General features: G+C 44.4%; 7 protein-coding genes across 17 annotated transcripts in view; 4 read left to right on the top strand and 3 right to left on the bottom strand.

Moving 5' to 3' along the window:
• ITGB4 (integrin subunit beta 4) overlaps positions 1-32,749 on the top strand; it is a 67,867-nt gene extending 35,118 nt beyond the window's left edge. Inside the window, exons 11-42 of one of the 4 annotated variants that reach the window (XM_044300309.1) lie at positions 1-2; positions 216-292; positions 1,080-1,291; positions 2,118-2,221; positions 2,370-2,468; positions 3,545-3,674; positions 3,806-3,922; positions 6,512-6,618; positions 7,875-7,908; positions 8,672-8,857; positions 10,437-10,540; positions 11,920-11,978; positions 12,250-12,273; positions 12,964-13,112; positions 13,197-13,376; positions 15,450-15,598; positions 17,183-17,390; positions 17,476-17,627; positions 17,927-18,107; positions 19,796-19,933; positions 20,843-21,025; positions 21,139-21,270; positions 21,546-21,740; positions 23,194-23,355; positions 26,419-26,559; positions 28,175-28,288; positions 28,371-28,520; positions 28,607-28,795; positions 29,597-29,752; positions 29,870-30,034; positions 30,985-31,101; positions 32,390-32,749. The exon at positions 1-2 is cut by the window's left edge and continues 166 nt beyond it. In XM_044300309.1, coding sequence (XP_044156244.1) covers positions 1-2; positions 216-292; positions 1,080-1,291; positions 2,118-2,221; positions 2,370-2,468; positions 3,545-3,674; positions 3,806-3,922; positions 6,512-6,618; positions 7,875-7,908; positions 8,672-8,857; positions 10,437-10,540; positions 11,920-11,978; positions 12,250-12,273; positions 12,964-13,112; positions 13,197-13,376; positions 15,450-15,598; positions 17,183-17,390; positions 17,476-17,627; positions 17,927-18,107; positions 19,796-19,933; positions 20,843-21,025; positions 21,139-21,270; positions 21,546-21,740; positions 23,194-23,355; positions 26,419-26,559; positions 28,175-28,288; positions 28,371-28,520; positions 28,607-28,795; positions 29,597-29,752; positions 29,870-30,034; positions 30,985-31,101; positions 32,390-32,532 — 4,259 coding nt within the window. In that variant the 3' untranslated portion in view covers positions 32,533-32,749. The remainder of the gene's footprint in view (positions 3-215; positions 293-1,079; positions 1,292-2,117; positions 2,222-2,369; positions 2,469-3,544; positions 3,675-3,805; positions 3,923-6,511; positions 6,619-7,874; positions 7,909-8,671; positions 8,858-10,436; positions 10,541-11,919; positions 11,979-12,249; positions 12,274-12,963; positions 13,113-13,196; positions 13,377-15,449; positions 15,599-17,182; positions 17,391-17,475; positions 17,628-17,926; positions 18,108-19,795; positions 19,934-20,842; positions 21,026-21,138; positions 21,271-21,545; positions 21,741-23,193; positions 23,356-26,418; positions 26,560-28,174; positions 28,289-28,370; positions 28,521-28,606; positions 28,796-29,596; positions 29,753-29,869; positions 30,035-30,984; positions 31,102-32,389) is intronic. The other 3 variants (XM_044300311.1, XM_044300310.1, XM_044300312.1) reach the window with 3 other exon arrangements.
• A 499-nt stretch (positions 32,750-33,248) lies between these two features.
• Positions 33,249-47,994, bottom strand: GALK1 (galactokinase 1). The gene is made up of 8 exons (XM_044300313.1): positions 47,805-47,994; positions 46,968-47,157; positions 46,558-46,677; positions 39,843-39,978; positions 37,326-37,507; positions 36,839-36,989; positions 34,666-34,828; positions 33,249-33,378 (listed from the first exon to the last, which is right to left on the bottom strand). Exons 1-8 carry the CDS (start codon positions 47,946-47,948, stop codon positions 33,307-33,309), a joined length of 1,158 nt encoding a protein of 385 aa, XP_044156248.1. The 5' UTR covers positions 47,949-47,994; the 3' UTR covers positions 33,249-33,306.
• Positions 47,995-51,710: 3,716 nt separating this feature from the next.
• Positions 51,711-85,556, top strand: LOC122940046. Of its 4 annotated transcripts, none has more exons than XM_044296348.1 (16): positions 51,711-51,931; positions 59,012-59,122; positions 60,255-60,330; positions 61,639-61,795; positions 63,047-63,092; positions 63,213-63,271; positions 64,627-64,662; positions 66,276-66,328; positions 69,116-69,248; positions 70,374-70,570; positions 70,649-70,694; positions 73,028-73,093; positions 75,804-75,863; positions 75,945-76,027; positions 78,464-78,558; positions 84,943-85,556. In XM_044296348.1, the coding sequence occupies exons 2-16, from the start codon at positions 59,098-59,100 to the stop codon at positions 84,975-84,977; spliced, it is 1,167 nt and encodes a 388-aa protein (XP_044152283.1). In that variant the 5' UTR covers positions 51,711-51,931; positions 59,012-59,097; the 3' UTR covers positions 84,978-85,556. The 4 variants fall into 4 exon arrangements, with proteins under 4 accessions (XP_044152283.1, XP_044152281.1, XP_044152282.1 ...); XM_044296346.1 differs by lacking the exon at positions 51,711-51,931 and adding an exon at positions 56,986-57,414; XM_044296349.1 differs by lacking the exon at positions 51,711-51,931 and adding an exon at positions 57,444-57,551.
• LOC122940048 (histone H3.3A) lies at positions 85,104-89,740 on the bottom strand. The gene is made up of 4 exons (XM_044296350.1): positions 89,590-89,740; positions 88,859-88,994; positions 86,724-86,877; positions 85,104-85,776 (listed from the first exon to the last, which is right to left on the bottom strand). Exons 2-4 carry the CDS (start codon positions 88,984-88,986, stop codon positions 85,648-85,650), a joined length of 411 nt encoding a protein of 136 aa, XP_044152285.1. The 5' UTR covers positions 88,987-88,994; positions 89,590-89,740; the 3' UTR covers positions 85,104-85,647.
• A 12,229-nt stretch (positions 89,741-101,969) lies between these two features.
• UNK (unk zinc finger) lies at positions 101,970-166,073 on the top strand. Of its 4 annotated transcripts, none has more exons than XM_044298264.1 (18): positions 101,970-102,147; positions 104,541-104,603; positions 123,346-123,555; positions 130,560-130,736; positions 130,890-131,020; positions 131,616-131,751; positions 133,567-133,684; positions 133,762-133,846; positions 134,010-134,152; positions 135,986-136,033; positions 149,402-149,587; positions 149,681-149,746; positions 152,110-152,284; positions 154,758-154,859; positions 154,949-155,137; positions 161,994-162,175; positions 162,336-162,593; positions 164,614-166,073. In XM_044298264.1, exons 1-18 carry the CDS (start codon positions 102,041-102,043, stop codon positions 164,770-164,772), a joined length of 2,535 nt encoding a protein of 844 aa, XP_044154199.1. In that variant the 5' UTR covers positions 101,970-102,040; the 3' UTR covers positions 164,773-166,073. The 4 variants fall into 4 exon arrangements, with proteins under 4 accessions (XP_044154199.1, XP_044154198.1, XP_044154201.1 ...); XM_044298263.1 differs by having other exon boundaries at positions 131,592-131,751; XM_044298266.1 differs by lacking the exon at positions 104,541-104,603.
• Positions 166,074-177,328: 11,255 nt separating this feature from the next.
• LOC122940711 (E3 ubiquitin-protein ligase TRIM21-like) lies at positions 177,329-187,296 on the top strand. The gene is made up of 5 exons (XM_044297422.1): positions 177,329-177,948; positions 183,902-184,108; positions 184,269-184,386; positions 186,337-186,435; positions 186,537-187,296. Exons 1-5 carry the CDS (start codon positions 177,556-177,558, stop codon positions 187,172-187,174), a joined length of 1,455 nt encoding a protein of 484 aa, XP_044153357.1. The 5' UTR covers positions 177,329-177,555; the 3' UTR covers positions 187,175-187,296.
• A 2,013-nt stretch (positions 187,297-189,309) lies between these two features.
• UNC13D (unc-13 homolog D) lies at positions 189,310-273,590 on the bottom strand. Of its 2 annotated transcripts, XM_044297028.1 has the most exons (35): positions 273,362-273,590; positions 272,364-272,413; positions 270,382-270,561; positions 254,622-254,663; positions 253,443-253,538; positions 252,731-252,838; positions 249,035-249,094; positions 247,182-247,248; positions 246,867-247,053; positions 246,554-246,598; positions 244,065-244,133; positions 243,489-243,558; positions 243,271-243,375; positions 242,548-242,637; positions 241,293-241,396; positions 240,084-240,201; positions 234,620-234,744; positions 232,563-232,653; positions 232,127-232,183; positions 222,603-222,700; positions 217,899-217,950; positions 217,663-217,793; positions 217,012-217,132; positions 215,623-215,766; positions 214,777-214,872; positions 212,155-212,361; positions 212,009-212,077; positions 211,818-211,897; positions 210,476-210,581; positions 199,939-200,010; positions 198,872-198,955; positions 197,175-197,295; positions 196,340-196,463; positions 191,530-191,732; positions 189,310-189,741 (listed from the first exon to the last, which is right to left on the bottom strand). In XM_044297028.1, the coding sequence occupies exons 4-35, from the start codon at positions 254,661-254,663 to the stop codon at positions 189,632-189,634; spliced, it is 3,252 nt and encodes a 1,083-aa protein (XP_044152963.1). In that variant the 5' UTR covers positions 270,382-270,561; positions 272,364-272,413; positions 273,362-273,590; the 3' UTR covers positions 189,310-189,631. The 2 variants fall into 2 exon arrangements, with proteins under 2 accessions (XP_044152963.1, XP_044152962.1); XM_044297027.1 differs by lacking the exons at positions 270,382-270,561; positions 272,364-272,413; positions 273,362-273,590 and adding an exon at positions 264,879-265,185.
• Positions 273,591-288,358: the final 14,768 nt, after the last annotated feature.

Here is a 288,358-nt window from a genome sequence, read left to right as displayed (position 1 = left end):
TGGTAAGTGTAGGCGGCCTAAAGGGGTTGTCCCACAACATTAATCACCTATTAACTGGAGAGACGATGAATACATGATTGCCCGGACCCCATGATCACAAGAATGTGGGTCCCAAATCCCTGTTCCGAAGGCACTTCAATAGAGCTTGTCTTGGCTGTATAATATACTACATTGGATCCTAAGCTTTTTCACCTTTTGCTTTCCTTTGTCTATAGCAAAAAGAAATGAACTCCCCAAAATGCAACAGGAATGGCCACTTTGCCTGTGGACGTTGCGAATGCAGAGAACCCTGGTGAGTCCAAAGTCTTGCCCTCTATGTAGCTGCAGATGTTTCTATGTCCGGTGGGGACCTTGGTATTAGATGAATACACTATGTCACAAACTTACTTGTCGGGCTCAAGCGTTGAGATCTCCAGCATCAGGCGTGTGCTGGGGGAGATTAGCAGTGTGCTGATTGCTCAGCTGCTCTATTCCTATGTGCTAGGACTAATGAGGTGCCGAGCCATGACCTATCAGGTTCTGATCCAGGGACTCTGTGCTCTATTTAAACCCTTACTGGCCATATACCAGTGCCAGTAATAGTCTTGTTTGGGTTCACTAGCTAGGTTCCTGGTTCTTGGATTAATTTGTGCTTTTGACCTCGGAATGTCTTTGGACAAGTCTCTGTCTCAAGTGATTTGCACTGTGCATCCCGTCTGATATTTGATCTCGGCTTCTCTTTTGACTATTCTCTGTCTCTCATTTTGTGTGGCGTTCTCCGCATGGTTCTGACCCATTTTCGTACGACTTTCCCTTTGGGTTGTTTTTGTCTCTTGGTGTTTGTCCGTCTCTGCACCTTAGTAGTATAGGGACTGTCGGCCAGTTGCAGTCTTGCTTCCTAGGGCTGATACTGCAAGTAGGTAGGGAAAGAGGGCTGGGTTCTAGGTCAGGGCTCACTATCCGCGTCTGTCCCTACTTACAGGTGTCACACACTATGTGTTTTTTTTTTTTTTTTGGCCATCTTGGTAGTAAGTTATATTTTGTAAAACTGTTTTTGGGAAGACAAATGCTATGTATCTATGATCCTATATTTTTTACAGGAGAGGAGAATTCTGTAACTGTTCATCTCTGCAAGCCATAGACAGCCAGTCATGCATTGCCCCCAATCAAACAGAGATCTGCTCAGGAAGAGGAGAATGTCTTTGTGGAGTCTGTCAATGTTACGGCGAGTCCCCAAACCACCAATATCAAGGAGTATTCTGCCAGTTCAACAATTTCGAGTGCCCGCGCACAGGTGGCTTCATGTGCAATGGTAAGAGGAGGGTGAGGCAGTCAGCATTTGCTGCCTCTTAGCAAATCATATGATAGAACATCATACAAGTTCTGTTAGCCCGGTCCTACACATTAGAATTATGTTGGCCAAACCTGCCCATTTCGGTGACTTTGGACGACCTCTGAATGTGTATGGGGCCTCCCAACTATCTCTGATGGCAGATGCCAGGAAAGAGAAGATTGGGATGTTGGATTTCAAGATGACCCATCCCTTTTGTTCTTGGGAGATAAGACACCATCAGAGAAGTCTAGTAGCTGCTTACTCCCCTTTCCCAATTGAGAACACATGCACACTTGGGTGAGGGGGACAGAGGGACATAGCTGCTGACTGACAAAACAGCGACCTTATGTGTATGGCCAGCCTTATAGACAAAATAAAATGGCTAAAAATGAGATATAGTTTGATGTTATGTTGATTGTTAGGTAACCTAATTACTGTTGCCATTTTACATATTTAAATCAGATTTTTATTATAAACTTTTTTTATTTATTTAGGTGTCGTATGCTATTTGTATGTGAGTCCCCATATAAAATACCCCTAAAATATGTCATAAATATTTTTACAATGTTGCATAAACCATAACTGATATTTCCTGTTTCGGCAGCTCACTTTAGCTTTTCTGTGTAGACAGAGGAAGAGTCAGCAGAGACATCTCATTATAATTAAGGGGCATTGATCACAAATGATAGCTGGAGGCTTAGTTAAAGCAGGATATAAACATTATATATTATTTACACAAATGACCCTGGTTTCTTGGGGAGGGTGCTGTACTCATCGCCACCTGTGTCCTTTTTTGTAATTTCAGATAGAGGCCACTGTTACATGGGAGGCTGTGCGTGTCAACCTGGATGGGAAGGGGCTGGATGTGAATGTCCAACCAGCAATCAAACCTGCCTGGATAGAAATGGGGTGAGTCTGTTTCCACAATGTCCTATGCTTAGATTTACAATGGTAGATTGCAGAACATTTCTCAGTTTTTTTTATTACAAGGCCATACAATTTTTGCATCTCTACATGATAACTGCAGTTGAAGCTGACGTAATTTCTTTCTCTACAGGGCTTGTGCAATAACCGAGGGAAATGCGTTTGTGGACGTTGCCAGTGTGACTCCAAGTTCCAGTTTACAGACGGGCTCTGTGAATTTAGCAGCTCCCTGGTGTGTATGCCGCCAATGTAAAGATTATGCTTGTGGCAAGAATATGAGTCAACTAAGAAAATGCTGCAGCCGGCATAATAAAACTGGCACAACCCATTAGGCCTTTTTGAGTCCTTTTTCTCCCTTCCGGGCACATACAGGAACGTGTACATTTTGTGACGAAAATGAATGGCGCATTTTACGACTCCCCTTGTTTAGGAAACTTTTAAAAACCGATGGGGTACAAGCCAAAAATGTCCAAGATTTACTAATAGTTTTGCACTTTGCACAGTCTAAAAATACGAATCACAGTCTTAACATTAGACAAATTTACTATTCTGGTGCATGGAGCTTTGTAAATTTCAAGTATTGTAAAATCCTGCGCTAGATTTACGATAGAATTCTGTCCGATTTATGATAGAATTCTGCCCAAAAATTTTTGTGTGCCAGAATTTTGCTTATGCACCAAAAATATTTTGTACACTTAATTTACACCACCTATAAGTTGGCGTAGTTGTACTGAAAAAAATGCGGCAAAATTTTGGTGCATTTTTTGAGGCATGGAGGTGTATGTAAGCCATACCCCCTTTTCTATGAAGCCCCATCTCCTTGTCGAGTGAGGCATAAAATTATTTGTTTTGTTTGTAAATCTGGCAGAAATTCCAGCTGTCGGCTGGACAAAAAGCGGTTGCATGCAACCGTTTTTTTTCTGGCCAAAACCCAACATATATGTCGGAAATCGGACGGATCAACACCGTACCTCATTGCAGTCAATGGGGATCTGGCAGTGAAGTAGAGCAAAGCCTGATCGATGAGATCCAGCAAGCGGCTTTGTGCCGAAACAGCCTGACGGATCTCAAAAAGGAGATGTGAATGAGGCCTAAGGCAAAGCATGCACGCCATTTTTTTGGTGCAATTTTTTTTTTTTAAATAACGGTTGCATTTTCAATAGTAAGCTCGCCCCAATATATTTTTCCCATGCCAGGTAATCAGGGCTAGATTTAACTATAGGCACATACGTTTAAAAACGATATAGAATTATTTTGGAGTTTGGGGTTTTGTGATGTTTCGATGTTTTTCGTTCCATGTCCAAATAGAGACTATTGGGAGCCTGTGAGGATGCGAGAACATGTGTACAATGCCAGGCATGGGGCAGTGGAGAGAAGAAGGGCAAAAAATGTGAAGGCTGTGAATTTAAGATAAAGATGGTGGATGAACTCATCAAAGGTAAATTACCGAATTGACATATTTCTATCGTTTAACCATCTGATACCGGAGCTGGACTCCTAGGACTCCTGGTAGGTCTGCTTAGGCTTTTCCTATGGTCACATTCACTGACTGCCGTGTCTCCATGCCAGCTGATGACAGAACTGAGAAATGCTCATTCCGAGATGAAAATGATGACTGCACCTATCATTACACCGTGGAAGAATCTGTGTCGGCAAACTACACCGTGCTGGTCCAGAAGAAAAAGGGTGAGAGGCACATAACAGCCTGTATCCGGGCTCTTACTTTCTGCTTTCATACTGAGGGCATATATGACCTAAACCTAAAACGATTGCTATTCAGGCTGTATGGCATGTTCCACCGACTACAAGAAGTCAAATAATAATAATTACTGACAACCTGTATTGATTGAGATTTATCAAAACTGGTATAAAGGAAAACTGGCTTAGTTGCCCATAACAACCAATCAGATTCCACCTTTTATTTTTCACAGCTACTATGAAAAATGAAAGGTGGAATCTGATTGGTTGCTATCAATTTTCCTTTACACTAGTTATGATAAATCTCCCCCATTGTGACTAAAACGCATTCATTATTCCTGAGAGCAGAAGATGAATCTGTTTGGGTGATAATCAGCAGAAGTACAAATTATTAGTGAATCAGGAGCAGTACAATGCTGACACTGTATATGACAGGAGGGAATCAGCAGGTCACTAAGGCTAGTTTCACACCTGCGGCTATCCTCTCCAGCATGCTGTTTCGGCAGAGAATGCCAGGAATCAACCATTGCGTGCAGAGGTTTTTATTCGACCGATTCCCAGCATATTTCTGCGTAATGACCAGATCTCTGCTGGAGTCGATTATAGTCAATGGGGACCAGCGGGTAGGTGGCAGTATCCAGCCATGCCGGATCCTGAAAACTCTGGCAGGCTGTCCTATGCCGGAACAGCCTGCTAGAAAGGACAGCCGTAAATGTGAAACTAGCCTAATGAGAATAGCTTCTAAAGACACTAAAATTAAAGTCTCTGTACAGTTCCCTGTGCAAGTGTAGAAGATGATGGGATTCGTTTACGTGGGCCTTCATAGGGATTTTCGCACCATAATAAGTTATGGGCTACCACCAGGCTGTGCATTCATGAGTGTGGCATGACCAATGGACCCTCACCAATCCCTAGTGTGTGGCTGATGGTAGCTTTATGGATGGCTGGTGGTCCAGGTCAGGCTGTTCACCCTCGCTTATCTTTAGTGTGTGGCTGGTGGTAGCTTTATGGATGGATTGGTAGGATCCAGGACGTTAAGGAGGGATCCACATGGGATTAGGGTCATCCTATGTCAGTTCCCTTGATAGTTTTGACGGGAATATTTTCCGCCATTTTTAGTGTTGCCTTCTCCGGGCCGATTGACTGGGATGGCAACATGGATTTGATTGGGGTTGCCAATGCTTGGGCAACCTTTATTCTATTGGTTAAAAGTTTGGCCAATGACAGTGCTGGATATTCTTATTTCTTTGCCTTGGTGACAAGGCTGTGATTGGTTATGACTTAGGGGCTTGAGGGAATAAATATGTGGGTACAACAGAAGCTGGGACTTTACCTCATCTGATGGTAGCTTTATGGGTGGATAGTCCAGGTCAAGCACTTCACCCTCGCCAAACCCTAGTGTGTAGCTGATGTTAGCTTTATGGGTGGATGATCCAGGTCAGGCTCTTCACCCTCGCCAATCCCTAGGGCATGGCTGGTAGTAGCTTTATGGATGGATAGTCCAGGTCAGGCTCTTCACCCTGGCCAATCCCTAGTGCGTGGCTGGTGGTAGCTTTATAGGTGAATGGTGGTCCAGGTGAGGCTCTTCACATTCCCTTATTGCATATCCTAGTAATATCACTTTGTATGGCAGGAAAACCTTATTTTAAATGCTTGTTCACAACTTTGCAGTCTTAAAGCTGTGTATACATTAGGCATTTCACCTGGCCGTGTTTTGTATGATGTCCACTTACAGTTGGCCTTTGATGGTTGTCGTTTTGGAAGACAGTGCCATAAGGTAAAACAGCGATTCACCGATCTCACTGCGCTGGTCTGAGCTTCCATTGATAAAATATAGAGCTGTATTTCGATATGTACGACTTTACAACGACAGGCCAACATAGCAGATTCAACAGATATCTGCATAAGTCAGAAATAGAATCTGTCACATTCACCTGCAGTAATGGCGAAAATGGTCTAAATTAGGTGTTTCAGTTGTCAACAATCTCTAGTGTATGGCCAGCTTTAATGAGTAATGTAAAAAATGAAAATCATACATCATCTAGTACATGACAAAACTTAGAACCAGCCCTGTACCTCACATAGATCCAGAGATCTCCCCATTCACTGCTCTGCTAAATTTATTTGATGCTGGCAGCTCAGAGGGCGAGTACTTTCTCAGAGGACGAGTACTTTCTCAGAGGGTGTGCCCAGTCTGCGGCAGCTGGTGGTAGTTGAAGGATGGAGCTGAGCATGTGCTTCCATCTTAGTGAGCAGGACAGAGAAGTAAGAAAAAAGCAAACAGCAGGTGGCGCTCTACGGATAGATTTCAGTGAATAACTCAGTAGCTATAATAAATTTGTAATTACATGCAATTGCAAAAGTGTTCAGATACCACCCCTTATAAGGTGGGAACACTATCGGTGCTGCTTGATCACTTGCTGTTTCCTCATCTGCCCACACTCCTCATCTAGGTTCATGATAGTATTTTAGGGATCTACATAAATAATGAAAATAGTGATTTATGTTTAATCCCTGCTCCTGGTATCACCCTCATCATTTCACGTTCACAGCATTGTTTCCTTTCTGTATCTTTAGAGTGTCCTCCCGGTGCCTTTTTATGGCTCATTCCTCTTCTCATCTTCCTGATGCTGCTCCTCGGCCTCTTATTGCTGCTCTGCTGGAAATACTGTGCCTGCTGTAAGGTAAGAACAGGGCGGTATACTTGTAACTAGAATGCACCTGCTTTGCCCGTTGTAATCCTGCAGCTCATGACCTCTTTCTTACCTGCCGCATTACCTCTTTCTAGGAACTCCAAGCATGTGGAGTCATATTGTACCTCCATTTGCTTCTGATATAATGCCATTCTGTGTGGCCCCCAGACATCGGGTCACGTGGTGGCTGCCTATATCTATTTTCCATGTCGTAAACAAGAGTGGTGCACATTACAGGAGCGGGGACTAACGGTGCACTGTGTGGCCATCTCTGAAACCCCCCAAATTGATGTCATTTGTGTGCCTTCCGCATCCGTGTGGCTGTTCCGCAAATTAGAGAACGTGTCCTATTCCTGTCCGTTTTGCAGACAAGAAGAGTCATTGCTACTGATGGGAGCGAGAAAATGGCTGTCACGGCGGATGAGCACTCAGACACACAGATAAACCAACAACCAGGCTCTAGGCGAGAAGCAGGGGAAGGGTCACCTCCTAACTAATCCCTGACCTCTCTCCCTGCACTGCTCAGCCCACATTCAGACCTTGGTGGTAGGAATGATGTGTCCCCGTGCCTGGGCTAAAACACCCTAGATTCCCTGAGATGGTGAAAAGGGGAAATAGGAGCAGCCTGCTCGCACAAAACCTGGATGGGAGAGATAACACAAACACAACGTAGACAGCAAACAACAAAAACTGAAACCACACTTATCTTTTCTGAGCTGGAACAGACAACCTTCCTTGCTTCCAAGGCCAGACTGATTTCTATAACCCGCTCAGAGCACTGGGATTGAGAGCCATTTAAACTAATGACCCTACCCAGTGCACCTGATGGGAGGCCGATCCAGCACGACTCCAAAACAAACACTAAACACGTGCTGCTATTCTGGCCGACCTCCGCACATAGTCAGAGCAGGGCATGACAATGGCTCAGTTGTTCTTCTAAATCCCACAGAAATGAATGAAGTATTCTGGGAGTTGTAGTTTCTGAATAGCTGGAATGCTGGAGGTTGCTGATCCCTGCCTTAAAGGGTTGGATTTAATAGTTCTGAAATTAGTTCAGTTTACATGAATGCTACACCATACTACACTGCAGATGTAGCAGAGATGAACTTGCTTTCGACTCATTTGTGCACCAATATAACTCTGGGTTAGGGTCATGTATATGGAAACTGTATGTTACCAGGTTTGTGCCCTGGTCACTTCATTGTCCCTGTATTTCAGAAATTAATCATGACTTGTGTTTTTTGCAGGCGTGTCTGGCTCTGTTGCCCTGCTGTGGACGAGGTAATGGGCGATATTTATATGTATATATGTATGTATGTATATTGTACACAAAGGAGGATTACAATAGGGATTTTTGGGTCGGCCGCCGTAGGCCTGATACTGCTGAGGGGCCCGGGGCGACCATCAATATTCCTGGGCAAACATCCAGGGCTTGGGCCCCAAATGTGCTGCCCAAGTGCATTGCGTTGGAGTACCATGGCGGGGTATGGGAGCCCATGACTCCCGTCCCTGCCGTTCACTCTCATAGGCAACAAGCCTCTAGACCTGAACCCTATGAGGCCATAGAGCAGCGCAGACAAGGATGTCATTGCAACTGCCTGCGTTAGGATGTTGGCGGTGAGATGATGTCATCGTGACTGCCCGCGCTGGGAATTGGCAACACAGGCCTCAGGTCTGCATTTTAGTATACTTTGTTTTTGTCGTGGGGCCGAAGCTTGAGAAACAGCCCCTTTGGGCCACTTAATCCGCCCGATTTACATCAATTCTGCTATACGCCACAAATATTTGTCATGTAATGTATTAATGTTCTATTATTGTAATTACCCCTTTACATGATACATGCCAGGAGGACAGATATATTATAGTGTAGGTTCAGCTTTCCAGCTCTGTTATTGGATCGTTCCTGTTCCTGAAGGGTGTAACTAAGGGAATTAAAGTATATACAGTGTATGCTCCGTAGTAGCATAAGTGTAGGTAATATATAGGAGAATGATTGAATTCATCCATGACCGAGCAGAACTAATCAGTATTATGTCATCCGCAGGTCGCGCTGTAGGATTTAAGGAGGACCACTACATGCTGCGCCAAAGTCTGATGTCGTCTGACTACTTGAACACTCCGCTAGTACGAAACGGAAACCTCAAAGGCGGAGACACTGTTAGATGGAAGATCACAAACAACGTCCACCGTCCAGCTCCATCACCAGGGGATCTAAATCCTAAAGAGCTAGGTACAAAAATTAAATTGAAGGCTCTACAGTGATATATATTGTGACACAGTAAAGGGCGTTGTCTGGGAAAACGGGTATTTTCCTACAGCGTGTGCTGCTGCGCTGACTTGCAGCCAGGTGGGGTCAAACACCGGACTGGATTTTCAGTGCCGATCCGGGGTTTGGCAACACCTAGCTGCCTTTAAAAGACAGCTGGGCTCAGAAGAAGGAATCTCTGTGTTGGGATCTGAGGCTTGTGCCGGGGTGGAGGGCTGAGACCCTTGTGAGGGGAAACAGGCAGACTAAAGCCTGCTGATGGACTTTTCGTGGCAGAACAGCCCGTCTAGGGTGAACTAACACCAATACTGCAAAGTGACTTTTTGTTTTGTGAACTTGCTAATGTGTGAATAAGCACTGAACCTTTTGATTTAAGAACTGGTTTGTGCCTCTATACTGCGTCCGCTTATCCTGTCTATCAGAGCGAATCCAGAGCGAATCCCCACTATATATATATATATATATATATATATATATATACACACACACCCTGGTGAGCCAAAAGTCTCAGGACACCGCTTTTTCAGAAACAAAAGGGAAAATGAAATATCTGAATACCCTGAATACCTCAGCAAGTAATGGGTGAGGGGGCCTAACTTAGGCTATGTTCTGAACGTGGCTACCATTTTGAAAGCTGCCATAAAGGGCAATTTTTTTCCAATGGGAAGGGGGTCATGTAGCATATCAAAGAAGACATTTTCTCTGAAATCGATTGCCACAATAAGATTTGCAATATCTCTTGTGGTTCAAAAGTTTTCAACAACAAAAGTTGCAACAACCAGGAACCAGTGATGGCCAGTTCGCCCGCGAACACATGCGAGCTGCCATCTTAACTCACAAGTCCGGCGATGCACAGGTAAGTCCTTACCTGTGCGCGAGCCGGTCTGAAATGAAATGCGGTCACCGGGAGCAGGCAGTTCTGAGAACAGCCGCCGGGGGCCTTCATCGGGCTGTTCTTAGAACTGCCTGCACCCAGAGACCGAATTTCATTTCAGACCAGCTCGCGCACAGGCACAGGTAAGGACTTACCTGTGCATCGCCGGACTTATGAGTTAAGATGGCAGCTCGCATGTGTTTGCGGGCAAACACGGAGAACTGGCCATCACTGCTAGGAACGTTCCCTGTGATGCACAGCTATTTGACAGATCAATTTGTTGCACCTGATGCTGAACACAGAACTTCGAACTTTGAAGTTGCAAATCTGATTGTGGAAATCGATTTCTAATAAAATTATTTCTTCTAAGATATGCGGCATGACCCACTTCCCATTGGAAAAATGTGCCCCTTATGGTGGCTTTCAAGATGGCAGACATGTTCCAGAGATAACCTAAAATATAGACCCCCCCTCTCCCAATGAAAGGGTGTCCTGAGACTTTTGACTCACCCTGTACATATAAAATGTGTTCATTATTTATTATTATTGGTAATAATTATATATATATATATATATATATATATATGTGTGTATATATATATGTGTGTGTGAAAGGGGATGAAATTCTATCAATGACTTCTGAAAAATAATCCCCATTTCATTTTGTAGTCCCATATGGTGTCTCACTACGGTTGGCTCGACTTTTCACTGAAAACCTGTCCAAGCCTCAGTCGCGGGAATGTGATCTACTACGCAGAGAAGTAGAAGATACGGTGAGTTGGGAGTTAAATGAAGACACTGAATAGCCATTATAATCAGCGGCAAAGCTATAGGGCAGTGATGGCAAACCTTTTAGAGACCGAGTGCCCAAACTGCACCCCAAAACCCACATATTTATCACAAAGTGCCAACATGGAAATTTCCCCTGAATACTACAGTCCAGTATAGTATATCTTCCATGTACTTTTCGCTATAAAAGCCTGTTTACACTCAGTGCGCTGCCTGTGGTGTTCATAGTACGCCTGCGCTGATGAATGGCAGGAAAAGTCTAAGGCCTCCTGCACATGACTGTAGGTGTCCCGTTGCCATATTGAGGACCGCATTTGCGGATCCGCAATACATGGACACCGCTCCACGTGCATTCCGCATCACGGATGCGGACGCTTTCACTTTAATGGGTCCGCCAAATCCGGAGATGCGGAATGGTGCGGAACGGAAGCACAGAACGGAACCCTACGGAGAGGTTCCATGGGGTTTCATCCCGTACTTCCGTTCCGAAAAAAGATAGAACATGTCCTATCTTTTTGCAGATCGTGGACCCATTAAAGTGAATGGGTCCGTGATCCACTGCGGCTGCCCCATGGTCAGTGTTCTTGCATTGCGGCCCGCAGCACGGCCACGGGGTTCGTGTGCAGGAGGCCTAAGGCATATTGGTACACCATAGACTTTTCCAGGGTGCAAGTGCCCACAGAGAGGGCTCTGAGTGCCGCCTCTGGCACCCGTGCCATAGGTTCGCCATCACTGCTATAGGAGGTGCAGATGTAGGAGTCGCTACTATGTCTAGGATCCTGAGGGGATTCAAATACCCCTCTGCCACATAAGAATACATCATCATACCTCATGCACATGGCCATTGCTGTATTGCGGCCTGCAAACAGCGGGTCCGCAATATGCGGGCACCGGCCGTTGTCTCTCCGCATCACGGATGCGGACCTATTCACTTGAATGGGTCCGCAATCCAGAGCTGCTGTGCGGAACGGAGGCATGGAAGCACTACGGAGTGCTTCCGTTGTGTTTCTGTCCGTTCCCCTGCACTAGAACATGTTCTATTTTTTTGCAGTGCGGACGGATGCCTGGGCACTGGGGACTTCAAATTGCGGTCCTTAATGCACGGAACGGCCGTGTGCATGAGGCCTTATAGAAAGCACATTGCAGGTGGGGAGCCGGTTACAGATCTCTCACTGGGGCCCAGGGTCTTCGAGTTATACCTCCTATTATAAACACACATACTTTGTTTCAACTTGTTCATACTAAAAAGCTAAGAATATATCGCATCAGAAATAATAGACACTTCATTTTTATGGGGAGAGGTCACCAGGAACCTTGGTCAGGAAATCTGGATACCATAATTCCCATTTTTTATCCTTCCCAGCTGAACGAGGTTTACAAGGTCATCCCAGGCACTCACAAGGTGAAGCAGACCACATTCCGGTAAGACGTCCACTGTTCCACAAAATCATCTCCTCCCAAAATATACTACAACATAAATACAATATACAGTGAAACTTCTCCAAAAGATGACTTCATTGAGAAGAACACCCCGGATCCAGGTTTTCAATCCCCTTCTATCCTACCTATATTGGCCTACTGTTTTATTGGACCACCAAAGACCATTTTCATTTTGGGTGGCATTCTCAGTGCATTACAGTCTATTACAAATATACAATATTAAATTTACTCTTCTGTTTGCTTCTCCTCGCAGGCTGCAGTCCAACGCTGGCAAAAGGTACAATACTTACACTTATAATTTTGTGAAATTGTGTTGCCATATAAAAAAAGTATTGAACATCTCATGCTTTAAGGCAGGGAAGCTCAACCTGCGGCCCTCCAGCTGTTGTAAAACTACAACTCCCACCATGCCCTGCTGTAGGCTGTCTGGGCATACTGGGAGTTGTAGTTTTGCAACATCTGGGCCACAGGTTGGGCATCCTTGCTTTAAGGGGTTGCCTGGGAAATGAATATATGACCAGTGCTGGTCTAACTTCGAGGACTCCAACAATTAAAGATCTAAAGCCCTTTCATTGTTTATCCATGCACAGTGCCATCTACACCAGTGTGGCTGTGTGTGGTACTGCAGACAGTTTAGTCAAGTGAGTCGGGCTGAGCTTCTGATTTATGGGAGTCCATACATATGCATGCTCAGTTTGCCTAAGTGTGCATTTGTTCTCAGGGGTGAGAGGAGACACCTTATGTAGTAGTTTGAGAAGAAAGTATTGGGCATGTTGAGATTCAACATGATTAAAGGCCCAAAGCATTAAATAATAAACAATAAGCATATGATCGGATCCGTTCAGAACGGATCCGATCAAGCGCAAGTGTGAAAGTAGCCTTAAATGGTCAGCAAGTCCTGCCAAAATTGGTCTTAGTCTAATGTGTAGGCCACCTTCGTTTGACATCTTTATATCACGTCCTTCAGGCAGGACCATACAATCGCAGACACTGTATTAATGGCTCCAAGAGAAGCTGAACCCGAAATTGTAAAAGTCACAGAAAAACACGTCTCCCAAGAAGCTTTCCAGGACTTGAAGGTCACCCCAGGCTATTACACAGTCACGTCTGACAGAGGTAAAAACTAAGGTCCTCTACGTTCTACTTTTGCTTTGTGCCATTACATTTTCTGATCTCTGGAGCCCCCTGTGTTTACTGTAGATGCCCACGGCCTGGTGGAATTCCAAGAGGGGGTGGAAATGGTGGATGTGCGAGTTCCCCTCTTCATCCGACCAGAAGATGATGATGAGAAGCAGCTACTTGTGGAAGCTCTAGATGTTCCCACAGGAGCAGCCCATTTGGGACGCAAAAATGTCAACATCACAATCATCAAAGATCAAGGTGGGATACCAGTCATGATGTGCACAGTATCATATAAAAATCACTCGGCTCTCATGGACCTGTTTGCTAAACTTTATTTAAACTATCGTTTTGCCTTTGAACACCATTTACACTGCATTCCGGGAGCGTCCTTGTTTCCTACCATAGATTACTGTACAGTCGTGGCTAAAAGTTTTGAGAATTACATAAATATTGGAAACGGGAAAAGTTGCTGCTTAAGTTTTTATAATAGCAATTTGCATATACTCCAGAATGTTATGAAGAGTGATCAGATGAATTGCATAGTCCTTCTTTGCCATGAAAATTAACATTGCTGTCATTAAAGGACCTGCTGAGATCATTTCAGTAATCGTCTTGTTAACTCAGGTGAGAATGTTGACGAGCACAAGGCTGGAGATCATTATGTCAGGCTGATTGGGTTAAAATGGCAGACTTGACCTGTTAAAAGGAGGGTGATGCTTGAAATCATTGTTTTTCCATTGTTAACCATGGTGACCTGCAAAGAAACGCGTGCAGCCATCATTGGGTTGCATATAAATGACTTCACAGGCAAGGATATTGTGGCTACTAAGATTGCACCTCAAGCAATAATTTATAGGATAATCAAGAACTTCAATGAAAGAGGTTCAGTTCTTGTTAAGAAGGATTCAGGGCGTCCAAGAAAGTCCAGCAAGGGCCAGGATCGTCTCCTAAAGAGGATTCAGCTGCAGGATCGGAGTGCCACCAGTGCAGAGCTTGCTCAGGAATGGCAGCAAGCAGGTGTGAGCGCATCTGCACGCACAGTGAGGCGAAGACTTTTGGAAGATTGCCTGGTGTCAAGAAGGGCAGCAAAGAAGCCACTTCTCTCCAAAAATCAGGGACAGATTGATCTTCTGCAGAAAATTTGGTGAATGGACTGCTGAGGACTGGGGCAAAGTCATATTCTCCCATGAAGCCTCTTTCCAATTGTTTGGGGCTTCAGGAAAAAGGCTTTTCCGGAGAAGAAAAGGTGAGCGCTACCATCAGTCCTCTGTCATGCCAACAGTGAAGCATCCTGAGACCATTCATGTGTGGGGTTGCTTCTCATCCAAGGGAGTGGGCTCACTCACAATTTTGCCCAAAAACACAGCTATGAATAAAGAATGGCACCAAAACACCCTCCAACAGCAACTTCTTCCAACAATCCAACAACAGTTTGGTGAAGAACAATGCATTTTCCAGCACGATGGAGCACGGTGCCATAAGGCAAAAGTGATAACTAAGTGGCTCGGGGACCAAAACGTTGATATTTTGGTTCCATGGCCTGGAAACTCCCCAGATCTTAATCCCATTGAGAACTTGTGGTCAATCCTCAAGAGGCGGGTGGACAAAAAACCCCCACTAATTCTGACAAACTCCAAGAAGTGATTATGAAAGAATGGGTTGCTATCAGTCAGGAATTGGCCCAGAAGTTGATTGAGAGCATGCCCAGTCGAATTGCAGAGGTCCTGAAAAAGAAGGGCCAACACTGCAAATACTGACTCTTTGCATAAATGTCATGTAATTGTCGATAAAAGCCTTTGAAACGTATGAAGTGCGTGTAATTATATTCCACTACATCACAGAAACAACTGAAACAAAGATCTAAAAGCAGTTTAGCAGCAAACTTTGTGAAAACTAATATTTGTGTCATTCTCAAAACTTTTGGCCACGACTGTACAGCAAGTCTGTGTTCACATATGCCTGATTTGTTGCAAATTGTCGGGTCCAGATTCTGTCTTGTAAATATTCATTAAAAGTACAATGCAAATGAAAAGAATTCTCAAAAACTTACCAAAAATGTGGAGTGAATTGTGGATTTAATGCCACAGCATGAGAGTTTTGGCTAAATTTCATCCATTATATATTGTCATGGGAAACATTTGAGCCAAAATCTGTTAATATGTGCAGATCTATTTGCAGATTTTTCAAGGTACCAAAGTGGGAAAAAGAAATTACATGTTTTAACCAGTGTAAAAATACAAATCGCTAGAGAAAGCTCATTATAGGCACTGAACAAGCAGGAGATGATGGGATGGTTCTGGAATTCATTAATATCTCTATGTTCTCTCATAGCTAAGAGCGTTGTGACCTTTGTGAAGCCAGCTTTCACCTACAGCCGCCAGGACCAATTTGCTCGTGTTCCTCTTTCACGCGAAATTTTACAGAGTGGCAAGACTCAGGTGACCTATCGTACCCAGGACCTGACAGCTCGTGACGGAAAGGTAGGCACAGATCTGGTGGACTACTGCATGACTAGCTTGTGAATGCTCATAAAAAGAGGACGTAATGGCGTAGAGCCGGAGGAGGCTCATCCACGCCTTGCTATACTGGGCTATAATAGGAAAAGTTAAGACAGGGCCAAGCAGGAGGCAGTAGAAAAGTTACTTAGAACATAACATCCTACATGAGCAAATATATCCTTTAAGGGTGGACACCTCTTATGATGTCACAGTAGCTGTCTGAACACCATTTGTGATGTCACGGCAGTCACAGAAACTGAAAGCCTTTATCTGACTGAGGCCGCTTATGATGTCACAGCACCCTTGTGATGTCACAGCAGGTTTTTTGACTAAAAAATACTTGTGATGTCACAGCAGGTTACTTGACTAAAAAATACTTGTGAGGTCACAGTAGCTTCCTTGACTAAAATAAGTTATGATCTCACAGCAGGATACCAGTATGAAAATCACTTGTGATATCACAGCGGTGTACCTTACTTCAACACACACATGTGATGTCACAGAATTTGAATCCCCACTAGTGGAGTCATGCTAGCATAAATGACTAAACCCACTTGTGATATCACACTTAGCTGATTGAAACATTCTTTGTGATTTCACAGCAGTTTGTGATGTCAGAGAAACCATTAGCCTTTACCTTACTGAAGCCATTAGTGATGTCATAGCAGGTTACCTAAAACCATTTGTAATGTCAAACTTGCTTACCTGACTGAAACCCACTTCGGATGTGGCCCACCTGATTTATACCTACCTGTGATGTCAGAGCAGCTTACCTGATTAAAACCTAATTGGCCAGGACTGTCTTAGATTTTCAGAGACAATCCCAGCAAACTTGGCTTGTCCCACCTGAAATTGGTGTGGTTAATGCAAACCCCACCCAGAAGTGGGCATTCTGGGCAGTTTTAGGAATGCCAGGGGCTTAAATGCCCCAAATTTACCAACAGAGGTGTTGGTAAGTATGCAATAGTTTTACTGACTGAAACAGTCTTGTGATGTCATTATAGATGTCATAGTAGCTTACCCAGGGGAAAACACCTACAACTTTGCAAAACTCTCTTGGTCTCCCTGATTTCCAAGTACTAAGGTAGCAGAATTCCTGTATCTGGTAGCTGTGAACGTCCACTTTGACAGTATATCCCACAGTGCATTTTTACATCAAGGTACATTCCTTGGTTTGACAGAAAACATCAGATTGTGACCTTGAGATTTCCACATTTTATGTATAGAGAGCTACAAAGATAAAAACTGCTTGTGCATACCATTAAGGTAGACCGTGCTATGGGGCCCCTAGACAGAGAACGTCTGCAGGTCCTACAAAGAAGAATTATGGAAAGGAACACGTTCTCAGGTGGTTAGGGATATAGTGGTGTTCACCAGTAGAAGTAAGGAGCCACCTTTCCTCTAGGTGCGTCCCTGATCTTTGTGGTGGGTACTAGATATGTATAAAAAAAATAAGCAAATAATGCAACATGTGGCTGGTAAATCAATAGGTATGTACCAGCCACATGTTGATGTTAAGTTTGATCCCTCACTTTCATTGTAATTTTCCCCCTATCGTTATTTTAGGATTATGCTTTCACAGAAGGTGAAGTTACATTCCAGGGAGATGAAACTCAGTCACAAATCTTGGTTCCTCTCCTCGACCGATCCGAGATGGATACCTTGTTGGAAAACAGGCAGATTAAACAATTCCTGTTGGAACTGAGCAATCCAAAATATGGTGCCAAGATTGGCAAGTACCCACAATGTACCATCACCATTGATGACAGTGCCGGTGAGTTACTGACATCTTCTAGACAATGATGAAACTGGCATTACTGAACATTGGCATTGACCTGCTTGTCCAATTCATTTATCAGATGTTGTACCAAAAGTAATGACACAACAGGCTCTCCAATCTCCTCGCGGAACGTTAGGAGCCCCCATTAACCTGAATGCTCAGGCTATTAGTGCTAGAAAAATCCGGCTCAACTGGGTTCCCCCACCTGGAGGAAAAGTCGCTGGGTACAGAGTAAGTGTCTTTTTATCATCCTTTTGAGTTATCTCCAAAATGTCCTTCTTCATAGGATCCTTGGCACCAGTAGGTACGTATCGTGCACATTAGGCTAAGTATATAAGTTTGCATATATTTAGCACTTGCTGTTGGGCTGTATTGTCCAGTTGCAAATGGGGATGCTACTCACTAAACCTGATATGCTTATGGTTACGGTTACTTTACGGATGATTGCTGGAGCTTTTGTAGTGTTCCCCAATTGACTGTGGATCCAGAGAGACAGTTCTAGGAAAAACCATAACTGTGTTATTGTGTAGGTTCGGTACTGGATTCAAGGAGACTCAGAGTCTGATGCTACTGTGATAGACACCAAGACGCCTTCTACAGAGCTAGTCAACTTATATCCATACTGTGACTACGAAACAAGAGTGTGTGCCTATGACATGCATGATGAGGGCCCTTATACCGACATTGTGACATGTCAGACCCTTGAGGATGGTGAGTATGCTGATCCACGGCTTTGACCATGTGATAAGTGATCTACCATAAGACGCTTCTCTAATATATACAGCGCTAACCTAGCCCCAGTCCTAGATATTTGTCAAGGCCATGGGCCTAACAATGTAGTGATGGGTTCCTGTGGCATAGCAATAAGTGGTGTCGAGGTTGCTTTCCGTCCCTTGTGGACCCAGTCCTGACTGTGGACACATCACTGCTGAGACCAATGAATGGTTGCAGCGCTGCATTTGATGGTGGACACGTCCACACTTCCGGTCAACCTCTTTAACGATAAGTCTACACATATTGGCATGTGTATCATATGGATCTTGCTGAGTATTCATCATAGGGTTCTACCTTTTTACTGGATCCATGGTGAATAAGCAAAAAAATCTGCTTGTTACACATGAAAATCCAAACCAGGAATTGATATGCTGCAGATTTTAAAATCTCCATCACAGGTCAAATTCCACATGGAAAACGATGGCAGCAGGTGGACGAGATTTTTAAAATTTCATTCTCCTACCTGGTTGTAATGACCACGGGCGTAGCTATAGGGGGTGCAGAGGTAGCAGCCGCTACCGGGCCCAGGAGCCTGAGGGGCCCAAAGACCCTTGTGCTGCATAAGAAGACACCAGTATAATAGAAAGTGCATGCTGGTCAAGTTACACCTCTGGCTAGAGGGAAGGGGCTAGGTCAAGAATTTGGCATGGGGGGTGCCGTTTCAATTTTTGCCTTGGACGGCACAAAGGTTTGTGCGTCCCTGCCCCTGGCCACAAAGCACTGAGGGAAGGGGGGCCCAAGCTGAACTCTTGCACTAGGGCCCATGAGCCTTTAGCTACGCCCCTGGTAATGACTGTAGGTAGGGACAGACACAGACCGTGAGCCCTAACCTAGAACCCAGCCCACTTTCCCTACCTACTTGCAGTGCAAGCCCTAGGTAGCAAGACTGCAACTGGTCAAAAGTCCCTACGCTACTAAGGTGCAGAGATAAAACACCAAGAGATAAACGACACAAAGACAGTGTCATATGTAAATGGGTCAGAACCTGGAGGACAACACAGTACAAAAACAAGAGACAGAAAGTGGTCAAAAGACGAGACAAAGTCAGGACCAAATGGGATGCAGTACAAATCACGAGAGACAGAGTAGTCACAGGATGAGCCGAGGTCAAAGACACAAGCAATCCGAATCAGCACAGGAACAAGAAGCACGAACCTAGCTAGCGAGCCAAAACAAGACTTGTATATGGCCAGAAAGAAGCTTAAATAGATCACAGTCCCTAAATTAGCACCTGATAGGTGCTCCATTAGTCAAAAACACTAGCACATAGGAATAGAGCAGCTGAGCAACCAACTGCTAGTCTTCTACATCAAATCAAATCCACAGCAATTCCATCTCATATGGACTTACCCTAAGGACTCTTGCACGTGATCTGTTACCTGTTTTGCGGTCCCAAAATTGATTAAAACCCCATACACTGTATGCTGTTCTGGAATTTTGGTGCAGATTTCTCCACTGAAATTCTACAATTAGTACACAATGTATGAATCCAGCCCTAAACTTCAGCTTTGTCCACTTGTGATCCAGTACACAAGGTGTCAAAGAGTTACAACTACAGTAATGAAAATGTATTCCCTACCCATCCAAAAATGATGTGCTACTTGGTCCTTTCTTGTCTTCCATAGTTCCAAGTGAACCGGGCCGTCTAGCCTTTAACGTGATTTCCAGCACAGTGACACAACTAAGCTGGGCAGAGCCTGCTGAGACCAATGGCAATATCACTGCTTACGAAGTTAACTATGGCATGGTGAACGAGGACAATAGTAAGTAGATCACCAGCTATTCACCATCATGATGCCTTGTTCTCCTCCTTCAATGTAGCTCTGCCAGGAACTTTGTTCTTGAGTTGAACATCCTAATTTTTTTTTAATAAAGGTGGAAATAACAACCTCTTCTAGTTAATTGTTTCCTTAAAATAAGTCAGAAGAGCAAACTAAAGTCTCTACCCAAATGATTTTGGGTGATATTGGAAAAGCCTACTGTAAAAATGACATGGCATGGGTATTGTCAGGTTATTCTACCTTAGCAATCTTTTTTTCCCAAACTGAGCATCTATCCCCAAACAACAACATAAGATCATTAGTGATTATGTTGGCCTCAGCAGCCATTTTATAAAAAAAACGTGTGAAACATGAAAACTTCATAGATGAGCAAGGTCCTTGAAGCCCAAAAATTTGGGGGCAATCTACCCAACTCCACCCAAGCTTACCTCTACCAAATCACAATGCATTATATATATCTCCAAAAAATGAGGCAGCACTCCAAAATGGTGACCCAATTTATTCCCAAGGCAATGTTTCAGCCCACACAATGAGGCCTATATAGTATATTTATATATTATTAGTCATTTTTACTCACAAGGTTTTTGTAATGCACAGTTAGGCTTAAAGGGTCACTCAACTTTTAAAAAAAACGATTGATATGTCATAGAGACATATCAAAAGTTTTGATCTGTGATGATTTGAGTCTTAAGACCCACATCCATCGCTATAACGAGGAGAGAGAAGCGTTTGCATATATTGCTCTCTCTCCTCTCTGCTCGAGATGGACTTAATAGAAAGTCTATGCGCCAATCTTGATTTCATCTCCGGCAACGAGGAGAGAGGGAGCGCTATGTGATTACTTCTCTCTCTTCTTTTATGTTCATTTTTATTTCGTTGTCTTTTTGGTAGAACCCATTGGACCTATGAAGAAGGTTCTAATCAATGATCCAAAGAAACGAATGGTCCTCATTGAAAACCTGAGGGAATCTCAACCCTACCGGTATACTGTTAAAGCTTGTAATAGAGCAGGCTGGGGCCCAGAAAGAGATGCCACCATGAACTTGGCCACCCAGCCAACTCGCCCAATGTCCAGTAAGTCATCGCCCAGACTGAAATGACTCAGTGGTGAATGAATTAGAAATATAGGTGGATATTATTTTGTTTATAACGCGCTTTCATTTGGCTCTGTTACTGGTCTCTTGCAGTTCCATTTATTCCAGACATCCCGATCATTGATGCAGAAGGCGTAGAAGAATACGACAGCTATCTGATGTACAGTACAGATGTCCTTCGATCCCCAGTGGGAAGCAAAAGGCCCAGTGTGTCTGATGAATCAGGTAAGAAAAGAAGCAAGGTCTTCATCTCCTCATTCATGACACCATTCATAGTGGGAAGGGTAGATTATTAAAAGAGCATCTGATGACGATGATGTCTCAGCCCATTGCCAGGCCAGACATTGAGCCGGGATCCATTGTTACGTTCTACAGGCTTAGTCTGTTGGCTGTTAGCACCATCCACACTGTCCCATAAATTCCAACACCTCCCCCCTTCCCACCACCCCCATCTTCCTTAGTATATACCCCCCCATCTAAGTCACCCCTGTCCCTTGAAGGCAAGCACTGGAAATTCATCCCTCTCCTGGGGTCTGAAATGGATCTGCGCCAGGTCACATGGAAGCTTCCTGTAGAAGTCATCCCTCGTCTGTCAGTCAGCAGTGCCATGTCCACGGACACTGAGAGTCTTCAGGATCAGATGGACCAGTCCAGTTCTCTGAAGAGGAAGGGCACCATGCGGGCAACTGCAGAAGGTGACAACAAGATGGTGGGGAAGGGGGGTCCACTACTGTATGTTTTCCTCCTCCCTCCCCCTATCAGTGTATAGTGCTAACAGCCTTCAGCTGCATGATTGTCTTCTCTTCACTCTTATATGTGTTTGGTGTGGTGGAGCAGTCCGTGGATGGAGAGGCTATTCAATAAATGCTTGGAAAATGCTTTTCTGGTTATGGCCTTGCCCCTAGACGTATACTTTTTTATTGGTCTGGACTGTATGGCGTAAAAAAAAGAAAACTGCATGCTTAAAGAAATGTAAAAAAAAGAAATAAAAAAATTTGCATTTAGATAAAAAAATATATATTAAGAAATTGTCAATCCATTTATCTCATACCGGAACTGAATATGAAATAATAAGGTGCAATATGAATGTGAACCACAAGATGGCAGCATACACCATACTATCCACACTAGTGAAAGGGCATTATTATTCATGCCTATGCTAGAGACACCTACCTGTCTATGTTGAAGCTTTTGAAGTGAAAACTATTTCAAGAGGCAGTTTTTAAAGGAAAAACACCTAAATAAGACACTTCAAAAGGATCTTTAGGTGATGTGCAGAGGATCCAGATGTGGTGGGCAAAGCATGTTGTGGAAATGACTTAATCTAGAGACGGCCCTCGCCGCAATGCCTTCATAATAATAGGTGGTGTAGGAGCACCAAACAGCGCCACTGTCGTCCATGGGCTGTGTCTGGTATTGCAGCTCACCTTAATGAAATTAATGAGGCTGAGCTGTAATACCAGACAACCGTATTTTTCATCCGTGCACTGTTCACATAGCGCTCTGACCCATTTAGTTCTATGGGGCCATGCAAACGTCTGTATTTTTTTGGTGGATCCGTGTGGCCACATGTCCTATTCTGGTCCGCATTGTGGACGAGAATAGCTATTTCTATTGACGGGAGTGAGAAAAACATGGAATGCATATGGAAGCCTTTGGAGATACAGTAGAGTCCTCTGCACTATTATGTACCACCCTAAAGACTGCTGGCAGCAAGCGGTCCTCCGTTCAGAGTTCCCCCTTATTTGGGAAGAATTGGCAAGTGTGGTTTAGGGCTCATGTACACAACCGTATGTATTTTGCGTTTCGCAAAAAATTACGGATGACATTGGTGTGACGTCCATGTTGCATCAGTTTTTTTTTGCAGACCCATTGTAACCATGCCCGTCCTTGTCTGCAAAACGGACAAGAATAGGACATGTTCTATTTTTTTTTTTTTTTTTTATGGAACATGGAACGGACATGTGGGCATTACAGTTTTTTTTTGCAAGCCCTGTTGAAATGTATGGTTCCGTATATGGACCTGAAAAAAATAAATAAAAATGGAACAGAAATGGAAGAAAAATGCGTTTGTGTGCATAAGTGACATTTTAATATCAGAAAGCACCAGGTCTAATATCACGTATAATGTGTTGATCTTGTTTTTAGAGCACCTGATTAATGGGCGCATGGACTTTTCATACCCCGGCTCAATGAACAGTCTAACGCGGACAGTCACTGGCTACCAGCAGCTCAGCCCCCACGTCCAGCAGGACTCCTACAGGTTTGGCAGCACCAGCTCCCAGCACATGACCACCATTACAGGACACAGTAAGTGTTGGCTTCGGACATATAGGCACCTAATGGATGTATGCGTGTTCTTTATCCTCACATGTGGTCAATGTGGATATAGGAGAGCATGCACATTAGATGGATGCTGGCCGAACCCGGGTTGGCCGATTAAAAACCTTTGACACTCCAGATGTGGTAAAACTACAACTCCCAGCATGCTCCATTCTCTTCTATGGGAATTCTGAAAACAGCTAAGCAAGCGTGCATGCTGGGAGTCGTAGTTTCACCACAGCTGGAGTGCCAAAGGTTGCTGATCGATGATCTAATGTGTATGGGGGCATCACCACTCTTCTGGATGGCAGATGTCGGGGTAAGATGGATGCTGGCTTTCAACATACCTGATATTTTGTTCTTACAGGGGATAAAGAGATGTCTGGCGTCATCTTATTCCACACTCCCCATTGAGTAGACATGCATGCTCTGCTGAGCAGAGCATGTACAGGTCCTTCTAAAAAAAATTGCATATTGTGATAAAGTTCATTATTTTCTGTAATGTACTGATAAACATTAGACTTTCATATATTTTAGATTCATTACACACAACTGAAGTAGTTCAAGCCTTTTATTGTTTTAATATTGATGATTTTGGCATACAGCTCATGAAAACCCAAATTTCCTATCTCAAAAAATTAGCATATTTCATCCGACCAATAAAAGAAAAGTGTTTTTAATGCAAAAAAAGTCAACCTTCAAATAATTATGTTCAGTTATGCACTCAATACTTGGTCGGGAATCCTTTTGCAGAAATCCCTGCTTCAATGCGGCGTGGCATGGAGGCAATCAGCCTGTGGCACTGCTGAGGTGTTATGGAGGCCCAGGAGGCTTCGATAGCGGCCTTAAGCTCATCCAGAGTGTTGGGTCTTGCGTCTCTCAACTTTCTCTTCCCAATATCCCACAGATTCTCTATGGGGTTCAGGTCAGGAGAGTTGGCAGGCCAATTGAGCCCAGTAATACCATGGTCAGTAAACCATTTACCAGTGGTTTTGGCACTGTGAGCAGGTGCCAGGTCGTGCTGAAAAATGAAATCTTCATCTCCATAAAGCTTTTCAGCAGATGGCAGCATGAAGTGCTCCAAAATCTCCTGATAGCGGCTGCATTGACCCTGCCCTTGATAAAACACAGTGGACCAACACCAGCAGCTGACATGGCACCCCAGACCATCACTGACTATGGGTACTTGACACTGGACTTGAGGCATTTTGGCATTTCCCTCTCCCCAGTCTTCCTCCAGACTCTGGCACCTTGATTTCCGAATGACATGCAAAATTTGCTTTCATCCGAAAAAAGTACTTTGGACCACTGAGCAACAGTCCAGTGCTGCTTCTCTGTAGCCCAGGTCAGGCGCTTCTGCCGCTGTTTCTGGTTCAAAAGTGGCTTGACCTGGGGAATGCGGCACCTGTAGCCCATTTCCTGCACACGCCTGTACACGGTGGCTCTGGATGTTTCTACTCCAGACTCAGTCCACTGCTTCCGCAGGTCCCCCAAGGTCTGGAATCGGTCCTTCTCCACAATCTTCCTCAGGGTCCGGTCACCTCTTCTCGTTGTGCAGCGTTTTCTGCCACACTTTTTCCTTCCCACAGACTTCCCACTGAGGGGCCTTGATACAGCACTCTGGGAACAGCCTATTCGTTCAGAAATTTCTTTCTGTGTCTTACCCTCTTGCTTGAGGGTGTCAATGATGGCCTTCTGGACAGCAGTCAGGTCGGCAGTCTTACCCATGATTGCGGTTTTGAGTAATGAACCAGGCTGGGAGTTTTTAAAAGCCTCAGGAATCTTTTGCAGGTGTTTAGAGTTAATGAGTTAATTAGTTGATTCAGATGATTAGGTTAATAGCTCGTTTAGAGAACCTTTTCATGATATGCAAATTTTTTTAGATAGGAAATTTGGGTTTTCATGAGCTGTATGCCAAAATCATCAATATTAAAACAATAAAAGGCTTGAACTACTTCAGTTGGTGTGTAATGAATCTAAAATATATGAAAGTCTAATGTTTATCAGTACATTACAGAAAATAATGAACTTTATCACAATATGCTAATTTTTGGAGAAGGACCTGTATGTGTATGAGAGGTCTGGAACCAGAGTTCCACCAACAGCTATCTACGGTGTATGGCAGGCATCCTCAAACTGCGGCCCTCCAGCTGTTGTAAAACCACAACGCGCTGCTGTAGGCTGATACCTGTAGGCTGTTCGGGCATGCTGGGAGTTGTTGTTTTGCAACAGCCGGAGGGCCACAGTTTGAGGATGCCTGGTGTATGGCCAGATGTTCATCAGCCTTAAAGGGAATCGGTTACCAGCTCCCCCCCCCCCATCTATCCATTTGCAAAGACACATAGCTGTGGTTCAACCCATTAAAACGCAGTTTTTCTTTTGTTGACCTGAGGCTCCGTTCGCAAGTTATGATACTTTTTCTTAATATGTAAACTAGGTATTTGGAGCAATGAGGGCGTCACCTTTGCTCTTGTTGCACCAAAGCTCCACTCATTTCTGTGACTAGCCCCTCCCTCACTGCTTTGATCGACAGGAACAAGCAGTGGTAACGCAGCGAGAGGGAGGGGCTGGCCACAGAAAGGAGCGAAGCTTGAGTGCAACAAGAACAATGGTAACGCCCTTGTTGCCCCAAAGGCTTAATTTGCATATTAAGAAAAAGTATTATAACTCAGGAACGGAGCCTCGGATCAACAGCGTATTAATCAGGAGAACCACAGCTGTGCGTCTATGCAGAGTTGGATAGGGAGGAACCTGGTGACATTCCTTTTAAAGCAGTTATCCCATTAAAATGATATATCACCTATCCACAGGATATTAGTTCGCAGGTCTGACCATGAATCTGAGAACGAGGGGTCCCCAAGTCCCCTCTTATGGACAGACGCTAAATAGTTTTTGTAGGATAACCACTTTGGTAATCTTACAATGCTGAAACGCACAAATTCCACGCATGTCCCTCCTGTCCTTATCTCTCTCTTATCAGTCCATATTTCTACGATTTCTGGTCCTCCAACCCTTTCTCACGATCTCCTGCTGTCTCTTTTCCCTGTCCTGGTGGAGGGTTTCTGCATCCGATGCAGGAGTACCCCGGGAGACGCCTCGCTGGGGCAAAGGTGAAGGGCTACCACAGCAACAGTGCCAGCCGAGACACAATAATTATGGCTGACGGTCCTAGAAGGATGCACGCGGTGATAGGTATCATGGAAACATGTCACGCTCTTCGATCATTGCTTTCCATGGACGCTTCATCCCACCTTCCTTTTCAATTCTGGACCAATGGCTGAAAACGATTGTGCTGCGTTATGGCGTAATCCTAAGTGCCAACACTACAGCCTAAAGGGCTGGTTAGAGGAAGGGTGGCATGAGTGGTTTACACCAGGAGGATTACTGAATGCCACACAATCTACGTCAGCATGTGATGACCGCAGTGCATGAATCGCTTTCCCACAGCCCATATCAGACAGGTGTAAGGTCAAGAGCATTCGCCCAAAATGAAAACGGTGTCCGATTTGTCCTCCTTTGTCAAGTTTTAGAAAGGATGGGTGACAACTAATATGCCCTGGGTAGCGTCAGCACCAGGAAAACCTGGGCAGATGCCAAGGACCACTGGACTTGGGGTGGCCATGGTAAATGTGGTCTACCCTAGTCCAACTGAGGACGTGGAAGATAGGGGTCCGCAACCTCACCTAGGTTCACAAATACCACGAGGAGGACGTGCTGGAGAATTAAGGCAGATCTGCCATGCAGGACTTCTGGAAAGCTTTACTAATTGTCACACAGCTTTCCCAGAATCAGATATCACTAAGCTAAGTATAGGACATAAGAGGACAAATCATGGGCAAGGGCATCTGTCAGCAGGTTTGTACCTATGACACTGACTGATCTGTTACATGTGCGCCTGGCAGCTGAAGACATCTGTGTTGGTCCCATGTTCATATGTGTCCTCATTGCAGAGATGAAAAATGTTAAAATTTATGCAAATGAGCCTCTAGGAGCAACAGGAGCGTTGCCCTTACACCTAGAGGCTCCGCTCTCTCTGTAACTGTCGCATCCTCTGCTCTTTGATTAACAAGGACAAGACGTGATTATGTTTTCACTGCCTGGTCCTGTCAATTAAAGTGGAGAGGGCATGGCAGTTGCAGAGAGAGCAGAGCCTCCAGGTGTAATGGTAACGCCCCCGTTGCTCCTCGAGGCTAATTTGCATATATTAAAACCACATTTTTCTCAGCAATGCAGGTACATGTGAACACAGAACCAACGGGTGAATAAGGGGCCTATAGGTACGTTTGAGTTATGCACCGGGAGCTTTCCTGACGTGTACGGCAAACGTGGTGTATAAGCAGCCTTCTTATGTTACTAGGCATTACCTACCTGTCTGATGATGAATGGGTTAACCCGCCTGCCAGCTCATAATCTTCCAAGCATGCTCAGCTAATGCCCCTTATTTCATAGCCAGGGACTCCGTTTATTGTTGAAGTCTCTGGGCTTAAAGGGGTTAACTCCACCTCGCTGTAACCATTTATGCATGAGGGTCTAGTGTATGCTCCGCTCTGCATAAGACGCGCATGTTCAAGGTCGGGGGGCTCAGATCAGCAAAAGGGACGCTCGGAGGACACGTGTTCGGACGTACGGTTGGATACGTATACGAAAATCCTGGAAGGCCTTCGATCTGAACAAGTGCCCGATGCTGTGCTTATGCATTACACTCGTCCTCAGCATGTGGGTGGACAAGTGGCCATCAAGCTTTGTGGATGTCCAAGCTTAGAGAATACCAATATCTGATCTTAATAACTCTCTGACATCTGTACAGGCACATCAGGACAAAGCAGATTGGGCCTGCCTCCAATGATGAGCACCGGCAGAGGACGCACTCACTCAGAAGACGTGCGTGATGCCCTCAGCAGCTTAGATGTGGCCATACAAGGTGGGGGCGAGATCTAATAAATGTCCTGTTCCAGGCTCGCCAATCCCTAATGTTAACCTAAATTTGCCTATTGTTCCTAAAGATTCGCGCCTGTCACCCGGAATCCCTGACACCCCCACCCGCTTAGTGTTCTCAGCACTGGGGCCTACATCCTTGAAGGTCAGCTGGCATGAGCCACAATGTGAACGTGAGGTGCTGGGGTACAAGGTGCAATATCAACTGCTCAATGGAGGTATGTGACATGGAAGAGTGGGAATAATAGGAGGAATATACGGTAGGATGGAGGAGATATATATATGACTATGGCTTTCCTTCCAGGTGACTCACGAACAATCGACATCCCAAATCCCCGGGAGAACTCTGTGGTGGTAGAAGATTTACTCCCTAATCACTCATACATGTTCCGGGTTAAAGCACATAGCGAAGAGGGATGGGGACCGGAGCGGGAAGGAGTGATCACCATCGAGTCGCAAGTGGACCCACAGAGTCCTCTCAGCCCCGTACCAGGTACCCGCTGCCACATCACATAATAAGACTACGTTATTTTCTATTATATAATGTGACGTTATAATGCTACTAATCAATTCTACCAAGTTCATTGGATACATCTTAAAAATCCCAACCAAAGAGCTCTACAATAGGCTTAACCCTAACAGTTCACCTCTCCTGACATGTCTGCTTTAACAAATACTTGCATTCCCCATTAAATATCAATTATGAAGCATCTTTTCTTCGAACTCGGAGTTGTGCCTCTTTTATCCCACCTAGAAGTGTGTAAACAAATTGAACGCTGGGTGCGCCTATTCCCATGTAAGTCAGTGTGTTCCAACACAGCATGGCAGTGTTAGCAATTATCGGACAGTCAGTGTAAAGACGTGTCCTGTGGACAATGGGAATGGCAACACCCCCTTTATTCATACAATTTCCAATAGGAATAACAGAAGGACGGCGCAATGCAGAGTTTTAATAGTTTCTCCAGATTTTTTATTTTAATTTTTTTTTAATCATGTAGAATACAAGTCTCTACATAAAGGGAAACACTTTTGGGCAGCCACCCCTCGTTTCCATCTTTTCCCACCCCCACCCACTGTGTACGCCAGACGTTGGTCCCTGCTTGTAAACTTCTGGAATGAACGGGAGGTCACGTGAGCCAATGATGTGTCCCCCAAGCAGCATGCCACTGGGCTATGTACCACTTGGGGAACACATCACCGCTGGCAAAAATGGGGTCTGTCGTTTTGGAATCTGTAATGGAGCTTTAGCCACAGAAGTAAACTTGGCCTCAGTCATTTCTACCTTTTTTTACAGGTTCTCCTTTCACTCTGAGCACCCCAAGTGCACCCGGACCCCTCGTTTTCACTGCTCTGACACCAGACTCTCTACAACTGAGCTGGGTGAGACCAAGAAAACCCAATGGGACAATCCTGGGTTACATGGTCACCTGTGAAATGCTGCATGGTGGAGGTGAGACTGACGGTGCAACTTCATATCATGGGGGTGGGGGCGTAGCTCATATATTGCTCTTAGTATCATTGAAATGGTCAGAGTAATCTGATACTGATGTGAATGTCTTCATCTCAGGAGAGCCAAGGAATATATACGTGGAAGGTGATATGCCCGAGACAACCCTGACAGTGCCCTTCCTAAGCGAGAACCTTCCCTACAAGTTTAAGGTGCAGGCCAAAACCACACAAGGATTTGGGCCAGAGAGGGAAGGAATAATCACAATTGAGTCACAGGATGGAGGTAAGTGGTGGCATGGATGAGATTTGTAGACCTGCTAAAACACGTTTTCTTAAAGGGGTTGGTCCCATCTGGACATTTATGGAAGAACCACAGGACATGCCATAAATGTCCAAGAGGTGGGACCCACTCCTATCTCAAGAACGGGGGGCCTAGCACATGCTGCAGTGAATGGAGCGCAGGACGCACAGCCGTGCCTCTCTCCATCCACTGGTATAGGAGGACCTCTGAAAATGGCCGAGTAGGCGATTTTTGGAGTCTGTACCCATTATTTTTTAACGGCACTTGCAGATAACTGAGCAGCTATATGCAATATTTTTGTGCCAATTGGGCTAAAAGGAGAGGGAGTGTGTCCCTGTAAAAGGTTGACCTTATATAGGGCAAAATGGTGATTTTGAAATGGAATCGTAAAACGATCCTACTATAGTCAATGGGGTCCGTCAGGCGCCGTTCGTTACATTCATTTCACGGCTCCGATGCTTCCATTATTTTTGTTGTTCTGCTCTGGTGTGAACCCAGACAGAGCGTGCAACGCAGATGAACTGCACGTCCCGACATTGCTTTGTATGGTCCCACCCAGGACTGTTGCATGCATGTAACACTGACACTCACAGTTAGGCCTAAGGTAGTGATCCGGTGCACTCTCGGGCAGACCGCTATGCTGGTTTTAGTAGATTAGAACTAATATCCTTGTGCACAGTTGAGAAATTCAACTAACCCCCCCTTTGGTGCCTATAGGTCAGGCATGTCCAAACTGCGGCCCTCCAGCTGTTGCAAAACTACGACTCCCAGCATGCCATAATAGCTGTAAGCTACCCAGGCATGCTGGGAGTTGTAGTTTTGCAACAGCTGGAGGGCCGCAGTTTGGACATGCCTGCTATAGGTTATTAGGTCATGTTTGACACTGTGGCGTGTTTATAGCGTGATTCATACTTGATCTGTGTTACTTATAGGAAACTTCTCTCAGTTTGGGACGCAGCAGATCACACGTCGTGAAGACTTTCATCTGCCAACAGAATACAGTCAGACCAACGTCACCCACTCTGCAACGTCAGAGCCTTTCTTCAGGGGTAAGAACCGTCATACCAGTTTTCTTTCGGCTGTTAGTAAGTGTTTGTGGACCTCTAAACTGGCTGCACTGAAGCTGTATAGCGGTCCCTGCAACTCCTTGTCATGGAGCTGTGGGCACTCTGTTATATTTGTAGTCCTGCACCTGACCGTACAGTAATGGTCCATAGATTTCTGTGGTGCTGCAATATGGTTGTGTCTATTAGGCCTTAAAGGGGTTCTCCAGGCTTTTTCTATGGATGACCTATCTTCATGATAGGTCATCAATATCAGATCGCCGGGTGTCCGACACCTGACACCCCCGCTGATGAGTAGATGGCGTGCGCATGTGCAGCCTCCTTTCTCTTTTCCTGCTGCTGTTCCATAGACAAACAGCAGCAGATAGGGAGGCGGCGCGCGCACATCCAGCTGATCGAAGGGGGTGCCGGACCCCTGCCGATCCGATATTGATGACCTATCCTTTTAAGTCAACTTTTGCTGGTCCACGGTCTGCCATTTTTAAACTTTTTTAATACTCAGAAAACCCCTATACAAACGCAGCAGATTTGGTGCAGCAGACATTTCAGCAACTGGAAAGCAGTTCATCTGACTGGGGTTATTTTACAGATGAAGACGTTTCTGTAATCAATCCAGTGCATGAGCATATACCCTTTAGCTGTTCCTATGTGGCAGCACCTCATCCACAGATGTTTTTTAAGAAACAGACATTAATAACTGTCCCCTTTAATGTATGGGGGCCGTCGGTCAATGAAATCAGCCAAAATAGGACATGTCATTTTTTTGAAAGCCATTAAAAAATGGACATGAGAATATGCCCATATACTACCATTGTTCTAAAAAAAAAAAAAAAAAAAAAAAAGGAGGTACTGCATCCTGGCCAAAACGCTCGCTTATAGTCTGCAGCTATGTATCCATACTTGGTGAAAAGCCTGTCCAAATGTTTAGTGCGCTTACAGCTGAAAAAAAAGAGACTCCATCTTGATACCCAAGGATCTGGAATCTGATCCTACAAGAATAGGTAACAGTAACGTACGGGGGTCTACATGCTTTCATACGTTATATGCTTTGCGCTGATGTACCCCCCCAAATAGTCAGTAAGCATCAATCTGTCATATATAGTGACAATGGATTTTCTAGCATCTCGTTCCTTGGAGATAGTTTTCTAGAATCTAGAAAAAACTGATGGACTTCTAGATTGAACAAAAGTCCATTTTCTTGTTGGATGAGGTGGACATATACTTCACGGTTTACAACATGTCACTTCCTGACTGCTTATTTTTCTATTAACAGATGGCATGTCTGTCACCTCTCACCGGATGGAAAGCTCCGGAACGGTCACTCAACAAGTCACCAAAGAGTACGTAACGAGAACAATGTTGTCTGGAGGAGGATCCCTCAGCCGGCAGGTGGACCGCCAGTTCTACGAGGCCTAAGAGAGGACCACAGTACACTGGACTACGTAACTGCCCAGGTGCCACATTTCCTTCCCTGGCACTTTATTACTTTGTGCTTCTCTTAGTATCTGGCAAACAAGACAGTACATGAAGGGGTGGGGATCTGACCGCAATACTGACGTAGGTGCTACACCAGGTACCAGACAGGATAACATGTCTTCACTGTCTGCACCAAGCTTTTAATGCAATGCTTTGAGGGAAAGAAATGTCGCTGACCATGTTATCTCTGCATCCTCCATTCCTCTGTATGCTTCAAACCAAACTTCACTTCAACTTTTTATGCTTTGTAAATAACAGAAAGGGAGAATTTATGTTCAAGAGGGATCTTGCTGAAGATATGGCAAAGTGCGTCCAAAGGGATTTGTACTGGTGTCTGGCAGTTGGTGTTGATATAGGCAGTTAGGAGAAAACATGGTGTAAGTAATAGAAGTTATGTCCTGTAACTATAGCTCTACTGAAAAGTCCTGACATTTCCGGTGACCACCATGAGACGTATGGAAGGGGGTGATGAAACCAAAGCGATAGGCTAGGGAAGAGTTATCAAAACTAGTGCAATGGAAAAGTGGAGAGCTGGGATCTGCTTGACCGCTGTTAGCAACTACTCCGCTATTCCTACCGCTAGTTTTGGTAAATCTTCATCCAACTTAAATGCAATATGGCAAAAAAAGAGCCTTTAAACCCAAACACATCAGCTGTAAGATAGGAACCTAGTTACTTTATTTCCCAAACGGCAGGACCTGTTACAATGGAAAGTTATTCTGGCAAGACCCCAGATCCAGCCGAAGGCTTGGTGATGTAGAATGACGGTGATCCTTGGAATTTCTCCTGCAGAAAAAAATTAAAATAAATTAATACTTGAGTATTCCCATGTTGTAGAGCGATGGTATATTCCTAGGATATTATGGGACCCCCAAAGATTCTAGAAGGGTCTGCAGCGCTAATTTAAGCACATTTAAAGGGCATCCGTCAGCAGATTTGTACCTATGACGCTGGCTGACCTGTTACATGTGTGCTTGGCAGCTGAAGACATCTGTGTTGGTCCCATGTTCATATGTGCCCGCATTGCTGAGAAAAATTATGTTTTATTATATGCAAATGAGCCTCTAGGAGCAACGGGGGCGTTGTCATTACACCTAGAGGCTCTGCTCTCTCTGCAACTGAAAGGCCCTCTCTAATTTGGATGACAGGGCTGGGTGTAAGGACGTTTTCACTGCCTGGTCCTATCAAAGCAGAAAGGACACAGCAGTAGCAGGGAGAGCAGAGCCTCTAGGTGTAATGACAACGCCCCCGTTGCTCCTAGAGGCTCATTTGCATACATTAAAACATCATTTTCATCTCAGCAGTTATGGCACATATGAACATGGCACCAACACAGATGCCTTCAGCTGCCAAGTGCACATGTAACAGGTCAGCCAGTGTCATAGGTACAAATCTGCTGACAGATGTCCTATAAAGGGATCAGGTCCGTCTTGTTATATCTGCACACAGGCAAAGATAAACTATATGGACGTCATATGAAATCACACCGCTATGAGGGTATGACTGTACTAGACAATATATTTTACCTTGGTGCAGGGTAGCAGTCAAAGGTCAATCCCTTTGAGCCCCTGAATGCCTTTTGGTGAATGATCAGCGTGGATTTAGGTCACGGTTTGTAGGTGCAGGCAGTATTTCAATGGCCAAAGCAAACTGCTCTAACACCTGCAGAACTACAAGGACTGAGAAAGTGAAGAAAAGCAATGCAGGTCACACAGGAACGTCTAGCAGACCAGTGAGGAGGTGCTAGAGCGCGCTCTCCCCGGATATCCGTGTGCCATATGCTCATTACTGGATCACTCGATATAAAGGATAATTCTTACAGTTGGACCATGCGCTTCCCCTGTGACCACAGCATCATATCTGCATGAAGACAAGGCAGTTCTGCAGGGTTGGGGCCACTGGTGTATATATTAAATATATATATGGCGTCTGAATGTTCGTGCGCTCAGCTTTGTTTACAGACTGCTGCCATCTTTAAAGCTGGTTTAACTTTTTTAATAATAAAAGCATTTTCATAAGTTTCTGAATTATTACTTGGGGGAGTCTACGCTTCATAATCTTACTGTCAGTCACCTTAATCCGTTCTTTGGTCCGCTCAGCGACTGAAGTCTCCAGTAAAGTAACCGTACAACCTCCAAAACCTCCTCCTGTCATCCGGCTGCCGTAAACACCAGGAACTTCCACCGCTATCGACACCAACTCATCCAGCTCTGGACAGCTGACCTCATAATCATCCCTACAAAAGGAAAATGTCCTTGGTGACTGCCATTTCTAGACGACGGGAACAGAGACAGCAGCCATAAGACAGATAAGAACTCATCTGGGACTTAAAAACAATGATATAATTTTTGAGGGGTTTTCCGGGATTTTAATATTGATGACCTATCCTCAGGATAGGTGAGCAGGTGCAATTACAAGCCGTTTCATTCACTTCTTTGGGACATCTTGTTCTCATTCAAGTGTATAGGAATGAGCCGTCCAATTGAAGTGACTGGGACGACTTGTAATTACACCTGCTCACCTCTGAGATGTCGACGGCGAGCAGGCAAACAATGAAAGGAACAAGCACGAGCGTCACCTTTTCCTCAACCGGCTGATTGGCGGAGGTCCTGAGGATAGGTCATCAATATTAAAATCTCGGAACGCCTCTTTAAAGCGGTTGTCTAAGTGTTTTATACTGATGTCCTATGCTCAGGATAGGTCATCAGCAGTGTTAAGCGAACTTCTGTTTTCAAGTGCGGCGTACAAGGTTTGGGTTCGGGTTATCTAAGAATTCCGTTATAGATTCCACTACCATGGACCATAATTTATGGTCTGTGGTAGCAGAATTCTTAGATAACCCGAACCTTGTACACCGAACTTTAAAACACAAAGTTCGCTCATCCCTAGTCATCAGTATCTGATCAGCGGGGGTCCGACTCCCAGCACCAGCCATCGATCAGCTGTTTGAAGAGGCCTCTTCCTAGGCCAGTGAAATCACGTTCATGGGTCACATGGTCTAGGTGCAGCTCAGTCCCATTGAAGTTAAAGGGGTTGTCCGGGTTCAGAGCTGAACCCGGACATATCCCCATTTTCACCCAGACAGCCCCCCTGACTCCAATGCTCTCCTTTGCCCTGCGCTAAATCGCGCATGGCAAAGGCATTCTCTGGAGTTCCGGTGACGAACCCCTTTAAGAGGGCTGAACTGTGATACCAATCACAGCCACTATACAATGTACAGCGCTGTGCTTGGTGAGCTGAGAGAAGGACATGACGCTACTGCAAGAGCTAGTGCCTTCTCAAACAGCTCATCGTGGGGGTGTCGGATGTTGGACCCCCACCAATCAGATACTGATGACCAATCCAGAGGATAAGTCATCCGTTAAAAAAAAAAAAAATCTGGGCAGTGGGGATGCCAAGAGTTGGATCTGATATTGATGGCCTACCCTAAGAGCTCATGCACAGGAATGTGTGCCGCCAGTGCCGTGCATTGGGGACCAAATGCATGCGCACCATCCGTGTGGCGAATGCTGACAGATGCAGACCCATTTAACATGGATGGATCCGCGATCCGTCCACACCGCCAAAAAATTGAGCATGTTTTATATTTTTTGCGGTGTGGAGACACAGACCAAAATGCCATGGAAACGCTCCGTAGTGCTTCCATGGCCTTCCACTCCGTGCCTCTGCACTGTATCTTCCGGATTGCGGAGCCATTCCAGTGAATGGGTCCGCATCCGTGAGATGGTGCGCACGTGGCCGGTGCCCTTATATTGCGGACCTGCTGTTTGCGGGCCGTAATACGAGCACATACCTGCTACAGTCGTGTTCATAAGGCCTAAGGGAAAGAATCTGGCATCTGCCAAAGTCGCTTCGATCTTTACGCTTCCAACACATCAACATCAAGAATTGACTGTTTATTTGCTGCCCGATATTTCCCACCCCTTGGGAGAAGCCGCTGTCACAAGGCAATTCACTTCACCTGTCAGTGATTTTAATGGTACGACTGATCAGCGTATAAGATCTCCTAAAAGAATATATGCAGCCAGGGTCACTGAACAATGTCAGATTTGCTGTACTTTTGCTGAGCATCTATCAGGAGTCTTCAGAACACAACAGTATATGTCTTCTGCATGGCACTCAGGGTACAGATGGTATCCACATGGCATCCTGCAATGCCTCAAGGATTGTGAGGCTACAATAATAATAATGTATGGACTTAATACAATAACACAAAGGGTGACTGTTCACTATACCCGAGTCCTACCTCAATGAGTTGTGGCTCTCCACCATCAATTTACCGAACAGTCGGTAATCCCCGTTCTCTAAAGCTTCGGCCGCCTTGGTGGTGCGCTCTATTTCCGAGATGACATGGCGGGCTCGTCTGTAGCACACCTCGCTAAGACAGTCCTTTCTGGCTAAAATAATAAGTGACAGGTTATAATCATCATCAAGGTTAGGCCTCATGCACATGATGGTATGTATTTTGTGGATCGGCAAAACACGGATACCGGGCGTAGGCATGCTGCCATTTTCATTTTACTTTCAACAGAAATATTTTATGTTTGTCCGCAAAACAGACAAGAATAGGCCACGTTTACGCTTGGACATACGGATGTGGACAGCACGCGGTGTACTATCTGCATTTTTTGCTACCACATTGAAATAAATAGTTCTGCATCGGATCCGCAAAAAATGCGGAAAAAAAATCCAGTCGTGTGCATGAGGCTTTAGTTTTATATCAAACCACTTACCCTCCAGTTCTTCCAGACTGGCATCCCTCAAACTCTCTTTACCAAGAGCCTTTGCTGCCTCCTCACACTGCCTTCTGCGGGTGGGGTACTCGCTGCCCGTTAGTTCATGCCGGACATTAGAATTAGTGATGAGAATGGATAACTTGGGATCAGTCAGGGGAAGCGGTTTTACTTCTAGAGACCTGGAACAAAACAAGACCAGTAAGTGATGGTTTTCATGCTCAACATACAATACAAATGTGCACAGCAAAAAAAAAGTATGTGCCCCACTGGCTGTCCGCTTTGCTCAGTTCCTTTTTGTTAATGGGATCCCCAGATAAGGAAGTCACGCTGGAAGACCCCCAGCGATCGGCTGTAATGTGCGCAGAGAGCCTAGCACATAATGTGCAATTTCCCTGCAGCGCCCCCACACGCCAAATGGAGAATTAAACAGTCCCCTCCTAAATATATACCGGTAGGTATTCTAAGGCTGGGTTCACATCACATTTCTCCCAAAAATGTATACATTAAACGGCCCCTCAGACTGTTGCCATACAGTGGCATTAGTTCACCATGGAGTTCCATTGTAAAAAAATAAATAAAATAAATACTTTTTTTTACTGCACTCACAGGTTACAAAAACGTGTTGTGCTGCGTTTTCGTATCTTTTTTTTTTTACATCAAACGGAGGCATAAACCGTGATGTGAACCCACCCTAATACATGGACATGCCGAGTCCTCCGAAACTGGGGAAACTCTTTACAGTGCCCTCTTCATTTAGATAATAGATGAGCATCCTCAACAGGGACCCCTCTAATTACACAGGACTTGAAGGTGTCCGTATTTACTTGCTACCCTGATGGAAAGTGTCATAGGAGCAGATGGACTGTGACACCAAGGACCTTACATACGAGTACCTATACCACTTGTGTACACTGGCACTGGTCCCTTACTGCTGCAGTTCATTCACTATAGTTGCTTGATCAGATTGTTAGCCTTGGATTTGTTTGATTTTAATGATCGAGAAGCCAAGCCTTTCAGACTTCCTACATTTATGCATATAATTAATCTCTTTCCGGTGATCTTTAAAGGGATATTCTAATCTCACACATTGATGGCATATCGCTAGGATGTGCCACCAATATCAGATAGGTGCGGGTCCCTATCTCCAAAACGGGCCCCCAATAGTGAAGGGGAGCACACCGTGCAAGCGCGGCAACCTATAGAAGCCGAACGCCAACTTCACTATTTCTGAAACTCCTGTAGTGGCAAATGGGAGAGGAGTCTGTACATGTGTGGTGCACGCTCCATTCACTTCTATCAGAGTTTAGCCAAATTAACAGAGAAAATGTACTTTTAATCCATATGCTAATAAGCCTTCAAGTGCACTGAGGGTGGACCCCAACCACTCTGTGCACCCATGCTCCTCCTGTGCCTGGTTCATCAGTGAATTTCCTGGTGGCAGATTCCCTTTAGCTCCGAGTGCCTGCTATGAAAATGGGTGAGAAGGATCTGGAAATTTTGTGGATGCAATGATTTATGTGGGAAAGTTTAAAGGGTTGTCCCTTTACCTCCATTTTCACCCAGGCAGCCCCTCTGACTTGAGCATCAGAGCAGTTAATGCCCTGTGTTAAATCGCGCAGGGCAAAGGCATTTTTTGGAGATCCGGTGACGTACCAGGCTCTCCATGGGGCTGCCAGGAACCCCGGTGACGTCACCGGCACTGATGGGTGGGATTTAGCGCTAGGGCAGCACTAAAGCCCGCCCATCAGAGCCGGTGACGTCACCGAACACACTGCCGGGGGCGGAAACCAGTGTGTTATTGAAAACAAAAAAGAGCCCTTGCCCTGCGCGATTTAGCCTCAGGGGGGCTGCCTGGGTGAAAATAAGGGTATGCCCAGGTTCAGCTCTGAACCTGGACAACCCCTTTAAGACAGAATAGACTAGGGTAAGACTAAAGAAGCCACAAGGACACGGATGACAGCTGCTCTGAGAAAACAGGAGGCTATAGGACAACCCACCCACTGGCTGCATATTGTTTATCATCTGGTTTACCTATATTACATAGATTTAAAGGAACGGTCCAGTTCAACCAAAAACAAAAAATCGGACAACACTGTGGAACAGCCTAAAATAAAGAACTAAGCAGTAATTACCTAGCAGTTTCAGTGCTGCAGCTCTGGCTGCCTCGGCCCAGCTCTGCTTACCCAGCTAAAGGGGAGACATCACGTCAACGTGTGACCACTGCAGCCAATCACTGGCCTCTTTGGTGCATTGCGGAGTCCAGTGATTGGTGCAGCGGTCATGTGCTGTCAACGTGATTTTGCTGTTACCAGCTGGGTAAGTAAAGACCTGGTTCTGATAGGCAAGTGCTGCTCAGTTTTTTATTTTAAGCCACACCCCAGTGTAGCCTGGTCATGTTATAGACTGAATCATGGAGGACAGACCAGGATTCAACATGGCCACATTTATAAGCCAAATAAAAAAAATATATATAAAAAAAATAAAAAATAAAAGGTCTAAGATGTTAACACTGACCTGCAGTCGATGAGCAGAGCATAGCCCTCTTTACCCATTACAGATATGAACTGGTCCATGATCCCACAGGGCACTCCAGGAAATGTATGTTCAGCTTTTTGACAGGTAAGTGCCTTCTGAACAAGATCGCCGTCATCTGACACAGAGCACACAAGACACAGGTATGAGCATTGTGAATGGCTGAGGTAGAAACACAACAATGAAGACCAAAAATATAAAATGTCAAAGTCATTAATGTAGGGCCTGTTTGCCAGACCTGCATCAGTAAGCGTACTTACCTGCTCCCCACCACTGGGTCCCCATTCGTAAACTTCCAGTTTTACGGGGGTCACTTGTGCCGCTGCAGCCAATGACAGCAGCACATAGCAGACCCCACGAGCGGGAGACCCGAGTGCGTCAGTGGCAGCAGGGATTGGAAGGAGTCGGAATCCAGCAGTCGGGAGCAAGTGAATAAGCTTCCCTCCGCAGGTTCGGCGAAGTGGGGGAGTCTGGCAGAAAGGCCCCCCAAAGCTGGAATTTTCTTTCATTGCCATGTTGTTTTTTTGGTCCAAATGGGAGCAGAATGATTTTTTAAAACATCTTTATAGTGGCCATAGTTTATATATTTTTTTATATAGAGCTCCATATCTCCTGCATCGACAAACTATATGGCCAAAGGTATGTGGACACCTGAACGTCACACCAATATGATCTTCTCAGACATCACCTTCCCTAAGGCCTCTTTCACACTACCGTATGGCTATTTCAGTGTTTTGCGGTCCGTTTTTCCGTTTTTTTTGTTTCCATTCCGTTTTTCCGTATGGCATATACAGTATACAGTAATTAGATAGAAAAAAATGGGCTGGGCATAACATTTTCAATAGAAAGACATACGGATGCATTTCCGTATGTGTTTCAGTTTTTTTTTGCGGACCCATTGACTTGAATGGAGCCACGGAACGTGATTTGCAGGCAATAATAGGACATGTTCTATCCTTCAACGGAACGGAAAAACGGAATGAATACGGAGTGCATTCAGTTTTTTTTGCGGAACCATTGAAATGAATAGTTCCGTATATGGAACGCAAAAAACTGATGTAAAACGGAAATTTTTGGCGGAACCATTGAAATGAATGGTTCCGTATATGGAACGCAAAAAACGAAAAAAAAAAACGGTAGTGTGAACAAGGCCTAACTACACTACGTGCAGAATTATTAGGCAAATGAGTATTTTGACCACATCATCCTCTTTATGCATGTTGTCTTACTCCAAGCTGTATAGGCTCGAAAGCCTACTACCAATTAAGCATATTAGGCGATGTGCATCTCTGTAATGAGAAGGGGTGTGGTCTAATGACATCAACACCCTATATCAGGTGTGCATAATTATTAGGCAACTTCCTTTCCTTTGGCAAAATGGGTCAAAAGAAGGACTTGACAGGCTCAGAAAAGTCAAAAATAGTGAGATATCTTGCAGAGGGATGCAGCACTCTTAAAATTGCAAAGCTTCTGAAGCGCGATCATCGAACAATCAAGCGTTTCATTCAAAATAGTCAACAGGGTCGCAAGAAGCGTGTGGAAAAACCAAGGCGCAAAAAACTGCCCATGAACTGAGAAAAGTCAAGCGTGCAGCTGCCAAGATGCCACTTGCCACCAGTTTGGCCATATTTCAGAGCTGCAACATCACTGGAGTGCCCAAAAGCACAAGGTGTGCAATACTCAGAGACATGGCCAAGGTAAGAAAGGCTGAAAGACGACCACCACTGAACAAGACACACAAGCTGAAACGTCAAGACTGGGCCAAGAAATATCTCAAGACTGATTTTTCTAAGGTTTTATGGACTGATGAAATGAGAGTGAGCCTTGATGGGCCAGATGGCTGGATTGGTAAAGGGCAGAGAGCTCCAGTCCAACTCAGACGCCAGCAAGGTGGAGGTGGAGTACTGGTTTGGGCTGGTATCATCAAAGATGAGCTTGTGGGGCCTTTTTGGGTTGAGGATGGAGTCAAGCTCAACTCCCAGTCCTACTGCCAGTTTCTGGAAGACACCTTCTTCAAGCAGTGGTACAGGAAGAAGTCTGCATCCTTCAAGAAAAACATGATTTTCATGCAGGACAATGCTCCATCACACGCGTCCAAGTACTCCACAGCGTGGCTGGCAAGAAAGGGTATAAAAGAAGAAAATCTAATGACATGGCCTCCTTGTTCACCTGATCTGAACCCCATTGAGAACCTGTGGTCCATCATCAAATGTGAGATTTACAAGGAGGGAAACCAGTACACCTCTCTGAACAGTGTATGGGAGGCTGTGGTTGCTGCTGCACGCAATGTTGATGGTGAACAGATCAAAACACTGACAGAATCCATGGATGGCAGGCTTTTGAGTGTCCTTGCAAAGAAAGGTGGCTATATTGGTCACTGATTTGTTTTTGTTTTTGAATGTCAGAAATGTATATTTGTGAATGTTGAGATGTTATATTGGTTTCACTGGTAAAAATAAATAATTGAAATGGGTATATATTTGTTTTTTGTTAAGTTGCCTAATAATTATGTACAGTAATAGTCACCTGCACACACAGATATCCCCCTAAAATAGCTAAAACTAAAAACAAACTAAAAACTACTTCCAAAAATATTCAGCTTTGATATTAATGAGTTTTTTGGGTTCATTGAGAACATGGTTGTTCAATAATAAAATTAATCCTCAAAAATACAACTTGCCTAATAATTCTGCACTCCCTGTATAGCCATTAATAAGGAGTGACCGCAAAGCTGGAAGCGACAATTATCTAAAATGCCTTTCCGTGCTGCAGCATTAAAGGTCTAGTCCTATATTGGATATTTATGAAGTGGGGGATCCACATGGTTTCATCAAAAGACCACGGCACTCTGTAATTATTTTAGTTGCTTATTTTATTTCATATCTTTTTTATATATATTTTTTTTTGCTTTTGTATATACATCCAAAAAAGTAGCCACTGGCCAACGTTTCAGTCTAGTCTTAGACCTTTGCTCACGGCCTATTATATAAATAAGTACATATTTACATTAATATATATAGTGATAGAACAAAAAGTTGTTACATAAATAACATGTTATCTAATAGACAATGCATTATGAGATATGACATTGCTTGGGGAGAAAAATACGTCTGGGACCTGCACCTCTCCCCAGAAGGAGAGTCCCTCCACTATTGACTCGCCTAGTGAAGTAGCTATTGGCTGCCGCAGCCAGGCGGACAGTGAACGAAGTGGTGGCCATGCATGTGCATGTCTCTCTCGGTTATTTTCTATAGGTGTATCTGTTTTTGAATGTTTTGGTGACCCCTATAGAAGTGAACAGAGAAAGCCATGAACCTGCACATCCACTGCTGGAGGCCAGCAGACACCTCACGAGGCAGGAAGGTAGTGAAACGTGATTACTCTAGAAACCAGGGACAATGTGCTTTACACCACTTCAGCCGACACTTGGCACTGGGCATGGTGATCCTAGGCTTGTGTGCAGCTGCTCAGCAATGGAAACCCATCTCATGAAGCTCCTGATGCACAGTGGTGGTGCTAATGTCACCTCCAGAGACAGATCTCTGTAGTGAGTGATGCAGCATGGTCTTCAGGAATTGGCAGCCCTGTTGTGAATTTCAGTCATTTACAGCTTCATGTCGTTACTCCTAGGCACTTTGTATAACAGCATTTCCAACTGTCCAGGACAGATCTAGCAGATCAGTAGTTTCAGAAATGGCTTTATGATAAACAAGGCATCCCTATCACAGTGCCACATTTAACCACTTCAGCCCCGCTAGCTGAAACCCCCTTAATGACCAGGCCACTTTTTACACTTCTGCACTACACTACTTTCACCGTTTATTGCTCGGTCATGCAACTTACCACCCAAATGAATTTTACCTCCTTTTCTTCTCACTAATAGAGCTTTCATTTGGTGGTATTTCATTGCTGCTGACATTTTTACTTTTTTTTGTTATTAATCGAAATTTAACGATTTTTTTTGCAAAAAAATGACATTTTTCACTTTCAGTTGTAAAATTTTGCAAAAAAAAAGACATCCATATATAAATTTTTTGTTTGGGTAAAAAAAAAATGGTTTGGGTAAAAGTTATAGCGTTTACAAACTATGGTACAAAAATGTGAATTTCCGCTTTTTGAAGCAGCTCTGATTTTCTGAGCACCTGTCATGTTTCCTGAGGTTCTACAATGCCCAGACAGTACAAACACCCCACAAATGACTCCATTTTGGAAAGAAGACACCCCAAGGTATTCCGTGAGGGGCATGGCGAGTTCCTAGAATTTTTAATTTTTTGTCACAAGTTAGCGGAAAATGATGATTTTATTTTTTTATTTTTTTTCTAACAGTCTCATATTCCACTAACTTGTGACAAAAAATAAAAAATTCTAGGAACTCGCCATGCCCCTCACGGAATACCTTGGGGTGTCTTCTTTCCAAAATGGGGTCACTTGTGGCGTAGTTATACTGCCCTGGCAATTTAGGGGCCCAAATGTGTGCAAAGTAGTTTGAAATCAAAATGTGTAAAAATTGACCTGTGAAATCCTAAAGGTGCTCTTTGGAATGTGTGCCCCTTTGCCCACCTAGGCTGCAATAAAGTGTCACACATCTGGTATCGCCGTACTCAGGAGAAGTTGTGGAATGTGTTTTGGGGTGTCATTTTACATATACCCATGCTGGGTGAGAAAAATATCTTGGCAAAAGACAACTTTTCCCATTTTTTTATACAAAGTTGGCATTTGACCAAGATATTTATCTCACCCAGCATGGGTATATGTAAAATGACACCCCAAAACACATTCCCCAACTTCTCCTGAGTACGGCGATACCACATGTGTGACACTTTTTTGCAGCCTAGATGCGCAAAGCGGCCCAAATTCCTTTTAGGAGGGCATTTTTAGACATTTGGATCCCAGACTTCTTCTCACACTTTCGGGCCCCTAAAATGCCAGGGCAGTATAAATACCCCACATGTGACCCCATTTTGGAAAGAAGACACCCCAAGGTATTCTGTGAGGGGCATGGCGAGTTCCTAGAATTTTTTTTTTTTGGCACAAGTTAGCGGAAATTGATTTTTTTTGTATTTTCTCACAAAGTCTCCCTTTCCGCTAACTTGGGACAAAAATTTCAATCTTTCATGGACTCAATATGCCCCTCACGGAATACCTTGGGGTGTCTTCTTTCCGAAATGGGGTCACATGTGGGGTATTTATACTGCCCTGGCATTTTAGGGGCCCTAAAGCGTGAGAAGAAGTCTGGAATATAAATGTCTAAAAAATTTTACGTATTTGGATTCCGTGAGGGGTATGGTGAGTTCATGTGAGATTTTATTTTTTGACACAAGTTAGTGGAATATGAGACTTGGTAAGAAAAAAAACCAAAAAAAAAACAACAATTTCCGCTAACTTGTGCCCAAAAAAAATGGCTGAATGGAGCCTTACAGGGGGTGATCAATGACAGGGGGGTGATCAGGAAGTCTATATGGGGGATCACCCCCTTGTCATTGATCACCCCCCTGTAAGGCTCCATTCAGACGTCCGTATGTGTTTTGCGGATCCGATCCATGTATCCGTAAAAATCATACGGACGTCTGAATGGAGCCTTACAGGGGGGTGATCAATGACAGGGGGGTGATCAGGAAGTCTATATGCGTGATCACCCCCTTGTCATTGATCACCCCCCTGTAAGGCTCCATTCAGACGTCCGTATGTGTTTTGCGGATCCGATCCATCTATCAATGGATCCGTAAAAATCATACGGACGTCTGAATGGAGCCTTACAGGGGGGTGATCAATGACAGGGGGGTGATCAATGACAGGGAAGTGATCAGGAAGTCTATATGCGTGATCACCCCCTTGTCATTGATCACCCCCCTGTAAGGCTCCATTCAGACGTCCGTATGTGTTTTGCGGATCCGGCCTGCCAGCAAACGATCGCCGCTGGCAGGCTGGAGATCCACTCTCTTACCTTCCGTTTCTGTGAACGCGCGCGCCTGTGTGCGCGCGTTCACAGGAAATCTCGCGTCTCGCGAGATGACGCGTATTTGCGTCGTTGAGCGCACAGCTGCCACCTCCGGACCGCAGATCTGTGTTAGGTGGTCCGGAGGTGGTTAAAGGGCATCTGTCAGCAGATTTGTCCCTATGACACTGGCTGACCTGTTACATGTGCGCTTGGCAGCTGAAGGCATCTGTGTTGGTGCCATGTTCATATGTGCCCGCATTGCTGAGAAAAATTATGTTTTAATATATGCAAATTAGCCTCTAGGTGCAACTGGGGCGTTGCCATTACACCTAGAGGCTCAACTCTCTCTGCGTTTGCTGTGCCCTCTGCACTTTAAATGACAGGGCCAGGCGTCATCACACTTGGCCCTGTCAATCAAAGTGCAGAGGGTGCAGCAGTTGAAGAGAGAGCAGAGTCTTTAGGTGTAATGGCAACGCCCCCGTTGCTCCTAGAGGCTCATTTGCATATATTAAAACATCATTTTCCTCAGCAATGTGGGCACATATGAACATGGGACCAAAACAGATGTCTTCAGCTGCCAAGCGCACATGTAACAGGTCAACCACTTTCATAGGTATAAATCTGCTGACAGATGCCCTTTAAAGTCATTTAGGTCCTATGACCCATATTACTACTGCAATGCTTGTCTGAGGAGATTACATGGCAGTGTGCTTGATTGTACACCTGTTTGCAATGGATTTGGCTGACACGGGCACTTACCTGGGCACAGTTGTTGCAAGAAGGTGTAGGAAGCAACTTCTAGAGATGCAGAGCTGGACAGCCCTCCGCCCAGTGGCACACTGGTGGCAACCACGGCATTAAACCCAGGAACAGGGCCAGCTGAGAACACAAGGGAAAGCTTGTATTATGTCTACAATACAGAACAGGCAAGGAATCCACTAGATCCACAATCTAAAATGGATCGGTTGCAGCAAACAACCACTAAGCTCCATCGGTGCCATAGATACAGGATGGAACAGCAGGACGCACCCGTGACCACTGCTCCATTCAAACTCCTCCAAAAGGAGGGCTTGGGGCCGCGGTTCTTGTGAGCGATAGGGGTCCTGGCCGTGGGGCACCCGCTGATCCTGTGTTTATTACTCATCCAATGTCTCCAAATCCTCACTTACCTCTGTAATGCTGAATAACACCTTTCACATAGTTAGCCCATTTTGGCGCCCCCGGGGTTAGAGGGCTGTTCTCACTCGGGGTATTAAATTCCACTTTTTTCGGCTCATCAGCCCCCTCGGCAGTAGTAACAATGCAGATCTTTCCATCATCCCGGCGGGTCCCTACCATAACCGTGACGAGAGGTAGAGCCTGCACAGAAACACAGGATTATGATTTATTTTTTACTGCAACGTTACACCCTCCCTTATTACTACTGTCCAGTATGGTGCCATGTAGAATACCTATGCCTCCACAACTTCCACACAGGGACCACCAGTGCACAACCAACTCTTCATTCATTCTCTGTCTGGAAGGTGGGACAGGGAGACCTGCTCTCCACATAGTTGCGGGTCCCACTGCTGCAATGGGGGCATATCCTAGCCATATGCCCCCATTGTCTGAGATGGGAAAACCCCTTTAATAATATATATTTTTTTTTATTTTTTTTTAACTAAGATTACCGTTTCATATAACAGTCTAAGTATATCTGCCCCTCTGGAAGAAGCCGCCCGGCGCGACTGCTATGGGGCCCAGTCTTAGTTGGGATTATCTCCTCTTCTACTGGAGGTTAGTTTGGCCCTTACTTCTCTATGTACGCCACTAGTGGGGGGGGGGGGGGTAATGGCAATGAACTCCATACTGGCGAGGTGAAGCCCCTGACACAGCACTACTGTAGGGACTGCTGGGTATCACGTGACTACATGCCTCCTCACAGGCACAGCAGCAGGTCACGGTCATGTGACCGCTCCCTCATCACGTGACCAGGCGCCGCCACACTTCAGCGTTCGCTTTCTCACCATAGGCAGCACGAAGCCTCCGTTATAATCCGTGTGCTCCCCGATCAGATTCACCCTGCCGGGGGCGAACACGGCGATGTCAGGCCCATTCCCTCCGAAGTTCTCCGCGTACACCCGCCGGGCTTCCTCCTCAGGAGCTGACATTACTCCGCAGCGTTCAGTGCACTTCCGGGTGTCCGCTGACCACGCCCCTGAGGCACGTGACCTGCCGATACCCGAGGCGAGGGCGCCAGCTTCTTCTCACCATTGGGGCGCAATGTGGAATAACAGGTCCTTCTTCCAGTAAGAGCAGCGCACACCTGTCCACAGGTTTTCTATGTGGTATTACAGCCAATGAAGTGAGCTGAGTTGCAGTACCACTTACAGCCTGAGGACGGGTGTGGTGCTCTTTTTGGAAGAAAGCAGCCGTGTTCTTCTATTCCGGACAGCCTCTTTAATTGTGTTAGGTTGTCAAATAGCAAATAAAGTCTAGAAAAAAAACGAAAAAAAAAACACCTTAGTGGCACGCTCCCATGGGGAAAAAAACGTGGCTGGGAAAACTGTATGTTCTCGCGTATCTGTGTTTTGCAGATGCGCAAAACAGCCAACAGTCATGTGCATGAGCCCTTAGGCCGTTGTGCTCCCATGGCCGCATTACACGGGCACCGACATTGTGCACTCTGCATCACGGATGCGGACCCATTTACTTGAATGGGTTTGCAAATCCGGAGGTGCAGAACTAAGGCACAGATTGGGACCCCACAGAAGCAGTACAGAGCGCTTCTGTGGGGTTCTGATCCGCCCTTCCGTTCCGCAAAAAAACTATTTTTTTGCGGAACGGACGGATCACGGACCCATTCAAGTTGTATAGGTCTGGATCCGTCCCGGCCGCCGCACAAACGTTGCCCGCGCATTGGGGACCGCAAATTGTAGTCCCCAATGCACGGAACGGAACCACAACGGCCGTGTGCAAGAGGCCTTAGGTTGCTGCTACAAACAGTTCAGTGTTGTGTGTTTTGGTTTTTTTTCCAGAAAAACACCCAATTTTTTTATTTTTTTTGTAGTGTTTTTGGGGATGTTTTTTCCCATTTTTTTATATGCCTTGTGTTTTTTTTATAGAAAAGTATCTGTCCCCTCCCTGTAATCTCGCTCTGTATTGGGACAGAAAAACACCAAAGGAAAATGCAATAAAAAAACACAACATACATGGCACATGCTTCTTTTTGAAGCTGCACAAAACAAACTGTGGAGATGTAGGGGAGAAAAAGACCAGACATTTACTATAGTGTCTGCACCTGTTTTTAGTTTAAAAAATGCTGTATTAGGCCTCATGCACACGACCGTTGTGTGCATCCGTGGCCGTTGTGCCATTTTCAGGTTTTTTTCGCGGACCCATTGACTTTCAATGGGTCAGTGAAAAAAAATCGGAAAATGCACCGTTTTGCAGCCGAGACCGTGATCCGTGTATCCTGTCCGTCAAAAAAATAGGACCTGTCCTATTTTTTTGACGGACAACTGTTCACGGACCCATTCAAGTCAATGGGTCCGTGAAAGAACACGGATGCACACAAGATTGGCATCTGTGTCCGTGATCCGCGGCCGTAGGTTACTTTCATACAGACGGATCCGAAGATCCGTCTGCATAAAAGCTTTTTCAGAGCTGAGTTTTCACTTTGTGAAAACTCAGATCCGACAGTATATTCTAACATGGTGATGGGGACGCTTTAAGTTAAGATATACCATCGGATTGGAGAAAACTCTGATCCGATGGTATAAAAGGGACTCCTGACTTTACATTAAAAGTCAATGGGGACGGATCCGTTTGCAATTGCACCATATTGTGTCAACGTCAAATGGATCCGTCCCCATTGACTTGCATTGTAATTCAGGACGGATCCGTTTGGCTCCGCACGGCCAGGCGGACACCAAAACGACTTTTTTTTCATGTCCGTGGATCCTCCAAAAATCAAGGAAGACCCACGGACGAAAAAACGGTCACGGATCACGGACCTACGGACCCCGTTTTTGCGGACCGTGAAAAAATACAAGTTTTGGGCTATAGAGATACATATATAGCTGTCCTATAGGGCTGTGTGCTTTTATTTTCTTTAAAAAAGGATTTTAGAGATATGTAAATTAGTCTTGTAGGTGCCCAAGGGGCTATACGAACCTTGCTGGTGCCCAGCCACGCCCGCCTATGAAGGAGCCCAGCACCGCCTATGTCCTCCGAATCTCCTCCTTTGATCAACGATAGATTGCCGTAATCTCGCGATGCGCACCTCTTTTCCTGAGGCTGATGCCAGCACAGGGAAGGAACACTATACCGGCACTGCACATGCGCGAGCTCACGGCAATCTATCGGTGCCGAAAGGAGGAGATTCGGAGGACATAGGCGGTGCTGGGCTCCTTCATAGGCGGGCGTGACTGGGCACCAGGAAGGTTCGTATAGCCCCTTGGGCACCTACAAGACTAATTTACATATTTCTAAAATCCTTTTTTAAAGAAAATAAAAGCACACAGCCCTATAGGACAGGTATATTGTGGACATGCTAGCGGCGATCTAGCCGTGCATGTCCGCAGCTCTATAACCTAAAACTTGGTGACAGAATCCCTTTAAATGCAATTTAAAAATCCATGATTGGTTAAAAATAAAAGATGCATTTCGTAGGCTTCAAAATCATTACAAAAAAAGTTAAAAAAAAACAACTTCAAATTATATAAAAAGTTAAAAAATATAAACGTTTTGAAAATAGAAGATATATGACAGTTTAAATCAATCCCCTTTCCGTTTAATAAAAAAATAAATACCTAAATAAAAAATATACAAATATTTTTCCAATACAGCGAATGGCGTAACGGAAAAAAGGGGCACAATGGCCAATTTTTTGCCATTTTTTCATTGCTTCTCTTACCCAAAGAATGTAACACACACACTGCAAAAGGGTATCAATAAAAACTACAGATTGTCCTGCAAAAAATGAGCCACCATACAGCTCAGTAGATATAACTATAAAAAAAAGTTATAGGGGTCAGAATATGGTGATGTATTTTTTTTTCTCTGCAAAGCTTACATTTATTTTTACAATATTTAGACATAAAAAGCCTATACATATGGGGTATCGTAGTAATTGTACTGAGCCAGAGAATGAAGTGCACAGGTCTCTTTTGCTGAAAACAGAACAAAGTTGTAACAAAACCCGTGGAGGAATTTATTTATTTTTTTCCAATTCCACACTATTTGGAATTTTTTTACCATTTCCCACTACATTGTATGCCATAATTAATGGTGGCATTAGAAAGCACAACTTGTCCCACAAAAATAAGCCCTCATACAGCTATGTGAACGGAAATATAAAAAGTTATGACTCAAGGAAGATAGGGAAGAAAAATGAAAACGCAAAAAAAAAAAAAAATACGGTATCCTGAAAGTTAAAGGGAACCGGTCACCAGGATTTGTGTATAGAGCTGAGGACATGGGTTGCTAGATGGCCGCTAGCACATCCGCAATATCCAGTCCCCATAGCTCTGTGTGCTACAGGGACCGGTCACCGGGATTTTTGTGTATAGAGCTGAGGACATGGGTTGCTAGATGGCCGCTAGCACATCCACAATACCCAGTCCCCATAGCTCTGTGTGCATTATTGTGTAAAAAAAAACGATTTGATACATATGCAAATCAACCGAGATGTGCCCTGTACGTGAGATGAGTCAGGGACAGGACTCATCTCAGAGTAATTTGCATATGTATCAAATCGTTTTTGATACAAAATCCCGGTGACAGGTTCCCATTAATAAGGTAGAATGGAAAGAACTGCACTCCTTCTGTGTTTTGGACCTGCACCTTGTTTTGGCTGGAAACCACTGACAAAACACTGAGGGCTAGTTCACACTTACATTTTTGGTCAATGATTGTGAGCAGGGCTTACCTGTGCCTCGCCGGGCAAACATGGCAAACTGGCCATCACTGATTGTGAGCCAAAACCAGGCTTGAAGACTGCACATGGATAAGATATAAGGCAGGGGTGGGGAACCTCTGGCCCATGGGACCATTTCATGTGGCCCCCGGCCAGAAAATGCTAACTACCGATTCCACTACTACGCTGTGCGCTGTCAGGTCACAGTACAGCACAGCCGGAAGACCAAGGAGGGTAAGTGAATCTGCCAAGTGGTAGCGCCGTCCAGAGCTGGAGAGGTAAGTTTATTTTTTTTTATTTTAAATGTCTGATCTGAGGTCTGATTGGGGCTGATTTGAGGGTGGGGATGGTCTGATGGGGTCAGATTTGAGCCTTGTGGGGGACTGATCTGAGACTGGGGGCCTAATCTGAGGCTGGGGGGGATCTGATCTGAGGCTGGGGGGGGGTTTGATCTGAGGTTGGGAGGTCTGATGGGGGTGTGATCTGAGGCTAGGGAGGGTCTGATCTGAGGTTGGGAGGTCTGATGGGGGTGTGATCTGAGGCTAGGGAGGGTCTGATCTGAGGTTGGGAGGTCTGATGGGGGTGTGATCTGAGGCTGGGGGGGGGTCTGATCTGAGGTTAGGAGGTCTGATGGGGGTGTGATCTGAGGCTGGGGGGATCTGATCTGAGGCTGGGGGGGGTCTGATCTGAGGTTGGGAGGTCTGATGGGGGTGTGATCTGAGGCTAGGGAGGGTCTGATAGGGGTCTGATCTGAGGTTGGGAGGTCTGATGGGGGTCTGATCTGAGGCTGGGGGGTTTGATCTGAGGCTGATGTAGGCTCTGAGGTCTGATAGGAGACTGATGGAGGTGGGGGGCAGATCTGAGGCTGAGAAAGGGACAAAGGTAGGTACAGTGGCAGGGAGAGTGAAAGATGGGTGAACCCCTCTGGAATGAGCTTGGCTGCCATTAATGCCAAATAAAGAACTAAATATAACATTCTCAACTTAAATATTAGACTGCTATATGTGGTCAAAATGGCGCCTGTACTATTTGTAATATATAGTGCAGAATGCTTAGTAAAATAGGGCTGGAGGGGTTAAAAAAAAATATAAATTATAATTTTACTCCCCTTAATCCACTTATTCGCGCAGCCGGCATCTGTTCTGTCTTGTTCTGTGAGGAATAGGACCTTTGATGACGTCACTACGCTCATCACATGGTCCGTCACAAGATCTTTGGTGATGGATCATGTGACGGACCATCAAAGGTCCTATTCCTCACAGAACAAGACAGAAGAGATGCCGGCTGCGCGAATAAGTGGATTAAGGTGAGTTAAATTATTTTTTATTCTTTTTTTAACCCCTCCAGCCCTATTGTACTATGCATTCTGTATTCAGAATGCTATTATTTTCCCTTATAACCATGTTATAAGGGGAAATAATAATGATCGGGTCCTCATCCCGATCGTCTCCTAGCAACTGTGCGTGAAAATCGCACCGCATCCGCACTTGCTTGCGATTTTCACGCAGCTCCATTCACTTCTATGGGGCCTGCGTTGCGTGAAAAACGCACAAAATAGAGCATGCTGCTATTTTCACGCAACGCATAAGTGATGCGTGAAAATCACCGCTCATGTGAACAGCCCCATAGAAATGAATAGGTCGGGATTCAGTGCGGGTGCGATGCGTTCAACTCACGCATCGCATCCGCGCGGAATACTCGCCCGATTGAAAGGGGCCTAAGGGTACTTTCACACTAGCGTTATTCTTTTCCGGCATAGAGTTCCGTCACAGGGGCTCTATACCGGAAAAGAACTGATCAGTTTTATCCCCATGCATTCTGAATGGAGAGTAATCCGTTCAGTTTGCATCAGGATGTCTTCAGTTCAGTCGTTTTGACTGATCAGGCAAAAGAGAAAACCGTAGCATGCTACGGTTTTCTCTCCGGCGAAAAAAACTGAAGACATGCCTGAACGCCGGATCCGGCATTTTTTCCCATAGGAATGTATTAGTGCCGGATCCGGCATTCAGAATACCGGAATGCCGGATCCGTCGTTCCGGCATGCGCATGCGCAGATCGGTAAAAATGAGAAAAATGTACAAGACGGATCCGTCAGTCCGCATGACAAGCGGAGAGACGGATCCGTCCTTGCAATGCATTTGTGAGACGGATCCGGATCCGTCTCACAAATGCTTTCAGTCAGCAGCAGATCGGCGGATCCGGCGGCCAGTTCCGACGACGGAACTGCCCGCCGGATCACACTGTTGCAAGTGTGAAAGTAGCCTAAAGGGTTGACAAGTTTGTAAAATCAGTTTTAAGTAACTTGAGGGGTGTAGTTTCTACAATGGGGTTATTTTTTTGGGGGGTTTCCACTATTTAAGCCCCACAAAGTGACTTCAGACCTGAACTGGTCCTTAAAAAGTTGGTTTTGGCAATTTTCTTAAACATTTGAAGAATTGCTTCTAAAATTCTAAGCCTTCTAACGTCCTAAACTTTTTTTATGAAATTTACAAAATGATGCCAACTTAAAGTAGACATATGGGGAATGTTAAGTAATAAATATTTTATGAGGTATCACTTTATGTTTTAAAAGCAGAGAAATCGAAATTTTGAAAACTGCTAATTTTTCAATTTTTTTTGTAAATTTGGGATTTTTTCATAAATAAAGGTGAAATATATTGACTCAAATTTATGACCATCATGAAGTACAATGTGTCACGAGAAAAAAATCTCTGAATGGTTTGGATAAATAAAAGTGTTCCAAAGCTATTACCACATAAAGTGACACATGTCAGATTTGCAAGATTAGGCCTGGTCAGGAAGGGGGCAAATGGCCCGGATGTGAAGTGGGTAAATGCCTGAAAACTGCGGGGGTCATTTGCTAACAGTTTTATGCCTCTTTTTGGGGTAAAATTGTTGCACAACCCCTTTTTTTTGAAACTTTTAAAGCGTTTTGTAGGCTGTGTTCGACACATAGGAGTGTCGAGGGAGAGCCAATTTACTAATTTTACGCCAAGAAAAAGGTGTAAAAGTAGCTGAAAAACTACGCCAGCTCCGGATTTTCTGGCAATCGCACAGACTACCAAGATGTGTCTAATTTTTGACAAGGCGCACTCCCCACCATAAATTATTTGCATCTTTCGGCAGCAAAGCTGGTGTAAAAGTAAGGAAAAAGACCACCAAAAAAGTGACAATCTTAATAAATGACCCCAAGTGTGTGAAGAAGTGGACACCTCATCAATCCTTCAGCAGCAATGGGGGGGGGGGGTAACAAAGACCAGCATAAAAAGACGGTCTTTGTAAATGACCCCCAGTGTCTTTTTTTTATGTTTGAATTTTGGCACGGTTTCCACACTAAAACGCCAATAGCGACCTCCAGGAATCAGCCTTCCATTGGGGGAGATTTATCAAACTGGTGTACAGTAGAACTGGCTTAGGTTGCCCATAGCAACCAATCAGATTCCACCATTTCCAAAGGAGCTGTCCAAAATGAAAGGTGGAATCTGATTGGTTGCTATGGGCAACTAAGCCAGTTTCCCTTTACACCAGTTTTGATAAATCTCCGACATTGTTTTCAAAGAAAAGTCATGCTGCCGTTCGTGCTGCCGGCGGTTTAATCCACTGTGCCTAGAAAAGACATGTCTTTTCTTGTCGCGGTGTCCAGACGGACGGCTGGAAGAGGGTCCGCGGGATCGAAATTGAAAAACCACGGCAGTTTCTACAGATTTTGCCCTTGTGAACAGGGCCTAAGGACTGACGCACACGACCATTGTATGTTTTGCGGATCCGCAAAACACAGATACTGGCCGTGTGCATTCCACATTTTACAGAACGGCTGGCCCCTAATAGAACCGTCCTTGTCTGTCATGCGGACAAAATATTTTTGGTGGATGCCATGGAATAGACATACAGATGTGGACAGCACACGCGCTGTCCACATCTTTTGCAGCCCCATTGAAGTGAATGGGTCCGCATCAGACCCCTAAAAATGCGGATCGGATCCAAACCATGGTCATGTGCATGAGCCCTAATGCTGTGCGATCCTGTCAGAGCAGCAGAGTTCAAAACGGGACCTCACACAGACACACGCTGCCAGTTCCTCGTACTGAACTCGCTCGCCTACAATATGCCACCTCAAAAAAACACCAGAATTTCATGGCATTTTTTGCCTCTAGCCTCTCATTATGGTGGTTACTGTCTCCTGCTGGTGGCACTTTCTAACAATCAGGTCACTGGTATGGCGGTGCACACCTAGAAAACCTCTCCCACCGCAAACAAGACAAAGTGATTGACGGCTAAGTCCATACATATAGATCATACGAGTGTATTACTGTAGAACGGTGGCGGCGCGAAGCAGGACGGGTTTTCACGGACCATGGTCTGTGAAAATCCACATATGTGTGAATGAGGCCTTAGAAAGTACAACTTGTCCTGCAAAAAAACAACAATCTCTCATAAGGCTATGGGAATAGAAAAATAAAAATTTTATGGTTCTGGGAAAGCAGAGAGTGAAAAATGAAAACAAAAAAATGGAAAAATCGTCTGGTCCTCTAGGGGTTAATGCCTATGAATTTAGAATGGAGTGTCATAAGTGTGTGTTTCCCAATACTTTTAGGGTGTGTATCCGCCTCTCGGTCTGTTGGGTGTAGATATGTAGGTGGGGTCGGTCACCAGCACTCTCTGGGACCGCCACCGCCCCCCCCCGCCATTTATTTCATTAGCTCCGCAAAAACACAACACTCTGGGAGCTGTCAATATCCGTTTGTCCGTTCTGTGGACACAAATAGGTATTGTTACAATGGATCTGCAAAAAAAAAAAAAATATATATATTATGCAATACGGACGTCATCTGTATTTTTTTGTGGAAATTTTGTGGACCGCAAAATACATACGGTTATGTGAATGCATGCTAGGGGCTAATGCACACGACTGCTGATGGTTTGCGGTCTGTAAATTGCGGATCCGCAAAACATGGATATCGGCTGTGTGCATTCCGTATTTTGCGGAACGGAACAGCTGGCCCCTAATAGAACAGTCCTATCCTTGTCCGTAATCTTTTATGCGCAGGCATACAGACAGGGAACGTACACATTTCCTTTTTTTTTTTGCATCCCCATTGAAGTGAACGGTTTGCATACAGAACGGAACGGACACACATTTGTGTGCATGAGCCCTAAGTCTGATTTGTATATCTGTTGTTGCCTTTTGCTTATATTTTTTTTAAATGTTTTATGCACTTTCTGAAAACTAATAAAATCTTTGAATTTGTCAAAAAAAACACACCCATAAATCAATAAAGTTGCAAATACTGGTCATATTATACACTTCAGTAGCCAAGAAGATAAGACTGCTGATTATAGGGGAGTGGAGTTCTTCTGCAGGGAAGGCGTGATGTACACAAAGGGTTAAGCTGACACCTGCACAGGAATGTCATACAGCCCCAGTCAGTGGCAGGGAAGGGCCGGCCGGTCCGCACACACCTTAACCCCCCCGCGCTGAGCACTAATAGCAGCGTCCTTCATATTATTCTGCGTTTATGGATGAGCTCATTTTATAAAGAAAGGGGGAGCACGCCCCACCCCCGGACCGGAGCTGGTGCTGGACCTCCGATGTATGCTCTGCGAGGTCTGTGAAGAGTTCTTCCCCGTTCTCCCTCCGGTAATCCTGAAGCCCGGTCGTAGACGGAAGTGGGATAGAGCAATGGCAGGAAAGGAGCCTCTGCTGGGCACGCTGAAAGGTTGGTGGAGCTAAGTGATAGGAGAGAGTGGCATTCGTGTGCCCAGGTCATGTAAGACTACAAGTCCCAGCGTGCAGTGCGGTCTTCCAGCTGCTGCTGGTGCCAGCTCCACACAGATGACTGGACTATAGGATCAGGTGATGCTTAGTAATAGAAACGAGCAGATACTGTGAGCCCCCCAGTGGATGGGTGGTGACATTGCCCATCTTAATGGGATACCTGCAATGTAGGCAGATAAGGGGCCCCAAGGGGAGGACTGCTGGGGGGCCCAGCACTGAACTTCTCTTCCGCCTGTGAAAACGCTGCACTTTCAAGCAGGGGCCACTAGGGGGAGCTCTGTGCAAGGAGATGATTACAGTTTACATCGTTATTACATACATTCCTAGAGCACTGAGCTCCCCCTAGTGGTGGCTGCGGGCAGACAGCTCTGTAATAGAAGGGACGCAGGAGAGATTATCAATGTGTTTTTGCCAGTTTTCTGATATAAGTACATTGAAAAAAAATATGGTGCTCAAAGTCATTTTGCTCGACTTTTTGCAACGTAAAAGTCGGATAAAGTGGTTGAGGCCACAGACTTTTTTTTTTTTTTTTTAAATTACAGTTTGTATTTCATTGAAATTTATTTAAATACAAAAAAACAAAATGTAAATTTGTCAGAAATCTGGGGATTTACGGTCTACAGTGCCCTGGAGTGATGCATACATACTTGGAAACTGAGTGGGGCAAGGGGAGCCCTATGTGATCAGTGTATGCCTGTGTCCACTTCCAATTTCAGTTGTGCCACCATGGGGTATATAACAGTGGTTTACAAAGTCCACATAAGAGTGTGCCCCTATAACACTGGAAGGGTCTGCCCCACTGCCCCTATAACACTGGAAGGGTGTGCCCCTGTGTACCCCGGCCCTATAACTAGTGCTGGTCCAGAAAATGCCTCCGTTACATGTCCTACCGGGATCCAAGAGGTCTTCCCCTTTTTTAGGGAGACTCCAGAAGAACCAAGGAGGTTGGCAAATAGGCTACAGATTGTCCCCAATATAGTGTCAGCTATGCTACCCCCAAAATAGTGTTCATCATGGTGCCCCCAGTCAGCACCCCCATATTATTCACCTCCTTGTGCTGCTGGGTAAAGTCTCCCTGCGTTGTGATGCTGTACTTCCATCAACCCACCCAAAAGCCTAACGTCCGCTGGTCTTGGTTTGGGCAGGTTGATGAGATGAAAACCCATGGAGCTGCCAAAGATGCAGCCGAATTGGGGCAGAAAACCCACCATCTGTCAACTGCACCCCCATAACGACTTATTGTATTGACGTGAGGCGGGTGCTTTAACAATAGTACTTTGTCCTGCAGTCGTGATGAAGGAGGCCTAAAAATGGCCAAGAAACCTAGATCTTTCCACACCTCATTGACACCCCCCCCCCCCCCCCCCCCTCTACAGTGTACCACGGTGCTACATTTTAGTTGTCAGGTTTGGCTCGTTATCAAAGGCCGCTGACAGACAACACAATGGGCTACACTGACGTACCAAGTACAACCAGACGGGCGAGGTGGGGAAGAGAACGTAATAAATGTGTATGACAATGAATACTCTATCTTCCAGCTTGTGTCCTGGGATTGCAGACGGTCCATCCAGATACCATCACAGATGACTCGCCGCATGTGACCCCGCTATGTGATACCATAGAGATGATCCTGCGTAAAGGGCTGAAGAGTAAGTATTGGCACTTATTATCTATGTAAACCCCTGGTTGGAAGCAGATAGCCATTAAAGGGGTTTTCCGGGATTTTCATATTCATGGACTATCCTCAGGATAGACCAGCAATATGAGATCGGTGGGGGTCCAGTTCCCTGCACCCCGCTGATCAGCTGTTTGAAGAGCTGTGAGCGGTGCAGCCTCTTCCTAGGCAAGTGACATCACATTCATCGATCACGTGGCCTAGTTGCAGCTCAATCCCATTTTTTGTGGCTCGGTTGCGGACATATTCAGTTCAGTAGGGCCACAAAAGATGCGGACAGCACTCCGTGCGCTGTCCGCATTCGCTGCTCCGTCCTGTGGCCCCTCAAAACAAAACAAATAGAACATGTGCCATTGTCCATTTTGCGGACAAGCATAGGTATTTGCATTATGGTCGGCCCGTTCCGTTACGCAAATTGCGGAACACACACAGACGGCATCCGTGTTTTGCGGATCTGCAATTTGTGAACCGAAAAACATGGCGTGGTCATGTGCATAGGCCCTGACATTGAGCCTCTGGTAAATTCAGCCTACCCATTTACTACATGGACGGCCATTCATTTTAGTGGCTGCTACCAGGGGTGTACATGGACCTTTTAGGGCCCCCATAGCAAATCTTTGTAAGATCCCCACCGCCTCCCAGTGAGATTTCTGCCAAATTAATTTTTTTTTAAATTAAATGGAGGGGTTTAAAAAAAAAAAATCACCAACTTGACCCTGCTTTTGTGACGGAAGTGGAGTAAGTGCTTTATTAATATGGCGCTCATTCTGAACACCATTTCTCAATGTAATTACACCAGGCATAAATAGATTGATACATTTCCTAATTTTTAGATCTCAAATCTTCCTATTTCCCTCCACCAATAGGGAGAGCTCATTGTATAAAAAGGTATACAGTTACCATTGAATGCACGGAGCTCCCTCTAGTGGCAGCTGCATGAAAATGTGGTGGATTTATGTCGGGAAGAAAGGTCATTTGGTCTGCTATATAGGTCATTGATATATGTGTGTATTTTGACAGGATTTTCTACTTTTTTTTGCATTTTTATCTATATTTTTCACATTTCGTACCCTATGCAATTTCACATGTGGGTTATTGTCTTCCAGGTGGAGTGCTGGGGTTGAAGAAAAGAGATTATTGGCATTGGATTGAGGAGCTTCCACAACTTGATACCTGCGGCAGGTGTGAACCAAAAATATACCTGGCGGAGTAAAGCCTCATTCACACGTCAGTGTTCCACGGACAGCACACGTCCCGATTCATTTTAATGTGTGTATTCACACATCAGTGTTTTAGCACGGCCCGTGGGTCAGTTTTTTTTTAGCACGGATGCATGTTCTATTTTGTCCGTGTTCACGGATCCATCACGCCCATCTATGGGTCCATCCGTGTTGCATACGTGTTTCACTAATCATGCTTTGAAAACTATTTTTTAGCTGTTCGGTGAAACACGGATGACACACGGACAGCAAAAAACGGACACACAGACCCAACCTGAATCCTTCACGGACAGCTTCACAGATGCATCACTGACCACCTTCTCACGGATTTGAACACAAATGTGTGAATGAGGCTTAAAAGTCCGGAGCCTAGGAAAACTGGAATTTAAGGGGGTATTCTGGTCATTTCAAGGTACCCACAGGATAACTATTAGATTGGTGGGGGTGTTACTGCTGGGACCCCTGACAATCACAAGAACTGAGACCCTGTGCCCCACAAGGCTCCCCAAAAGTGAAATAAGCGCAGATCGAGCATGCGCAGTGCTGCTCCATTTATCTCTATGGTACTGCCAGAGATAGGTGAGTACAGCGTTTTACCCATAGAGACAAATGGAGCTGCAGTGCGCATGTTTGACCTGCCATCCGTCTTTTCTCCACTTAGGAGCCTTTTTCTCCCCCCCCCCCCCCCCCCCCCCCGCCTCTTGTATTCAACATTTAAAGGGAACCTGTCACTGAGATTTTGTGTATTAAGCTGAGGACATGGGTTGCTAGATGGCCGCTAGCACATCCACAATACCCAGTCCCCATAGCTCTGTGTGCTTTTATTGTGTAAAAAAATGATTTGATGCATATGCAAATTAACCTGAGATGAGTCCTGTATGTGAGATGAGTCAGGGACAGGACTCATCTCAGGTTAATTTGCATATGTATCAAATCGTTTTTTTTACACAATAAAAGCACACAGAGCTATGGGGACTGGGTATTGCGGATGTGCTAGCGGCCATCTAGCAACCCATGTCCTCAGCTCTATACACAAAATCCCGGTGACAGGTTCCCTTTAATCTTCAATTCAGAGCTAAATTCGTCTTGAGAGACCAGACGGACTGTTAGCTCACTGAGGGATCAGGTTACATGCTGCCCATAGAAGGGGAGGGGAGGAGGAGTGAGCTGCTGGAGAGAGACAGAGGCACAGACTCACAAAGTCATTGCTGTTATTTCTAGATTCCTTTTTTCTTCTCTTTTAATATAATATATTTTTTTGTTTTGATAGGGTCCCTCATATTTCTGTCATGATAGAGAAGACTCTGGCCTGTCCCAAGGTGTTAACCCCACAGGGGCGAGGACGATTCTTTCTACGCATGGCCCTCTGTAGAAAAACTTTAGCAGCCACAATCCAACATTTGCAGCACACACAGAAATTACTTGAGGTGGGTCTTGCATGTTTCTTCTTACAGGAGTCTGTAAACCAAGGCTGCACAACCTATCCTGGTCAGATTCTTCTAAGCGTGACAATAAAACGTATCTTCTTCCTGAACTCTTTAAACATGACGCTGGCTCAAGAGCAGGTGCCAAAGCTGCTGGGTTTGTGCTATTTTAAACAGAAGACACCCAGAGCTGATGTCTGTGAGTAGTGATAACGCCGATCATTGACATTAAAAGGTTATGGACACCTTCAAGGCAATTTGTTTTTTAACATTGCATTTTACTCATTTTGGGTTAAAAATTATTTTTTCAGTTGCTCTTTATTAAAAATGTTGCTTGTTTTAAGATACAGGGTTAAAAAATCTGTTTACAAGCTGTCAATTTCTGTTTTCTTTGAAACCCGTCATCTGACGTCTCTTGTGTAGCTCTTACGCTGGGTTCACACCTGAGCGTTTTACAGCGCGTTCAAACGCGCTGTAAAACGCTCAACACATGAAAACCAATGCTTCCCTATGGCCCTGGTTCACACTTTACTGAAAAACGCCCTACGCTCAAAAAAGTTCTTGAGCTTCTTTGGGGCGTTTTGTCGCGCGTTCCCGTACATAGACTTTCGGGAACGCGCGACAATGGGCGTTCGCTTGTCTCTGTACGCGCCATTGTAAACGCCGGTACAATCGCGCATACAGAGCGCTCCTTTCAGAGCGCTCAGGTGTGAACCCAGGGTTATGGATGATCTCCTGACCTCATAAACACTCATTATAGCTCAATTCTTATGAAACCGATAAGAATATGGCATATATAAGTGTTTATGGGGTCAGAATATCGTTGAAAAGATGATAGAATTCAAAGAAAAGAGAAACCGACAGCCTGCAAACAGACAGATTTTTTTAACCCTTGTAACTCAGAAGTGGCTGAACGTTTTTAATAAGGACCGATTGAAAAAATAATTTTTAGCCCAAAATGAGTAAAATGCAATCATAATAAAATGGCCCCAAAGGTGTCCATAGCCTTTAACTCCTTGGTCAATTGTGACCATGGCACCTGAGAGGCTTTTGCCTGGGAGTAATGAACTCCCATGGCCCTTGTGGTAGCCTCGAACCCTCTGAAGGCCCCCACAGCGATAGGTCCTCCCTGCTTGTCCACATCTGATATTACTGACTTGAATGCGGAACGTATTGTAAGACTGGCTGACGCTTAGAAACCAAGTATTCTGGGTTACATTCATCTGCCAGGGCTGACGTGTCTTTTTATTGCAGTGGTACGATCCTATATTCTCTGTACTGGGGAATGAAGAACATATGGGTAATATGGCTTTTTTTTTTTTTTTTGCAATAACCTAGAAACTAATTATTTCCAGTTGTATTTTGTCCTGAGTATCAGTCCAGTGACCCGTTCTCTATATCACATATCTTTCCCCTATAGAGCCCTTCCTGTCTTTGCTGCTGGTGATCTCACAGAGCACTTTTGATCTAGACCTGCAGGTAAGACGTGCATTATATAGTGGGAGAGGGGGCGTCACCTGCTCTGTTACATATAGCTTAAAATTCGGCTAGGGCTACATGGTGACAGCGGTCCTGCAACAGCTGGTCACTTACAGGTGACCAAAAAATGTGTGCGGTTTATCTGTAACTTGTTGACATCACTATTTTATGGTGCAATTTGTCTAAGTTGCATGAGACTTTTGTATTTGCAACATCCATTAGACAATAACAAGAAAAAAAAAAAAAACACAGTTGCATCTGACCAAGGCTGCTTTCACACAAGTCAGTGTTTGGTCAGTGATTTCCATCAGTAATTGCAAACCAAAACCAGGAGCGGATCCTACACTCTGATGAGATAAAATGGGAAGATTTGCTCCTGTTCTGTGTTTTTGACCCTCACCTGGTTTTGACTAAAAATCACTGCTCAAACACGGACTGTGTGAAAGCGGCCTTACATTAACCTTTTGCTTACTATAGACGTCATGGCGGTAAGCTCTTAACTGTAACCTAACCTATAAAAGCTTCAGGTTACATTACGATCTCCCAGCACCCCATGGCTCTGCAGATCGCTGTGACCGTGCTGTCATGAAACAGCTGCAGTCACAGTAAGGATCCCGGAGACCAGGTAAAGTGAAAAAGCCGTCAGGGGTACGCAATATTTGATGTGAGAGTGCCCGCTGCTGGCTGTAAAATTAACTGTGAGCCCGCAGTTTGTGAATGAATCCCTTCCGGCCCCAATTGAGGCAGGAAGGGGTTAATTCCCTTTTTTTTTTTTTTTTTTTTTTATTCATTAAAAAAATTAAATTAAAAAATGTAATAAAGTGATATAAAAAAAACTTTAAAAGTTATAGCTATAGTAACTAGTTTTAGCAGTAGCCTAGCAGACTATGTACTCACACATTTCCCCCCTTTTTCTCTCATAAAAAAATAAAAATAAAATTGTTTTAGCAATAGTGTGTGTAAAATATACAAGCGTACACACGTTTTTTTTTTTGCTTTTTAAAATTCAGAAATGTTTTGTCTTCAAATATTTTGTAATGGAAAAAAATTGATAAGAAAGGAAAAATACGCATTTTTTTTCATAGTTTTCACGGTTTTTCCTTAAATATTATTTCCTGCATCAGAAATTAGTTACTTGCAGTTAGATAGGCCCATTGCTAAAACTAAAAAAATTGGCCGGGTAAGGAGGGGGGGAAGGGGGCACCTGCCGGTAATGAAGCGAAGTCATCTGCAACCAAATGTCACATTCATAATCATTGCTTGCAATATTACAATGTGACCAAAGTCGCCCCATATGGTACTAATGTCCTGCTATAATTCTATAGTAATATGTGGCCCTTGTCCTTTATCATCAGAATTCCAGTTTCCTGGATGAGAGCTGGCTCCTGCCTGTAAGTATGGATAGAATTTCTAGAAATTGTAAAAATGCTAAATTGTATGTTACTGCCGGCCATTTGGTGGAACGCGTCTGTTAGCCGTAAAACCAGGGTCGTCAGGGCACAGAGGTTGCTCGGCAGGTTTTGCCGCTTGTTAACAGGAGATTGCTGGGCAACCAACCGGTTTGTACATCGGCAGGCAGCAATTTCCAGAAGTAGAGGTAGGTCTGTGGCGTGGATTTGTTATTGCAACCTTAAAGGGGTTCTCCGACTTTTTAACACTTTAAAAAAAAAAAAAAAAAAAAAGCCGGAGAACCCCTTCAACATCGCCGTCCTCAAAAAAGAAAAAAAAATGATATTATAGGTTTGTATTAATAAATACCAGCGGTCACTCTAGAAGGGGCAGTCATCTTGCTCCTTTTCTAGATACCTGTACACACAGCAGATTCTTGCTCTGGATTTCGAAGGTGCTAAATCTGCAGTAACAGAAAAGTGGATGAGATTTCACCAGTTGTTATCCACATGCTGCAGATACCATTGGTGTGAATTTTAAATCATCCATAATTTAGGTTACGTATGTTCTCTACAGATTTCACACAATCGGTCCGCAACCTGGAAGGTGTGGTGCGGAACGGAGGCACAGGAGCACTACGGAGTGGTTCCGCAGGGTTTCTCTCTGTGTTTCCGCACCGCACAAAAATAGAACATGTTTTATTTTTTTGCGGTGCGGACGGATCACGGACCCATTCAAGTTGAATGGGTGTGAATCTGTCTGCAGCAGCAGCACGGATGGTGCCCGTGCATTGGGGACTGCAAATTGCGGTCCCCAATGCACGGAACGGCCGGGCAACAGGCGTGTGCATGAGGCCTTAGGCAGATTTTGCCATGGATTTGTTGCAGATTATTACTGTAACATGAGAGTTGGCAGAAATCCAGATCAACAGTTGTGAACAAACATTGCAATCTTAGGTCCGGTGGCCACAGGTCACCTGGTAGCCCTAACCTTGGGTCTGATCTTTCCTTAAAGGGATTATCCAGGAATTTGATATTGATGGCCTATCCTCAGGATAGGTCATCCGTATCAGATTGGTGGGAGTCCGACTCCTAACACCCCTGCTGATCAGCTGTTTGAAGAGGCCTCAGCCCTCCATGAGCACTTAGGCATATTCCTAGGCCACGTGCAGCTCAGCCCTATTCAAGTGAGGGCTGCAATATCAAGCAAAGCCACTATACAATGTACGGCGCTGTGCTTGGCAAGCTGTGAGGATTCCACAGCAGCCCAGGAGTCGGACCCCCGCCAATTCCCGGAGAACCACTTTAAAGCAGTGGTCACATCTGGACATTTATGGCCTATCTCAAGAAAAGAGCCCCATCTTGTGCCACTAGGAATGGAGAGGGGACCGTAAATGCGCAGCTAACTTGAGTATTTTCGGAAGTCACTTCTACATTCCCGGCTGCGGGCAATGGTGCCCCGATCTTGAAATAGAAGCAGGTCCCAGAGAGCATTTATTTTATCCTGTGCAGATGGGAATAGCCCTTTAACATTTCAGCAGGGAAATGCACGTTGAGTGTATGTTTGTCAATGAGAATATGACGTGTCTGTTGAATCTGCTGGTTTATTGCCCTAGGTGTGTGCCACGTATCAGACTGTGCCATGTCGAGAGCTGGGGATGGTGCTGAGGTAAGCGCTTGACGATCTGAAGCACAAACCTCTCTACTTTCTTCTGCAAAATGACTACACCTCCCATCTGTTATGTATTGTTACCCTCGGCAGCAAGCGTCATTAGCCACTGTAGGTGCAGGTGTCACCCAGCGACTATTCCTGCAGCAGGTCGCCCTGACCTCAGCCACACCCAGTAAGATAGTGCCGCCACTCCTTCAAGATCGGCACCGCTAACTGGTTTAGCTAGTTCTGTCAGGGCAGAGGATAATTTCCCTTCCGTCCTGGCAAACTATCTGCTGCTGTTCAGGTTTGTTTCCCTTGGCTCTGATCAGTGCATGTTCACACATTTAGTCGCTGACCTATATACACACAGAAGCAGTATAAACCAAATGAAGCCTCGTAAGACACCAGCAACCATGACCTATGTGTTGTATTACATTACACAAGGGGTTGTCCCACCATAACATAAGTATTTGATCGTGGGGTCTGACCGCTGGGGCACCCCGTCATGACAAGTATGGAGATCCGAAGTTCCTTAATAGAATGGCACGCCCATTATGCAAGCACGCTGCTGCTTTATTCATCTCTATGGGAAGAGTACAGCGCTTGGATATCTCCGGCTGTCCTGTAGAGATCTATGGAGTGGCAGTGGACATACGTAACAGTGGCTCCATTAACTCATGGATTGGAGGGGGTATTGGACACCACCAATTAGATACTTATCCCCTATCTTGTGGATGTAATGGTGGAAACACCCTTTAAAGGACATCTGTCAGCAGATTTGTACCGATGTACTGGCTGACCTGTTACATATGCGCTTGGCAGCTGAAGACCTCTGTGTTGGTCCCATGTTCATATGTGCTCTCATTGCTGAGAAAAAATGATGGTTTAATATATGCAAATGAGCCTCTAGGGGCAACGGGGGCGTTACCATTACACCTAGAGGCTCTGCTCTCTCTGCAACTGCCGCGCCCTATGCACTTTGATTGACAGGGTCAGGCGTGATGACGTTTTCTCTGCCTGGTCCTGTGACATAGTGCAGAGGGAGCAGCAGTTCCAGAGAGAGCAGAGCCTCTAGGTGTAATGACAACGCCCCCGTTGCTCCTAGAGGCTCATTTGCATATAATAAAACATCATTTTTCTCAGCAATGCGGGCACATATGAACATGGGACCAACACAGATGTCTTCAGCTGCCAAGTGCACGTGTAACAGGTCAGCCAGTGTCATAGGTACAAATCTGCTGACTGATTCCCTTTAAAAGATTTTGTCTAATTAGGATAACCCCTGCCCATATGCTATATGTCCTATTAGCACTGGCCCATTTCTTAGCCACTGCTCTGCAGGACCACATATTTCATGGGTTTTCATTAGTTGGAAACCATGTGATGCCAGTGTCCCCGGTCAGCGAGCAGGAGGAGAAGCGCTCCTAAGGGTACATTCACATGACCGTATAGTTTTATCCGTTTCTCATTTTGCGGAATAGATGCGGATCCATTCATTTCTATGGGTGAATAAAATGTGCAGACAACGTTTAGTATGTGGTCCGCATCCGTGTTTCCGCATTTCTAGTCCGCAAAAAAATGAAGCTTGTTCCACTATTGTCCGCACAGATTGGTCCGCAGCCCCATTCAAGTCAATGGATCCGCAAATTACGGATGACATACGGAATGGTTTCCGTACGTCATCAGTTTTTTGCGGATCCGTTTCCGTATTTTTGAAGGCCTTAATAATTCTTTTTTTTCTCTCTCTCTCTCTCTCTCTCTCTCTCTCTCTCTCTCTCTCTCTCTCTCTCTCTCTCTCTCTCTCTCTCTCTCTCTCTCTCTCTCTCTCTCTCTCTCTCTCTTTTTCCTTCCGTTTTCCTTCAGTTTTTTTGCGGACCGTAAAAAAAACTGAAGACATACAGAACACAAACGAAAGTCATTTGTCTGCAAAATGCGGACACGCGGTTCCGTTATTTGCGGACTGCAAAACGGAAAGGATTACACACGGTCGTGTGAATGTACCGTACAGTGAGCTGCCTTTAGAAAAGATTATGAAGTCGTCAAATCGCACACTCTTCTGCATCTGTCATTGTGGGACTGATTCTACTGCGGCCACGCCGAACAGAAACGCTGCAGATTTGCTTGTGATAAAAAAAAATAAAAAATTGCTGCTGAAAAAATCAGCATTGTAAATTGACCCGCACTGCGTATTTGTAATATCCACAGCATGGCAATTTATGCCGTGGTTGTAACCCTTTGCAATGCAGCATCCGTGACCAATCCACAGGCAACTCATGCAGATTTTGCCACGGGTTTGCTGCAGGAGTGTCCCGCCGCAAATTAAGTCCTGTGTGGACCGATCCTTATGTTTATAAAAGGATATTTAAAAAACTGGGTCCCTACAGATCCTGATCCTCATGGGTAGAGCAGCATGTCTAGAGGTTTTTATTTTTTTGCAATCTCTTAAAACTTTTTTTTTTTTTGCACATTTATAGCCAGTAGCTTCTTGACCCTGGGCAGTGAGGGGCTGTCCACATCACGTTTTTAGCCTCCGTTTGACATACAAACCAGGATAAGTTCCCAAATATACCTTCACCGAAAGGCACTGATGTATCACGCTGTATAGGCATATGGTGGCATACGTTGTCTATAGGCTGCCAGTGTAAAGAGTTTTATGACTCCATACTAGAATTCTCTGACTATGCAAACTTTGGGCTGAGAATTTGATGGCATAAAAAAAAAAAAAAAAAAAAAAAAAGTGTTCCATAACCTCAGGCCTGTCCTGTATTGGAATGACACCCATAGGTCTGTTTTTATTTCCAGATATCTGGAGGGCCGCATCTTTGTGGTAGAGGTGCTGCCGGATAGCCAAACTGAAGTAGATGAGGTGGTTCTGGCAGGAGATGTCATTGATGAAATAAATGGCGTATCACTAAGAAATGCATACAATGGACAGGTGAGCAGGACGTGACACTGGGACTGTTAAAGGACAGTCATTTCTATAAAGGTTTCATAAATCAATAGTGCAGGTGAATATAAGAAATGTAGTAATAGATTTTATTGGAGAAAATGCCTCTTTCTCCACTTATCAGACTGCTACTCCACTTATCATTCATTTTGAATACTCTAACAAAATCTGTCTTGAGAGACAGAGGTGAAGACTGATTGATTATTAGCTCTCAGAGAGATCAGGTTATAGCTGCTGCTCACAGAAGTCTATGGGGAGGAGAGAGGAAGCACACAGACGCTGCTTCTAGTAAGTGTATCTCATCCCAGTGCAGGATTCACAACTACACTGCTCAGTACTGCTGTAGAAAATCGTGCATGCTGCTGCTGCTTCTGAACATGTGTCATGGTGTGAAAAGGGAGAAGATTCTCCTGTTTTCTGTGTATGGGAGACATCAAAGCAGCTAGTGTACACCCACTAACTCGGGGAAAGCCGACAAATAAAATAAAATAGAAGTATACTTGACATATTAAGAATGACTGGATACAGTGGTATTCCTCTTGCACATACATGTATGACAACCGTAACGCTTTTTAGAGTCCATTCACATGTCCCCAAGTGTTTTGTGGTCCGCAAATTGCGGATCCGCAAAACACAGACACCAGCCATGTGCGTTCCGCATTTTGTGGACCGCACATGGCCGGTCCTGTAATAGAAATGCCTATTCTTGTCCATGGCTGCGGACAAGAATAGGACATGCTTATCTTGTCCGCGGAACGAAACTGCGGATGCGGACAGCACACGGTGTGCTGACGGCATCTTTTGCGGCCCCATTGAATTGAATAGGTCCGCAAAATTGATGCGGATGTTGGAATGGACCCTAAGTGGGATACAAATTTTTTTTCTCACCACTGATCCTGGGATCTTGTCTTTATTGTTGTACTGTCTCATATGGATCAAAGCATCTCCTCTATAAATTCCCATTGTCTTATTTTTTCAGTTATAGGTTTAATTTCTATTTAAAAAATATATATTTAAAGGGGTTTATGTCTATGGGCTGTGCATGGTTTTTAGACTTGGACTATTTCATTGTTAGAAGAAAACCCCCTCTAACATTTCAGTATCCCTGTATAGGCAGGCACTGTACTAAGTAAGTTGAAGGGGGAGCCACTAATGTTCCGAATGATCCGCTGGCGGTGGAAAGATGGGGAGGTGTTCCGTCCCCTCATGCCGTACATCAGAGGGGTCAGAGAAAGGGTTCCTGACTTCCAACTACAGCAGTGCCCCCGAAGACTAGAGAAGAGCCAGGAGCGTCCACAGCAGGATGGAAGGTGAGATCCTAAAGTGTGCGGGGAATTGGGGAACTGTTCATTTTGTCAACTAACGTCCATATTCCATTTGTTTCTTAGGCTCCTGTATTCTGCGAAGTATCTGGGACAAGCTGATGTTGGAATGGTAAGAGGCAAATACTGTTATATTAACCTGTAAAGGACCATGCAGTAAGTGTACGGTGCGGGTTTATAGAGGAGCTGTCACCTCTCCAGACTTATGTTTTAGTAGCTACAATTCTGGAGCATCTATTCTGATGACTGTATGTCGTGCCATCCCTCTGTTATTTCATAAGATAAGCATGGTCCTCACTGGAGTGAAATTGCACATTTTTTTTGCGACTTTTTAAATAGTCGCAATAGTAAATCTGTCTAGAGATTAATTTACATAAGAAAACACGCCCACTTTCAGAAAACTGGCGAGCATAGTGCAGAGTAGAAAAAAGTTGCACATTTTTGCGCAGTTTTAGCGATTGCGCAAAAATGTGTGACTTTTTCATTATTCTGACTTGAGCTAATGATAAATCTGGCCCATTTACTATTCTGGCGCATGGACCTTCATAAGTTTGGAGTATTGTAAATCCAGCTCCAGATTTACACTGGAATTTTTTACATGCACCAGAATTGTGTCCAAATGAGAAAAAACAACAACTTTACACTACTTATAAATTGGGGTAGATTTACTCCAAAAACGCGCCAAGATTTTGGTGCATTTTTTGGCATACAAAGGCAGGCCCCTTTCATATGAAGTCGCACCCCTTTTTTCCAGAAGCCATACCCCTTTGTCTGGCAAGGTGTAAAAACCTTAGAAAGTGTTGTAAAACAGTTGGTAAATGTGATGCAAAGCATCAGCGCCAGTTTTCTGGCACAAAACTAGTGAATTTTCAATACAAAATTTGTCTTACCTGTAATTTTACTTTCCTTGAGTCCGAAGGCAACACAGAGTGGGATATTCTGCCCCCTAGTCTCCAAACTAGTAGCAGCTCACCAAGAATACTAAAATAAGAATAAGGCTACTTTCACACTAGCGGCACAGACCTCCGGCAGGCTGTTCCGGCAGGTGAACAGCCTGTCGGATCCGTCCTGCCGCTAGTAAATGTTGTGCCCCCGGACTGCCGCTCCATCCCCACCGGCGAGGCAGCGCACGGCGAGAGGCTGCTGGAATAAAACTACAACATGTCTGACATTTATTCCGGCATTCTCTCACCGTGCGCTGCTGTGCATCGCCGGGAACTCCGCCCCCATTATAGCCAATTGGGACGGGGCGGCTGTCCGGGGGCACACGGTCACTAGCGGCAGGACGGATCCGACACCCGACGGAACAGCCTGCAGGAGGTCCGTGCCGCTAGTGTGAAAGTAGCCTTAGCAAAATTAATTGCTGGCGCGATAAGAACCCTCTCTTGCAGCTCACTCGTGTGTTAACAAAATTGAGAAACAGCTGCAAATGTCGTCCATGTGCCGTCCGCGTCCGTATGTCCATTTGACAAATTCTAGAACATGTCCTATTCCGGTCTGTATTGTGGACAATAGTCATTTCTAGTGAGGAGAGGGAGAAAAATGCGGATAGCACACAAAAGTTGTCCCTATTTTGCAGACCCGTGGCTTTCGGACCACGTTGCGGACACGATTGTGTGCATGAGGCCTTAGCCTGTACAGGTTGAACACCCACTATCTGTCCTGTGTGTTAGGCCTCATGCACACGGCCGTTGTTTGGGTCTGCATCCGAGCTGCCGTTTTGGCGGCTCGGATGCGGGCCCATTCACTTCAATGGGGCCGCAAAAGATGCGGACAGCACTCGGTGGCGGACAGTTCCGTGGCCCCGCAAAAACGGGCGGCTTTCGTTTTTTGCGGACCGCAAAAAAAGGAACGGTCGTGTGCATGAGGCCTTATGATTCCTCTATGTGAATTGCTTTGGGCTACTTTCACATCTGCGTTTTCCCTTTCCACAATTGAGATCAGTCATATGGTCTTAATAGCGGGGGGGGGGGGGAAACTCTTCATTGTCGATGGGGACAAAACTGAAGGAAACAGAGTTCACCAGAATGTATTCCGTTCCGTTTTCATTGCGTTCCCATGACGCACAGAAAAGCGCTGTAAGCAGCGTTTTTGAATGCGTCCTGGAATGCGGATCCGTCATGACTCACAATGTAAGGCCTCATGCACACGACCGTGGTGTGTATTGCGGTCCGCAAATCACAGATCCGCAAAACACGGATGGCGTCCGTGCGCGTTCCGCAATTTGCAGAACAGCATGGACAGCCTTTAATATAAATGCCTATTCTTGTCCGCAGTTGTATTATCGTAACGGAAGCGTTGCAGGCAGTTGTATTATCGTAACGGATACGTTTTTGCTGATCCATGACGGATCCAGCAAAAACGCTGGTGTGAAAGTAGCCTTGAATATGCTTTTTGAAACAATGAATTAGATCCACTGTATTTTTTATATTTTTGTAATTCTAGTTTGGAGGCAAGGAAATTCTAGATGTTGGCATCACCAAGGTGCAGAAGCAGAACTGTCTTCCCAGGGTGAGTTTCTTGCCTTGTCATTGTCCCATTTATTACCATTTCTATTGTTTTCTAAGATTCCTCCTAAGAATAAATCCCCGGTTGGTCTCCATACGTATGGGCGTTCGTATTGGTGGGATATGTGACCATTCCGTACCTTCTTCCGTGGCTGTAGTTTTCCAGAACAGCGATAAACATAAAAAATTATGGAACTTTGTTAATTCCTTCCTGTTTTCCATGGCTGGTTCTCCCGTGAGTAATGTAAAAAATTAAAATCAGACATCAGATGTGGGCAGCATGGTGGCTCAGTGGTTAGCACTGGTGCCTTGCAGCGCTGGGGTCCTAGGTTAGAATCCGACCAAGGACAACATCTGCCTGGAGTTTGTATGTTCTCCCCGTGTTTGCGTGGGTTTCCTCCGGGTTCTCCGGTTTCCTCCCACACTCCAAAGACATACTGATAGGGAACTTAGATTGTGAGCCCCATTGGGGACAGTTGGATGCTAATGTCTGTAAAGCGCTGCGGAATATAGTAGCGCTATATAAAATGCATAAAATAAAGAAATAAATCACATGACAATACCTTTCTAACAAAGCTAGAACCAGCCCTGTACCTCACATGGATCCAGAGATCTCATGCATTGCTCCAACTGTTCTGCTAGATTTATTTCAAGCTGGCAGCTCGGGGGCGTGTCCTTTCTCAGGGGGCGTGTCTTTTCTGCTGCAGCTGAAGGATGGAACTGAGCATGTGCTTCCATCCCAGTGAGCTGGACAGAGAATTTAGATAAAGAGTAAACAGCAGGTGGCGCTCTACAGATAGATTTCAATAAATAACCCTGTAGCTATAATACATTTTAGGGCTCATTCAGACGGCCGTATGAATGAGTCTACATCTGTTACGCAATTTTGTAGAATGGGTACGTACCTATTCATTTCAATGGGGCCGCAAAAGATGCGGACAGCACACTGTCCGCAACCGTGGTTCCGTTCTGCAGAAAAGATAGGGCTTGTCCTATTCTTGTCCACAATAGGCATTGTCAATTAAAGGTTGCAGCCATGTGCTGTCTGCAAATTGCGGAACGCACATGGCCGGTATCCGTGTTTTGCAGATCCGCAAAGCACTACGGCCGTCTGAATGGGCCCTTAATTACAAAACTATTCAGATGCAGGTGCTGGTTTAAAAAAAAAGAAAAAAATTTTTGTGCGACAACCTCTTTAATTCTGGAGGAAATATAGCTTCTGGCAATTTCGGGTTGTCGGAAGCCTCCAGTTATGTCGCCACACAGCTTCTGACTATTCCGGGTTGTCGGAAGCCTCCAGTTATGTCGCCACTCAGCTTCTGACTATTCCGGGTTGTCGGAAGCCTCCAGTTATGTCGCCACACAGCTTCTGACTATTCTGGGTTGTCGGAAGCCTCCAGTTATGTCGCCACACAGCTTCTGGCAATTTCGGGTTGTCGGAAGCCTCCAGTTATGTCGCCACACAGCTTCTGACTATTCCGGGTTGTCGGAAGCCTCCAGTTATGTCGCCACTCAGCTTCTGACTATTCCGGGTTGTCGGAAGCCTCCAGTTATGTCGCCACACAGCTTCTGACTATTCTGGGTTGTCGGAAGCCTCCAGTTATGTCGCCACACAGCTTCTGACTATTCTGGGTTGTCGGAAGCCTCCAGTTATGTCGCCACACAGCTTCTGACTATTCTGGGTTGTCGGAAGCCTCCAGTTATGTCGCCACACAGCTTCTGACTATTCTGGGTTGTCGGAAGCCTCCAGTTATGTCGCCACACAGCTTCTGACTATTCTGGGTTGTCGGAAGCCTCCAGTTATGTCGCCACACAGCTTCTGACTATTCTGGGTTGTCGGAAGCCTCCAGTTATGTCGCCACACAGCTTCTGACTATTCCGGGTTGTCGGAAGCCTCCAGTTATGTCGCCACACAGCTTCTGACTATTCTGGGTTGTCGGAAGCCTCCAGTTATGTCGCCACACAGCTTCTGACTATTCTGGGTTGTCGGAAGCCTCCAGTTATGTCGCCACACAGCTTCTGACTATTCTGGGTTGTCGGAAGCCTCCAGTTATGTCGCCACACAGCTTCTGACTATTCCGGGTTGTCGGAAGCCTCCAGTTATGTCGCCACACAGCTTCTGACTATTCCGGGTTGTCGGAAGCCTCCAGTTATGTCGCCACACAGCTTCTGACTATTCCGGGTTGTCGGAAGCCTCCAGTTATGTCGCCACACAGCTTCTGACTATTCTGGGTTGTCGGAAGCCTCCAGTTATGTCGCCACACAGCTTCTGACTATTCTGGGTTGTCGGAAGCCTCCAGTTATGTCGCCACACAGCTTCTGACTATTCTGGGTTGTCGGAAGCCTCCAGTTATGTCGCCACACAGCTTCTGACTATTCTGGGTTGTCGGAAGCCTCCAGTTATGTCGCCACACAGCTTCTGACTATTCTGGGTTGTCGGAAGCCTCCAGTTATGTCGCCACACAGCTTCTGACTATTCTGGGTTGTCGGAAGCCTCCAGTTATGTCGCCACACAGCTTCTGACTATTCCGGGTTGTCGGAAGACTCCAGTTATGTCGCCACACAGCTTCTGAATATTTTGGGTTGTCGGAAGCCTCCCGTTATGTCGCCACACAGCTTCTGACTATTGGTCCAGGGCCGATACCGGGTCTGGATGGCAGACTGTGAATGGCCACGGCTCGGTCAGCACTCACCTTGAACCTTCTCTTTTGCAGGATGTATTGCTTGACATCAAGGAGACAGAAGTTGCCGTAAAGGACAAGGAATCTTCAGAGGTAAATGATGGGAGTAGAAAATGGTCTCCGTTTGTAGACTGCACTGAACAAGGCCTTGACTCTGCCTGTGTATTCCTGCAGGTCCTGTTTCACTACTCGTACCCAGAGATTTCCAGCGTGGGGCGAAGGCTGGATAACAGGAAGGTCTTTGCATTATGTGCCGTGTGAGTATGATGACTGGACGCGTGTTGATGAATATTTGACAGGCACCACCTTATGTAAAGTGGATAAAAGATATACAGTAGTTGGGGCTCATGCACATTATACACGGCTCATTTTCAGGGGTTATGACCACTGCTGCAGCACAGATATGAGGTGACCAGGACAGGAGCTGCTGGACATGCGTGCCTATGTGTGCTCCCACAGGCCAGCGCATTTTCCTATAGTGTGCAAGAGCGACCACCACTCCTAGATTACAGGGTGGTCGTAACTATGGAAACAAGCAGTGTATAATGTGACAGAAAAATGAATAGAGCCAGCAAAGGAGGCAATATGGACAATCACAATACATTAGTAAGTGGCTTGATAAATGCCAGCTGCTGAAGTGACACAACCCCTTTAAGGCGCATGTTCAGGCAGTGGCGTACACACAATCCATGGGGCCCCGGTGCAAAACTGATCCATGAAACCCCCTCCCCCCCCCACCACCTAAATTTGTACTTCCACCAGGTCTAGAGAGCCACAGGCTGAAGACTAATGCAAGAACAAGAAGGTATACCACAATGTGCACGGTCTGTTCATCCCTTTATAAGCAGATGTAGCAGAGCAGAGTTAGGCCTCTTTCACACGAGCGTGACGGATTAGGTCCGGATGCGTTCAGTGAAACTCGCACTATTTTGAAAGCAAGTTCAGTCCGTTTTGTCTGCGATTGCGTTCAGTTGTTCAGTTTTTTCCGCGCGGGTGCAATACGTTTTGATGCGTTTTTCACGCGCGTGATAATAAACTGAAGGTTTACAAACAACATCTCCTAGCAACCATCAGTGAAAAACGTATTGTATCCGGATGCACTTGCTTCCGGATGCAATGCGTTTTTCACTGAAGCCCCATTCACTTCTATGGGGCCAGAGTTCTATATTCTGCGTGAAAAACGCAGAATATAGAACATGCTGCGATTTTCACGCAACGCAGAACTGATGCGTGAAAAACAACGCTCATGTACACAGACCCATTGAAATGAATGGGTCAGGATTCAGTGCGGGTGTTATGCGTACATGTCACGCATTGCACCCACGGGGAAAACTCGCTCATGTAAAAAGGGGCCTTAGGGCTCTTTCACACTTGCGTTGTTCTGTTCCGGCATAGAGTTCCGTTGTTGGGGCTCTATGCCGGAAGAATCCTGATCAGGATTATCCCCATGCATTCTGAATGGAGTGAAATCCGTTCAGGATGCATCAGGACCGGAGAAAATACCTGAACACTTGCCGCAAGGCCGGATCCGGAATTAATGCCCATTGAAAGGCTGAAGGCCGGATCCGGATTAATGCTAAACGTCGTTTCGGCGCATTACTGGATCCGACATTTAGCTTTTTCTGAATGGTTACCATGGCTGCCAGGACGCTAAAGTCCTGTTTGCCATGGTAAAGTGTAGTGGGGGAGCAGTATACTTGCCGTCCGTGCGGCTCCCGGGGCGCTTCAGAGTGACGTCAGGGCACCCCACGTGCATGGATGACGTGATCGCATGGACGTAATTCTGGAGCGCCCCGGGAGCCGTATGGACGGTAAGTATACTGCTCCCCCACTCCCCACTACTACTATGGCAACCAGGACTTTAATAGCGTCCTGGCTGCCATAGAAACACTGAACGCATTTTGAAGACTGATCCGTCTTCAAATGCTTTCAGTTCACTTGCGTTTTTCCGGATCCGGCGTGTAATTCCGGCAAATGGAGTACACGACGGATCCAGACAACGCAAGTGTGAAAGAGCCCTTAACAAATGGCCTCAACCATAACTATGTACTTTTACCCAGAAGTGCAGGTGTCAGCATCAGGTACCAGCAATACATTTCCCACGTAAAACCAGCTACATTATGTAGCAGAGCTGGTTTTGTTATGCATTTCTTTTGTCTTCATATGGTAAAATACTCCATTGGCCTATCAATGGCTTTATAACTAACGCCTCATTCACAGAGCTATGGGGACTGGGTATTGCGGATGTGCTAGCGGCCATCTAGCAACCCATGTCCTCAGCTCTGTACACAAAATCCTGGTGACAGGTTCCCTTTAAACTATGACGCCCAAGCTGCCCCCCTTGCTTGGCTGTTCTCATAACGCCATAGGGGTAGAATATAGCAGGTGTGGTCTGACCTCAGGGACCACTGCTGATCCTAGAATTGAAAAGTCCCTTTGGTGTCTTTTCCTGCACAGCAACTCAAAGGGCAAAAACCTTTGAAGGAGCCGCAGCGCTGTGGTCTCTTTGAGGGATCAGTGGGAGTGAGATCCCATCATTTGGACAACAAACACTGCATGCGGTTATGCAAAATCCGGCAGGATTTACACCACTAAAAGCAAAGTTTTCAGCTGCATATTTTGCTGTGAAGTGCAGCTCCAAGCCAAGAGATCATATCGAATATATAACTGTATACTGTTCCTCCACGTCCTAGTGAGAAAGACGAGGACTGCGACATGAATTCTTTTAACTGCTTCGTGTTTGAAGTCTCTAACCACAAGGAGTGTGAAGAGCTCATAAAGCGCATCGGTAAGTGGTGCTCAACTAGTCTGGCTTTCACGCCATTTACCCGGACCCATTTAGTTTTTCTTTTCCGGTATTACGTTGCGTCACAGGGGCTCAATACCGGAAAAGAACTGATCAGTTTTCAGGATGTCTTCAGTTTAGTCACTGAACAGCATTTTGGATTGAGGAAATACCGCAGCATGCTGCAGTTTTATCTCAGTCCAAAATTCCAGATCCGGCATTCATTTATATTGAAATCTATTAGTGCTGGATCCATCCTTCCGGTCTCCAGACTGGTAAAAATGTGAATTTTTTTTTTTTTTTTAATTATACAGGTCCTTCTCAAAAAATTAGCATATTGTGATAAAGTTCATTATTTTCTGTAATGTACTGATAAACATTAGACGTTCATATATTTTAGATTCATTACACACCAACTGAAGTAGTTCAAGCCTTTTATTGTTTTAATATTGATGATTTTGGCATACAGCTCATGAAAACCCAAAATTCCTATCTAAAAAAATTAGCATATCATGAAAAGGTTCTCTAAACGAGCTATTAACCTAATCATCTGAATCAACTAATTAACTCTAAACACCTGCAAAAGATTCCTGAGGCTTTTAAAAACTCCCAGCCTTGTTCATTACTCAAAACCGCAATCATGGGTAAGACTGCCGACCTGACTGCTGTCCAGAAGGCCATCATTGACACCCTCAAGCAAGAGGGCAAGACACAGAAAGAAATTTCTGAACGAATAGGCTGTTCCCAGAGTGCTGTATCAAGGCACCTCAGTGGGAAGTCTGTGGGAAGGAAAAAGTGTGGCAGAAAATGCTGCACAACGAGAAGAGGTGACCGGACCCTGAGGAAGATTGTGGAGAAGGACCGATTCCAGACCTTGGGGGACCTGCGGAAGCAGTGGACTGAGTCTGGAGTAGAAACATCCAGAGCCACCGTGTACAGGCGTGTGCAGGAAATGGGCTACAGGTGCCGCATTCCCCAGGTCAAGCCACTTTTGAACCAGAAACAGCGGCAGAAGCGCCTGACCTGGGCTACAGAGAAGCAGCACTGGACTGTTGCTCAGTGGTCCAAAGTACTTTTTTCGGATGAAAGCAAATTTTGCATGTCATTCGGAAATCAAGGTGCCAGAGTCTGGAGGAAGACTGGGGAGAGGGAAATGCCAAAATGCCTGAAGTCCAGTGTCAAGTACCCACAGTCAGTGATGGTCTGGGGTGCCATGTCAGCTGCTGGTGTTGGTCCACTGTGTTTTATCAAGAGCAGGGACAATGCAGCTAGCTATCAGGAGATTTTGGAGCACTTCATGCTTCCATCTGCTGAAAAGCTTTATGGAGATGAAGATTTCATTTTTCAGCACAACCTGGCACCTGCTCACAGTGCCCAAACCACTGGTAACTGGTTTACTGACCATGGTATTACTGTGCTCAATTGGCCTGCCAACTCTCCTGACCTGAACCCCATAGAGAATCTGTGGGATATTGGGAAGAGAAAGTTGAGAGACGCAAGACCCAACACTCTGGATGAGCTTAAGGCCGCTATCGAAGCATCCTGGGCCTCCATAACACCTCAGCAGTGCCACAGGCTGATTGCCTCCATGCCACGCCGCATTGAAGCAGTCATTTCTGCAAAAGGATTCCCGACCAAGTATTGAGTGCAGAACTGAACATAATTATTTGAAGGTTGACTTTTCTTGTATTAAAAACACATTTTTTTTATTGGTCGGATGAAATATGCTAATTTTTTGAGATAGGAAATTTGGGTTTTCATGAGCTGTATGCCAAAATCATCAATATTAAAACAATAAAAGGCTTGAACTACTTCAGTTGGTGTGTAATGAATCCAAAATATATGAAAGTCTAATGTTTATCAGTACATTACAGAAAATAATGAACTTTATCACAATATGCTAATTTTTTGAGAAGGACCTGTATATACAGTTGCAATAAAAAGTATGTGAACCCTTTGGAATGATATGGATTTCTGCACAAATTGGTCATAAAATGTGATCTGATCTTCATCTAAGTCACAACAATAGACAATCACAGTCTGCTTAAACTAATAACACACAAAGAATTAAATGTTACCATGTTTTTATTGAACACACCATTGGAAGTGCAGGTGGAAAAAGTATGTGAACCCCTAGACCACGGGTGTCAAACACAAGGCCCGCGGGCTGAATCCGACCCGCCAGACCTCGTCATGTGGCCCGCGTAGCTGCCGCCAGCCTTCACCTTTTTATTATCACTACTACAAGCGCTCGCCGAGAGGAGGGAGGAGGCAGGCTGGGCGCTGGCAGTGTGAGTCATACGTCTTTATGAATGAAGCAGGCGGCGTGGGTGCATGACATATGACTCACGCTGCCAGCGCCTGTCCTCTCGGCGAGCGCTTGTAGTTGTAAGTACCGGTAATACACAGCGCTCCTTATGCGATTATATACATACGGTAACCATTAACTATACGATTATACAGTGAGCGGGGCCCGTGTAGTAGAATAGTCACTGCACGGGCCCCGCTGTCATTATAAAAGCAGATGCCGGCCCCTAGCCCGTGTATTGAGGGTCATTCACTACTACAGGGACACTTATGGAGGGGATCTGTGGATGACACATAGCATAAGATGCTATATATGTGTCATCCACAGATCCCCCATAACAGTGCGTTACCCACAGATCCCCCATAACAGTGCCATCCACAGATCCCCCATAACAGTGCCACCCACAGACCACAATTAGTTCAAAACCCACCAAAAGCACACCTTTTGGTTCAAAATATTTTTTTTCTTATTTTCCTCCTCAAAAACCTAGGTGCGTCTTATGGGCCGGTGCATCTTATAGGACGAAAAATACGGTAACCCTTACAGTTCTAGAATGTGTTGGATAACACTGACAATGCTGTCAGTGTTATCCAACACATTCCAGAACGGTAAGGGTTACATAGCATCAGAAATCAGTATAATGCTATGTGACCCCAGTCAGCGCTTGCAGGTCAAGCTTTCAGAGCTAGTTATTACTTACATTATTACAAAAAACAGTAATAATTGAATGCAGTGACAATCATTTATGATAATAAAGAGTGGACACATAGTCCTACAGATACAACCGGCCCTTTGAGGGTGACCAAACTGCTGATGCGGCCCCCGATGAATTTGACACCCCTGCCCTAGACTAATGACATCTTCAAGAGCTAATTGGAGTAAGGTGTCAGCCAACTGGAGTCCTATCAATGAGATGAGATTGGAGGTGTTGGTTACAGCTGCCCTAAAAAACACACACCAGTTCTGGGTTTGCTTTTCACAAGAAGCATTGCCTGATGTGAATGATGCCTCGCACAAAAGAGCTCTCAGAAGACCTACGATTAAGAATTGTTGACTTGCATAAAGCTGGAAAGGGTTATAAAAGTATCTCCAAAAGCCTTGCTGTTCATCAGTCCACGGTAAGACAAATTGTCTATAAATGAGGAAAGTTCAGCACTGCTGCTACTCTCCCTAGGAGTGGCCGTCCTGTAAAGATGACTGCAAGAGCACAGCGCAGACTGCTCAATGAGGTGAAGAAGAATCCTAGAGCAGTTATAGGCAAACTGCGTCTCTCCAGCTGTTGCAAAACTACAACTCCCACCATTCCCTGCTGTAGGCAGTCTTTGCATGCTGGGAGTTGTAGTTCTGCAACAGCTGGAGACGCAGTTTGCCTATCACTGTCCTAGAGTGTCAGCTAAAGACTTACAAAAGTCTCTGGCATATGCTAACATCCCTAAACAAGAATGGATTTCATGGGAGGATACCACTGCTGTCCAAAAAAAACAATACTGCACATTTGCACAAGAGCACCTGGATGTTCCACAGCAGTACTGGCAAAATATTCTGTGGACAGATGAAACCAAAGTTGAGTTGTTTGGAAGAAACACACAACAATATGTGTGGAGAAAAAGAGGCACAGCACACCAACATCAAAACCTCATCCCAACTGTGAAGTATGGTGGTGGGGGCATCATGGTTTGGGGCTGCTTTGCTGCGTCACGGCTTGGACGGATTGCCATCATCGAAGGAAAAAATGAATTCCCAAGTTTATCAAGACATTTTGCAGGAGAACTTAAGGCCATCTGTCCACCAGCTGAAGCTCAACAGAAGATGGGTATTCCAACAGGACAACGACCCAAAGCATAGAAGTAAATCAACAACAGAATGGCTTAAATAGAAGAAAATACGCCTTCTGGAGTGGCCCAGTCAGAGTCCTGACCTCAACCTGATTGAGATGCTGTGGCATGACCTCAAGAAAGCGATTCACACCAGACATCCCAAGAATATTGCTGAACTGAAACAGTTCTGTAAAGAGGAATGGTCAAGAATTACTCCTGACCGTTGTGCACGTCTGATCTGCAACTACAGGAAACGTTCGGTTGAAGTTATTGCTGCCAAAGGAGGTTCAACCAGTTATTAAATCCAAGGGTTCACATACTTTTTCCACCTGCACTGTGAATGTTTACATGGTGTGTTCAATAAAAACATGGTAACATGTAATTCTTTGTGTGTTATTAGTTTAAGCAGACTGTGATTGTCTATTGTTGTGACTTAGATGAAGATCAGATCACATTTTATGACCAATTTGTGCAGAAATCCACATCATTCCAAAGGGTTCACATACTTTTTCTTGCAACTGTATATAAATATATAACTGATCAGTTTCTCCAGTTGACATCTGGAGAGACGGATCAGTTCTTGCAATGCATTTGTAAGACTTATCTAGGGGTGGGCAATATGGCCTAAAATCTATATTGCGATATAATTTTAAGCATATGCTATATATTGTTTTCTATATATGGGGGGGGGGGGGCTGTTTTAAACTTTTTATTTATTAACTTCGCCTCCTCAAGGGCTAGGACCCTTGTCATATTCACCCTAATAGTGCTCTATTAGGGTGAATAGGACTTTTACACTCATCCTGCTGCCCTGTGCACACAACAGCAGGGAGCTGACCATGGCAGCCCCTCTGGTAACTCAAACCTACCCCCCTCCCCAGTATTAATCATTGGTGGCAGTGGCCACAGGGTCCCCCTCATCATTGGAGGCAGTTCCGATCAGAGTCCCAGCTATGTAATGCTGGGGCTCCGCTCAGTTACCATGGCAGCCAGGACGCTACTGAAGTCCTGGCTGCCATGGTATGTTAGTGAGCAGCATTATACTTACATGCACTGTGGCGCGCTCCTTGTAATAGGTCTCTGCGGCACAGGAACAAATTTATATCGCCTACCCCTATACTGATCCACATCCATCTACGTGCAGATTGCCAGATCCGGCGACGGAACTCCTTGCCTGATCACTCTGCCCCAAGTGTGAAAGTAGCTTTAGACGAGCATGTCCAGGATGATTTCCTGTTATGTAGACTGCCCCTTACACAGGACCTTCATATAATACTGCATCTCCGTCTGCCCTTTCCTTCTACAGAGTTATAGTTACAGCAGGCCAGGTTCTTGCAGAATGAGTGCAGACCAGCGCATGTCAATGGGGCTGCAAAATATGCAGACAGCAGTGTGCTGTCCGCATCAGTTCCATTCCACAGCCCCACAAATAGGCTACATGCACATGGCCATTGTGCATTTTGCAAAACAGCCAATGATATAACTGCCTATTCTTGTCCACAAAATTGGCTTTTTTTGCAGACCACAGAACAGAGCAACAGATGTTGACAGCACACAGAGTGCTGTCGGTTCTGCATCCAAGCCACGAAAAACTGCAGCTCAGATGCGGACCAAAACAGTCATGTGCATGAGGCCATATCAAGCATGTCCTATTCTTGACTGCAATTGTGGACAATAGGCATTTATTTAATAGGCTGCCTGTTCCACAAGTTGTGGAACAGACGGCAGCAGTGTTAGGCTACTTTTACACTTGCGTTCAGAGCAGATCCGCTCATATAATGCAGACGATGGATCCGTTCAGACTTACACTGAAAGTTAATGGGGGATGGATCAGTTTGAAAATTGCACCATATTGTGTCACCTTCAAACGGATCCACCCCCATTGACTTCCATTGGGAGTCTGGACGGATCCGTTTGCCTCCGCACGGCCTGGCGGACACCCGAACGCTGCAAGCAGCGTTCAGGTGTCCGCCTGCTAAGCGGAGCCCAAACGCTGCCAGACTGATGCATTCTGAGCGGATCCACATCCACTCAGAATGCATTAGGGCTGGACAGATGCGTTCAGGGGCCGCTTGTGAGAGCCTTTAAACGGAACTCACAAGCGGAGCCCCGAACGCAAATGTGAAAGTAGCCTTAGATGACAGCACACAATGGGCTAAAGCCTTCAATGGACCTTCCACTCTGGTCCTACAAGGATTGATATACACATGTCTAGTCCATAGAAGTCAGTTACTGTCATTACAACATGTATCCCTTTTGCAGCAACAGGCTTCAAGCATACAGAATGGTTTGTGTGACCAAGAAGTGGATGACCTCTAGAATATTCTACCAAAAAAATAACTACTGAACTTTGTACTAAAGAATCCTACAATAAAGAATTTATTTTTTTAACTGCTGTAAGTCATTTAAATAAGGAATCGGGATGAATGAAAACATTTAATTTAGAATACTGACACTACAATATAAAATAGCTCTCATAAATGCACATCGTGTCTGTAGCTGCCTTGTTAACACATCAGTCTGCACTGTACAAAGCACCAGGTCACCTCATGTTGGACAAGCTGCAGTGACCATCCAAATCTGAGTTACAATGAGTGAAACAATGACTAACAGTCCCATGGTTACTCTAGGCAGGAACACTTACTGACCCTGAATATTAGCCTGGTGCAGAAGATACAAGGCGTTACCAAGCATGAAGACCTCTCCCCATCAGCACACAGGCTGGAGAATCCCTTACTGACTGCTTATTGCATTGGCTGCAGAGCATAGTGGAACAGGACCAAGGTCATGCAGAAGCACCCGCTGCCCAGCATCAGTCTATACCCAGGACAGCCAGAATCAGAAGCATTTACCCTGAGTGGCAGATGGAATGGTTATCTGTTACAAAAAGGAGACGATCCATAGAAAATAAAAACACAAGTTAACAAAGTATTATACACAATCACTATAAAAACTCCACAAGTGCCACTATGCCCGCTCTCCTCGTATCCGGCGAGCAAGCTGGATGTCCTTGGGCATGATGGTCACTCTCTTCGCATGAATGGCACACAGGTTGGTGTCTTCAAACAGACCAACAAGATATGCTTCACTGGCCTCCTGCAAGACAAGAGGTAGAAGAATTATAAGTTATTGCTGCATAAGGTACATCCATCAATCTACTTGTCACTTGCAGCATTCCTGCCACAGGATTATATTCACAGCTCTATAGCATGGGGGACAGGGTTTCAAAATGTATCACCTATGTAGCCATCCAGGGTTCTGTTATTAATCTATCCTCATAAGGACTAATGCACCCCCCCCCCCCCTCCCAATCTGGTCTGTATCAGACAGGAATAGGACTGTTCTATTAGGGCAGTGTTTCCCAACCAGTGTGCCTCCAGCTGTTGCAAAACTACAACTCCCAGCATGCCTTGATAGCCTTTGGCTGTGCGGGCATGCTGGGAGTTGTAGTTTTGCAACAGCTGGAGGCACACTGGTTGGGAAACACTGTATTAGGGAACATGCAGCAGGGACAACTGGTGCCCACGTTTTGCAGATCCACATATGACCAATGGTCATGTGCCTCAAGTCATTAATATCAGACCAGCAGGATGCGACACCTCACTGAAGCTGTTCCCTGCAGCCAATAGCACCAGAACCACCACATCCACTTAAATGGGAGCAGAGATGCAGTGACCCAACAGTCACTACACATTGAGCTGTCCTTCCCACATCAGCCGGGGCCCTCAACACCCCTTCACACTACAGGATCCTGAGGACCGTACAGCCACCACTGCTACTGATCACAGGAAGTTAATAACCTAAAAGCCTGTAAGGGGCAGTAAATAGCAGAACGTGACTGAACAGTGATTGACCTGCAGTCAAGTTTGCGCATCAAATCCCATGTTCTATCGAAGCAGACAATTTAAACCCCCCAGCGACTTGGACTCTGGATCTAAAATCTGCAGATCTCACGCTCAATAGCTCCCAGGCATGTGGACATGCTCCTACAGGAAGCTGCCAGATACTGAGATACACAACAGTAGAGTTTGTGCAATAGTTACCTGCAGGGCTCCAATAGCAGCACTCTGGAAGCGGAGGTCAGTCTTAAAGTCCTGTGCAATCTCTCTCACCAGCCTCTGGAAGGGGAGCTTACGAATCAACAGCTCAGTTGACTTCTGGTAACGACGGATCTCACGCAGAGCAACAGTGCCAGGCCTAGAGTAAGCAACGAGATTCATTACTACTGCAGCCCCACATTAGACCAGGCTTGAAGTGACTTACAGACATTAACTGTTGATTATCTATCCACAGGATTAGGTCACCCATGTGTGAACTGGTCAGGGTGCCAAGAGTTAGACATCCACAAATCACCCAAGTGCTGCAGCCTGTGATAGAATTAGGGATGAGCAAATCAACTGCGGATGAAACCTCTGAAGTCTATTGGTATAAAACCTCATTCTAATACTGTGCAGAGCTTCGTAAACTATTAGAATGTATTGGCTGCGATGAGCCGAAGTTGTTACTAAGTGAAGATTCGTGTGACTTTGTGCAACAACTTCATAAATTAATTTGTACTGTAAAAAGCCATTTCCTAACTCTGGGTGGCTTCCATGTGGTACCTTGGAACAAAAACCAGAGTTCAGGATATTCTTTTTTTTTACAGTACAGTATAAATCAATTTCTGAAATTATGCGAAGTCTCACGAGACTTCATGTAGTAGTAACTTCAGCTCATCACAGCCAATACTTTACGAAGCTCCTGCGCTGCACAGTATTAGAATGAAGTTGTATGCAAATAAACTTCAGAGGTTTCATCTGAAGTTAATTTGCTCATCCCTAGATAGAATACCTAGTACACCACCATACACTGTATAGTGGCCATGTGTGGTATTGCAAGGCTGCACAAAGTCCATGCAACAGAATCACATCCCCTTCAAACAAGCTGGCCAGCAGAAGCCAGACCCCCACAATAGAAACTGACCCATCAGGAAAGGTCAGCATTATCTTAAAGGCAAGGATAACCACATAAGGGTTTGAGTGTCTAATACTGATTACCCATCCCCAGTATCTCCAACAACTGGAAGCCCACCAGTCGTGAGGAGGTCACACGCTGCCTTATAGCTTACCATCCATAGTATAGTAGCTGTGTTTGGTGTTGCAGCCTAGGCCCATTCACTTCAATGGGACTTAGCAGCTCCTAGGCCGTGACAAAACTGGACTAGGAAGAGACTTCAAACAATCACTAGCACCACGGCCTCCTTAAACAGCTGATCAGCAAGGCTGCCATCAGTAGTAAGCATTAAATGGGTATTCTGGTTGTTCCAGAGGATGGGGATAACAAAGATCTGTGGAGATCGTACCTGCCACTCATCATTTCAGGCTGTTCTTGTGAACAGAGCGGCTGGTCGCACGCGTATGACTGCTCCATGCATTTCTACAGGAGCACTGTACTCTGCCATCTCTGGAACTCCCACAAAAAACAAAATTGAGTGCCAATGCACATAAGCAACCGGCCACTCTGGTTATTTTAGCGACGCTGTATCCCCCCAAAGCCCATGTATTGTGTGATCAGCGGGGGTCCTGGTTACCCACAATCTAACTGAAATAGCCCTTTAAAGGGGGTTCTGCAGTTTTGTTCTAACTGATGATCTATCCTCTGACCAGCAGGGGTCCAACACTCGGGGCACCCCTCCGATCAGTTGTTTGAGAAGGCCGCAGTGCCACGGTCTTCACAGTTTACCACTAGCCCAGTGACATCAAGACTAATATCACTTGCCTGGACGAGGCCAAGCTCTGTTCACTTGAATGGAGCTTAGCAGCGCCCAGGCCAGTTAATACTTGCCGTGACGTCACTGGGCCTGCGGTAAACAGTGAGAAGGCTGCAGCGCTGCTGGTTTCTCAAACTGATCAGTGGGGGTCCCGGGTGTCAGACCCTCACCGGTCAGATGCTGATCTATCCAGAGGATAGATCAGTTTAAACAAACTGTAGAACCCCATTAATGAAGATTACTCAGAAACAGCAAGTACACCTAGCTGTCACTTGAGCATCTACTGGCTTACAGCACCATTACGCTGAGCACTTCATAAAGGTACACAGCTCTACTGCTGCCCAATGGCAGCAACTTCAGGTCACAGGCAGTTTATACAGGTCAGACATCTTCCAGCACAAGCAAGCGCCAACTTATCTCAGAACATACCTGTAACGGTGGGGCTTCTTCACACCTCCAGTAGAGGGCGCACTTTTCCTGGCAGCTTTGGTGGCCAGTTGTTTACGGGGAGCCTTTCCACCAGTGGACTTACGGGCGGTCTGCTTTGTACGTGCCATCTCTTACCCTGCGGAGAGGAGATCTCATTACATTTCTTGTAGGCAAAAAAATCCCCTCTATTACTAACATATGGGGAGAACACCATATATACACATTTTATCTAACACTTAAAGGGATTGTCCACCCATTAAGTGTACATGAAAGGGGGTTATCCAAGAGTTCTTAAACAGATTCAGAACTAAATAACTACCCACAAAAGCCATTTTAGTCCAAATGGCTGATAACAGGGAGCAGTAACTTTAAGATCCGTGGCATCACATTGTTAACTGCCGAGATAATTGTCTCTGATGACGTCACAACTGAAAAGGCGGTAAACCGCTTTAAACTTAGTCACGTGCTACTGGGCAGCCAATCAGCGGCCGAGATCAGCTGAGAACGTTACAGTGGAAATCCCCGCGCTCCAGCCTCACGATATAACCGCCATCTGGCACAACTGATAACCCAGAGCAACATTTATACAAGCGACGCAACAACCAGCGGCAAAGCCAGCAGGCGCCTAACATAACGTACACGTAGAAAAAAAAATGTAACACCCCGAGACTAAATAACCGCCCCGACGCCCACGTAGATGCCTAACATTAGCGAGGTCCAATTGCACTTACTTGCTCCCGGTACCTTCGACCTGCGTCTTCCCTCCTCACAACAGAAGTCGTCTATGCGTAAAACGGCGAATTACGCGCTTTATATAGCAGGCCGAGCTCGTGCGTCTTACGTCACAACCCCTTGGCGTATCGTCACCGCAGCCCGAACACGACGGGCCCTTCCCATTGGTCGGTATAATTGTTTGACATTCGGGTCGTCCTCGGAAGCTCCGCCCCAAAGCGGCTGCCTGGTGATTGGTTGGAATATCAGCTGGTGATTGGTTCTTAACGTAAGGCTGTCATTGGCCAGTTAAATAGAGCAATAGACCAATGAAAAGGGACGCCTGTTCAGGCGTTTTGATTGGCTGAATCGAGAACGTTTCTATCCTGTTCTTGTCTCGAAGCTCTGGCTGGAGCTGAGTGCGCGGTCGCCGCCATGTCTCCCAGCAGGGGCCTGTGCTAGGGCGCCCTCCCCTGGAGACACTGAGCAGGGCTACACGCAGTCCCATACTAAAAGCCAAGCCTAGAGTGTGAGACCAGGAGAGATGGGAGGCATTTCTTTGGGCTGAGTTCACACTTACTGGGAAAACCAGCTCAGCACTGTGTTTTCTGGTAAAATGATATGAACCAACAGACCCTGTTATAAGCCAGTTGGGTTTTTGCAGGCGCCACTGGTTAGTCATGTGACTGGTCCGACCTAACGCCGTTTTCAGGGTTTCTGCGCCTGTGATGGAACAGAAAACCGGAAATGAAACGTTAGGTGTGATCCCTTATGTTTCTGTTTATACCCGCAGTGTACATTTCAGTAGATCTGCTCCATCGTAGCGTCAGAAAGCCAAATCTGTCACATGACGGTGCCCGCCATTTTACCGTCAGGCTGCGCTATTTTGTCCAGACGGAATTTCCAACTTGTTGTTGAACAGGATCTTAAAGGGGTTGGCTCATCTCAGACATTGATGGCATATTGCTAGGATATGCCATCAGTGACAGATAGGTGCGGGCCCCACCTCTGGCACCAGCTATTATCTCCATAACCGGGCCCCCAGAGTGAAGGAGGGCACACTGCTATGGGACAGTTAGAAATAACCAAGCCAGCACTCCGTTCGTTTTGGAGTTCCCATATCGGTGAAAGGAGGGTGGCTGTGGTTGTGCAGTGTGCCCTCCTTCCCTTTGTGGGGTCCATTATGGAGGAAAAAACTGGTGCCAGAGGTGGGACTCGCACCTATCTACAGAACGGCTTGCGCAGCTTGCTCTCCATTCGCTGGTATGGGAGTTCCAAGAAAAACCAAGTCAGCGCGCTTGGCTGTTTTTGGAAGTCCCATAGTGGTGAATATGCGCAGCTACCTCTCTGCTCGCCGCTGTGGGACTACCGAAAGCCAGAAGTAGCTGAGCTAAACCCCTTTAAGGTTACCTGCACACCGTGCGGATTCCCCATTGTTTATCCGCACAAATTCTGCTGCAGAAAAAACGCAGCGTTAGGCTCCTTTCACATCACCGTTTCTCTGGCTCCGTTGAGGAGCAGGAGAACGGAAAGGACGGATTCTGCAGATAACTGAGCGTAACGGAGCCTAAAGACCCCATAGAATATGATGTTTGAGCGGAGACGAAAGTCCTGCAATCTGACATTGGCGACCAATCCTGAATATTCCACGAGCCTGGAAAACCTCTGTAAGGCCTTGTTCACATTTCCGTTTTTTCACTGACGTGCGCTGCCTGCATTTTCCACAGCACACGTTCCCATTTATTTCAATGTGTCTGTTCACACATCAGTATTTTATTTTACTGACCGTGGGTCAGTGAAGAAAATCACAGAGACATGCGCTACCTTGGTCCGTGATGAGGACCAAACACGCCCATTATAGGCTACTTTCACACTAGCGTTCGATCGGATCCGTTCTGAACGGATCCGATCATAATAATGCAGACGGAGGCTCCGTTCAGAACGGATCCGTCTGCATTATATTTGCAAAAAAAAGCTAAGTGTGAAATTAGCCTGAGCGGATCCGTCCAGACTTTTACATTGAAAGTCAATGGGGGACGGATCCGCTTGAAGATTTAGCCATATTGTGGCATCTTCAAACGGATCCGTCCCCATTGACTTACATTGTAAGTCTGGACGGATCCGCACGCCTCCGCACGGCCAGGCGGACACCCGAACGCTGCAAGCAGCGTTCAGGTGTCCGCCTGCTGAGCGGAGCGGAGGCTGAAGGCCGCCAGACTGATGCAGTCTGAGCGGATCCGCATCCATTCAGACTGCATCAGGGCTGGACGGAAGCGTTCGGGTCCGCTCGTGAGCCCCTTCAAACGGAGCTCACGAGCGGACCGCCGAACGCTAGTGTGAAACTAGCCATAGTCGATCACTGGTAGGAGATGCTCTGGAAATTATTTTTCAGCAGAGCGGTGTCTGTGGAATATGGATGACACACGGAGGGCAAAAAAACAAACACATGGATCCTTTACCGATATAACGAATATATCACGGACGTGACATGGACACGGAAATGTGAACGAGGCCTATAAGTGGCATATATGTCAGGATACAGGTTTTTGTACTGAATGGCCTGGCCTGCTTGGATTTTGAAGACTACAAGGCAAATTACATTTGTAAGGTTTCCGTGATCTCGGAGAGAGGACTGGACCCCCTGACATATTATGCAGGGGTTTCATCAGGCTATTATCACCCACTCCTCCACATGGGGGCGCTGTATCCTATTTGTAGTGTATTCTTATGATAAACTGGTGTGCGTACGGGAGGTCTTTATACATGTACTCCGTTCTAACATGACAATAGGACGGGAGGGGTGTACTCACTGCTATTCACAATGCAGAGATGTATCTGTAAGGAGCCGTTTACATATATGCATGCGTGTACGCTTTTGTTTGTGAACCGAGATTCATTCTAAGGCTACTTTCACACTTGCGTTGTTAATTTCGGTATAGAGGATCTCGATACTGGAATTAAACGGATCCGTTTTGATTTTGCCCTTCAGGATGCGTTTGTCTGAAATCAAAACAGAAAATAACGGATCCGTCACTAAATACATTGAAAGTCAATAGGTGACGGATCAATTTTTTTAGGCTCCTAAAAAAAAGGTATCCGTCACCATTGACTTAGGCCTCTTTCACACGAACGTGTGCGCTCCGTGGCCGTATTGCGGACCGCATTTGCAGATCTGCAATACACGGGCACCGTTCCGTGTGCATTCTGCATCATGGATACGGACCCATTCACTTCAATAGGTCCGCAAATCCGGAGATGTGGAATGGAAGCAAGGAACGAAACCCTACGGGCAGACAGGCAGATTTTTTACTTTATTAAATTCTATAGTACTTTTCCCACAAGCGATTTTTGTGGTGAGTTTACTTGTGAAAAAACATGTGTATGCGCATATCTCAATTGGTGCATTTTTTTTCTGCTTCCAATGAATTTGAATGGGAAAATAAGTGCTAATTCTGCCCCAAGATAGGACATGCAGCTTAATTTCTACACATGCTGCATGTCCGCACTTAGGCCCCCTTCACACGGGCGTCGTGGGTGAGGGCCAGATGCGTTCAGGGTGCATTGCGGGAAAACCGCGCGAGTAGGCAAGCAATTGCAGTCAGTTTTGACTGCGATTGCATTCCGATGTTCAGTTTTTTCTGCGCGAGTGCAATGCGTTTTGCACGTGTGTGAAAAAAAACTGAATGTGGTACCCAGACTGAAGTTCGGGTTTGGGTTAGGTGTTCTATTCATTTTATTATTTTCCCTTATAACATGGTCATAATGGAAAACAATAGCGTTCTTAATACAGAATGCTTAGTAAAATGGAGATTGAGGGGTTAAAAAATAAAAACATTACTCACCTTATCCACTTGTTCGCGCAGCCGGGATCCTCTTCTTTGTTCTTCTTGAAAGAACTGCAAAAGGACCGTTGCTGGCGTCATCATGACGTCAGCGACGGTCCTTTTGCAGTTCTTTCAAGAAGAACAAAGAAGAGGATCCCGGCTGCGCGAACAAGTGGATAAGGTGAGTAATGTTTTTATTTTTTAACCCCTCAATCTACATTTTACTAAGCATTCTGTATTAAGAACGCTATTGTTTTCCATTATGATCATGCTATAAGGGAAAATAATAAAGTAAATGGGGTCCCCGGGTCGCTCATCCCTCGTCTCCTTAGCAACCATCCGTGAAAATCGCATCGCATTTGCTTGCGGATGCTTGCGATTTTCACACAGCCCTATTCATTTCTCTGGGGCCTGCGTTGCGTGAAAAACGCTGAATATAGAACATGCTGAGATTTTCACGCAACGCACAAGTAAAGCGTGAAAAACATCGCTCATCTTGGCAGGTGGGATCACATTTCCTTGTTTTTGGCTCCAGCATACAAACCTCTTATCACCAGGATTAAGCCTACTTTGCATACAATCAGAGTTTGGCCTGAAGAAGCCACAATGAGACTACATGATTGTTTTGAGGACACAGATTGGGATTTGTTTAAACAGGCAGCTACAAAAGAAAATCACACAGACCTAAACATATATGCCTCCTCTGTCCTATCCTATATTCAATTTTGCATGGACAATGTCACTGATATGAAAATCATCCGGACCTTCCCAAATAGGAAACCATGGATAAACAGAAATGTCCAAAACCTTTTGAAGGCACGTGACATTGCTTTCCGTAAGGCCTCTTTCACACGGGCGAGATTTCCGCGCGGATGCAATGCGTGAGGTGAACGCATTGCCACCCGCACTGAATCCGGACCCATTAATTTCTATGGGGCTGTGCACATGAGCAGTGATTTTCACGCATCACTTGTGCGTTGCGTGAAAATCGCAGCATGCTCTATTTTGTGCGTTTTTCACCCAACGCAGGCCCCATAGAAGTGAATGGGGCTGCGTGAAAATCGCAAACAAGTGCGGATGCGGTGTGATTTTCACACACGGTTGCTAGGAGACGATCGGGATGGGGACCCGATCATTATTATTTTAAAAAAATAATAGCATTCTTAATAGAGAATGCATAGTTAAATAGGGCTGGAGGGGTTAAAAAATAAATGAATAATTTAACTCACCTTAATCCACTATTTCGCGCAGCCCGCCTGCTCTTCTTTCTTCTTCTTTGAGGAAAAGGACCTGTGGTGACGTCACAGCTCATCACATGGTCCGTCACATGATCCATCACCATGGTGATGGACCATGTGATGAGCGCTGTGATGTCATCAAAGGTCCTTTACCCAGGTCCTGAAGAAAGAAGAGAAGGCGGGCTGCACGAACAAGTGGATTAAGGTGAGTTAAATATTATTATTTTTTTACCCCTCCAGCCTTATTGTACTAAGCATTCTGTATTCAGAATGCTATTATTTCCCCTTATAACCATGTTATAAGGGGAAATAATACAATCTACACAACCTTGAACCCAAACCTGAACTTCAGTGAAGAAGTTTGGGTCTGGGTACCACATTCAATTTTTTCTAACGCGCGTGCAAAACACATTGCACCCGCGCAATAAAAACTGAACAACGGAATGCAATCGCAGTCAAAACTGACTGAAAATTGCGTACCTACTTGCGCGGGTTTGCCGCAATGCCCCCGGGACGCATCCTGAGCCAAAACGTGATGCCTGTGTGAAAGAGGCCCAAGGCTGAGTTCACACGGGCGAGTATTCCGCGCGGGTGCAATGCGGGAGGTAAACGCATTGCACCCGCACTGAATCTGGACCCATTCATTTCTATGGGGCTGTGCACATGAGCTGTGATTTTCACGCATCACTTATGCGTTGCGTGAAAATCGCATCATGCTCTATATTGTGCGTTCATCAAGTGAATGGGGCTGCGTGAAAATCGCAAGCATCCGCAAGCAAGATTTTCATGCACGGTTGCAAGGAGACGATCGGGATGGAGACCCGATCATTATTATTTTCCCTTATAACATGGTTATAAGGGAAAATAATAGCATTCTGAATACAGAATGCATAGTACAATAGCGCTGGAGGGGTTAAATTTTTTTTTAACTCACCTTAATCCACTGGATCGCGCAGTCGGCATCTCTTCTGTCTTCTTATTTGCTGTGTGCAGGAAAAGGACCTGTGGTGACGTCACTCCGGTCATCACATGGGCCATCACATGATCTTTTACCATGGTGATGGATCATGTGATGGCCCATCTGATGACCGGAGTGACGTCACCACAGGTTCTTTTCCTGCACACAGCAAAGAAGAAGACAGAAGAGATGCCGGACTGCGCGATCAAGTGGATTAAGGCGAGTAAAATTGTATTTTTTTTAACCCCTCCAGCCCTATTGTACTATGCATTCTGTATTCAGAATGCTATTATTTTCCCTTATAACCATGTTATAAGGGAAAATAATACAATCTACAGAACACTGATCCCAAGGGTACCAAACATGCCGATTTTTCTCACACGAGTGCAAAACGCATTACAATGTTTTGCACTCGCGCGGAAAAATCGCGCATGTTCCTGCAACGCACCCGCACCTTTTCCCGCAACGCCCGTGTGAACTCAGCCTAAGGGAGACCCAGAGGAGTACAAAACAGCCAGGTCCAACCTGAAGAGGGGCATTAACCACCTCAGCTCCCCTAGCTTAAACCCCCTTAATGACCAGACCGCTTTTTACAGTCCTGCACTACACTACTTTCACGGTTTATTGCTCGGTCATGCAACTTACCACCCAAATAAATTTTACCTCCTTTTCTTCTCACTAATAGAGCTTTCATTTGGTGGTATTTCATTGGTGCTGACATTTTTACTTTTTTTTATATTAATCAAAATTGACCGAAAGTTTTGCAAAAAAATGAAATTTTTCAAATAAAACTACATTTCTATATAAAATTTTCTCTAAATTTATTGTTCTACATGTCTTTGATAAAAAAAATGCAATAAGTGTATATTTATTGGGTTGGGTAAAAGTTATAGCGTTTACAAACTATGGTGCAAAAATGTGAATTTACGCACTTTGACTTTCTGAGCACCTGTCATGTTTCCTGAGGTTCTACAATGCCCAGACAGTAGAAACACCCCACAAATGACCCCATTTCAGAAAGTAGACACCCTAAGGTATTCGCTGATGGGCATAGTAAGTTCATGGAAGTTTATATTTTTGGTCACAAGTTAGCGGAAAATGATTTTTTTCTATTTTTTTTTTCTTACAAAGTCTCATATTCCACTAACTTGTGACAAAAAAGAAAATTTTACATGAACTCACCATACCCCTCACGGAATACCTTGGGGTGTCTTCTTTCCAAAATGGGGTCACTTGTGGGGTATTTATACTGCCCTGGCATTTTAGGGGACCTAAAGCGTGAGAAGTAGTTTGGAATCCAAATGCGTAAAAAATGCCCTGTGAAATCGTAAAGATACTCATTGGAATTTGGGCCTCTTTGCCCACCTAGGCTGCAAAAAAGTGTCACACATGTGGTATCGCCGTACTTAGGAGAAGTAGGGCAATGTGTTTTGGGGTGCATTTTTACATATACCCATGCTGGGTGAGAGAAATATCTCTGTAAAAGACAACTTTTCCCTTTTTGTTTATACAAAGTTGTCATTTTACAGAGATATTTCTCTCACCCAGCATGGGTATATGTAAAAATACACCCCAAAACACATTGCCCTACTTCTCCTGAGTACGGCGATACCACATGTGTGAAACTTTTTTGCAGCCTAGGAGCGCAAAGGGGCCCAAATTCCAATGAGTACCTTTTAGGAGGGCATTTTTAGGCATTTGGATTCCAGACTTCTTCTCACGCTTTAGGGCCCCTAAAATGCCAGGGCAGTATAAATACCCCACATGTGACCCCATTTTGGAAAGAAGATACCCCAAGGTATTCCGTGAGGGGCATGGCGAGTTCATAGAAGTTTTTTTTTTTTTTTGGCACAAGTTAGCGGAAATTGATATTTTTTTCTCTCACAAAGTTTCCCTTTCCGCTAACTTGTGACAAAAAGTTCAATCTTTCATGGACTCAATATGCCCCTCAGCGATTACCTTGGGGTGTCTACTTTCCGAAATGGGGTCATTTGTGGGGTGTGTTTACTGTTCTGGCATTTTGGGCGGGGCCAAATTGTGAGCAACCCTGTAAAGCCTAAAGGTATTCGTTGGACTTTCGGCCCCTTTACACACCTAGGCTGCAAAAAAGTGTCACACATGTAATATCGCCGTACTCAGGAGAAGTAGAGCAATGTGTTTTGGGGTGTAGTTTACATATACCCATGCTGGGTGAGAGAAATATCTCTGTAAAATGACAACTTTGTATAAAAAAATGGGAAAAGTTGTCTTTTACAGAGATATTTATCTCACCCAGCATGGGTATATGTAAAAATACACCCCTAAACACATTGCCCTACTTCTCCTGAGTACGGCGATACCAGATGTGTGACACTTTTTTGCAGCCTAGGTGCGCAAAGGGGCCCAAATTCCTTTTAGGAGGGCATTTTTAGACATTTGGATTCCAGACTTCTTCTCACGCTTTAGGGCCCCTAAAATTCCAGGGCAGTATAAATACCCCACAAGTGACCCCATTTTGGAAAGAAGACACCCCAAGGTACTTCGTGAGGGGCATGGCAAGTTCCTAGAATATTTTTGTTTTTGGCACACGTTAGCGGAAAATGATTTTTATATTTTTTTCTCTTACAAAGTCTCATATTCCACTAACTTGTGACAAAAAATAAAATTTTACATGAACTCGCCATGCCCCTCACGAAATACCTTGGGGTGTCTTCTTTCCAAAATGGGGTCACTTGTGGGGTATTTATACTGCCCTGGCTTTTTAGGGGCCATAAAGCGTGAGAAGAAGGTTGGAATATAAATGTCTAAAAAATTTTACGCATTTGCATTCCGTGAGGGGTATGGTGAGTTTGTGTGAGATTAATTTTTTTGTCACAAGTTAGTCGAATATAAGACTTTGTAAGAAAAAAAAAAATATATAAATTTCCGCTAACTTGTGCCAAAAAAAGAAATCTTCTATGAACTCGCCATGCCCCTCAAAAGTGATCTTTATAGCGCCGCAGCCATTTTACGGTGTTTTTGCAGTGATCAGAAAAAATATATATTCTGTCACAAGATCAGGCCTGATCGGGCGAACACTGCGTTTTTTGTAGAGCCTATAGAACATGTCCTATTCTTGTCCGCAATTGCGGACAAGAAAAATGCATTTTCTATATAGTTCTGGCAATGTGCGGATCCGCAAAATGCGGAAAGCACATTGCCGTGTCCGTGTTTTGCAGATCCGCTGTGTTTGTGTTTTGCGGATCCGCAAAACACATACGGACGTCTGAATGGAGCCTTACAGGGGGGTGATCAGGGGTTAATAAGTGACCAGGGGGGGGTGTAGTGTAGTGCTTGGTGCTACTTATTACAGAGCTGCCTGTGTCCTCTGGTGGTCGATCCAAGCAAAAGGGACCACCAGAGGACCAGGTAGCAGGTATATCAGACGCTGTTAACAAAACAGCGTCTGATATACCTTTCAAGGGTTAAAAAAAAAAATTGCATCCACCACCTGCCAGCGAACGATCGCTGCTGGCAGGCTGTAGATCAACTGGTTTACCTTCCGATCCTGGAGATGATGCGCCGATGCGTCCAGGAGGAATCACCCGGCAGCCCGCAGGACGCATCCCTGCGTTAGGCGGTCGGGAGGTGGTTAAGGAGGCGAAGCACTGCTACAAAACAAAGATAGAACATCATTTTACCAGCTCCGATTCCCGACGCATGTGGAAGGGTATCAAGTCCATTACCAATTATAAGAGCAACACCTGTTCTATCAAAACTGGAAATTCTCTCTCTCTCTCTCTCTTGACGACCTAAATCTTTTTTTTTGCACGATTTGATGGAGACAATGAGCTGCCTATCATCAAATTTGCCCAGCAAGAGGCTCCATTATGTTCCCTGATGCCGAGAGCACATGAGGTAGAATGGGCCTTCAGCCACATTTATCCCCACAAAGCAGCTGGCCCTGATGAAGTTCCTGGAAAGGTCCTAAAAACCTGTGCTAAACAGCTGAAAACAGTGTTTACCAGTATATTTAGCAGCTCGCTAGAGCAGGCCATTGCCCCCACTTGCCTCAAGTCCTCCACAATTGTCCCAATCCCAAAACGGGCCGGGGTGAAGACCTTAAGTCATTATCGCCCGGTGGCTCTCACTTGTTTTGAACAACTTGTCCTCAGGCACAAGATCTGCACCTCCAGGACCGATACCAGTTTGCTTACAGAGCACATAGGTCGGCGGAGGATGCTGCTTCACTTGCCCGTCACACCTGGAGCACAGAGACCGCTATGTGCGGATGCTGCTCATTGATTACAGCTTTAACACTATCCCTCCCAACAAGTTGACAACCAAACTGAACAACTTGGGTCTCAGCTCAGACCTGTGCAACTGGATACTGGATTGTCTTACAAGAAGACCACAAATTGTACGCATGGGCGAGCACTCCTCTTCATCCTTAGCACTAAACACTGGGGTACCGCAAGGCCGTGTGTGGAGCCCTCTGCTTTACTGCCTCTTCACAAATGGCTGCAAACCTATTCACCATACCAATCTTACGACCGTGATAGGCCTAATCTCCAACAATGATGAAAGAGCCTGTAGGAAAGAGGTTGAGAACCTAGAGAGATGGAGGAAGAACAACAACCTCATACTCAATACCAAGAAAACTAAGGAGCTGATTCTGGATTTTAGGAAGAAGAAACGAAAGGGACACCATCCCATTAGCATTAATGTTGGAAACGTGGAGGTACCGTAGTTCAAAGTTTCAGATTCTTGGGAGTTCATATTAGTCAGGACCTGTCATGGGTAAAAAACACAACAGAAATGACCAAAAAGGTCTTCAGAGGCTTCATTTTCTGAGGAGTCTGAAGAAAGCACAACTCCCGAAACAGCTGCACCATAGAATCTGTCACATACTGCATTAGGCCCCCTGCACACAAACGTGTGCTTCCCGTTGCTGTATTGCGGACCGCATTTGGGTGCCGTTCCGTGGGCATTCCGCAAATATGGAGATGCGGAATGATACGGAACGGAACCCTACGGAGTGCTTCTGTGGGGTTTCTTCACATACTTCCGTTCCGCAAAAAGATAGAACATGTCCTATCTTTTTGCAGCACGACCACAGGGTGCACACATTCATGTGCAGGGGGCCTTACAGTGTGGTACTCTGGCTACTCTTCTGAGGACAAGAAGACCCTCAAGCGCATCATCAGAATGGCTGGCAGAATCACTGGATGACATCTTCACTGCTCGCTGCAGCAACAGGGCAAAGATTATCTGCGGGGATCCAACCGGCCACAGCCTTCTCATTCCCCTACCCTCTGGTAGGCGTCTTAGAGCCCTACATGCCCGCACCACTAGGCTGAAGAACAGCTTTTACCCCAAAGCAATCAGTCTCCTAAATGCTCGGAGATGATTGCCCCTTCCTAGGATAGAAACTACCACAGACTGAAAGTGACTGCTGCATTCATGACCCCATGATGATCTCTTGTCTGCAGTGGTGTCTGAATCAGTGTGTGTGTGTGTGTGTGTATATATATATATATATATATACTCACAAGCACTTCCTACTTTGCTCTTGCTATATATATGCTGTGAACAGTAATGCTTTTTAGTGCAACATGTTTCTTTTTTTTTTCTATTGTAATACTTTAATTTCAACGTCAGTTCTTGTTCCTCTGTCCATGGCATCTAGGATTGCCCCAAAAGACATTTCATTGTATTACATTGTATTGTACAGTGACAATAAAGGCATCTTATGTGAACAGCCCCATAGAAGTGAATGGGTCCGGATTCAGTGCGAGTGCAATGCGTTCACCTCACGCATTGCACCCACGCGGGAAAATTTGCCCGTGTGAAAGGGGCCTTAGAGTAGCGAAGCAGGCAAAAATTATTTTTAGGGCATTTCGGGCCATTTAAAAAATAAAATAAAAACAAATTAAAGTTTAAATACTCTTTAAGATCATAATCCGGGCGAACCCCTTTAACCATTTGGGGTCGGAGTTCTCTTTGATCCTGACTATTGCCTAGTCTACCTGTGCCATCCAACGGACCTAACTGTACACCCACCCTCAAAATGAAAGTACCCACCTGCAGGAAGGAGTTAAATCAAAGGTGTGCTCATTTTGATGTAACTACATCCTCGCCCCAGCCAGAGTACACAATGACTGTATCACGAACATGTGAAGCATAAGGATATACTTGATTCAGATTCACGCCGCCCCCGCCACTGAAAACAAACCCTCTTTACACTATGTAACGGCCAGAGACTACAACTGCCATGATGCAGTGCGCCACGAGCCTTCACTGTTTATATTTGTATTTTTTTCCACTTTATACTCGGCGCCCTCTAGCGACCAGTCAGCCACACTGCACAGCCTCGGTGCCTCGGAAGCACTTCTCATTTCCTTTCATGGCGTCCGCGCAGGCGCACTCGGCCTCCACCGCGGCGTTCCGCGTAGACCTAGCGATAAAAGGAACGGAGGAGGGAGGCCAAAGGATGTCGAAGGGCCCTGTCCCAAGTTCCCCGTCCGCCTCGTGCCACTCCCCCGGAGCAGCGGCAGGCGGGGCGCTGCAGCCGCAGCCCGAGAAGCCTCAGCACTACACGTACGTAAGGAAAAAAAAAAAACAGCACAAGACGGCTGACGTCAGCGGAGGCGTGAGTCACGCGCAGTGCCCCGCGCCCAGGCCGGCGGGAACCGGTCAATGCTGGATAGGAAAGGGGGCGGGGCCGTGGGCCGCAGGGGCGATCCCTGCTCTCTGCTGCCTGAGCCTTGGCTTGTTTGCCGTGCGGCTGTGCCGGCCTGACCTCTCTGGGCTGTGTTCACATTGATAGAATGGTTTTATTTTCCATGAAGCCTCCCTCCATGTAGGGGGTGCTTGGGGGCATGAGCACACCTAGGACTGCGCCTGTCTCCGGTATGATAATGGGGCGCCTTTCTGTAGCTGTGTTGCCTGCCGCTGGCGCTATTATTCCTACCGTGTTGTGTATACAGGTCCTATGCAGACCCGTGTGTCTCCATGGTTACAGACTCCAGTAAACTTTTTTTATTTTTTTTTAAATAGAATTTCTGTCCGTATTTTTATTTTTCAGCAGCTATGACTTGAAATTAAAGTGTTTTTCTGAGATTTTTGAACTGATGACCTATCGGTATCTGATCGGTAGGGGTCCGACCCTCGCTGATCAGTTGTTTGAGAAGACACCGGCACTCGCAATAGCGCCACGGCCTTCGCGCAGCTCACCAATCACGGCGCCGTACATTGTATAGCGGCTGGGCTTGGTATCGCAGCTCAGCCCCATTCACTTCAATGGGGCTGAGCGGCGCCTAGGTCATGTGACTGAGGACCTAGGGAGAGCTGTGAGCGTTGATCTGCGGGCGTTGGACCCTCACCGATCAGATACTGACTACCTCTCCAGAGGATGGGTCATCGGTAAAAGTGTCAGAAAACTTTTAAATATAAATATTGTCATTCTGTAGCAAAATTAAGACTGATTAGGGCCCATTCACACGACCGGACCCATTCATGTCTGCATCCGTAGTTCTGTTCCGCGGCCCCCGCCAAAAAATAGGCATTTCTATCACAGTACGGACCGCAAAACGCTACAGTCGTGTGAATGTGTCCTTATACAGATAGGTTTGCTGGTGTTGTGAGGGGAAGGTGTTACCTGCTAGTATAATGGTAGGTTTAGAATTGGGATAACAATTCTCTTGGTAGGTCTAGATAATGAAGTCTGCAGAGGAGCTCTGCATGGATCAGTGTAACGTGTGATGCTCTGAGTGAGTCACTACTACAGGGGGCGCTCTCTGGTTATAGCGTATGGTCTGCTGAGAGAGTTAAAGGGGTTGTCTCCTCTGAGACATTGGGGACAGATCACTCGGATAGGCCACCAATGTCAGGTCCTGCAACTATCTCCAGAACGGGACACCTGAAGTGAACAGAGAGCAGCCGCACATGCGCCACCACCCTCCATTCATTTCTACGGGACTGCTGAAGTATCGGTCTCGTAGCAGATAATGAAGCTGTGGCCGTACGTGCTCCGTGCACTCTCCATGCATTTCTATGGGACCTCTGAAAATAGCAGATGCTGCTCATGCGTGGTGCCCTCTCCTTCACTTTCAGGGGGCCTGCTCTGGAGATGGTATCTGACATTGGTGGAGTATCCTAGCCATAGGCCACCAGTGTCTCAGATGAGACAACCCCTTTAATAGAGGCTCAAAGTCCAAATAAAGGGGAAGTTAAAAAACACAGAACAAGAAGTAGAATACACGGAGTGACTTCCAAAAAATGATGCCTATCCTCAGAAAAGGCCATCAATATCAGCTGAGCTCTGCGGCTTCTTCCTAGACCAGTGACGTCACCTTACACCGATCACGTGACCTAAGCGCAGCTCAGACCCATTCAAGTGAACATGACCTAGGCTGCAATACCAGGCACAGCCACTATACAATGGACGGCGCTGTGCTCGGTAAGTGGCAAAGAGCCAGTGGCATTATGTGACGTCACTGGCCTGGAAATAGGAAGCGGCCTCGCCCGTACGTTCACCGCCCCCCACCGAACTGATATGGATTACCTACCCTGGGGATAGGTCGTCAATAGGGATGAGCGAATCAACTTCGGATGAAGCATCCAAAGTCGATTCGCATAAAACTTTGTTAGAATACTGTACGGAGCATTAAAATGTATTGGCTCCTATGAGCCGAAGTTATTACTTCGCAAAGTCTCACGAGAATTCGGGTAATAACTTCAGAAATTAATTTCTATTGTTAGCAACCTTTTACCGAACTCTGGTTCGGTTCCGAAGTCGATTCGCTCATCCCTGGTCATCAATATTAAACACTCGTAACATTTTTTGATAGTAGCATCCCTTTAAAGAAATGGTGCCCATGACGTAATATATTTACATGCTAGACATGTCTGATGTCGGTAACTCTGTGGTGACATCCGCCATACGTTTTTCTGCATGTGCTATCCTCAGCGGTGTTGATTGTATATTACAGGGGACGCTCTGCTGCAACATCGAGGAGCGGCGATAAGTCTGATCCCGGCTGTTTCACCTCGTGGTAAATAGTGGGGCTCCCTCTGTTATCCCATGCTTTATTATGTCCCCCCCCAAAACAATTTATGCACACATAATTAATATTGCTGCTGTCTTCAAGTGCACTTGTCAGCAGGATCAACCCTACTAAACCTGCCTAAGGGCTCTTTCACACCTGCGTTCTTGTCTTCCAGCATAGAGTTCTGTCGTCGGGGCTCTATGCCGGAAGAATCCTGATCAGTTTTATCCTAATGCATTCTGAATGGAGAGAAATCCGTTCAGGATGCATCAGGATGTCTTCAGTTCCGGACCGGAACGTTTTTTGGCCGGAGAAAATACCGCAGCATGCTGCGCTTTTTGCTCCGGCCAAAAATCCTGAACACTTGCCGCAAGGCCGGATCCGGAATTAATGCCCATTGAAAGGCATTAATCCGGATCCGGCCTTAAGCTAAACGTCGTTTCAGCGCATTGCCGGATCCGACGTTTAGCTTTTTCTCAATGGTTACCATGGCAGCCATGGTAAAGTGTAGTGGGGAGCAGTATACTTACCGTCCGTGCGGCTCCCGGGGCGCTCCAGAGTGACGTCAGGCCGCCCCAGGCGCATGGATGACGTGATCGCATGGCACGTCATCCATGCGCATGGGGCGCTCTGACGTCACTCTGGAGCGCCCCGGGAGCCGCACGGACTGTAAGTATGCCGCTCCTCCGCTCCCCACTACTACAATGGCAACCAGGACTTTAATAGCGTCCTGGATGCCATAGTAACACTACTGAACGCATTTTGAAGACGGATCCGTCTTCAAATGCTTTCAGTTCACTTGCGTTTTTCCGGATCCGGCGTGTAATTCCGGCAAATGTAGTACACGCCGGATCCTGACAACGCAAGTGTGAAAGAGCCCTTAGTTTTCATAAAACTCTTGATATGTCATAGAGGCTTATCAACAGTTTTAATCGGTGCGGGTCTGAGTGCTGAGACCACCACAGATTCTCAGAGCGAGGAGAGGGAATCGCTCGCTTTCTATTGAGTCCATCTTGCTTCCTCTTCTGCAGGGAGAAGAGAAAGTGCAATATGTGAGCGCTTCTCTCTCCTCATTCTAGTGGTCAGGGTCTCCGCTCTCAGACCCCCACGGATCAAAATTCTTCTGAAAATCAGTTGCAGCGTTCATTTGTCTACGCCAGGGGTGGGGAACCTTTTTGCTGCCGAGGGCCATTTGGATATTTGTAACATCGGTCGGGGGCCATACAAAATTCTCAGCTTAAAAATTTGATGGCTATATTTGGTCAAACATATAATTAACTTACAGGGTTAGGCCTCATGCACACGACCGTTTTTCAATGGCGCCGCAAAAGATGCGGACAGCACTCCGTGTGCTGTCCGCATCCGTGGCTCAGTTCCGTGGCCCTGCAAAAAAAAAATAACATGTCCTATTCTTGTCCGCGCTTTGCGGACAAGAATAGGCATTTATATTGCCGGCGCCTGTTCCGTTCCGCAAATTGCGGAAGGCAACACGGGCGCCTTCCGTTTTTTGGGATCCGCGGTTTGCGGACTGCAAAAAACGGCACGGTCGTGTGCATGAGGCCTAAGTTACAGAAATTGTCCTTCAATGAAGAAAATCTAGAGCGCAATATTTTTGCAGCACAAAATGGCGCCTGCGCTATACATTACAAATAGTACAGGCGCCATTTTGACCACATATAGCAGTCTAATGTTTAGTTGACAATTGTTATATATTTAGTTCTTTATTTGGCATTAATGGCAGCCAAGCTCATTCCAGAGGGGTTCACTCAGCTTGCACTCTCCCTGCCACTGTCCCTGCCTCTTTCTTCGCAACTGTACCTACCTTTGTCCCTTTCTCAGCCTCAGATCCGCCCCCACCTCCATCAGCCTCCTATCAGACCTCTCAGCCTCAGATCAGACCCTCCCTAGCCTCAGATCAGCCCCCCTCAGCCTCAGATCACACCCATCAGACGTCCCAATCTCAGATCAGACCCCCATCAGACCTTCCCCAGCCTCAGATCAGGCCTCCCCCCCCAGCCTCAGATCAGGCCTCCCCCCCCAGCCTCAGATCAGGCCTCCCCCCCCAGCCTCAGATCAGGCCCCTTTTCCCACCCTCAGACCAGTTCTCAGATGAAAATGGCTAAAACATATATGCATAACTGAGCACAACTGATGCTTAACCCCTTCAAGACCGGGTGATTTTCCGTTTTGTTTTTGTTATTTTTTTATTTATTTTTTACTCCCAGCCTTCCCAAACCATAACTTTTTTGCTTTCACATAGTCGTATGAGGGCTTGTGTTTTGCAGGACAAGTTGTACTCTCTAATGGCACCATTTAGGCCTCTTTCACACAGGCGTCATGGATTTAGGCCGGATAGGATGCGGGTGCGTCTCAGGAAAATGTGCGATTTTTCAGCGCAAGCGCAAAACATTTTGATACGTTTTGCAATCGCGTGAGAAAAATCTGCATGTTTGGTACCCAAACCCGGACTTCTTCACAGAAGTTTGTGTTAGGTGTTGTGTAGATTGTATTGTTTTCCCTTATAACATGGTTATAAGGGGAAATAATAGCATTCTGAATACAGAATGCATAGTACAATAGCGCTGGAGGGGTTAATTATTATTTTTTTTAACTCGCCTTAATCCACTTGTTCTGTCTTCTTTGATGATCTGTGAGGAAAAGGACCTGTGGTGACGTCACTGTGCTGATCATGTGACGGACCATGTGATGAGCTCTGTGACATCACCACAGGTCCTTTCCTCAAAGAAGAAGTCAGAAGAGATGGATTAAGGTGCGTTAAATTATTATATATTTTTTTTTAACCCCTCCAGCCCTATTGTACTAAGCATTCTGTATTCAGAATGCTATTATTTTCCCTTATAACCATGTTATAAGGGAAAATAATGATGATCGGGTCCCCATCCCGATCGTCTCCTAGCAACCATGCGTGAAAATCGCACCGCATCCGCACTTGCTTGTGGATGCTTGCAATTTTCACGCAGCCCCATTCTCTTCTATGGGGCCTGCGTTACGTGAAAAACGCACAAAATAGAGCATGCTGAGATTTTCCCGCAACGCATAAGTGATGCGTGAAAATCACCGCTCATGTGCACAGCCCCATAGAAATGAATGGGTCCGGATTCAGTGCGGGTGCAATGCGTTTACCTCACGCATTGCACCCGCGCAGAGATCCTGCCCGTGTGAAAGAGGCCTTAGGCCGAATGCACACGGCCGTGAGCGGTCCGTGGTATCCCGGCCTGGCATCCTGCTAAGAGCACTTCATGCCACCACTGCACTACAGTAATACACTCGGCATGAAGCGCACGGCGTCATAGCAACCAATGACGCCGTGCGCTCCTGCTCTCAACAGGATGCCAGGCCAGGATACCATGGACCGCTCACGGCCGTGGAACACGGCCGTCTGCATTTGGCCTTAGGGTTCCATACAATGTAGTGGAAAGCAGGAAAAAATTCAAAATGGGGTGGAATAAAAAAAGAACACAATTCCAGTGATTCCACACAGTTTTATGGGTTTTGTATTTACAGTGTTTCCTATGCATTAAAACTGACCTCTTACTTTCATTCTCCAGGTCAGTACGATTACAACAATACCACAAATGTATAGTTTTTCTTGTTTTTATTACTGAAAAAAATTAAACTTTGGAAAAAATGTTTTTCTTTGCATTGCCATATTCTGACCCCCATACATTTTTTTTTACTTACGGAGCCGTGTGAGGACTCAATTTTTGTGGGGTGGCCTGTACTTTTCATTGGATTGTGTATGACTTTCTGATTACTTTTTATTCATTTTTTTGTGGGAAATGCAGCAATCAAAAAACGGCTTTTTTTTTTTTTTTTTTTAGTTTGGCTGTTTGCCGTGTGGGATAAATATTTTAATTTGCACGCAGCAATGCATTTGATGTTTTATTTTATTAAGTCGTTTATGTATTTTTACAGGGGGTGATTTGAAAGGGGGTGATTTGAATTTGAATTTTTTATTTTTTTGTTTTACATATTCTGTTATGACGGGGTGAATAACGGAATGCCTCTGAAGGCGTTCCGTTATGCATTCCGTCATAGAATTGTGTTATGGTCCGTGGTAACGGGATCCATAACGCAGTTCATCTTTTGCCACCAAACGTAAAAGTGACCGAATTTCAAAATATGAAATTCGCTCATCTCTACTCATAGACTCCAATGCATTTTTTTTTTGAAGCTGTGTATAAGGGCTCATTTACACGACCGTAGCCTGTTTTGCGGTCGGAAAATTGCAAATTCGTAAAACACTGATACCGCCCGCGTGCATTCCACATCCTGCCCTCTATAAAACTGTCCTATCCTTGTCCGAAAATGGACAAGTTTAGGACATGTTCTATATGTGTGCGGGGCGCAGAACGGACACGGTGCGCTGTCCGCATCTTTTGCTGCTTTATTGAAGTGAATGGGTCCACATCCAACCCGCAAAAAATGCGGACAAAGAACACGGTCGTGTGCATGAGCCCTAAGCAGGACATGTAGGAGAGGTTGTCAGCCGCTGGATGTAAATACTGAGGCGGAGATTTATCAAACTGGTGTAAAGTAGAACTGGCTTAGTTGCCCATAGCAACCAATCCGATTCCACCTTTCATTTTGCAAAGGAGCTGTGAAAAATGAAAGGTGGAATCTGATTGGTTGCTATGGGCGACTAAGCCAGTTCTACTCTACACCAGTTTGATAAATGACCCCTGAATGCTTCTATTCAGCTCACGCAGAGATCCTGAGGAAATGAAGCACAAAAGCTATAAATGGTGTTCACATATACGACTGGAAACTCCCTTTACAGTCGACGCCTCGTGACTTGGCGGGCGTTGCACAATACGTTATTGCTGCTGCTGCCTCTTTTGACAGTCACTTGAAGGAGAAGATTTCCGTATCGGGCACTAAAGGCTTATGGACCGAACACTTTGCCCTCCTGTATAATACTATATGTTGGATGATATAAAAAATATAGGGGCTCATTTATCAAACTGGTGTAAAGTAGAACTGGCTGTGTTGCCCGTAGCAACCAATCAGATTCCACCTTTCATTTTTGGCAGCTCCTTTGGACAATGAAAGGTGGAATCTGATTGGTTGCTATGGGCAACACAGCCAGTTCTACTTTACACCAGATGACCCCAATAATCTGAAAACACGTATGTGTACAGTATACACGACTGTGTTACGTGCATAAAGGTGTTACATTTGATCCCTCAAAGGAGTTGTCCATCTCTTTACAAGTGATAGCGATGACCTAGCCTGAATATAGGCTATCACTATCTGATCGGCGGGGGTCCAACATCCCGCACCCCATTGATCGGCTGTTCCGCAGTAGCCCTGGCACTAGACCTCCACAGCGCCATCCTTTGTGCAGTGGCCAGAGCTGGTTACTGCAGTGCTGCTCCCATTCACTTCAATGTTACCAGCTGTATCCGCTGCATAACGAATGGAGCTGTGTAGTTCTGGTGCCGGAGCTACTGCAGAACAGATCATCGGCGAGGATGTCGGAGCGCCACAATCTCATAGCAATGGCCTATCCCTGTAATTTACCGTGACCGCTAAGTCGCCTTTTTTTACAGCATTATAGAATAAATAATAAAAGGGCGACATGTGCCTCCTTAAAGTGGGTTTTAATCTGTCTAATCTCGTGCTTTAACCTACTGTTCGTGCCTTTTAACCCTTTGATCACTGCAGTATGGATTGACAGTAGCATGACCAAAAATAAAACAATCAGGGACTGGAGGACCCCTGAGTAATAAGTCCTGGGGACCTGGAAAGGACCTCATGGCTGTCTGTACACAAAGTTAGAGCACACTAGTTGTTGACTTAGAGCAGGGATGCCCAACCTGTGGCCCTTCAGCTGTTGAAAAACTACAACTCCCAGCATGCACTGATAGTTGTAGGCTGTCCAGGCATGATGGAACTTGTAGTTTTGCAACAGCTGGATAAGCCATCAGTAGCTGATTTTTAGGGCTCGTTCACACGAACGTGTGAAGCTCGTGCCCGTGCAGGCGCATGGGGATCGCAGACCCATTCACTTGAATGGGTCCTCGATTCATCCGTTCCGCAAAAAGATAGAGCAAGTTCTATCTTTTTACTGGGAACGGTACCCCAGAAAGCACTCCGTAGTTCTTCCGTTCCACATCTCTGGATTTGCGGACCCTTTGAAATGAATGGTCCGCAATACGGCAACAGGCATCGCAATGAGCCCTTATACTGATGACCTATCCTGTGGATAGTCATCAGTATCCGATTGGCGGGTGTCTGACACCTGGCACCCGCATTGATCACCTGTTGGAGAAGGCTGCTTCGCTTGCAGTAGCGATGTGGCCTTCTGGCAGCTTTTCCTAGACCGTGTGATGACACGTTCATGTGTCACGTGGTCTAGAGGCAGCTCAGCCCAATAGAAGTGAATGCAACTGAGCGCGATACCAAGCACAACCGCTGTGCAATGTACAGCGCTGTGCTTGGTGAGCTAAGAGAAGAGCGCGGCACTCACAGAAACTCTGCTGCCTTCTCAAACAGCGGATTTGCGGGGCTCCCGGGTGTCAGACGTCTACCAATCCGATACTGATGACTAGTATTGAGCGAGCATGCTCAGCCGAATACCTGTTCAGCTCGAGCATCGCTATGCTCGGCACATGGCGGTATTCGGCCGAGTACCGCATGTGCTCGAGCGCCATGCTCGAGTCTTCTTCCTGCACGTTTCGTGGCTGCTAAGCAGCCAATAAACAGCAGGTAAGTACTGCCATCACTGTAATGCCAGTAGCCATGTTGGCTACTGGCAATATAGTGATTGGCTGGCCAGAACGCTTCATCGGGTGCTATATAGCACCCGATGACTCGGGTTCGGCTCATTGCGAGTCAGGGAGAGCTGCGCTTAGGAAGGGACAGTTAGTGTAGGGAGTTTGTGATCGCAATATATTCAATAGAAAAACATTTCAAAGACCCCAAAAAGTCTTTTTAAGGCCTCATGCACACGACCGTTGTGTGCATCCGCGTCCGTTCTGTCATTTTTCACAGTTTAGCGGAGGTCTCATTCATTTCTTTGGGGCTGTGAAAAAAAACTGATAGTCCTCCGTTTTTTCTCCGCGTCCGTGATGCATGATTCCAGTCCGTCAAAAAAATATAACCTGTCCTATTTTTGTCAGTGGAAAACGGAGGCCGGACCCAAAATTACACTTTTCATTAACCTTCCTTTTTTTTCCCCCCTGTCAGACAAAAAAAAAAGGCAGACACAAGGAAACACAACTGAAGCAAAATCGGACACGGACCACTGAAGCCAAATCACTGACAGTGAAAAAACACTGTCGTCTGCATGAGGCCTAAGGACTATTGTGTGGTGGCAGGCTGGCAGCAATATAATTTAGCCAGCAATTTTTTTTTCCATACTTTGCAATACTTTTTCGATAGAGGGTGTCTGCAGTGACTTGTGACATCTGCGCTGCAATAGCGTGTGTCAGGGACAGATATTAGGAAAAATATTAGCAAAAAAATAATTATATTTTTTCCATAATTTATTCACACTTTGCCTATAAACAGTGCCTTATAACATTTAAAGGGGTTGTCCAGGTTCAGAGCTGAACCCGGACATACCTCGATTTTCACCCCGGCAGCCCCCCTGACTTGAGCATCGGAGCAGTTCATGCTCCGATGCTCTCCTTTGCCCTGCGCTAAATCGCACAGGGCAAAGGCATTTTTTGGAGATCCGGTGACGTACTGGGGCTCTCCATGCGGCTGTCAGGAAGCCCGGTGACGTCACCGGCACTGATGGGAGTGATTTAGCTCTGCCCTAGCCAGTAAAACCGCTAGGGCAGGACTAAATCCCGCCAATCGGAGCCGGTGACACAAAAGAGCCCGTGCCCTGCGCGATTTAGCGCAGGGCAAGGGAGCACATTAGAGCATGAGATGCTCAGATGCCAGCCTCAGGGGGCTGTCTGCGTGAAAATAAGGGTATGTCCGGGTTCAGCTCTCAACCCAGACAACCCCTTTAATATTAAGAAGGTGAGCATTAAGGGACGGGGAAGTGGTCATGATGCTGATGTTGCACGCAGAGGCCTTGGCCCTGGGCGCGGTGAAACTGTGCAATTTTTTTTCTTGTGCTCTGGCAGCAATCATCCAAGATACCTAACTTCATGTCGCAGTTTGCAGGGAGGCGCAGGACACCACTCTTGAAGTCAGCCCAGTGCGAGCAGGTGGTCGGTTGGATTGCAGCAGATAGTGCTTCCAGTCGGTTAAGCACCACCCTGTCTTCCACCAAGTCCAGTCTCAGTAGCCAGGAGTTTGGTCCACACAATCATCTCCCTGGTCCTCCTTCCTCCCACCATTTACAGTCTGGCCAAACAAGTGATCCCACACTCGGATATTCCGAGGACCTCTTTGCATCGCCATTAACCTCTTCTGGACACATGACGTACCGGTACTTAAGGACACATGACGTATTGGTACGTCATGTGTATTTCCGATCACCGCCGCCCTGCAGGCGGTGATCGGAACAAGGTGCCTGCTCAAATCATTGAGCAGGCACCTTTGCTAAATGCGCGGTGGGGGTCCCGTAAAGTTATTATCCATTTAATGTGACACTGGTCAGATTTGCAAAAAATGATTTGGTCCTTAAGGTGAAAATGAGCCCGGTCCTTAAGGAGTTAATTAATTTGGCCCTCTCGCCAAGCACGCTTGAAGAGGGACCTGAGATCTTGTGCCCCGATTCCCAACCTCTTGAGCATCCAGAGTAACAAGAACATGACGCTGGGGAATGGCAATTAGTGTTTAATGAGGTGGATGATGATGAGACACAGTTGCCAATGACTCAACCGCAATTACTGTCTCAAGAGGTTGAGGAAGAGGATGACACACAGTTGTCAATCACTGAGGTTGTGGTTAGGTCAACAAATCAGGAGAATGATCAGAGTGAGGAAGAGGAGGTGCTGGACGATGAGGTTACTGACCCACCCTGGGAAGGTGGCGACAGGCCGAGCGAGGAGAGCAGTACAGACTGGGAGGGATCTGCAGCGCTGGAAGATGCAGTGGGGTGGCAAAATCTACAAGACAGGCACCACTGCAATAGGCACGCAACTGTTCTACGGAGTACCCCCTTGCGTAAATCTCTCTTGCCAAGGGGTAGGTGTTCGGCACTATGGTGCTTTTTTAAGGAAAGTGCGGACGACAAAAGAATAGTAGTTTGCAACCTGTGCTACACCAAAATGAGCCGGGGCGTGAACACTAGCAACCTCACCACCACCAGCATGATCCGCCACATGGCATCAAAGCACCCTAATAGGTGGGCCGAACGCATGGGTCCACAATTGGTGTCTGCGGGTCACACCACTGCCTCCTCTTCTCCTGTGTTACGTGCTGGACAATCCCCTGTCCAAGACGCAAGCCCGGATGCATCCCGCCCTGGACCTTCGGAAGCACCATCAGCTAGCACAGCCACTTCCCTGTCCCAGCGCAGCGTCCAAATGTCATTAACCCAGGCATTTAAACGCAAGCGCAAATACCCAGCCACCCACCCACAGGTCATAGCACTAAATGCGCAGCTTTCCAAATTACTGGCCCTGGAAATGTTGCCATTTAGGCTTCTGGACACTTAGGCCTACCGCAGCCTGATGTCGGTGGCAGTCCCCAGCTGCCACTATTTTTCAAGGTGTGCCGTGCCAGCCTTACATTTTAAACAACACGGATTACTAGTTGTTCACCCTTCTCGACCCCCGCTACAAAGAGAACTTCTCATCTCTCATTCCTCTGGTGGAGAGGATGAGCAAAATGGTGCAATACCAGAAGATCCTTGTTGGAAAATTTGCTCCCAAAATTTCCATCTGACAATGCTGATGGGAGAGTCCGTACTTCCTTGGCCAACCGAGGAGGGGAGACAAGGAGAACACACAGCAGTTCCAACAGAGGCAGGGCAACACTCTCCAAAGCCTGGGACAGTTTCATGACACCCCGCCAGCACCCTCACACTGATGCGCGGCCTAGTGTCGCAAGGAGAGAAAAATTTTGGAAGATGGTGAAGGAGTACATTGCAGACCGTGTCAGCGTCCTCAATGATCCCTCAGTGCCTTACAACTACTGGGTGTCCAAGCTGGACACGTGGCATGAACTGGCGCTGTACACTTTGGAGGTGCTGGCCTGCCCTGCTGCCAGTGTTTTGTCTGAGTGTGTATTTAGGGCTGCTGGGGGCATAATAACAAATAAGCGTTCCCACCTGTCAACTGAAAATGCTGACAGGTTGATTCATAAAAATGAACAAGGCCTGGATTGACCATGACTTCTCAACTCCACCAGAGGAAAGCTGATGAACATAAAGGCACTTTACATGTGTTGTTTTTAATGTAGTTAATAGACTGTATTCCCATGCACCCCTTCCCCCACAAACAAGGGTATATGGTTGAATCTTTCTTTTCTCATCCTCCTCCTCTTCCGTCATATCAACATGCATTGCTCATTCGTCACATATAATGCCCTCGCATATATGACCTTTGAATATAATTTTTTAGAGGGTCCGCTCACCAGCAGCCCCTCATCAAATTTTTTACAGGGTCCGCTCACCAGCAGGCCTGCAACTCAAATCATTTACAGGGTCGGCTCACCTGCAGGCATGCAATTCAATGTGAATGAGGCCCTACTTTATGTGATATACAGGTTGTATCGGAGTGCCTCTTCCTTGTAATTTTTGGCAGCACTTAGCACTTTATATACAAGTAAATATACAGGAAAGAAGGTTTTCAATAAATTTTTCCTATAAAATCGATTTCTTTTACTTTGGTTTTGTGTGTAAAACCTTAAATAAATTGTGGGACTGGTGATCAGTTTAAGGCCTTTTAATCAGCTGCAGCATGGTGATAAAAATGAGTGGCAAGGTGACATTGTGTGGAGATGGCAGCATGAGGAGGCCACATAGTGGCACAATGACAGTGTCTGGATAAAAGACTGAGGCCACAGATTGTTGAGAAAGATGCAGATGGAGACAAATCTGTAGAGTTGTATGACGGTCACCTGCAGATTAATGCAGACCAGCCTTAAAATTGTGTTTTAATATATGAAAATGAGTCTCTAGGAGCAACGGGGGTGTTGTCATTACACCTAGAGGCTCTGTTTTCTCTGCAACTGCTGCGCCATCTCCACTTTGAAGGGATCACATTTACACCAGGCCGGTAGGTGAGTTCATACACAGGAATACCTAGAGTCCTATCTAGCCCTATAGGACCCTGATACTAGAGGCAGGGACAAGACTACCTGTTTCTCCAAAAACAAGGACGAACAGGAGTCTCCTTCAGGCCTTATACAAATAATAGGGAAATGCAACACACAGAACCCAAACAAAATACAAAAGGAAAGGATAGACTTAACTTCATAGGAGCAATGCAAGCACTAAGAACTCCGGCGAGATCCACACACCAGCTATCCACCACTGATACTGAATCTATAAACCGCACAACATTGTGGGAGAAGCGACAATAAATAAGGAAGGTTAAATGACCACATTAGCAACACCTAAGGCAAAGGGTGTGGTCATTACCAGAAACAACACAGACGCCTATTGATCCACAAGGAAAAGCCTGTCCAATCAAATCACGTGTTGCCAGTCTCACCGATCTCCTGCCACCTGTTGCAGGGACGTCCGTGACACTTATTTACTGAGAAAGATAGATAGTTTTCACTGCAATTTCATAGAGTTGCCACAAGATTATTTCAGCTGCCATTCCAGTAAATGGTAACTTTATACATTTTTATGCACTGAGCTCCCCCTAGTGTTGGCTGTAGGCAGAGCGCTTTGTAATTGAACAGAAGCAGATTTCTGAATCTATTTTTGCTTATGTAAATACATTGAGGAATACGGTATGGTGTTCAGAATGAGTGCCCTATTTATGAAGCATCTGTTCCACTTTTTCCAACATAGAATGCCGATAAAGTGGGTGAGGTGGAGGGGGCAATCTGGGGAGTTGCCTGGGAGTGATTTGTCGCACACATACTGGGAAACTGTGTGGGGCAAGGGGGCCCATACTAAGTTTTGCTATGGGTGTCCTATGAGATCTGTGTACACCCCTGTAACTAAAGGCGAACTAATTACTGGGGACAAAAATACAACCTCTTGGAGAAGATCACCCCCTTATCCCTTACAGTCAGTGTTCGGTCAGGGATTTCCATCAGTGATTGTGAGCCAAAACCAGGTGCGGCTCTAAACACAGAACAGGAGCAAATCTTCCCCTTATACCTTATCTCTGTGGAGGCTCCAATCCTGGTTTTGGCTTATAATCACTGATGGAAATCACTGACCGAACACTGATGTGTGAATGAGGCTTTATACAGACCAGTTTCTAATGATCTTTCATTAGATTTCCAAAACCCACTTTTTAAGGACCAATTCAGGTCTGAAGACACTTTTTGGGGCTTACGTAATAGAAACCACCGAAAAATTACCCCATTTTAGAAACTACACCCCTCAAGGTATTCAAGACTGATTTTACAAACTTTATTAGCCCTTTAGGTGTCCCACAAGAATTAATGGAAAATGGAGATGAAATTTCAGAATTTAACTTTTTGGGCAGATTTTACAAACAAAACTCCAATATTTATTACCCTAATCCTGCAGTTTACAGAAACACCCCACATGTGGTCGTAAACTGCTGTACAGGGCACACGGCAGGGCTTAGTAGGAAAGGAATCCCATATGGTTTTTGGAAGGCAGATTTAGCTGAACTGGTTTTTAGATGCCATGTCCCATTTGAAGCCCCCCTGATGCACCCCTAGAGTAGAAACTCAAAAAAAGTGACCACATTTTGAAACTACGGGATAAGGTGCCAGTTTTATTGGTACTATGTTAGGGTACATATGATTTTTAATTGCTCTATATTATGTTTTTTGTGAGGGAAGGTAATAAAAAGAATGGATGTTTTGGCACCTTTTTATTTTTTAACAACATTCATCTGAAAGGTTAGATCATGCGCTATTTTTATAGAGCAGGTTGTTACTGACACAATGATATCAAATATGTCTACTTTCTATGATGTTTGTTTCAGTTTTACATAATAAAGCATTTTTTAAAACAAAAATTTAGTTTTTGTATCTCCATTTTCTGAACGCCGTATTTTCTTTCTTTTTCTGCCGATCGTCTTGTGCAGGGGTTTGTTTTTTGCAGGAAGAGTTGACGTTTTTATTGGTACCATTTTTGGGTACATATGATCTTTTTGATCATTCATTATTACACTTTATGGGGCAAGGTGATTTGGTGGTTTTGGCACAGTATTTATTTATTTCTACAGAGTTTACCCGAGGGAGACTTTTTTTATAGAGCAGATCGTTACGGACGTGGCAATACCTAATATGTCTACTTTTTCTTATTTATTTACGTTTTACACAATAATACTATTATTTCGGTTTCAAAAATGCTATTTTAGTGTATCCAAATCATTTTCCGCTAACTTGTGACAAAAAATAAAAACTTCCATGAACTCACTATGCCTATGGGGTGGGGTGTTTCTACTGTCTGGGCATTGTAGAACCTCAGGAAACATGACAGGTGCTCAGAAAGTCAAAGTGCGTAAATTAATTTCTTTTCACCATAGTTTGTAAACGCTATAACTTTTACCCAAACCAATAAATATACACTTATTGCATTTTTTTTTTATCAAAGACATGTAGAACAATAAATTTAGAGAAAAATTTATATAGAAATGTAGTTTTATTTGAAAAATTTTGCAACAGAAAGTGAATTAAATATCAAAAAAAGTAAAAATGTCAGCAGCACTGAAATACCACCACATGAAAGCTCTATTAGTGAGAAGAAAAGGAGGTAAAATTAATTTGGGTGGTAAGTTGTATGACCGAGCAATAAACCGGGAAAGTAGTGTAGTGCAGAAGTGTAAAAAGTGGTCTGGTCATTAAGGGGGTTTAAGCTAGGGGAGCTGAGGTGGTTCATGTCTCCATGTTCTGAGAGCTATAGTTTTTATTTTTTGGGCGATTGTCTTAGGTAGGGGTTCATTTTTTGTGGGATGAGGTGACTGTTTTATTGATACCATTTTCTGGGACATACTCCTTTTTGATCGCTTGGTTTTGCACTTTTTGTGATGTAAGGTGACAAAAATGGCTTTTTTTTTTTTTTTTTTTTTTACACAGTTTTTATTTTTTATGGTGTTTATCGGACAGGGTGGATCATGTGATATATTTATAGAGCCGGTCATTACGGACGCGGCAATACCTAATATATGTGTGGGTTTTGTGTTTTGTTTTTTTTGTTTTGTTTTTTTATTATAAAATAAGGGGAAAGGGGCATTTTTTTTTGTTTTTTACTTTATTAATTTTATTAAAAACACTTTTTTACATTTTTTTTTCTTTACTTTATTTCTGATGTTCACTTTTGGGGGTCTGATCCCCTCTGCAATGCATTACAATACATCTGTATTGTAATGCATTGCCTGTTCGTGTATCACAGTGAGTCATACACTAACAGGTTGCCTAGGAGACCCAGCCTGAGGCTGAATCTCCTCGGCCCCCGTAGAAGGTAGGTCCTGATGCCGTGCAAGGCATTGGGCAGCCTCTGCATGGCATTGGGCTGCCATCTGACACATCGAGTCCCCACCACAGCAGCGCAGGGACTCTATGTGCTCCCTCACCCGACACAAACCCGTTCTATGTCGCGGTCAGCGCGTACTGTGGCATAGAAGGTGTTAATCCACCGGCATTGGCTTTTACAGCGATGCCAGTGAATACAACAGGGGCCCGGCTACCAGGGACTGCCAGGCTCCTGCAGTGATCGCGCGCCCACCCGATCACCATGACGTACTATTACGTCATGGAAGCCACTGCGTTCCCGCAATAGTACGCCATGTGTCGGGAAGGGGTTAAAGGGGTTGTACCAAGTTTTGAAGTGGTTAGGGGATAACTGACCACTGGGACCCCTACTGATCCTGAGAACAGGAGCTCCGTTTCCCTTTCCTGATGAGGAGGGAGGTCTGACTTGCACCTTGATGCTCCATTCATTCTCTATGGGAGCGCCGAAAATTGATGCGCTATCTCCAGCAGTCCTGTTAAGAATGAATGGAGCGGTAAGACACATGCCTGACAATCCCAGGACTGGTGGGGGTCCCAGCAGTCGGTCCCCCCCCACCTTCCCCAACGATTAGTTAGTTATCCCCTATTCTCGGACAGGAGATGACTTCTAAACTTGGCACAACCCCTTTAAAGGCTTTGTACACCTTTTGGAGGCATTATTTATTATTGCATTGTATTCATTTTGAGTGAAAAATATATATATATATATATATACAGTACAGACCAAAAGTTTGGACACACCTTCTCATTCAAAGAGTTTTCTTTATTTTCATGACTATGAAAATTGTATATTTACACTGAAGGCATCAAAACTATGAATTAACACACGTGGAATAATATACATAACAAAAAAGTGTGAAACAACTGAAAATATGTCATATTCTAGGTTCTTCAAAGTAGCCACCTTTTGCTTTGATTACTGCTGTGCACACTCTTGGCAATCTCTTGATGAGCTTCAAGAAGTAGTCACCTGAAATGGTCTTCCAACAGCCTTGAAGGAGTTCCCAGAGATGCTTAGCACTTGTTGGCCCTTTTGCCTTCACTCTGTGGTCCAGCTCACCCCAAACCATCTCGATTGGGTTCAGGTCCGGTGACTGTGGAGGCCAGGTCATCTGGCGCAGCACCTCATCACTCTCCTTCATGGTCAAATAGCCCTTACACAGCCTGGAGGTGTGTTTGGGGTCATTGTCCTGTTGAAAAGTAAATGATGGTCCAACTAAACGCAAACCGGATGGAATAGCATGCCGCTGCAAGATGCTGTGGTAGCCATGCTGGTTCAGTATGCCTTCAATTTTGAATAAATCCCCAACAGTGTCACCAGCAAAGCGCCCCCACACCATCACACCTCCTCCTCCATGCTTCACGGTGGGAACTAGGCCTGCACAATATATCGCCATATCGCAATCGCCAATTGGCAGACCCAAAAATGCTGCAATTATATTACCATATTTTTCGCTTTATAAGACAAACTTCCCCCCCCCCCCAAAAGTGGGGGGAAAATGGCAGTGCGCCTTATTAAGCGATGGTTGACTTTTTACGTGGTTGACACGGATGTATCGACGGCCGCTATGCTGCACAGCTCGGCCGGCGATACATCAGTTACAGTGCGGGGAGGGAGGAGGGGCTGGAGGCAAGTCGTTATTTTAATGAACAAATGTTCTTTTATTTATTCTATTTTATTGATCTGTTCTGTGCAGTGCTATTAAGAAAATGGCAAGTTTTGTATTTTGTACTTTTGCAGTAATGCAAATGTGTTATTTAATTTAGTAAAAGATGTTTTATTTTGAAAAACACTGCATTTCAGTTCTGGAGTTAAGCATAACTACATTTCTGCATTATCAGTAATTTGTGTGTGCTTTTGCCTTGAAAATCCAAGCAAATAGACCTCTAGCACAATTCCCTTAAAATAGCGCATCGCATACCGTTATCGCAATTTTTAGGGCCCTAATCGCAATCGCACAAAATTCCCATATCGTGCAGCCCTAGTGGGAACCAGGCATGTAGAGTCCATCCGTTCACCTTTTCTGCGTCGCACAAAGACACGGTGGTTGGAACCAAAGATCTCAAATTTGGACTCATCAGACCAAAGCACAGATTTCCACTGGTCTAATGTCCATTTCTTGTGTTCTTTAGCCCAAACAAGTCTCTTCTGCTTGTTGCCTGTCCTTAGCAGTGGTTTCCTAGCAGATATTCTACCATGAAGGCCTGATTCACACAGTCTCCTCTTAACAGTTGTTCTAGAGATGTGTCTGCTGCTAGAACTCTGTGTGGCATTGACCTGGTCTCTAATCTGAGCTGCTGTTAACCTGCAATTTCTAAGGCTGGTGACTCGGATGAACGTATCCTCCGCAGCAGAGGTGACTCTTGGTCTTCCTTTCCTGGGGAAGTCCGCATGTGAGCCAGTTTCTTTGTAGCGCTTGATGGTTTTTGTGACTGCTCTTGGGTACACTTTCAAAGTTTTCCCAATTTTTCGGACTGATTGACCTTAATTTCTTAAAGTAATGAAGGCCACTCGTATTTCTTTACTTAGCTGCTTTTTTCTTGCCATAATACAAATTCTAACAGTCTATTCAGTAGGACTATCAGCTGTGTATCCACCTGACTTCTCCACAACGCAACTGATGGTCCCAACCCCATTTATAAGGCAAGAAATCCCACTTATTAAACCTGACAGGGCACACCTGTGAAGGGAAAACCATTTCAGATGACTACCTTTTGAAGCTCATCAAGAGAATGCCAAGAGTGTGCAAAGCAGTAATCAAAGCAAAAGGTGGCTAATTTGAAGAACCTAGAATATGACATATTTTCAGTTGTTTCACACTTTTTTGTTATGTATATAATTCCACATGTGTTAATTCATAGTTTTGATGCCTTCAGTGTGAATCTACAATTTTCATAGTCATGAAAATAAAGAAAACTCTTTGAATGAGAAGGTGTGTCCAAACTTTTGGTCTGTACTGTATATATATATATATATATATATATATATTTATATATATTTTTTTTTTTCAGTTTCTATAAAAAAATGTTGAACCACTGTCTTTGTGCAGCCTTCAGTTTCTCTAGTTGCAGGATCTGAATTTTTACTCTGTTCCGTCAGGCATCTCAGCTGACGGCTCCTTATCTATGCTCTCTGACCTTTTATAAACACTCATTATAGCTCAGTTCTTATCTTACTGATAAGAATGTTACCCTGATGCCGGCTCCGCAGAATTGGGCGCTGCACTTTGTATTCTGCAGCTGTCAATCTGAGCTTAGTGAAACCCTCTAACTAAGAACTATACCACTAAGTCATTGTTTACAGTTTGTATTTATAGCAAGGAGTCTGGCATTGCATTATCTCCTGTTTGATCATTTGATAAGTAAACATATTCCCCGCATAAGATCCCTGTAATAGGAAGGTTTGTGTACCTGTTACGGCTAGTCGTCATGTGTCTCAGCTGATGTCAACCTGGGGGAGTATCTCAGTTGGAGCCCTCCTACCTCCCAAGTAGGGTCAAGATGATTGACCGAGTCGTATCCCAGTGAGCAGAGCTGCTTGATTAAATCATCCTGGTTTCGGCGGCCACTTCACGGCCGCACAAGTGCCTAGAGGCAGCACTGCCACGTGTGAGAGGTGGCGTGCTCACTTTGTTTGTCTTTCTGTAAAAATTATGTGATGCTGGCAGAAACAGTTTTTAGGCTCCTGATGAGGTGTGTTCACCAGAAACGAGTTGAGCCAGCGTTTAACTGTAGCCAGTTTTAGCAGACGACGACTAGAATATGGCGGCGACAAATAGTTTTTTATGTTAGTCAGTGGTGAGGGAGTTGGAGCATTATACTAGGGTGTTGGAGGTTAGTAGGCTCCAATTGAAGACCAATTAAAATTATAATTTTTAGCCCAAAATGAGTAAAATGCAATCATAAAAAGAAATTGCCTCGGAAAGTGGCTGACAGTCTAGAAGGAGTTGGGGACCTCTGGTAATGAGTATATGAGAAGGATAGTATAACAGGTCTTTGACGTCTTGTGGTCCCCTCACATCTAGATGATTTACAATATATATATATATATATCTTTTTATTTATTTTTTGCTCACTTGCAGTCCTGTTTCCGCCATGTATTTGGGGTCATAGTTAGGCTCTGTACCTCTGTGGAACTACTAGCTTGGTTTACAATACACAATACTGTTTCTCCTCACCTGTCATCTGCTTGTTTCCCCAGGTACCTGAAAGAGTTTCGGACGGAGCAGTGCCCGCTCTTTGTGCAACACAAGTGCACCCAGCATCGGCCCTACACCTGTTTCCACTGGCACTTTGTTAACCAGAGAAGGCGGAGATCTGTGAGACGTAGGGACGGGACCTTTAACTACAGCCCGGATATTTACTGCACCAAATACGATGAAACGTCAGGCCTGTGTCCTGAAGGAGACGAGTGAGTTCTTCTGTAGTGCTTTAGCGTCTTACCACAGTATGTTTGCCTGAGCAGCTGCAAGATCTTTCCTGTGAGTGTTGTTATTTGCCTGAGCGCTTTACGCAGTTTTATATATGTGTAGTAGTCATTTTAAGGTGTATCCAACCCCCTCTTCACTGTTAGATCGTTGTACGGTCTGACCACTGGGACCTACACCCTTCATGAGAACTGCCGTTCCGTATCCCCCATTTGAATGGAGCGATGGTTGAGCATGCATTTACCGCTTCATCCAAAGATTATCAAGTGCTGTACTCAGGGGGTGGGGGTGGCACAGGACATACAGTATCGTGACCCCAGTGGTCAAACCGCCACTGATCTATCGATTAACCCCAATTCAGTGGATTAAAGGGGTAGTCTCCTCTGAGACATTGGTGGCAAATTGCTAGGAAGATAGGTGTGGGTCTCACCTCTGAGTTCCACACCTGTCTCCAGGACGGGACCCCCAAAATCAGTGGTGAGCACTGCTCAGTCAGTCCCATAGAAGTGAATGGAGCGGTGGTCGCACTTGCACGATGCGTTCTCCTTTTGTTTCTATGGGACTTCTGAAAATAGCTGAGCGCGTTATCTCAGCTATTTTCAGAAGTCCCATAGAAATGAATGGAGAGCGCTCCACGCACGTGCAGTACTCTCTCTCTTTCCTGTTTTAGAAATAGGTGCGGCTTCCCCCACCTATCTGACTTTGATAGTGGTATGCCATCAAAGTCCCAGATGAAACAACCCCTTTAATTTTGAATGGAATACTCCTTTAAGGGCCTTGGATAAAGGGATCGTTTAAAGAAGATTAACCCTTGTGAGGTAGACAGTCCAGCTTCAGTAAGGCCTCTTTCACACGAGCGATACGGATTGTATCAGGATCGGTTCAAAGAGAAAATGATGGTTTTGCTTGCAAGTTCAATCAGCTTTGTCTGTGATTGCATTCAGTGCATGCGTTTTTTCAGTCCGGATTGTACCCAGATTGCATGCGTTTTTAACGCGCGCGAAATAAAACTGAAGAATAACACTCTGCATCCCCAGCAACCATCAGTGAAAAACACATTGCATCTGGATGTCTTCCGTTTCACTTCTGTGTAGCCAGGGCCTGAAAAACTCACAATATGGAACATGCTGCAATTTTTTATTTTTATTTTTTCTTCATGCAGAGATGTTGCATGAGAAACCTCATGTGCCCAGAACAACTGAAATGAATGGGTCAGGATTTAGTCCGGATGCTGTGCGTTCACAACCTGCATTGCATCCGGATGAAAAACTTGCTTGTGTGAAAGAGCCCCAACTCCTATCAGTTTGTCAGATGTAGTATATAGCATGCCGGCCAAATGAATCGCCATCCATTTACCCAATTACTATCGTGAGCACGGCTGTAATAGAGCATTATATTACCACTGCAAATGCCAGAATTGGAGAAAAAGCTGATTCTGGGGGGGTTGTGCTGTTGACTCCTGGAATACAGAGGCTGGTATCGTTTTATAGACAACAGTGACCCTAGGGCTGCCTCTTATTAGTATCTGGTGCCAGACACCATACACTGATCGGCCAAAGTATTAAAGGGGTTATCCAATCTCTCAACAAAAAAAACCCCACATGTGCTGGGCCCCTCACCGGTAATATATTTACCTTGTCACTAGCGTCACCCGCGATGCTAGGGAGGCGCGCGTCCCCGCCTGCCATTGGCTGCTCCCCCCCCGACACAGGATGTTTTCATCTGTGTGCAGGGAGAAGCAGCAGCGGCGGTGCGGTGGGGTAAGTATACTACCGGTGAGGGGCCCGGCACATGTGGGTGGGGGTTGAGAAATTGGAATTGGACAACCCCTTAAGGACCCGCCAATAGTTTTTTTTTGTTTTTGTTTTTTCCCTCCCAGCCTTCCAAGACCCATAGATTTTTTTTTAATTTTTTTTTACTTTTCATTCATAAGCTTCATGAGGGCTTATTTATTTGCAGGACAAGTTGTATTTTTAATGGCACCATTAAATTCACTATATCTTGTATGGGAAAATAATTCTTTGTCAGATGAAATAAAATAAAAAATAATTTCCATCATTGTTTTCGGGTTTTGTTTTCACGGCGTTTGCTATACGCTAAAAATGACACAATGAGCTAATTCTGAAAGTCGGTAAGATTACACCGATTCCAAATTTAGGCTACATCTGCGCTTTCCCTTTCCTCTATTGAGATCCGTCATAGGATCACAATAGCGCGGGAAAACGCTTCCGTTTTGTCACCGTTCATTATCAATGGGAACTGAACGGAACTGAATGCACCGTCCCCTTCCCCGTCCACACCACGCCCACTTTTTTTAGACCTGGCATGAGCCACGAAAAGTTGCAGATTGCGGCACACATAACCTTTGCATAATATAGGCGTATTACTGATTGTAAATGACCCCCTCAGTTCTTGAATTTGATGTTGTTAGAAGCAGGAAAGATGGACAAATGTTAAAGTAAATGATCCAAAATTCTACTTTTCAAGAATAAAATACATTTAATGTAATAAAACTACATGAAATAAAATAATCTCCAAGTTTTTTTTTTCTTTTTTTTCTGTATTCTGTTTTTGTCCCCACAAAATGAAATCCATTAAGATTACGGTAAATACTGAAGCATAAATATTGTAAACTTCTGAATTCTGATTAGAATTTCATTAAAAAAGGCAAGTTTTTGGGCTTGTATATAATGCTATGACATTAATGTGTTTTACAAGCTTTCATTTGGGGGGGAGGCATTTTTTAAACAGTTTTTATTAACATTTTGAAATTGAATGAGGTCTCATGGATTTATCATGTAGACAAAGTTATTAAATGCCATTTGCTGAAGCGAGACAACTATTTTAACAAAAACAAATCTGGAATACAGTGGGCTCCATTCACATATCCGTAATAATTGGTCCGCATCCGTTCCGCAAATTGCGGAACAGGTGCGGACCCATTCATTCTCTATGGGGACGGAACAGTTGCGGAGAGCACACTATGTGCTCTCCGCATCCGCATTTCCGGAGCGCCCGGCCGATCGTCCGGTCCGCGGCTCCTGAAAAAAATAGAACATGTTCTATTCTTGTCCGCAATTGCGGACAAGATTAGGCATTTTCTATTATAGTGCCGGCGATGTGCAGTCTGCAAAATGCGGAACGCACATTGCCGGTGTCCGTGTTTTGCGGATCCGTGGATCCGCAAAACACATACGGATGTGTGAATGGACCCTTAGGGTGCTTTCACACTTGCAGCAGAGTGATTCCGTTGCCTGAACTGCCTGCCAGATCCATCAAAACGTATGCCAACTGATGGCATTTGTAAGACTGATCAGGATCCTGATCCGTCTTACAAATGCATTGAAATGCTGGATCCGTCTTTCCGGTGTCATCCGGAAAAACGTATTTGGCATTTATTTTTTTCAAATTTTTTCGGACGGATCCGGCATTGTGGTATTTTGAATGCTGGATACGGCACTAATACATTCCTATGGAAAAAAAATGCCGGCAATCAGGCAAGTCTTCAGTTTTTTTGTCCGGAGATAATACCGTAGCATGCTGCGGTATTATCTCTTTCCTGATCAGTCAAAAAGACTGAACTGAAGACATCCTGATGCATCCTGAACAGATTACTCTCCATTCAGAATGCATGGGGATAAAACTGATCAGTTATTTTCCGGTATAGTGTTCCTAGGACGGATTCTATGCCGGAAAATAAAGACTGTAGTGTGGAAGTGCCCTTATACAGCATGTGGATAATGGAGAACAATACCACAAGAAGAAATACAACAGTATCAACAGTCAACACTTCAGAAATAGAACATTAAACAAGTATGTTAACGGTCATAAAATGTTAACCAAGCCATAAAGGTTTGTGAGACATACACGTATGAAACGTGAGTCACGAATCTATGTGGATTGTCCCCACTGGAAATGAGCAATACGTGTAGGAGACCCAGCAGGCGTAGGGTTAGTGCACCAACCCACACCTGCACTTGACAGAAGAAGAGGAGAGGGCAATAAAGATCAGGACCTTCAAAGACATGGAGGGTCACCTGTCATCAGTGGTCATTTTTCGAACCATGAATGCAGCTTATTTTGGGTTTCCAAAGAAGTAATGCAATATATCTACCCCATACCTTAAAAAAAAAAAAGCATTTAATAGGGTTATCCGAGATGTGGCCGCCACTTCCATGTGATCCCGGCCTGGGATTACAACCTCCAGTGCATGCGTGAGTCTGCTTCTCTCACTAGTGCTTTAGTAAGAGATTCAGACTCGCGCATGCGCTGCAGGTTGTAATACCAAGCCGGGATCACTTGCCGAGAGTACGGTGTGTGATCCTGGAAGTGGCAACCGCATCTTGAATAATCCCTTTAACCTTTCGCTCCTTGTGTTGAGCAGCTTCTATCCAATCCATTTTCATAATAAAAGATAACTTCTCAAGGAAAAAAGGAGAGAAGAGGTCATTTCTAGACTTGAAATATAGCTTTTCTGGCTGCTGCAGAAACCGTGTGCAAAAGTCCTTTTTAGGGATATGTTTGCCAATTTTTTTTTTGTCACACCTCAAAAATTTGTGACACCCAAAGCGTGCTGCGATTTGGGGAAAAAGAAATGCAAAAGGAAAGAAGCACTCTAGAAAACTGTCTTCAAGTGACGTGTTTGTAGGGCATTCGGACATCTGGTTGCATGTCTAATCAAAATGATCAGCTTCCCGAAAATGTTATATCCATTACAGACTATCCCCCTACTTCTTATGCATGCTGATGTGGGAAAACTACAATCGGCATTTGTGAAATTCCTCTGGAATAAAAAAAGGCCTCGCATAGCCTATAAGAAGCTTTGTTTAATGAAGTGGGAGGGAGGTTTAAATATGCCCGGTATAAGATTATATAACTTAGCTGCCCTATTTCGTCATGTGAGGGACTGGATTTGGAAAACAGGTTATTTCTCAGCGGGAGGGGTGGAGCGGGAATTGGCACAACCGTGGGAGTTAGCCGCCCTTATTCACACACGGCTCAAAGATCTATTGATTATGGTGAAGCAATCTGTTCTTCTTAAGGATACCATCATGGCATGGAAAGCGATCAGGAAGCTATACAGACTTCCAATTTACTTGTCGCCCCAGATGCCCCTGTGGTCTCTGCCGGCTTTTCCACAAGGACGAGAGAACAAGATGTATAAGCAATGGAGGGAGAAAAATATCCACACGCTAGATGACATACTAATAGGACCAGATCATAAATTGATGTCATGGGAGCAATTTGCGAGTAGATATCGGATGGAGGCTTCTCACCCATTATCATTCTATCAGCTTTCTGCTTACTGCAAAGCCCAGTCGACTTCTTTGGGGGAAGCTGACAGAATGACCTGGTTTGCGGCTCTTCTAGGGAGAGGTGGAGTTATGATCTCACTTGCTGACACATATAGACGTCTACGAAATACTTGTTATATAGGCTTGGCGAAAATGGTTTTTGCGCACTGGGAAATGGAGGTTGAGGTGGAAGACTTAACCTTTAAAATGAGAGAGGGGTTGGAATATATCAGGAAGGCTATTCATAGTGAGCAATGGCGAGAGTGGCAATTGAGGAGCCTGCATAAAGCGACGTATGCTTTCAATCTCTCATATGCTAATGCCCCAGCACATTATCTGAGGGAGTGTCCTAAATGCTCGCAACCTAAAGCAGACCTCCTCCATGGTCTGTGGGGCTGCCAACACATTAGGCCACTGTGGGATGATGTAATCTCTCTTATTAAGGAAGTCTGGGAGGTAGAGGTGATAGCACATCCACAGCAATGCATATTCCAATATATTCCAGTGGGCCAGGATGTCTCGCAAGGAAAAGGGGTAGCGGAGCCGGGGATACACATTGTCCTTATGGCAGTCAATAAGTGTCTGTTGCGACATTGGTTGGTGCCCACTTTCCCTACCAAGGATGAAGTGCTGGGTCTGATTAAAAAAAAAGGTCCTTTATTTAGAGAGACTAGAAGTGGGTAAGAACAAAGAGAAGGAAGTGGCAAAGTTTATGAAAAAATTGAAAAAACTGGTTGAGCATGTCTTGATGAGAGCGGAAATTAAGGAGTTGGTGTCTCCATTTGAGCACACTAAGTGGTATATGGAGGCAAAATTGAAAGGCACGCTTGGCTCTTTGGAGATCTAAAGATGTACCCTTTGACTATTTCATAAAGTTGATGTAAGAGGAGGTGAACAAGATTGGCGCGAGTAGCAGGTGTTGGGGTTGGGAGGGAAATATAACGAATTTGGATTCTATGGTTCCTTATATGACGTATTATAAGATATAAAAGGATGTATTTGATTGTGAATAATGTGGAATTTGGCTGTATATCTCATGCAAAATGCCTTCTGTAGTATATATCTGTATGCTTTGAACATTCGAATAAAGAAAGTTTTTAAAAAAAAAAAACATCTGGTTGCGGCATTTTTTATAAAAAAAAAAAAAAAGTGGAAAAAACTTGTGCAATCACCATTAGGCTGCGGTTTTAACGGAGCAGAAGAATGAAAATTTACTATAATGAGATCCGTTCGGTTTCTGTTCTCAGATGTGAACATAGCCTTACAATTGAACTTTCTGCTGTTGGTTTTAAAAAGCAATGGCTGCCAGAAAGACTCCAGATACTGTAACTCTCCAGCTGACCCTATGAGACCGACATTGAGGCTCCCATGACAATGAATAGAGAGACTGACTTCCTGTCTGCACATAAGACGCAGGGTCAGTTGGAGAGTCAGAGTGATGGTTACATGACACAGCTGAGGATCAGAAGGGAGAAGATAATTCACAAATACAGCCACTAGGAAGAGAGATGTACAATTTACATCATGTACCTGTCTGGCAGGACCGAGAATAAAAATGTTTTAGGGGTGCTTCTTTAATGTAAAGATTCCTCATTTTGTAAAGATTCCTCATGTTTTTTTTAGGTTTTAGTTTTTTAGTGCATTTCTAGGAACCTCCCTAATCCCATGTCATTCCATCCTTTGTCTTTGCCCAGTTGTCCTTTCCTGCACAGAACAACAGGTGACACAGAAAGAAGATACCACCTGCGATATTACAAAACGGGCATCTGCATCCATGAGACGGACTCTAAAGGTCATTGCACCAAGAATGGGCAGCACTGTGCCTTTGCCCACGGTCCCCATGATCTCCGCTCGCCAGTATATGACATAAGGTAACCGTCACAATTTATTTATTGCTCCCAGTACTTTACCTGTATGATAAAAGGCATCTGACTCTGTGCAGTACTTCTGAGCGCCAGAATTGCCCTGTGAACTACTGTGAGAGAGGCAGCGATTTACAGAATATTCTTATCTCCCTTCTGTAGAGAGCTTCAGGCTATGGAGGCCCTGCAGAATGGACAGCCATCCCTGGATGGAAGCCTGGAAGGACAAACTGCAGTGGCAGCTAGTCATGCCATGATAGAGAAGATTCTGGGAGAGGAACCACGCTGGCAGGGTGAGAGGCATAAGGTGGCCATGCACCTTAGACAGCTGTCAGTCAGAGGCTTGTTCGGCTGACCGCTATACCGTCCCACCGCCCCATACACTTGCAGCCTTGGCTTAGCTGAGCATACATGGGTTTCCGATAGGTAGCAGGAAATAAGCAGCTGGAAGATGCCTCTACGCAAGACAGATGTCTCAAGCGAGATGAAGGCTGCTAGAGTCGGGACACCCTGATACACATTCGATGTTGGTCTAATGTGTATGGGCACCTTCAGCGCAATATGCAAAGGGTTAGTAATGTTGGAGGGAACCAAGAAGATCTTTCTTTGGCGTGTATTATTGCTGGGACCCCCACCGACCAACACTTCTGATATGTCCTTATAACATATCAAAAATGTTCAAAAAATTGTAGTTACTTTTTAACATATCCCCAAGATTGATTGTAGCAATGATTGATACCTAGCGGACTCCATTCTTCATGCTAACAAGTAACCTTGCATCTAACATGTGAAATAGGAAAAATCATGGATGGTGCCTGGATGCCTTGTAACACAGTAAACATATATGGAATGGTTTTCATGCAGAGAATTATGTCCGCTTGTCTGCAGACACTACATATGTGCTTGGGCACTACAAGACAGAACAGTGCAAAAAGCCTCCCCGGCTCTGCCGTCAAGGATATGCATGTCCCTATTACCACAATAGCAAGGACCGCAGGAGGAGTCCACGCCAAAACAAATACAGGTAGGAAATGAAGCACGTGCAGGTCTCTGACCTTCATTGCTGAGAAAGCAGCGTACCTCACCGCTGCAGCGTTCTTACTCCGATGAGACGCACATATTCCTATCTTAGTATTTCTCTTGGTGCAAGATATTCCGAGATTCAGTGGATAGCTTTGAATTGTAACCCTTAGGATACCGGAGGTTTTTTCGTTTTGCGTTTTCATTTTTCTTCCCTATCTTCCTTGAGCCGTAACTTTTTTTAAAAATATATTTCCGTTCACATAGCTGTATAGGGCTTATTTTTTGCGGGACAAGTTGTGCTTTCTAATGACACCATTAATTATGGCATACAATGTAGTAGGAAGCGGTAAAAAAAAAAAATCAAAATGGGGTGGAATTGGAAAAAACAACGCAATTTTTCCGCCATTTTATGGGTTTGCGTTCCGTGCAGCAATACTTACCCATACCCTTCATTCTCTGGGTCAGTACGATTACAACGATACCCCATATGGATAGGTTTTTAATGTCTAAATAGTGTAAAAATAAATGTACATTTTGAAAAAAATATAAAAAATGTACATCACCATATTCTGACCCCCCCCCCATAACTTTTTTTTTTGTGTTATATCTACTGAGCTATGTGGGGGCTCATTTTTTGCGGGACAATCTGTAGTTTTTATTGATACCATTTTGGAGTATGTGTCTTTTTGATCACATTTTATTACCTTTTTCTTTTTCACCTATGACAGCACCCCTCCTCTACCTCCTCAGGACAGGAAACAGGAACCAGAACCGTCTTTTAAAGGAGGGATCATCCCCTCTATTTCCAGTTCTGTTTCCTGTCCTAAGGGGCAGGAGGGAATCGGATCCTCTGGAAGATAACAAGGAAATAGCTGCGGGGGCCCCGGCTATAAAAATAGTGTGTGGAGGGTTACCCCGTGTAGCATATATATTTAAAAGTAAAAAAATAAAAATATGTATTAGGTTGTTACCATGTTGGAGGGGATGATCCCTCCTTTAAAAGGCGGTTCTGGTTCCTGTTTCCTGTCCTGAGGAGGTGGAGGCTGTCTCTCCAGGGGTGCTGTCATAGGTTCAAAGAAAACCGGTAAGTGTAATCCAATATTCTTTGGGTAATAGAAGTAATAAAAAAATGCCAAATAGGCCATTTTGACCCTTTTTTCCGTTAGGCAAAAATATTTTTATATTTTTATAGTACGGGTGTTTTCGGTCGCGGTGATACCCATGATGTTTATATTTTTTATTTATGTATTTATTTTTTATACGGAAATATTTATACAGAAACTTTCAATTTTTAACCTTTTTTTTAATATATTTTTAGCATTTTTTTTTTTTTTTTTTTTACTTTTTTTTGTAATGATTTTGAAGATCGTGTTTGAGAGTACAAAATCCAAATGTCTTTTTTTTTATTCTGAATCTGAACAGTCATGGATTTTTAAAATCCAGTTATTGCTCAGGATTGCTCATTTATTTTGGCTTTAATGCCCTCAGCCTCTTCACCCGCAGGCCATGACGCCCGCTGCACGTATGGGCGTGATGTCTGCCTATCACTCCAGCACCGTACATGTACAGCACTGGTAGCAAAAGGGTTAAAAAAAAATGAAAAACTGATGGGATAATGTAAAAGTTTTTCATTTATTTCAAAGCTGGTCATCATGTGCCATTCATCTTGGGATATCTTGAGCCAAGAGGAACCCAGTCTACATTGCATTCACAATTCTGCTGGCTCAATGTCTGACAAGTCTCCGACGCTCTGTTTGTTCAGCTCTGTACGTTCTCAAACACATTCCGTTTTTATTAATGTGACTTATTGTTTTAGGTCTTCCCCTTGTCCAAGTGTAAAACATGGAGATGAATGGGGAGACCCCAGTAAGTGCGAAAGTGGGGACTCCTGTCAATATTGCCACACCAGAACAGAGCAGCAATTTCATCCGGAGGTAATGGCCTTCCTTGGTTTGCTCATTGTGTCGCCCTGATTCTAGAGAGTTTGGTAATCTCCTGTCATCTTTTACAGATCTACAAGTCAACAAAATGCAATGACATGCAGCAGTCGGGAAGCTGTCCACGTGGGCCTTTCTGTGCCTTCGCACACGTTGAACGTATGTGGCTCTGTTAATGCATTCTGCAGGGTTGGGAGGGGGATACCACCTATAGTAATTGCGTGATACTTCGCAAAATGATTTTACCTTCCAGATATTCGTATTTTTTTTTTTTTTGTCAGCTTGGCAAAAGTTCTCTAATAATGCGCCAATCTTGTTACAGAATCTCTTCTTTGTGACGATCTCCAGTCTGCGTCATCTGTGTCAAGCCCAACACAAACTGGACCTATTATGTATATGCCATCTGCCGCAGGAGACTCTGTCCCTGTGAGCCCCTCTAGTCCACATGCTCCAGACTTCAGCAATGTACGTCTTTTTCATTCTGCATCCCAATATGCCATTTGTAGCAGACGGACTTGCCCGGGTCCGCTGCAGACAGCCATGTAGCTTTTGTCCAAGAATCTTGTTCTATTTCTCTTTAGGATTTCTTGTTACTTCTTTAAATGATAGGGGTTGTCTTTTTTTGCCCTAGAAGGGCTCCCCAACTATTTCCCCACAGTTTAGAGCTCATCCTTGGGGGTTTTCACAGGATAAATGAAATTTGTGGCCTTTCTGTATAAGGCTAGCTTCACACTAGTGCTAGAGATCCGACAGGCTGTCCCCTGCCAGATCTCTCTGCATTCTGGCATTGCTGGAAGCTCGAAAGTCTCCGTCCAGCCCCATTAACTGTAATGAGGATCGGCAGAGATCCGCAGCAGTGGTTTTCTTCTGGCCGATTCTCTGCATATTTTCCAGGTTGCGCCCAGATCTCTGCCGGTCCCCATTATTGTTCATGGGGCCAGGCTGAGACTTTCAAGCTTTCGGCAATGTCGGAATGCAGAGAGATCCTGCAGGCTATTCCCTGCCAGATCTCTAGCTCTAGTGTGAAGCTAGCCTAACACATGGACATAGCAGGTCATCCAGAACAAAAGACATTCTTTCTAGCAGCTCTCTGGTTAAGGAGGTTGTCCCAAAAAGGCCATTTATCACCTATGTATGGGACACATAATATATGATTACTGGGACCCCCACGTATCCCTAGAACAGGGGTCACAAGCCCACTGTTTCTCCTCACTGGACATCCTCAGTGAAAAGGACTTTGAATAGATCGGCGGTCAGTTTTGAACAGTGCTTGTGGGGCTTGCCGAAACGGTTAAGTACAGCGATCAACTGATTTTGGCAGCCATATAGACATTAAATGGAGTGGCACTGTGTATGTGTGACCTCTATTCCAGTCATGCTCCTCCTCCTCACTGTGGTTGAGCAGTAATTTGGAATGGGTGGCTCAGGTCATGTTCTGGTGGTTCCAGCGATGGGGCCCCCAGTGATCCCATGGATAGGTAATACATTTCCTTTGTGGAACAATATTTAATAGAGGAGGGTCTTGTTAGAATTCCCAATTAGAGTATCTGCAAATTAGTCTTCTAAACCTGACAACCTCGAAGATGGAAATCTTGTCCACTGCTAAAAAAGGTAGAAAGCCATGTGAAGGAAAGCAGATGTATAGCCCATAGACATTGCATTATTCCTGACAGATCTTGCCATTTTAAGAAAAATAGATTTTTCTACAAATAATTCCTTTAAATAATGCGGAGAACTGGGAATGTCTAACTGACTTCTGACCTTGTTGCCCAATGTTAATATGTGGGTGAAGGGAGTCGTTTATGCCAACTCATAGATCTCTGTGACTTTGTTCTTTCAATAATATATGTGCCCCATTTTAGGTATTTTGGGGGTCATTTATTAGGTCTGGCGTTTTAGACGCTGGTCTTAATAAGCCCTTTAGCTGGTGCTGAATCTGCCAAAGTTATGAAGAGGCGCCGGCCTTTACATAACTTCGGCCTATCCAGTTCCAGTCTAAATGTAAGACGGCTTCCTTGCTGGCTTAAATTTAGACCATTTCTAAAACAGGTGTAGAAAATGATGAATGAGACGGGCTTTCCGGCTCGTCCCCTTCCCCGCTTATTTTTTTAGACCTGGCATGAGCGGAAAAAGTCACAGATTGCGTTGCAAATAACCTTTTTGCCTCAATCCGCGAGAGAAATACTCCTAATATAGGTGTGTTTCTAATAGTAGATGACCCCCATTATGTTGTGTTTGTTTTTTTGTTTTTTGTTTTCTCTCAGAAACGCGTCCTTACAATGATCTCTGCTTTTATAGGTATGGGGCAAAATGAGCCACCTCCCCACTAGTCCAACTTCAGCAACTGTAAGTACTAGTGGTTCTTTTTTTTAAACGTTTTCGTTGAATTTATGTAATCGCATACGCTGAGTGTTTCTGTTCTGGTTCTGACAAAGCTGTCAGTTCAGTTGATGTACTGCTCCAAATCAATTAAGATACGTGCACGGAGAGATCAGACAGACAACTCACTACATGGAGTTAAAAAGGATCTCTGGTTTATTTCTAAGAAAACAGACAATACATAGTTTTCACGAGAGGAGGGAGTGAGGGGGGGTGAAAGATAAAGTATATATTTTCTATTGGCTATGAACTCTCTACTTTTCTGTAACCTTGACGGCCAGAGGAAATTCCTCCTCACTCCCCCCCCCCTTGTTCCTGGGTGAAACTGTTACTTCTTTCTTTGTAACTGCTTGCTTGAGCTGAACGGAAACCACAAAGAAACACATGATAAAAACACAAAGTAAGATTCTAGTTTATAGGTGTTGGCAGAATGCCTGGCCGCCATCTTAGCTCAACAAGCAAGTATCCATTTTGTATCAATAGTCCATAACAGTCCCCCCTTGGAGACTTGATTGTAGACTTTCCCTTCGCCTAGCGAATCCCCTGGGCATACCATTCGTATCCTCTTCACCCGCAGTGGCGACAACCTACCCCTTATAGGTAGGCTCCCGGTTGCTCGGACTTGTGGTAATACCCTGGGATTCATCTCACCCTATCTCAGCCAGGCATCATTGTGAGGAGGGGGAGCTGTGTTGAACGATGTTTCCTTCTGTCCTTCCTCATCGTAGAGGAGCATAATAGGTCGTTCATCAGTTTTCTTCATTCTTTTTGAAAAGCGGGTCACACAAATAAGAACGAGCTTAATCACTACATATATCACCAATATTATTAGGGCTACCTGCAATATTACCTGGACAATTCCCATGAGCCAACCCCCAATACCTTTGAACCAGTTATTGGGGTTAAGGGAAGAGAAGGTATCAGACCACCATGTATCTTTATCAGCTTTATGTGCATCCAGCCATTTATCTCTTAAATCCGCCATTTCCTCTATACCCACCTTAACTTGCAAATTACCCTGCGGGTCTATGTAATGGCAACAAGAGGGTCCCACAACCTGGCACATACCTCCATCTTTAGCTGTAACATAGTCTAGAACTAATGTGTGTTGGTTGGTGACAATGATTAACTGGTTTTGCACAATGTTTGAGGTATTCATAAGTCTCATCTCTTCCCATATTTGGTCATCCAGGTAGTCTGTTGCTACTACCAGATGATCCCACATCTGCACTATCATGGGATATATGAAGATGGAACTAACAATTTTGTTGGTAATGCTCGTCTCTACTACATGTGGCTTGCCATTTGGTCTGGGTGTGTTATCTTTGGCCCTACGATACAAGGTGTGTTTAGGTACTGCATTTATGTCAATTTCAGAGTGTGGTCCTATAAAGGTGGCAGGAGTAAGCCTGGCGATGGTGCACAGTCCTGTGACATTCTGGGATAACCATTTGTACACTTTGTGTCCACAAACTAAGTATATGTCGTCTGGAACTGCTACTGCTGTGCCATTGAATAATCGGGTAATTAGTTTGGCTAATTGTGTCCCTTTCACCAACTCATATCCTTTTGACTGACTTTCGGTGTCGTTAGCTAATATACCTGTCCGGAGATCCTGTACAGTACGGTTGTTACAGGGCAGATCCTTTCCGTTCTCAGCATCTACACCAATACACTGCACGTGGCTGTCTGTTTTTGAATCATTGCAACCTGAGTGTATGTGTTGACTAAATGTCATACCTTTGGTTTGTACTTGGAGACAATAACAGTGTGTCCAGCTAGGAAAACATGTGACATTAGCCCAGTGTCCTATTCATTACCCAGTGGTGTGAACACTGCTGATATGCCCACTGTCAAAGTCATGATCAGTATGTGAATCCTCGTGGCTTATTGTTCCAGGGTCGTCGGGACAGCCTTTACTCTTTTACAATGTGAGGCATGGATCCAGGTAAGCCTCCCTTCGAGTTTCACAGAGGTCGGGGTAGTCAGCAACACCTGGTACGGCCCCTCGTATCGTGGTTCGAGGGTGTTTCTGACGTGTTTCTTTACCACCACCCACTCTCCAGGTTTGAGATTGTGAATTCCCTCTAGGGAGTCAGGATCTGGAATGGAAGAGAAAACTTGTGCACGTATGTTAGACAATTGTTTACTCAGGGCAATCACATATTTAGCAACAGATTCATAATGCATTTGCAATTGCTGTGGGAAGTACTGTCCCATCCTAAACAAAATTTGGTGTGGAGGCCTAGGGGTGTGTCTAACTGAAAATAGTGCTATTGGCAGGCATTGTACCCAACTGAGCCCTGTCTCCCCAGTCATTTTCAGCATCTTGGACTTCAGTAGCACGTTCAGTCGTTTGACTTTGTCGCTGCTTTGGGGTCTGTAGGGTGTGTGATAGGCTAAGTGTGACCCTACCATCTTCCAGACTTCTTGGGTTAATCTAGCAGTGAATGCTGGGCCCTGATCACTCTCAATGACCTCAGGTACTCCGAACCTACAGACAAGCTCCTGCATCAGTTTTTTTGCAGTAGTGGTTGCTGTCTGGTTTCGGACGGGGTAGGCTTCTGGCCACCCAGAGAACAAGTCTATCACTACTAGCACATATTGAAACCCTTGGTACATTGGCATCTGGATGTGGTCAATTTGAATCCGTTGGAACGGGTACTGGGCTTTGGGGAGACATTTGGTTGGTGTAGGCTCAGGTCTTCCCGGGTTGCACTGCGCACAGATGAGGCAAGACTGAGTATGCCTCACCAGGACAGGGGTTATACCTGGGGCCATTGTCTATTAGTTCTTTCATGATGGTCTTAGATTGATGGGTGGGCCCATGAGCTATTGAAGCTATCAGAGGATAGAGAGCTTTGGGCAGAGATGCTCTCCTTCCTTGGGTCCACAGTCCAGATTCTTTCTCTTCTTGGGCTGACTCTTTTAGCCAATCCAATTTTTCTTGTGGCGTGTACCTGTTTCTGTATTTGTTTCAGGAGGTCCCATGTGATTTCTTCTTGTTCCAGGTCTTCCTGTGTTATCATAATCTGGTCTGACTGGACTCTTTCCTCTTTCACTGCTGCTTCCTTCGCAGCTTGGTCAGCTAGGGCCTTTCCTCTGGCTTCAGAGGTGTCAGCTCGAGTGTGCCTGTAGATCAATAAAATCTTCAGATTCTCCAGTATACTCCCCCCTTGGAAGAGGAAGGAGTGCAGCAGGATTGAGGATGTGGCACCTCTGAATGGTGACATTATCTGGCAGAAGCAAACTACACTGAAGCCGGAGGTGGCGCTGTGCAGTGAGGTGTTCAGGTTGAGTCTGCTGGAGGATGGCAGAAATGTCATGGGGAGCCAGAATAGTGAGGGGATGACCCAGCACAACGTCAGATGTGACGTTTAGAAGAGAGCTGGCAGCATGGATAGCGCTGACACAGGAAGGGGCTTCTCTGGCTACTGGGTCCAGTCTCTTTGTATGGTAGGACTTTGGGGTCCTACAGGGTCACAGTGACTGGTGGGACATTGAGGTATCCAATATCCTGGGGTCCTCTGGCCCAGAGAGTATTGGGGATGAGGTGCAAAATGGTTTGCAGCGAATCCCCTTGCTCATATAAATCAGTGCAGAATTTTATTGTCAGACATCCGGCAGCCGTGGGTGTCACATAATTTGAGTGAAAACCACAAAGACCAAGAAGCGAGACAGTTTCTTATCAGAAAGAGGAGCTTAAACTAACACAGCAGAAACTAACATTTCTGTGAAAAAAAAAAAGGTGGGGGTCAACTGATCCCCCGCAGCTGTCCTGCAGTGTGGTGAAATGATCTGCTCATTTAGCTTTTGTCCATTTCTGTAGTTGTTCTAGAAAGAATTCTCCAGACTCATGATCCCGGGGGTCAAAGTTAGCACCTTTAAGTTCAGGGATGTGGATTTGATCCATTATCAGTGTGGAGTATTCACCTGTCTTGTTTTCCACTATACTTTGCAGGTCCGACCATGTGCACCCATAGGTTTGATGCACTTGGGACAGTGTCCTGAAAAAGGGCATGGGATGGGTCTCAGGGTCAGGCAGTAAATTCACTATGGTGAATAACTGTTGTGGGGTGAAAGACACATATTTTGGTGGTCCCTGAGGCCGGTTAAGTGCTAGGGCTTCTTTCAGTGTCTCAAGGTTTCCCTGCTCAATTTTCTGTAAGTTCTTTTGTAACTCTGTAATCTGACCCTGCAGTATTTGATCTTGTGAACGTCGTGATGGGCGCACGGTCATGGGTACAGTCCACTGTGGTGCCAGGGGTAAAGTTGGCGGATCCCCGTAGTCTGTCGGGGTACCCCGCGAAGGAGTCTGCATATTACCCGGTGCATTTTGTATGCCCATTGTGGATTCTGCAGCACCGTCTGCATCCCCCTGTTCTGCTTCATCAGGTTGCCCCCTACCATTATAGGAGTAAGGGTGGCAGGTGAGTGGGGTAGCATGAATGTACCGTCCGGGTTTATCATCGGGTACAAGGTAGTAGGAAGGGGCAAGGGTGACATAGGAGTGACGGGGGGGGTCTGGACCGAATGATATTAAAGGTCCGTTCATGGGCGTTGCCTGGGGACAAGATGGCGCTGTAGCTAACACGGGAAGTGATGGGACGTGCCGGGGAGTAGTTACCAAGGTGTGGTTTTGTGGGTGGGGAACCCCACAGGGAAGGCACGTATCACGGGAGGAGGGATTCTGTTGACCGCATGTTTTGCAGGTCCACCCACCTGCTTTCTTCCCGGCGCCATTATAGGGTGGTGGCTAGTCATGTATCAATGCAACACCAGGCTTACAGAAATATCTGTCTTTTCTCATCAAAATTTAGTTCCCCCCGGTCTGTTCAAATTCTTTACTACAGTCCAACCACACACGGACCATGTCTGTCAATTTATCATCTTCTAACTTCCCTCTCTTCTCGTTTAACAACACTTGCCAGGTGGCACTACATAGGATGCCTCCTTTACAGACACCTTTAACTCTTCTCCAACTTACTTAATCCTTTTATGAAACGTTTGCCTCTCCTGTCCGCCACGTACTGTTCAGGTGAACAGTAACCCTTCGGGACACTTTCCTCATTTCCCATTATCTCTCGTACCTACTGAAGCCGCCTAAAGACCTCTGCATAGAGTAATCACTGGACGTGAAGACCTTTGAGTCCCGGTCAGCACACTCTGGGCTACCGCGAACCGCTCTCCACCCATCTGTGATCGTCCCCTTTATGGAGATTCGAGTCAGACACCGGGCTGAACTCCGATACAGGAACACAGGAGAACTCCGTGTCTCAGTCAATGATACTTGTCAACAGGGTCTTCACAACTTATAGGCACAACACAGTACATCAAGACTTTAAGAAAACATATGGGGTTCTTACTTTCATGCCCTCGAGGACGTCCCAGACTGCTTCCGCACCCCTCCCTCAGACGAACACCAAGAGGCTACACCAGGGGACACTTTATAGGCAAGATGACTCAATTTTCCTACCTCATATCACGGGTTGCGACCCCGGTGTCCGTTAGTGCGCCTCTCCTCGTCTGGTCTCTGGGGGTACGGGAACAGAGGGTCCAATCCTCGAGCCCCACGATTGGCGCCAAAATTGTTCTGGTTCTGACAAAGCTGTCAGTTCAGTTGATGTACTGCTCCAAATCAATTAAGATACGTGCACGGAGAGATCAGACAGACAACTCACTACATGGAGTTAAAAAGGATCTCTGGTTTATTTCTAAGAAAACAGACAATACATAGTTTTCACGAGAGGAGGGAGTGAGGGGGGGTGAAAGATAAAGTATATATTTTCTATTGGCTATGAACTCTCTACTTTTCTGTAACCTTGACGGCCAGAGGAAATTCCTCCTCACTCCCCCCCCCCCTTGTTCCTGGGTGAAACTGTTACTTCTTTCTTTGTAACTGCTTGCTTGAGCTGAACGGAAACCACAAAGAAACACATGATAAAAACACAAAGTAAGATTCTAGTTTATAGGTGTTGGCAGAATGCCTGGCCGCCATCTTAGCTCAACAAGCAAGTATCCATTTTGTATCAATAGTCCATAACATTTCTGTAAGGCCCCATAGGTCTTTGCATCAAAAGGTTTATGTCAGAGTACCTTTATAAACTGTATAGAGAAGAGTGCCTTCCTATATAGTGAACCACATTGATCAGACTACACAGAGTTTGTAGTCTGTTGCTATGGATACACGTAGTTATGCATAGTAGCTGGGGACACAAAACTGCAGGATATGAAGAGTAGTTGCTAAGTTACTTAATTTTTTTAATTTTTAGTTACATTGGAGCAAAAAAAACTAATTGTTACGACGATAACCTTGAAAGGAGTTAGCCCATGATTTATGTAAAAAAAAAAAATGAAAATCAGACATCATATAGCACATGACAATCTCTTTCTAACAAAGCTAGAACCAGCCCTGTACCTCACATGGATCCAGAGATCTCCCCATTCCTTGCTCCAGTTGTTCTTCTAGATTTATTTCAAGCTAGCACCTCAGGAAGTGTGTCCTTACTCAGGCGGCGTGTTCTTTCTGCCACAGCTCTCTCCCTATAACAGCTCAGGGGTGGTGTTCTTACTCAGGGAGGCATGTTCTTTTCGCTGCAGTTCCCTCCTTGCAAGTGTCACAGCTCCTAACAGAAGGTTGGGATGGTGGCAGTTGAAAGATGGCGCTGAGTATGTGCATCCAACTCAGCGAGGTGGACAGAGAATTGAGGCGAAAAGCAAACAGGAGATGCATTTTATTGAAAAGCTCAGTTTCTATCCAAAATTTTATTACATGCAATTCTAAAAGTATTCAGATCCTGGTGTTGGGTTGAAAAATGTAGAATATTTTTGGGGGACAATCCCTTTAAGTCTGCTCAATTTCGATAAGGGTAAAAGAAACAGATGCGGGGGCCTGGCCAGCAGCCAAGATGGCCGGGCACACTTGAGAGTCGCTCCGGGGCTAGTGCTACTCTAAGGGACAAATCCTGCTAAGCACTGGACTATCGTGAAATTTAGATCCCTGGTCGTGCCCTAACACACCCGAGAAGCAAGCACAGCGCAAACCTACCTTGCAGGGGAACCGCGCTGGGTCCTGACTAGGAACGAGTGCCGAGAGAGAAGGCTGGGCGGCAGACCTGCAAAGCGCTGTGGCTCATAGAACACTGTGAGCAGAGTGGGGAGAGGGAGGACAGGAGCAGCAGCAGCTGAGGACGGGGGCAGCTAGCGCTACAAGCCCCCGTTGTTTTTGCAGCACCAGGAAGGGGGAGGGCGCCCAGACCAACACAGGCTCTAACTATAGCGGAGACCACAGCACGCTCAGTCGTGAGCAAAATAATCAAAACCTCCTTATCAAGTTTATAGGGCCTACATCCCAGACTGCTTTAGGGCTCTTTCACACTTGCGTTCTTTTGTTCCGGCATAGAGTTCCGTCGTCGGGGCTCTATGCCGGAAGAATCCTGATCAGTTTTATCCTAATGCATTCTGAATGGAGAGAAATCCGTTCAGGAGGTATCAGGATGTCTTCAGTTCCGGAACGGAACGTTTTTTGCTCCGGCCAAAAATCCTGAACACTTGCCGCAAGGCCGGATCCGGAATTAATGCCCATTGAAAGACATTAATCCGGATCCGGCCTTAAGCTAAACGTCGTTTCGGCGCATTGCCGGATCCGACGTTTAGCTTTTTATGAATGGTTACCATGGCTGCTGGGACGCTAAAGTCCTGTCTACCATGGTAAAGTGTAGCGGGGAGCGGGGGAGCAGCATACTTACTGTCCGTGCGGCTCCCGGGGCGCTTCAGAGTGACGTCAGGGCGCCCCACGCGCATGGATGACGTGATCGCATGGCACGTCATCCATGCGCATGGGGCGCTCTGACGTCATTCTGGAGCGCCCCGGGAGCCGCACGGACGGTAAGTATACTGCTCCCCCGCTCCCCACTACTACTATGGCAACCAGGACTTTAATAGCGTCCTGGCTGCCATAGTAACACTGAACGCATTTTGAAGACGGATCCGTCTTCAAATGCTTTCAGTTCACTTGCGTTTTTCCGGATCCGGCGTGTAATTCCGGCAAATGGAGTACACGACTGATCCGGACAACGCAAGTGTGAAAGAGCTCTAAATATGACCCCAGCACAGGAGCACAAGATAGCTCCAGAGAAAACCTCTTCTTATCTAACGGGCAGCTTTGCTAGATACAAGAAGGCACACAGCGCTGATCAAGCCCTGGAGCCATTTTTTTTTCTACTGTTTATCTACCTTTATACTGATACAACAATGGGGCCAAAAAAAACGCAAAGTGCCGCCGGAAAATTTTGAGAATTTTCTAGACAACCAGATGAGAGTTCGCAGTCACTACCGCAGCGGAATATGAACACCAGGACTAGTACTGTTTGAGATGTAGCGGTCCCTGTAACTGCCCCTGAGGAAACTTCAGCCGAACTCACCCTTAAAGGGAACCTGTCAGCGGCAAAAGCCATTCCAAACCGCCAGCTGTACCTTCTAGTAGCTGGCAGTGATTTTCTTACTGCATTCTGATCAGGGCAGAAGTATGAAAAACAATCTTTTCTCCTCCGTCCGCGCTATTTTCCAGTCAGGCTTGAAGTCAAGGGGGCAGCGGCCTCTGCTTCAAGTCAAGGTAACCGCTCCCCCTTCCCTGCCCCTTCTCCTGTGACTGACAGTAAGAAACTCACTGCCGGCTACTTGAAGGTACAGCTGGCAGTTTGGAATGGCTTTTGCCGCTGACAGGTTCCCTTTAAGCAAGTATCCGTACAAGTTCTGGAAGCCATTACTGCGTGCAAGACATCTCTCACAGGGAAATTAGATGAAGTCAAGATTGATTTGGGTCTCCCGCATCAAGAGCTACACAACCTGCGAGATAGAGTCCAGCACACTGAAGAGCGTATATCGCACATAGAAGATGTCACAGCTACTGTTCCCCATATCTGACCTTAACACTAAAGCAAAGCTTTGGAAGCAGAAAGCAGACGACTTAGAAAATAGGCTCTGCAGAAACATCATCAGAATCGTCGGCTTGCCTGAAAGAGCAGAGGGCCGCATACCGGATGAAAGAACTACTCTGTGAGCTTTTGCGGTAGAAAGGGTTCACAGAGTACCAGCGAAACCTCCCTCACCTGGAGCCCCACCTCGACCCATGCTTGCAAGATTTCTCAATTGCAAAGGTAGAGACAAGATATTGGCTTTAGCCAGAAGACAGCAACAAATTAAATATGACAACACTAGAGTCTCCAACTTTCCGGATTTTTCCATGGACCTGCAAAAACAATGAGCCACCTTCATGAACGTCAAGTGACGGCTAAGAGAGGCAAACATACCATACTCCATAGGCTATCCTGCAAAATTAAGAGTGGTGGACGGCGATAGAGCAGTCTTCTTCTCTTCACTTCTCCTGGAGAGGTATCCGAGTGGCTGGCCCTACGGCGAAGATCCCCCAAGACGTTGAAACTCCTGATAACACCTAAGGACTGGTCACCAGATGGCCTGCATCAGACTGGCCAGGCTAAGTTGAAATGTTTCCGATATGTCTAACTGCAGCTTGCTTAATACAGTTACCCAGATAGCACAGTTGCACACCACCACAACCATTGCAATAAGTTCAACTCCTGACGCTAAATGTTTGCCCAGGATTCCATGGCTGAATGAAAAATTATATCATGGAACGTCAGGGGACTTGGCACCCCACAAAAGAGATCAATGGTGCTGGCCTATATTAGAAATGCTAGCCCACAAATTCTGTGTCTCCAAGAAACACATCTCATATCCAGCACCTCTCGGGTTATAAAGAAGCCTTGGGTACAGTGGGCTGCACACTCCTATCACACCTCTTCCTCAAGAGGGGTATCCCTGTTAATACATAACAAATACGTTGGGAGGTAAAAGAACTAGTCATTGATACAGAAGGCAGATATGTCTTTGTTCACGCTCTTATTGATAATGTACAGTATACCTTACTAGGCATTTATAACCCTCCCCCTGGATCAGTGCAGGTTTTACACGCAGCTGCTACTTTTGTGGCCACCTAACCACATGCTAAATTAATATGCAAGGGAGATTTAAACATGATGCTAGACCCTGCTCTGGACAGATTCCATGATGAGGCAGACCCACCAAATACAAGGAGCCCTTCAAAACTAAATAGGTTCTTAAATGAATTCAGATGGTTTGATCTTTGGAGAACTAAACACCCCGGGGCTAGAGTGTACTCCTGCCACAGCAGTGGACACAACTCCTTAACTCGAATGAACTATCACTCACTCACTCACCATTGCTAGGCACTCTAATTTGCAGCGCTGCCTCCATAATGTACAGAATGAACATACACCCGTTCTGGCTGAATCTCATGGGCTCAGCGGACGGGATCCGTTACCAAATACACGAACTTCTGAAAGCAAATGAAGAAGAGCCCAATCTAGCTCTTGTGTGGGACACATTATAGGCATTTCTCCGCGGGTCCTTACATTCCAGCATAAACTACATTAAAAAAGACACCAAACGCTCTGAAATGGAGCTGGAGTCTTGCTGTAACAGCAATACATCCGTCACCAGACTGATGCCAACAGGACTGCATAGCTTCAGGCGGGCAGACAATATCTAGGGATACTCAAAGATAAAGCCGATAGATATTTTTCATCAAACAGACCGCTGGGTAATCAATCAGCTAAGCTACTGGCTCAGCTGGTTCGACATGACTCCCCATCTTCAGTGATCCTGGCGGTCAGGAACCTTGCGGGACAGGAATATAACACATATAAAACAATTATTCGCAGCTTCACTCACTTTTACCAAGATTTATATAGATCCAACATAACAGCATCTGAAGCGGAGATAGCTACGTATCTAGGAGGCATCTCTCTCCCTAAACTTATTACAACACAGGGGGCCCAATTAAATCAACCGATTTGCCTGGAGGAGGTATTACAAGCGATATGGGATCTTAACAATGGGAAATCTCCAGGTCCAGACGGGCTCCCTAAGGAGGTGTACTCTAGATATGCAGAGGTGCTGGCCCCCCAATTGTTAGCCACCTTTCACTCGGCCCTGGAGACGGGACGCCTACCCGACTCATTTATGGAAGCCACTATAATACTCAAACCCCCTCGATTGCAGCTCCTATAGGCCCATAGCACTGCTAAACGTAGATTACAAAATTCTGACTAGAATATTGGCAACTCGCCTTAACCAGGTGATTCTGTCATTAGTCCACCAAGACCAAACAGGTTTCATGCCAGGGAAGTCCACCACTGAGAATATCAGAAGGGTTCAGGTTGTCACGCAGATAGGCTATGCCCTGAATGCAGATCGGGCCTTGGCCTCATTGGACGCTGCCAAGGCATTTGATTCCATAGAGTGGATATACTTGTTAGGCTGCCTGAAGGGCTTTGGGTGTGGTCTGCAGTTCCGCGTTGTACTTTATGCTGATGATATGGTTCTGTATCTGTCTTCACCTGACTCGTCCCTCAGCAGAGCGGTGGCTCTGATAGATGAATTTGGGGAATACTCAGGCCTAAGAATTAACTGGGAGAAGTCAGTATACATGCCTTCACATATAGCTCGATTAAAGGTGGTGGACACATTCAAATATCTGGTGGTAAAAATTACTAAACGACACTCCCAGGCCATAACACTCAATATTTACCCCTTAATAGATCACATTCGGAAAAAAATTCAAAACTGGAAACCATTGCCTGTCTCGGTGGCAGGGCGCATCAACTTAATCAAAATGATCATACTCCCCAAGGTGTTATATGCAGTTTAACATTCAGAACCGCACATGCCCAAGTCGATTTTTAAAGAATTAGACTCCATCACTAGGGTCTTTATTTGGTGTAGATCTTGGGCCAAGCTTAGCTTAGATACATTGAGGCGCCCCAAAACGGAGGGAGATGATGGCATTACCGGATTATTTTATATACTACATGGCCGGCCAACTGCGACTCATTCACAACTGGTACACAACAGAAGACCTGCCCGCCTCAGAGTATTTTTTAAAACAATATCTAAATTGCAACACATTATGGTCGGTCCTGGAGGCACACCCCAAATTTCAGAAGCCACTGTTGCCATTACACAAATTGGCTCAGACGGTTTGGAAGGGAGCTGAAGCACTGGCCCAATATACAGAGGTTGTCTCAGACATCCCCCTATGGGACAATCCATCCTTACCGCACTTGCAGGTGGTTATGGGAGCGGATAAATGGAGATTAGCTGGGGCCAAAACCCTTGGGGATATTTCTGATCAGGGAGTAATGACGTTCGTGGCACTGTCACAAAAGTATGATATCCCTTGTACTCACTTCTTCTCATACCTACAACTTAGGCTACTTTCACAAAATAATCCAGCTTTACATCATTCGACATATCTCACACCAACAAGGTTGCATAAAATGGGCAGGGTGGACTTCTGGCATATGATATGGAGCTGTAATCCGATTGCAGCGTTCTGGAGGGAGCTGATTGGTTTTCTTTCCTCCTTATTGCCAGAGCGGGTGGCCTGCACCCCGAAGTCTGCCTGCTAGGAGTGCTGAACGAAGACAATTGGGATCACTATATGACAATATTCTTGAAGGAATCACTGTATATGGCATATAAATGTATTGCTGTAAGATGGTATAGCCCCAATACACCGAACTTGACCATGTGGAAATTGCAAATAAACCAAATTCTACCCTATCACCTATAAGCCCCAAAAAATTGACAAAGTTTGGGTCCTATGGTGTGGGTCTCCTCACACTATGTACTCTGCCTTCGAGACTGCAACAAGTTTTGTCGTCAGCTTGAGGAATCATGGATTGGTCGGTTTAGTGGGACCACTTGTGAGAAAATGTATTTTACAATGCTATATCAGTCAAAGCATAAGGAATTCCTAGCAATGCAATGGTTGGTTAGAGATGTTGACAAAAGGTATACACTTAAGGGTCCATTCACACGTCCGTGGTGTATGGCGGATCCGCAATACACCCGGCCGGCACACCCACAGAACTGCCTATTCTTGTCCGCAATTGTGGACAATAGGACAGGTTCTGTTTTTTTTTTCAGAGCTGCGGACCGGAAGATCAGGGCCGCACTCTGGAAATGTGGATGCGGAGAGCACATAGTGTGCTGTCCGCATCCATTCCTGCCCCATAGAGAATAAATGGGTCCACACCCGTTCCGGATATTGCGGAACGGATGCAGACCCATTCCACGGACGTGTGAATGGACCCTTATTCTGTAATAAGAATATAGGATGACAATGTTATTTTACATTTGTTAATAGAGTTTTAATAAAAAAAGGAACAGATGCATTTTACAGCAGTTTTCGGTGATACTTAATACAGACTTTGACCATGTCTCCCCCAGATGCTATGTGCCAGTTTAGGAAGTCCAACAAACCTTTGTGGATCTCCTCCTGGATCTCTTGGGAAGCCCCACAGTTTAGATAACCTCGGTTTTCACGGAGACCTGTCAGGCAGCTATAAAAAAGCCCCAGGATGTGAGAGAGAAGACTCAGTAGGAACAGATTATCTCAAAAGCTTTAAAAGCCAGGTGAGTAGTCCAGTCATATTTGTTAGCTTCATCGTGGCCTGACGTACTATGTACCTGAGCTTTTACCATCTCTCAATCTGTTGTTTTATGAAGGCAAAGTTAAAGCCGCACTCAATGGAGCACAGAAGCCAAGAACAACCTCTTTTGCAGTCCAAACAGGTGAGGCAGACATTGATACGCCTAATTTGTATTTCCATATGTATATTGCTGGCTTTTACACAGAAATCTTCTTATCCCATCAGGACAACCCCAGTTAATTTGCCCTATTAGTATATATTATTATAGAAGCTGGATCCCCTTGTCGGAACCCCCTTCTGACCCAGAGGGTCTTGCTCTCGGGGTGTCAATGCAATATTAGCTGTTTGCTGGGGGTTTCTGCAGCTGGACCTTTATTAAAGCTGTTGTCTCATCTCGCCCTTACTAAAGCGAGATGAGGACTCCCCTGCATAACGGAAACGGGACAGATCAGTTTTGCAGCCCATAGACTTCTATTATGACGGAATGAATAACTGAAGGCCTCTAAAGGCATTCTGTTATAGAACTGCGTTATGGTCCGTGGTAACGGAATCCATAAAGCAATTCTGCTTTTACCACCAAACTAAGCGTGAACGAATTTCAAAATATGAAATTCGCTCATCTCTACTTGCTATGCTAAACTGTTTCTGTACTGAAACCGTTAGCACCAGGCCGCTTCACTGTTTCCTGGCCATCTGGTGGTCGAGACTTAATCTCATCTCGCAGGATCTTGGGAAGCGGCGATGCAGATGCAAACATTTTCTTTTCTTTTTTTTTCTTTTAAAGGAATTTTATTGTGCAAAAATAGTAAAATGTAAAAAAATATATATTTGGTATTGCTGTGACCCAGAAAGCAAAGTTATTATGTTATTTATGTCACAAAGTGAATGTCACAAAATTTGCAACATAAAAACTCAGTGGCAATATTCTTTTGTTTTTTTGTTTTTCTCCAGAAAAAGCTAATAAAAGTTAACCAGTAAGGCTACTTTCACACTAGCGTTCGATCGGATCCGTTCTGAACGGATCCGATCATAATAATGCAGACGGAGGCTCCGTTCAGTACGGATCCGTCTGCATTATTTTGGCATATAACAGCTAAGTGTGAAAATAGCCTCGTACGGATCCGTCCAGACTTTCAATGTAAAGTCAATGGGGGACGGATCCGCCTGAAGATTGAGCCATATTGTGGCATCTTCAAACGGATCCGTCCCCATTGACTTACATTGTAAGTCTGGACGGATCCGCACGCCTCAGCACGGCCAGGCGGACACCCGAACGCTGCAAGCAGCGTTCAGCTGTCCGCCTGTCCGTGCGGAGGCGAGCGGAGCGGAGGCTGAACGCCGCCAGACTGATGCAGTCTGAGCGGATCCGCTCCATTCAGACTGCATCAGGGCTGGACGGCTGCGTTCGGGTCCGCTCGTGAGCCCCTTCAAACGGAACTCACGAGCGGAAACCGACGAACGCTAGTGTGAAAGTAGCCTAAGCAATATATACCCCAAAATGGTGCCATAAAAAACTACAAGTTGTGCTGCAAAAAAAAGAGCAAGCCCTCATACGGCTACATCGACGAAAAACAAAACAAAAAACGTAACATCTCTGATGATGCGCCTTGGTCGCTAAGGCCCTAAAAGCATACAGGGGAAAATGGTTAATTTTAGAACATTTTGTGCAGCGACTTTAATTTCTTCAGCTCTCGGACAATGGGTGGGTGTAAAAAAAATAAAAAATAATATATAGAAACAGATTTGCAGTAGACATATGTTAGATTTACTTTACTACCATTTACTTGCTGCTCACTTGGCATTGAGTGGTGCTCGGGCAGAAGGGTCTGCTAGTGGCACTTACCTCACCTGCTTCTTGGTTATTTACAGTCTGGAGGAGGAAAGCAAGAGTATAAATTCCTGGTTTTACATAGTACACTGCCAGTGCTTGCCACATGTGCTACTGAAAATGTCTCCCTGCACTGACCCCCCCCCCCCCCCCCCATCCACAAAACCTATCAGGGTTTCCTATGTTTAAAGGGATATTCCTTTCTGACATTTATGGCTGAGATCAAAATATCCGTTGTATGTTTCGGCCAGGGGTGGCAGGAGTTATGCAACCAAGCTGGCAGGAGTTGTAGAAACAGACTGTTATGCTGTTTCTGTAACTCCCATACAAGTCAGTGGGAGCTATAGTTAGCTAACCCCCGTAACCCTGGCCACTGCATAAGACCGGTATTCTGATCTGAGCCATGAATGCCATATATGTCAATACCCCTTTAATTTTGCAAGAATGTCTACTCGTGTCACCCCCCCCTCCTGCCGTGACTATGTACACAGCTCTCCTGTACAAATCCCAGAGATCATATGAATTATCACATGGTAGCATTTAGTCACAGCCGAGTTGGTTGAGCGTTGCGATATGAGCTGGCAATATTGAAGTGTAAATGGCCGGCATTTTTTTCCATAGTGTTTCAGTTGCTAATATTCCTTTATATTTGCATTTTTCTGTTCTTCTTGATCTAGGATGCCCTAGGAATCTTGCCCATGGGAAGCCCATTAACCTCAAGCATTTCCTCCAGCATCACCTCTAGCCTGGCTGCTACACCTCCAAGCCCAGCAGCTATAAGTGGTACCCCCGGTATGAATGCCAATGCCCTTCCCTTCTACCCGACTAGCGACACAGTAGAATCGGTCATAGGTGAGAATTCTTTGCCTTCGTAGTAGCTCATCGTTGCCAGTTTTGCATTTCTCAATGGAATAAAGAGAGATTTATCAAGCCTGGTGTACCATGAAGCTGTATGCCAGTCTATAAGTACAGCATAAGGTTGTGTGTATGCCCCTGCAAGGGAACATGGCCCACAGCACTGAACAAAGCAAGGTGGCACCTGCTGTAATTCAGGCCATCATTCCCTTTTGGCCATGCGAAAAGTAAACTTTCCACTTGTGTCAGCGATTCTGGTGGTGAGTCTTCATAAATAAGAGTGCCATCTGTCGGAAGAATAGGGGTCCCCTTCTCCCCCTATTTAGGAGAAGACATTGTATACAATACATGTATATCTGTATAAGTCTGTATAAATTGAACTCCACTTAGTGGTGTCTACTGATAAACAGAACTTTATTGTGAAAAAGGGAAAAAGTTTAGTGTATTTATAACACATTTTGCATAAATCAACAGTACTATCCAGTGTAAGAAAAATGCTTCTTTCCCCACTTATCAAGCTCTCCCACCCTAAACTCTTCACTCAGTCTGAATTCACTGCTAAATCAGTGTTCGGAGATGAGACTGACTTTTAGCTCACTGAGAATCAGATTACATTCTACTCATAGAAGTCTATGAAGAGGTGAGGGAGACTCAGAGAGACCCCCAGACCTACTGCTCATAGAAGTCTATGCAGAGGGGAGGGAGAGGAGCTGAATGAGTGAGAAGCAGAGAGAGACGTATATGCTGCCCATAGAAGTCTATAGGGAAAAGCCGAGAGAGCAAGAGATGCAGAGAGACACACACAGATATGCTGCTCATAGAAGACTATGGAGAGGGGAAGAGCCTAGTGACAGAAGCAGAGAAGCACATGTAGACCTGCTGCCCATATAAGTCTATGGAAGGGGAGGAGCCACGTGGGAGAGAAGCAGAGACACAGACACACAGTCATGCTATTGCATCTGGTAAGTTTTTTACTATCTTACACAGGGGCGGACTGGGAATTTAAAGTGGCTCCATGTTGTAGGCAGGCCCAGATTAACAAAAGGTGGGGCCAAAATGCGAGAGACCCACAGAACCAATTACCACTGTGCAGCACAAAATATTAACCCAGCACATCCAAATACCTCCAAGACTGCCATGACAGCTTCTTTCAGCCATGTCTTATCTTTTGCAGAATTTGTAACACAGACATCTAACATTCCTCATTTTTCCATCATTCTCCCACGTCCTCAACACAAACTCCCCATCCTGTTGCCCCAACAGAGTCATCCTGATGCTTCCCCCGATACTGTGCCCGCTGTGCTTCCCAATCCCCCAAATGTTTTTCTGCAGAAAAAAGTGCCCCCAGTAATAATAATGCCCCCTAAAATGCCTCCAGTAATAATATTGCCTTTATAGCGCCTCCAGTGTTTAATAATTGCTCCTATAGTGCTTCCAGCAATAATAATGTCCACTTATAATGCTCCTAGTATTAATAATGCCCCCTGTAGTGTCTCCAGTATTAATAATGCCCCCTGTAGTGTCTCCAGTATTAATAATGCCCCCTGTAGTTCCCCATCGTATTACTAATGCCCCCTATAGTGCCTTCACAAATAATATTGTGCTCCCAGTAAAAATCTGCCCTAAAATGCCCTTAGTAATAAAAAATGGCCCCTTGTAGTGTCTCCAGTATTAATAACGCCCCCTATAGTTCCCACTAGTATTACTAATGCCCCCTATAGTGCCTCCACAAATAATAATACCCTCTATTGTGTTTCCAGTAATAATTTACCCTATATTAGAAAAAAAAAATCTCCCATTGGGGCACATTATTAAAATATCCATATTACCTCCAGTAATGCCCCTATACTTCCCCTAGCATTACAAAATGCCCACTGTAGTGTCCTCAGTATTATAGATGCCCCCTGTAGTGCCCCAATGAGTAATGTCCCCTATAGCGCCTAGTAGTCTGAAGCTTATGAAGGGGAACAGCGTGGCAGGGTGCCATGGGCTTTCATTCTTCGCCACAGTATTTACCTGTACCGGCGTCCTGGGGACGTGCGGCTGCTGCCGGCCAAGTACATAGGTACCTGACACTCCCAGTTTTAATTAACACCAGTGGCCATGCAGGGAGCTAGGACGGCAGACTGGGCATAAGCCCACTGGGAACTTTCTCAGTAGTGTTTATAACGAGTCCGCCCCTGGTCTTGCGCTACTGGATTCACATTTACACTGCTCAGTACTTCTGTATAATGTCCTCAGTGCCGCTTCTCTGTATATGAGAGGGAGTGATGGTAGCACTATACAGATACATTTTATTGAATAACTCAGTAGCTATGCAAAATTGTTTATTACATGCAATTACAAAAGTATTCAGATCCAGGTACTGGTTTGAAAAATTTTATATATTTTTTTTTTTTTTTGTGGGACAACCCCTTTCACCCTTTTAGTACATGCATTTGTATAACCTCTTCATTTGGGCCTTTCTCAGGATCTGCTCTGGATGACCTGGACCTCAATGACTTTGGAGTTGCTGCTTTAGAGAAATCATTTGATAGCAGCTCGGTTGCAGCCCCAGGAGGCATCATGATCGGTAATGACTGTGGTATGGCTGCTCTCCCTCTGCTTGTCTTGTATTCCGGCGTATAAAGGCATTAATATTCTCCCTCTCTCGTTATACAGGCGGAAGTCTAATGCAGAGTTCGGCTCCTGTAAATATCCCTGGCTCCTTAGGTAGCTCTGCATCCTTTCACTCCACCTCGCCGTCGCCCCCTGTCAGCATCTCTTCACATTTCCTTCATCAGACAACTGGGCCTCACAGCCAATCAGAAAATACCTTTCTTAGTACATCCGCTACGCATGGTTCATTGGGTGAGTGCCCGGAATACAGTGAGTTAATAAACTGTTAATAACAGGAGCTGTTCATAGACAGACAAATGTGGAATGAAAGCTGTTTAGCTCTGCAGCATAAAGGGGTTGGCCACTATTAGAAAAACACTGCCATTTTATTATACCTTCTTTTTTTTTTAATTTTTTTTTTTACCAGAAACCGCTCCCCACCTATTTGTGTGTAGTATTGCAGCTCCTTCACTTCAGTGGAGTGGAGGGTGCAGTACCAGACACAACCTGTTGACAGGCACTGTTTCTGAATGGTGAAGACCACAAAAAATAAAATAAAATGATTTGCAGTTTTTTTCCCAGCTTGCCTCCCAAAATTTGGAGTTAAAAAACTAGATTTTTGTACTTACCGTAAAATCTGTTTCTCTTCCATTCATTGAGGGACACAGGCCTTGACCTTGGGTATAGCTGTTGCCGCTAGGAGGCGGACACTAAGCACACAAAGTGTAAGCTCCTCCCTCTTCAGCTATATCCCTTCCTGCAGGGACCAAGCCAATCAGTTTACTGCAAAAGCAGTAGGAGAAGCCAGACATAAGAAAATCACATTATGTGCAAACCCAGAACCACACAGGCCCGGAAAGGCCCATAAACAAAAACCTGGGTGGGAGCCGTGTCCCCCAATGAACGGAAGAGAAACGGATTTTACGGTAAGTACAAAAATCTAGTTTTCTCATCCGTCTCATTGGGGCACACAGGCTTTGACCATAGGACATTCCAGAGCAGTCCCTAAGGGTGGGCTTAACTTCAACCCCCCTGCCAATCAGAGAACCACTGTCTGCAAAACTCTACGCCCCAAAGAAGCGTCAGAAGATGCAAAGGTGTGCACCCTGTAAAACCACCACCTTGCACACCTGAAGGGCCGAAGTCCCGTGATGCGCCGCCCAAGAGGCTCCCACTGCCCGAGCCGAATGAGCAGTCACCCGGAACGGCGGGGACCCGATCCTTAACGCAGTACGCTTCCACAATAGCCAAACAAACCCACCTGGAAATGGAAGTTTTTGACGCTGCCAGCCCTCGTCTCAGCCCCTCTGGAATCACAAACAGGGAATCCGTCCGCCTGAAAGATGCCGTCTGGGATAGATAGATACGAACTGCACGCACCAGATCCAGAGTATGAAGCAACTGTTTACAAGGATGAGATGGGTCCGGACAAAATGATCTAAAATCTAATTTAGATGGAATGTCAACACCACCTTGGGCAAGAAGGACTGCACAGGGCGAAGGACCACCTTATCCTGATGGAGGATCAGGAAGTGCGACCTGACATGACAGAGCCGCGAGTTCCGACACTCTACGGATAGAAGTAATTGCGACCAAAAAAGCCACCTTATAAGACAGGAAGCGCAGTGACACCTGCTGCAAAGGCTCAAACAGAGAAGATTGGAGAGTGTTAAGCACTAGATTAAAGGGGGGCGCAGCATGCCCCACCCCCTGCAGAAAAGTCCGAACCTCAGAAAGTGAAGCTAAATTTCGCTGAAAAAAGAATGGAGAGAGCCGACACTTTCCTTTTGAGGGAGCTGAGAGCCAGCCCCAAGTTCATGCTCGACAGCAGCAAAGCCAAAAGTCTCAGCAAAGAAAAACGAATGGGAGACAGTTGTCGCCGCTCGCACCAACTAAAGTAGGACTTCCAGGTCCGGTGGTAGATTCTGGAAGACGCCGGCTTCCTGGCCCGAATCATGGTCTGGACCACCGCATCAGAAAACCCACAAGCTTTCAGTACGGCGGCTTCAACAGCCATGCCATTAAATGTAGCAACCCTAAATTTGGGTGGAAGATCGGCCCCTGCGACAGCAAGTCCTCCCGGAGCGTAAGACACCAAGGTTTGTGAGCGAGAAGGGCGACTAGGGACGCGTGCTACACCCTGCACGACCAATCTGGGGCCATGAGAATGACGGGCAGTCCCTCGGACCTGATCTTCCGGGGAAGACGAGGAATTAGAGGAAGAGGCGGGAACACGTAAGAAAACGTGAACCGACTCCACGGCATCACCAGCGTGTCTAATGCCAGGGCCATGGGGTCCCTGGACCGCGCAACGAAGTCCTCAAACTTGTTGAAGCGTGAGGCCATGAGATCCACATCCGACTGATTCCACCTCTCGCAGATGGCCCGAAAGACCTGTGGGTGAAGAGCCCACTCGCCGGGATCGAGACACTGGAGGCAAGAACACCTTGTCCTGACAAGAGTCCAGTACCATGCCCAGATAAGTCAACTGCTGCGATGGATAAAGACAGGACTTCTGCCTGTTCAGGATCCATCCGAAGTGCTCCAGGGTGAATAGAACAATGTTCAAGCTGTCCTCCATCCCCTGGAACGATGGACCCTTCATCAGGATATCATCTAAGTACGGGATCGCCATGATCCCCCTGGCATGGAGCAGGGCCATTACTGCCGCCAGGACCTTCGTAAAGACCCTGGGAGCCGTGGCCAGGTCGAACGGGAGCGCCACAAACTGGTAGTAAAATGGACCTACTGCAAACCGGAGAAACCTCTGATGACTGACGCATATGGGCACGTGAAGATAAGTGTCCTTGATGTCTATCGAGGACAGGGGTACTCCCCCGGTTCTATGGACGCAATGACCGACCTCAGTTACTCCATCCGGAATCTGCGGACGCGAAGAAAACTGTTGCGCGCCTTGAGGTCCAGAAGGGACGGACCGTGCCCTTTTTGGGGGGGAACCACAAAAAGATTAGAGTAAAACCCCTGAAAACCGTCTTGCGCAGAAACCGGAACAATCACACCTTTCTGCAGCAGCGTGTGAATTGCCAGAAAAAAAGAATCTGCGGCTGCGGGAGAGGCCGGAGTTGACGACCGAAAAAAAACCAGGATGGAGGGGAGGACTTGAAGTCTAGCTTGTAGCCCTCTGCAATGACCTCCCTCACCAACGCATCTGAAACGTGAGCCAGCCAAACATGCCGAAACACATGAAGCCGGACGCCCACCTGAACGAAGGGCACTGGGAGCCGCCCGTCGTGCAGCGGAGCTCTTAGGGTTAAAGGACTTGGAGCCTTGTTGACGGGAATGCCAGGAAGGCCGCGCCCTAAAGGAAGGCTTGCGCTTCTGGCCTGTGGCCGACTTATCGCACGCTCCCTTGGGGCCGGATTCCGCTTTTTTGACTTATTAGACCGCCCCCTCTTCTGTGGTAAATGGGTGCTCTTACCACCTGTAGCGTCCGAAATGATCTCATCCAGGCACTTACCAAAAAGTCTGCTGCCGGTAAAGGAGAGGGCCGTCAAGGTCCCCTTTTGAAGCCTTATCTGCCGCCCAGCATGAGAGCCATAGGGTACGGCGAATAGCCACCAACAGGGCTGACAAGCAAGCCATAATCCTGGCCGCATCCAAAGATGCTTCACAAATTTATGCACTGGCATGCGAGAGCTGCAGGGCCACATCTGCAAGTTCCCCCGAGGGGACTCCCGAGTCGAGACCCTGACGTAAATGACTTGCCCACTCTCCCATAGCCTTGCTCACCCATGTAGAGGCAAACACCAGCTGCAGCGCTGTGCCCACTGCTTCAAAGGCAGATTTTGCAAACGCTTCCAGCTTCTTATCTTTGATATCAGAAAAAGAAGCCCCATCTGCCATTGGCAAGGTAGTATGTTTAGCCAAGCGGGAAACTGGCGGGTCCACTATAGGTGGAGCCGACCATTTCTTAGTCAAATCCTCCGGAAAAGGATATTCAAGCGTTTTGGCAACATGTAATGTTTATCAGGGAAATTCCACTCCTTGGAGAGAGAGGAATCAAACTCCTGGTGGCTGGGGAAACACTTGTGAGAATGACGGGACTTCCTAAAGGAAACACCCGCGCTGGCAGATGACGGAGCTGGATCCTCAACCTGCAACGTCTCAATAACTGCCGTAATTAAATTGTCCACCATGGAGGAAAGTTTGGGCGACTGACCCTCCGGTGAGACAACATCCTCATCTGACCCTCTCTCCTCGGAACATGCCTCTTCAACTGAGGACATGTCGAAGTGAGACTAGGGAGTAGGAGAGGCCAAGGACACGGGAAACACAGAACCCCTTTTGGGGGAGGAAGATCTGGCCCGTTCTGTGGGGCGGCCGCGATAGGCACAAGCCCTGTGACCCCCAGGGTCGGATTGGTTAGAGGACTGCCTTGCTGACAAACGCCCCAATATATCCACAATAGCTTTGTTGGTATTGGAGACATCCTGTACCACCTAGACAGGGAACGCGCCCATTCCGGTTCTTTCGTAGGTTGGGCAGCGGGAAGCAATGGGTCCAGAGCCGAGCCACTTGATGGCGGCGCAACAAAGCAGAGGGAGTCTGAGGGAATGGAAATTTTGCGCGACATGATGCGCAGTCAAAATGACGCAACCAAAGCTACCGCCTGCTTTGGGGCCTGGGTTCAGACATAATGACACCCCTGTCATCCAATGAGGCAAATGGGAAGGTTAGGCCCTGCAAGAAGGGACAAACGCCTACTAAGCCTGTGTCCCTCCAAACGCCAGTCAGACCCTTATTTCCCGCCAGGAGCTTTAAAAATCCAGAAGTGGGCGGGGCCCATTCTCCCACTGCTCTGCCGCTGACGTGGGGGCGGGTTGAACACAAGCCCCCCCCCTCAAAAATCCTCTCAGGCCACACCCACTCGCTTTCAGGTCACGCCCCCACGCTCACCAGAACCATGCCGGCATCCCTGGCCATCTAAGATACTGGCCAGGGACAATAAGCCATGAGGGGGACCTTGCATGAATAGGCCACACAGAAGCCGGGGCCTCCATTAACAACGGCCCCCAGCTGCCCCAGAACCGATGCGCCTACCTGGAAGCTGCGCTCAGGTGAGTAAACTCCGCCCCCTCCGCTCCCGGTGCGCTCCAGAGGACGCCGTCAGCCTGGGAAGCCGTAGCAGACGCGCGGAGTGTACATAGAAGGCAGCCACCTCCTTGCTGCAGTAGCGTCCCAGGTAAATTAACCCTTTAAAGGAGATTGCTTCCCAAGTCCACATGTGGGGAGGAGGGGATACTGACCAGGGTACTGGAGGGGGTACTGGAGGGGGCACTGGAGGTGGTACTGAAGGGGATACTGGAGGTAGGGTGGAGGGGAGCACTGCTCCTACTCACCTGTCCGAAATCATCTGCCCCCCTGGGTCCAGCCGGATCACCACCTTCGGTGTGTGGCACCTTGGTGAGGGACGCTACACCAGAAACAGAGGGGACTATCGCTGGGGCGGCCTTGGTGATGCAATTGCTGGCAGGAGACAGAGGTTTTTACGGGAACCTCTGGTCCTCCTTTTCTTCCGGAGAGCCGGAACGAGCGGGGGGTTTGGGTGACGACCTGGTCTCCCGTCTCCTGGTTGGGAGTGCAGGCTGTTTAAAAGACTGCCTGAAGCTTCCCGCTAGAAGAAAAAAAAAAGACAAAATTAGTAAGCTGACAGACCTGCAATGCAAAAAGATCTGCCTCCTACAGACACTAAGCTAAAACTGATTAGCTTGGTCCCTGCAGGAAGGGATATAGCTGAAGAGGGAGGAGCTTACACTTTGTGTGCTTAGTGTCCGCCTCCTAGCGGCAACAGCTATACCCATGGTCAAGGAGAAATGACACAAAAGTGACATGTACCTCAAAATAGTACTAAGGAATAAGTCAGCTCAAACAAGCCCTCATACAGAGCTGTTAATGGAATAAAAAAAAAAAGAATACAGCAACACAAAAAACAGTAAACGTTGCAAAGGATATGTACACCTTCTGGGGAATTTTATATATTTTTTTTATTGAATTTTACTAATTTTAGACAAAAAATCATTTTTTCAATTGGTCTTTATTAAAAAAATATTGAGCCATTCTGTCGAAAAGGGTTAACTGTTTTCCTAGCTGTTTGACTCCTATGGTCATCTAATAAACCTTATTTCTAAATTACTACAAGGTCATAAACATTTATTTAAGTCACATTCTTATCAGTAAGATAAGAAATTAGCTATAATGAGCGTTTATAATGTCAGAGATAAGAAACCGTCAGCTGAGCTGCCTGATGTGAAAATTCAGATCCTGCTACTAGATAAACTTAAGGCTGTTCAAATTTTTTAATAAAGACCAATAAAAAAAATGATTTTTAGCCTAAAATGAGTACAATGCATTAATGAAAAAAATGTTTTGTGTCTTTTTTTTTTTATTCCGTATTTTAGGAGGTAAGCTAAACAAAAACGGCAGTTCTGGCGTTGTTTTTTGTGGTGTTCACAGTATGGATTAAGTGATGTGGTAATTCGATATTTTGGGTCATTTTGGATGCAGCAATATCAATTATGTACTTTTCTAATGTTTTGACATAAGAAAAAAAATATATAATTTTTAGAGGGTGTCAGTCACTCTGACAAACCTTTTTAGATGCAGCGGTTGCTATTGCATCTAAAGGATTAAATGGCCTGGAGTGGACTTATTTCTGATCCTAGGGATTACAGTGGGCTCCTGTGGTGATCACACAGGCACAACCTAATTTTTGTTTTAGAACACAGTGTGTAGAGAAAGCCTCATTGTCAAAGAAATCGTACCACCAGGCTGTTAATTTATTCATACATTTCCTGGAGGAATTACGGTATAGATGTGCAGCACAACAGAGGAAAAGATGCTCCAGCATTGTTATCCCATGGGGAATAGAAGTATTTAGTAAAACAAACTTGTCAGCTATGTATCAGAGCTTCGTCTGTTTCCTAGCTGTCACTGATGCCCGGTTGGAGGACTCTCTTGAGGGTTGGGAGGAGGTGGTTGAGCGTTTTCTGGTTAGTTCTATCATCTCAGTGATTTGCAGAAGTTTGAAGATATTTGCTATTAGTCCTCAGTTAATGACAGTGCCGTGTCCGTCTTCCTATCTATGCAGGCCTGAATGGGATGAATAACAGCATATGGGAGCACTTTGTATCTGGCAGCTATTCCCCAGGAACATCCCCAGCGTTTCCATCAGGCCCAGGAGGAGCTGAGTTGGTAAGGCTTCGGCAGGAACTGGAGGAGGCCAGTAACACAATCAAGCAATGGGAGGACTCATGGAAGCAAGCCAAACAGGTACACCCTGGAGCATGATGCCATCTAACTGCTATGGGCATTTTTCATCTAACACTGTCATAGGCTGTAGATGGGAGACATGTCCAGGCTGTTCGTATAGCGTATGAACCATCTGAACGACAGAACACGCAAACATTGTTATCTCCCATTCTCATACTAGGCTTGCGACGCCTGGAAAAAAGAAGCTGAGGAGGCCAATGAAAGAGCCACGGCAGCCAGCATGGAATGTGAACTAGCCCGGGAGCAGAGAGATGCTCTGGAGCAGCAGCTGAAGAAACTGCAGGAAGATCTGGAGAGAATTCCAGCAACACAAGACTGCAAGCTCCATAGCTCCATCAATGAACTGGAGGGTCTCCCTCTCTCCACCCTGTTTAGTATTCAAAAACAGCTACATGCCAACCTTGAAAGGGTTGACAAGGTTAGTTCTAACGGTGAGGTGATGAAAGATAACCTATCATTACACATGACTGAGATTTATGCTTCAGACTTGACTTTTTAGTTTTGTGCTTTTATTTTTCTATACACGACCAAACAAATTATACAAATGTTCAGTCTAGTTTTAAAGGGGTTGTCTCATCTCAGACAATGGAGGCATATCGCTAGGATATGCCCCCATTGTCTTATCGATGCAGGTCCCACCTATATCAGGAACGGAGCCCCGCAAAGTGCTGGCTGGAGGACTCCGGTCTGGCCACCACCAAGCGCTCTCCCCATAGAAGTGAATGGGAGCGCACCACGCATGCCCGGCCACCGCTCTTCAAAACACTTATATGGGCCTGATGTAAAAAGCTGAGTCAGAGCTTGGCTATTTTCGGCGGTCCCATAGAAAATAAATAAAGGGCGGCTGACATCAGATCAGACCCACAAATCAGAGCCCCTAATCCTCATCAGAACTCAGATCAGACATAAAATAAATAATAATAACTGCCCTGGACAGCACCGCCACTCGAGAGATCCGGCGTGGTCTTCCTGCAGTGCTGTGACCAGTAGACCAGCCAGCACCAGGAGTTGCTTCCCATTCCTACCTTGTACTAATGAGCAGCTCCATAATGGAAGTGCTTGCTAGTATTTGCTTTATAAGAGGCACTACCATTTTCTCCATTTTTTTTTGGGGGGGGGGGGGGGGGAGTGCATTTTATGGAGAAAAAATTACAGTCATTTAAGGGAACCTGTCACCAGCATGCTAATTATGCAGCAGACGTTTAGGGCTGCAAACCTGTCTATAGCAAACCCATCTGTCCAGGACTCTTCTCCAGCAGTGTCAGGCGCATGCGCACTGCGCTGATGAAGCCAAGGATAGCACACCTTGCATCACTGAGCATGCTCTGCACATTTGCCACATGTGCAGTTAAAGGGAGTCTGTCACCTCCATATGGCCATATACAGTGCTTACATTGTCCTATAGCGCACCTATACATGAATGTAAGAGTACCTTTGTCTTTTTCTTTACAGAAGCTGGAAATGCAAATGAGCACTCACAGGTTCCCAGGGGCGGCGTTCACTGTGTTGGAGCCCAGGCTGCTCTGCCTTTTTTCATTGTTCCCCCCCCCCCTCTGCCTATGCCCGCCCTCCTATTCCCTTGCGTCATCCTTCGGTCCGGCCGAGATCCCGCGTCTGCGCACTGCCTCGCAGGGCCGGGACATGCGCTCTGCAATGCCCATTGTGGGCACGGCATCTCTTTAACTGCTGCGCATGCGGCTCGAAACCAGCGGCAAGGGGGCGTTCGCCGGCGCATGCAAGTTGCACCATCCTCGGCTTCATCGGTGCAGTGCACATGCACCTGATGCTGGTGGAGAAGAGTCCCTGACTGTTCTCCTGGTAATTGTGAATTAGAATTTGTTTTGCGCGGACCGATGGGTTTGCTATGGGCAGGTTAGTGACCATAAACCCCCAACTGCAGAATGACATTCAGGTGCCCAAATCCAGGGGACAGGTTCCCTTTAACATACCTGATAATGTAGCCATTTCAATAATGGGAGGACTAACCCAACTGGACAACCCTAACATTATAGAGGAGGGTCCCCCACTTGTGAACTGGGGAGGGGTTGTCCAGACCCCTTCGGTTGGAGGAGACCACTCAATCAGTAAGGGTGCACTCACACCCTGCACATTTTGTTGCCGAAATTTCCGCGACTGAAAATCATTTCCATTCGCCTGAATGGGGCTTGCAGAAATCCATTGAGATGAATGGAACTGGTTTTCTGTCGCAGAATCTTCTGCAACAAAATCCACAGTGTGTTAGGGTTCCCTAAGAGAGCTGATATGCCAACATGGTTCAAAAATACTTTTAGTGGGTGCAGGTGTACCCACTATTTTCCTTAGCAGGAATTATTATTTTGAGAAAATTCAAAGGTTATTTCCATGTAGTTACCGTCTATGTACAGGGTCCTCTTTTATGCTCATAAATTTATTTTCATGATAATTTTATTCTATTTCAGGCCATTTTCCAGCTGCAGACTATAAAATGTCGTAAGTGTCAGGACAAGAACAGAGCAATGTTACAGTGCCAACATGGCGTGCTATGTGAAGTGTGCGCGGCCGAGGAAGGAGAGTGCCCTAGCTGTCAGCTTACTATACAACCCGTTCTGCAGCCATGACCCTTGCAAGCCTGGACCCAGGCTCCGAACTCACCAGTTTTTTTATATACTGCTATAAATATATTCATACAATGGAATCTAGCGAAAGCTGAGCACTTTTAAACAAAATTTTGTTTTTTTGTTTTTTTTTATTCCTTTTTGGAATTTGCCACAAAGCCTCTGAGACACTGCGTTTAATCATTTCAGAATACTCCATGTTGGGGGCGACTGTCCGGGCATATATTGGCTTTACCTGTATGCAAGAAATTTGTGCTACATTGATCTCCATTAATGGGACCAATTGGTGTTGTTTCCCGTCCCCTTCCCCCTCTCCCACCTAAAGTCCACAAACTAAGGAGCACTCCGAAATCCTGGAAACACAGAACTTCCAATAGAAGATGGCAAACAAGGGCTTCCCTGTGGCAAGAGACAAGATGGGTCACGGATTCGGACATCTTGTGTTAGCGGGAATTTCTGCTTTTGCTTCTCCCTTGCTAGTATTTTTTTAGGAGCAGAGGCAGCATAGAAGTGTTGGGTTTATGATCAGTGTCACTTTTTTCCCAGATAGACAAAGTTATTCTGTAAAATCAAGCAGATCCTTATCCGTACAAGTCATTGTTTCAGTATTGTGTGTTCCAAGGGGAGTTTCTTTTCTTTTCCTTATTCTCTGAAATGTAATCTTGTACAAGAAGAAGCATAAAGGCAGATGGGATTTAGTATGTTAAAGAATTCCCTCCTCACATTTAGACCTCATGCACACGGCCGTTGCCCGGCTGTGGCCGTATTGCTGCCCGCAATATGCGGGCACCGGCCGTGTGCTCCCTGCATTCGCAATCTGGAGCTGCGGCGCGGAACGGAGGCACAGAACCCTATGGAAGCACTACAGAGTGTTTTTTTGGTGTTTCTGTCCGTGCCTCTTCACCGCAAAAAAAATAGAACATGTTCTATATTTTTTTTTTTACGGTGCGGACGGTTCACGGACCTATTCAAGTATGCAAATTGGTGTCCCCAATGCATGGAACGGCCGTTTGCATGAGGCCTTAATGTGAGGTATCTGCTTGTTAGCTGATCAGAGTGTCCTGCTGCTGGACACCCAGCGATCAGCTTTAAATCATTAGGAATCGGGCACCAAATATTTAATTTCCCTGCAGCGCCACCACAGGGCAAATGAAGTATAACACAGTTCCTATGTTAGTGGTACCTATTATTTTATTAAAGGGCATCTGTCAGCAGATTTGTACCTATGACACTGGCTGACCTGTTACATGTGCGCTTGGCAGCTGAAGGCATCTGTGTTGGTCCCATTTTCATATGTGCCCACATTGCTGAGAAAAATGATGTTTTAATATATTATTATTATTACTTTTAATATATGCAAATGATCCTTTAAGAGCAATGGCGACATTGCCATTACACCTAGAGGCTCATCTCTCTCTGCAACTGCTGTGCTGCACTTTGATTGACAGGGCCAGGCAGAGAAAACATCATAACGCCTGGCCCTGACATCTCCTAAAGTCTCGCACTGCACCGTGCACTTCAGTATCCGGCACAGGCGCTGTACAGTAAAGAAGCTCGGCAGTAGTTCGCTTCTGTACTGCGAGCCTGAGTTCTGTACTGTGCCTGCATCGGATACTGAAGTGCACGGTGCAGTGCGAGACTTTAGGAGAAGTCAGGGCCAGGCGTGATCACAATTACATTGCCTGGCCCTGTCAAGTCAATCAAAGTGGAGAGGAGCGGCAGTTGCAGAGAGAGCAGAGCCTCTAGGTGTAACAGCAAAGCCCTCATTGCTCCTAGAGGCTCATTTGTATATATTAAAACATCATTTTTCTCAGCAATGCCAACATGGGACCAACACAGATGTCTTCAGCTGCCAAGTGCACATGCAACAGGTCATAGCTGCTGACAGATGCTCTTTAAGGCTAGTTTCACACTAGCGGCAGGCTGTTCCGGCGGGTGAACAGCCTGCCGGATCCGTGCTGCCGCTAGTGCACGCGTGCCACCGGAAGTCCGCTCTGGCCCCATTGACTATGTCGTAGTTTTATTCCGACTTCCTCTCGGCATGTTTGCCGTGCTACCGCCGGAACTCCAGCCGGTGGCACGCGTGCACTGGCGGCAGCGCGGATCAGGCAGGCTGTTCACTCGCCGGAGAAGGCTGCCGCTAGTGTGAAACTAGCCTAAAACGGTTTTCCAGGAGTACAATATTTCTGACCTATGTCAGGATAGATTATCAATATTAAATTGGTGGGCATCAAACTCCCGGCACCCCACGATCAGCTGTTTGAAGAGGCTGTGTCGCTCCACTGAGCACCCTGACCTCTTCCCAGGCCAGTCACATGGTCTGGTCACATGGCCTGTGTGCAGGTCAGTCCCATTTAAGTAAATAGGCTGCAATACTAAACACAGCCATAATACAATATATAGCGCTGTGCCTGGTGTACTGTAAAGAACAGCTGATCGTCTTGGCTGCTGGTTGTCAGACCCCGCCGATCTGATATTGATGATCTATCCTGAGGATAGATCATCAATATTACACTCCTGGAAAACCCCTTTAAACTTTTGCAGTGTCATAGCGACGTGATCAGATCTCCTCGGAGCTGGATATACGGATCCATATAATGTATGTGACACATACAGATACATCTCTTGTCGGCCAGAGCCAGAACACATCTGCCCCTTAGTTGCTGCAATCATTGGGGGTCTCAGGATCCAGACCCCCAATTCAGACATCACTATGACATGTCAAACGTTTTACAAAACAGTCAATAGACTGTCCATGTAATGCATGGATGTCCCGGGTCCTCCAGAGCAAGAGACGCTCTCCACTCTATGATTGGTGTTCCAGACATAACTTTAACTAAAGTATTAAAGCCTCTCTTTAGTGAGACTTATGTATTAACAAAGCATTCTGGGAAACGGTGGATGTATATTTGTAGTTATTTATCCTGGGGGCTTTGTACATGTAAGTAGATCATAGTAGTCCCAGCAGTCATAGGAAATATCTATTATACCTGAACCCGTGCAACAAATATGGTTGACATTATTTTTTTTTACTTTGCATTTAAAGTTAAACACTAGAGAGCGTCAACCACACAGAGATGACGGTAGTATACTAGGGGTGGGGGGCGGTATGCATGACTGGAAGCAGTACGAGAGCGCATGGACGACATTTGCTTGTGTATTTATATATGTTCGAGGCAAAATAAATCCTTCACCCCTCTCATGTTAGTTTAGGGGATTGTCTTTTGACCACATGCCCATTTTTTTTTTCTGTAAAACGTCATATTCGCCACCGCATCCACCACGTTGGGGGGCACAGGGCGAGACAATAATTAGATTATAAGAGGATTGAACAGTGGACTTTTTGTGGAAATTCTTCTATCACGCAAAGGTTGATTTTGTCAGAAGTTGTACGTTGCCAAGTACGATCCAACGAGAAGTTCTGACGTCTTATTTCTTTGTATTGTCCTTTGATACTGCAGTACATTCCATCGGTCCCAACGACCCTTTCTAGCAACGTCCTCAGTTGTTTTGGCCGACGATGATGCATTTTAGGCCTCTCTTTCTCCTAGAATTTTTTTCTTTTTTTTTTTGTACACTGAGATTGCTTGTCTGGCATGATCAGAAAAGGTTTGTATCAAAATCTAAACTTGTGAATTTTTCCTTTTTTATATATATATATGAAATAATTCTATGTGAAAAAATCAAATTTCTTGATTAGTAAAAATAAAAAAAATTCTTCTGAAATGAGGAGAGTGTGTGTTTTTAATGGTTCGGACGAAGGCCTGAGGCTACCCTCACATTTGCGTATTTCATTCCGGCAGGCTGTTCCGTCAGAATAGCCTGCTGGAATTAACCAGATACGGTGCTGCCGGATGCAAACGGAATGCCCGCCGGTCCCATTAAAGTATAATGGGATCCGGCAGAGATTCCATTCGCATCCGGCTGACAAGCGGAAAACCAGCCGCCAGAACACGCTACCGCAGATGTGAAGGTGGCCTAAGACACAAAGGTGTCAGTTAAAGGGGTTGTCCTATTAACACAAGGATAGGGGATAACTGAGCGGCGAGGGTCCAACCATTCGAGGCCCGTGTTCTCTGTGTGAATAGAGTGGCGGTCAGGCATGCATTCTGCTGCTCTATGGGGCTGCCGGAGATTGCCAAGCGCTTGTACTCTGCTATCTCAGGTCTCTTAAAGTTGAATGGAATGAAAGCGTGCAATACGTGTGCCGTTCCATTCAAACGCGGAGCACAGGTCCCCATTCTCGTGATCGGCTGATTAGACACATCCCATATTCTGTAAATAGGAAATAAGTTGTTTTCATGGGAAAACCCCTTTACATACAGAAAAAGGTGTGCATTATAAAAATGATATACGTTATTTCCAGGTTGTCCCCTTAGGGCAGTACTTGCTGTACATTTTTAACTTTTTATGATTTTCGAAAACCTACAGGTCAGTCCTCCTGGGTGTGATCAGGGAGTTTGTCCTCTCCCTTTCCTATGCGGCCATGCCAGCACCCTCTGGGTTGGCTTGCTCTTGACTTTTAAGTTACCTCAACTACTGAGGGTACATGGCGTTAAAGAGGACCTGTCTCCAAAAAATGCAATGCAATCTGAAAGCACCATATTACAGAGCAGGAGGAGCTGAGCAGATTGATATATAGTTTTGTGGGAAAAGATTCAGTTAGGCTAGGACATTTTGTCGCACCTATGTCGCGCGATAATTTTGATAATGATAGTCTTTGGTGTCCATCCAAGATTGATTTTTCTGCGACTGCCGCGTCGCAGTGCGAAACCATAGACTATCATTATAAAAAATGTCGCACCAGACACGTGTGGCAACGTAGTTGTGCCCTATGTGCCGCGCGACTTATTGTCATCGTGTAGCCCGCCCTAGCCTAAAACCTGTAATATTTTACATTGACATCTGCAGCCCTGTGAGGTGCTATCAGTACAGGGAGGAGGATTTCCCGAAGTCCATAATGACATCCAGCTGTACATTTTACCCCATACCTATGCAGTATATATTTTTCTGATAAATGCTAACATCTTGGCTTCCTGCAGCTGCCACTTGAAGACTTTTTATTATTTCTGTATAAGCACCTATTGGTTAAAGTAGCAGAAAAAGCATGACGTATGGAATATATGGTTGTCTGTGGACAAGCCTCATAAGAGGATCTAAAGTACAGTTTTTTACACTGGCCACTGAGCCTAATAATTGCCACTTCTTGGTCTGTAGAAAACACTTTGTTGCAGTTATCTCCTTATCATTACAGGCAAGATTAGAATAACCGCCATCACCTCTATATACAGATAACACCGGATCCTCCATTCACAATAGGTGATATCACAACTTATCTTCTCCCTAGAAAACTCTCCCATAGAAGTCAATAAGGTCCCTCCTGTCCATTGTGTCTATGGCCCATGTGGCTGCTGTAAAGCAATTCTCTAAATGCTGTTAAGAACAGCTCAGGCAAGATGGCTGTCCCCATAATCGTGTTCAAGAAATAGAATTAAAAAAAATATGCAATCAGAAAAAAAGGACATTTGTTGCTATCTAGTTTTAATTAGTGGGAATTTTTTCCCGGCGACACATTCCCTTTAAAGGGGTTGTCCACTCTTTTACTATTGATGGCCCATCCTCAGGATAGGCCACCATTTTCTGATCGATATCTGATTGTTGGAGCCCCGACACCCCACACCCCTGCTGATCAGCCGTAGCAGAGTAGCACCAACACAATGGACGTAGCTGTAGTTCTGGCATCAGACCCTGTATTGATGGCCTATCCTGGAGTGGACAACCCAACATCCATTCCGCCTGATCTCTCCTTACACATGGCATTGCTGAACATTTATGTCTTCTCAATATGGAGAGTAGTCTAGTGGTAGGAACCCATGCCACACTGAGATACCTTGACGGTGGTGCAGAAGGGCTCCGATGTGTTCCTGATAGGAATACATTGGCTAAGGTCTCAGTTCTTAACATCAGCTTGAGGGGTTAGTCAGTGTTGTCAGTTGCATATCATTGTGGTGCACCTTTCGCAGTGATTTATGTATTTTTATATTCGCATCCACACATTATCCCATCTTGTGTAGGATGCCATTGTGGTGCATGTGGTTCGCCCCGGCATCCTCCATTGTATGTATTTTTGCAACGGATCACATGCGGAGGAATTGCTCCACCGGCTATAAACACGCCACAGTGTTTGGGGTTTTGAGCATTTCCTCCCATTTAGGCCATTTTATTTCAGTTATTTTTCTCAATATGGAGAGTAGATTAAAGCTGCTCTGGCAGTGGCTTATCTCCCTCGAGAACAAGAGGAATTTTTTATTCCATCTGCCAAAAATCTAGCTCGCTGAAATCATTGTATTTGCACTCCTTTAGGCTACATTCACATGCCGATTTCAGAACCATTAAAGGGGTTCTCCGGGCTTTTAATATTGATGACCTATGCTCAGGATAGGTCATCAGTATCAGATCTGTGGGGTCCGACACTCAGCACCCAGCTGTATGAAGGGAAGACTCCTCATACAGCTGATCGGCAGGAATGCCAGGTGTCGGACCCCCACCGATCTGATATTGATGACCTATCCTGAAGATAGGTCATCAATATTAAAAGCTTGGAGAACCCCTTTAAGGTCCATGGTGTTATTCACACAGCTGTTTTGTGATGGCCGATGAATAATAGCCATCAAAAAATAGGACGTCCTATTTTGTCAGTTTTCGCAGACTGACCCCCCCCAAATACAATTGAAGGGTACTGTTTTTAACGCCTATTTCCCAGAAAGGCATACATGGGGAAAAAACTGTTAAAAACAGAACATTCTGACATTTTTTAATTGCTGTTTAATAGCCTTAGGGTACTTTCACGCTTGCGGCAGAGTACTCTGGCAGGCAATCCGGACGCAAAAGGATGCATTTGTGAGACGGATCCGGATGCGGATCCATCTGACAAATGCATTACAATACCGGATCCGTCTCTCCGGTGTCATCCGGAAAAACGGATCCGGTATTATATTTTTTTTGCATTTTTAAAGGTCTGTGCATGCGCAGACCGGAAATCCGGATCCGTTTTGCCGGAATACTTAATGCCGGATCTGGCACTAATACACTTCAATATAAATTAATGCTGGATCCAGCATTCCGGTAAGTGATCAGTATTTTTGGCCAGAGAGAAAACCGCAGCATGCTGCAGTATTTTCTCAGTCCAAAAAACGTAAGCGGGACTGAACTGATGCATCCTGAACAGATTGCTCTCCATTCAGAATGCATTAGGATAAAACTGATCAGTTCTTTTCCAGTATTAAGCTCCTGTGACGGAACTAAATACCGGAAAACAAAAACGCTAGTGTGAAAGTACCCTTAAGTCCCATGTGCATGGCCGCCTCTGCCCTCTGTCCTGCTCTGGAGTACAGATGCTGGCTCTGCCAACGTATAACCCACAGGTGGTCCAACAGTATAAATGAGACATGACCATAGTCATTCATAGTCTATCCCAGGATATATCCTCAGTGTTGGTGTTTGGGCCCCCCACTACCCCCAAGAAATAAGGAACAGTTCCTGAATGTCTGGCATTGCATTGGGCGAATGCACTGGCTTATGGCAGCACATGGAGTGCCTGCTATAGGGCAGTCTGCTGTGCCCCCAGCATTGCAGTCTGCATGAGATGGAACAGGATTGCACAGTGTCTTGTTATGTGCAATGGCCCTGATTTACTAAAACACATGTGCTAAAAGTCTGTCTAAAAAATTGCCAATTTGGCGCATCTAAGGTTTCTACTAGTGTTGAGCGAAGCGAGCTTTGGATGCTTCGTCCGAAGTCCCTTTGTTCAAAACTTCGGAATAATACTGTACGGAGATCCGTCTCCGTACAGTATTAGAATGTATGGGCTCCGATGAGCCGAAGTTAGTTATTGGCGAAGTCGCGCGTGACGTCGTTGAATAACTTTGGTAGTTGATTTTTAAAATGGAAAAACCACTTTAAAACTTGAAACAGAACTCGGCTTTGGTTCCCACTATTACCTCGGAACTGAAGCAGAATTTGGTTCCATCATAGCCCATGCATTTTAATACTGTATGTACAGTATTATTCCGAAGTTTTGAACGAAGTGACTTCGGATTAAGCATCCGAAGCTCGCTTCGCTCAACGCTAGTTTCTACACTTTGCTCGATAGGGGGCCTAAGGTGCACCGTTTTGCACTAAAATTCTGGCAAAGAAATGAGTCTGGAACTAAGCTAACCAATATTTGCTATAGTGTCTATCCCTGCACCAGATTTATCATCCAGCCTCCGTAGTGCAGCCTTAGACTGTACGTTTCCACATAGGCAAAAAATATTAATACCATATACTGTATGTGCATTAAAGGGCCTCATATACGTTTCTTCTAAGGTAAATATCGGTATAGTAAGTAGCGTTCTTGCTGGTCCCTTACTTCACATATGTTATCAGACAGAACCGCCATTGTGTGCTGATGCGCTATGTTTTCTCAGCTTGAGCTGAATTTCCGGCAGATACTGGAAACAATCTTGGCAGAACGATCATTTCCTCAGCTTTAGAACTTGGTCCACGGCCACCAGTCATTGTGCTGGCGCTGCACTGCGCAAGAAGAATGATGGCGATGAAGGATCCAATATACAGAGCAGCGAACCCAGGCTGTTGAAAAACTACAATTCCAGCAGGCCACGTTGGGAGTTGTAGTTTTGCAACAATTGACAGACGCAGATTTAGTGCAAGACACACTCCTCTTGCTGTACGTATTCGTTTATGGTGCTCGTTCATAAAAAATTTGGTGCAACTACAATCCTTTATTAAAGGGATTTTGTGGGCTTTAAATATGGAATATTTTAAATACTGATAAGTCATCCTAAGGATATTTCATCAATTTCTGATTGATGGGGGTCCGACTGCTGGCAGCTGTTTGAAGGGGCCGCAGCATTAGGTCGAGCATTGCGGCCTCTTCACAGCGCCATACATTGTATACTGGTTATGCATTGTATTGCAGCTCAATCCCATTCACTTGAATGTGACGTCAAGGGCCCAGGAAGGGGCCGCAGCACTCGGGCTTCTTCAAGCAGCTGATCCATGGGGGTGCAGGGAGTTGCACCCCCTTAAATCTGATATTGATGACCGATCCTAAAAAAAACTTTTATTCATCTTTTTCTGAGTCTCATAGACTGTCACAGTGAATCTTGCTTCTGGCAGTGGAAGATCAGACTGCAAATATGGGTGTGAAATATGTCCACCCTGATATCGCTAAGGGTGTCATTAAATGAGTCATTTCTATTGTAGTTTTCAAGATTTCCAGATGTAAATATAGCCTTAGTGTGAGTTCACATGTCATGGTGAAAACCAAGTTTTTTGCAAAAACACAGCCAACAGATGTGCTTTTTACACCAATTTTGTGCAATATGCCTCAAAAAACCATGATGTGTGAACTCACCTCTATGCATAGACGAGGAGTGTCGTAAATGCTGCGCCCGCAGGACAGATAATGCAAATAAAAGACAACTGCAAGCCTTATAGGTGGGTGAACTACTTACATGCAGTGGAGGCTGGAAAAGGAGAGTGACTTAGCTGCATGAAAACTGTGGTAGCACCAGGGCACTGATATACAGAAGGTTGATGGGGCATGTTGTAGTAGGGGGTAGCCGCCATAGCCATGTGGAGGGTTCGGACAAGTATAAGCCATCTTGTGGTGCAATCAGATTTTAAGGAGACTGTACCGGTTATCCTCAACAGACTGTGCCCATCTAGTGTGAGAGAAACTACCAAGTTGTATACCTCTTCTACAGTAGAAACTGTAACCATTATGCGTGTGTACTTGTGACAGTAACTGCTAAGAGTGCTGTTCTTCCAGATGAGAAGATAAATAGTTCCTGTTTGGCACCACTCTCTTCTCACCCCCCTCCCCCCCCCCCCCCCCAATACTTAAAAAAAAATTGTACCCCCTCACAGTAGTATTGCCCTCATTGTATAACCTTCACAATAGTTGTGTACAGATGTGTGCCCCCTCACAGTAGTTATGCCCACATTGTGCCCTCTCACAGTAGTTATGCCCACATTGTGCCCCCCTCACAGTAGTTATGCCCTCTCTATGCCCATTTCACAGTTGTAATGCCCTCTTTGCGCCCCCTTCACAGTAATAATACCCATTGTGCCCCCTTCATAGTAATAATCCCCATTGTGTCCCCTTCATAGTAATAATCCCCATTGTGCCCCCTTAATAGTAGTAATGCCCTCTGTGCCCCCTCCATAGTAGAAATCTCCATTGTGCCCCCTTCATTGTAGTAATGCCTTCTGACTTTGTGCCCCCTTCACATTAATAATGCCCTCTGTGCCACCTCCATAATAGTAATGCCCTCTGTGCCACCTCCATAGTAATAAAGTACTCTGTGTCTCCTCTGTATTAAAAAAATAATAATAACACAGTAACTACTCGCCTTGTCCCGTTCCTGAAGCTCACAGTCCTCTCTTCCCTGCAGGCACAGATCGCTCTGCAGCACGGTGTGGGCTGGGCTTATGCAGATTTCCGGGCTTCAGGCTCCACCCACACAGGCCGGCAGCACGATCTGTGCCTGCAGGCTGAATAGTGGAGCGGGGAGAAGTCTTCCTGCTTCACAATTCTTCACAAGGAGGGGAGGAGCACGAGGAGCTGAGTGACAGGACCGCACCTCCCGGGTGCTCCAGCAATGAGCGCTTCCATCTGTACACAGATGGCACACCCCTGAGAGGCAGGCACCCGGGGCGGACTGCCCCCCACTTAGTACGCCACTGGGTGTATGTATATGTAAACATGTGTCGAGACGCTGCGTGTCCACCGATGAGTAGGGAACCTGTTGTTAAAAATTTGAATCCCACCCCTGCTTACACCAATAGCTGAAGGGAAGAAGAGTGGAAACTGTTCCTCAAGCATTAAAAAAAAAAGCATGAACTGGGGGGTGGATGCACGCACCCTACCAAAAACGGATGTATTGCTCCTTTGGGTGTGTATGAATCATGTTGGATTTATGTTCCCTTTGCAGGATGGACCCATTCCCTTAGTTTTTATTGCAAACATTGATATCATGTGTGTTTGATTGCATTTTCTTTCCCTTCTAGGGTGGACTTATAGAGGAAAGGGGTGAATGAGAACCAGTGGTGCAGTGAGAGCATGGAGCTGATACAGCCAGATTGAATGTGAGGGGATTCAGCCGTCCCAGGGGTCCACTACTCTGTCAAGTGAGTCCGTGGAAAGCCGCTTCCTGCTGCTTTGTAATTATAACATTGTGTTCCAGAACAGGGCCATCTACTTGTAAAGTGAACTGTAACTATTACAATTAAAGGTTTTTTTTAACCCCAAAACACATTTTAAAGGGTTTTTCCGGGGATTCTATGGTTTTTAATAGATATGCTTATGTAGTTGGTTACCTCATGCACATCTTCCCCATGCTATTTAAATTTGGATCCATTTTCACCATGTAAACCCATCCCTAAGGTTTGTTTCCATCCTGTATGTTGCACTTCCTGTCCCCGTATACAACCAAACCCATGATGCTCTTCTCCTTTCTCCAGCACTGCCCCCAACTACACCCAGCTAGTTACATAGACACTCCCCTATCACTGCCTTGCCCATGGACATCGCATAACAGGAAATAAGCAAGAGCGGCATGGACATGGTCAGCCCTGAACGGGAGCAATAAAAGTAAAAGAAATACATTACAAAATTACAGCAACCTTCATGAATGACTATTTTAAAGAATATTGATGCAAACCGGAAAACCACTTTAATGAGGGCCATGAAAGAAAAGAAAGCCCCTCATCTACTGACATGGTGATGTCCACTATGATGTGTCCCCAATCAGCTCTTGACCACAGAAGTTCAACAGTCCCATATCGCTTGGGGACAAGACACCCGTGAGGCCAGTAAATGTCCATGCGCATGACCATGGACGGACGTCACACTTCTATTGTGCAAGGGACTGGAAGGAGCAGAGATATTTGCCTTGCTGCTAGAATTGAGCCACATCTAGTAGGCGAGTGCCTTCTTGCATTGGGGTCGGACAAGCCCTTTAAGAACTTTCTAGAAGCAAATCTAATTTGTGCTTCAACTCCATGGACTGTTGTCAATGCTACAGTATACCTTACCAGAACTAGCTAATTAGGGCAGACCCCTACCTCCATCACTGCTATACCAATTTGGGCCCCCCTACAAGCAGTGTGATAGAGCTTGAAGTTGGTGAGACCTACCCTGGCCGAACAAATTTCCTTTGCTGGTGTCCTCCATATTATGTTAAAACTCTCCTCTCCAAATCCTCATTGGCCAAATAACACTAATTTCCCCCTATGTGTTCTATAGGGATCCGTCTTGTGTTTTTAAGTGCTGGTACATTTCGGGTTGTCTAGGATTAGAAAAACATTAATGTTTTTTCAAAAAAACATGCCACACCTGTCTACGGGTTGAGTATGATCTTGCAGCTCAACCCCATTCACTTCGATATAACTGAGCTGCAATACACAACAGAACCAGGACGGGTTCTCCCTCCCACTCGGCATCCGGCTCCTTTTCTGGAATAGGAGGAGCAGATGTTGTAGGACATGCGTGAAGTGCTAATAAGCCAGCTACCAAGTGATGATAAAATGAGAAGATACTCATGTGAGGAAATCACTGAGGAATCACTTGGATGGACTATACTTGGATGCAGATTTCCCCATGCCATATCTCTGCAGCACTCTTCTATGTAGGAGGAGGGAGTAAACAAAAAAGCGATATCCTGCCATTGTCCGGGACCTTCCGACCCCCTCCAGTGCTGTGTCCTCACTTCTTGTAACATGGCCACTGTTACCTTTCTCTGCTCTGAATATTTGTATTGCCCTGTCTGCCTGGACCTGTTTCGAGAACCAGTCACCATCCCCTGTGGGCACACCTTTTGCTTGACATGCATTACCCAGTGTTGGTCTCTGCAGGGAATGCCAAGCTCCTGCCCACAGTGTAGGTCCACATTTCGACCAGACTCCTCGCCGAGACTCTGCAAGAACAGTATCCTTGCCCAAATGGTGGATGACTTCTCCAGTCTTCAAGGGTCTAATGATTTCAACGCCTTCAGCAGTCATGGCAGGAATCAATGCCAAGAAGAGATGCCAGATGGAGCTCTGGAAACTGAAAACACCAACAGCTTTGACTTGCCTGTGATCAATGAAGGTCATGAAGCCCCAAGCGCTCTGGTACGTAACCCCAATGGTCACCTCGTTGTTAAGGTTCATGCATGGGTTTTGTACATAGATGAAATAAGACTGCCATAGAGGTGAAGGAGCCCTCTGCTGTACCTCTCTACACGTCTAATTTCATACATGTCATGCAGAGTTTTATTTGTCAGATTCAGTAGAAACCAGATTAAAAAGTGGCACCTCCAGTCAGATATGTTCTCCGCTACTTCTATGGGAGAGTTGAGAGACTATCTCCATGCACATGGATTCTGGCTGAGCCTGTATGGCAGTGCACTGAGGCTGTGCATTATAGTAAGGCACCATACAGGCTCCACGCACTGCTGTGTGCATGAACCCTGTGGATATTTGCAGGCCAATCTCTTTTGTTTCTAAATCAGGAGTAAGGGTCCTTTTACATCAGCCAATGATCAGAAATGAAAAAAAGCAACTGCTCCTCCGACACCTGGCACTTTAACCAATCTGAAATTGATGACTTGTCCTAAGGATAGGTCATTGATATCTTAATTCTGGAAACTCCTTTAAGAGGGGTCTGGGTCTCCTATTAAGGACCCCCTCTATTACCCAGAGCATGTCCTGCTCTGGAGAACTCAGCGTGTCCATACATCACATGACAACCCATGGAGTATAACACTTCCCCCGATGCTACAGTTCCCTTATAGCTTACAGCTGGTTGTTGGGGTCCCAGCAGCCCGACAACCTCCACAGCAGAAGGACCCCGAAAGTCATGGAAGGAAGGGAAAGTTCAGCTATGGGTCCATTACTATAATGTTCTCTTTGCTGATGCCTAGCTGTTTCCATGTAATTTTGTTTCTGCTGGAAATCCCCTTTAATTCCAGTATATAGTTCCATACATAATAGTATACCAGTACTTATTATGTAGCTGAGCATCTCTCTAGCTTTTGCTATTTTTTTTAATCTATTTCGGGTATATTCATACATGGCAGATTTATTGCAGACATTTCTAACTAAGGCCTCATTCACTCGGCCATTCCATGCATTGGCGACCTCAATTTGCGCTCCCCAATGCACGGGCAACATTCTTTGCGGATTCCACAGACGGAGCCAGACTCATTTAACTTGAATGTGTCTGTGATCCGTCCACATCGCAAAAAAGTAGTGCATGCGGTTCTGTGCCTTCGTTCCGCACCGGACCTTCAAGTGAATGGTTCCGTATTCGTGATGCGCGGGGCACACGTCCGTGACCATATATTGCGGACCCACTGTTTGCGGGCTGCAATACGGGCACGGTTGTGGCAACGGTCGTGTGCATGAGGCCCAAGAGGCAGATCCAATCTTCTGAATGAGGCTGTTTTGGGGACAAGCATATGGATTTCTACATGCCTTATTCAGATGAACGGGACAGTCAAAGAAACGTCTGCAACAAATCTGCCGCATGTGAATTCACTTTTAGGCCCCTTTCACACGAGCGCGATGGATTAGCTCTGGATGCGATCAGTGAAACTCGCACCATTTTGCAAGCAAGTTCAGTCAGTTTTGTCTGCGATTGCGTTCAGTTGTTCAGTTTTTTCCACGCGGGTGCAATGCATTTTGATGCGCATGGTAAAAAACGGAAGATTTACAAACAACATCCTTTAGCAACCATTAGTGAAAAACGCATTGCACTTGCTTCCGGATGCAATGCGTTTTTCACTGAAGCCCCATTCACTTCTAGGGGGCCAGGGCTGCCTATAAAACGCAGAATATAGAACATGCTGCCATTCTCACGCAACGCAGAAGTGATGCATGAAAAAAAAATGCTCATGTACACAGACACATTGAAATGAATGGGTCAGGATTCAGCGCGGGTGCTATGAGTTTACGTCACGCATCGCACCCGCGCTGAAAACTTGCTTGTGTGAAAGGGCATTAAAAGCAAAGGAGGAGATTTATTGTTATGGGTGCACTATACGAGCGTTGTGCCAGGCTCTCCTCCAGTGAAGATCTAGGTGAAGAACCTGGAGAAAGCTAAAAAGCAATGTCAGGTTGTGTATGACTTTGAAGTCCTTCTATTTGGATCTGAGACATTTGTGTATCATTCAGCCTGAACGTCTAATATTTTGGAGTATTTATGCCAGAAAATGAGTCATTGCTTCCAGACATGGGAACGGTGAGGGGAATCTTGTTACTGGAATGGTTTCCCATGTGATGTTGCTGAAATAACCCCCTCCCAAAAAAAAGATAAACCCAGCAGTATGTACTTCAGTCACTTAAAGGGGTTTTCCAGTTTGCATCAAATAATCATTTATGAAGGTAGCCGTATGGCCTGATTTACTCCCAAGCCGAGTATGCAAGTGTTCAGCAGACTCTGAAGTGTATGGTCAGCTTTAAAGGAGTTGTCCCTTATCAATACTTATACATGGGGGATGTGTCTGATCGGTGGGGTCCGACCGCTGGGCCCCCACCGATTATGAGAATGGGGGCACGGTCTTCATTTGTTTGAATGGAAAGACATTGGGGAGCGCAAATTGCGGTCGCCAATGCATGGAACGTGCCTGCTGCCCTCGGCTATCTTTGCCAGCCCCTTAGCGTTGGACGCCGCTGTGTGCATGCATGACCACGGCTCCATTCAAATGGGGGAACACAGAGCTCTTGTGATTGATGGGGGTCCCAGCGGCCAGACCCCACTGATCAGACACTTCTCCCCTATCCACTGGGGGGCACCTTTAAAGTACAATATCTACTGTATGTACATACGAGCACTGAGTTTTCCAGCATTATATAAATAAGTTCAGGGTCTTTACATCATTTCCTGAGGAAGAACTTAAATAGGGAGAAGAATGTTTATTTTTCTCTAAGAAAAGGCGATTCCACTTCAAGCTACAAAGATTGTACATTTATAAGGTGTAAACACGGATGTGGGGGATGTCGCTGTTTCCATGCACTTGAATAGGTCACCTTTTTCTAGCGTTTCTTTGAGTTTCCTGCAAAAATTTGGCCATGAAAGTGATCATTAGAAAATTCTATTCAGCTGCTTCACTGAATTTTACAAAAAAAATTTGCTTTGTGATGAATTACTTCGGCACGAAGCGCATTTCTTTGTAAGTAGTGAGTGCAATGACAGGGAGCGTCGACTGCGCTGCTCCACGTCATTGTACCCTTCATAGCTGATCGCGGCATCTGACATTAAAAAAATAAAATAAAATCATACTTACCCTCATCCATATGATCACGAAGAGCCAGCCGCCGCCATCTTGATTGAAGATCCAGCGCAAAACATCTTCACGTTGGCTGGCGTGGTGACGTCATATGTCACCGCACGCGGGATTTCGCACTGGATCTTCAGTCAAGATGGAGACGGCCGGCTCTTTGCACTCAAACGAATTAGGTAGGTATGATTTTTTTGAAAAATATTTTTTACCACCATTCAGGGAAAATCTATTTATTACCACGAAGCACGAGGAAATTCAGCTTTGCGCGAATTGAATTTTTCCTGAAATTCGGATCGAATTCCACTTTTGTCAGGTCCGATTCACTCAACACTAGTGATCATTGCAATTGCAAAATGTCAATTAAATATTATCTCCCGTGCATGGAACGTAAAGAGCACCTGTCAGCAGGATCAACCCCACTGGTAGGATTGTTCCTCCTGCAAATTAAAATTCTGTCTTTTGAAAATCAGATGTGGCGTTCCCGAGGGAAAAAAAGACTCCTATTCTGTATGCAAATTAGGGCTTCAGTGCGCCAAAATGCAGGGCCTCCCTTAGTGCACCTCAGATTTTCTATGCTGGCCACGTCTCATTTGCATATATATTTTTTTCCCTTCAGGAACTCTGCAACCAATTTTCGCCTGAAAGGTATCATTTTAATCAGCAAAATCAACCCTGTCAAAGTCTGTCTGATTAATTAGGGTTGAGCCTCCTGAGATGCGATCTTTAATTGTTGTATTTATGAGGTCCTCTACCTCTAGGAGCCAGAGCAGAGAGCCCCTCACCTAAAAATTGTTTCTACTCTGGCAGTTCTAGCCCGACCATGGACATGGTCAACCATTGAATGGTTTTATGCTATTGCCTGATGGTTTTTCTGTTTCTCAGCTCAGTATCTCCTTGTTCACACAGCCATAGTGATAAAGGGTAAAATTCTAGCCCCGACAAGAGGGATTTTTCTTCCTGAAGACAGATTTACTATTGAGTTAAATAGGTGGTGTATACCTTTAGTAAGCACCACTAGTGATGGGTTCAGGAGGCTATGACTAGAGTTGGGGTATCTCTGTATCAGTGTCACGGCTGAGGATGGGGGAAACCCTCAACCGCGCGATGTCAATAGGATAAGGGTAGCTGCTCGGCCAGGGCGACAGGATCAGGGAGCAGGTCACCTCCTAGCGTGTCCCTAATTCTGACCCTGACTCCTAACTGTATGAGCCAACCCAGATGGTAGGAGGGCTCATACTCCGTAACCTAGGGTCCCTACTAGCCCTCAGGAAATCCCTGGACTAGGAGCAGGGTAAGACGACCTGTTCCTCCTAGACATGGACGAACAGGATTCTCCAAGGAGCTTGGAGAGGGGAAACATATACAGCATATGGATATGGCAGGTGAGTTAAACCAGTACCACACCTACCTGCCACAGACACGCTGACTGGAACCCGTGCACAAGTACTGATGTCCACACAAACATTAAGGACACAGCACACACACAACTCACTACAGGTATCCAGGACACCCATAGCTGCAAACAACATAGAGAGCATAAAAACATCTTCTTAACATCATACATATATTTTATGACCACAAGGGTGGCCCTCACTGGATAGATGGCATATAAGACCAGGAGGATGACTCCAGCATAAAGCATGGCTGGAGTACCCCTTAGCTACAGGCATCCAGCAGGAGCTAAATAGCCCAAGCAGCCACACCCACACACACATACTAGGAAAGGAGTTAATCCTTCCAACACCAGACAAGGTTAGCGTCACTTAAAGGGGAAATGCACACACAACTAAATCCCGTGCAAACCAAACATGGAAAGTGAACACATACAAACACACGTTGCAGATGCAACCGCATGCCTTGACAGCGAGCCGCCTAGCAACCAGCTCAGGCTGCTACACTGCCAACAAACATCATTTTGCCAGCGGCAACCACACGTGAGACAACATACTAACTGCCCTCACCTGCGGTAGACAACAAGCAGACCGCTGACAACTGCATGCGACACAAAGAGTCATGACCAAACACATAGTCGTGACAATCAGGAACTGGCCACATCTGTGGCACTGTGTAGGGGCACCTCTGTGGCAGACACTTTGAGGTACAGATCTAAGGCAGGCAATCTTGGTAGGCATCTGAGGCAAGTGCTCTGATATGACCTCTCGAGTCATCTGAAGAAGACACCCTTTTAAAGGAAATCTGTCAGCAGTTTTGATAGATGCTAAACTGCTGACAGCATTAGGTAGGGGCTGGGTAGAGCAGAACAACCAAACCTATTGTGGAGCTATTCTCATCTTCTCATCAGGAGTAGTGTGAATATGAAGTTTTATGCTGATAGGTTCTGCTCCTGCAAGTGCCCAGAAGGTAAAGCTTCATTGTGAAGCGTGCTCTGGCCTCTACACATTGAGCTACTTCATAGCCCCTCCCCTCTACTCTGAGTGACGGCTGTACTGGTCTCCTGATTGGATGGTACAGCTGTCGCTCAAAGCAAAGGGGAGTTGTTCAATGGATGGAGCACTTCGCAGTGAAGCTTCTCCTCCTTTGCATTTGTGGGAGCCAAACATGGCAGAATAAAACTTTATATACACCCTACTCCTGATGCTAAAAGCTGCTCCATAAAAGGTATGTTTTTTCTAGCTCTTCCAACACCCAACCTAGTGCTGTCAGCAGTTTATCACTTTCAAAACTACTGACAGACTCCCTTTAACAGACCTTCATTGGCTTACTTCAAGGAACGTGTTGCATGGTAGACATTTTCTGAAGTGTGAGCTATTCAGCATTATAACCATGTATAATTCCTTCAGGTTTCATCTACCAGACATCGCAGGGTGGTCAGCCAGGGCTTCTCTGACATGGTAAGGATCCTGCAGTCCTCAGGATTTCGTCTGCTGCAGATGATGGAACAAGCAGAGAATCAGATAATGAAGAATACAAGCAGCCGAGATCTGGAAGAAGGGCTTACGATGCAGACTGCCCAGGTCGTTCCAGATCAGCAGCAGGATCAGCTCGTGGTACATATCCGCCATACATTATAATGGTGTTGAGTATTCTTGTCTTACAGACACGGCTTTATATGCAGCATTAACACATTGATTTTGGGGATGTTTGCCGGACACACACATGAAATCTAGAACACCATATTATACATTCAAATATTCTATTGTGCTGCAGGAGGAACGATCCACATTTCAGGAACTACAGTGGATGGGACTGTACGCGGCCGTCTCCAAGTTTAAACAAAGTCTACAAGAATTGTGCGCAGATCACATGGGCCGACTTGTCCAGCAAGGTGAGCGGGAGAAATCAGCATTCATGTGACGGGGCTGGGTGACGTAAGAACGTGGCCCCCTAGAACGTGGTAGAATAGGGGGCCAACAACAGATGGAGTAAGGAACGGGTTAACGCTATGCTATGGTGTTGCCCACACAGAATGTAGCAGTTGCGACACGAACACATTGTCGTTGAGTACCACGTGGCCATATAGGCTGCAGTGGCTAGAGGACCGTACAGTTTAGTCAGTCTGCATTGTTAATGTCAGCGTGGCACCCGCAATACCGGGCGGTCATTAAAAATGCAGACCTACTGAATAGTGCAGTCCTCATTAGGCCTCATGCACACGGAGGTGTCCGTATTGCGGTCCGCAAACCATGGATCTTCAAAATACAGATACTTTCAACATTTTTCTTACTCCCATTACTAGAAATGACTGGGTCCATGTGCAATTTGCAAAAAATGCGGATTGGACACGGATGCAAAATACCGTCGTGTCTACGAGGCCTTAGGCGGCCACTTTGCATCTGCTACTCGAACACGCTGAGCGTTCGTACTCTAAGGGCTTAAGTTAAATCTGTGTTCATGGACCCTGTAAAGAAGCACACGGAGTCCTTAACGGGGTTGTCCAGGTCTTAAACATTGATGATCTATCCTCAGGATCGGTCATTAATATCAGATTGGTGGGGATCCGACACCCTTACTGATAAGATGTTTGAAAGAGCCAACGGTGCTCCTGAAGGTAGGTCGTCAATATTTAAAGTGTAACTGGCATTTTTTTTTGCTAATTGGTAGGGACAGGGTTAGGGGAATTATTTTTTATAGACTTTATTTAGGGAAAATCTTTATATATACCAGAAAACTAGGGCTGAAATGTTCCTTAGCAGTGATCCTTTTCAGAGCCGCTGCTAACAGCGCAGTGCTGTACAGACTAGGAAGACGGGCTGGGAGCTGGCAGGCGTCTGCGCGCGCTGCTCCCTCATATAGTGGGGACGATGCAGTCTTAACTAGATTAAATATATAAATAAATATCTACACGTTGTTCCTGCTCACTGATCAGCGCGGCTAGCGCTATCGGTCAGCTCTTCTCCTGTTCTCCCCGCGCGCTGTATGATGAGCGATGTCTGTGTGAGCGGTTAGCGCTGACTAAAGGCAATGCAGGGAGGTAGGGGGAAACTCCTCTTCTGTACGCAGGGACAGTTATCGTATATTACTGTTCCTCTATACTGTATATTAGCTTCCTCCCAGCTGCCTGAGGTGAAAACTGAAACGGCGCCCCAACCCTGCAATGCCAATTTCTCAACCTAACCCCTTCCCTCCAGCCCTACTATTAAAGACATACTTGCAAAACATTACATACATTGCTACAAAACATACACAGCGCCACATACTGAACCCAGTGTGCTTCCCAATTCTATACTGCAGAAACAGAGATTCCCCCTTCCGCTGTTCCCCTCCTGCTAACCCCTGCCTCCATGCATTTTCAGTACAAGCTCACACAGGCATCGCTCCTGGCGGCTGGTTAATCACAAAGCGCGTCGGAACAGAAGACCAAAATTTTTGTTTACGATAAACGGATGGGAAAAACGTGACGTGAACCCACCTTTAGCAGCATCTCTGAAAAAATCATTTCAGCCCTAGTTTTCGACTATAAATAAACGTTTTTCCCTAAATAAAGTATATTAGAAAAATGTTCTGTATCCCTGTCCTTACACAGCAAACACAGTTACACTTAAAAAGTTCTGGAAACCCCCTTTAAAAGTGCCTATCATGGACCATAGGCACCCTGTGTGCCACTGTACAGTGCAGGGGGTCTGACTGTTTGAAGAGAGCGCAGTGCTTTTGCGAGTGCGGCGTTTTGTGAGTTGAATTAAATAAGGAATATGTGGAGCTTCTAATGAATGGAATTCCATGAGTATATTTTGTGTCATTTGCTCTTATTCATGTATGGTCTTACTTTGTGCAACAGTGTGGACCACACGCACCAGTTATCCAATATTACCACCTAAGCTCTGGGGAAGTTCATTACTGCCATTGATGCCACGGGTACGAACAGAGTTTCTCCAGTGTAAGACATTTCCTACTTCTGCCTTGTCTCACCTTACGTCTGTATGTGAATACCCCAAGCGTGGGCCAAACTAAACCAAATACGTTCATTCTCATTTTCAGATTCCCGGGATATCAGCCTGGACCCAGACACAGCCCATAACAACTTGTGTCTTATGCAAGGGAACCGCCGAGTCCTGTGTAAACTGCAGTGTCAGGCTTATCCGGAAAATACAGAACGCTTTGATCATTATACTCAAGTGCTGGGCAGAGAGCCGATGGCCCAAGGACGTCATTATTGGGAGGTCCATCTCTCTGGAAATCGTGTAAGCTTGGGTGTCACTTATCATGGTATTTGTCGTAAGGGGCATCAAAGTTCCTGTCTTCTGGGGAGGAACTCACATTCCTGGTGCCTAGAGTGGAGCAGTACCCGTTGCTATGCCTGGCATGATGGCGAGAGACTTTTGGTAGCCACAGGACAGCACGAGAAACTGGGTATCTTTTTGGACTGGGATGAAGGAACTCTGTCCTTCCATGAAGCATCAGATGATATGTCACTTCTTTACCGCTTTCATGCTTCCTTCACCCAGCCCTTGTACCCCATCTTCTTCATCAGCTGGAATTCTATTGTGTCCATCGGAGAAGAAAAAGTAAGAACGTTCAGCTGCTCACAACAAGCGCTTCCAGAGGCAGTTTTCAGCAGACTTCTAATGGAAACCACTGACTTTTTCATCTACAAGTCTAAACCAATTTGTAGTTAGAATAACATAGTAACATAGTACATAAGGCCGAAAAAAGCCATCTGTCCATCCAGTTCGCCCTGTTATCCTGCAGGTTAATCCAGAGGAAGGCAAAAAAAAAAACAACTCTGAGGTAGAAGCCAATTTTTCCCACTTTAGGGGAATAAAAGATTCCTTCCCGACTCCAATCAGAATATCTACCTGGATCAACGACCCCTCTCTAGTGGCTATAGCCTGTAATATTATTACACTCTAGAAATACATCCAGCCCCTCTTTGAATTCCTTTATTGTACTCACCATCACCACCTCCTCAGGCAGAGAGTTCCATAGTCTCACTGCTCTTAGTCTCACTGTTGACTTAAACAGGTTATCCCACGAATAAAAAATATAAAAAAGATATCTGGAGTAATTTGACATCATTATTTCAACTATATAAATGCAAAAAAAAAATGCCACTCTCCATTGTAATTTTCACCCTTTCACTCACCCCTCTGCAGCTCATCTCTTCCCTTTGTGTGGGTGGGCAGCAGCTCGTCACATGACCCTCAAGCACCTGTATCGCCCAGGAGTAATAATAATAACATACAAAATGGGATTCGCTCACCACTCTTGTCATTAACTCGTAGCATCCAGACTTGGGTGCAGGGAGCATTACTGAACTGAAGACTGGCAATGACATGGAATTCCAATGTTCAAAAAAAAACGATTTCTCCGGCACTCCTAATCCTTAAAAAAAAATCAATCCTTTATTGTACATACATAAAAAAAAAAATCTTGTACAAAAGGATAAAAAAATAAATAAAAATGCGTTTTGGAGACAGCAAGACTTATCCTTACTCATAGCATGCCATCAGTAAGGACATGTCATACCGTGTCCGAAACGCGCAGGTTTGTTTGTTTATTGTATATGTATTAAAAACATCTTGTATAAAAAGATAACAAACAAGCATGCGTGTTTCCGACAAGATAAGATTGTCCTTACAGATGGCATGCTATGCTAAGGATAAGTCTTACTGTGTCCAAAACGCATAGTTTTTTTTTATACTTTTGTAGATTATTATTTTTTATGCACTAAAGGATTGATTATTATTTTTTTTTTAAGGCGTTCCGGAGAAATTGCTTTTTTTCGACATTGGATATCCCAGGAGTGCATTTCTGTCAGCTCTTGATAACCCTTTTTCCTGTGTTTTTTCCCTGCATAGAAAATAGTCCCTGACACACAGCCCAAGGACTCCACTAATAAATAACAGTATGGCCTGTATTGCCCCCACAGTTTCCTTCTCCACTGTACAGAGAGAGATGTGGTTGTTATTTTTCTATGAATTTAGATGAATGAATGGTGCCTGGGTCCTGAGAGGATGAAGGGAGCAGGGAAGCTACTGAGCATGTGAGTCCGGTGTAACGTTACATTTCCCTACCTCGTGAGATTTCCCTACCCTTGTCATTTCCGGTCGCACCGGACATGACGTAAGGAGGTGTGCCGCGCCGCGCAGGCGCCCAACGATGGGGTAGGGAAATTTCACAGCAGAGTGTGCATGCCCCGGGAGCCTCGCCAGCGGTTAGGGTAGGGAAAAATTACGGGCCAGTGCGCAGGCGCGATGATCGGATGGATGTCCTCAGCTGGACACCGTCCGACACTGCGCATGCGTCAGTAGCCTCACCAGCGGTTAGGGAAGGGAAAAGCCCGTGATTTTTCCCTTCCCTAACCGCTGGTGAGGCTCCCGGCACATGCGCAGTGTCGGCCGGTGTTCCAGCTGAGAACATCCATCCGATCACCGCGCCTGCGCCCTGGCCCGTAATTTTTCCCTAACCGCTGGCGAGGCTCCCGGCGCATGCGCAGTGTCGGCCGGTGTCCAGCTGAGAACATCCATCCGATCACCGCGCCTGCGCCCTGGCCCAAAATTTTTCCCTACCCTAACCACTGGCGAGGCTCCCGGCGCATGCGCACTGTGCTGTTAAATTTCCCTACCCCGCCGTTGCGCGCCTGCGCGGCGCAGCACACCTCCTTACGTCATGTCCGGTGCGACCGGAAGTTACGAGGGTAGGGAAATCTCACGAGGTAGGGAAATGTAACCTTACACCACCACTGAATGCAGGAGAAGGTGAACCAGAAGGATTAACAGCAGAGGGCGATACCAGAGAGAAGAATGTAATGTACATAAAAACCTAACAATATTTTTATTGCATGTATACTGTAATGATACTTCATTAGAAATGTTTCGTGGGGTAATCCCTTTAATTAAGTTTCTTGGCCTAGCTGAAGGGGGTTCTGCTGCACCAGGTTCTGGTGCCCAAGGTGTTCCTTAGGCCTCCTAATCCTTGTATGTTGTATCTTCCACATTTACTTTAAAGTTACATGTTTAGAATTCAGAGTCACTGAACCTTTCATGTCCACATTCCTGGACCGTGCATTCAATAAAATTCTTCCACGGTGACCACTGGTTGTCCTGCTGTATACATCATGTCCTCTACGCATGTCACCGCTCGCTTTCCTTAGACTGGCGGGCCCGCTGCTTACGGAGCTTGACGAATGTGGCAGCTTCCTTCTCAGAACGGCGACAGTCGAGGAGCTGCAAGATGCGATCCCCTAAGAAGGAGACAAGACATTGTTTTAGTCCCAACAATAGTATGAAAACAGGAAGAAATCGATGACGTCACCGTGATGTCAGCCGGCATTCTGATGGGTTACCCAACCGCATTCCTGAGCATTAAAGGGACGCTTCTCGTTTTGCTTGGCTCGCTGTCAGTTCTTTGTCTACAATCAAGGTTCCCGGACTATTTCTGAAAATGTTTGTGGTGTTGAGATTGAAAGTTCACATTTCATTTAGGGCTCATGCACACAAACGTATTTTCTTTCCGTGTTCGTTCTGTTTTCCGTATGCGGAACCATTCACTTCCGCAAAAAAAAAAACCTGAAGTTACTCCGTGTACATTACGTTTCCGTATGTCCGTATTTCCGTTCCGCCAAACAATAGAACATGTCCTATTATTGTCTGCATTGCGAACAAGGATAGGACTGTTCTATTAGGGGCCAGCTATTCCGTTTCGCAAAATACGAAATGCACACGGATGTCATCCGTATTTTTTTGCGGATCCGTTTTTTGCAGACCGCAAAATACATACGGTCGTGTGCATGAGCCCTTAGTCGATGATTCACAGTTGGAGACTGATTCTTTTTATTAAAGGGCCTGTCTATTTTTGATAGTGACCACCAGGGATCAGCTGTAAGCCGCAGCAGGATCCATTCCTCTGTAGCGCCACCACAGGGGAATTTTAGCATGACATGGTGCTACTGAAATCAGTATCATGGGGACAGGCAGGGCATGTGACCACTGAGGCCACTGACTGGGCGGCAGCGATGATGCGTGGGTCATCGGCACGTCACACTTCTGGACAGGCTGGAAACAAAACTCATCATGTGCTGCAGGAACCTGGATGACCAGAGCAGATAATCAAGTTATTTTTTTTTTCCATACCATGCTCGGCCATCTCCGATCACCGGGGCTTTAACCCCTGGTGATCACACACGTTAGGTGAATGCTGGCCGTACCTATAGATTTGGACAGGACCATCTGACCATGAAAGGGGATGTCCCGAATCATTGTAGAAGATGTCAGGGAAAGAAGGATCGAGTATGTTGAATTTCAGTAGCCTGATCCTTCATTGTCAAAGATGATTACTGCTGCCTGTCTCTGCATCAAGAACAAATGTATGCTCGGCGGAGCCCAGCATGCATGTGTATGGGGGGAGAGGGATTTTGGAAGGAACAGCTATTTGAAGTGTATGGGCAGCTTTACAATAACATAAGAATATGCCCATTTATGTACTGTGGTTTTACCCACTGCAATCCAATCCAAATATCATTTGGTCTGTGGCTTTTCTGATGATATGGACTTTCTGGGCCCATAGTACCACATGCATGTCATTTAAAGGGATTGTCCCATCTGGGACATTTATGGCATATTCAACAGATATGCAATGAATGTCCAATCGTTCCGAACCTCACTTTTCACCCCGCTTTTATCTCCAGTACGGGGTCATCTCATGCCTGGCTTGGAATGGCACGTCCGAAAATAACTGAGAGCATGTGTGACCACCTCTCTATTCTCGGCCACTTATGAAAGAACAGGTCCCAGAGGTGGAACCTACACCTACTAGACAGATGTGTCCTTCCTTAACTTCCCCCCTGGCTTAAGATATCCTGAAATGAGCGACACAAGATGGCCAGCTATTGTGTTGCACCTGACAGAATAACACAAAGTCATCTTACGACTGTCATATTGGGATATCTCGAGCCAAGGACGAAAATAAAGAAAGGACATCTGCATATGTTCAGTATATGTGAAATGACATCAATGTTAGAAACCCTACTGACCATTGATTTTTGGATGGGTGAGGGCTAGTCGTATCTGTGGGATAGTAGCCACTGGATCGCTTGTCTTTTCTTTTAACCCAGGAACATCTGCAAGAGGTAAAAACGCCTCTCCTTCCAGATCATTGGAAAGAATGGCATCATAGTCAAACACAGTCAGCATAAGACAGGCTCCTGGGACTTCACACTGCTCCGGGGTCACCAGGCTGAGGGAGGACAACAGAGAAGACAGTAGTCAGAGACGTCTCTAATGTCACGGCAGACCTGTGCTGGGTGGTGCCCTCCATATGATATACAATGACAAAATGTACAAACAACCATACCAAACAATGCCTAATTATAAATGCCGTATGGTACGATGCCTAAATAATAGTGTCATAGATTGGTCAAACAAACATCTAAAGAAGAATGATTTACAGTGTACATTATTAATAATATTCTGTACACTACCTACATAGTGAAATTGTAAGGCAGCTCTCACCTGCAGTAGTTAGATCACCTGTGGTGCACGGATGCCGCACCTGGATGCGGTGAAATCCAGAAAACAGAGAAGAAAAATTCGGCTCACTTCAGGTGAAGTATTGTAACTTTATTCCAGCGTATTAAAATCTGTATACAAGTGTCACGGCATACAAGTGTCACGGCAGACCTCTTGGATATATGGGTCCTTCCTCATGACAAACATGCATATGAAATGGGAGCACCTCCTTATATATCCCAGACTAACCCCAGGTTGATAAGTATCACCTGGGAGGAGGAGACATGAGGGGGTGTTCCCTTGCAAATTAACCAAGTTAAAAAAACTTTATCGTTCTCACCTACATACCATTTCAACCTCTACCGCACGATCCTGGATGTCAATAGATTTGCCCGGAACCTCACATTGAGGAAACATTTCCGGGGGGAACCCTTGGGAGATGCATCGGATGCCGTTGTTTCTTCCCCATCGCAGACTTCATTGGACTCTGATACAAACCAGGGACTTGACAGCACGGCTCCTTTGGCCACATCTTTATGCAATCATAGTAGTAAGTCTGTCACTGTTAATGTCATGTCTACACCATGTAGTAATACAATGAGTTTTGCAGCTTTGGTCCAATGTAACTCCCTTCAAACTGCTATTAGCGATGAGGGGGGCTACATTAATACTTCCCCACATTTCAAAACACATAACAGGAATTTTTATCCCATCCAGTCCCGTTCAACTGCTCTTGATAAATACCAGGAATTGGTAGAGAAAGAATGATGTCTTCTATATGACACCACCAGAGCACAGGGATATTCCAACATGACCACAGCAGAAAAAACTGCCCTTTGTGACTTAGGGGAGAGGGAGGACATCATTATCAGAGAGGCGGACAAGGGGGGGTCCGTGGTTGTAATGGACAAGGGCTTATATAGATCTCTTGTGACCACCATGTCAGGTGACACCTGGGTTTATGTTCGACTGTCCAGTGACCCATTAAGGGCTTTTCAATCAGAAATGAAGAATCTCCTGGAGTTGGGGCTGTCACGTGGTTGTCTCAGCACTAGAGAGAGGGAATACATCTTTGTGGAACATCCTATAGCTCCGATTTTTCATGCGCTACCCAAAGTCCACAAAGATGTATTCCCCCCACCCCTCAGACCCATTGTGGCCGGCATAGGCTCTTATTCTGAGCGCTTTTTTGAGTGGGTGGACTCTCTGTTACAACCCTTGATGACACTTATTCCTTGTTTTTTGAAGGATACGAGGGCAGTATTACAAGCCTTCGCTGATTTTGAATGGAGGGAGGGATATTCATGGATAACAGCGGATATCACGTCTCTGTACACTAATATTCCCCATAATCTAGCTGTTACCTCATTGAGGTGGTTTTTTGAGCATTATAGTGATTACACTCAGGTACTCAGAGAATATGTTGTTCTGATAGTGGACTTCCTTCTCAGGCACAACTACTTTCTGTTTGGTGAGAATTTTTACTTACAGGTGTCCGGGGTGTCGATGGGGGCCAAGTTCTCTCCCTCCATTGCAAATATTTTTATGGCATGGTGAATAGGACACTTTCTCCTCATCGACACCTCTCCACTCCTGGATCGCCTGCTCTGGTATGGACGTTACATTGACGAACTGCTGATGGTATGGTCTGGCGATGTGGCGTCCATTACCAGAGCTTATGGAATATTTTAATTCCAAGGTTGATTGTATACATTTTGTTTTTCACACTCACGAAACTGAGATCCAGTTTCTGGATCTGTGCCTGAAGGGGGAGGTGTATGCCCACAAAGTTAATACATTTACCCATCGGAAACAACTTGCTGGGAACACCATATTATTGGCCCAGTCATGCCATCCCTCCCACACCATTCATAGTATCCCTAAGGGTGACTTGATACGTGCCCGTCGAAACTGTTCCGATCAAAAGGCTTTTGAAAGGGAAGCTTCTAACATAACTGAAAGATTGCTGCGTAGGGACTACTCACGCACGAATATACAACAGGCCACTAAAACGGTCTCAAACATCAATAGACAGTCCCTTATTTTTCCCACGCAGTCTATGGCATCCAGACAATCAGTAGATACTGATAATAGCAAACAAGCGACTTATTTCGTCACACAATTCAGCCAAGAATTTTCTGCCATATGTAGAATCATGAAAAAATACGGAATTAAATGTGTGGCCAAGAGAGCGCCTACTCTAGGCAATATTATCAGCCCTAGCTTTTTCTCAGATGGCAAAAAATCACAAGCTACATGGTTACAATATAAAGGTAACTTCAAATGTGGACACAAAAAATGCATCTGTTGTCACCACATGACCATTGAGAAAACGTTCAAATCTATGACCAATGGAAAGGAATACAACATTCAGTATTACATCAACTGCAACACCAAACATGTGGTTTATCTTATCACATGCACACTGTGCTCTTTGCTCTATGTGGGCTGTACTGCCAATCCGCAAAAAAAATGGATTTGCAGGCACATATCTGATGTGGCGCATTATAGAGACCGTAATGTCTCCGCAGCCAGCCTACATTTTGCAATTGCACGAGACGTTTCCCATTTATAGGTTAAGGGCATAGAAAGGGTCCATTTGCCGCCGAGGAGGGGGGGGGGGAGATCACAGAAGGAAACTCCTAAATAGGGAGGCCTTCTGGATCTTCCAGCTGGGATCTCGCCAGCCCTATGGGCTTAACAAACGCCATGATCTCATCTTACAATACTGATATGAGATCATGGGCTTTTCCCTTTATATACTCGTATTCCCCCTTTATTGCTTATTTGAACCTTGATTTCCACTTATTACTACTATTATTGTTTTAGTGTTAGGATTTATACCTCAGTCTCTTTCTCGTGTTTGTTTTGATTCTGGCTTGTATAAAGTTTTTTTAACTTGGTTAATTTGCAAGGGAACACCCCCTCATGTCTCCTCCTCCCAGGTGATATCTATCAACCTGGGGTTAGTCTGGGATATATAAGGAGGTGCTCCCATTTCATATGCATGTTTGTCATGAGGAAGGACCCATATATCCAAGAGGTCTGAAACGCGCCGATTTATGTACACTTGTATACGGATTTTAATACGCTGGAATAAAGTTACAATACTTCACCTGAAGTGAGACTGATTTTTCTTCTCTACCTACATAGTAGTCCCACACAAAACCTAAGTACATACCACTCTACAGTGTTCAAATGATGCAAATATACAGTAACCAAATAAAAACCTGCATAGATAAAGTAACAGTGCTATACAATATATAAATAATCCCACTGTACAAGATCTGTGATGGCCACAAACCTCAGACCTGAGAACATCTCTGGCACCTATACCTCCCAACTTTTGAAAATCACAAAGAGGGGCAACCTGTGCAGCGCACATCGCGGTAATCTTTTCCATACTAGGCCACGCCTCTAACTCCGCCCACAGCATAATTACTGACTCCATCAGAAATGCAGCAGCTGGGGATCGGTTAGGTGAGTGTAAGTTCCTTTATTTTTTTTACAGCATATGGGGCCCCCTGGGACAATTCTTTTTCTTGCACTTTAATATCAATTTAAATATTAGCACATAAATCATCAGATTATAGATATTTTAAGGTAGAAATTGCACCAAATAATGAAATTATGGTATACTATACAGGTAGAAACCATACAAATAGTTTAGTAAGGAGCAATTCAGTAAATTTATTAATATACATTTATGCATTAATTTCCCAGGTAAAAAAAAGAGGCACAATTAAGGATCAAAGAGGGACAGAGGGACTTGGGTCAAAAAGAGGGACACGGGAGGCATGGGCACCCTCTTCTGCAGGGGAGGTCAATAAGCTCTGTGTGGCAGCAAAGATCATACACCCCCTATGGTCAGCTCTGCCTAATGTCTAGTGGGGAAATCCAAGCAAGGCCTATCAATTAATTTATTTCTGTGGAAGGAAAATATCTTCTTGACTTTAAGTGTTAGGGCTTATGCACAGGACCGTGTTTTTTGTCCACATCCAATCCACATTTTTTGCGGGTCTGATATTGACCCATTCACTTCATTGGGGCCGCAAAAGGACTTTAGGTTTCGTGAGTAAAGATTGTAAATATGCTCTGGGAGGACTAAAGCTGGCTTTCTAGTGCAACCTATTGAATGGCTACCCTATAAGTCAATGTCAGGTTTTGGAACATGACCTCTTAACATAACCCACAACCAATTTTTCCATAAGTAAAGGTCCGATCTGCAGACAGCTGTTTGGGGGCTTTCTGCCCCTCATCAGTGCAGAAAAGGTTTGCTGGGTGAGAAACCTGTGGAATGGGTCTGGGGGAATGAAGTTGTTTGTAGACACTCACAAGTCAAAGGTCTCATCATAAAGTGGATTTAATTCACTTTTCTTGACTTCCGTTGACCGCAACTCCACTGCTGGAAAAACATGTTTAGGTTCCAACGTCAGCTGAACAAATGGGTCGCTGCTGCCTGAGGAGAGGACCAGGGAAAAAAGATGGTAAATGTGATTATCTCTTCAAGAGGTTCTCCAATACCTAACACAAAAATACCAGAATGTGTATGTGTATATTTAAAAAAGGTACTGACCATTCATTGGCCTCAGCAGTAATGTGTCCCTAAGCAAGACACACATCTGGCCCTTGTTGAATTAGAGGTCAGACAACCCCTTTCAGATGTAGTTGATCAACAAATCTTGCTAAAAGGTATGCGGATCTTAAAATCTGGGGTAGGGGGAGAAGGGTTCAAGACTACCAGATCCTGTGGTTTAATCACAGCCATAGCTTCACAAGATCACCAAGGAACAAAGTGTAAACCTATTAATCCATCTACTGCCATAGACCACCAAGTGTGTGTGTGGGTGTCATATAGTGTGTCATATGAATATTGGACCTGTCCTCCCAGGCTAGTAGAAAGAGAGTGTCTGATCATCAAAGCTGGAGTGAGCTCCTAAAAAGTAGGTCTGGAGAGAAGCCTGGTCCAGGGAAACTTCATCCTTGAGACTAGAAGCTGCAAGAGAATGCCCCAAGGGAAGAAACCACTGCACGCTCAGCCTAGGGAGAGCAGCAGCAGGGGAACCACCATGAGTAAGTGCAACCACCTTCACTGTGCTACCACCACTCCCATCCTCTCCAACGCCTACTTTCTGCGTTGCTACCTAATGTGTGTGTGCGTTTTGCTTACCATTGGAATCCAGAGGAAGAAGATTTGCTGCATTGAGGATCTCAATGTGCAGTTTCTGCTCGGATTGCCGGTAGCTGACTTTTACTGTAACAGCTCCATACTTTTCTGCACTGGATCCATACTGTAAGCAGTTCAAATATGTAAATATGAAATACTTGACAAATAAATATCTTTACTGATCAGGCATAACATTAGAAAAACCTGTCTAATACTGTATAGGTCCCCTTATGCCACCAAAACAGCTTTGATCTGGCAAGGCAAGGAGTCCACAAGACCTCTGAAGGTGTCCTGTGGTATCTGGCATCAAGACTTTGGCAGCAAATCCTTTATGTCCTGTAAGTTGTGAGGTGCAGCCTCTATGGATTGGCCTTGGTTTTCCACCCCACCCCACCGGAGTTTATCAACTTGAACACTTTGTCGTGGTCCTGAAACCATTTGTGAACAGTTTTTGGCTTTTTGCAGTGTGGTGGGGACATTATGTTGCTAAAAGAAGCATTAGGTAATAACTCTGTCCTAAAGGCGGTACTTGTCTGTACAATGTTTAGATAGGTGGCACCTGTCATAATAACATCCACATGATGCCAGGACCCAAGGTTTCCAGCAGAACATTGTCCAGAATATAGTGCATTCTGGTTCCATCTCTTTCCTTAGGTAAGTGAGGCACACGATCGGTCATCCACATGATATCAAACAAAACAGTCTTCATCAGACTAGGCCATCTTCTTTCATTGCTCCATGGTCCAGTTCTGATGCTCAGTTGTCCATTATGAGCACTTTTGGTGGAGGACAGGTCAGCATGGGAACTTAGACCAGTTTGCAGCTACACACCCTCATATACATACACAGCAAGCTGTGATATCCTCTGAGTTCTGACACTTTTCTATCTATCTGTTCAGCAGTTTGTACTACAGTAGATCATCTGTGGGATCAGACCTTCTCTATAGTGCACATTTGGACTGATAAATAATAAGTACATATAAAAAAGTGCAACATGCATGTACAGGTGAAACTCGAAAAATTTGAATATCGTGCAAAGTTCATTTATTTCAGTAATGCAACTTAAAAGGTGAAACTAATATATGTGATAGACTCATTACATGCAAAGCGAGATATTTCAAGCCTTTGTTATAATTTGGATGATTATGGCTTATAGCTTATGAAAACCGCAAAGTCACAATCTCAGGTCCCCTTTGCTCAGGGGGTATGGATTAATTAGCTGACTAGAGGGTGACACTTTGAGCCTAGACTATTGAACATTTTCAAAAAATTCTAATTTCAAGCTGCATTAATGAAATTCCTTTTAATTTGCATTACTGAAATAAATGGACTTTTGCACAATATTCAAATTTTTCGAGTTTCACCTGTACATAGTACACAATAGGAAGCAATTAATATCTCTATACCTGCTGCTTCCTGCCTTGGAATATGTGGGTTTTCAGGAGCTAAATTCTTAACTATACAAAAAGAACCCTGAGGCTGCATGCCCATACACATAAAAACCGAGATAAAATCTATCATAGAATTATCTAGACATAGATTGTCCATGCTTGACATGATATATAAGTCTATTCCTGTACTGATATGCCTGCAGATCTGCTGCCCAGGCCTACGTAGACTTTATCGGACTGGTGAAGTAATCTATTCTGCCTGTAACTGTGGCCATGTGAGACTCTCGGCATCGTCCGTCTGGTCCTTACCTGTTGCTGGATCTTCTGCTGATAATACCTTTCTATTAGTTTCCGAGTGCTGGAGGAACAAAGTTCTAGATCCTGCTCTAGGGTCTGTAGGAAGAGAAAAAATAGGAAAGTGGTTTAAGAGTTCTGGTCGTAGCCCGCATTCACATAGCCATATTTTTATTCTACTTCAACTATATTTTGTGTGGCTAACTGGCTAATATTAAAGAGGGGGGTATAAAGATGCTCGTAATAATGCTGCAGCCCAATATCTGAAAAACCTGCATTTAGCCATTCCAAATACCATAAATCAATACATAGGGTACGAAATACATATTATACGGGTGGCATTGTCCAGGAGAGCTTTACATGTTAGAATTATATTCTAACTATAGTAATATCAAACATGATTCTAATATACAAAATACAATATTAAATTCTCATGGTATTCTCAGTCATATGATTTTCTTTAACAGTGTAATATACTGTACACAGAAATACACGCCTAAAAAAGATGATTTTGTGTCGCCATTGTTTGTTGTAGGCCACGGTGACACAAATGATGAACAGACTCAATTTTTTATTATTGCATTATACTGATTTTGAGCTAAAAATAATTGGTTTTTATAAAATAAAATTGAGCCCCTTTCTCTGTGCAGCCTTGAGATTCTTTAGTAGCAGTAGTATTTTTACTCTGCTCTTAGGCAGCTCATCTCCTTATCTCTGATTTTTCAGACCAATACAAAATCTCGGATTTCTATACTTTTTCCTGATATGCTTGGCAAGGGGAGGGGCTAAGCTGAAAGTGGGCTGAGCTTTGTGGGAAAGGGGTGGGGTCTGAGATGCGCCATTTTAGAGCAATTCTGGTGTAAAATTCTGTCTGAAAGGTAAGCCGACCAATAGTTTCTTATAGAGCCAGAGAAAAGTGTCTGTCCCTGCACCAAATTTCTCCTCCCCTGTGATAAATCTGGGGCAGGTCTAGACTGACGGTCTAAGCCTACACCATCTTTAGGGTTAGTAGATCTGGGCCCATAAGTTTTTCACATTTATAACTCATCAATTCAGAATTGGAAAAGAACAGTTGTACTTACAATGAAGGTGGCTGTGTGGAGGCTTTCTAACGACAGTCCACAACCCTCCGCGTGGAAGCACGACTCCAAGTTCTAGGTGGAAAGAAAATCCTCTCAATCAAATATGTAAAGTGATACAGAAGGCATCTAAAGCCCTATAATGATTACTATGGTAGTGGACGTAAAAAAATAAATAAAAATAAAATAGAATATAATATATACGAATAAAATATATAAGAATAGGGATCCAATAATGTCCAAGAAATATAATGTCCCAGAAATATAACGGAGATTGTCCATAAATATATATATATAAATAATGTGTATTTAAAAATTAAAACAGAGCTGGAAAAGGATTTGAAGTTAGTCCAGTATCATTATATAGTCTTTGCAGGTGTAATGGCGTGCGTAAATACAGGTAATACTTGTCTGCCGTCAGAGAATGGGTTTGTTGTACAGTGTTCACTTTTGTTTTATTGTTGGTGGCGTCCCACACAGCAAATAATTGTACTCACCCTGCGGTCCGAGTTCGATACCTGTTTTGGTAGAGAAATAGTCGGTGTGATCCTCCTGGTGGTTTGTTTGTCCACACTGTATGTTGCGCGTTCTTTCCTGCTGGATCGGCGTCTCACGTGATCTACCACGTGGTTGTTAGCCGTTCAGTTGGTGACTTTTTCTTCGTATCCTAAACTTTGTAAAAATTTGCAAAGAGTTTCGTATGTAGTTGTGATGGTCTGAGGTCCTTTTAGCAAGGCGTGGGTATTGGTGGGTAGTCGCAAAATATGATGCCAAGTTGCCATACGCGTTTCGAGGTGTTCCTACCTTATTTTGCGACTACCCACCAATACCCACGCCTTGCTAAAAGGACCTCAGACCATCGCAACTACATACAAAACTCTTTGCAAATTTTTACGAAGTTTAGGATACGAAGAAAAAGTCACCAACTGAACGGCTAACAACCACGTGAGACGCCGATCCAGCAGGAAAGAGCGCACAACATACAGTGTGGACAAACAAATCACCAGGAGGATCACACCGACTATTTCTCTACTACAAAGGTATCATATCAGAACAACAAAGAAAAATGGAGCTCAAAAGGCCAAAAAGTAAATGTTGTAAAAGTTTTATTATAACAAATCAAGACATAGAAATTACATAAAAAATGCAGTAGGGCAGGGAACAAAAAGGAGCAGGGAGAGAGAAGAACGGCGCCACCCTGGGAGGGACACTCCGGTCAAAAATATAATAATGTATGGAATCAGCGGAATAAATATATGGTGAATACAAGATATACACAACCCGCAGATAAATGGTATATATAAATAGAAAAGGTGAGTCAAAAAGTAACTGCAGAGTCCACATGAACATGGACATACACTCCGCCAGCAGGAAAAAACCCTAACAATAAAATGAAATTCAAAATGGGAAGATGCCGGGGAGTGAAATAGCAGATGAGACTCATCAGAAATCAGACCAGGAGCGGACCAACCAGGATGGCGCTACCCCTATCGAACTCGGACCACAGGGTGAGTACAATTATTTGCTGTGTGGGACGCCACCAACAATAAAACAAAAGTGAACACTGTACAACAAACCCATTCTCTGACGGCAGACAAGTATTACCTGTATTTACGCACGCCATTACACCTGCAAAGACTATATAATGATACTGGACTAACTTCAAATCCTTTTCCAGCTCTGTTTTAATTTTTAAATACATATTATTTATATATATATTTATGGACAATCTCCGTTATATTTCTTGGACATTATATTTCTTGGACATTATTGGATCCCTATTCTTATATATTTTATTCATATATATTATATTATATTCTATTTATTTATTTTTTTCACTTCCACTACCATTTTTTGATATCCTCAAGATTTACATCGTTTTATCTTTATTTATCTTCTTTTTTCCCTGTCAACCTACGAATTCATTGTCTATTTTTACCTATCGATTATATCGCATCGATTATATTTCCCATCGATTAACAATTCGCATACCTATCGATTATTTACTCCCAACTATTAACTAACGATTAGACATCAGTATCTCCATCACACCTATACCTCACTACTTTTGGGTGATAATACCAGCACCATACACAGCCCCCCACACCTGAATAATATTTTCAGATCACACCTTTCAATACCCCAATTCCAATATCAAACAAACGAAACAAAACCCTAACATTTAAAAAAAAAAATCTTTTATTGAATAAAAACTCTGTATAATATCCAACAATAAATATCTTTAAAAACCAGATATAGAGTGCCTGTCGATTTCCTTACTTTTATCATTTATATATCCATCAGTGGTTAGGTAAACCACATTAAGAGACACAGGAGCACCACTCCAGGGAGTAATCTGGGAGAGCCACTATTACTTCTGTACAACTATCCTATCTTTCACCAAACTATAGTAGAGCTCCCCACATCTACAACCATGGATATCTGGCATTATATAGAAAACCAACGACAAAGAGTAGAAACATTCACATTGGATAACCACATACACACAAATATCGAACAACAAAGAGAAAAATCCATAACAGAAATCTTCAGAGAACTAGAAACTTTACTAACGAAACAGCTCAGACAAAGATGGGAGATAAAATCCCTCAATCTATACCTAGAACAAGACATAATACCGAAAGGTCTCCAACTATACAAATCACCATCATATGATTTGTGTAATGAGGAATTCACAAAAGAATGGGAATTACTCCTAAAAACCCAATCTAAAGCCCTAATACAACTTATAATCAAAAGGAGAACACAAATCCTAGAAGAAATCACCACAAAAATTAATCACACAAAAGAAACCATAGATAAATTACCACAAAATTAAGAATTCACCAACTGGCAACGTAGAATTTGCAAAAATCTAGGCACCATAGAACAAGACATTATCAATAAGAAAAGTAGAACAATTAAAAACCCCATAAAAACAATAACTCTCATACCTGAAACCCCTCAATCCAACAAAACCTACAAAACACCAACTGACAACTCAGAACATATACAATACAACATACCTACCAACAATAAATATGAGACACTGTCTAATCCCCATTTTTTAGACAGGACACCGCCTCACCACAGAATCCGCACAAGATCCACAAGACAATCACCACAAAATCAAAGACACAACCACTACACACCACCAAACCACAGATACAATTTAAGATACAGAGAAACCAACCAAGATTGTCACCAGGACTATCACAACCAGAAACCAATACACTCACGGAACACATACCAGGATCATCAAAAACACAACACATACCCACAGTACCAACCCCAGACACAAAACCAAAAAAGAAGACCATACGAAGAGGACAAGGGAAAAAAAGACAGAAGAAACTACAAAACTTAATCAATGAAGATGCTAACACTGTCGTCAACCTAAGCTCCGCTACACTTACACCAACACAAATTAATTTGTTCAATAAAGGACTGAAATTTGCGCCCACAGCCAAACTAAACAAATTTGACACCTTTATTGGAATCGAAAAATTCATACGTAAATTATGCCTTAAGAAATACTTTATAAAAAACCCAATATTGACAAACGACAACCCACCCACTCTATATAGAGTCATATATGTTGTGTGTATAGTGTCATATATATATATAGTGTGTATAGTGTCATATATGTAGTGTGTATAGTGTCATATATGTAGTGTATATAGTGTCATATATGTAGTGTGTATAGTGTCATATATGTAGTGTGTATAGTGTCATATATGTAGTGTGTATAGTGTCATATATGTAGTGTGTATAGTGTCATATATGTAGTGTATATAGTGTCATATATGTAGTGTGCATAGTGTCATATATGTAGTGTGCATAGTGTCATATATGTAGTGTGTATAGTGTCATATATGTAGTGTATATAGTGTCATATATGTAGTGTGTATAGTGTCATATATGTAGTGTATATAGTGTCATATATGTAGTGTGTATAGTGTCATATATGTAGTGTATATAGTGTCATATATGTAGTGTGTATAGTGTCATATATGTAGTGTATATAGTGCCATATATGTAGTGTATATAGTGTCATATATGTAGTGTGTATAGTGTCATATATGTAGTGTGTATAGTGTCATATATGTAGTGTATATAGTGTCATATATGTAGTGTGTATAGTGTCATATATGTAGTGTATATAGTGTCATATATGTAGTGTGTATAGTGTCATATGTAGTGTATATAGTGTAATATATGTAGTGTATATAGTGTCATATATGTAGTGTATATAGTGTAATATATGTAGTGTATATAGTGTCATATATGTAGTGTATATAGTGTCATATATGTAGTGTGTATAACATCATATATGTAGTGTGTATAAAGTCATATATGTAGTGTATAGTGTCATATATGTAGTGTATATAGTGTCATATATGTAGTATGTATAGAGTCATATATGTAGTGTATATAGTGTCATATCTGTAGTGTGTATAGTGTCATATATGTAGTGTGTATAGTGTCATATATGTAGTGTGTGTATAGTGTCATATACGTAGTGTGCATAAAGTCATATATGTAGTGTATAGTGTCATATATGTAGTGTGTATAGAGACATATATGTAATGTGTATAGTGTCCTATATGTAGTGTATAGTGTCATATATGTAGTGTATAGTGTCATATATGTAGTGTGTATAGAGTCATATATGTAGTGTATATAGTGTCATATATGTAGTGTGTATAGAGTCATATATGTAGTGTGTATAGTGTCATATCTGTAGTGTATAAAGTGTCATATATGTAGTGTGTATAGAGTCATATATGTAGTGTGTATAGAGTCATATCTGTAGTGTATATAGTGTCATATATGTAGTGTGTATAAAGTCATATATGTAGTGTGTATAGTGTCATATATGTAGTGTGTATAGAGTCATATATGTAGTGTGTATAAAGTCATATATGTAGTGTGTATAGAGTCATATATGTAGTGTGTATAGTGTCATATATGTAGTGTGTATAGAGTCATATATGTAGTGTGTATAGTGTGATATCTGTAGTGTATATAGTGTCATATATGTAGTGTGTATAGAGTCATATATGTAGTGTGTATAGAGTCATATATGTAGTGTGTATAGAGTCATATATGTAGTGTGTATAGAGTCATATATGTAGTGTGTATAGTGTCATATATGTAGTGTGCATAGTGTCATATATGTAGTGTGTATAGTGTCATAGATGTAGTGTATATAGTGTCATATATGTAGAGTGTATAGTGTAATATATGTAGTGTGTATAGTGTAATATATGTAGTGTGTATAGAGTCATATATGTAGAGTGTATAGTGTAATATATGTAGTGTGTATAGAGTCATATATGTAGTGTGTATAGAGTCATATATGTAGTGTGTATAGTGTCATATCTGTAGTGTATATAGTGTCATATATGTAGTGTGTATAGTGTCATATATGTAGTGTGTATAGAGTCATATATGTAGTGTGTGTATAGTGTCATATACGTAGTGTGTATAAAGTCATATATGTAGTGTGTATAGAGTCATATATGTAGTGTGTATAGTGTCATATATGTAGTGTGTATAGAGACATATCTGTAGTGTGTATAGTGTCATATCTGTAGTGTGTATAGTGTCATATCTGTAGTGTGTATAGTGTCATATCTGTAGTGTATATAGTGTCATATATGTAGTGTGTATAGAGTCATATATGTAGTGTGTATAGTGTCATATCTGTAGTGTGTATAGTGTCATATCTGTAGTGTATATAGTGTCATATATGTAGTGTGTATAGAGTCATATATGTAGTGTGTATAGAGTCATATATGTAGTGTGTATAGAGTCATATATGTAGTGTGTATAGTGTCATATATGTAGTGTGTATAGTGTCATATCTGTAGTGTGTATAGTGTCATATCTGTAGTGTATATAGTGTCATATATGTAGTGTGTATAGTGTCATATATGTAGTGTGTATAGTGTCATATATGTAGTGTGTATAGTGTCATATATGTAGTGTGTATAGTGTCATATATGTAGTGTGTATAGAGTCATATATGTAGTGTGTATAGTGTCATATATGTAGTGTATATAGTGTCATATATGCAGTGTGTATAGTGTCATATATGTAGTGTGTATAGAGTCATATATGTAGTGTGTGTATAGTGTCATATACGTAGTGTGTATAAAGTCATATATGTAGTGTGTATAGAGTCATATATGTAGTGTGTATAGTGTCATATATGTAGTGTGTATAGAGACATATCTGTAGTGTGTATAGTGTCATATCTGTAATGTATATAGTGTCATATATGTAGTGTGTATAGAGTCATATATGTAGTGTGTATAGAGTCATATATGTAGTGTGTATAGTGTCATATATGTAGTGTGTATAGTGTCATATATGTAGTGTGTATAGTGTCATATATGTAGTGTATATAGTGTCATATATGTAGTGTATATAGTGTCATATATGTAGTGTGTATAGTGTCATATATGTAGTGTATATAGTGTCATATATGTAGTGTGTATAGTGTCATATATGTAGTGTATATAGTGTCATATATGTAGTGTGTATAGTGTCATATATGTAGTGTATATAGTGTCATATATGTAGTGTGTATAGTGTCATATATGTAGTGTATATAGTGCCATATATGTAGTGTATATAGTGTCATATATGTAGTGTGTATAGTGTCATATATGTAGTGTGTATAGTGTCATATATGTAGTGTATATAGTGTCATATATGTAGTGTGTATAGTGTCATATATGTAGTGTATATAGTGTCATATATGTAGTGTATATAGTGTCATATATGTAGTGTGTATAGTGTCATATGTAGTGTGTATAGTGTCATATGTAGTGTATATAGTGTAATATATGTAGTGTATATAGTGTCATATATGTAGTGTATATAGTGTCATATATGTAGTGTGTATAACATCATATATGTAGTGTGTATAACATCATATATGTAGTGTGTATAAAGTCATATATGTAGTGTATATAGTGTCATATATGTAGTATGTATAGAGTCATATATGTAGTGTATATAGTGTCATATCTGTAGTGTGTATAGTGTCATATATGTAGTGTGTATAGTGTCATATATGTAGTGTGTGTATAGTGTCATATACGTAGTGTGTATAAAGTCATATATGTAGTGTATAGTGTCATATATGTAGTGTGTATAGAGTCATATATGTAGTGTATATAGTGTCATATATGTAGTATGTATAGAGTCATATGTAGTGTATATAGTGTCATATCTGTAGTGTGTATAGTGTCATATATGTAGTGTGTATAGTGTCATATATGTAGTGTGTGTATAGTGTCATATACGTAGTGTGTATAAAGTCATATATGTAGTGTATAGTGTCATATATGTAGTGTGTATAGAGACATATATGTAATGTGTATAGTGTCCTATATGTAGTGTATAGTGTCCTATATGTAGTGTATAGTGTCATATATGTAGTGTGTATAGAGTCATATATGTAGTGTGTATAGTCATGTATGTAGTGTGTATAGAGTCATATATGTAGTGTATATAGTGTCATATCTGTAGTGTATATAGTGTCATATATGTAGTGTGTATAATGTCATATATGTAGTGTGTATAGAGTCATATATGTAGTGTGTATAGTGTCATATCTGTAGTGTATAAAGTGTCATATATGTAGTGTGTATAAAGTCATATATGTAGTGTGTATAGTGTCATACCTGTAGTGTATATAGTGTCATATATGTAGTGTGTATAGAGTCATATATGTAGTGTGTATAGAGTCATATATGTAGTGTGTATAGTGTCATATATGTAGTGTGTATAGAGTCATATATGTAGTGTGTATAGAGTCATATATGTAGTGTGTATAGTGTGATATCTGTAGTGTATATAGTGTGTATAGAGTCATATATGTAGTGTGTATAGAGTCATATATGTAGTGTGTATAGTGTCATATATGTAGTGTGTATAGTGTCATATATGTAGTGTGTATAGTGTCATATGTAGTGTGTATAGTGTCATATATGTAGTGTGTAAAGTGTCATATATGTAGTGTGTATAGTGTCATATATGTAGTGTATATAGTGTCATATATGTAGAGTGTATAGTGTAATATATGTAGTGTGTATAGTGTCATATATGTAGAGTGTATAGTGTAATATATGTAGTGTGTATAGAGTCATATATGTAGAGTGTATAGAGTCATATATGTAGTGTGTATAGTGTCATATATGTAGAGTGTATAGTGTAATATATGTAGTGTGTATAGAGTCATATATGTAGAGTGTATAGAGTCATATATGTAGTGTGTATAGTGTCATATCTGTAGTGTATATAGTGTCATATATGTAGTGTGTATAGTGTCATATATGTAGTATGTATAGAGTCATATGTAGTGTATATAGTGTCATATCTGTAGTGTGTATAGTGTCATATATGTAGTGTGTATAGTGTCATATATGTAGTGTGTGTATAGTGTCATATACGTAGTGTGTATAAAGTCATATATGTAGTGTATAGTGTCATATATGTAGTGTGTATAGAGACATATATGTAATGTGTATAGTGTCCTATATGTAGTGTATAGTGTCCTATATGTAGTGTATAGTGTCATATATGTAGTGTGTATAGAGTCATATATGTAGTGTGTATAGTCATGTATGTAGTGTGTATAGAGTCATATATGTAGTGTATATAGTGTCATATCTGTAGTGTATATAGTGTCATATATGTAGTGTGTATAATGTCATATATGTAGTGTGTATAGAGTCATATATGTAGTGTGTATAGTGTCATATCTGTAGTGTATAAAGTGTCATATATGTAGTGTGTATAAAGTCATATATGTAGTGTGTATAGTGTCATACCTGTAGTGTATATAGTGTCATATATGTAGTGTGTATAGAGTCATATATGTAGTGTGTATAGAGTCATATATGTAGTGTGTATAGTGTCATATATGTAGTGTGTATAGAGTCATATATGTAGTGTGTATAGAGTCATATATGTAGTGTGTATAGTGTGATATCTGTAGTGTATATAGTGTGTATAGAGTCATATATGTAGTGTGTATAGAGTCATATATGTAGTGTGTATAGTGTCATATATGTAGTGTGTATAGTGTCATATATGTAGTGTGTATAGTGTCATATGTAGTGTGTATAGTGTCATATATGTAGTGTGTAAAGTGTCATATATGTAGTGTGTATAGTGTCATATATGTAGTGTATATAGTGTCATATATGTAGAGTGTATAGTGTAATATATGTAGTGTGTATAGTGTCATATATGTAGAGTGTATAGTGTAATATATGTAGTGTGTATAGAGTCATATATGTAGAGTGTATAGAGTCATATATGTAGTGTGTATAGTGTCATATATGTAGAGTGTATAGTGTAATATATGTAGTGTGTATAGAGTCATATATGTAGAGTGTATAGAGTCATATATGTAGTGTGTATAGTGTCATATCTGTAGTGTATATAGTGTCATATATGTAGTGTGTATAGTGTCATATATGTAGTGTGTATAGAGTCATATATGTAGTGTGTATAGTGTCATATATGTAGTGTGTATAGAGTCATATATGTAGTGTGTATAGTGTGATATCTGTAGTGTATATAGTGTGTATAGAGTCATATATGTAGTGTGTATAGAGTCATATATGTAGTGTGTATAGTGTCATATATGTAGTGTGTATAGTGTCATATATGTAGTGTGTATAGTGTCATATGTAGTGTGTATAGTGTCATATATGTAGTGTGTAAAGTGTCATATATGTAGTGTGTATAGTGTCATATATGTAGTGTATATAGTGTCATATATGTAGAGTGTATAGTGTAATATATGTAGTGTGTATAGTGTCATATATGTAGAGTGTATAGTGTAATATATGTAGTGTGTATAGAGTCATATATGTAGAGTGTATAGAGTCATATATGTAGTGTGTATAGTGTCATATATGTAGAGTGTATAGTGTAATATATGTAGTGTGTATAGAGTCATATATGTAGAGTGTATAGAGTCATATATGTAGTGTGTATAGTGTCATATCTGTAGTGTATATAGTGTCATATATGTAGTGTATATAGTGTCATATATGTAGTGTGTATAACATCATATATGTAGTGTGTATAAAGTCATATATGTAGTGTATATAGTGTCATATACGTAGTGTGTATAAAGTCATATATGTAGTGTGTATAGTGTCATATATGTAGTGTGTATAGTGTCATATATGTAGTGTGTATAGAGTCATATATGTAGTGTATATAGTGTCATATATGTAGTGTGTATAGTGTCATATATGTAGTGTGTATAGTGTCATATATGTAGTGTGTATAGAGACATATCTGTAGTGTGTATAGTGTCATATCTGTAGTGTATATAGTGTCATATATGTAGTGTGTATAGAGTCATATATGTAGTGTGTAAAGAGTCATATATGTAGTGTGTAAAGAGTCATATATGTAGTGTGTATAGTGTCATATATGTAGTGTGTATAGTGTCATATATGTAGTGTGTATAGAGACATATCTGTAGTGTGTATAGTGTTACCTTCAGTGCGGCGTGCAGCCTCTGGTAATATCGGACAGAAGGGGTGATGTGCCTGGACAGGCTGGAGAGGACGGTGAGGATGTGAGACCAAAGCAGAGACAGGAGGCTGGAAAAGGAGTAAATTAGACAAAACTGTCACCAGAGAAATACATAATTGGCTGCAGCGGTCATACAGTCATAATACGTGACATAATTTTCCTGATTCTGTTTTCCGTCTTATTTCCGGTTTCCCCATACCCATCATGCTTTGCTGTGCTGTTTTAACCAGCCACATCACCTCCCCTAACAATGCCCTGCCCCTTCAGTGTTCCCGCCTCCTCATACATGTTGTGTCCGTCATGCTAATTGATGGACGTGATGTCAGCAGAAGTGGAAGTTTGTAGAGTGGACGGGGATCGGCAATACAGGATCGGCAATACAGGCCAGAACGGTAATAATCATATATTAGAGAGTTGTTAGTTATCACTATTGCTAGATCCTGGACAACCCCTTTAAGAAGCTAGAGTAATTAAAATTAAAGGGGCATTCTGGTTATATCAAGTTATCCCCTATTCACAGGACAGGGGATAACTATATGATCGATGGGAGTCCCAGTGGTAGGGAACGGGGATCCCATACCCTGTGGAGACCCCCAAATGAACAAAGCAGCTAGTCGGGCATGCGAGCAACCTGTCCATTCATTTCTATGGGAGCTCTGGAGTCAAGTACAGTGCTCTGCTGTCTCCGGAGCTCCCATAGAAATGATTGGAACAGCCGCTCCGTTTATTTGGGGAGCTGCAGTGGGTATGGGATAGCCGTTCTCATGATTGATGGGGGACCCAGCAGTAGGACCCCTGCTAATCTAATAGTTATCCTCTATCCTGTGGATAGGGGAAAACGTCCTATAACCGAAATACCCCTTTAAAGGGCAGATTTGTAGCTATGAAATTGGCTGACCTATGAAGTTTTACTATATGCAAATCAGCCTCTGGGAGCAACAGGGGCGTTACCATTACTCCTAGAGGCTCTGCTCTCTCTGCAAATGCCACACCCTCTGCACTTTGATTGACAGGTCCAGGCAGTGTAAATATAATCACACCTGTCCCTGTCAGTAAAAGTGCACAGGACGCGGCAGTTGCAGAGAGAGATGAGCCTCTAGGTGCAATGGCAACACCCCCATTGCTCCTATAGGCTAATTTGCATATATTAAAACCTCATTTCTCTCAGCAGTGCGGACACATATGAACATAGGACCAACACAGATGCCTTCAGCTGCCAAGTGCACATGTAACAGGTCGGCCAGTGTCATAGGTACAGATCTGCGGACAGATGCCCTTGAAGTCAATGAATTTGGGTCACTCACCAGTTAAAGTTTTCCTGCACTAGGTTCTGGTTCATGTATTTTAACTCAGATTCCAAGAATTTCATCATCGGTACACAGCTCTGTATGATAGAATCCACAGATTAACACTAAATAAAAGCTAAAATTATACTGTTACAAAAAGGACTTGACAGCCAGACACATGAATAGGAGGAGCTAGAGGCGAGACTCACATCATTGGGATCCCGGGAGTCACTCACACTGGCTATGGACTGGAGGTGTCTGGCAATGCCAGCGTCCAGCTGTGATAAAGTAAGAGGGAAAATTAGAGATGGAAGACTGAAGAAGAAAAACTGGATCAATAGAAACTGGACCTTACTTTTTGAGCAAGAGCCTGCACCACACCTCGAATCTCCCGATCCAGGCAGGCCACAGCGCTCTTCAGCTGGTCGTAGAGCGTGTGCTGAAATTGCTCTGTGCTTATAACCTCTTGTGTTTGTTCCTCCAGTGATGACCAATTCAGTTTCTCAGGTAGAGAGCGCACCACCAGCCGTAGATGCTCAATGTTATTCAACACCAGACACAGCTGAGAGAAGGTGACAGACAAGACATCAGCTTCAGAGGGAAAGTGACCATGCAAAAGAAAATACTGGTCTACGTGTTAGCTACGGACTGAGGTCTAATGTATGAAAATTTAAATTTTTTAATAAAGTGGCCAGCCATTTTGTCTCTGGGGACTGAACCTTTCAAGGGACTTTAGGTCCTGTTCACATACCATGTGCAGACTTATGTATACGCTGGATTCCTGATCCAAACCTCCAATAGAAGAAGACTGCTCCAAATGCCACGGCATAGGTATACAGTGAGATATGGCTGAAGAACCGCCGCAACTCCTGGAGCCAACATCTGGATCACTTGAGGAAGCTTCAATCTCAAGCTCCAAGCAGAATCAGGTCCCCTACCTTCTGTAATTTCTTAAACCTAGTCCTCTCTCTGCTGGTAGGATGTTCAGCTGCAGAGCTTATGCTCCTTGAAATTAGTTCCTTCGACTTATTTTTATTTGTGGCAGTGAACAAGACGTTATCATCTCAGGTGATTACCTACTCCCGCCCTACACAAAGTGCACCCTTGTGCAGCTGCATTCCCTCCTCCCCCTCTCTGCACAGGACAATCACTCCCGGGTAAGCTCCAGTCACCTAACTGACCATATATGGTGACCATGTATGGAATTATAAGGCTGGAGCTTCCCTAGGGATGTATACATTTAACAATGGCCTCCATGACCCAAAGGCTATTATAGCATCCGTTATACATACAGTTTTTATTGGATACTGTGGTATAGAATAGCATAATCTACTATACAATCTCCTACTATATTGATGTACCCTAGCCAGATGGAGGCCAAAAGGAATTCAAGGAAGTCTATTGTCTTCTGCCAGTGGAAGCCTATTGGCAAATTTAGTTTGTACACCCACTGTGTTCTTGGTGTACATGCTAAATGTGGAAGAGGAACATAATGTGAACATGGTGAAATGTATTTTTAATCTATTTTTGTATGGGCCATTTATATAATCCAAGAAACTGATTGTATCCTCCATCTCATCTCATACTAAAGACGTTTATCTCAGTCTTTCTTCTTAACCAAGATCCCTTATGCTCCCTATTAGTTTAGCTGCCTTTCTTTGTATGTTTGTAAAGCGGTAAGATACTAGATGTCTATGTCCATGATCGTATAGCCCTTCAAACTGATTTGGATCAATACTTATAGGAGGAGAAGGGAATGTGTTGCTGCCAGACACCTCATATCTCTATTATCCTACCTCTCTTCAGAATAAAGGATCAAGAATGTTGAAATCCTACATGCCTGACTCTTCTTTTCCCTGACAATGGGGTAAAAGGCTCCAGACACATGAGAAGGTTGGCTCATCTTATCGATGGGTTTGGCCAACCTTTGTCTACTGTGTATCGGCAGCTTTACCCTAGTAATTTTGTCAAGATCTTTTGGAACTTGGATGCAATTGGAACTTGTATAGTTAGGACAATGGTTTTTGTAACCAGTGGGTTAACTTTAATGGAGGCAGACCACGCAACTGTTACAGGCCCGGGGAAAGAGGGGGACGCTAAACTCTTTCTTTTCTCCACAAGAGAACACAGAATTTTCATGCAACTGCCACTAGGGGGATTAGTGAGAGATTATTTCACTTTCAATTCCAGTAAATGCTAACAGCATAAATTTTTATGCACTGAGCTCCCCCTAGTGGTGGCAGCAGGCAGCCAGCTTTGTACTAGAAGATTTATCAATGTATTTTTACAAGCTGTCTGGTGTGATTACATTGGGAAATATTGTGTTCAGAATGAATGCTATATTTATAAAGCACCTATTTCACTTTTTCTGACAGAAGTCGGATAAATTGGCCAATTTTTTTTTTACTATTTATTTATTTTTATTGGGGAAGGGGGATATCATACAAAGTTTTGCTATGGGGCCCTATGAGATCTGTGTTCCCCGCTTGTAACATATGGTATATGGAGCACAAATAAATATTCCTTAGCCTACATTTACACGACCGTAATGTTTTGAGGTCCGCAAAGCATCAATCCACAGGCATATAATGAGAAGTTATGGTAGATATCACACTTTGGGCTCATGCGCATGACTGTATGTATATTTAGCGGTCTGCAAAACACGGATCCACAAAAAAACTGATGACATCTGTGTGACGTCCGTGTTACATCCATATTTTTGGTGGATCCATTGTAACAATGCCTGTCCTTGTCTGCAAAACGGACAAGAATAGGACATGTTCTACTTTTTTGCGAAACAGACTTGCGGACATACGCATTCGGAATGCACATAGAATCATTTCCTTCTTTTGCAGCACCGCTGAAATTAATGGTTCCGCATAAGAGCCGCAAAAAAAACGGAACGGACACGGACAAAAAGTATGTTTGTGTGCATGAGCCCTTTCTTTGTATCATGACCAATCTTTCCCTATTTTACCTTGTTTGCGGCCTGCCCGGGATCTCTGGTATCTGACAAGTCCTCTGCCCGTTGTTTAATCATTGTGCAGTACATGACAGCGATGCGGCACATATCCTGAGAGGCAATAAGGATGTATTAGGACGGTGCAATATTCAGAACACTTGTCAATGCATAGAGATTGAAAATAAAAGCGCATTGTGGGTCTACTCTTCCGTGGACTATAGACCCTGATTCTCTATACATTTCCCTCTATACTGTGTGACAGAACTAATCAAGGTCAACTTATACAGTATATGACGTGACAGCTTTCATATATACATCTTCAGCAGAAAACCAAAATCAGCTCTTTGTAGTGTACGTTTACCATATGGACCAGGATAGTTACTGGGACATGGGATAAATGGACCCATAGGTCCCCATTATACCGATGGAGGCTAAAAGGATGTTCTTTTGGCCTTTATTTTGTGGTTTTTATGTTTTTTTTGACAGCATGGCAATGCAGAGTAGACTAAAGTAATCCATAGAGGGATCCAGTACAAAGAGAAAAATCATATTGTGTTTTGTTAACATGGACACCTATGGGTGAGGAATCCTACTCAGTGTCCTCCATTAAATGCAAGCGCCCGAGGTTTCCATAGGGAAGTCCTCCCAAAGGAGACCTTGGACAGATGCTGAAGACATAGCGTGAAAAGAGCTAAGCTCTTTGCTTCATATGTCATACTCCTATACCGACCTTTATGTAATCAGAAGGATCAACCACGACGATTACAGGGATTGCTCTACTTATCACCTATTGTAATCTTACTGTATGTGATTATCGGATTTTTATTCTCCCCTCCCACCCAATACATGCACACTCCTCACCTCAGTGAACTTCACCATAATCATAAATGCCTCCTCAGGGTCAGGCCAGGCTAGCTGCTGCCATGTGCGTCCAATCTGGGTGTAGCACGTGGACAGATCCACCGTGGAGGCGCTGTGTTTCTGCAACTCTGACAATGGGACCAGCTGAAAGAAGAACCACAGTTACCAAACTGACTTCTACAGTATGTGAATGTAGAGAGGTGGGTTTCTTCAGATGCCACATTGCTTCCAACTAGAAATATCCCTCCCTTTCTAGTTGTTTATTGCTTTTTATGTTAATGCTGATCAGTTATTGCATGAAGATGGTGACATCAGTGCTATAACGGAAGGCTACACAAAATCACTGAATGTATACCGGCCAAAGACAACAAATAGACATGGTCAGACTGTGCCATCAGAGTACCAGAGTATCCTCTGTGGGCCCAGGCTCTGATACCATACTGGAGCCCCAAATGTCCAAGAGAAGAAAACCCATTTGGCTGCCTTTGGAGCCAATCCCTTGCCACTAGGGTATATTTCTTTAATTTAAAACCTATGAGACTTTTCTTAATGATGTAGGGGTTGGGCCTCAAGACTAGTTTCCACCAGTGGGCCCAAGGAGCCTCAGTCCATCACAGCAAATTGACCAATAATGATAGAAATACTGAACACTGCCTACAGATATACTGGTTACTTGTAGTATATTACATCTTATAGACACTAACTGGGAATTTATAACATCTCAGGAGTTTAAAGGGGTATTTTAAACACAGACATGGCTATCCATGTGAATGGGAAAGGGGAGAAAGCTGCTGCCAGACAACTCCAATGGTGGCTCATATCTCCAAGAACAAGAGTTTTAGATATGTTGACATCCAACTGCCCGACCCTTCTTTTCACAATATCTGATGGTTGGCTGATCGTATGGAATTTGGTGGATTCAGCCAACATACATCTAATGTGTAAGAGTTTTAATGGCTACCAAATTGGATGTCAACAACTTTTTTTCCCCCAAAACAGTATGAGGTAACTCAATAATGGTGGAAAATAATTATTAGCAACTTCACATAAGAGTTTACAACGATGTGTCTTATATTTTAGGGGAGAGAATAAAAATATACAATTATTCTGCAATGGGGGCATCTTGTCTTAAATATAATCGAGTTATGCCTTATTCACACGTCAGTGTTCAGTCAGTGATTTCCATGAGTGATTTTGAGCCAAAACCAGGTGCGGGTGAAAAAAACAGAACAGGTGCAGATCTTTCCCTTATAGCTTATCTTTGTTTAGGCTCCAATCCTGGTTTTGGCTCACAATCACAGATGGAAATCACTGACCAAAGCACTGACATCATGTGAACAAGGCTTTAGTCTTTTCAAATTAGTTTGGGTCTTTCCTGAAACACCTCACCAGATCTATTCGCACGGCTCTCTGGACTCTCTCGAGAGCAGTGGAATATGCCTTCTGTAGCCAACTAGGTAGACAGTCAGCAAACTTTTGATGGAAATTATCCAGTGGGAGAGAGCCGTTCCTAAAAGAAGAAGAGTATATCTAATATCACATGCAATACGAAACATTACAACATTCATTGTGTTATGCACCTCTTGAGTTTAGATGTTATCGTCTGATCCAAGAACAATTAACCCGGTACTTCATTGGGCAGTGGCTTAGCTATAGGGGATGGTGAGGTTGCCATAAAACTCTCATCTTGGTCCATGAGAAGGCCCAAAGATGCTTACACTACATAAAAGAACATGGTTTGGCAGCCCTGGTACAGATTTTATGTGTGGGCCTAGGAACCTCAATATACACTTCGGGAGTGTAACATAAGGTAGATACTGCTCATATTAGCAGTATTAGAGGCTTCAATTGCACCCAGGCCCTGAAGACTTTGGTGGCATAAAAGGTTCCTCTGAGGAGACCAGTACTATAATTGATATATGATAATTAGGGTCCCTGTTGCAGATGTTGCAATGAAACCTCCACCTCTGGGTAATAGTAGAAATTAATGCAGATATTTTTGCACTTAGCATGATACTAGTGAATATTATGGGACAGTACCTGGTTGGAAGGTGGTCTTGGAGTTGGTGAAGATCACGTAGAGTGAGATAGAGTTGGTACAAGAGTTCAGAGAGCTGCTGGCGAGAGCTATGGCTAGGAGGTGGAAGCTGACAGACCAACTGCTCAGAGATCTAAAAGGGAAATTACATCAAATAATATATAGAAATAATATATAGTCTGATGACACAAGAAAAATATACAGTATAAGAAAGTGGAGACTGTCCTGAGATACATACCAGGTCTTCCAGCTCCTGGAAGGTCAGGCTGAACAGATCCACTTTAATAGTGCTGTGACAGAGGTAACAAAACATACCATGAGGCAGATCATACTGATGTGTAATTGTATATAATGTCCTCTACACAATATAAAAAAACATAACATCAGAAAAATGAGTATTCTGTGAGTGCAGGCAGATATACAAAGGATACTTTTCCATAAACTAAACTTACATTGATGGATACAGCATAGATTATGTACTGTAAAATAATAAATGCATTACGTGACTTATCCAGCACTGGTTCTGAGTTGCAGCCTGTATTATGCGCCCAGTACTGAATTTACAATCATGCAGGATGCTGTTGGAAACAGTCAACAAGTAGGCCAACATGCCCACCGCTGACAGTTTATCTGAGCTTCTACAATGCAGTTGGACACATATAGAGGAATGTATTAAAGGCTATGTACACCTTTGGGGGCAATTTAATTTTATTATTGCATTGTAGTCATTATGAGGTAAAAATAATTTTTTCAATTGGTCTTTATTAAAAATATGGAGCCCTTTTTCTGTACAGAGCTGAGATGCTCTAGTAGCAGCCTTTGCATTTTCCTCTCTTTTCCATCATTCAGAGAGCTGCCAGCTCCTTATCTCTGATCTCTGACATTATAAACACTCATTATAGCTCTGTTCCTATCTTACTGATAAGAATGTGGCGGAAATAAGTGACCTTTTAGTAATTTAGGGATAAGAGTTATTAGTGGCACAAAGTGAAAGTAGGATTCACACAGCTAGAAAAACAGTTAACCCTTTGTGACATTATATTTAAAAAAAAGAATAATTGTACAGTGGCTCACCAGTTTAGTAATGTGGAAAGAGGTGCTCTATCATCGGCACACCCAGAGGCCGTTTAATGGAGGAGAGTGAATATATGTACGTATGAAGGCACACTCTCACTTGTTGTTGCACGGAATAAGGGGCAATGTGATAAAGAGGATATGTGGTTTTTTTTTAACAATGCTAAAAATCTTGTGGTCTACTGTTATCAAATACAAATATGCAATTAAAATATACAATTAAAATATAGAGGCCCCTCCTTGTGTGCAGAGATTCTGCACTGATACTGCACTTTGGTTGCTATAAGGGGCCTAGTGCCGGCTGAATACACAGAAGTGCTGTATGCAAGCTGAGTACACAAGGATACATATATTGTACGCTAGGTACACATGAGGTGGTGATTCGAAAATGCCTAGTGTTGGCTGAATATATAAAAGTGCTGTATGCAGGCTGAATAGATCATGCACGCTAGATGCACAGGAGGTGATAGTTCAGTAATACATTAATTACATCAGTACTGAATACATAAAGTGCCCGGTGTTAAATAAAAGTGCTGAGTACATAAAGATATATATTGCACGTTAGGTCCACAGGAGGTGATTTTTGCATATATCAGTGTATCAAATACTTGATCTGTACTGAGTACATAGGGTGCCAGGTCCTGGCTGTACTGGGTGCAAGCTGGATATTTAGCTAATTGCTAAAAAGGTACATGTTAAGTCCACATAAGTGTTGCTGCAGTCCTTGGTTAAGATTTAATTAACACCGGATGTTTCCAAAGAAGGGCCCAACCTTAGATACATATACTGTACGCTAGGAATCACCACCTCATGTGTACCTAGCGTACAATATATGTATCCTTGTGTACTGAGCTTGCATACAGCACTTCTGTGTATTCAGCCGGCACTAGGCCCCTTATAGCAACCAAAGGGCAGTATTAGTGCAGTATTAGTGCAGAATCTCTGCACACAAGGAGGGGCCTCTATATTCTAATTGCATATTTGTATTTGATAACAGTAGACCACAAGATTTTTAGCATTGTTAAATAAACACATATCCTTTTTATCACATTGCCCCTTATTTATTCCGTGCAACAACAAGTGAGAGTGTGCCTTCATAGGTACATATATTTAAAAAAAAGACTGATTAAAAAAATGTTTTTTTTTGTAGGCCAAAATGAGTAAAATGCAATCATAAAAAAAATTGCCCCGAAAGGTCTACATAGCATGATGCATCAGAATTATTAAAAGGTAATTGTCGGGAGTTCTGTGCACCAGGAAAATGGAGCTGGAGATGACTTCTAGTCTAAGGTGCTCCAGTTTTTTGGCGCATATGATGTTATATGAGTTGGGCCATAGAGGTCCTGTCCATGGCCTACCTCCAGAATGTGCTGCGCAGATATTAAGCTAGTAAGAAATGCCAGGAGATGTACCGTAACATGCAGAATCCGACCAAGATAAGTAATGCAATGTACAGTAAATACTAAGTTACTGAACTTTTTTGAGCATCATCCATGTGGCTGCCGCTTTAGTGACTTAAAGGGTTTTTCGATGTGATTTAAAAAAAAATAATGGGGCAGAACGGGTGAAAAATACCAACTAGCCATTAATTAATCACCTCATGTAAGATCGTCACCTTTCTCGCACTCCGGTGTGACCAAAAAGGGTCCTCGTGGAGCTTCTGGACAGGTTACGCGTGTCTCCATTGATACACCATCTCCGACCCCTTTGCGAACCGACGCGGTGATGCGTTCGCATGTGCGCAGGAGAGGAAGACCGCATGGCTTTCGGGGACAGCTTGGCCGGGCTAGTGGCAGTACATTCCGGTGTAATGTCGCGGAGCCTGTCGTGCATCCGCATTTACGTTTGAAAACGGGTTCTCAAGGGGATACGCGGTCGCGTGTACTCGCTTATTATGCGCCTCGCCGACCAGCGAAAGGAATAGCACCTGGCCGCAAGTTCAAAGCAGATTAGGGGGCCGGTTTTGTTCTAATTGACTAATGACCGACCAAAGCCTTGTACACAGGTGTAGGGCAGGAGCATGACCTATGGGGAGTGGACACTTGGCGCCCTGGGATATGTTAGCAGGCACATAAAAGGTGGCCTCCCAGGTCGGTCAGTGCCCACTGTTATCCTTCCTTATCCAGGTGCAGGTCAGTACTGCTAGCTACTGACTGAAGATTGCTGGGACGCCGTCCGTTCCAGTGGGACCCAGAACCCGGGACTTTCCGTGACGCATCCGTTTACCTGGCAAGTTGCACAGAGGCTTATGCACGGATCGAGACTACTCCTGGCTTTCCTTTGTTTTTCGTTTGCCTGATATTTGCCTGGTGAAGTTTATCTGGACTTCACCCTCACTGGTCTGTTTCGTTGGTGCCTTGCATTACACCTCACCTATCCCCCATCATTGCCGTTCCCTGCCGCATTCTGCTTCCTGGTCTCTGGGTCGACATACAGGAAATGGCTTGGACTGCTAGCTCAGCCAATGGCTGGCTGGAGAGGTGCCCCGCCTCAGTCACTGATTGGTTGAACAGGCAGTCCAAGCCATTTCCTGTGTGCTGAGCCCAGGACCAGATACTGGAGAACAGCAGGGAAGGAAAGCAGCACCTCAAAGCCTGCGATGGGGGATCAGTGGGGTGGGTTATGATTATTTGCTGTTTTTAACCCATTGTTTTACCCTAAGTACACACTTGAGCGTTTTACAGCGCGTTCCTACGCGCTGTAAAACGCGCAACACATGAAAACCAATGCTTCCCTATGGGGCTGGTTCACATTTTCGCGTTTTACAGCGCGTTTGAACGCGCTGTAAAACGCCCGACGCTCAAACAAGTACAGGAGCTTTTTTTGGCGCGTTTGACGCGCGTTTGGGCTATAGACTCTTTGGACAACACTGCTGTCAATCACTTAAACGCGCGTTTACTATTACAAAAAACGCACATAAAAACGCGCAACAAAATCGTGCATAAAAACGCGCGTTTGCGAAACGCTTAGGTGTGAAACCAGGGTTAGAAAAGTATTCCCCTGGAAAATCCCTTCAAATATCAACGTCAGTCTCAACTGTTAGGGCTCATTCAGAAGGCCATATGCTGCCCGCAAAAATACTGAATGCTATCCGTTTTTTGGCGGATCCGCAAAAAAACGGATAGCATTCAGTATTTTGGGTGACCCATAGACTTCAATGGGGCCATGTCCTGATTTTGGCTCCATTCACACGTCAGTATTTTTACCTTTCCAGATAAACGTTCCTTTTTTTTTTTGTGGATCCATTTTTCAGTACAACCTTCCGTTTTTTTACTAAAGTGCTTCCGAATCCGTTTCGTGTTTCCGTTATTCCGGTTTTTTTTTCATACATTTTCCTGTCAACGGATCCACAAAATCGGATGACATTCGGATGGTTTTGTGCATGTCATCTGCATTTATGCGGATCCATTGACTTGAATGGACAATAGACCCGAAAAACTATCAGAAAGTAGGACAAGCTTAATTTTTTTTTCAGGATCCGCATACTCGGAAATAGGAAAATGGAACGGATTCTGTGATTCGGATAGCACTGTGATTGGTGTCCGCATTTTTGCAGAGGCAATTGAAATTAATGGATCCGAAAAAACGTTCCGATTTAAATCGGAACGGAAACAGAGTGTTATAACGGACGTGTGAATGGACCCATTCACGGACAAGTATAGGACATGTTTAATTTGTTTTGCGGAACCGTGGAATAGAAAAGGGCCTCATAGAAGTGAATGGGTCAGCATCTAATCCGCAAAAAAACTGATCCGCATTTTTGCGGATAGCATACGGCCTTCTGAATAAGCCCTAATTCTGATATAGGATCAGGAATCCATCCCTGAAGAGATGTGGAGTGCAATCTGTACTTTCTTTCTTTCCTTACTTGAAAAAAAACTTGTTCAATGTCTTGTGACAATTCTTCAGGTCAAGGGTGATGTCGGCCACCAGACTTATCAAAGCCTTAAAGTTTTCCTCGTAGCCCTGTGGAGTTAGATTATAGTAAGACTTGTTACAAAAAGAGGGGAGAGGAGACTGGAAAAAATGGAAATGAAATACAAGGCAAACAAAAATTAGCTTATTAGAATATACTGTATTTTAGGTAATTTAAAGGGGTTATACCATAATTAATGTAAAAAATGAAACATGAAACATAATACAGCACATGACAACCAGCCCTGTACCTCACATAGATCCAAAGATCTCCCCATTCACTGCTCTGCTAGATTTATTTCAAGCTGGCAGCTGAGGGGGCGTGTTCTTTTTCAGGGGTATGTCCTTTCTGCTGCAGCTCTCTCCCTATCATAGCTCAGGTTTTTTTTTATTTTGTGCTGCTGCTCTGTCTCTATCATAGCTTCATAGCTCAGGGTTATATCCTTTGTGCTGCTGCTCTCTCCCTATCATAGCTCAGGGTTATATCCTTTGTGCTGCTGCTCTCTCCCTATCATAGCTCAGGGTTATATCCTTTGTGCTGCTGCTCTCTCCCTATCATAGCTCAGGGGTTATATCCTTTGTGCTGCTGCTCTCTCCCTATCATAGCTCAGGGGTTATATCCTTTGTGCTGCTGCTCTCTCCCTATCATAGCTCAGGGGTTATATCCTTTGTGCTGCTGCTCTCTCCCTATCATAGCTCAGGGGTTATATCCTTTGTGCTGCTGCTCTCTCCCTATCATAGCTCAGGGGTTATATCCTTTGTGCTGCTGCTCTCTCCCTATCATAGCTCAGGGGTTATATCCTTTGTGCTGCTGCTCTCTCCCTATCATAGCTCAGGGTTATATCCTTTGTGCTGCTGCTCTCTCCCTATCATAGCTCAGGGGTTATATCCTTTGTGCTGCTGCTATCTCCCTATCATAGCTCAGGGGTAATATCCTTTGTGCTGCTGCTCTCTCCCTATCATAGCTCAGGGGTTATATCCTTTGTGCTGCTGCTCTCTCCCTATCATAGCTCAGGGGTTATATCCTTTGTGCTGCTGCTCTCTCCCTATCATAGCTCAGGGGTTATATCCTTTGTGCTGCTGCTCTCTCCCTATCATAGCTCAGGGGTAATATCCTCTGTGCTGCTGCTCTCTCCCTATCATAGCTCAGGGGTTATATCCTTTGTGCTGCTGCTCTCTCCCTATCATAGCTCAGGGGTAATATCCTTTGTGCTGCTGCTCTCTCCCTATCATAGCTCAGGGGTTATATCCTTTGTGCTGCTGCTCTCTCCCTATCATAGCTCAGGGGTTATATCCTTTGTGCTGCTGCTCTCTCCCTATCATAGCTCAGGGGTAATATCCTTTGTGCTGCTGCTCTCTCCCTATCATAGCTCAGGGTTATATCCTTTGTGCTGCTGCTCTCTCCCTATCATAGCTCAGGGTTATATCCTTTGTGCTGCTGCTCTCTCCCTATCATAGCTCAGGGGTTATATCCTTTGTGCTGCTGCTCTCTCCCTATCATAGCTCAGGGGTTATATCCTTTGTGCTGCTGCTCTCTCCCTATCATAGCTCAGGGTTATATCCTTTGTGCTGCTGCTCTCTCCCTATCATAGCTCAGGGGTTATATCCTTTGTGCTGCTGCTCTCTCCCTATCATAGCTCAGGGGTAATATCCTTTGTGCTGCTGCTCTCTCCCTATCATAGCTCAGGGGTTATATCCTTTGTGCTGCTGCTCTCTCCCTATCATAGCTCAGGGGTTATATCCTTTGTGCTGCTGCTCTCTCCCTATCATAGCTCAGGGGTTATATCCTTTGTGCTGCTGCTCTCTCCCTATCATAGCTCAGGGGTTATATCCTTTGTGCTGCTGCTCTCTCCCTATCATAGCTCAGGGGTTATATCCTTTGTGCTGCTGCTCTCTCCCTATCATAGCTCAGGGTTATATCCTTTGTGCTGCTGCTCTCTCCCTATCATAGCTCAGGGGTTATATCCTTTGTGCTGCTGCTCTCTCCCTATCATAGCTCAGGGGTTATATCCTTTGTGCTGCTGCTATCTCCCTATCATAGCTCAGGGGTAATATCCTTTGTGCTGCTGCTCTCTCCCTATCATAGCTCAGGGGTTATATCCTTTGTGCTGCTGCTCTCTCCCTATCATAGCTCAGGGGTTATATCCTTTGTGCTGCTGCTCTCTCCCTATCATAGCTCAGGGGTTATATCCTTTGTGCTGCTGCTCTCTCCCTATCATAGCTCAGGGGTTATATCCTTTGTGCTGCTGCTCTCTCCCTATCATAGCTCAGGGGTTATATCCTTTGTGCTGCTGCTCTCTCCCTATCATAGCTCAGGGGTTATATCCTTTGTGCTGCTGCTCTCTCCCTATCATAGCTCAGGGGTTATATCCTTTGTGCTGCTGCTCTCTCCCTATCATAGCTCAGGGGTTATATCCTTTGTGCTGCTGCTCTCTCCCTATCATAGCTCAGGGTTATATCCTTTGTGCTGCTGCTCTCTTCCAGTAACTATTGCACCTTCTAGCATTAGAACTGGTGGCAGTTGATTGATCACAGATTGTAAGCTCTTGAGAGCAGGGACCTCGTTCCTCTTGTTTTAATTGTTGACTTATTTGTTACTATGTTATTTATGACTCTGTTTGTACATGAACTCCCTGATTGTAAAGCGCTGCAGTATATGTTGGCGCTATATAAATCAAGATTATTATTATTTTTATTAAGGATGGAACTGAGCATGTACGACCACTACAGAGATGTTACTGAGGTGGACAGGGGAAAAAAGGAAAATAACAAACAGCATTGGCTATACTATATTTTTAATTACTTGCAATTACAAAGGTGTTCAGATCCAGGTGCTGGTTTGAAAAAGGTAAAATATTTATTTGCAGGACAAACCCTTTAAAGTTTAACTGTCATTCTTTTTTTATTTTTGCAATGTATAAGGGCAGCGATGCAGACCAATATTGTAATATACTTTAATTACTAAAATTGTACATTTCTGTTAGAAAAATAGCTCTAAAGTGGCCGACTATGGCAGAGTGAGCATGCACCACACAGGAGCTCCCGCCACGAGGCTGAGATTATCCATACAGAGCCCGCTCCTGAGTCTTTTGAGGGCACCAATGGTGAGGACAAGAAAAGGGTCCCTCACTGGCAATCACTCAGCGGGGACTTCAGGGGAGCAAAGTGGCATTCACCGCTTCTTCACAGCCGGAGCGGCCCGACACGAGACCACAGGAGGCCGCGATCCAGGTGCCCCAACACCAGCAGAGCCGACCGCTGAATCAGCGAGACATACTTCCACACCGGTGCGTGTTACTTCAGAGTCCTCTCTGGCATGCCCATCAGGGCTGCTGGATCCCTTACCGCAGCGCAGGGGCATACATAAAAATCATTGGGCCTCATAGCAAGAATCTGAATTGGCCCCCAACCACGCCCACTACCCACCCCTGGCCCATCCCACCTCCTGCCCTGGCTCCTCCCCTGCCACACCCCTATTTGCCAATTCTGGTATCCTAAGGGTTAAAGGGGGCTATCTAACCCCTATTATGCCCCCCAAAATGCCCAGGCGCCGCATACAGATAATACTTATTGGGGGTGCAGACAATAGCAGGCTGCGTCGGAAATGAGCCTCCCTAGAGTCACCCATGATGCTAGGAAGGCTCGTTCCCATCGTGGCCTGCTATTGACTGCCCCACCATGTCACTGGATATTTTCATCTGCGTGACAGGAGGCAGTGGCGACACTGCGGGCATCAGGAGCAATGCGGGTGCCGGGGAATGAGGTAAGTAAGGTGCCCGGCCCTGGGCATTTTGGGGGGCATTATATATAACCCCTTTCACTGCTGCTGATGCTGAGTGTGCACATACATAGCCACTAATAGCCGGGGGGGGGGGGGGGGAGATTGGAGAGTAGGAGGAACGCATACTGTCCTCCTGAGTCCTCTATGAGCCCACACGGCCCACCAAAAAAAAAAATCCCAATTCTTGCTGCTGCCCTCTTCCCATCAAGAATACCCATCCTGGTACACATATATGAACTTTTTATTGTCAGACCTCTTACTGTATGTGGCACACACGTCCGTTTATTCTAGCCGCCGGGTTCTATGTTTACTGACCGGAGCGGTCCTTCCTTCATTATGGACCGGGGTGGGGGGGCTGCACTCACTGGCACACTGATGATTTTCTTGAGGGCGGCAGTCAGGTGGCGGGCACTCCGGGCAGCACGTGCATGCATATGTGCGTGCTTGAGCCTGCACTATACACTGGCCAATCAGCTTTTAGCAGCGCAAAGATCCTGCTGCTGATTGGCCAGTGTGAAATGCAGATGACCGCAGGCTCAGCCTGGAGGAGGGAGGGAGCCCGTAGCCCGGAGGTCAGACAGGGAGGGGTGGCGTGCCGTCAACCAAGGGGGGGCCTGGGGTAGGAGCCGGAGGAAGAAAAAAAACAAGTGGGTGGTCCACGGGACGCCTCCTATGAATAAACTGTCGGTCACTATTTTGTTCAGAGTAGGGGCGGGGCCTTCTATGCGCTGCGGGCCCCATAGCAACAGCGTGGTCTGCCTATATTGGCGGTACGCCACTGCCGCAGCGCTTTCCCACACTGTCGCTGACATCTTGGAGTGCCAGCTCGGCCTCACAGCTGCACTCAGGTACTGCAAGGGCACTTGATTCTGCTAAAATGTCGGAGGGGGAGCCCCCAGATACTCAGTGGGATTGTAAAGAACATATGAAACTGCTCCCGACACGCCAAGAAATTAAGAAGTTTGTGTAGAGATTAGAAAACTCCTATAAACAGGAGCTATCAGCGGTGAAAGCCAATGTGCAAGCTATAGAGGAGAAGGTTGAGGAAGTTGACTCCATGCATGATCATACTGCTACTAAAGTAGATGAACTGATGGCCCAGGGGGAAACTAGAGACCATCATATCTGCCAGCTATACCGCCTACATGATAATATAGAGAACTGCAACAGGAGAAATAATGTTAGAATAAGAGGTCTCCCTGAATCCCAACACTTCAAGGCCCATTTAGCACCATACTGGAGAAACCGGTCTCTGAGCGCCAGGAGATAGATAGAGTTTAGAGAACCCTGGCTCCCATCAGCCCACATCCCTCCAAGCCCAGAGATGTAATTTGCCGTCTCCACTATTTTGCAGTTAAGGAGGAAATAATGCGAAAGGCCCGCAACTTTTCTACCATTGACTTTGATGGGGCTACTTTAACAATCCTGTAAGATCTGTCACGCTCCACCTTGGCCCAGAGAAGATCCCTCAAACCTTTGTTAGACCTCCTCAGAGCAAATGATATCCCCTATATGTGGGGTTTCCCATTTCAAGAATGGTCAACGTATTGAGCGGCGAGACTCAGAGGATTTGACGGCGTTCCTCACAGCGATGGATCTCCTATAATTCAACTACTAGATTGGCATGGTGTGCCTCCACTACCTTCTCGTTCTCTACTACTGAGACCTAGGAGCAAATTCCAGTGACACAGCAGCACTACCCAACCCACCTGAAACTATCGGAAGATTTTGGAGAAAGCATATGTTTAAGTGCTTTACATTCCCACTATTAAAGATACGAGAGACACATCAGTTCACCATCCTTGCCTAATAGCTGAGGCCTTTAAATCATATTACGAATCACTATATAACATCAGGGGCCAATTGGCTGATATGCAGACATCAGACTTAGACAACCGTATAAAAACATGTAGAAGAAACGGCGCTGCCCTCAATCTCTGAAGAGGTGAGTGCTACGATGGAGGAGGCATTCTCGGAGATGGAGATTAAAGAGGTTTTGACCTCTCTGAAAGGAGGTAAGAGCCCAGGTCCCTATGGGTTCACCGCACCTTTTTTCAAGAAATTTTGAGATCTCCTTGTACCTTTCCTCTTGAAGGTATTTAATAGCATCCCCCTTTCATGCCCTTTTCCTAAACAAACCTTAGAGGCACATATAGTCGTAATCCCGAAACCTAACAAAGATGTGACCATCTGCAACAATTATCGACCCATCTCGTTAATTAATTGTGACATCGAAATGTATTCTAAACTGTTGGCAAATCGCCTCAGCAAAGTGCTTCCGGAGGTTATCCACAGAGATCAAGTACGTTTTGTGCCAGACAGGGAGGCTAGGTGATAACACCATTTGAACTGTTATTCTTATTTCCAGGCTGCATAGTCATCAGGTAATTTGTGTCTCCTATCAGCAGATGCTAAAAAAATCATTTGATAGGGTACATTGGAGATTTATGGTAGCTTCCCTGAAACAAATAGGATTATGACCTAGCTTTGTGGATAGAGTCTGTGCCCTTTACACCAACCCCACAGCTAGAGTCAGAGCTAATGGTATACTAGCACATTCTTTTAATATTAGAAATGGGACTCGGCAGGGGTGCCCTCTCTCGCCCCTGCTGTACATCTTAGTAATGGAACATCTAGCGAATGCGCTGAATAGGAATCCGGACATTTATGGAATGCGGTTCGGGTATTGCCAGCATAAACTGGCACTTTATGCGGATAATCTCCTCCTGTATGTCTCGAGCCCTCATACCTCCCTCCCATCTATTCTCAGTGAATTCCAGCAACTTCAAGATTAACCAAAAGTGAAATGCTGAACAGATCGCTCATTGCAACTGATGTGCTCCTTGTACAGAGCCTTAACTACCTAGTGTTACAGATCCCGACCCACTTACACCTACTATATCCGCTCAATTATTTACCATTGCAGAGGAAGACCCTAGAAGACCTGCAGGGATATTCATTGAAATCTCTGTCATAGCTTGGCAGGATTAGTATAGTCTAAATGGATATCTTACCGAGATTTATGTATCTCTTTCAAACAATATCCATCTGTGTACCAGGTAGATTCTTTTTGACTCTTCACAGAGCAATAACGCGCTTTGTGTGGGGTACGAGCAAAGCTAGGATAAACATTGAGGTATTGACAAAACCGAGAAGTAGAGGAAGAGTGGGACTGCCAGACCTAAAACTGCACCATGTGTAAGAAGGTACCTGGAATCATCGTGGATAGAAATTATGTGTCACCAAGGTTCCTGGCCTCGGTGAAGTAAGAGGCGGTATTTTATGTGTCAGCAGCAGCTATTGCTAATTGACACCTTGAGTTTTAGCATGGCTGTCATAGCTGATCCAGGACGGCTCTTACTGGCAGTAGTCAAAGTGCTGGGTGGGTGACTACTCCCCATGTTCCAGGCCGGGTTTTGCCAGGCATAAAAACCAGCCAGCACTGCCAGGTGTGTGGATTTACCTCCCTCTGACAGTGGAGCTCAGGAGTCTGTGAACTGAGGGCTGTGCTGAGATTTGAGGTTTGAGCCGGGCTGGAGGACTCAGGCCCATCTAAAGGCGAACAGGCCGCCTATGGACTTCCTGAGGCTGAACTGCTAACAGGATGTGAATTAACACCCAAGAGAAAAGGTGACTTTTATTGTTTATGGACTTTCCTTGTGTGTGAACAAACACCAAGCCACCTGCGTTTTGTGATGCACCTTATCTGCATTTTGTTATATACCAATGTGTGAATAAACACCGCTGTTTGATTTAAGAACTGTGTACTTTGCATCTTTACTGCATCCGCTAGTCCTAACTACCAGAGTGAATCCCCACACATGCTTCAGCGATCCTCATGCGGATCTTAAATTGGTCTAATAGGTCATTTCTGAAACTCTGGGTCCAGCTGGAACAAGAACTCTCCCCAATGGACTTGTTAATTGCTCCATGGGTGACTCAGGATGATTGAACACCATTAAAAGAATGGCCCTTCGTAGTTCGTCATGCTCTTACTCAATGGGACAGCTGGATCTTGAAGTTTCAGATATTACAGAGACCAGGTCCTATGACACCGCTCATGGGCAATCCTGCTTTCACCCCTGGATTAAGGGTAGATAGGTTCCTAATATGAAATAGATCTTCGTATCCCAGGGTCTGTGACGTCATGAAGAATGCAAAAGTAGTGTCCTACGAATCACTTGATCTGGATGACAGGCTTAAAGGTTCTCTGTGGCTCACGTATGCTCAGTTGAGATCGTACCTAAATAGCTTACCCAGCCAAAAGCTTTGTCATAACTTGACAGACTTTGACACCCTTTTTCAAAAACCCGGCAAATTTACGGCAAATTTTCAGGAAAGAGGGTGCCCAACCTACCCAAAGTGACTCTTCTCTCGCTAATACAAGGGACTTAGCCCAAATGAAGAAACATTCTCTGACGTTCTTCGTCACAGCAGCACGATTAGTGATACCGAGGCACTGGAATGGGCTGCTGAGCTCCGACATTTATTTAGAATGGAAGAACTGATTGCATACTCTCATGATTAGGAGGATAGGTTCTATACTAGATGGAATTTTCTTTCTCTGTTCCTTTACTCCACAGAGTTCTCCATGCTTTTGGGAGAGCTTTCCAAGTGATGTTAAGAAACCGATGGGACTGGGGCAAGTGTGTCATCTAGGCATTAGAGAAAGGAGTTGGTATAAAAGACTCCTTTCCTTCTCCCCCTGCCCTTCATTCCTTTCCCTCATTCCTCTCTATAACACTTACACTATTTCCCCCCCCCCCCTTTTTTTTTTCATTCCACTTCTTTTCTTTATTTTATACGATTATTGGTTTACACTTTGGATTTAGCTATCTCTGATGACATCTAAAGAATTGCAATAGCTGTCACTATAAGTAATATATTTCCACCTTATGCCTTTTTCACGGATATAGACTGTAATTCTGAATGTATATGTACTAGTTGATTTGAAGCCTATGTATTTGGATATAACTTGTGTTTAATAAAATGAGAGTAAACATAAATTGGCCCATTTTGAGCCTTAGGCTTCGTTCACATCATCGTTCAGCCTTTCCGTTCTCCTGCTCCGTTTAGGAGCAGGAGAATGGAAAGGACAGAAAAGGCACATAACTGACGCCAAACTGAGTCAAACTGAGCCCTTAGGACCCCATAGACTATAATGGGGTCCGTTATGTTTCCGCTCAGAAGATGATTTTTAAGCGGAGACAAAAGTCCTGCATGCACAACTTTTGTCTCCGCTTAAAAATCATCTTCTGAGCGGACCATAACGGACCCCATTATAGTCTATGGGGTCCTAAGGGCTCAGTTTGGCTCAGTTTGGCGTCAGTTATGTGCCTTTTCCGTCCTTTCCGTTCTCCTGCTCCTAAACAGAGTCTCCAGAAACCGTAAACAGAAAACAGAGGAGCGTTGCTAAGGCTCAAAATGGCCCACTTTAGAGCTATTTTTCGAATAGAATAATACGATTTCAGTAATTAAAGTATATTACAAAAATGGTCAGCATCACTGCCCCTATAAATCACAAAAATAAAATAAAAGAATGACAGTTACACTTTTATAAATAGACCCTCCTAATATGTAGTTACTGACCAGCGAGGAGAAACTCTTTGAGCTGATCACACGCATGAAAAAGTCGTCAGACTAAAAGTGTAAAACTGGAAAGGAAAGGGAAAACACATAATGTACATCTTTGGTACCTGTATCATTGGTTGTAGATGCTGTCTCTTCAGATCAAACCACTCTCGGGTTCCAGTCTGATGAGCAAGAAAGCAAATAAAAGCATTTAACACTTTATTAGCAGGGTTTTACCACTGTCATCCCAGACAATTCATCTAATAGGAGAGCAGTCAGCTACTCTTTTCCCCTGCAGTGGCCTCTACAGGAGAATTGCAGTATTACATGGTGTCCATGTAAAGCTCAAATGTCTGATCGAAAGGGGGTCTGTCTCTGCAACATTTGGGTTCATGTTCAATCAACATTTACTCAAATCTTGAGCCAAAGACCGAAGGGATCAAGGGAAGAATAAACAATGCCGATTGGTTAGGTAATGGCGTCAGCTCCTTGTGCTGTTTTCCCAATTAAGTCCCCAGGCTCGTTTCAACAAATCTGGTTCTTGCTACGAAGGGCTTTTACCTTGATGGCTTTGGTCACTCTGTCTTGCAAGTTGGGTGTGGAGGAGCACAGCTCTCTGAATGCCTTGGCTTTACACATTTGTATCAGAATTCTGTATTTGGAGGAATTAGGGCTATGATTAGTAAACGGCATGAAGGTCACCAGATAGAGTAGAAAGATGCATTCTATGCTCCTTATATCACCCTGACCACCAAACACACAAGTAAGAACTGTACATAACAATGTTAGGCTTTATGTCTTTCCAGCTATAATTTGCTGCCAAGGAATGGTGGGTGCTGGCAATATGGTAGTCAAGTTATCTGTTTCACTAGTCAGGGCTCAGAAAGAAAAAGATTGGTTTTCCCTAATTTAAAGGAAGACTTTACAACTGAAAATAAAAAAAACTCCTTCTTATAGATCCACAATTAAAGATTTAAAGTTTTAGTTGGAATCATTTTATAAAAATACTAGATATTGCTGTTATTTACTTGTTGTGGCACACCCCCGGGGTTCTTTTAATTCTTCTGCGCCCCCCTATTCTTACTGGCTGACCTGTCCAATGGCAGGAATTACTCTACTTTACCACTTCCAAGAGGTCTGACTAAGCTACTGAGCATGTGTGACCACCAGCATATTAGATGGACAGGCTAACAGTCTGAGAGGGAATCCAAAGAACAGCAGGGGGCGCCACAAGAAGGTTACAGTAATAGCTAGGCAAAAAAAGATTTTTTTTTACATCATTTGAATTATAGCAGAATAACTTATTACATATTTATTGGACCACCTAACTATGGGAAAACAGTTTATCAGATAGCAATGTGCTCCAGTTCACCATATACATCAATGCCTCAACAAATACACACGAAAACAACAATTTTTTTGTAAGCCAGGAAGGCAGTAGATGTTGTATTTGGCGAATTTTGAGCCACACGTGGTCTGGATAACACCGTTATGATAGCTGATAGAACATACAGCAAGAATTACTGCCCTTCCTATCTATCAGGAATACAGCTCTGCGATATCATTTTTAAAGTGACACCCCATATTCAAGATGAGGGATTTATAGAAAGGCAATTATGTACTTCATTTCAAATAACAGGTTTTTATGTCTTATTTTATGTCCCTTAATTTGCTTGCGCAGTGGAAGCCTGGCATTAAGTATTCATGCAAAACAGCCTCTAGTTATACCATTTAAAGTGTACCTGAACTTTGAAAAAACTTTGAAAAAACTTTGATCGCTCAAGGATTTGATTGGGGGGAGTCTGAGTGTTGAGACCCATACCACTCACTAGAGTTTGGAGAAAGAGGTGCCCGTGCGCTCTATCTCTCTCTTCGCTTTAATGTACAGTACATGCAGCCACACTCTTAGGGCTCATGAAGACGACCATATGTATTTTGCGGTCCGCAAAACACGGATCCACAAAAAAGAAAAAAAACAGATGACATCTGTGTGACATTGTATCAATGCATGTCCTTGTCCAAAAAACAGACAAGAATAGGACATGTTCTATTTTTTGGCGGAATGGACATGCAGACATATGGAAACGGAATGCACACAGAGTCATTTCCTTTATTTGCGGACTCACAGGTTCCACATACGGACCTGTAAAAAAAGAAACAGAATGGACACGGAGACAAAATACGTCCGTGTGCATGAACCCTTAGGCTCTGATTCACATCTTGTTATAGAAGTATGCCACTGTATATCTATATGGTGCCATAGGTCAGAAAATGGTGCCACAATGGTGAAAAAACAAACAAGCAGATGTTTTTTGTGGTGGCCCCCTGTAGAGGAAAGTGCAGTCTGCTGAGCTACCGATACCGGTGGAAAAAGATGTGTATACCATGGATTACCAACCCAATGGGGGCAGCCTTCTGGCCTCTGTCAAGTGAACAGTGGTCTAAGTCTACATTCCGCTCAGGCGCCAGAGTAAAAACAAAATGTGAAGAGACCCTGACTGCACCACAAAGTGCACCATCACTCAATGATCAATAGATAAAAGTCCTGTTTTATCACAAACACATCTGGTTCCCATGTAGGGTAAGGGTAGACGTACACTTAAGGTTTCATCACTGACCTGAGAAGACCCTGCAGGCGTTCTGCGGACCGAGCTTCTGACAGCGGGAATATAATGCGGTATCTTTGTAGAAGGGATACTCCATATTGCAGCAAAGAGTCAAATGATTCTGCTAGCTCATTTTTCTGCAGGTTAGGAACAAAACAAAGATGAGATTTGTCTACATCACTCCCCCGTATGTACATGTATCAGAAGGTTATCAGAGATACTGAAGATGCTATCATAGGGGCTAACATTTTTGTGGGTTTACTGTCAAACCCCCCCTTCGAAATACGCTACGACTATCCTCCCAGTCTGAACTGGTGGCAGACAATAGCAATAGCCAATTTAACGTAGCCGTATGAGGGCTTGTGTTTTGTGGGACACGTTGCACTTTCTAATGGCACCATTTAATATTCCATGTAAAGTACTGGGAATCTGGAAAAACAATATTAAAGGAGTGGATTTGGGAAAAAAAAAAACTACATTGCACCATTGTTTTACAGGTTTAATTTTACAGCGTTTACTGTACAAATACACTTTGTCTGTGAGTTAGTACTTTGACAGTGACACCAAATGTAATACTTAAAAAAAACAAAACAACTCACCCTGTGTGTATTGGGCAATCATTCAGTGAAACTTCTTTGTAGTAATGCAAAGGTTAATATTCCCTCCTGCTTTCTGTTCAGCTGCTGAGATGCTGGTCAACCCTCCTACCCTACTGGGCTGTTTGTTCCACCCCTTTGCCTGAGCTTTAGGTTCCTAGCTTGCCTAGTGTTCCAGTGAAGGTGTACTTATCTGTTTGTCTGCCTGTGTACCGTACCTCTGCCTGTTCATGATCTCTGATCATCCACTGCCTGCCCTGACTATAGCCTGACTACCATATTGAACCTGCCCTGACCTTGGACCAGTTTCATGGATATGCACGTACTCTTCCTGCCCTGACCTCAGCCTGTTTCTTTTTTTATTTTTTATTTTTATTATTATTTCATTCTATTAATGATAATCCCCTTTTCTTCCACCCAATTATTCTATTATTCATCCTACCTATGATATATCCCTCTTAAGAGTAGATTCCACGTCATACAATTGTCTGGGTGTTGCGTCCCAGGGTGAAACGCATCTTGTGTGGGTCCTTCCGCCACACAGCCATCGACCGCTCCTCCTCTCCTGCAACCGGAAGAAGATGGCGGTGCGTTCCACAGTGGAACGCATCGCAACTGGAGATGGTGCCGACGCACCACACCGTGAGAATACCGGTGAGCCATCGGGTTCAATTGGGGGTGGCTCGTCCCTTGCTCCCCCCTTCTTCTTCTCCCACAAGAAATACGTCTATTTATACATAAACCTCCCCATTTTTAGTCCCCATAGGAATAAACCGGAAGTAAATGGCGGTGCGTTCCACAGTGGAACGCATCGCGAATAGCAATATTCAATCCTTCGCTTTAAAATATTGTTTTTGGACCCAAAACAACAGAATTAGGGATTATTATAGCTTTGTGGATTAGATGTCTATTGAATAACTCCAGAGGAGGATCGGAATTGGTCCATGCAGACAGGAAGTGGGAGGTCCTAGAGACCATGAATGTAACACACGTGCAAACCATAAATACTTCACTGGTAGTGAAGTGTTTCCCATTGACTCCTGACTGGTCTCAGAGCCTGCCAAATCACTCCTGAAGGTATGGAACAACCGGATCTTCTTTTGGACTTATGATTATGAAATTATACAAAGTTTTGGTTTAGGCCTCCTTCATTTGGATCCTATGTATTTGCATTTTGGTCGGACAGTATATGTGTACTCATTACTATATATTTGTTGTGTTTTATTTCTCTGAAAAGGTCCCATTTTTTCTTTCCTTTATTTATCCTATTGCAAATATGTGTTTATATACTTTGGATAGACTTGAAGTATATTATATATCATATATACCGTATTTATATACGTATTTTTATGATTCGTTTTAGGTATTTAATGAAGAATTTTAGGAAAAACACTTTTTTAGTTATGTGCATAAGGTTACACATACTTATACACATTTTTATTTATATATGTACTCTAGAAAAAATCTTCATGATATTTGTCATTCTATACTTTATTCTATTTTAGTATATTGGAGATACTGCGCTGAAGGACAAGTTTTTTAGAGATCAATGTTATTATACAGGTATTTGCAACTGGGTGCAGGCTGGCATGCGAAGGTGTGTCACTATACAGGTGTTTTAGCTGGTTAAGAAACCGCTTACCTGTAGTGAAGACTTCAATTGGCGTGCTTTTGTCTGCGTCCCTGTAGGTTCGGTAAGGAGGCTTTTTTCCCTTTTATTTTTTGTACTTCTTTGATGCTTTGTCGCTTCGGTTATTAGTTGGTGTTTTCTTTCTTTATCTTTTTCTTTTTTATTTATCGATGCTTTGGGTCAGGATAGGGTAATCCAGCTGCAGGATGGACGCCGATCCATCCTGCAGCTGGATTACCCTATCCTGACCCAAAGCATCGATAAATAACAAAGAAAAAGATAAAGAAAGAAAACACCAACTAATAACCGAAGCGACAAAGCATCAAAGAAGTACAAAAAATAAAAGGGAAAAAAGCCTCCTTACCGAACCTACAGGGACGCAGACAAAAGCACGCCAATTGAAGTCTTCACTACAGGTAAGCGGTTTCTTAACCAGCTAAAACACCTGTATAGTGACACACCTTCGCATGCCAGCCTGCACCCAGTTGCAAATACCTGTATAATAACATTGATCTCTAAAAAACGTGTCCTTCAGCGCAGTATCTCCAATATACTTGATTACCTTTCCAGTGCGGCAGATTTGTGAGGTCCCTGCCGCGATACCGCTGCTTCTGGCATACAGCTCCCACTGAGCACCACCCCTGCAATTTTTTTATTCTATTTTAGTTTATATATATATATATATATATATATATATATATATATACATTCTTTTTCTTTTTTGTTGTAACCAAACCAAATTTATTTATTTATTAATTTATTTATTTATCTATCTCTCCTGAAGAAGAGGGCTTCAGACCCTCGAAACGCGTTGAGTTCTAAATTAATAAAATGATTGACCAGAAGCCACGTGTGTAGGCGGCGTTCAATTATTTACATCTCTATATACGATCCTGGCCGGGGGGAAAAATAGTCCCAGGTGTCTTGAGCTTATCCTGGTGACTGCCCCCCCTGTGAAGTGAGAGGATTTGATTTTAATTTTAATCTTAATTTTAGCATTTTATGATTCCCAATATCACCACTATAAAGCTGAGGTGTTTTTTTCTAAAACTCTGAGCTGTCTGAATAGACCTAGGTGAAGGTCTTTCTCTATATCTTAAACACTGATGAGGACTAATCTGTATCTTTATCACGACTAATGACTGAGAGATCTGGCGCCTAGTACGTGTTTCAAACTTTTTCTCCACGGGTGTAAAAGGGCTTCTTTTTCTTTGTCCTCTCTACATCGCCTATATCTCTCTAAACGTGGGCAAGGGCAATCCTTGACCCTCTGAAGCACTTGAGCTGCCTATCTTGTTCTATAGTTGCAGACGAGCATAACTCCTATACACACATATATATATATTATATATATATATATATATATATATACGGTTCTCTATAGAACTGATTTTTCGCCCCCTGGCGCCTCTGAAAACCTCTACTCTAGGTACCTACTTTGTAACTCCTGATCCGTTTTTAAGACCAGGGAGTTCAAATTGCACCATAATCCTCTTTTTGTATTTTTTCCATTCTGTTTCTTGACTACCAGTATTGCCTGCTACCTCTGTGTGTCAGTGACCCCCACTCGTCAGCTGCCAACTACACCAGGACTATTCCAAGAGGCAGAGGTGGTGGGTTCCCTGCAGTGAAGGCCAGATCTCTGCGTAGGGGCTAAAGGGTGAAAACTGGCCAGGATAACAGCCTTAGGACTAGCCCAAAGTCAAACCGATTAGTACAAGTATTGGTACAATGGATCCAAACCTACTGCTCGTTACAGATTTTATTAATAGCCTGTCTTTTAGGATACTTATGACCTTTTGATCACTTTTTTTACCATTTTTGTGGGAGGCAAGGTGACAAAAATGGCAATTCAGGCTTTTTTTTCTGTTATGGCGTTCACCGTACAGCATAAATACTTTTATATTTTAACGGTTTCAACATTTTTGGATATGGCGATACCAATGATGTTTATTTTTTTAATTTATAAATAAGGAGCTATATGTTCATTAGAAGCTATATAAATCTCATTGAGCTCCCTCTAGTGGCAGCTGCAGATGGACCTAATTTATTCATTTAACTGAATATCAGGGGATTTGGGACTGTCTCTAAGAAAAACAGGGCTGTCACCCTGGAGCCCATTCCGATGAAAAAAAATAAATGATAGGTTTGCTTTTCTGCCACAGAAAACCTCCAACCTACCCCGGAATAAACCATATAATAACAACCATATAATTATTTTTATTGTTAACCACACCACATTAAGATGGGAGAATAAGGCAGTTGAAGTAATTTTCTGCTTTGTGATGGACATCAACCAAAGGCAGATATTGTTTTGCTATGTTGGATTTTTTCCATCACTGCCAAACATTCATGCCAAACAATAGATGTGCACCACAGGTCATGCTGAGATATGTGGTGGGTGTAACAACGGCTGCTGTGCGCCTCTGTTCCCCTGCTTACCGCCGCTGTCCCGGGCGCCATGTTCAGCTGTGATCTGCGGACTGGGCTTCCCATTCACCGCTGCAGTCCTGGGCTGTGTAAGTACTGTTGTTCTGGGATCCGTTCCACAGTTTCCTATCAGCCCTGGCCACAGCATGCGTGCTGCTTCTTTCCTGCAGAACTTCCTTAAGGGCTGGCGTGCATCACTTCCTGGGCTTTATGGGTTAGGTCATGTGACCTCACTGACCAATCCTAGCCATCCTGCGCATATATAAGTGGCTCAGCCCCCTTCCTAGATTCCTCAAGGTCCCTGTGTCCTGCTAAGGTTCCTGATTTCCGGCTTGTGTTCCTGACTCGTACCTGTATTCCTGGACTCTGCTACCTGTTAGATCCCCGCCTGCTTGCCTTGACTCTCCTGTTGCCGATCCGGATTGCCTGACCTGTACCTGTGCCACCTGCCCTGACCTTTTGCCTGTCCGACTTTGCCTTTGCCTCATCCTTCGGTCCTGCACTGTCGCTCCTGGTTACGACTCAGCCTGCCGACAACACCTGCACCTCTGGTACCTCCTGGTCCGCCTGGACCAGCTGCCTCGTGTGCCTATCCTCCTCAAGAGGTAGTGACCTGGTGTTCCCCTCGGGAAAGTCTATCCCCACCATCTGGGGTACTGTGAAGAATGAGGGGTTGACTTAGACAACGCTCTTAGAGGAGGTAGGACACATGACACAGTGGTTTAACACCCGCTGGTTCGTGACAGTGGGATGAGTCTACAAACAGCTTCCTCACCTCAATAGCAACCCAGCCCAGGTCCGACAAGCCACCTAAGATTACCTGCTCATCCTGCAGCCGTCCTTGAACCCACAGGTATTCAATGCTTGTTATATGATGCAGCAAGCAGCTACTGCTGAACTCCAGACTCTGATATAATTTACTATATGCCAGCCACTGCCTGAAATGACATACATGGGCCCATAATAGTGAATATATTATAACTGATTTAACATTACTAAGCGCCTCTGTGAAGTTTCCCATTAGTCCAGGTTATGGTTTATCAGTAGTAATAAAGCAGAGCAACTGGACTTCTTGAAATTTCTCTTGAAGACATTTCTATAGTCATCTGACTGGCATTCTGAATTAGAACAAATTTTGCAATGAATCTCCGACATTAAATACTAGTTCCTCATGCTTCAGTCAGCCTAATCTGTTTATCATAATCATCACCATGTACGATGCTGTTCTAACACCTCTCCCGAGGCAGTTTAATCACACATACCAGTTCCAGTCATGCAAATGCAATCAACATCTTACCTCCATGAGATCCTTGACTTTGTGTTGATTATGATAAACAGATTATGCTGACTGAAGCATAAGTCACCAGTTTTTAATGCTGGAGATTCCTTGTACAAGTCATTTTAATTCACAAAGGCATTTGAATGACTAGCAAAACTCATTACGTGACTAGTCTTCAAGAGAACATACAAGTCCAGTGGCAGTTATGCTGACACACTTTCCTGTGAGGGCCTCAAATACAGCCATAAAAGGCCACATATCATACTCATTCAGGGCCAGGCCCAGACACACATTTGCATGGCTTTGTGTTTGTGGCCAATGTTGTCACCATATATTTTTGGGAATAGCAGTCTTTGCTGGGATAAAGCTCAGGCATGAAGTTTTAAACTACTTTTACATGGTTTGTGTGCCTGGGATGATGGGTGCTCCTTCCCCATGTGGCCTGGGACATTACATGGGCATCAGTGGTCTTTGTATGTTCATTACTAGCAGTTAATTTGAGAGCAGATTTGGCAAAAGCTATCAGGAGAACCTGAGAACGTTCCTTTTGGGCACTAACATATATCCCTATATTTTTGCTCATGATTGACAGGTGGTTGCTCCCTCATGGAAAAGCAGTCTGTGAAGTGCAGATGACCTAAACATTGCTAAGCCCTTGAAAGATAGAACTTGATGTTCCTCTAAATATCTATACAATATTGTACAGATGATCATGTTACTTCCGAGATAATGAAGACCTCTATAACTTACGCAAGGCCTTGATGGAATTCAGACAAATCTTTCTGGGAAGCGTGTAGGTGCAGAATGGTGATGCCATGTGGACCAATCTCTCCATCCCACGTGGTTCCAGTTGCCTGGGGTAAGAATAAGGATGTTATGGTGTATATGGGCAGAAGACAATACTGCAAACCCAAGTATATGGTATATCTTTCATAGTGAAATATCTTGTCTGTAGTGTAGTTACCCTGCAACACTGGGTTGCCAACCATCTGTAATCTTCTACAGACAGTACGCACAATCCCGGTGGTTTTATTTTTCTGTCGTCCTAAATGGCTCCAGATTTATTAGTGGCTGATGCTGAATGATAAATCCGGTGCTTCTTTAGACCTGTTTGTTGGATTTGGTTTTGCAGTGATGCCCCCTTTACGTTAGGACACACTGACTTTCCACCGAGCCAGGCCTCCGCTGTGGATGAGGCCAGAACTATTGCCCTTCTTGGCAAATGTCTAAACTCCTGAATTCATCTCATTTACACATGCGCCGGGGAGAGAGATAGTTCTGGCCCTGTCCACAACGGAAGTGATGTCCCGAGCATAACCCATGCCGGAAACCTGGTAATAGATGTGACATCAGCAGAACCAGGACTTTCAGAAGAGAAGCTTCATGTCACCCAGTACTTTAGCAGGCAATAGGTATATTACAAACTTTCCTCTACTGGACTGTTATGTGGGCCCTGGAAAAACACTTTAGGGAACAGTCCCATGACCCTATGTATTTTGCGGTCTGCAAAATACGGATGACCTCTGTGTGACGTCTGTGTTGCATCATTTTTTACTGACTTCAATGGATCCAAGTATAAGAGATGATCTATCTTTTGCGGAATGGGCATACGGATGCAGAAAGCGCATGAATCATATGTTGTGACAAATGTATGACTTCACGTGATAAATCTGTCAGAACGTACATCACAGGCATTCATTTCTGGCTGAAAGTATGATTTTCCCATGCTAGCCACTGTGTGGAGCAGAGATGCGATTGTTCCCTCATTTGTGATATTTTAAAAAGTCCAATTTCTTAAATGATCCTAAAAACCTTGCCAAGCAGTCACTCCCTTTTGCACGTCACAAATGACTCTGAAGGCTGGCGCAAATGGTTAACAAATACGTCACAGAAACTAAAACGACCATTTCGTGGAGTAAAACGTGTTAAAAACAGGCACAAATACAATCAAAATTGGGGCAATTTTAGTGGTTTGGTTCCCATGTGAATACTATAGGGTATATACCTGATGACAGGTGACCTCATGTCGAACAAACTGCTGGAGTAGCTGCCGGTGGACGATGTAGCTGGGGTTCCTGCTCAGCATAGTTGCTCTCTAGAATCGCACATATTGGAGGGAAACTGTCAGTATAAGGGCTCATGCACACAAACGTATATTTTTTTCCGCACAAAATGTGGGTCAGATGCGGACCCATTCACTTGAATGGATGCAGACAGTACACCGTGTGCTATCGCATCTGTATGTCTGTTCAGTGGCATCCAGAAAAAAATAGAACATGGCCTAATCTTGTCCATTTTATGGACAAGGATGTGACTGTTCTACAAAGGCCAGGACGTTCCGTTCTACAAAATGCGAAACAAACATGGCCGGGATCTGCAATTTGAGGACCGCAAAACAGGCTGTGATTGTGTTCATGAGCCCTAATGAGTACATCTAATATAAAAAAAAATTGCGAATATACAAAAATAGCAATATAGGGACCTACAATGATGTTGATGAGACCTAGATTTTTTCAGGGACAAGGACACAATCTAGACTCATCTTACAAAGTGATATCTACAGGTATCTCTCAGCGCACCTCCTATAACTACACCGCAGGCTATGCCTGCAGCTTTAGATTGCTAGACCAGTGCTATACGTATGCTATAAACAATTATCTTAACCTTTTTGGACCAAATGAAAAGCAGAATATATAGACCATGTGTTACAGAGCTGAAAGGTCCTTACCTTCTTGTGGGTAAGAAGGAACTGCAAGTGGCACTGCCCTCTGTCTGGATACGTCTCTGTCCGAGGTTCCAGATTGTACCAGCGATCCTCCTTGCATTTCAGGTCCTAAACATAACCATTCATAACTTTCCTAAATCCAGTTTAATTTGTACACCATTGTCCATCGCAGTAAAAATATATGCGGTAGTCTCCTGAGTCCTGACCCCACAGAGCCTTACCCGCAGTCGGAGAACAATATTGCCTAGAAAGTCATCTTGACCTTTGTCCTTGCGAGCGTCTTTAAATATCCTAAAAAGCAGGAAGTTATGGATGTTAGGTGAGGAACACCAAGAACATCTACAAAGACATTTCTGGCCTGTCCACTCTTTGTATACTTTCCTCTGGCTGCCTTTGGAAATTCCATCATATTTTCCATCAAAATGACAGACACCATGATGGAAACCCAACTCAACCCGTTATAAGTCAGTGGGGTCCATCAGCCGCCATTGGTGTCTGTCCTATGACGGAGCAGAAAAATAGAAATTTTACAAAAGTGTGAACAGAACCTAAGATTCAAAATAACTTAGAAAATGCTTTCCAGTTCTTTATGAACAATTAAATGACCTGCAACTTTATAATATACTTTGTGCTTCAAGATTTCTGGTGCAAGCAGCTGCTCGAAACAGCTGACCCAACACTGGCCATCCTACTAATCTGATATTTGAAGACCTATCCTGAGGAAATGGCATCAATATCTGTAACCCAGAGAACCAAACGAGTTTAGATGCCCTAATAGGAGTTAATTATTCTCTCACCTTTTCAATCCATGTAGGTCTGTCAACTCCCCAAACTTGGCCCTGACAGATTCCACATCATCCGAGTCCCTTTGACAGAAGCCAGCAGATACAACATTAGTAATTATGAATACTGAAAGAAGATAAAGCCATTATATGTAAAATATATGGAAATGTGGTGACCCTGGTCCTTGGAGAATGTAATAAAACATCTATGGTGCATTAAGAACAAAGGTACATGATGTAAATTGTAGTGAAGTTAATCTTCTTACCGGTAATTGTATTTGTGGGTTATAACCCCCCTTCTGATCCTCAGCTGTGTGATTGTCATGTGACCAACTGTCTGATCTCCAACTGACACAGGGCAGGAAGTCAGTTACTTCTCTATTCATTCCTATGAGACTGACACTGAGACTCACACAGGAATACATGGATAAACTGGCTTCCTGTCCACACATAAGATGCTGTGTGTGAAGGGAGGTTATAACTCACAAATACAGACAATGGGAGGAACATTCATTACAATTTACATTAAATACCTTTCTAACAGGCCAGAGAATAAAAATGTAGTGCTTCTTTAAGGTGGATACCCAGGTGACGGGGGTTAAAGGCTATGTACACCTTTGGGTGCATTATTTTTATGATTGCATTTTACTAATTTTGGGCTAAAATCATTTGGTCTTTAGTAAAAGTGTTCAGCCTATTTTGTCATACAGGGTTAAAGAGGACCTGTCACTTCTACTGAAATGCTTGTTTTATTAACTACTTGCATTCCTCAGGTAATAACAATTCTGGAGCATCTATTCTTATTACTCTATGATGTACCATTCTTTTATTATTTCTACTAGAGGTTTATAAATGTATTTCCAGCAGTCTGCAGTAAGGGTACTCCATATTGGTGTTAACAGTTGGAGGGGGGGGGGGGGGGGGGGTCCATGCACAGTCTGACATTTCCATTGCTATCAGTTTCAGACTGTACAGGGACAACCCCCTACTGGTAACACCCATATGCAGTACCCTTACTGCATACTGCTGGAATCCATTTATAAACAAATAGGAAAGCAGGAATAATAAATGAATGGCACATCATATAGTCATAGGAATATATGCTCCAGAATTGTTATTACATGGAGAATGGAAGTAGTTACTAAAACAGACATGTCAGGAGAGGGGACATATCCTCTTTAACTCTTTGCCAAGCAGTAGGCATCTTACTTTCGCTTTGAACCGTTATCTGCCAGCTATGTATATCCGTTATCTTTAAACTACTAACAGCTCATAAACACTTATTTAAGCCATATTCTTAGCAGTGAGAGTGTTTATGAGGTCAAGAGATGAGAGATAAGGAGCCCATCTGCCTAACTCCCAACTGTCTCAGATCTGGAGGGACAGTCCTGGATTTCAGTGGGTGTCCCATGTCCTGGGAGGGTTGAGGTATGCCCTGCTATTAACATCCTTAAAGGGGTTGTCTGAGTTCACAGCTGAACTTGGATATATCCCCTTCTTCCCGCACTCAGCCCCTCTGACATGAGCATCAGAGCTTTTTTTTATGAGCATCGGAGCTGTATCGCACAGGGCAAGGGCTTTTTTGTTTTCATTTGTACACTGCTAGGCGGAGGCAGTGATGGGTGGGCTTTATTTCTGCCCTGGCGTGGGTAGATATGCACGTTAGAGTTATGGCAGTATTACAAAATTTGCCGCTATGCGTGCTGCTGCAATTGTTCCTCCTTGTCATTTTTTAAACTTGGGAGGTATGGTCAGCTGAGCTGCCTGACAAGAAACAGTATAAACACTGAGCCTGGTACTAGAGAATCTCAAGGCTGTACAGAGAAAGGGGCTGAACATTTTTTATAAAGACCAACTGAAAAAATAGTTTTAGCTATAATAAATAAAAAATGCCCCCAATTTTGGGAGACCTCAGATACAGGAGATTAGTTAGTTGTGAGCAAGCAGTCAGAATACACATAGTTAGAAAATCAGCTCGTTGTTGATTTGTAAAGGTTGGTCTATAAGGTGGGATCACACCACTATAAACCAGAGGTGTGGTGGTTCATAGGCCACAGAGTGCATACCACAGGTTTTGTTTGGGTGGTTGCTCATCAGTCAGAGGACGCAGGTTCTACAGCAGGTCCCCAGATCAGTGAAGTTGTATAGTCAGGTTGGTGTAAGAGACCAATGGCTACCTGGAAGGGCCAGCTGGACATAGATGGACACAGCTGACCTGATGAAGTGTGCCACTCAGCTGCAGGCTGAGCTAGAACTGGAGGCAAATATGGTGTCGCTATTGATTTGAAGTTTTGAATAAGGAGTGAGGAATGCACAGAACTTGCAATATACAATGTTTGGGGGTTACTGCAGTTGGGGGACTTGTGCGCACCTTAGAACATTATTAGACCTGACGCTGCTAACAAATCTAGGTTTATAACTTTTTTCCATTTGGGGTTGAATCTTTCCAGTGACTTTGTGGCATCTGCAGGTAGGTTCTCCTGTGAACATGAATCAGCACTTACCACATATCCATCTGAAAGCGAGCATGTTGTATGTCATCCACTTCCCTGAAACAAAAGTAGTTGAAATTGTGATCTCAAAAGTCTGAAACTGCCCTCTCTGATACCATGTGTCATTTATACTATCAGTGTCTTCTTATGTAGTACAGGGGCCACTGGGCCCCCTTAGGCGCCAGGACCTTGAGTGAAGGAAAATCTCTACGCACATTGAGACATTCCTATATCCAGTGCCATACAGGGCCACAGTGTGAAGCTCCTTGGTACAATTCAAAACCCATCCTAGCCAAGCTCCAGACACCTCATTAAAGAGACTTACATTATAAAGGTTTCATCCCATACAGGATTTAAGGTCTGGGCCTTGACCTGTGTCTTGTATGTCTGATCTTCAGGTAGTGTGTTCCTGACTACCGCTTTCTGCTTCTGTTTCTTGTCAGGATTGGGGCTACTGTCCCTGGAGATAGATCGCTTCTCGATCCCCAGCATGCAGTAGGGATCACTAAAACCTTGAGACAGAAGATGAAAAAACAAGATTTCTGAATGTAGCTGGTCCCACTAACTGGAACTGCAAGAATCATAATTAGATCACATGAGAAACCAAGACAATGGATGGAGTCATCGTAGGCGCTCTTACCACTAACATCCTTTCCGAGTATTCCTTTAGCTTGTTTCACTGTCACTTTCACACAGATGATTGGGGGCTGGAACACAAGACAAATACTCTGGTTCATCTAATTATTCACTAATACTTTCATCCAGGGACCCCAGGAAAGTAAATGGTGAATGTGTGGTCTGAGGCAGAGATCAACATAGGTTCTGGCTCTTCAGAGTAGCTCTTGTGCCAGAACTATACAGCTCTGTCCACTGTGTAGTAGAAGGAGCCGGTTACTTCAACGCTCCTCACATCGAAATGAATGGGAGCAAGGCTGCAGTTACCAGCTCTGCCCGCTACACAATGAACAGAGTTGTGTAGTTCTTCCGATGCCGGAACTACCCTGAGCTGATCAGTGGGGCAGAGGGATGTCAGACAACTGCCGATCAGATATTGATGGCCTGTCCTGAGGATAGGTCATCAGTAGTAAAATCCTGGAATACCCCTTTAAGGAGGAAACTTGAAATTTTAGAAGAACATTCTCATTGCTATGACATTTCAAATAAAATATTTTAGTTCTCCTGGTTAATTTGTCTGTGAAAGGTCTCATTCTTCCAGGGCATGGTATTTCAGTAATAATAAGTCAGAGCAACTGGACTTTTTTGTATTATTTTTTTCTTAAAGACGTTTTGCTAGTCATCTAACTGGCTTTCTCAGTTGAAATGGCTTGTACAAGAATTCTCCAACATTAAATACTGGTGACTCATGCTTCAGTCATGGAGGTAAGGTGTTGATTGCAATTTGCATGATTGAAGCTAGTAGGTGTGATCAAACTGCCTTGGGAGAGGTGTTAGAACAGCATTGTACGTGGTAGTTTAATCACAACTAATAGCTTCAGTCATGCAAATGCAATCATCAATTTACCTCCAAGAGTCACCGGTATTTAATGCTGGAGAATTCTTGTACAAGCTATTCTATTTGCAAAAGCCAGTTGGATGACTAGCAAAACATCCTTAATAAAAAAAATTACAAGAAGTTCCTTTGCTTTTATTTATTACTACTGATATTCTCCTTGACCCATTTGCATAGATATAAGAGGTGCAGAGGTAGCTGTTGTACCCTGGCCATGGTACCTAAAGGGGTCCAAAAGCATCTCTGCCACATAAGAAGACAACAGTATTATACATTGTAGATGCTTAGGGCTCTGTTACAGATTTTGCACTGGGACCCAGGAGCATCAAGTTGCACCTTTACATGGACACCTACTCATCTACGTAAAATGTGAATGGGAGCTGAGCTGCAGAACTCATCATGGCCACTACATAGTGGATGGAGCCTTCTGCTTCCGGCTGCATATACTGTTGTATTTCCAGTACCAGCAGCTGCTGAAAACAGCTGATCGGTGTGTTTGCCGGGTGTCAGAAACCAACCAATCTGATATTGATGACCTATCCTAAGGACAGGTCATCAATACCTTACTGTCTGGAAAAACCCTCTAAAGGGGTTATCCATCATAAGGGAAGGATAAGTACCTGATTGGTGGGGATCCCAGCAGTCAGTCCTCGGGCTGAAATGAATGGTGGTTGCACATGTGCACTGCTGCTCTATTCATTCACTATGAGACTGTAGCAGTCCCGTAGTGAACAAATAGAGCGACAGTGTGCATGGACGACCATCACTCAATTCACTCAAAATACTTTGTGACCCTGTCTGTATAATTGGTGGGGATTCAAGGGCTCTGACCCCTGTGGTTAGGTGATTTAAGTTCTTATGGCGGGACAACCCCTTTAATGGGATTGATGCTTGTTGGACTCATTAGCTTGTTTTCAGTGTTGTACCGTCATCTATGATATTTTCTTCTGTCATATTATATTATAAGAATTCAGCATATTTACCTCAAGACTTTTTATGCTTTCTAATATGGCCTGGTGCTCTGCAGAATCCATATTGAAGGCCTGAAAGAGGTACAGATGAGAAACAGTTCTGGAAGTGTAAGGCCGAGTACACATTGCATTAAAGCCTCTCGCTGGAATTTTCATTGGTGGGGTATATGTTTGAGTACCCAAAAACTGTATTCAAATGTATACTGTAACGGGTATGCAGTAATCCAGACCGGGGTACTTGCAAAACCAGCTGATTTGGAGATCCCAGCAGCACTGTGTCCTGTGATCAGCTTATGGTCGGTATTATTTTCTAAAGTCCAAAGTGGACAACTCCTTTAAAGCATATATATTCATTTGTTCAAACATGACATGTCAAAACACATTTTGTAGCTCTTTTTTTAATAGACTGTGCCCTCCATTGAAATGAATAGTAGCTGTACGGAAACAATACTATCTCCAAGAGGATGAATGTTGGCTTTGCAGTTTATACCGTACTGTAGTGTAGCAGTGCCTTTGTCTTAGATACTAATCCACAGAAGACACTGGTGTGTGACTATCAGAGTAAAATACAAGACATGGAGAGCACAGTAGAACAGGCGGTATGATAAAGATGATAGTACGAATTGTAGTAGTGCAGTACCCAAGACCTGGCGGTATATGCAATTTTTTTTATTGTCTATGGTTATATATTGTGTAATGTTATATATGTTAATGTTTTGGCCATATATACCAGCTAGGTAAGGTATGGTTGGCAGGAAAAGACTAACTACCCTGTCCCTCCCCTCTTGGCAAGAGTGAGTTGGTCCTGCTTCCTTCCTGGAGGGGGAGTTCCTGTCTAGCTAGGAGAGGAGAAGGAGTTCCTGTTCATATAGTGGAGGAGTAAGGAAGCACATGTCAGTGCTCCTACTCCTAGGAACCGTATCTAATTCAATTGTGAGACCAATACTTCAGAAAGAGCATCATCATAAACCAGAACACTGCTTCCAAGTTGCATCAGTGTGATAAAACAGCAGAGTGATCAGCGAAATTACAGCTTTACAGACACTGCTGCACGGTGAGGGACTACGGCTCAGACACCCATCACCCAAATCACCTCCAGGCCAGACTAACACGGAGCCTGTATCACAGTGGATACCTGTATCCACAAGTGCCTGCTAGTGCTATTGAATTGCCACACAACTAGCCAACATACCTCCTCATCTGGTGCCAGAGAATCTGCACCTTGTACCTACTACCATAGGCGTGCGCACGGGGTGTGCCGGGTGTGCCTGGGCACACTCTAATAGGTTTGTCACCTCCATGCGCACTGCCCCCCAGCCTATTTCCCTGTCTGTTTTGCTGGCTGCCACCGCCCGCCGCGCTGTCAATTCATTTACAATATCTGGCTGTGGGCGGCCGGCGGGCGGTGGCTAGTATTCAAATAGGGGGCGGAGTCCCGGACCCGGCGGAGGCAGAGAGGGAGTGCGTGCTGTGCGGCGCAGGCTGAGTTGACGTTGACGTCACGTCACGCTGCATCTGAATAGTAGTACCCTGCCTGCGCGCCTGGCCGTCTGCTAGCTGGTGAGGTGAGGGCTGGGCATATAAAAAAAGTAGTATGTACCCCCCCGTCCCACAGTGCTACGAATCCTCTGTTGTCGCCTGTATTATCCTGATACCCCTCAGTTATATAATATATCTGAGGGGTATCAGGGTAAATCATACAGGGGATAATATAACTAGGGGTATCAGGGTACATGAGGGGAAATATAACTGAGGAGGGCTAGGCTACTATCAGACATTATACAGGGGTAATATAACTTATCTTACCCCTCACCCCTGTATTATGTCCCTGATAGCGCTCCTCACTTGTATTACCCCTGTATAATGTACCCTGATAGATACCCCTTAGTTATATTACCCCCTGTATAATGTACCCTGATACCCCTCAGTTATATAATATAACTGAGGGGTGTCAGGTTAAATTATACAGGGCGGGGTAATATAACTAAGGGGTATCAGTGTACATTATTATACAGGGGGTAATATAACTAAGGGGTATCAGGGGACATTATTATACAGGGGTAATATAACTTAGGAGGGCTATCAGGGGACATTATACAGAGGAAATATAACTTATATTACCCCTGTATAATGTCCTTGATAGCCCTCCTCAGTTATATTACCCCTGTATAGTGTACCCTGATACCCCTTAGTTATATTACCCCCTGAATAATTTACCCTGATACCCCTCAGTTATATTACCCCTGTATAAAGTCCCCTGATAGCCCTCCTCAGTCATATGTCATCCACAGATCCCCCATAACAGTGTGTCATCCACAGGTCCCCCATAACAGTGTGTCATCCACAGGTCCCCCATAACAGTGTGTCATCCACAGATTCCCCCATAACAGTGTGTCATCCACAGATCCCCCATAACAGTGTGTCATCCACAGGTCCCCCATAACAGTGTTTCATCCACAGGTCCCCCATAACAGTGTGTCATCCATAGGTCCCCCATAACAGTGTGTCATTCACAGATCCCCCATAACAGTGTGTCATTCACAGATCCCCCATAACAGTGTGTCATCCACAGGTCCCCCATAACAGTGTGTCATTCACAGATCCCCCATAAAAATGTGTCATTCACAGATCTCCCATAAAAATGTGTCATTCACAGATCCCCCATAAAAGTGTCATCCACAGATCCCCCAAAACAATGTGTCATCCACAGATCCCCCATAAGTGTGTCATACACAGATCCCCCATAACACTGTGTCATCCACATATCCCCCATAACAGGGCACCTGCGCACTATGGAGAGACTGAAAGGAGGGGAAGATCCGCGGAAGCAAGCAGAGGACGGCACAGCAGAAGACTGAATGGCTTCTTTTGTAAGTAAATTATTTTATTATAGTGCTGAAACTGCTTTAAACTCTAAAGAAAAGTTTTGGAGAGTGTTTCTCTCTTTCTCAGGTCTGAAGCAATACCGAGGAAGAAAGGAAAACTCTTGAAAGCTTGTCTTTTAAGTATTAGGATAGTACAATAAAAAGGTACCCCTGCATACCGCAATACTCTCCTATTTTGTAATCTTATTTATATATACTTATTTAGTTTTTTTCAGTAGTATGATTATATGGTGGAATATTATGACTGTGGTATATTATGTGCCCTCCCCCCCCCTATATATTGTTCCTAGGTGCAGAGGCGGAGTCACGGCAATGCTAGGGTGAGGCCCAGCCTGTGTGTATATGTGTGTGTGTGTGTATATAATTATATATATACAGTGTGTATATATATATATATATATATATATATGTATACATATATATATATATATATATATATACACACACACACACATATATACATACATACATAAATACACAAATACACACGTGCGCGGGGCGTGTGTTTTTGTGCTTTAGGGTGCACACCCTAATGCAATAGGCTGCGCACGCCTATGCCTACTACTGTGCCACAAGTTATCTTTTGCACTGAGTAAAGGAAGACTTTTATTCTTTAACTTCTGTCCTCATCCTTCAAACTATATTTCCAATGTATCGATTCCCAGGGAGCAACGTCCTGAGGGAGCACACCGTGAATCAACATGTCATAGGGCCACTACCACTACCATCCTCTGCACCGGCTCCTCAGGGGATAGCTGCAGTAGGAACATAATGACTCCCTTTTAGCCCATGCATTCCCCTTCACAAAACTTTTGCGTCTTACCATTTGCAGGTATTCATAAAGCTGGTCATTATCTGATATATGATTCGGCTCAGACATCCCGATTCTGTGTATGACTGTATACAGAGCTTCTCCGTACAATAGATTGCGCTGAGCGAGCAGTCAAAATTATGTGAGAACAAAAAAATGGAGACAAACATAAGCAAATGCATAGTTCATTTAGATCCACAAAGAACAGTCATACTGAAAAACTGGGCTATAAAAACATCACATACGGTATATTGTAATTAATATGCATGATTAAATATATAGCAACTCTGCAAATACATATAGCTCACAGCTGCATTCACAATGATGTAGGCTTCAGAGCTGAAATCCTCCGACAGTCCTAGATGGCACAATGTCTGCACAGAGCTTGCTCTGATGGCCTGCGTTCTGTATACAATGTAGTACAATCTGATGCTGGGAAAAATAAGTCCCAATGTTGGGTTTTATACATTCTGACTGCCACATGAGGCCAAACATGGACTTCCGCCATGATTCTGCAGGCAATCGTTCTGCTTACAAAATTGTGTGGCAATTGACTGCTTTGGGTAGGTGAGGTTTGGGTTTTGGTTGCATCACTTTTTTTTCACCATTGTACCTTCTTGGTAAACATAAGTGAGCATGCAAGTACCGTAGAGGTCGGAGGACTGTGAATAGTCCTCTCAAATAACAAAGAGACCCTAATATCTGACTGTGCAATGTTTCTAACCTGTACAGATGGAGAAACTGGTTTGTCTTCGACATTGGTTTCCTTTGCAGATTTTTTCTCTGAAGGACGGATTGTGCTCTTTTTCCCGTACCTGGCCTGTGTCAAGAGAGTATAACCGTTAATGTGAAAGAAAGATTTGATAACCATCAATGCCATTGGCTATTAGATAAGCAACTAGCCCCTTTTAGAAATGCTGACATAGTATCTGCCATCTTGAGGTAGGGCATTCCGTAGTTTGACAACTGTAACCGGAAAGAATCCTTTCCTTTATTGATGTTTGAATTGCTTTTCCCCCACGTGCAAAGAATGTCCCCTGGTCTTTTGTAAAATCCTTAGAATCGATAAATCCCAAGCCAGTTCTTTGTATTTACTGCACATGTATTTCTACATGTAAGAGACTATACATACATGTAAGGGGGCATAAGTGTTTTGTGGTCCGCAAACTCTGGTGTCCGTGTTTTGCGGATCTGCGGTTTGCGGACCGATGATCACCTGTAAGGAGTCTTTTTTTCCCAAACTGAACAATCCCAATTTTTTCAAGCCTCTCATTATAAGAGAGACCTTACACTTTCCTGGTGCTGAACTGTTTCGAGTTCTCCTATATACTTTATAGTATTTGGAGCCCAAAACTTAATCGCATATTCAAGATTTGGCCTCATGAGGGATTTATAGAGGTGGTAATATTACATTGGGATCATGGGGTTTTATGTCTCTTTATATACACCCTAAAATCTTACTTGCTTTTTCAACTGCTGCCTGACATTGAGTACTACTGCTTAGCTTACTGTTAACCAGAATACCCAAGTCCTTCTCTTGTTCTGTTCTCCCCAGTTTTATTCCATTCAATGTGTATGCAGCCATATGATTACTGTGGTCCCGGTGCATTTCTTTATACTTTCAACATTTTAATTCATCTGCCACGTTCTAGGTGTTTCCATGTTCTAGATCTATCTGTAATATCTGACAATCAAGCTGAGATTTAAGAACCCTACACAGTCTTGAGTCTTCAGCAATAACTGACTGGGTGAAGTTCTTGTAATCGTTGCAAGTTGCCCGGGCCTTCCATAGGCAACCACTGAGAATGCACAGCAGTCCCAGTATAATGCTATATCACTGCCATTACTACATAATGAGCCTTTGTCCTGTTCATGTAAAAGATAAAGCATTGTCTTTTCTTACCTCCCTACGTGTGAATCGGTGCGGACCGGGAGAAGTCTCCATCTGTAATAGATGAAATGTACATAAGAAGCGCCAAAATAATAAAAATACAAAGATAGCCAAACTCCAATCGCCTTACAATACAAATACATTATATATATATGCACTATATAGAGAAAAGTACTGGGACACACATCTTAATCATTGAATTCAGGTGTTTCATTAAATTCCATTGCCACAGGTGTATAAAATCCATGCAGTCTGCCAGTACAAACATTTGTGAAAGAATGACCCGTTCTAAAAAGCTCACTGAATTCCAGCATGGTCCTGTAAGAGGATGTCACCATTGCAACAAATGAGTTTGCGAAATTTCTACCCTCTTAAATATTCACCTGTGAGTGATATTATAGCAAAGTGGAAGGAACTACAGCAACCCAGCCACGAAATGAAGACCACGTAAAGTTACAGTGCAGGGTAACTGGAGCATAGTGCATAAAAGTAAAAAACGCTCTTCTGACTCCGTAACTGCAGAGTCTAAACCTCCTCTGCCATTAACATCAGCACAAAAACAGTGCTGTGCCGGGAGCTTCATGGCATGTGTTTCCATGGCCGAGCAGCTGTATGCAAGCCCAACATCACCAAGGACAATGCCAGGTGTCGGATGGAGTGATGTAAAGCACGCCACCACTGGGCTATAGACCAGTGGAAACATGTTTTTTGAAGTGATGAATCATGCTTCCCCATCTTGCAGGCTGATGGATGAGTCTGGGTTTGGTGAATGCCAGAAGAGCGTTACCTGACTGACTGCATTGTGCCAGCTGTAAAGTTTGGTGGAATAGGCATAAAACTATGGGGCTGTTTTCAGGGGTTGGTCTAGGCTCCTTAGCTCCAGGGCAGTGAAATCTTAATGCTTCAGTAGACCCAGATACAGGGGTCAAGTCCTGGGAAAAAAAGTGTGGGAACTCACCCAAGATCCACTGCAACCCCCCCCCCCCCCCTCCAAAAAATAATAATAATTTGTGTCGCTGCGGACTAAAAAATAAAATAAAAAAAATAACACTTTTAGAAAAGTTTGTCCTGGGATTCGATCTCATGACCTCTACACAGCAGAAGCAAGGCATATGCCCTCACAGCTATGAAAGCTGTCTAGCTTGTTACTTAAAAAAAATAATATAAGACTTCTACTGTAGGTAACTTTGCCCACTGTGTATGGATGTAGCAGAGCTGGGTGTGTTGGGGCAGCTGTCATGTGTATGGTTGTACACTAGGTATCAGTACACTAGGTATCAGTAGAAGTATCAAAAAAAAAAAAAAAACACTTTTAGAAAAGTTTGTCCTGGGATTCGAACTCATGACCTCTACACATTACAGGCAAGGCATTTCCCCTTACAGCCATAAAAGCTGTTGAGGTAGTTGCTTAAAAAAAAAAAAACTAAGACTTCTACTTATACCTAGTGTACAACCATACACATGACAGCTGCCCCAACACACCCAGCTCTGCTACATCCATACACAGTGGGCAGCTGTCATGTGTATGGTTGTACACTAGGTATCAGTAAATTAGGTATCAGTAGAAGTCTTATAAAAAAAAAAAACACTTTTAGAAAAGTTTGTCCTGAGATTCGAACTCATGACCTCTACACATCAGAGGCAAGGCATTTACCCTCACAGCCATAAAAGCTGTCTAGGTAGCTGCTTAAAAAAAAAAAAAAAATAAGACTTCTACTTATACCTAGTGTACTGATACCTAGTGTACAACCATACACATGACAGCTGCCCCAACACACCCAGCTCTGCTACATCCATACACAGTGGGCAGCTGTCATGTGTATGGTTGTACACTAGGTATCAGTACACTGGGTATAAGTAGAAGTCTTATATTTTTTTTTTTTTTAAGCAACTACCTAGACAGCTTTCATGGCTGTGAGGGTAAATGCCTTGCCTCTGATGTGTAGAGGTTGTGAGTTCGAATCCCAGGACAATCTTTTCTAAAAGACATTCTAAATGATCTCGTAGTGAAGGAGATGATGTCATTAGGGGAGTCGCAGGCAGCGGCACCGCACAGACAGCTTCCTCTCAACTGAAGCCGCCCCTCCTCCCCTGCCCTGCACAGTGCGCTCCGTCTCCCCCTGTGAATCTGATTCAGCCGTGTTCTCCTGGCTTGAGGCTGAAAGGGAACGGCGTTCCTGACATGAAAAAAGTGCAGGAACGCCGTTCCCATGCGTTCCCCCTCCACTCGACCCCTGCCCAGATATCTTGGAAAATGTTATGCTTCCAACTTTGTGGGAACAGTTTGGGGATGGTTCTTTTCTGTTCCACCCTGACTGTGACCCAGTGCACAAAGCAAGCTCCATAAAGGCATGGTTGGGGGAGTTTGGTGGAAGAAGTTGACTGACTGCACATACCCCAGACTTCAACCCCAATAAACGCCTTTGGGATGAACTAGAACGGGGATTATGAGCCAGGCCCTCAGAGATTACTGTATAGACAGTACATGTAAGAGAAAAAAAAAAAGTCACCCTACCAATCCCCCATCGTTCTCATTCCAACACTTCCGGAGTCCCTTCATTGTCTCTTTCAAAACATCAACACATAGGAAGTGACTGCTCAGCCCATCAATGGCCACAGTGGTGAGCTGCCACCGAGAGATGAAAATGAAATACACAAGACATTCGATTTAAAACTTTTGGGTTAGTTCACGCTTTCTCATGCTTTCTAGCTCCCTCACTTCAAGGGATACAATGAAACCCAGTAGTATATGCATAAGCTTCTTGGCTTTGCGTGAAATTGGTCATATGAAATCCTCCGGTGGCTGTAGATCTTTAGAGTTTTGATTTCCAGTACAGAACTTCTTATATTAGTAGGTATATTCTATATATTAGCTATGTTGTAAAAAAAGTGATGCTTTCTGTATTTTCCTGTAAGTACAACCACAACTTATCAAGCGTTAAAAGAGCAAGGGTGGAGGGAGAGAAAAAGGAAGAACTCAAGGTTATATATATATATATATATATATATATATATATATATAAATATATAGCATTCGGAAAGTCTTCAGGCCCTTTCAATTTTTTCACTTTCTGTACGGCTTTGTGCTAAAATGAAAATAAAATTCAAGTGTTATCCTTCAATCTGCATCAATATCCCACAATTAGAAAGTGAAAACAGAATTTTAGAAATGTTTGCAAATAATTATTATTAAAAAATGAAAAACTAAAATTCTGCATGGACATAAGTATTCAGACCCTTTGCTATGACATCTGACATTTAGCTCTGGGGCCTCCCATTTCTCTTGAGATGTTTCTACACTTTGAATGGCGTCCATCTGTGGTAAATTCAGTTGATTTAACATAATTTGGAAAGACACAGCCCTGTCGATATAAGGTCTCAGAGCTAACGGTCCATATCGGAGCAAAAACCAAGCTATGAAGAGGAAAGAAGTGCCTGTAGCGCTCGCAGACAGGATTGTGTAAAGGCACAGATCTGGAGAAGGTTACAAAAACATTTCCTGCACTGAAAGTTCCCAAGAGCACAGAGGCCTCCATAATTCTTAAATGGAACCCCACCAAATGGCCACCCCTCCAAATGAAGTAATTGGGGGAGAAGGGCTTTGGTAAGAGAGGTGACCAAGAACCCAATGGACATTCTTGCTGAGCTCCAAAGATCCTGTGTGCAGATAGGATTAACTTGCAGAAGGTTAACCATCACTGCAGTACTCCACCAATCTGGGCTTTATGGCAGAGTAGCCAGAAAGAAGGCTCTTCTCAGTAAAAGACACATGAGATTTAGAAAAAATAAAGCACCTAAGGGACTCTCAGACTGTAAGAAACAAGATTTTCTGGTATGATAAAACAAGATTAAACTTTTTGGCCTCAATTCTAAGCGGCATGTTTGGGGGAAACAGGTACTAATCATCACCTGCTGAATACCATCCTTACAGTGAGGCATGGTGGTGGCAGCATCATGCTGTGGAGGTTTTTTTCAGTGGCTGGGAAATGGAGACTAGTCAGGCTTTAGGGAAAACTGAATAGAGCAAAGTACAGAGATATTCTTAATGAAAACCTGATTCAGAATGATTTGGACCTCAGACTGGACTGAAGGTTCACCTTCCAACAAGACAATAAGCCTAAGGCACACAGCCTAGACAGCACATGACTGGTTTAGGAATAACTCTGTGAATGTCATTGAGTGGTCCAGCCAGAGCCCTGACTTGGACCCAATTGAACGAATGATGAGGAAAAAATGTATTTTAGTACAAGGCCGCAACATAATATGTAAAAAAAGTGGATATAAAAAGTCTACACACCCCTGTTAAAATGTCAGGTTTCTGTGATGTAAAAAAATGAGACAAAGATAAATCATTTGAGAACTTTTTCCACCTTAAGGCCTCTTTCACACGACTGTACGGCTTTTTCAGTGTTTTGCGGTCCGTTTTAAACTGATCCGTTGTTTGGCTATGACATTACTTAATTCCTTTAGGATACGGGGGTGTATGCCATCCGGTCCTGGCGATTTGTCTATTTTAATCTTTTTAAGTCGCTGATGTACTTCTTCCTGGGTCAGACAGGACACTTTTAATGGGGAATTTATTTTTGCATTCTGCATGTCATATGACAGTTTATTTTCCTCAGTGAATACATTGGAGAAAAAAATATTTAACAGCTTTGCTTTCTCCTTGTCGCTCTCTCTGACTCCCCCCTCATTACTCTTTAAAGGGCCGACACCTTCAGATTTATACTTTTTAACATTTATATAATTGAAGAACATTTTAGGATTAGTTTTACTTTCTTTGGCAATTAATCTCTCAGTCTCTAGTTTGGACGCTTTTATTTGTTTTTTACATGTTCTATTTTTTTCCTTATAGTTTTTCAGTGCTTCCGTGCTACCTTCCTGTTTTAGTGTTTTATATGCTTTCTTTTTGTCATTTATTGCTTTCTTTACAGTTCTATTTATCCACATTGGTTTCTTTTTGTTCCTTAACCTTTTATTACCATACAGTATGTACCTCTCACAATGAGATTTTAGGATGTTTTTAAAGATATCCCATTTTGTGGCTGTATTTTTATTTTTGAGGACTTTGTCCCAGTTAGTTAGGCCTATGGCCTCTCTTAGTTGGCTAAATTTAGCTTTTTTTTTAAGTTTGGTATTTTTGTTCCTCCCCGAAGAAACACTCTTTTGAATGATAATTGGAAGGTTATTACTTTATGGTCACTATTTCCCAGGTGTCCCCCAACCTGCACGTCTGTTGTTCTGTCAGGCCTATTGGTTAATACTAAGTCCAGTATGGCCGTCCCTCTAGTCGGGTCCTGAACCAGTTGGGAGAGGTAATTGTCTTTGGTTATTGCCAAGAACCTGTTTCCCTTATGAGATATACAAGTTTCAGTTTCCCATTCTATAGCTGGGTAGTTGAAGTCCCCCATAATAACCACCTCATTATGATTTGCCGCCTCGTCTATCTCGTTTAGCAGTAAATTTTCTGTGGACTCTGGTATATTAGGTGGTTTATAGTAAAATCCTATTAGTAATTTATTATTGTTTTTAGCTCCATGTATCTCTACCCACAGTGACCCCACATGTTAATGTCCCTCACTTATATCTTCCCGGAGTGTGGGCTTTAGACAAGACTTTACATAAAGGCAGACCCCTCCCCCTCTCCGGTTTTGACGATCCTTTCTAGACAGACTGTAACCTTGTACATTAACTGCCCAGTCATAGCTATCATCCAGCCATGTCTCAGTTATTCCCACTATGTCATAGTCCTCCACACACATCACTAATTCCAGTTCCCCAGTTTTATTAGTCAGGCTTCTGGCATTAGTATACATACATTTGAGAGGTTTATGTATATTTTTTACCCTACACCTTTCCTTCTGAACTGTTCTAGTCCCTCCTTCCATTCCTCTCCCAGTCCCACTACCTTGCCCCCGGTCTCTATCTGCACTATCTTCCCCTCCTATAATGTAATTTCCCTCCCCCCCAGTCCCTAGTTTAAACACTCCTCCAACCTTCTAGCCATCTTTCTCCCCAGCACAGCTGCCCCTTCCCCATTGAGGTGCAGCCCGTCCCGACGATAGAGCCTGTAGCCGATAGAAAAATCGGCCCAGTTCTCCAGGAACCCAAACCCCTCCTTCCTACACCAGTTCTTGAGCCACTTGTTAATCTCCCTAATCTCCCGTTGCCTTTCTTGTGTGGCCCGTGGTACAGGTAGTATTTCGGAAAATACTACCTTAGAGGTCCTTGCCCTCAGCTTTTGACCTAAATCCCTGAAATCATTTTTAAGGACTCTCCACCTACCTCTAACTTTGTTATTGGTTCCGATATGGACCATGACCGCTGGATCGTCTCCAGCCCCTCCCAGTAATCTGTCAACCCGATCCGCGATGTGTCGAACTCTAGCGCCAGGAAGACAGCACACTGTTCGGCGATCACGGTCTTTGTGACAAATTTCCCTATCTGTTCCCCTAATAATGGAGTCTCCCACTACCAGCACCTGTCTGGCCTGCCCTGCTCTCCTAGTTTCCTGCTTACTGGAGCTGACATTCCCCTGACTGGCAGAGGAAGTGTCTGGCTGCAGCAGTGCCGTCCCTGGACTGACATCTCCCTCATCTGCCAAACGTGCAAACTTGTTGGGGTGTGTCAGATCAGGGCTAGCCTCCCTGGCACTCTTCCCTCTACCCCGCTTTCTACCTCACTTTCCTCAGCCTCCTCTCTGTCACCCTCCCCCTCATCTACCCCAAAGAGTGCTTGCTCGGTGAGAAGCAAACTCTTTTGCAAATTGTCAATACCTCTCAGTGTTGCAACTTGCCCGTTTAGAGACTCAATTTGCGATTCCAAACGGGTAATTTGCTCACATCTTGAACAAAGATATACACCCTGGAACGGCAGTTCCAGGACTGCATACATCATGCAAGATGTGCACTGGATACATCATGCAAGATGTGCAATGTGACTTTTAAACTGTACAACTCAATTGAAAAACAAACTGAAATCTTTTAGGTGGAGGGGAAAAAAAGCAAAACTAAAATAATGTGGTTGCATAAGTGTATAATAACTGGGATGTAGCTGTGTTCAGAATTAAGCATCACATTCAAAATTATGTTATATAGGAGTGAGCATACAACTGCCATCATTTAAAGTGCCTCTGATTAACCCCAAATAAAGTTCAGCTGCTCTAGTTGGTCTTTTCCAAAATTTTCCGAAATTTCCGAAATTTCCGTAGTCGCATCCCACAGCAAAAGCCATGGTCCACAGAGAGCTTCCAAAGCATCAGAGGAATCTCATTGTTAAAAGGTATCAGTCAGGAGAAGGGTACAAAAGAATTTTCATGGCATTAGATATACCATGGAACACAGTGAAGACAGTCATCATCAAGTGGAGACAATATGGCAATAACAGTGACATTACCAAGAACTGGACGTCCCTCCAAAATTGATGAAAAGACGAGAAGAAAACTGGTCTGGGAGACTACCAAGAGGCCTACAGCAACATTAAAGGAGCTGCATGAATATCTGGCAAGTACTGGCTGTGTGGTACATGTGACAACAATCTCCCGTATTCTTCATATGTCTGGGCTATGGGGTAGAGTGGCAAGACGAAAGCCTTTTCTTACTAAGAAAAACATCCAAGCCAGGCTACATTTTGCAAAAACGCATCTGAAGTCTCCCAAAAGAATGTGGGAAAAGGTGTTATGGTCTGATGAAACCAAGGTTGAACTTTATGGCCATAATTCCAAAAGATATGTTTGGCGCAAAAACAACACTGCACATCCCCAAAAGAACACCATACCCACAGTGAAGCATGGTGGTGGCAGCATCATGCCAAAGGGCTGTTTTTCTTTAGCTGGAACTGGGGCCTTAGTTAAGCGAGAGGGAATTATGAACAGTTCCAAAAACCTTCAGGCTTCTGCTAGAAAGCTGAACATGACGAGGAACTTCATCTTGCAGCATGACAACGACCCAAAGCATGGATCCAAATCAACAAAGGAATGGCTTCACCAGAAGAAGATTCGTTTTGGAATGGCCCAGCCAGAGCCCAGACCTGAATCCGATTGAAAATCTGTGGGGTGATCTGAAGAGGGCTGTGCACAGGAGATGCCCTCGCAATCTGACAGATTTGGTGTGTTTTTCCAAAGAAGAGTGGGCAAATCTTGCCAAGTCAAAATGTGCCATGCTGATAGACTCATACCCAAAAAGACTAAGTGCTGTAATAAAATCAAAAGGTGCTTCAACAAAGTATTTGTGGTAGAGGCTAAAGGCAACTGACGAGGAGGAGCGCCCAAACCCCTGCCCTATGCTGGCTGAGTTGTGCCGGGAGCCAGGAGCGTGGGTAAGCCTAGAAGTGGGCATACCCTAAAGGGGACTGAGGAGAGAGAGAGAGAGAAAAAGGGGGGGGGGGTGATCTGGAAGCGCCGGGAGTCGAGGCTTATGAAGGGTCAGACGCCCCTCCCACAAATTCAGGCTGACATTTCAGCCTTCCAACTTGTGGTAGAGGCTAAAGGCAACTGACGAGGAGGAGCGCCCAAACCCCTGCCCTATGCTGGCTGAGTTGTGCCGGGAGCCAGGAGCGTGGGTAAGCCTAGAAGTGGGCAAAAAGAAGCGAGGAGACTAGAATAGCGGAAAACCATTTAATACTCCCTCAGAGCACGAGATTACAAAAAGCCTGGGATATCTCAACATTCGGGTTAGGAATGTACCTAGCAAAACAAGAGGACTGCCACCACCCCATTTTTTTGATCACTTGGGCCGGGCCCCTGTTTTTGGAAGCAGCCGAAGCTGCCCCGATACGGAATGAATGACCGGTGATGGTGAGTGGGTTATACCCAAGACCTGACCCCCGCGACAAGAGTGACCAAACCAGGACAGAACCATAAGAAATTGTGAAGCGACCCCTGCACCCTGGGAGACCGAAGCCGAGACTGTGGGACCCTGAAGAGTGATCGAAACAATGACCCGTGGAGCCTAGGCGACCCGAGGTGAGGACGGAAACGAGACCTGAATAAGGAGGTTGAATGAACGCGGCCAGTGTGAGCGAACGGGGCATGCCTAGCCGAGGGGCAAAATGCGGACCAGACCCAGACTGAACCCGGAAGTGCGGAAACCGAGGTGAGGGCGGCAGGAGTGACGACGGACGGAGCCTGAGCGAATCAGGGGAAGTGGCACGACCTAGAAATACCCACGTTGCCAGGAGGCGGACAGGCCTGGCAGATCCAGGAAGAGGTGAGTTCGAGTGGAACGGGCTCGGGTGAACTAAGCAGAGAAGTGCAGATAAGAACTCAGCGAACCAGGAAGATGATGCCAATGGAAAGAGCCAGAGCCTGGGTGAACCTGGCCGACGGCGTCGGAACCTGGCAGAGGTGAGACATGCATGGAGAGACCAGACCTCGACGTACCAGGCTGACAAGGTGAACAGAGCCTGGGCGAACCAGGACGAGACCAACAGCGAGATAGAGGGTGCCTGGGCGTACCAGGCGAACTGAAGCGGACCAAACCAGGGTGTGCCAGGGTGTGCTAGGAGGAGGTGTCACAACAGGAGACTGAGACTGAGGAACCCGATCACAGGAGGACAGGAACAGGTTGTGGCGAAAGGACGAGACAAACAGAGAGGGTGGCCTGGGCGTGCCAGGCCACAAAGGTAGGATGAGCCTGGGTGTACCAGGCGGACAGAGGTAGAACAAGGCCTGGGCGATCCAGACGGACAGAGGTAGAACGAGGCCTAGGCGATCCAGGCGGACAGAGGTAGAGAGAGAGAGAGAGAGAGAGAGAGAGAAAATGCTGCTCAAGGAAGAGTATGGCAAACATTTATGTGGTATAAAAGCAAATCCTGACCCAGTAAGCAAAGAAGTTACAGTACTCAGACTTGCAATTTATATACTGTAGATTCACAGCATGAAAGAGTAAAACTGGCTTTCCATATTACTGTTCGTCCTACAGGTATCTCCCCTGACCGGTCCATATGAGTACACGGTCAGAGTGACTGACCATACATGTGGGTATAAATGGATGAGAGAAAAAATTCACTTATCTACCACAGGAGCAAAGGATAGGGCTTATAAATAAATCATAATCATATCCTCATGTTTATCACCCCACCTTTCCAAAATATACCATCAGAAGACAATCAGAGACAAATGGCCAGCTAGAAGGATAGGACCAACCTGAGCTGGTGGCCATCCTTTTCAGGAAGTGGTATAGTCAATAAAATGATTAAATCATCATATGGCGGAGTGAAAAATTAGCAATAATGGAGAAACTTACACACAGAAATGTGATGATAACTTACCTGTGAGTTGTTATTTTCAGGTGATGAATCATTACTAGTGATGTCTGGAGAATCCATAGGTATTCCTAAAATGTTCTACAGATTCTACAGCCCTGCCCAAAAAAATCAGTTGCCCATCACCATGTAGTCATACTCTTGCTAGGTATTGCTCATTCAACCTCACAAAACTTCTGGAGGCCTGGGAACCACTCAGAACATCAGAAGATATGGACCCCACCTCCCAACATGATGGCCACGTCCTTGGCGCTCACAACTCTCATATTCCTGGTTGTTCTGGTCCTCACTTCTGTACTGTCTCTCATCATTCTGCAGTTTCAAAGAGGAAACCGCAAGTTTATCTGCTGTGAGGAAGTGAAGCAGCAAGTGTATGAGATATCGGACTGACATGAGTCACGATGGGGGAGGAGGAATGCCCCAGATCTATTACCTTAACCCCTCATGATCAACCAATTAAGATCAAAAACACAGTATCCAGCTGGGTTTACATGCAGATAAGTGGGATGTACATGCAGCTACAACACTAGATGCAACTTCTGCCATCAAAAAACATTCTTGTGAATTTGTAAGAGACAAATGTTCACTTTCTGTGGAAAATAACAAAAGACATGAGTAACTGAAATTACAGATAAACTCCCATCTCCGGTAATGTCCTCTTACCAGAGATGTGGGTTCTCTAACCGCCAGAGGATGAGATGGGAGCATAGTCAGGAATGCTACCAAGGGTCAGAGCCAGCAGTAGAACAGTTACCAGGTGAACAAACTCAAGAGCGAGGCAGAAGTGGTATCCATGAACAATGCCGAGGTCAAAATAAGTGTCAATCAGGAGTCAGGATCAATAACAGAAGTAACAATAGCCAGGTAAGGTAATAAATGAACCACAACCTGAATCCGGTCGTATCTGACCACCCTCGGTATAGATGTCAGTTGTACTTATGGTAGAAAACACACAAAAAAATCTTAACACATACAAGTCATACTGAGCATCACAGTAAGGCTACAGTATTCTACGAGTTATCCAAACTATAATGTGCTGTACTTTATATGACATACTGTATTTGCATGTAAGCAATCAAGTGCAAAATTTCTGGTTCTGGTATGACGGTATTGCATTTCGTAGCTCATAGTCAAATTTTTCCATCAAAACTCCCACGCATTGTGTGCCATGGTGAAGAAACAAGCATAACGAGTACAGAAAACTCCAGAAGAAGCATAACTATTGCAAGTAATATAAGGCTGATGCTTCTTGTCTCCACCATGGACCAAAGCTCTACCACAGCATGCCCCACCATGGTGCAGTTACGGGGTGGCACCAGCCTCTTGTATATGGATATCACAGGATCAAGAACTTTTACTTCTTCTCACAGAGAGGCATGTTAAGCTTAGAGGTTACAGTCACTTATAGAGGTACACCAGCTTAAAGGGGTTTTCTGGGATTTTCATATTGATGAGCTATCCTCAGGATAGGTCATCCGTATCAGATCGACGAGGGTCCTGGGGATAAGCTGTTTGAAGAGAAGGCTGTGCTCGTGCCAGCGCTGCCTTGCCTTTATCGTTTACCTGCTCGCCATCACAACCACAGCGGTGAGCAGGTGTAATCACAAGAATCCGTTCCCTTCTATGAGACGGCTCGTTCCTATATACTTGAATACAACTTGCAGGAGAACAGGCCGAACTGGATGGACAAATGTCTTTTTTCGGCCTTATGTACTATGTTACTACAGAGCCGTCCCAAAGAAGTGATTGGGACGGATTGTAATTATACTGCTCACTACTGCGCTGTGCAGGTAAACAATGAAACGAAGGCTGCTCTCACACGGAGCGCAGCCTTCTCTTCAACCAGCTGATTGGCAGGGTTACCAGGTGTCGGACCCCCGCCGATCTGATGTGGATGACCTATCCTGAGGCTAGGTCATCAAAAAATAAACTCCCGGAAAACCCCTACACACAGCGGGAAACTTTCACTTGAACAGTAGAACAGCTGTAGAACTCCAGGAGGTCAGGTTGCGCCTAATAAGACTGATGCTTCTTATCCGCACCATGGGTCAAAGCCTTACCACACCATGCCACACCAAGGTTCAGTATGAGGGTTGCACCAGCCTCTTGTACAATATATGGATGCCCTGATGGCTCTGAGGGTCCTGGCGACTGCAAGGCCACTTCCTTTCTCAGAACCTCACATACATGCAGTGTGCATGCCGCCAACACATGTGTTTTAACTTGAGTGCAGTCTATTACCACTTCTTTTGGACCACCACTTTAACTTTAACCAGTTGAAACAACACAAAATAAGTTGGAAAGGATTGTTATAAACATGTTTTTGTCACTGAGACCACTGCAGGCCACCTACACCATTTCCACTTGCAGGAAGAGGGTTATTACAGACACTTGCGTTGCAGTGTCCCACTGGTTTGGCTACCTGGAGAAGCATCCACCTTTTCCTCCAACTGAGCACGCACTATGCCCCTCCCTTCCCACCAGACCTTGGCGCAAACAGTCGTCAATACAATGATGAACTATTGACATTTTTTGGGCTATTATGATGCTCCAAACTCAATTTACAGCCATTAGCTCCTTTGGGCAACAGATTCTCTCTCTTGTCACCCGTAGCTTTACTACTTGGTGCCCGAGCCATGAATATATCTAGTACATGATAAAACAGGCAAACATATTGGTAACTGCTTATAAATTCTTGATAGTGTAACACTAATTTGACTTTGGTCATACAGACATATGTTTGATTTAATGTGACACAACACCTGGTATAGTCAATGGAGGCCCTAAAAGTGAAAATCCACTTTATACAATGCCTTTTAGGCTCCCCCAAAAATAAGGTGACCGCAGAGTGTCCCACTGCTGGGATTGATTAGCTATAATCTGCAGGTGGCAGCAAGCATTCAGTTCCCCTATAGCACCACCGCAGGGCAAAGGAAGCATTACATGATCGTCCTCAAAATCAATGGCTGTTCTTGTAGTCTCCAGTCATGTTGGGTCCTCTAGAAAGACTAAGTTGTAGCCATTATCCACTCTAACTAGTTGATTAAGATCCTAAAAGGAGAGACTCCTCTCTAGGAACACAAATGCTTTAATAAACTATGCAAAAATAGTTTTTCTAACCAGCAATAAAATTTTGGATAGTGTAACACTAATTTGACTGACACAACACCACCTGGTCTAGTCAAAGTAGGCCCTCAGAGTGAAACTTTGGGCTAATCTTCATAAATAGTAAAATAAACGCACATGTACTAGACCCATGTAACATCCCACAGCTGTTAATTCTTTCATTCTGGCCCTTCAATAGTGGCTTACCTTTAGTGGAGGCTGACCACACAAACTGTTATGGGGCGAGCACTGAGCTCCTTCTCTTTTTGTTGTGGAGCCATCACTAAGCAGAGCTCAGTGCAAACAGATAATTCCATTCCTATGCACTGAGCTCCCCCTAGTGGTGGCTGCAGGCAGACATTTTTTTCATAGATGGGAAGCAGGAGATTTATCAATGCATTAATGGCAGTTCTCTGGTGAGAATACACTGAGAAAGCTGGTGGTCAGAAGGAGTGCCATATTGATGAAGCAGTGGATGATGATTGCTTGGGAGTGATTGTCGCACATGTACTGGAAAACTGGGTGGCGGGGGTCAATACTAAGTTTTGCTGTGTGCCGGGGCCCTATGTGTTCTGTGTACGCCCCTGCCATTCAAATATGCAATCTGTCATATATTTACACTAAACGCCGATTGGTATAAGTTATAGAAAATCTGTCGGACTACACTTCCTCCCACCACTTTCATGAAAGGTTGCAAGAACAGCATAACATTGAAAAAACCTGCAAATATTGCATAATAAATTCTCCCGCTAAAAGAAATCACATACTACTGCATGTTACTGGGCGGTACAGAAATTGCCAAAAAGACACTCCCCTCTCTAGCACCACTACCTGCTCTAAAGCTATTGGCTGAACCCACACTTTACAGGCTTCCTGCTCTGTCCACCCCTGGCATGCACTCCACACATAATACTGTTAATGAAAAGAATCATTTCCTCAGTTTTAGCTGTTTCTTGCAGCATTCAGACCAAAAAGCTGGGTAATAGTCTGGAAGTACAAAATTGGATAGGTTAAATTTTAACACATCGGTTTGGCTACTTTCCTGAAAGCTAAGCGGTGCCAGAGGTATCTGAAAATTGCTTATCCTATCACGTTCTGGAATAACATTCCCATTGTCCATCAGGGAAACTAAGGAAGATCATTCTTATTTTTATGACTAGCTTGGTTCTTAGAATCTCTTTGGTCTGGGCACTGGGTATAGCCAATACCTTAGATAAGCCCTATAAACGTAACTTTCTAGACGCTCTGCATGGTGCATAGGCTTGCTTCAGGTCCCTCTCGGGACAACTGGTTTTGGTAGGGTACTGGCTCTCCTTAAAGAGACCAGCCCTGTATGAAGACTTACTGAAAATGCTCCATGTTATGGAGACTTATTGTCAATGCTCCATGGTAAAACAATATGCAACGTGGTATCTCCCAAGGAAAGAGAACCATCTTGCTAGTGCCACCTTGTGGAAGTGGCTCATTATGAGACAATATTTGACTTTTTATCAAGCTTTGGGACATGACAAGGGAAAATAGCCAACACAAATATCCATCCGTAGACAGCTGTTTTTGGGTGCTTGCCCCTCGTCAGTACGGAGTAGGATTCTGTCTGGCAGAAGGAGATATCTTGCATGTAGCTTAAGTAGGGTTGGGTTCAATTGCTTGTTTTGAGGTTGCACATTTTAAAGGTAGTAAATGTAGGAGGATGAAAAACGTAGGGGATAGGAACAGCTGGGAAGAAACCCAGAAGCCACATGTGAAAAGAGGTAGTGATGGAGTAGTTCTGAGAGCAGCTTAGCTGGTACTGTGTTAGTGGAAGGTCAGCCAGATAATCGGCATAAAGAATCACATTGTTTTTCCATCACCGTCCTGGATTGTCAGAATCAATTAATCAGTAATGATTATGGCTCCATAAAGGTAAGGGTGAGGGAAGAGATCAGGAGATCAATTCTCTGCGTTGTTCTAAAAACAGGAACTGATCCCAGATGAGGACTGAAAGAAAACATTTGCCATATTTTTAGCAGCAAAAAATATATATTAAACGAGTACTAAAAAAAAGATATTGCCAATTAGCAAACTTATTTTTACATATTTTATTAAGGTATTTTGGATTTCTAGAGAAGAGTCTTTCCTTTGGATCTCCATCAACTAGCTAGAATGGATAATGGCTATGTCACGGGCAGCGGATGTGAACTCAAAAAGGAGTCTGTTGTGGTTTCTCTTATTTTGACGGCATAAATACAGCTACGTGTTGTGCTATTCTCACTGTCAAATGTGACAGAACTGCTTATAGAGACAACATAAATGTTCAGTATTTGGTCAGTATTTTGCCAATGAATGGACCTTCAAGGCCATCCATCATCTCCCACAAACATAACTCCTGGTACCTACAAAGCAGACATTGAAGTTCTTATCTTACCTCAGCGCACTGCTATGAGGGACACATCCAGTAATCGTCCGGTGACACTTTTAGAGTTTAATAAGTGCAGATGTTCTCATCTTCAAGGGCTGTGAGGTTGGAGGCCTTCAACACTTTCTTCCACATGGCCATCAACACCATAGCTTCATCTTTAGAGTTGTTGCAAATATAAAGATCTGGCTAAAATATAGAGGGAGAAAGCATGGAACAAACGTTCACCCGTCATTCCAGTGTCAAGATATTTGACTGAAAGGTAAGAAAAGTCCCACAGCCTGGACCAATGGAGAAATGAAAGTGGCTCCACAACTCAAAGGATATTGCAGGTTGCTCATGTAATTACACAATGGGGTTAACATTTCTGTAGCTGGTTGTGACACATGAAGACTGATTGGTGGATTTAGGTAACATGTATATTCCAAGAATCCACTGTATCTATCTAATCTATCTATCTATCTATCATAATTATCTATCTCATATCTATCTATTTATCTATCTCATATCTATCTATCTATCTATCTCATATCCATCTATCTAATTATATATATATATATATATATATATATATATATATATATATATCACATATCTCTATATAATCTATCTAATCTATCTGTCTATCTATCTCATATCTATCTATCTATCTATCTATCCTAATTATCTATTTCATATCTATCTATCTATTTAATCTTATCATCTATCTACTGTATATCTATCACATATCTCTATATAATCTATCTATCTCCTATCTATCTATCATAATTATCTATCTCATATCTATCTATCATAATTATCTATCTCATATCTATCTATCTATCTATCTATCTATCCTAATTATCGATTTCATATCTATCTATCTATCTATCTATCTAGCTAATCTTATCATCTATCTACTGTATATCTATCACATATCTCTATCTATCTATCTATCATAATTATCTATCTCATATCTATCTATCTATCTATCCTAATTATCGATTTCATATCTATCTATCTCCTATCTATCTATCTATCTATCTATCTATCTATCTATCTAGCTAATCTTATCATCTATCTACTGTATATCTATCACATATCTCTATCTATCTATCTATCTATCTCTAATTATCTATTATCTTTCTATCTATCTATCTTAGGCGCAGCTGTGATACCAAGTATTGCCACTATGAAATGTATGGCGCTGTGCTTGGTAGGCTGCGAGGAGGCTGTGGCATCTCCCAACATTCTCATATTCTATCCGATCTCATATATTTAATATGTAAATCCTGAAGAATTCCTTTAATTATGTCCCAGAATGTGCTCCACCTAAAATAAGTAATCCACTCACCTGCTTCCACCACTTAGTTCCAATGATGCTTCTGGCCTGTAAACTTCTGGATGGGGTCCACAGCGCCGCTGCAGCCGATCACTGGCATTAGTGGTGATATGTCCCCAAGTGGCATTGAGCCTTGCAGTGGCACATGTGACTGTGTCCGGAGGTTTACAGGCCGGGGATGAGAAAGAGCTCTGGATGGAGCGCTGGAAGTGAGCAGCAGGGAGCAGGGGGTGGACATCTTATTTTAGGTGGAGCATAATTAAAACTTGCAACCAATCAGATTCCACCTTTTATTTTCCAAAGGAGTTTTGAAAAATGAAAAGTGCAATCTGATTGGTTGCTATGGGCAACCAAGCCAGTTCTACTTTACACCAGTTTGATAAATTTACCCCATTATGTTATACATATTTGTGCCTATAAAAGCTGTAGCCAGCTAGAAATATACAGCAGTATTACATGACATCCCTTCTGATCAGTGCCTGTACCTAGGTTCAGATGTTTTTTGTGCTAAGGCCTCAATAAAACACTATACATTGGCTTAGATCTGCATGGAAAAGTGGATTTTTCACACAATGAACCATAAGTGCCCTTCTTTGTGCATCCAAAAAGTTGTATAGTATATAGTATATAAACGGGTGTATTATATATAAATCATACTGGGGGCACATACCGTACATGTAAGAAGAGGAATAACCGTCCTTCTCGGTGCACATCAAGAACCTACAGGAAACCCACACATTAGGAAAACGGAGTGACACAAGACAGAGAAACACGGCGACTTCCTCTATACGAAGACGTTGAGTGATGGGACTTTTCCACCCAATTTACAGAAGCTCTATAACACTTCTAAAAAGACATTTCCACAACTTTCCAATGTAAGCAGCTGGTCCAGACCCCCCATTGCTCTTCTTTATTTTACTTCCCTTTCCTGCCCACAGCCCCAGACACATGTTCTAGTAAATACTTGTATTCTTCATGAAGTAACAATTCTGGAGCATCTTTTTTTCTAACTCTTCATGAAAACTAGGGGGTCCACCTTGACAGTGTCATCAGGAGTAGCCCCCAAGCCAAAGCCGTTCGGTGGCACAGAGGGCCCACATCCACTGCATTACATTGTGCTTATATGGAGCCAATTCTTGATATGGTGGCAACAGAAGACTATCCCTTTGTCTACTGTCCAGGGGCCCTATGGCACAGAGGACCATGATACTGCCACCTGCATACTTAGTATTGGTTGTTCTTTCTCTCGCTTGTGAGAATGCAAGTATCTCTTCATCTAAATTCAGATGCAAGATAAGGCATGACACAGCAGATAAAGATTTCCCGTCATTTGATGCCTGCGTACCACGCTCTTATCTAATGCCCAACTGTAATCCCAACAATACTATGTACATGTTCCACATAGAGATGTAGCAGAGCTGGCTTATGTCTTTTATCAACACTCAGAAGGTGATCACAACGTAGCCTTCAAATGATTGAGCTCTGTACAATCGCTTGATCTTAACACATGTTGTATTTTTTTGTGTTGTCTTATGTAATATTAGTCATACTGAGAAGGACGGTCATATTTGTATGTGTACCCTCCGCTTCCTGGAAAAATGACACATTATCTGATACTGCAAAAAAAAAAAAAAGAAAGTAGAAGAGAAGAAAAGAAATGTACCGTACCTGGTGGTTGGCGAGGAATTTCACTTTGCAGGAGCTTATGGATTGACGTGGACTTTGGCCCTTAGACACCTAGCCATATTTACTAGGCTGCAGTGAGCATGACACGTTCGCGCTGCACACAGCGAGGGGACTTGTGTGTCACCAGAGAGACATTGCCGGAGCTGTGCATTGCTGACGAGCCTGTATAATGAGCCCTGCTATAGGAACTGCTGGGGAACACATGGAGGAAAGAAGGGCTTTGGCAGGGAGTGGCAGTATTACATAACTCCTGACTTAAAACTGTCTGCTGTTACAGTATACTATGGGGAATGCATACAGACTTCCCAACCACGACCCCTGCATTGTATCCAACCTTTACCCGGGATGCTGCAGAAACCCCCCCCCAATGAAACGAGACACTAACATGAAACCTTCCTTGCTGTTTTCTTCAAGTAGGACAATCACGCTGGGTTCACAACTGAGCATTCGCGATGGAGCACTCTGTATGCGCGATTGTACCGGCGCGCATACAGAGACAAGCGAACGCCCATTGTCGCGAGTTCCCGAAAGTCTATGTACAGGAACACGCGACAAGACGCCCCAAAGAAGCTCATGTACTTCTTGGGGCGTCGGGCGTTTTACAGCGCGATCGTATGCGCTGTAAAACGCCCAGGTGTGAACCATTCCAATAGGGAATTATTGGTTTCTCCTTGTTGAGCGTTTCTCCTTGTTGAGCGTTTTACAGCGTGCAGGAACGCGCTGTAAAACGCTCAGGTGTGAACCCAGCGTCAAGGAAGGATCATCAAGAATCCCATAGGAAGCTGCATACTGGAGTCTGTATTATATGAAAAATCATGAATACTCAGGAGCGAGTATTTAGATGTTTTAGACGTTGGTCTCAATAACCCCTATATCTGGCGGTGAATCCCCCGAAGTTATGAAGAAGCCTATATACAACTACAGCGCATCTGGCGCTAATCTAAATGTAAGCCAGTTTCCTTGCTGTCTTACATTTAAAATGATAAAACAACCTCAGTGCACTCAAATCGATCGTGCCGAGGTATAGCGTCACACTCCCAAAACAATCAACAATTACTTTGTGGACAGGGTACCCTAATGTTCTAAAATGTAACTTTTACTAGATATGCCATAAAACAATGAATCAATAAAATTGACCATAACACCAAAAACAGTGAGCAAATCAAAAAAAGACTGAATCAGTATCAACACACCCTACTGTTGTCTCGTCGTGACATGAGATCCAATCTTACCGCCTAGGACAGGTCACAGTATTAGTAAGATACAATCTTACCGCCTCCAGACGTGTAGATTGCAGGTAGGCATCAGGTGTGGATAAAAGAGTATCCTTAAGATGCAGTGGCCAAGGATATTGAAGACAGGTCCTCTGGTTGTGACTGTAAAGAGAAGCTACACCACAGTGACCCTAGTTATTATTCCCTCACCGGTGGTTAAGAGGAGGAAGGCTAATACATTGGCTGCCTAGCAGACACAGAGCACCCGACCCCATACGGAACCTGTCCCTAGTTAGGGGCCTATTCCCTATGCTTGCCGTCACTCTATCCCTACATGCCACGTTTCGTCCTTGCTACGGGACCCATCAGGGGAATATATTTAGTAAAGTTTGACTGAAAGACACAAAAGAAAGCAAACAAACATAGTAACTACAAGTGCTCCATCATTCTCAAGATTGTCATATATACACCATGCAGAGAGTGCACACCAATCACCTCCGACTTACTAATAGAGTATCACATCTACTCCCATACAGGGGTGGACACAGTCCGACAGTGGTCCCGCTGTGTCTAGATGTGGGGAAGTGTCCCATACATCTAGCCGCCTCACCGTTGGTGTAACCGAGTGGTGAGAGCGCAGGCCTGCTTCTCATCCCTTTAATCAAATTCGCCTCGCTTTTTCGCCCCTCCCTTACTTCCTGTCGGCACATAGTGGCGTGCCTGTGGAACGCTCAGCGTGCTTTCCACAGACCGGAAGGAAGGGATCACGTGATGCCGTGGCCGTTCCTCGCAGCCTGGGCTTGGCGTCCCCCGTTGCTAAGTCAGCCAAAGGGTGCCGAGTCCTGCCTGCTGACACAGATGATGGACAGCAATTCCACATAAACATGGAGCCAAGAGAAGGACTCCTCAACAGATGTACATAGGCTAGCCAGTAGCACAGACTCAATCAGATAAACTTGGTGATAGTGCAACTAGACAACCCTCCCCCCCCCTTATTATTCATCAGATTAGGGGTGGTCTAGACCAAAAGTGTATTACAAAGATGTTTTGGGTTCATCATAATTAAGGTCCATTCACATGTCCGCAAAATGGGTCCGCACCCGTTCCGCAATTTTGCAGAACGGGTGCAGACCCATTCATTTTCAATGGGGCCGGAATGTGCTGTCCGCATCCACATTTGTGGATCCGCACTTGCGCATCCGTGCTTCAGTTTCCGCCAAAAAATAGAACATGTCCTATTCTTGTCCGCGATTGCGGACAAGATTAGGCATTTTCTATTATAGTGCCGGAGATGTGCGGTCCGCAAATTGCGGAATGCATACTGCCGGTGTCCGTGTTTTGCGGATCCGCAAAACACTTACGGACGTGTGAATGGACCCTCAAAGTGAACAGTCATACAAAATCTATTTAGTGTGTACCACTACTACACCATACATTTCCATCATGTGTAGTCCTCATACATAGTCAGAGTTAGCAAAAAATCGTAGTGGATAGGAAATCACCTGCTAGGAGCCAAACGGGACATTCTTATTATCTCACGGAAAGTGACACATAACTACCACTGAAGTTCTGCTGCTCATTCAGTCCGTTGGGATATACAGTTTTTAGATAATAAATCCACTTAGCCTCGCATTGGAGGATTTTCTGAACCCAATTCCCTCCTCTCATCGGTTTTTTGATCAGCTCGATACCCATGAATGAAAGTCCTTCCCTCATGGTCATTCCTCAATGACGCAAGACCGCGGTGTCCCTTGAGTTAGCTATGTCACCCAGGTGTTCTCCCAGTCTCCGCCTGAGTTCTTGTATGGTTTTTCCGATGTATTCTTTACCACATGAGCAGGTTATTTTGTAGATGACCCCTTTGGATTTGCAGTTGATAAAATCCCTAATCTCATATCTCCTCCCCGTGTTATTACTAACAAATGTTTTGCTACGTTTCATGTATTTGCATGCCACACATCCTGAACATCTGTAATTACCACGCACCCTCCTTTCTAGCCAAGTTCTCGGCGTTGGAGCTGCCAAGAAATGGCTTTGAAATTGTGTGGCATGTAAATACATGAAACGTAGCAAAACATTTGTTAGTAATAACACGGGGAGGAGATATGAGATTAGGGATTTGATACAACTGCAAATCCAAAGGGGTCATCTACAAAATAACCTGCTCATGGGGTAAAGAATACATTGGAAAAACCATACGAGAACTCAGGCGGAGAGTAGGAGAACATCTGGGTGACATAGCTAACTGAAGGGACACCGCAGTCTTGCGTCATGTGAGGAATGACCATGAGGGAAGGACTTTCATTCATGGGTATCGAGCTGATCAAAAAAACGATGAGAGGAGGGAATTGGGAAAATCCTCCAATGTGAGGCTAAGTGGATTTATTATCTTAAAACTGTATATCCCAACGGACTGAATGAGCAGCAGAACTTCAGTGGTAGTTATGTGTCACTTTCCGTGAGATAATAAGAATGTCCTGTTTGGCTCCTAGCAGGTGATTTCCTATCCACTACGTTTTTTTGCTAACCCTGACTATGTATGAGGACCACACATGATGGAAATGTATGGTGTAGTAGTGGTACACACTAAATAGATTTTGTATGACTGTTCACTTTAATTATGATGACCCCAAAACATCTTTGTAATATACTTTTGGTCTAGACCACCCCTAATCTGATAGAAAATAAGGGGAAGGGGGGGGGGGGGGGGGGGTGTTGGTCTAGTTGTACTTTCACCAAGTTTATCTGATGGAGTCTGTGCTACTGGCTAGCCTATGTAAATCTGTTGAGGAGTCCTTCTCTTGACTCCATGTTTTTGCAGAATTGCTGTCCATCATCTGAGTCAGCAGGCAGGCAGGACTCGGCACCCTTTGACTGACTTAGCAACGGGGGAAGCCGAGCCGAGGCTGCGTTACGCGACGAGCGGCCCCGGCATCACATGATCCCTTGTTTCTGGTCTGTGGAACGCACACCGAGCGTTCCGCAGGCACGCCACTATGTGCCAACAGGAAGTAAGGGAGGGGCGAAAAAGCGAGGCGAATTTGATAAAAGGGATGAGACGCAGGCCTGCGCTCTCCCCACTCGATTACACCAACAGTGAGGCTGCTAGATGTATGGGACACTTCCCCACACCTAGACACAGCGGGACCACTGTCGGACTGTGTCCACCCCTATCTGCATGCACTCTCTGCATGGTGTATATATGATAATCTTCAGAATGATGGAGCACTTGTAGTTACCATGTTTGTTTGCTTTCTGTTGTGTCTTTCACTCGAACTTTACTAAATATATTCCGCTGATGAGTCCCGCAGCAAGGACGAAACGTGGCATGTAGGGATAGAGTGACGGCAAGCATAGGGAATAAGCCCCTAACTAAGGACAGGTTCCGTATAGGGTCGGGTGCTCTGTGTCTGCTAGGCAGCCAATGTATTAGCCTCCTCCTCTTAACCACCGGTGAGGGAATAATAACTAGGGTCACTGTGGTGTAGCTTCTCTTTACAGTCACAACCAGAGGACCTGTCTTCAATATCCTTGGCCACTGCATCTTAAGGATACTCTTTTTTTATCCACACCTGATGCCTACCTGCAATCTACACGTCTGGAGGCAGTAAGACTGTATCTTACTAATATTGCGACCTGTCCTAGGCGGTAAGATTGGATCTCATGTCACGACGAGACAACAGTAGGGTGTGTTGATACTGATTCAGTCTTTTTTTGATTTGCTCACTGTTTTTGGTGTTATGGTCAATTTTATTGATTCATTGTTTTATGGCATATCTAGTATAAGTTACATTTTAGAATATTAGGATACCCTGTCCACAAAGTAATTGTTGACTGTCTTACATTTAGACCATTGGCATAGAGAATGATGAATGAGACAGGCCTATGGCCCGTTCCCTTCCCTGTCCACTTCTTTAGGATTGGCGTGAGCAGGGAAAAGTCGCAGATTGCGGTGCAACTAACCATTGTGCCGCAATCTGCACCTGAAATATTTCAGGATAATGAATGACCCCCTATCTTTTTGATTTATACCTTAGAATCCATTGTCGTTGCATTTATGGGCTGACAACCCACTGACTCCATGACCTTCTGGATTTTGCACTTTGCTCAGTTACAAGGAGTAGTTTTCTCACCTACAGAAAGAACGGTGCAGCTAAAGCACAATATGCACACAGAGGGCAGACTGTCCTCAGGACAGTGATACAGTTGAATACGGTGGTGGAGGTGGCGGTATTTTGTGCTGCACTACAGTATTGCCAGCCCACCTAGTTGTGCTGTCCCTGCTTACTTCTGTTGTCCCTCCTTCTGTCAATTTGGACCCACCTACGACATGGGGACACTTAAATTTTTTTTTTCCAGGGCCACATTAATTTCCCAGTCCTTACGGATCTATGTGGCAACGTGGATGCTGCATAGGAGTTTTATTTAGACACTGAATAGTATTTTAAAGAAAACCTGTTATCAGGATTTAGGCCCCCAAACTACCATCAACCTATTATCCAGGACAGTGACACTTTCACAAGAATGATCTTATTTTCTGAGCGTTTCGGCACAACGCCAATACGTGTAAGGAGTCAAGGGGGTGGAGTCACCTCACAATCCCCATTCTCTCTTGACTGACACCCGAGAAGGTAGGTAATGTCGTCACAGGCCACCTTCCACAGCATTTGAGCAATGCGCGGTGCACAGAAGCCATGGGAGAGGCTTGTGATGACGTACCTGGCCTACAGGACGTTTGTCAAGCCAGAAGTTCATATCTGTCATAACTCTGTGGTGAATCAGCCATACGACAAATCCGGAAAATGCAGATGAAGCCCATTAACTCAAAGTTTCCGTTGCTTTGACAGTAAGAGCAGCGCTGCATGCAAAAGTCATAGAAACCTTGAAGAAAACGCTGATGGAAGGGCCCAGTGGAAAACTAAAATAGTTTTATTTAGGTACTTGAGTGGCAGCTTTGTGTGGGCGATATATGGCAGTATTATATAGTAGTACGGTATTACATGCAGAATTTGAAGTTACAAGAAAAGATGTCTAGAAATGGCAAACAAGGCTGCTCTATTTTGCTTTTTACCTAGTGCCCCATTTCTATTAATCTGCACTTGTAAGGTAGAAAAAACAGTTATAAAACTTTCTGAACTCTAATATACTTTTTGTCTCCATTCTTCACAGCTTTCAATATCTCTGCTTGCTGTTAGGGACTTTAAAGGGTTTCTCCGGGCTTTTAATATTGATGACCCATCCTCAGGATAGTAGAAAAAGTGGAGGGCCACAGCAGCGTATCACCAATATTCTTCTTTATTTAGAACAACACCTCACAGCAAGGCATGAAAAATCTTTGCAGCAACGTTTCGGCTACAGATAGCCTTTGTCAAGCATGACAAAGGCTATCTCTAGCCGAAATGTTGCTGCAAAGATTTTTTATGCCTTGCTGTGAGGTGTTGTTCTAAAAAAAAAAGAATATTGGTGATATGCTGCTGTGGCCCTCCACTTTTTCTACATGCCTTTGGATCGCGTTGGATCTGCGATCCCTTGCCCAGCTGCTGCGTGACCACCACTCTCGCTCTTTACAAGCCGCTTGTGTTGCTGCTCCTGAACAAACCTACTTTTTCCATCCTCAGGATAGGTCATCAATATCAGATTGGCGGGGGTCCGACAACAGACACCCCCGCCAGTCTCTATCCCTGATGCTGTCTTAGGGCCCTTGCACCCGACCGTGAGCAGGCCATATGTCCTGGAGCGGCATTGATCGTGCGCACGGGAGCACACAGCATCATAGATTACAATGATGATGTGCACGTCAGGCCGCCCGCGGTGAAATTGTCCTGCACTCATAAGATCATATGAGTGCGGGATAATAGTCCCGCGGGCGACCCTACGTGCACAGTATCACAGTCTCGGAGGGCATACGGTCATGTGCAAGGGCCCTTATAGCGAGCAGGAAGAGAGCAGGGAGACAACACGCATGCACCTTCCGTTCATACAGGCCCCGCCGATCTGATATTGATGACCTATCCTGAAGACAGGTCTTCAATAGTAAAAAGCGGACAACCCCTTTAAAGACACTTGAAAACATTCAATATTAAAAGCCCGGAGAACGCCTTTAAGTATTCTTGATTACATTTAGAGGCTGAAAACCCGCCCTAAACGTTTGAGCACACAGTTGAGCATTTCATACAAATCCTCGGGAGCTAAACGCAAAATCCTAAAATCTCTAGTGCGAACAGAGCCCAAAGTACAATGAAAGTAGAATTTCTGCCTTCTTTAACTTCTGCCTGTATGACCCAAACGTAAGTGCAACCCTTAAAGGGATTGTGCACGAATAAGGGTTGTGCACGAAAAAAAAAACAAAAAAAAACACTTGGATCTGAATACTTTTGGAATCGCATGTAATCAAAAATGTATCATAGCCAGTGAGTTATTTAATGAAATCATCCATATAGCGCCACCTGCTGCTTGTTCCTTTTCTTATTTCTTGTCCATCTTGCTGAAGTGGTCGCATGTGCTCAGTTTAAATCTTCAGCTGCCACCATCCATATCTTCTATTAGAAGTTACAGGGGAACAGCTACAACAGAGAGAACATGCCCCATGAGAAAGGACACACACCTGCCTGAATTAAATGTAGCAGAGCAACAGGAGCGATGAATGTGGAGATCTCTGGATCCATGTGAGGTACAGGGCTGGGTCTAGCTTTGTTACAAAGAGGTTGTGATGTCCTATATGATGTCTGGTACATTAATCATGGCATAGCCCCTTTTACCCATAAGCACACAGCCAGGTCCAGCCTTTGGGATACAAACATTTGTTAGTTCTTGTCTCTTGTAACTGTATGAGGTCTTGTTTTTAGGGCAGGTTGTAAACACAATTATGCACAATTTTGACACCATTCAACTTTAATAATATAAATATATGATGGCGGACAGGCACTCAATTTATGGGGTTATGGGAGAACCATTGAAGAATTGTCTTAAACATTTTTTTTAAATATTTGAAAAAAATTATTTGATCAATAAACACATACAATAAATAAAATAAAACCAATCTCATTGGGTATCTTCTAAAAATCCTTTTCAGCAACAATAAAAGTAAGTGCAATATAATAGCGGCAATAATAGCGTAGGTGCAAACAATATATAGCAGCAGTAAATACAGTCACTTGATCCTCAGTATGACCTAATGGTAATAGACAGCAGCGTTTCCAAATTAGGCCACAGCAAATATAGTCACTTGATCCTCAATATTGATAACAGACAGCGGCGTTTCCAAGTAAAGCCGCAGCAATTCCTCCGTAGCTATACCACTACTAGAGGCAGGAGAATCCTTCAATTGTACCCCATTTACAAAATAGTTCCCTTCTTGTTCCATATACAAGGAAGCCTTTCACTTCATATATAGGAAAGTTGATTTACTCAGTTTGTCTGTCTCTATGTGTGGCGTCCCACACAACTTAGGGGAACAGACTTACCCGTATCCCGTTGTACTCGGAACCTCCGATCGTAGATGTCATTCACACTTGGCATCCCACATGGCTTGGCAGCGTCTCCGTGTTTCTCCGGACCCCTGCGCTCACCCGTGGAATGTTTATGGGCTCGCTCTCTCAGTGCGCTGCCGGCGTTCCATGTGCTGTAGACCGGGAATAGAATCGGGTATGGTCTAGGAAGCTGGCTTATATTTAGAGGCAGCGCTTGATGCGCCAAGGTTATGTAGAGGGGCTTAATAAGACCAGCGTCTAAAACGCCAGTCTTAAAGGGCTTCTGTCACCCCACTAAAGTGATTTTTTTTTTTTTGGGCTAGTGAAATTAGTTATATTGCGATATATGACAATATAATTGTGTTACTTACTTTGATCCAGCAGTTTCTTCAAAAAACGAAGTTTTATCATATGTAAATTCGGTCTCTAACAGCAAGTAGGGCGGCTACTTGCTGCTAGCTGCTGCAGAAATCCGCCCCCTCGTCGTGTTGATTAACAGGGCCAGCCGGGATCTCCTCCTCCGGACAGCCCTGTCGGCATTTCAAAAATCGCGCGCCTCTGTTGATTCGGCGCAGGCGCTCTGAGATGAGGAGGCTCGTCTCCTCAGCACTCCCTCAGTGCGCCTGCGCCGATGACATCACCGAAATAGAAGACGTCATCGGCGCAGGCGCACTGAGGGAGTGCTGAGGAGACGAGCCTCCTCATCTCAGAGCGCCTGCGCCGAATCAACAAAGGCGCGCGATTTTTGAAATGCCGACAGGGCTGGCCGGAGGAGGAGATCCCGGCTGGCCCTGTCAATCAACACGACGAGGGGGCGGATTTCTGCAGCAGCTAGCAGCAAGTAGCCGCCCTACTTGCTGGTAGAGACCGAATTTACATATGATAAAACTTCGTTTTTTGAAGAAACTGCTGGATCAAAGTAAGTAACACAATTATATTGTCATATATCGCAATATAACTAATTTCACTAGCCCCAAAAAAAAAAAATCACTTTAGTGGGGTGACAGAAGCCCTTTAATAAATGACCCCCAATATGTTTAAAACTTTTCAGCAGCAGTTTGAGGAAGGCCCTTTCCTGTTCCAGCATGGTTGTCTTAAAAGCCATGATGTAATGAGCTAGATGTGGAAGGACTCTACTGTAACGCACAGGACCCTGCCCTCAACCTGACCGCACATTATTTACTGGAACTCCGACTGTAAGCCAAACTTTCTCATCCAATATGACCTCTCATGTTCCAACATGAACTCATCTGTCAGCAGATTTGCACCTATGACACTGGCTGACCTGTTACATGTGCGCTTGGCAGCTGAGGGCATCTAGGTTGGTCCCATGTCCATATGTGCCCGCATTGCTGAGTAAAATGATGTTTTAATATATGCAAATGAGCCTCTAGGAGCAACGGGGGTGTTGTCATTACACCTAGAGGCTCTGCTCTCTCTGCAACTGTAGCGCCCTCTGCATTTTGATTGACAGGGCTTGGCAGGTGATCATGTTTACATTGCCTGGTCCTGTCAATCAAAGTGCAGAGGGCGCGGCACTTGCAGAGAGAGCAGAGCCTCTAGGTGTAATGACAACGCCCCCATTGCTCCTAGAGCCTCATTTACGTATAAAACATCATTTTTCTCAGCAATGCGGGCACATATGAACATGGGGCCAACCTATAGGAGGAACTCAAATTGGGTGTATAAAATACACTGGGGTCTAGCAAAATATACAGAACCAACCAACAATACAAACCAATGACCCCCATAAAGATAGGAGAACACACATATAAAATATATGTAATTTATTGACATAATCAAATGACATAAGAGATAACACAAGGCACAAGGTAAAAGGAGGGTGGGACGCCCCATGTGACGGAAACGTAAACAACCGCCCTCACATATACCGAACTAACAAGGAAAAGGAGGGGTATAGATATTAATTATAGACAAGACGTGGAACTCTTATCTATCGTAAAGGTGGTGCTTGTTGTGTTGGCTTCCCAGCCAGAATCATTCAATGACGAAATAAACAACAGCACTCTGTAGAGAACTTCTGTTCCGATTATTTATTTTACATGGCAATTTGGTGAAGTTGCCATGTAAAATAAATAATCGGAACAGAAGTTCTCTACAGAGTGCTGTTGTTTATTTCGTCATCAGCCCTGGGTATAGAGACACAAAGATTTTGGAGAAAACTGTGCCTTCACCCAAAGTAACATATCAGGCATATGTATGCGACATATAAGTAAAAATAAATATGGTCACACATAGCGAACTTGCCCGCTCTAAGTAAAATAGATGGCCGCCTGGAAAATACAGCTGACCAAATGTAAGTAGATAGAGACATGGCAAAAATTGCTATGTGTAAGCAGTAACACTAAAATCACAGACTGACTTAATATGAAAGCAACACATTATTTACCCATGGTATGCCAGAACCCAGAGCCTGTGACCGGAGCTGCACCTCGACGTACGTTTCGCCTGGAGAGGCTTTTCCTTGTTAGTTTGGTATATGTGAGGGCGGTTGTTTACGTCACATGGGGCGTCCCACCCTCCTTTACCTTGTGTTATCTCTTATGTCATTTGATTATGTCAATAAATTACATATATTTTATATGTGTGTTCTCTTATCTTTATGGGGTCACATATGAACATGGGACCAACACAGATGCCTTCAGCTGCCAAGCGCACATGTAACAGGTCAGTCAGTGCACACAAATTCCCGGTGTGACTTAAAAATCTTGTGAAAAGCCTTGCCACAAGAGTGGAAGCTGCTATAGCCATGCTTTTGAAATGGGATGCCCAACAAGCTTATGTAGATGTGATAGTCAGGTGCCAACATACTTTGGCGTTTATGCTCTAGAGCAGTAAATTGCATTATCTGCCATTATTGATGCAGGTATATCTTAGGGCTCATTCACACGGCTGTTTCCAGAATCAGTTAGGCCCCAGAATCCTGACCCATTCATTTCAATAGGTCTGTGTACAGAGTGTTTTCATCACGCTTCAGTTCTGCGTTGCGTGAGAATCGCAGCATGTTCTATAGTCAGCGTTTTTCACGCAGCCCTGGCCCCATAGAAGTGAATAGGTGTTCAGTAAAAAAGCAAGTGCATCCGGATACAATACGTTTTTCACTGATGGTTGCCAGGAGATGTTGTTTGATTGCACCTGTGCGGAAGAAAACTGAAACACTGAACACAATCGCAGACAAAACTGCGAAATGGTGCGAGTTTCACTGAACGTACCCTGACACAATCCGTATCATTCGTGTGAAAGAGGCCTTACAGTCTATAGCAGTGATGGTGAACCTTTTAGAGACCGAGTGCCCAAACTGCAACCCAAAACCCCCTTATTTATGGCAAAGTGCCAACACAGCAATTTACCATGAATACTACAGTCCAATATAGCATATCTTCCATGTACTTTATCATTTAGCTACAATAGCCTACATTCAATGTGCTGCCTTTGCCATTCATAGTACATCCTGCCCTGATGAATGGCAGAAAAAGTTAAAGGCATATTGATACACCATAGACTTTTTCCAGGGTGTGGGTGCCCACAGCAAGGACTCTGAGTGCCGCATCTGGCACCCGTGCCATAGGTTCGCCACCACTGGTCTATAGGGATATTCACATGGATGTTTTTTTAACTACCAGTAAATACTGGCTGTCAAAAAATAATACATGTCCTATTTTTGGCCAGACGGACCCCACTGAAATCAATGGGCCCTTTTTTAATGGTCGTATAGACAGCAGTGGGTTCTGGTGCCTCAAGTGCAGACCAAGTTTTATCCTAGTGTTCAAATGGATGAGGCCATTAAAAAAAAAAAGAATCTGTCAGCACTACCAGTGGTGGAAGGTCGGGAGGAGGCCATTAGATATAACCTGGGGGCACAATGGGGAGTACAGTGTAATATACAGTACAGACCAAAAGTTTGGACACACCTTCTCATTCAAAGAGTTTTCTTTATTTTCATGACTATGAAAATTGTAGATTCACACTGAAGGCATCAAAACTATGAATTAACACATGTAGAATTATATACATAACAACTGTGTGAAAACAACAAGTGTGAAACAACTGAAAATATGTCATATTCTAGGTTCTTCAAAGTAGCCACCTTTTGCTTTGATTACCGCTTTGCACACTCTTGGCATTCTCTTGATGAGCTTCAAGAGGTAGTCACCTGAAATGGTCTTCCAACAGTCTTGAAGAAGTTCCCAGAGATGCTTAGCACTTGTTGGCCCTTTTGCCTTCACTCTGCGGTCCAGCTCACCCCAAACCATCTCGATTGGGTTCAGGTCCGGTGACTGTGGAGGCCAGGTCATCTGGCGCAGCACTCCATCACTCTCCTTTATGGTCAAATAGCCCTTACACAGCCTGGAGGTGTGTTTGGGGTCATTGTCCTGTTGAAAAATAAATGATGGTCCAACTAAACGCAAACCGGATGGAATAGCATGCCGCTGCAAGATGCTGTGGTAGCCATGCTGGTTCAGTATGCCTTCAATTTTGAATAAATCCCCAACAGTGTCACCAGCAAAGCACCCCCACACCATCTCCTCCATGCTTCACGGTGGGAACCAGGCATGTAGAGTCCATCCGTTCACCTTTTATGCGTCGCACAAAGACACGGTGGTTGGAAGCAAAGATCTCAAATTTGGACTCATCAGACCAAAGCACAGATTTCCACTGGTCTAATGTCCATTCCTTGTGTTGTTTAGCCCAAACAAGTCTCTTCTGCTTGTTGCCTGTCCTTAGCAGTGGTTTCCTAGCAGATATTCTACCATGAAGGCCTGATTCACACAGTCTCCTCTTAACAGTTGTTCTAGAGATGTTTCTGCTGCTAGAACTCTGTGTGGCATTGACCTGGTCTCTAATCTGAGCAGCTGTTAACCTGCGATTTCTGAGGCTGGTGACTCGGATGAACTTATCCTCCGCAGCAGAGGTGACTCTTGGTCTTCCTTTCCTGGGGCGGTCCGCATGTAAGCCAGTTTCTTTGTAGCGCTTGATGGTTTTTGTGACTGCACTTGGGGACACTTTCAACGTTTTCCCAATTTTTCGGACTGACTCACCTTCATTTCTTAAAGTAATGATGGCCACTCGTTTTTCTTTACTTAGCTGCTTTTTTCTTGCCATAATACAAATTCTAACAGTCTATTCAGTAGGACTATCAGCTGTGTATCCACCTGACTTCTCCACAACGCAACTGATGGTCCCAACCCCATTTATAAGGCAAGAAATCCCACTTATTAAACCTGACAGGACACACCTGTGAAGTGAAAAGCATTTCCGGTGACTACCTCTTGAAGCTCATCAAGAGAATGCCAAGAGTGTGCAAAGCAGTAATCAAAGCAAAAGGTGGCTACTTTGAAGAACCTAGAATATGACATATTTTCAGTTGTTTCACACTTTTTTGTTTTGTATATAATTCCACATGTGTTAATTCATAGTTTTGATGCCTTCAGTGTGAATCTACAATTTTCATAGTCATGAAAATAAAGAAAACTCTTTGAATGAGAAGGTGTGTCCAAACTTTTGGTCTGTACTGTGTATATATATATATATATATATTGGGGGCTCATATGTGGAGCAAATATGTAATGATGGAGGTAAACTAAGGGGGGCATTATAAATAATGGGGGTACAATGGGAACCATTTGAAGTTCTGGAGGCACTATGGGGAGCATTATGTACACAGGGCACTGCAGGGGTTGGGATTAGGGATGAGCGAATCGACTTCGGATGAAACATTCGAAGTTGATTTGCATCAAAGTTAGTTTGAATACTGTATTGAGCGAGCACTCGGTACAGTATTAGAATGTATTGGCTCCGATGAGCTGAAGTTATTGCTTCGCAAAGTCTCTCCAGACTTCACGTAATAACTTCAGAAATCGATTTCTACTGTAAAAAACAATTTCCCGAACTCGGGTTCGGTTCCTAGTGAGAACCGAACCTGAGTTTGGGAAATGTATTTTTATTTATTTTTTACAGTAGAAATCAATTTATGAAGTTATTACACGAAGTCTCGCGAGACTTTGTGAAGCAATAACTTCGGCTCATCGGAGCCAATACATTCTAATACTGTATGGAGCACTTGCTCCGTACAGTATTGAAACTAAGTTTTATGCCAATCGACTTCAGATGTTTTGATTCGATTATTCCTAGTTGGGATTTAAAAAAGCCAATGAAATTCTCCCGTTTATAACAATTGCTAAAAATTGATGCAAAACGGATAGATGGCCAGAAAATGGATGCATATAATTGTTGCAAAATGGCCATGAATAGTTGACAGTGTATAGGTTTTTAAC

This window comes from Bufo gargarizans, chromosome 6, assembly GCF_014858855.1.
Source record: "Bufo gargarizans isolate SCDJY-AF-19 chromosome 6, ASM1485885v1, whole genome shotgun sequence".
In the NCBI taxonomy this organism is placed as follows: domain Eukaryota; kingdom Metazoa; phylum Chordata; class Amphibia; order Anura; family Bufonidae; genus Bufo; species Bufo gargarizans.
This window is presented reverse-complemented; position numbering and strand designations above follow the sequence as displayed.

Coding starts and splice junctions, on each gene's coding strand:
- GALK1 (XM_044300313.1), bottom strand. CDS start 47,948: ATGTCAGCTCCTGAGGAGGAAGCCCGGCGGGTGTACGCGGAGAACTTC. Junction 46,678..46,967: donor TGTTATTCAGCATTACAGAG/GTAAGTGAGGAT, acceptor TTGTGTTCTCAG/CTGGCCCTGTTCCTGGGTTT. Junction 37,508..39,842: donor GCTCTGCTCATCGACTGCAG/GTCAGTGTTAAC, acceptor GTTTTGTTCCAG/GTCTCTAGAAGTAAAACCGC.
- LOC122940046 (XM_044296346.1), top strand. CDS start 57,291: ATGCTCTGCGAGGTCTGTGAAGAGTTCTTCCCCGTTCTCCCTCCGGTA. Junction 59,123..60,254: donor CCTGCGTAAAGGGCTGAAGA/GTAAGTATTGGC, acceptor ATTGTCTTCCAG/GTGGAGTGCTGGGGTTGAAG. Junction 70,571..70,648: donor CGTCCACAGCAGGATGGAAG/GTGAGATCCTAA, acceptor TTTGTTTCTTAG/GCTCCTGTATTCTGCGAAGT.
- LOC122940048 (XM_044296350.1), bottom strand. CDS start 88,986: ATGGCACGTACAAAGCAGACCGCCCGTAAGTCCACTGGTGGAAAGGCT. Junction 86,878..88,858: donor AAGAAGCCCCACCGTTACAG/GTATGTTCTGAG, acceptor TGCTTACTCTAG/GCCTGGCACTGTTGCTCTGC. Junction 85,777..86,723: donor CTGCTATTGGAGCCCTGCAG/GTAACTATTGCA, acceptor CTTGTCTTGCAG/GAGGCCAGTGAAGCATATCT.
- UNK (XM_044298263.1), top strand. CDS start 102,041: ATGTCGAAGGGCCCTGTCCCAAGTTCCCCGTCCGCCTCGTGCCACTCC. Junction 123,556..130,559: donor CTGTGTCCTGAAGGAGACGA/GTGAGTTCTTCT, acceptor GTCTTTGCCCAG/TTGTCCTTTCCTGCACAGAA. Junction 162,176..162,335: donor CATGGAAGCAAGCCAAACAG/GTACACCCTGGA, acceptor TTCTCATACTAG/GCTTGCGACGCCTGGAAAAA.
- LOC122940711 (XM_044297422.1), top strand. CDS start 177,556: ATGGCCACTGTTACCTTTCTCTGCTCTGAATATTTGTATTGCCCTGTC. Junction 177,949..183,901: donor ATGAAGCCCCAAGCGCTCTG/GTACGTAACCCC, acceptor TAATTCCTTCAG/GTTTCATCTACCAGACATCG. Junction 184,387..186,336: donor GGGCCGACTTGTCCAGCAAG/GTGAGCGGGAGA, acceptor TTTGTGCAACAG/TGTGGACCACACGCACCAGT.
- UNC13D (XM_044297027.1), bottom strand. CDS start 264,935: ATGGATTCTCCAGACATCACTAGTAATGATTCATCACCTGAAAATAAC. Junction 240,202..241,292: donor GAATTCCATCAAGGCCTTGC/GTAAGTTATAGA, acceptor ATGTCATTTCAG/GCAGTGGCTGGCATATAGTA. Junction 212,362..214,776: donor CCGGGCAGGCCGCAAACAAG/GTAAAATAGGGA, acceptor ACCTTCTCTCAG/CTGTGTCTGGTGTTGAATAA.